General features: G+C 43.6%; 5 protein-coding genes, 2 long non-coding RNA genes and 1 other non-coding gene across 11 annotated transcripts; 4 read left to right on the top strand and 4 right to left on the bottom strand.

Moving 5' to 3' along the window:
- Positions 1–782: 782 nt before the first annotated feature.
- LOC129154517 (uncharacterized) lies at positions 783–27234 on the bottom strand. The gene is made up of 6 exons (XM_054734239.2): positions 27149–27234; positions 1719–1781; positions 1581–1646; positions 1370–1510; positions 1061–1299; positions 783–984 (listed from the first exon to the last, which is right to left on the bottom strand). Exons 2-6 carry the CDS (start codon positions 1757–1759, stop codon positions 827–829), a joined length of 645 nt encoding a protein of 214 aa, XP_054590214.2. The 5' UTR covers positions 1760–1781; positions 27149–27234; the 3' UTR covers positions 783–826.
- LOC107395551 (uncharacterized) lies at positions 19100–27504 on the top strand. Of its 2 annotated transcripts, none has more exons than XM_015974942.3 (3): positions 19100–19376; positions 26185–26276; positions 27206–27504. In XM_015974942.3, the coding sequence occupies exons 1-3, from the start codon at positions 19316–19318 to the stop codon at positions 27353–27355; spliced, it is 303 nt and encodes a 100-aa protein (XP_015830428.3). In that variant the 5' UTR covers positions 19100–19315; the 3' UTR covers positions 27356–27504. The 2 variants fall into 2 exon arrangements, 1 of the variants encoding a protein (XP_015830428.3); XR_008559819.2 differs by lacking the exon at positions 19100–19376 and adding an exon at positions 25702–26018.
- Positions 27505–35266: 7762 nt separating this feature from the next.
- LOC107395552 (serine/threonine-protein kinase 32C) lies at positions 35267–183208 on the bottom strand. 2 transcript variants are annotated; one of them, XM_054734243.2, is made up of 12 exons: positions 182896–183208; positions 132845–132900; positions 82868–83019; positions 62498–62671; positions 49233–49270; positions 49064–49153; positions 48390–48493; positions 48176–48292; positions 41665–41790; positions 41229–41357; positions 39689–39756; positions 35267–35701 (listed from the first exon to the last, which is right to left on the bottom strand). In XM_054734243.2, exons 1-12 carry the CDS (start codon positions 182975–182977, stop codon positions 35500–35502), a joined length of 1338 nt encoding a protein of 445 aa, XP_054590218.2. In that variant the 5' UTR covers positions 182978–183208; the 3' UTR covers positions 35267–35499. The 2 variants fall into 2 exon arrangements, with proteins under 2 accessions (XP_054590218.2, XP_054590219.2); XM_054734244.2 differs by lacking the exons at positions 132845–132900; positions 182896–183208 and adding an exon at positions 88209–88387.
- Positions 103210–103344, bottom strand: LOC129154520 (U4 spliceosomal RNA). Its single transcript, XR_008559823.2, has one exon. It is a non-coding gene; the product is annotated as a U4 spliceosomal RNA (small nuclear RNA).
- Positions 183209–184414: 1206 nt separating the features above from the next.
- Positions 184415–194933, top strand: LOC107395412 (leucine-rich repeat-containing protein 27). 2 transcript variants are annotated; one of them, XM_015974789.3, is made up of 10 exons: positions 184419–185103; positions 185188–185318; positions 185947–186005; positions 189076–189228; positions 192756–192948; positions 193408–193533; positions 193620–193719; positions 193946–194007; positions 194528–194648; positions 194740–194933. In XM_015974789.3, exons 1-10 carry the CDS (start codon positions 184780–184782, stop codon positions 194842–194844), a joined length of 1374 nt encoding a protein of 457 aa, XP_015830275.3. In that variant the 5' UTR covers positions 184419–184779; the 3' UTR covers positions 194845–194933. The 2 variants fall into 2 exon arrangements, with proteins under 2 accessions (XP_015830276.3, XP_015830275.3); XM_015974790.3 differs by lacking the exon at positions 194740–194933 and having other exon boundaries at positions 184415–185103; positions 193946–194015; positions 194528–194612.
- Positions 194934–199554: 4621 nt separating this feature from the next.
- LOC129154519 (uncharacterized) lies at positions 199555–202200 on the bottom strand. The gene is made up of 5 exons (XR_011517471.1): positions 201769–202200; positions 201448–201628; positions 201306–201363; positions 201172–201231; positions 199555–201066 (listed from the first exon to the last, which is right to left on the bottom strand). It is a non-coding gene; the product is annotated as an uncharacterized lncRNA (long non-coding RNA).
- A 1499-nt stretch (positions 202201–203699) lies between these two features.
- pwwp2b (PWWP domain containing 2B) lies at positions 203700–225904 on the top strand. Its single transcript, XM_015974788.3, has 3 exons — positions 203700–204595; positions 209421–211101; positions 223958–225904. The coding sequence occupies exons 1-2, from the start codon at positions 204456–204458 to the stop codon at positions 211099–211101; spliced, it is 1821 nt and encodes a 606-aa protein (XP_015830274.1). The 5' UTR covers positions 203700–204455; the 3' UTR covers positions 223958–225904.
- A 15982-nt stretch (positions 225905–241886) lies between these two features.
- On the top strand, positions 241887–242657 carry LOC129154518 (uncharacterized). Its single transcript, XR_011517477.1, has 4 exons — positions 241887–242067; positions 242152–242209; positions 242280–242349; positions 242465–242657. It is a non-coding gene; the product is annotated as an uncharacterized lncRNA (long non-coding RNA).
- The last annotated feature ends 546 nt before the right edge of the window (positions 242658–243203 follow it).

Raw genomic sequence — 243203 nt, 5'->3', positions numbered from 1 at the left:
ATGCAAGAGTACTTTTTATATTAGTATAATTTTTTTTATTCTAATACAAATTAGAGTTCAGTGATAGAGGAATCCTCTGAGGAAGAGTTTGAACCTTCTATTGCATCCTCAAGACGTGGTGCAAAAAGGAGATGCCCACCATCATCTCAAAGCCGTGGTGCATCCAGAGGCCGTGGGGTCTAGAGGCCACGGTGCATCCAGAGGCCGAAGAAGTGTGAGACACTCAGCTGTGGACCTTGGAGATGAAGATCTCTCTCGAGTTCGGAATCTTTGTTCCGAGCGAATAGACTTTGAACGTGTAAGCATAACAAAATTACACTAAATTATCCTAAAAACTGTTGCTGTAGCATCTCTTTCCACTTTTGTAGCAACACATACAGAACCTGAACCCTCAGCAGGCTATTGACATCCTTACCATGGTGCTGGACAGAGACCCTGGTGTTCTCTTTGATGTACTTGCCCTCTCTGGTCCACCTGCCACAACACCTCCAACATCCAATCAACCTTCATGGAGTGTATGCTCCCACTGCAGAGATATGCCAACTGATTTGGAAAAGAAATGCTGCCAACAGCCTCCCCAGACATGTATTTCAACTGTACCACACATGGAGGAGTTTATTCTGCAAAATTCCCTGACCCCAATGGTAACTACACTGGTTTTATTCCAAGACGATTGTAAATAAATGTATATATTTGATATTTTACATAAGTTTGTTTTTAGATATTTTTGTTTGATGCTCTAATAAAGTGGTCTAAAGCATAACTTTTTGTATTTGTAAAAATACCATAAATTTTAAAACTCCTGCACAACAACAAAAAATTATGTCTACCTCCAACATTTTACATAAATTTTGAAATTATTAGTCCTTATTTCCCCAAAATATATCTTTATTTTCAAAAAAAAAAAACACAGGAAACAAAAATAAAGAAGGTTTTGGGTTTTCTCTTGCCTCCCCCAACACCTATGTCTGTGGCAAAGTTTACCTGTAAATAAAAAATAAACTCAATTAGCAATGGACTATTGTGTGGAAGATGTAAGGCAGATAATGTTTTATTTTACCATCACCGCAAGTCCTTAGGTGTTGTAGAAGTTCCTCTGTTGATGGTGCAGGAACTCCGGACAGCAAACCGTAACGCCTTGGATCCTCAGGCCTTAGCTTGTAGCGTCGAGGAAGACCTTTCTTGCTTGTCAAACGTTGGTCAGTTGCTTCTGGGATATTACAGTCATGAACTGTATCCTCTATGTTAATTTCTTGCAGAGTCTCAAGTTGTAATGTTTTTTGTAATGCTGCTCCAGTCCTGTGAACAAAAGCTTTTTATTAACTATGCGCTATTGCAGTTTTATAGAATGTTAAACAAAAGGAATTACCTTATGTGTATATAAGGTGTGTAGTCCTCATCACCGCTGTCATCAGTACCGCTGTCCATCTCGATGGTTTCGTCCTCCTCTGAAGACGAATCAACTTCTGGTTCTCTGTGTGGTGACCATGTGTCATCTGATGACTCCATCCTGAATAAACACAATATAAAGTTTTTAGTATGGAAAATTAGACACATTTTATGAACATCTGAATACTTACACAGAGATTTGAATATTGTTGAACTCTTCCTCGTCAATGTTTGCTTCAATTCCCAGACAAGATAACCTAAAAAAGTAATTATTGTTTACTTTTCCTGACAAATGTGACAGCCAAATACAGATACAACCTTGTACTTACATTTGTGAAGATTCTTCTTTTTTAGTTTCACCTTGTTCCATCACCTCCTCCAAATTATCATCCCTATGAAAATAAAATACAAGCACAAGAATATGATTAGAATCAATACATATTTTGTCATTTTGAAGGTAATAGAGCTCGTCTATTGGCCGTCATCATCACCCTCTCCTTATTTTTCTCCCTCTACTTATTACGCATTTCTCTGTATCCACTGAATTCCTTCTTTACAAATAATTTCCTGTCTCTCTCTTTACATTTTAAAAACACAATTGTGTTATTTTTTTCTCATAAACTTTGAAATAAAAATATAATTTTTTTGTTGTTGTGAAATGCCTCAAGAATTTTATCTTGAGAGGCGCTATATAAAATGTAGTTTTACTATTTATTTCTATACATTTTTTTATAGTCATTCATTATCCCATTTCTAGAATTGTTTCAAAATAATCCACCACTAACTGAGAGTCACGTGGGGTCCGGAGCTCTATAGGCTGAAGTTAAACTTATTTAAGCCTACTAGGGCTGGGCGATATGGCAAAAATAGAATATCACGGTTTTTCCAATATTTTATCACGATTTCGATTTCATCACGATTTTTTATCCATGAATAGCATAACTTCAATTGCGTATTAAAGAAGAGAAACATTGAATAAACAAACATTTATTCATATTAGGGATAATCAACACAGTGCTAACACACTTATATTTTAAACTCACACCAGAGATGATAAAAGCCCTGAGAGAAACAATTACAAAAATCAGTTTTTCTCGTTTTTCAAGTAACTTAGCATAAATTAAAATCGTAAACATATTTAAAGTGCAAACATGTCAATTGCAAACGTATTGTGCAAACATTAACTTGTTCAAAATACTATGTAGCTCCCAGTTGCTCATGTAGTGGATAGTTAAGCTCAAATACAGCTCTGATGTGCGGCTGGACCAGAGATCGCTTGTGGTAGCAAAAAACTGCGCATTCTGAATATTTTCTGCAACGCTCACTTTGCATTCAGCGTACATGCGTGGAATGGCGGTGTTCGAAAAATACCTGCGGCTGGAAAACTTGTAGCGCGGATCCAATGTTTTTATCATTTTCTTAAATCCCGCTCCTACTGTTCGCACGGGACACAAATCTTTAACCAAGTGGTACGTCACTGCATCTGTCACGCTGTTCCATCGTCTGCTGTCTCTGTCGTAAGGAGTGAGTTTTGTGAGTGTTTCTGTTAGCGTTTGCTGCCTGGAAGAAGCACTAGCCGCAGGCTTTTTAGCTTTAGCTGCCAGCTGGCTCTCATTGTATTGTTTGGGATGCCTTCTTTTCAAGTGATTAAACAAGTTTGTGGTGTTGCCATCACTTGCCTTGACGCTCTCCTTGCAAACTTTGCAAATGACATTTCGCTGCTCATTGTCATCTGGTGAAAAACCAAACCAGTTCCATATAATGCGCTTTCTACACTGACAAAATCCTCAGCTCTACTGACTCTCAGAAACTATTTTCAACTTTCAAATCTCTGCTCAACCCTCCATCTCCACCTCCTACCAACAATCTATCAGCTGACACCTTTGCATCATTCTTCACTGACAAAGAGGCAGCGATAAGAAAACAGTTTTCTCAACTGGCCACTCCTGAACATTCACTACCACAATCTCCTTCAAGCCCAACCATCTCAGACCGTACTGCTTCATTTTCCTCTTTTTCCCCTGTCACTGAGAACTGTGTGTCCAAGCTTCTCACGTGCAGCCGCCCTACTACATGCCCACTTGACCCTATTCCAACTAAGCTGCTCCAAGCTATTGCTCCTACAGTAGTCGCAGCAGTCACACATGTGAACAATGCTTCACTGACATCCGGTACATTTCCCACCTCTCTCAAGCATGCTCAGGTTAAACCGCTGCTAAAAAAAACCATCTCTTCCTCCAAATCATGTGGAGAACTACCGACCTATCTCTCTCCTCCCTTTTCTGTCCAAAATCATTGAAAGGGTGGCTTTCAAGCAATTACAGAATACCTCTCACAAAACTGTCTGCTTGACCCTTACCAATCTGGGTTCAAAAAGGGCCACTCCACTGAAACTGCTCTGTTAGCAGTGACTGAATCCTTAAAAGAAGCTAGAGCGACTGGCAAATCCTCAGCACTTATTCTGCTCGACTTATCGGCTGCATTTGACACTGTCAACCATGGCTTCCTTTTGTCCGCACTCTCTACCATGGGCATCACAGAGTAAGCACACGCCTGGTTTGAATCTTACCTCACAGGACGATCATTCAGCGTATCTTGGCTTGGACAGTCCTCTACCGTGCACCACCTTGCCACAGGAGTCCCCCAGGGCTCCGTACTGGGACCTCTTCTCTTTGCCATATACACCACCTCACTGGGTGAGATCATTCGATCACATGGCTTCTCCTACCACTGCTATGCAGACGACAACCAGCTCTATCTGTCATTTCCACCGGACGACCACACTATCTCAGCACGAATATCAAACTGTCTCTCTGACATCTCAAAATGGATGAAATCCCACCATCTCCAACTCAACCTCTCTAAAACTGAACTGCTTGTCACCCCAGCAAAACCATCCATACAGCACAATATCTCAATCCAGAATGACTTCCTATCTCTGGCTCCTTCAAAGGCAGTTCGAAATCTGGGTGTTGTGATTGATGAACACCTGGCCTTTAAAGATCATGTTGCCTCTGTTGCCTGTTCATGCCGCTTTGCGTTGTACAACACACGAAAGATCCGACCATACCTAACACAACATGCCACCCAGCTCCTGGTGCAATCTACTGTCATCTCCCGCCTCGACTACTGCAATGCTCTTCTAACTGGTCTTCCAGGCTGTACTGTGAAACCTCTTCAAATGGTCCAGAACGCAGCAGCGCGTCTGGTCTTCAATCAGCCTAAAAGAGCACTCGTCACCCCTCTGTTCATTGAGCTCCACTGGCTACCGCTAGCAGCACGCATTAAATTCAAATTGCTAACACTAGCATACAAAGTCTGAGACGGTACGGCTCCCATCTACCTGAATCCTCTTGCAAAGGCTTACGTCTCGGCCCGGCCGCTGCGGTCATCACAGGATCGTCGACTAGCAGTGCCTACACCACGCTCAGGACAATCCAGACTTTTCTCATGCATCGTTCCACAAATGTGGAATGACCTTCCTAACACTACCAGAACTGCGGCTTCCTTTTCTATTTTCAAGAAACTCCTGAAGACCCTGCTCTTCAGAGAGCATCTTCTTAACTAGCACCTTGCCTGCACCCGTCCCCCCTCTCTACTGTCCACTCCTTGTTCCCTCCTCTCCATGACTGATGTCATTTTGTTGTTGTTACTATTGTTGTTAGCCTCAAAGTCAAAATGTCGTTTATCACTTGTAAGTCGCTTTGGACAAAAGCGTCTGCTAAATACATAAACATAAACATAGGGATGGGTACCTTTGACAATTGAATCGATTCGGTACTAATTCCCGGTACCTACGAATCGATAACGGTACTTAACGGTACCAATTTTCGATACTTTTGAGTGTTTCATATTTTAATTCTCTTTTATAATTAAATATATATTTTTCTCAATATATAACAATATTTGATAAATATCACGATAAATAACATTCAACTGTTTGTATTTTAACATTGTCCTTGTAGTTTTATAAGCTGATAATTAAACTGAAGCAAACATCTTTACTGTGTATCTTCATTCCTTTGGCCGTCTTTGTTCATTTGATTTTTCCTACTGGGAAGTTAGAATTTCCGAGAAAGCGAACGCACCATTAACTGATAACGGTGGCAATGGAAGCTAACATATCAAGCAACGTTATCTTTAACAGTTTATTTAATTGCTGGAGCAGATTAAAACGATGATGCCTCACACTTAGATCGTTGTCGCTGGTTTCATCTTCACCCAATCACCCGTCGCATTTAGTAAAGTGAAGCCAAACTTTAGAGCACGTTAATGCTCATCTAGTCGGAAATTCGGAGTTCCGAGGAGAAAGCGAACGCACCATTAGCGAAACGGAAGCTAACATATCAAGGTAACGTTATTTTAAACATTTTATTTACCTACCGGAGCAGATTAAGATGCGGATGTCTCACTTAGATCGTTGTCTGTCGCTGGTTTCATCACCCAGTTACCCATCACATTTAGTGAAGTGGACCCAAGCGTTAGCGTGCGTTCTTCTTTCTACCCATGCTGCTCTGTTTACAACTCGCTCGCAGGGACCGACGACATAACGCTCTTGCGTATGTGCAGCTTTCTTGGCAAGTTCTCGTTATGAAGGATGGGTAACGAAACGAGGCACCGTTTGAAATGACGTGAATCGGTGCTCGGTCGGTACTATAGAAAAGGTGTTCCTCTTCGGAACGAAAACCTCGTTGTCGCTCCGAGCCGCGGCCAAAGCCATGATTGTTCACAGTTCACACACAGGTGAAAACAAGGGCACTAATATATTACTATGACTCACTCTGATTGGTTAAGGGTCAAACAAAGGCGTGTCATTCGACTGGGGTAAGTTCCCTTTTCATTCAGAGGCAGAAATTCAACAGCAGACATGAACATGAACGTGAACGGGATCGGCTTGGATTTTACTTTGTCGGATTTTAGTTCACACTTTAAAACTGAAGAAATCGTTTTATATAGTCAGAAATTAAATAGACTAAACATCTCCGACCCTTACCGTGCCCCTGGGATACTTTTTAAAAACGCCAGAAGCTGTCGGAGCGGACTTCTTACCGGACCTGGCCGGGGAACCCCTTGGGATTCCACCCGGAGGAGCTGGCTCAGGTGGCTGGGGAGAGGGAAGTCTGGGCCTCTCGACGCTACTGCCCCCCGCAACCCGACTCCGGATACGCGGATGAAAATGGATGGACAAATAACAGATTAACAGGTATGTAGTTTAAATAGAGTGCTGTACTGTTTGAATGTATAAACTGAACGCCAAGAGAAATAACTAGTTTGATTGTTTTCCGTGAATAAAATAAATATGTCAGGCAGGAGCGTCTCAGGATCTGTCTGAGATCTGTCTCGGTGAGACAGATAATAGCAATCCAAAGTGCTTTTTATGTGTGATCTGACAATTGATCAACCATTGCTTAAAAATTAAATACAGCTTAGCCGGTTAATTGCTGTGATCATAAAACACGTAAACGGCAGCACGCAGAAATCACGAGGCAACGTTTTACGTGATGTTTACATGTTGCTGTGAGTAATAAGACAGAAAAAGCCACGCAAAAATAAGTTTAGGAAGCCCACTAAGAATCGTAATAAAAGCATTTAAAATAAACACTATACACAGTTGAGGAAATGTTGGTTTAAGTACCTGATATGAAGTTGTCGCTGCATAAGAGAAAACCTTTACTCTCAGGGTCCCACAGCTTCATTTTAGCCCGGTCACTAGCACGTTTTATTACAATGATCCAACGTTTGCGGCGCTCCGGATCTTGGGGAATCCTGTAGATGGCTCATTCCTTATGTCGTCCGTGTCTGTTCTGCATCCTGGGGCACAACAGGAATCTACCATATTTCCTGTCTGACTGAGTTTTCTGACAATAACAAATAGTCCAGCTGTCGGCTTCTACCTGCCAATATGGCGCCGTTTCGATTTGAACTGTTGCATGCCGGGAAAAGTGACGTCAACTCCCGGAGCTCTATAGCTCAGATATGGTAAAATAAAAGCGTTATAGAGTATCTGAAGGGATTTAATATTTAAAACAAATCTCATTCTACTCATGAGTCCTATATTTTTTGATACTTTTAACTTTATATCATCTATATCAGGGGTGTCAAACATACAGCCCGCGGGCCAGATCCGGCCCGCAAACGGGTTAACTCTGGCCCGCGAGATGGTTGTGTAAACTTTATTTTCATACTTTACAATGTAGAGTGAAAATAAACTTCTTTGTGAGCAAGTTCTCTAATGAGTATAAATAAAACAAAGCTGCACTCAAGGCTCACACAAGAAATTGAATCACATCCTGAAGTTGGCTGCCACTCGGGATGTGACTTCTGATGGGCTAATGAAAGCTAAAAGATATTAAGTAAAATGAGTCAAATATACTTTAAGTGCTGCATGAAACTGATCTAGCCATGTGACCTGTAAGCTCTTTGAATCACTAAGGAATGTATTTTTATTGATTTTTTTTTTCTTCAAAATTTCAAGTACACTTCAGGTGTTGTACTTGTACTACTTGGATACACTGTCCTCAGGCTCCAGCCTTGTTTTATATTGATTGTATTAAAACAAAGAAAAAACAAAGAAAACAATCTGAAGTTGTTTTTAATTTACCGGTCCGGCACACTTGGGACTAGATTTCCCTCAATGTGGCCCCTGAGCTAAAATGAGTTTGACACCCCTGATCTATAGAGCTCCGGGAGTTGACGTCACTTCTCCCGGCATGCAACAGTTCAAATCGAAACGGCGCCATATTGGCATGCAGAAGCTCGCAGCTGGACTATTTGTTATAGTCAGAAAACTCAATCAAACAGGAAATATGGTAGATTCCTGTTGTGCCCCAGGATGCAGAATAGACACGGACGACAAAAGGAATGAGCCATCTACAGGATTCCCCAAGATCCGGAGCGCCGCAAACGTTGGATCATTGTAATAAAATGCACTAGTGACCGGATAAAATGAAATTGTGGGATCCTGAGAGTAAAGGTTTTCGCTTATGCAGCGACCGCTTCATATCAGGTACTTAAACCAATGTTTCCTCAACTGTGTATGGTATTTATTTTAAATGCTTTTGTTATGATTCTTAGTGGGCTTCCTAAACTTATTTTGGCGTGGCTTTTTCTGTCTTATTACTCATAGCAGCAAGTAAACATCACGTAAAACGTTGCCTCGTGAGTTCTGCGTGCTGCTGTTTCCGTGTTTTATGATGACAGCAATTAACCGGCTAAGCTGTATTTAATTTTTAAGCAATGGTTGATCAATTGTCAGATCACACATAAAAAGCACTTTGGATTGCTATTATCTGTCTCACCGAGACTACTTACGTGTAAATCTGTTATTTGTCCGTCCATCCATCCATTTTCATCCGCGTATCCGGAGTCGGGTTGCGGGGGCAGTAGCGTGACTTCCCTCTCCCCAGCCGCCGGAGCCAGCTCCTCCGGGTAAATCCCAAGGGGTTCCCCGGTCAGGTCCGGTGTTGTGCCGGTAAGAAGCTCGTTCCGACAGCTTCTGGCGTCGGAGCGGGCAGTAGAGTCGAGAGTCCCAGACCTTCTCCCCAGCTCCTCCGGCCGGGGGAATCCCAAGGGGTTCCCCGGTCAGGTCCGGTGTTGTGCCGGTAAGAAGTCCGCTCCGACAGCTTCTGGCGTTTTTAAAAAGTATCCCAGGGGCACGGTAAGGGTCGGAGATGTTTAGTCTATTTAATTTCTGACTATATAAAATGATTTCTTCTGTTTTAAAGTGTGAAGTAAACTCCGACGAAGTAAAATCCAAGCGGATCCCGTTCATGTTCATGGTTACATCCGTGTTTGTTTACCTTTTTTGCATGCCAAAATGGCGTCCACTAACTGAGAGTCACGTGGGGTCCGGAGCTCTATATGAGGCTTCCAACTCAGTTTTTCATCTATAGTAATTCCTAAAAATTTATGTGTGTACTTGTTCAATTACAATACCATTTATTTTTATAATAATTTCATTGTTAATTTTCCTGTTTCCAAATATAATGTACTTTGTTTTGGTCACATTCATAGAAAGTTTATTCCTATCAAACCATCCTTTTAACACTGCCAGTTCTTTTTCCAACTAAATCAACAAGCTTGTTTAGGTCGTCACCAGAACAATAAAGGCTGGTGTCATCTGCATACAACAAATAATTTACTTCATCTAGAACCGCACATACATCATTAATATACATTATGAATAATTTAGGTCCCAAAATAGACCCTTGTGGGACTCCATGAGTAATTAACTCCTTTCTTGAATCAACATTATTGATATGCACAACCTGGTCTCTTTCACTAAGGTAGCTTGCCACCCAAGCATAAGCTGTGCCACGAATACCATATCTATGTAGCTTCTGAAGAAGTGTATGATCTATGACGTCAAAGGCCTTACTTAGGTCAATGAAGACACCCAAGGTATATTTATTTTCTTCCACTGCAGTTGTGATATCTTCAGTTAAGGCCATTACTGCCATCAGAGTGGATCTGTTTGATCGAAAACCAAACTGTTGTTCGTTCAACAAATTGAATTTAACAAAATCATCAAGTCTAGTGACAAACAATTTTTCTAAAATTTTAGGAAATTGCGAGAGAAGCGAAATTGGTCTATAATTTATGAATAAGTGTTTACTTCCATTTTTATAAATAGGGATTACATTTGCTGTTTTCATTTTACTTGGAAAAACACCAGTACAGAATAACAGATTGCAGATATATGTAAGGGGTGTGACGATGTGATTGATAATTTCCTTTACTAACCTCATATCTAAATTACTGCAATCAGTTGAACTTTTGTTTTCAAATTTATTGAAAATATTTATTATTTCAATGTCTTCTACACCCCTTAAAAATAGCGAACTGGGGTTACAATTAGATATGGACTCAGTAATTTTTTTTTCATTTTTACTTATAGGTGCTTTGATAGCACCAGCTAATAATGGTCCATCCTCAACAAAATAACGATTGAAAGCATTGGCAATTTCCTTGATATCAGTTATTTCATGATCTTCTTTAATGAAATAGCTTGGGAGTGCATAAACTTTTTTCCCATTCCTAATTATACCATTTAATGTTTTCCACATTCCTCGTGTATTATTCTGGTGTTGTCCTAATAATTTTTTTTATTCATGCATATTATATTTATTAATTTATTTTTATATGTCTTATATCTGTCTTCAGCACTTTTAGTTCTTTGTTTAAAATATATTCTGTAAAGATGATTTTTTTTTTCTTACAAGCCTCAACTATGCCATATGTTATCCAGGGCTTTTTTATTTTAATTTTATTTTAAGTAATATATAGCTTCAATGGGCAGTGTTTATCATAGCGTTTGGTTACTTTGGATAAGAAGGCATCATATGCAAGTTTGGGGTCCTCAGTACAAAAAACTTCATCCCACGTCTGAGCAGAAAGATCTGCCTTGTAGTGCTGTGTTGAAAAAATCGATTTTCCAATTCTGAATCGATTCTTATATAAATTCATGAAGATCGATTCATACGTCCAAAGATCGATTTAACCATTTAACAGTGTCTGGCTCTTGTACAGCTAAAATATAAAAGAAGTTCAGAGGCGTGGGTGATGATAAAGGGTTAATATGGTGCAGCAACCTTCTCCCACCCACCGTCATGTGACTGAATTCACGCATGCGTGCTAGGTGTGAAGATATTTTTAAAAATGGCGTCGGATACTAGCAGCGACGTTAGCCATGCGCTCGGTTTGAAAACACCAAAAACTCTTAAAGCTGCGGTCTGGCAGCATTTTGGTTTCAGAACGGACAAAGAGAAAGGTCAGCTTGACAAAAGCAAAGTGATTTGCAAGGCATGCCAAATGGAGGTGAAATATTGCGGAAATACAACCAATCTCAACAATCACATTTTGCGACATCACCAAGATCTTGCGTGCAAGCCGTCCACTGGTCTGCAGCAGATGAAAATCAAGGAATCACTACAACTACCGGCTAATTCTACACGTTCTCACAAAATAACCGAGGCGATAGCGGGCTTTATTTGCAAGGATATGCGCCCATATTCTGTCGTTGAAAACGAGGGCTTCAAGCGGCTAATGAAAGTAGCGGAGCCACAATATGTTATGGTTTCGCGCAAACGTCTTTCCGAAGAAGTCATCCCAAACATGTACCAGTCGGTGAAAGAAAATGTGAAAAGTAAGCTTCAGTCAGCAGAGAGAGTGGGCATTACAACGGATACCTAGACATCTGTGGCTACGGAATCGTACATGAGTTTGACGACACACTACATTGACGAGGAGTGGAACCTCAACTCGTACGTATTACAGACCACAGAAGTTGAAACTGACCATCGTTCTGCCAGTCTAGCAGAAATGTTGACCGCAGCGATAGAGGAGTGGGGGCTGATGAGCAAAGATCCTGCTATGGTGACCGACAATGCAGCTAATATGATTCGTGCTGTTGAGATGATGGGGTTAACACACATTGGCTGTTTTGCACACATCATAAACCTCGCCTCACAAACCGGTCTCAAACTCCCAAATATTGCACGCCTGCTTGGGAGAGTGAGGCACATTGTAACGTTCTTCCATCGCAGCACAACAGCTAGCCGCATCTTGAAAGAAAAGCAGAAACTATTGCAGCTTAAACAACACAAGCTCACAATTGATGTTGTGACCAGATGGAATAGTGCACTGGAAATGCTGGAACGTTTTCTGAAGCAGCAGCCTGCTATCTCTGCTGCTCTGCTCTCACCTGAAGTCCGCAGAAATGAAAAAGATTTGTGCAGTCTGAAAGAGGAAGACATAACTGATGCTGAAGACGTGGTCAGAGCTCTGAAGCCAATGAAAAAAGCTACTGAAGTCATGTCAGAAGAAAAGTCACCAACTCTCTCAATGATCGCACCCCTGCGTGCTCTGTTGCTGAAGGAGATGACCAGCCTCCCAGAAGACTCCAAAGTTGTTAAGGATATGAAGAATGAGATCAAGAAAAACCTGAGCACAAGGTAGGCCTATTTTGTGCGTGTGAGAGAGAAAATAGGTTATATTGTGTATTTAATTAAACAATTTAAGAAAATATTATCTCCCTAATTGCATAGATTTAAATGTGTGACATTTATATTTCAGGTATGTGAACCAGACGGCCATGCTGCATGCCACCTCAGCTGTTGATCCACGCTTCAAAGCCCTGCCATTTCTGGGTGAGGAGGAGCGAGAGCACACCTTCTCCAGGCTCCAGGCTGAGGCAGTGGGTGGGATGGAGGAAGAAGCATCTAATGTAAGTAATAAGAAGCCTTGTGAAAAATAAAATCCAAGCAAATACTTTTATCATATTTTAAATCTCAGCCTGAGCAGGCAGGTATTCATAGATGATAGAATATACTCCGATTAATCACACAGTGGGGAAGTTAATTCGCTACAGCATCACGTATCCTTGGAGAAAACGAGAAATAATAAGATTACACTCAAATACACAAGGCAGTAAGCTATTGTAACCTTCAAAAAAATACACAACGCTAAGAACCAAGACTGAACACTTTTCCTGATATCCAAGTTGTTGTCTGACTTGATAGTTTAGATCAAAATGACAGATTTATGTTATGTTAAGTTATTCAGAGCCAAACCAAAGCCTATTGTTGCACAACGACACATAAGTATTTCTTCTCTCATGCAGCAAGATGAAGTTGATGAAATGGAGGAAGAGGAGGAAAACAACCCCCCTGCACCTAACCCCAAGCAATCCAGTGCTTTGGAGTCTCTCCTTGGGGAAGCCTACAGACCAAGAGAGGAGAGGGGACATGCAAAGAAAACTCTTGCAGAGGTGGCAGAAGAGGAGATCAAGAGGTACAGGGCGAGGAGACCTGCAGGACTGCAGGACAATCCTCTGGTCTGGTGGAGGGAGAATGAAAAAGAGTATCCTCTTTTGGCTCGCATGGCTAAGCGATATCTCTGTGTCCCTGGGACCAGTGTCGCATCTGAGAGGGTTTTTTCAACTGCAGGTGATATAATCACTGCAAAAAGAAGCTGTCTCACCCCTGGTCGTGTGAATCAGCTACTTTTCCTGCAGAAGAATCTTACCATTCCCAAGTGATGTTCATAAGAGGACAGTTTACACAGTCTGTATTTAGTCAAGTTTAATTTCCTGCTCAATTTTGTTTGTACATTAATATGGAATGCCTTTCAGTTTTCACTTTTCACAAGTTTACATTTTTGTACTTTAACGGCATTTGAATGTTTCTAGATACTTGAAGTGTTTAAGTTTTTGCACAAGACTGTGAAACTGTTGTTTAAGGTTCTGTACCTTTTAATTTCTATTTGCACAAAGTAAAACGAAAGCCGTTAATTTTAAGCTTTCTGCTTCTGTTTACATTTGCACTGGCAAATAATATCTTTTTTTATATGGTTAAACTTATCTGAATAAAAATGGCATTTGCTTTCAACAGCAATAGCTTTTGGCTGAATTCCTAACATCTGAATTTAATGATGTCCTAGAAAACACTGGAAACACTTGACAGTCTTGGAGAGGAACTGGTCCTTACAACTGTTTTTAATGGCCAATATTTCATTAATTTATCATTGAATGTCAATATTATCAATAAACTGCACAACTATGCAGTCATGGAATTATGGTAACTGCAAAAATGTTTTTAAATTGATGACATGAATTGAATCGATATCGGATCGGAATCGATCGGATTAGATAGCGATAATCGATTTTAAATCTCAAGAATCGGAATCGAATCGATTCTGGTAATTTGAATCGATACCCAGCACTACTGCCTTGTATGCAGCCAGGGCTTCGGGTGTTCTATGTCGAACCAATTTCTGTGTAATTGTTTCAGGATTTTGAGCATAATGTACTATTTGATGAAAAACACTAAATACCGGTAGATGGTCACTTATATCATTAACTAGTAATCCCGCTGTAATTTGTCTGGATATCTCATTAGTGAATACATTGTCGATCAAAGTGGCAGTTGTGGTTGTAATTCGAGTAGGTTTAAGGATAAGTGGGAGAAGGTTATTACTGTACATTGTTGTAATAAAATTAGATATTTGTAAGTTATCATGAGGGTTGAGAAGGTCAATGTTAAAGTCACCACATACAATATGAACCTTGTTTAAATTTACAAACAAGCTACTGACTTCCTGATTAAAAGTATTTAGACAGGATCCAGGTGTTCTATACAAAGAACTAACACAGGGTATCTGCAGGTTTAAGGGAGCCAAATTTAAGACTTTTTAAGACCTTTTTTAATGCCACTTTGACCAAATTTAAGCTCGTTGTCGTCTTCCTCCGCTTATCCGGGTCCGGGTCATGGGGGCAGCATACCAACTAGGGAGCTCCAGACCGTGCTCTCCCCGGCCACCTCCACCAGCTCCTCCGGCAGGACCCCAAGGCGTTCCCGGACCAGGTTGGAGATGTAACCTCTCCAATGTGTCCTGGGTCGACCCGGGGGCCTCCTGCCGGCAGGACATGCCCGAAACACCTCCCCAGGGAGGCGTCCAGGAGGCATCCTGACCAGATGCCCAAACCACCTCAACTGACTCCTTTCGATCCAGATCCAAATTTAAGCTATTTTTAAAATTAAATTTAAGCTATGATTTCCAGCTAATGCCTGGAACTGGTGCTAACCACGTCGCGAACGTGGGATTAACCATACATTTACCATTAAACTTGCACTTCTCCATGGCGCAAGCTCCCACTAGCTTAACCAGCTAAAGCCGGGCATACACTGTGCGACTTTTTCACTTTTTTGAGACGATTTTCCAGTCATACGAGAATCCACGACATCGGGGCGAGTTTTACGCTGAGCGGTTGTGTAGTGTACAGGGGGTTACGAGAGGCGATTAACACCACGTGACCAGCTGCCGATCAGCAGTCGTGAGGTCGCACGGACTTCTGGCGTGTTTAATATTTCGCTTGTCCCTCGTGAGGGTATCGCACTGTTGAAGCGGCGCTGCGAGCAGCTGCGACCCAAAAAGTATCAGAACCGCTCACGGCGCATGCGCAATCCTGCATCAACGCCGCTCGCTATTTCCCTAATAACACGCTGTTTGTTTTTGTTTCTACACGTTTTTTTTACGCACAAAGAATGTCAAGAAAGTGTGTTTGTTGTGTTCATGTCAAATTAAACTGATCACAAAACACAGATTTACTTTCTTTATTTCATTTTCCTCATCCAACCCCCATAAATCCCTGTGTGTCCTCCTGCAGCACTCCCGAAGGACAACAGGCAAAACAAGACAAAAAAGTCTGACGTGTTGAGTAAAAACTGCTATTTTTAGCATATTTTTAGGGCTGACGTGTTGCTACCAGAAGTACAGTGTGAGCAGTCAGATCGCAACCGAGAACTTGGTCGTACAGTGTGAGCACATGACTCGTGAGATCTGCTCTGCGAGGAAGTCGTACAGTTTGAGCTGAAGCTGAACGCTGCGAGTGAAAAAGTCGCACAGTGTACGCCCGGCTTAATGTGCTCATCTAAAAATAGTCCCCTTTCACAACCAACTGAATGTGTACGGTTCCACTTGCGCCAACATCAAACACAAAAAATGCTGAAGGCTAACTAGAAATTCACGAAAATGTCATAGAAATAAAATAATCAAGTTTATTGGGTCTTTGGTAATTTAAGACCTTTGGAAAAAGTATTTAAGGATTATTTGTCATTTTTAAGGATTTTCAAGGCCTTAAATTTGGAAAAGTAAATTTAAGACTTTTTAAGGACCCGCGGATACCCTGTAACAATGATGGGTTTAGTTCCTTCAATAGCAATTTCAACACTGATACACTCCATAACCCCATCAATAATAATTGCCTTTTTGTCAGATGACTTACACTTCAGGTTTATATCCACATACAGTGCAACCCCACCGCCCTTTTTGTTGTTCCTATTTAAAGTAAATAATTCATATCCCTCGATTTTCACGTAGGAACCCTTTTCATTGTCCAACCACGTATCTGAGACAGCAATAACAGAAAAATTTGGTAAGTGACTCAGATACTCTTTAACCTTATCATAGTTTTTATGCAAACTTCTACAACTGAAATGAATGACAGAGAAGACTCCCACCATATTTATCTCTTTAAACTCCTCATCACTATAGTATTTACAATCATTCCATGGCTCTTTATTAAAATTACCATCAAAATCTAAATCCCTTCCAAAATCATTCATTTTGTGGTGCAAAGAGTCATAAACATTTTGAAGTTTTTTACCATGGAGTAAATAAGCGTCCTCCTAATAGTCAGAATCGGTAAGTAGTTCGTCCTCATTTCAAATGTTTGGAAATTACCAACCAAGTCCCAGTCATTAATCTCGAGATTTTTCTGTAATTATTAGCGTCATTTAAATTGCTCAAGATCTTTAAGAACTCTTACCATAACTACTTTAGCTTGTTCGGGTGTGGTCCCCTTCAGTTGGATGTAAACCTTGCAATTCCTCGTCCAGTTCATCTTTATCTTGTTGTTCTTCCTCAGGTTGCGGGCTTCATGTGCAATTTTGGCTGTTTTCTGCATAAGATGCTCATTCAAGTACACCTCAGAACCCTTCAACTTCTTCCCTTGCCTCATCAGTTCCATTTTACATTTCCTGTTTACAAGCTTCAAAACAATGGCAGGTTTGGACTTATCTTTCCTCGGAAGAGTATAGCAGGCAGCAATATTCCCAGCATCCAGATGTATATTCTTCCCAGCCAAGAAACGCACCACTTGCCCTTCCAACGACTGTGTCCTCTGGATCGGCATCTTCGTCAATATTTCTCCCTCCTGCTGCGGCTCTTGCGTATGAGCGAGGTTTAACACTCATCCTGGTAATTATCACGTCCTCCATTCGTGTATACTGCTCCAGGTTATCAATCCTTTTTTCAAGTTCCTCAATGATCTTGTCCCGTTCAATTATGGTCTTCTTTAGTAGCTTTACTTCCTCAAAAAGTTCTGTGAGCTTAAGCAGCTGTTGCGTTACCTTAGCCAGCTCCTCAGACATGCTGTTTATTGACTTACGGATGTCCTCCATATCGTATTCCGTATGCAATACTCTCTTGGGTGGCATCTTTTGTCTTTCAGTGTTGTATTGTTTAATTTTGTTTCCTAACTCCTCTGTGAGAAAAAAAAGTTCCCCTTGAAGAGACAGAAAGGAGACAGAAAAGCAACACTCTCACAGGGTGCCGCCATCTTGGATTTCTACTCGTTACTACTACTACTACTACTAGTAGATATATATATCGTATATCAGAATTCAGCAAAAAGATATCGAGTTTTGGTCCATATCGCCCAGCCCTAGAATGAAACTAAAAGTACCAGTAATAATTTTTAGATCATTTTACTTATTTCCACTAATATCAACATCCATTGAAAAATAAATCCAAACTTTTTGATAATTAGTCTTTTTTCCCTCTTAATTTTAAAAACTAACAAAAACAAAATGGTGGGTTAGCAAAACTGATAACTAATCTCTTACAGCTGATGTTTAAGGGAGAGAAAACAAAATCAGTGACTTTGATCTCTGTTAAAAGTTAGTTTAAACTTAAAGTTCTGACTTTTTTCTCTTAGACGTCACAGAATAAATAATCAAGGCTTTAATTAGATTATTTCAACTGTTTTAAAGGGTTTGGCTATGAAACAACACAAGCACCGTGTCGGTGTTAAGAGTCGTATTATTGGGCTTTTGTAGCAGCAGCCTGTCTGATTACTAAGGAACCTGAGCAGCTTTAACCTTCAGTCTTTATTGTAACAGCAGCTCATCTCCTATTGGACCAGGATCACTCCGTCATTTCTTTTTAGTTTGAAGGTTCGTGAGCGGTGCGAGCTCCGGACCTGCGTCTTATTGACTTATACAAGATTTAAAGACGAAATCGGAGACAGTCAAAAATGTCGGACGGTATCTCAATTAGCAGGACCCGAGAAAAATAATGTAGATTCAGGACTGTCCCACGGAAAGCAGGAACCTTAGCCACCCTAACGGCAGCATAGCAGCCAATCAGGAAGGCTCAGAGCCTCAGAGCAGAGTCTGGAAAGGTGAGCAGGATCAAACCATTTTTGAGACGGAGGAAATTTGCTGTACTATTGTTTTTAAAACATAATATTTTGACCTACTGTATGCTTTTTATATCTTACTAATGTGTTAAAAACCACCACAAACAGTAAAAATAAATAGATGATTAAATGTCAAACTTTAGCAGTGCTTCAGCCCCCCCAAAAACAGGCTAGAAACGCCCATGCCTGGAATCAGTGGACAGACACATGAAATCATTGTCAACTTTACTGGTGAAGCAAGGAATTAGAAAGAAAAAGCTCCTTTAGATTCACATCAATTTAGTATTTGCTGACATTTTACCAGAGTTTTCTGTTTGTGACTAATCCAGCACGGAAAACCCTACGGCATTTTACTTTTATATCATAATAGTAATATAATATTTAGTAGAGTGGACCAACCTAACACATCAACACATGTTGGTGTTGGCTAAGCTCAAACTAGCCATAAGCTTATCAGTCCTGTCCAACGTAACTATTTCTTTGAACTGAGGCTGTTCAGGAAGCAGCTTTTATCCAGATACATTTAAAAAGAGCTAAAAATGTCTCTACATCTTGAACAAATGCTGCTGCTGTAGTGGTAGAGCTGTGGCGCTACGTGAAAGAATGTTCCTTCAGTGTTTTTGTCTGATTCTGATGCAAGAGACAGGTCCGGGATCAGGTTCTGCATAAACATGATGGTGGATAATGGGGAAGGGGGGTGTCCACTCCTACCAGCTGCAGCTAAACTGAACCGAGACCTCTCCTAACTATGTCCCACCCACACGTCCCACATGCAGGGTTGTGAGGTTTCCATTACAAAATGGGCTCAACCACCCAGAAAGGAAAGACTGGGATGAGGAAAGTGGTTCTGCTGGCCTTCTGTGAGCTCTGAGATTATAATCTAAAGGGAAAGCATATCTTTTTCTTCCTTCTTGGTGAGAATCTGGACACTAGGGTTCTGTCCTCATCATGTCTGTGCCTTCCAGCTCAGCCGTCCTCCTCCTCTTTCTAGTTGGCCTCACTACAGCAGGTAAGACAGCTGGGTGTGGTGTGCAGTGGGGTCAGAGGTCAGCTGGTTATCGGCTCACCAGAACCCTGGTGCTGAACTGGTCTGACTGGATTTTTGTTCATAGATGTGCAGAAATGAGGATGAACTATAATAATACATGCATGACTGTCTTCTGGCTTTGTCCAGCACATCTGTTTCTAATAAGTCTACAGCTCTGCCTCCGCTTAGCTTTATGCGTAGAAACCACCTCCATCATCTCTGCTTCTAGCCTCTGTTCTCAGCTCAGTTTCCTACAAGTCTGTAGGATTACGGTTAAATTCCCACAGAAACTCCCTATAGCTTTGCATTCTTTCATGGTCAGACCTGGAGAAACAGCCAATCACTCTGACTCCAAACAGCAAAGACAGCTGGCTAAGAGACACACATACAGTTACAGACAGATGAACACTCACTTAAATGTAAAGCTTTAGCACCTTTAATTAGGTGAGAAGTTGACTGAAATAATGAAAACTGCTGTTAAACCGTTCTTATTTACTGAAATGGCTTTTCTTGCTGATAACATGTATAAATGAGTGTCTAATAGTGCTGTAGACATGTGTAGTCCTTATTTTGGCAGTTTAGTGCATCTCATTTAAAACAGAAAAATCAGCTGTCATGGTTTCTCCATCTTCAGATTATACCTCAGGTCTACACCGATTTTGAATCAGCCACAGATAATGGCTAAGATGCGCCGAGTGATGTTGTCTGTCCCGTATTACGTGGCTGCACTGGCCTCCAGCCGAGTCTCCTTCAGGTGCTTTTTAAACACACATAGTTCACAGCAGCACAGAGAGCCAAACAATGGTTAGTACGGAGGTGGAGGGCTGATGGTTTAGGTGTGAAAGTGAGGTTTTTGTTTAGTCGGTTTATATCACATTATTTTCATTGTGTTCTTATCGAGTTGATTATCTGGAATTTGGTTTATAAACCTCTTACAGCCTTCTTCTATTGTTGAATAGCTGCATGTACGTGCGTGTGTGTGTGGGATGGGATAGTCTGGCTCAGTGTCTTCATCATCTCCTGACAGCTCATAAGGAAAGACACTTTTGCCTTCTCACTGTTTGGTGACACAGGCTGATAACACACACACACAACACACACACACACGGTTACACATTTATCACAAACATCAGAAACTGAGTTTCAGCTGGAAACATCACGATCCTAGATTAGAAAACAAACGGAGTTGTCACTCCCACTTCGTTGGGTATTGTAGCTGCAGCTAACCATAGCTCCTAACGTGCTAAATATGTCTAAAACTAGCTGTTAAATGCTGCATTTGGTTCAACGGCTTTGATTTATTTGAAGTATTGTGGTTGTAATGGTTTCTCATAACCAGTGACCTACATTCCTTAATGTTCCCAAAGCATCACTTGCTTAAGGATCCCTCTTCTTTGGTTTTGGCCGACGAAAAGCATCCATGAGAAGAGAAGTCAAAGTCAAGTCAAAGTCAGTTTAATTGTCACTTCTGCCACATGTACAGGACATACAGAGAAATGAAATTACGTTACTCTCAAACTCTCGCTAGATAGAAAATAAACATTTAGTATAAAAACAGTAACCAAGTTCAGAGAGACTGTGGGGGAAAAGAGAGGAGAGTTGGGAGAGCTGGGAGGGAGTTTAGCTTCCTAACTGCCTGATGGATAAAGCTGTCCTTCAGTCTGTTGGTCCTGGCCTTGAGACTCCGCAGTCTCCTCCCTGACGGCAGCAGCTCGAAGAGGCTTTGCATTGGGTGAGTGGGATCAGCCGCAATGCGAAGGGCCTTTTTTGTGAGGCGGGCGCTGTAAATGTCTGGTAGTGACGGGAGAGAGACCCCGATGACCTTCTCTGCTGCTCTCACTATACGTTGGAGGGTTTTAATGCATGAAACATTGCAGGCTCCGAACCACACAGTGATGCCGCACGACAGGATGCTCTCGATGGTGCCTCTGTAGAAAGTGTACATGATGGGGGCTGGTGCTCTTGCTCTTCTTAGTTTGCGGAGGAAGAAGAGACGCTGCTGTGATTTCCTCGCCAATGCTATGGTGTTGTTCGTCCAGGAGAGATCCTCTGTAATGTGCACACCCAGGAACTTGGTGCTGCTCACTCTCTCCACAGACACACCGTTGATGGTCAGCGGAGCATGCTGAGTGTGTGCTCTCCTGAAGTCCACAACAATCTCCTTGGTCTTCACCACATTTAGAGAGAGGTTGTTGTCAGCACACCATGTGGTAAGGCGGCTCACCTCGGTCCTGTAGTCGGTCTCATCCCCGTTGTTTATGAGACCCACCACTGTTGTGTCATCCGCAAACTTGATGAAGAGGTTAGAGCTGTGTAATGGTGTACAGTCGTGGGTCAGCAGAGTGAAGAGGAGGGGACTCAGCACACATCCCTGGGGGGCCCCCGTGTTTGAAATGATGGTGCTGGATATGTTTCTACCAACCCGTACTGCTTGTGGTCTTCCAGTGAGGAAGTCCAACAGCCAGTTACACAGTGAGGTGTTAAGACCCAGCTGGACCAGTTTTTGAGAAAGCTGTTGGGGGATGGTGGTGTTGAATGCTGAACTAAAGTCTATGAACAGCATCCGGACATATGAGTCTTTTTTTGTCCAGATGTGTGAGTGCTGAGTGGAGTGCAGTGGAGATGGCGTCATCAGTCGAGCGGTTGGGCCGGTATGCAAACTGGAAGGGGTCCAGGCAGGGGGGCAGAACAGACTTGATGTGTTGCATGACTAACCGTTCGAAGCACTTCATAAGGATGGGAGTAAGTGCAACAGGACGGTAGTCATTAAAGCAGGAGGGAGATGATGTTTTTGGGACCGGAATAATTGATGTGGCTTTAAAGCACGTGGGGACGACAGCCTGGATAAGTGACGTGTTGAAGATGTCTGTGAAGACATCAGTTAGTTCCACTGCACAGTCTCCCAGTGCCCGGCCAGGAATATTATCAGGACCCGGAGCTTTACGTGCATTGATCCTGCTAAGGGATCTCCTTACGCTGTCTGGGGACAGAGTCATCACCTGGTCACCAGGAGGCGGTGGAATCTTCTGTGCTGTGGTTCCGTTTTGCACTTCAAAGCGAGCAAAAAAGGTGTTCAGCTCGTTCAGCAGGGGGATGGAGCTATCACAGGTCCGTGGAGGGGGCTTGTAATCTGTGATGGTCTGAATGCCCCGCCACAAGCTTCGTATGTCTCTGCTGTCTTTGAAGTGTTGGGATATTTTCCAAGAGTACTGTCTCTTAGCCTCTCTGATACCACGGGAAAGGTTGGCCCTAGCTGTCCTCAGTCTCATCTCGTCTCCTTTCCTGAACGCAATATCCTGCTCCTTCAGCAGCCTGTGGACCTCTCCTGTCATCCATGGTTTTTGATTTGCACGGACAGTTATGGTTTTAGTTATTGTTACATCCTCAATGCATTTCTTGATGTAGGCTGTAACAGTCTCTGCATACTCCTGGAGATCAGTGGAGTTATTGTAGGTGGCAGCCTGCTTAAACATGTTCCAGTCCGTGGAGCTAAAACAGTCCTGTAAAGCCTCCGAAGACCCTTCTGGCCACACTTGTATTTGCTTACAAACCGGTTTGGTGACTTTAACGAGTGGTCTGTAAGCAGGCATTAGCATGACAGTAATGTGGTCTGAGGCACCAAGGTGGGGGAGGGGGAAAGCTTTGTAAGCTCCTCTCTGGGTGGTGTAAACACAGTCCAACGTGTTATTTCCTCTTGTTGGAAAGTCAATGTGTTGCTGTATTTTTGGAAACATGCACTTTAGGTCTGCATGTTTGAAATCCCCAGCCAAGATGAGAAAGGCATCAGGATGGGCTGTCTGCTGCTCACTGATGCGCTGGTACAGTTCATTCAGTGCCACACTCCTGTTGTTGTCATTGGAGGAGGGAGGGATGTACACAGAACACAGTAGTATGGCTGAGTATTCCCTCGGTAGATAGAATGGCCGACACTTAATAACCATAAGCTCGAGTGCAGGCGAGCAGTGTTTGCAGACCGCGACAGCATTGTGACACCAGGCGTCATTGATGTAAACACAGAGTCCACCCCCGCGGGCCTTACCTCCCCCGACAATATCTCGGTCAGCACGGAAGCAGGTTAGCTGGTCGAGCTGAATGTCACGGTCCGGGACACCGTCACTGAGCCATGTTTCCATCAATATAAAAACACAACAGTCTTTTACATTCCTCTGAGATGAACGTAGTAATCGAATGTCGTCCAGTTTATTTCCTAGCGAGCGTACGTTGGCCAGGACGATGGAGGGGATAGCGGGTTTATGTGGGCTAGCTACTAGCCTAGCTCGGATGCCGCCGCGCTTTCCTCTCTTCTGCTTTCTCTCACGTCGCTTGAGGCGCCTCCATTGTGGGCGAGGAGCAGGAGTGGCAGTCGGTGATTTAATAGTCCTCCGGAGCAAACCCAGATTTCTCAGCTCTACGGCGTCCACAGAGTTTAACTTAAAAACATTGTTCCTGCCGATGTCGAGCAAAGATGTTCGGTCGTATACACACTTGCAGACAGATAGGCGTGACATGGACACACCGAAAAAAAAAAAAATTAAAAAAAAAAATTAAAAAAAGAGGAAAAGGAAAAAAAAAAGTTTGGGAGAGAGAAGCCGCTGCGTGTGCACGCGCCGCCAGTGTGTGACACAGCAGGCAGGCAGATGAAAAGCCAGATTAACTCCTTTTATCCGTAGAGCTCAGTAACACGCTGGCAAGCATCATCTATCAGACCTGCAGACCACGAGTCTCAGTAGCAGAATTAAAATTCGACTTGTTTAAAGGTTTTTTGATTATCAATAGAAGTTTAGCCTGTCATCAAGGTGTTAGAAAATGGAAACAGGCTTCGTCACATGCGTGGCGTCTTCAAACAGACACATAGTTAGAATCAGAACTGTGAGGCGGAAATGCATAAAGCATCTGGCCTGAAGTGAGTTTACACCAAGAGCCATTTCACACTTCTTGTTTTAGGCTTTACACCAGCAGACTCCTGCTGTTTGCACGTCAGACTTTCAGACTAAACTACGGTTAAAAACTTTCTTCAGGCTGGAAACAAAAGAATAACTTTAAATGTTTACTCATATATTTAACATCTATTGTTTTTTGACTGATTAAAATAAAAAGACAATAAAACGTCTACTAATAACGACTAATCTGCACGATTCATGTCAGCACTCCTTAAGGGTCCATTTCATCAGGGAACAGGTGTTTTCATGCAGCAGATATGGAAACGGGACAGGAAAAAAGTCTTGTTCATGTCGCATGATGGAAAAATACTGGTTTATTTTATCTGTTCTGAGTCTTCAGCCACTGAAAAGTACTCATAGTACATTTTACTTAGAAAATGTGAAGTTTCAACTCTTCTCTGGGGGCTGTTTAACGCTGCGCTATGTAGTATTTTTGTTAAAACTGTTCTTTTCATCTCCTGACCATAGGATTAATTCTGGTACATTTAGCCGTGATTGCATGTAGAGGTAGCACGTTGTGGCCGGTACCACCCGGTGTGACTGTGCTCCATGACACATGCGCGTTCACGAGGAGGCCTTGTTCTCCTTCTGTTGGCTGCTAGAGAAGCTCTGCTAGCGACTGGAAACGTACATTTTAAGATAAATCCTGCCATAAATATCCATATACTAACTGGCCTGTATTTAGCACCTTCCAGGGTTCTACAACCCCCCAAGGTGCTTTACAACACAATCAGTCATTCACCTCCACACACATTGGTTGTGGTGAACAACACTGCAGCCACAGCGGCCTCGGACACACCGAGAGGTGAGACTGCTGAACACAGGCACCACCGGTCCCTCCGACCACCAACAGCAGCAGGCAAAGTGGGGAAAGTACCTTGCTCAAGGACACGTCTGAGACAGACAGGACTCCAACCTGCAAACCCTCGGTTAAGAGGCGGGCCACAGTCTCCTGTATATAAATAATTGAATCGAATCCTACAGGAATCCATTCCTTGTTTTCCAGATCTGTCCCAGACCGCTCCTCCTCGTGGTTCTGGCAGGGTTTGGGCACTCCTACGTGGCACTAAAGCCGGATAATTCCAGCCTGAACCTCTGCATTTGTGAGGCAGCATGTTCTCCTGGTTCTGTCCAGAGTCGTGCAACACAGGCGGCCTGCACTGCTGCACATCATGCCTGGTACTACGCTCCGGGGCTTTGAATATTTTGAGAACCATCGTTTGAGAAGAGGTTGAAATCTAACCTGGATGGTCTTCCTGACAATTAGGACAGAGTGTTCTATGCCAACGGAGCAATGATGCGACAGCTGTGGGGGGTGTGGCTAAAGAGCGGCTGGGACACAAAAACATTCAGAACTTTGCGTTTTCAGTCCAACATAAACTACATCCTGAGAAAGGAATGCAGCGGGACATTCAGGAGGAGCTTGGAAAAGTCTGTATTAAAGCTGTTGGGACAATGATTAGGACCATATGGACATTCTGGACATGGAGCTGTTTCAACATCTGAGGCCGTTTGCCAAGAAACAAAATCTGAACCTGATCCAGGATCAGAGTGGAGTCAGACGAAAGTTAAACTAGGACTTCTGGAGGAGTCAGAACCAGAACCGCTGACACTGGTTAGAAGAGGATGCAGACGGTTTGGTGTTAAGAACGGTTTTCTGAATTATCGCACGATCCTTCACACGGTCAGTTTTTGTGAAAAAAAAAAAAAACACAAGAATATTTTTATTTATTCAACATCAATGTGAAACAAACACGATGCATGTTTTGTATTTTGTTTTCATGAAACATTTTAATCTGGATGTGTTTCCTCTCAGACCCCCCATAAGAAACCTTATGTTCTGTTTTCAGGGTTGGAATTGGACCGACAACCTCGAGCGGTGCATCCGAGTGCCTGTCAGGAGCACATAAACCTTCACAGACGTTTGGACGCTGTAGAGAAGGTGGAGCATTGAATGTGAAATAAAATGAACAACTAAATGGGACCACTTTTGGTTTCAAACATCAAAGTTAATTTAAATATTTAGAATTTAATCTAAAACTAAAATGCTTAAACAAAGAACTAAAATCTGATTAGAAAGGCATTTACTGTTCAATGATCAGGTGCAATAACATTTATATGTGCTATTTGTGCTAACGCAATATGCTAAAATTCTTCTTACAATAGTGACCAGCACAGAACCCAACGAATGCTGCTACTCTGTGTGTATATTTGCACATATTACTGTAGATTTGACATTTATACATCTGTATTATTATTTTTCTGTATTCTTTTACATTTTGCACCAAAGGGAGTGGCACTCCAATTTTGCTGTACCCTTTACAACCACAATAAAGGCTATTCTATTTATAGATTAGCTGGGGGGGGGGGGATACGGGCTGGGTGGCCTTTTATTAACCATGTCAAGGGTCATTTAAGCACAAGCTGGCTCAAGAAAGTGATTAAAACTATGAACAAGTTGTAAAGTATGGCTTAAATGACTGACTTCAGGATTGGTCCCAATACACCAGTGGTTTGAAATCAGGGTGATTGGACTTTTTGTTCACTGCTGTTATGTAACTTTGTTCCTTTAAAAGGATTTTAAAAAATAATAAAAACTTGCAACGTCTCCTTTTAATTATTAGATCTCAACACAAATGAATAATTAAAATGACAAACAAGAGAATTTGGATTTTTTTTCTGTACGACACAGACACCTTACTCCCATCGGACAAATATTTCCCCTAACCCAGTCTTAGTGGCAGTTTGTGTTGTTTCACTTAAATGATGGTGTTATTCATGGGTGAATATTCTATTATTCATATTACAACTTACTGTAAATTAGGAATACGCCCACCAAACAACCAGTCTGCCCTTTTCTGTCGTCTGCAGAAAGTGGAGGACACAGTCGAGAAATTGGACGTTCAGCTGGCTGCTCTTGTGGACGCTATTGAGACATCGGAGTGGCGCCCTCTGTTGGACACCACAGGACAGACTAACGTGGACATCCTAGAGGATCCAGAGCAGAGAGAACAGTCTTGAGATACTCATAACAATACTCACTTTTATTGAAACTTTGAAACTAAATTTGGGTTGTGTTGCAAGATGAGATGAAAGCGCAACTTCACTTTATCCAGTCATTATTGTGCTTAAATGGCTTGTAGTCTGATATTAAATGTCATTAAAGCAAATATTTCAGTGAAAAGTGAATACTTTAAAAATGGGCAAGTGTATGTATGTTTCGGAGGACATTCCTGAAGAGGTTCTGGCAACAGGAAATGAAATAAGAATAAATTATAAATTATTTCAGACATACAACACTTCAGGGTAAATATCAACATTTGTACATCAGTACATGATTTAAGCTATTAGCAGTTTTTACAAATGAGTCATAAGATTTCAGTGTGACTCCAAATGGAAATGTGCAGATTTTCAGTTAAACATCATCATTATCCTTGCAGGTGCCACTTCTCTAGCCTTTGGGGTTTTAGCATGTTCATGTAGCAAACTGACCTATACAGAACTTAGCTAACATACATCAACTTGTATCATAACAAGCAGCAGGAGAGGAGACAAGCTGGAACTATCTCCCCCTGAGCCTGAGATCAGTGGTCTCCTTTAAAAAAGAAGCTTAAGACTCACCTGTTCAGGTAGGCTTTGGTGGGACCTTCACCACCTCCCTCTCCTTATTCTGCATTTTCTGCAATCCACTGACTAATTTTCTCTTATTTGTTTTTTTCCCTTTCCTCACATATTTACCATTTTCATTTTTATTTTTTCGTTCTTGTGAAGCGCCTTGTGATCTTGAGAGGCACTGTATAATGTTCCTTCTACTAAAAAACGGCTAGCAAGTGCTCGCCATGCTAATTAGCTTGGCTTCCATGTTAAGCCGGGCATACACTGTGCGACTTTTTCACTTTTTGTGCCGATTTTCCAGTCGTGCAAGAATCTACGACATCGGGGCGAGTTTTACGCTGAGCGGTTGTGTAGTGTACAGGGGGTTACGAGGCGATTAACACCACGTGACCAGCTGCCGATCAGCAGTCGTGAGGTCGCACGGACTTCTGGCGTGTTTAATATTTCGCTTGTCCCTCGTGAGGGTATCGCACTGTTGAAGCGACCCAAAAAGTATCAGAACCGCTCACGGCGCATGCGCAATCCTGCATCAACGCCGCTCGCTATTTCCCTAATAATACACGCTGTTCGTTTTTGTTTCTACACGTTTTTTTTACTCACAAAGAATGTTAAGAAAGCGTGTTTGTCGTGTTCATGTCAAATTAAACTGATCACAAAACACAGATTTACTTTCTTTATTTCGTTTTCCTCATCCAACCCCCATAAACCCCTGTGTGTCCTCCTGCAGCACTCCCGAAGGACAACAGGCAAAACAAGACAAAAAAGTCTGACGTGTTGAGTAAAAACTGCTATTTTTAGCATATTTTTAGGGCTGACATGTTGCTACCAGACATACAGTGTGAGCAGTCAGGTCGCATCTGAGAACTGGGTCTACAGTGTGAGCACATGACTCGTGAGATCTGCTCTGCGAGGAAGTCGTACAGTTTGAGCTGAAGCTGAACGCTGTGAGTGAAAAAGTCGCACAGTGTACGCCCGGCTTTAGCTGTGCAGAGTCTGTTGCTTACCAGAATAAAAAGATCATGTTGTTTGTAAAGTAGAAGCAACCTGGACCTTACCTTGTAGCGACACCCTCACTAGGCGGTTAGCTCTCCTCCAGACTTAGCAAGCCCTGCTGGGCGCAGAAAAGCGCCAAAATGAGACGGACCGTTGGGGTTACGTCGGGGGCGGAGCTTCCAGACGTTACCGCGTTCTCATTGGCTCAGCATCTCCACCAGCGCCATCTAGAGACCAGACTCAACTGACCACCCCAGCCTAGCTGCAGACCCTCTCCAAACACGCCCCCATGTGCCTGTTGAGCTCCTCTCGTTGAGCTACCCCCGAGCTCAATAACGGCGGCCCTACCAGCGGGCGGGGAGCATCCCGCTGTCAGCTCCAGCAGCTCCAAACACGTTTATACAGAAATAGTAATAATGTAATTAAACAGACAGGATTCCAGGTTTAAATATGAACGTATGGATTTTTTTCTTGCATAAACACTTCATGGCCATCCCCAGTGAGATTATAAAACACAGAAGCCACCAACAAATAATCAGTTGCCGGACAATAGGCACAACATACCTATGCTTACTTAAGTTAGCAGGTGAGTAATGTATGTGCATTTTAAATGCAATTAAATATCAGAAAAAGTAATTAGTGGTAATCGTTTTAATTAACCCCTTAAGCCCACTACCCTCCATTTTTGGGAGCACGCCTCCTACAGCAACATTTAACTTTCAACCATTTGTTATTACAGGCACTAACAGTGGGTCTAAGTTCATACGAGTGTGTAGTTAATATTTATGTTACTATTTATGATTTTTATTGCTTCTTTACAGTGAAAAGCTGCTAATGTGTAATTTTTAGGCATATTTACATGTGTATATATGCATTTCATATATTCTGTTAACAGGAATAATTGCTGGCCCTTTGACACAAAATGTATTGATTTAGAAATTACTAAAATATTTTGCATTAAGTATACAATTCACAAGACTAGTAAACTGATATTGACCATACACTAATCTGTAAAGAATATACTGTAAACACAAAAGCAGAAAAGTTTGGCTTTAGAAAAAAAGTTCAGACAAATGAAACAACCAGCAACAGCTTTTATTGGCCTTACAAAAACCTTCCAATAAATAAATAAATAAATAAATGTCCACGCAATGCTACAGCCTCTTCAAAAATTCAGATGAGTCCAGAGCTTTTCTGAATTTCTCCGAGTATATGAGCAGTTCCATGGCATAGGACATCAGCTGCCTCTCACTAATGAGACAAAGATAAATAGCAATTAGTAAAAATGACATTTACACCTAGAGGCTGTCATAAACAATGTGAAAACAATACATATAGGCATTAGCACTGTTCTTGTGTTTGTAGAATACCTCCGGGCTACCACATTGCCGTCGTGAGTTTGCTGCTTATTAGATGAGGAGTCATAAACGGTCAAATAAATAGCCTATTGTTACGTTTATTTTGGCCAAAAGGCTTGCATGTAGCCCATTAAAAATTATATTTAAAAAAATTTGCGTCCATGACGTCTTCACCCACTGCCAATAATGCTTAATTTTATATAAGTGTTTCAGAAAAAAATTAAGAATGCGCTATCTATCAAACTATGTCATAAACGTTCAAATTTCTAGTACAAAATCTTCGCAAGTTGTAAAAATATAAACCTGTCTTTACCTGAACCGTCATTTCCATCTGTTGCAACACGCATGCGAGTTCTCGTCTTCGTACATGCACGCGTGTTTTGTACATAGGGGCGTGTTTGGCCGGGGCTGCGGCCGCAGCCAGATCCTTTTGGACTCACCCCAGCTGGCAGCAGTCACAGGCAGGTGTGTCCATTTTCAACCAACACGTGATTTTAGCCGCCATCTTGGAACGGGGGTAAAGCCAGTCAGGCTGTTGCACAAAAAATGCAGTTACAAAGAAAATATTTAGAATTTAGTTAAAAAATTTCAATCCCTTTTTTTGTGAAATAATTACAGAAAATCAATATAAGGGAACAAAGAATTGCTGTTTTCAGCACATAGTAGAAATATACTCAAATAGAGTGAATTTTGTCTGATATATTAAAAGATAATTTAATAAAAAGATTAAACTTTGATATGAGACACATTTTTATCTTCAATTACTCACATATATGTGAAAAAGCATTCCAATATACCATTGGTAGTCTCAACATGTATGGAAAACTTTGGCACTAGATAACAAAAAGACAAGAACTTTGCTCTTTAGAAGCATAATAATAAAGAGCACCTAAAGAAATGTGCACGGTATTTTATTATGTATTTCTAAATAAATGATGAATCTTTGAAAAGGACGGTGTTTTGCACAAAGCAACCTTTTTCTGCATTATTTATTCTTTGCCTCTCTGTGACACCATCTCTTTTCCAGCCTGTGAACTGGTCCAAAATTCTGCTTCCTGGAGCTGAAACTGGCACGGTTCATGTGTGCACGGCTGCTCGGAGAGCTGGATGACAGAAATACTCACCCCCTTTAGCACTGTCAGTGAAAATAACACACACAGAGACAAATCTTTGGAAGGAGGTTTATTTCTTTATCAAAGCAATTAAAGCAGCATGTTTATTTAACACAGAATGGTTTAGATACAGAAACAAGGCTCTTCACTGATTGGCTGTAAAAGTCCTGCAGAAGGACATGACCGGATCCCTCGATTCAGTTTTGATCACATCGTCTTCTTGATTTGTTTTCTGGACAGGGCACTGAAGACAAAAACAGTCAGGGACATCTGGACAGACAGGACTCAGTTTGCTGGGAGACATGCTGTTGCTGGTTAAACACCTAAGGGCATCCATAATGTTAAAATAAACACAATGCACTGGCTTGCAAGCACTAGAATGATAGAGATCAACCAAAAAAATGTACAAAACTGAGATAAAAGAGAAAAACAGCACGTAAAATAACCATTAAAATCATCTGTTTTCATTTACAAATGGTGAACAGATAATTACATCTGATTAAACTCTCCAAATGCTCACATTTTTTTGTTCTCCTTATTTTATTCAAGCAGCAAATTATGAGGTTTGGTGAGAATTTACCCCAATTGTAAATATTTATCCTCTGCTGCAAAAAAAACCCAAAACAGCAACACTTAATTCACAACAGAGGTGAACCCAACTCCTCTCATCCACACGGTCACAAAGTCGTGCCCTTAAACGAACCTACAGGATGCCAAGAAGTCGTCGTCTAAGAATATCATGCTGTCCATGGAACACTGGGATTATATGACTGGTACAACCTAAGGTTCACAAAACTCACTGCCAGGCAAGTAAGTTTTCATTGAGGTGAGCACTGAGGTACACTGTTACCAAAAGCTTCTGCATGCAAAAATCAGCCAGTAAGGCTCAAGCTCCAGGCTTTGGAAAAATCAGGCTTATTCTGTAAAGGTACATGCAACAAACAAACCCGACAAAACAAAAAACGGCTTCAAAACCAGGAGATTTGTTTTTGGCAGAGTCGGAAGCTTTCACTTGAACCAAATCTCTAAATCTAATCAGGATTGTAAAGTTGAAAGACATTGTTCCACATTTTATTAACCAGATGTAACATATTTTCCTTCTGATAAAGACCTCAGGAGATTTACACCAGCCTCAGATATGTGCATTAATGAGAAGCTCCAGCTGGTGGGAAGAAGTCAGCCAGAAAAACACCAATATTATCTAGACTCCAAAAGGTGGGACCATCAGCGATGAAAGCATCACCATGGTAACCAACCCTGAAGTCATTATCTCACTGGGCTGAGACCAGCTGCAAACTGGGAGGAAAAAAACACAGAATCGGTTGGAAAATGTAAAAACAAACAAAAAAATACAATGTCATGCAATTTTTTTGTCACAATTGGATCACAAAGTGATCTCATTTTGACACTATTTGGTTGCCAACCTCTCCCAGTCTCACATTTGTGACCAGTTTGAGGAGAGACCAAGAGGACTTTCTGATGCCTGCACAAACTTTTCTTGCCAATTTTTTAACGTTTTTAAAGTTGCAGTGACATGAGAGCGAGGGTCTGCTGATGTTCATACGGTACAAACGCTCATTGACCATTTTTATAGAAAAGTCTCTAAACGTTTACTTCTCCTGAATTTTTCTTATATCTGTGACATCACTGCAAACAAACTGTCCTCTTGACAATTTTTAGATGCAAACCATGCTGACTCCGCCCACATTTGTCTCATATTCATTCCAATTTCAGAATCACTGCAATTACATTGAGAAAAGTTCCAAATGCCCAGAAAATGTCCGATTCATTAGAGAAACACTTTCTCACAAGTTTTCATACAAAGTTCTAAATCCCAGCAACACATCAGCGAAGGCTGAGACTTCCACAATGCTGCTGACAACCCTCGCACACACTTCAAAGATATTTTTGACCTGGTTAGAGATGCAAAACTGAGGACAAAAGTCAGATGGAATCACCCTGAATTTGTACTTATGATACATTTGCAACCATTAAACTACATAAAAACTGAGAGATTTGAATAAAATCAATTCAAATTAGCTTGTCTGGATTGTGTCTAAAAGAGTCTGAACTCCTCAACAGTCTACCTGGATTGTATTTGAAAATTTGTCACGCTCAGAAAATTAGATTCTCCTCTTTTGACTCCAGCTTAGTGTCGTAGGTCTCAGCTGGTTACAAAGGCTGTAACTCTTTGTGACTCATGGAAACCAAAGGGAGAAACGATCCGGACCAGAATTTCATTTTAAGAAGAAGGCCTCGCGACTCACACAAGGAAAACCAGAAATGCTGGTAGGTATTGTCACATCCCAGTGAGATACGGGTTTTAGAGGATTTAAGCATCAGGAGCAGACTGGCTGGTGTCACCTTCACATAAATCACAAACAGCTGCTACAGTCTGAGCTCCATACTTAATGCACAGAAGGGAGTCATGTCAATCTTTGTATTTAATACTTAAGACACTAAATGACTGTTTACAAGATGTCTTACTGCAGCTCTAAGGTTCTGTACCTAAAATAGTTTATACATCAGCACGTTACACCTGTAGAAATAACAGTACGTTTGCTTGTAGAAGGACTCAAGAGAAAGGCGACATACATTCACACGTTGAAAGTTCCCTAGAAATGGTTATGCAAATGGTAGAAAAGCTTTGGCATATTTTGCCTACAAGTTGTGCCTGCACACTTGGAAAGAAGAGCGAAGATAAGGGGGTTCAGAACTTCCCGCGGCTCTAACCTCAGTTTACTCGCTGAGTCAGCACTCCCACATAAAACTGTGGTGAGTTCAATTACCTGCACTACATGCCAAACCCATGGTCTTTGATGTCGTTAGGCCCGAGGACTTTAAAGTGGTCATTTGCTACATTTTCCCAAGCACTGAAACTGAATGGTTCCACCTTCAGGGTGACTGAAAGCCACAGATTAGACTAGCTAAGGAATCCAAGGTACCAACAGAGAACAGAATTATCTGATGATGTACAGGTAAAGTCAGGATTAAAATTAGGTCAGGATTAGGGTTAGTTCAGGATTAAAGTATATTCAGGATTAGAGTTATGCCAGGATTAGGGTAAAATCAGGAATAAGGTATATTCATGGTTAGAGGGTTAGGATTAGGGTTAACATGTAGATTGGGTACCAGACTGAGCGCCTGTGATGATGATTCCAGGACACACCTGCGTCTAACTCATCCACTTTAGTCCACAGCCTTTCTGGGCTTTTTAATCCTAATCCAGACCGGCTTCAGGAGATCTTCTATATTACTGAATTATTCTGCTGAATCACAATCAAAAAGCAACGTCTCAGTTTTTTTAGATGGTTTCCACCTAAATGGCTGTAGTGAGATTAATATTTCCTCTACATCTGTAGCTGCAGTGACCACCAATCCTCGCTCATACTAAGAGGAACAACCGGATTATTACGGAGTTCTGAGGACCAGCGGGTCTGACGCAACAAAGAATAATGATCAGAAACAGGCATGATCTAAACAGGAACATCACGTCCTGTAAATGTGTCTCAGGAAGCCCCTGCGACCGGAGGAAGGCGCTCCACGGAGATAAGCAAACACATTTGCCCCAAATTAGGGCAACTTCCCATGGTGGAGGCTTGGGGGGTGGGGGGGTGGGGGAGACCGAGGGCCTTCATAAGTTGAATAATTCAGATGACCCCAATGGATTTGGCACAAAGTAAAGGGAGGTGCCTCCAACAAAATACTGTCCTACCCAGAAGTCCAGGGATGGAGACTGCTCGGGATGTGGTCATGCTTGTGGAGCGTTCCGGTTATGAACAACACCTCAGAGGAAGTGGTACCTTATCGTCATGCTATAATGTTACATTGCATAGAAATTAGAGCTTACTCTAGGGCAATAGAATAGTTGGCAGGGACTCTCTAGGAATCTGCTTCATTTATGCCATACCAGAAAGATGCTACAGAAAGACAAAGATAAGGAACATTGGGAGATCTGTCTTGGGTCCTCCCCTGTGCATGTTCTCTGCTCCTGGCTACAGCAGAGAGGAGCGGTGAGAACCGGCATGGCATAAACGCTGCAGCAGCCAGACAGGCCTGCCATTGTCTTTGTGTGGGCGACACGGCGCTAGCAGCTGCCTGGAGAGGAGCACACAGAGCCACACATGCTCAGTTTGGAGGAGGACTTGGGCTCTGGATCGTGCTCGGCCTCAGGCTCCGGCTCTGGCACTTCCTCATCCGTGGCCCCAGCTTCCGCCTCTCCGTCCCCGTCTCCGGTGGCGTCATCGCCCCCGGCCTCCGACTGACTCTCATCCTGACGTCTTTTCAGCCTCAAACACACAAAACAAATGTTTAATCACTTTTCTTTTACTTATTAATTACTGATGATTCAACGGAGAAATCAAACAGTAACTATAGAAGCAGCTTTGCTGATGACATCATGCTGTGCTTTTCACTGCTGAGCATTATTTTAGATATGATGACTTTGTTAGAAATGGAAGAAGATTGTCATTAATTAGTGTGATAATCTAATCTAATACGATTCTGCCACAGAGACAGAGCTCATAGCTGCAGTGGAATGACCTGCTCAATAATTAATGAGACGACAACCGAGAGCAGAACAGAACCAACATAAATCTCTGTTCATGTAGAGAAGAATGCTGCATTTATCGTCTGGCGCTCATTAGAAACTGTGTTTGTCTCCAGATGTTGGAAAATATTTAGAAATGAAGAATCAGCCTTGGTTTAAAGGTTCAGTCAGACATTTATGCTTATTTTGGGAATAAAAACATTAATTTAGATCATTTAGTGATTTGAATAGAACGTTTGTTAACCCTCCTGCATTGTTAATGGGGTTTTATTTATTTATTGTTTAAGGGGTGGACCACTTCTCCCTTGCTAATGGATCAACCATGTTTAACCACCCCCTGTCCTGGAGGGGTCACCTGACAGGACAATGGAAGGGTTAAGAGGATAATAGTGAATGCTCTAGGCTGAGTTTTTACTTTGTAAACAAGATACAACAAAAGGCCAACATAATGACACGTCTACAGCACTATTAGACCCTCATTTCTAAAGCCCCCTTCAGACAGGCCATGAAAAACGGAAATGTTCTGGAATCTGTCCGTAAGACCTTTCTGTCTGAATACAAACATCCGGATAACGTGTTCCGGAATTTATCCGGACGAAGCCCCTAGTAACAGGTCCGGACTTGTTACGGACAGGGTGGCTGCTTCAGACTGGTGAGGTAAAGTTCCGGACAAGGGGGAGGGGGAGGAGGAGGGGACCAGGGGACGCTGTGTGCACCTAGATAGCCCGCTGCTGTAGCATGCAGCGAACCACGGCAGCTCGCCTCCTACCGTACCGCCTAGACGCGCGACGGAGCGCTTCACACCGCTTCAGTGATTCCTTTAACCACTGAGCTTCATCATCCAGGTCTCTTAAGCGCCTCGTGATTTTTATCTTGAGGGGCGCTATAGAAATGATATTTTCTTCTTCTTCTTCTTAACATAAGTCCGATTCTCCCCCACCCCCAACCCCACCCCCGCCGCCGTCAGACATCTGGAACTTTTCCCTGCTGTGTGAACGCAGCCGAAAGGACAAGTTCCGGTACAAAAGTGGTGTGTCTGAAAACACAGTTCCGGTTAAAAACCGGATTGAATTGTCCGCAAATGTTCCAGAATGTCAGTCTGAAAAGGGCTTAAAGTTTATCAGCAAAAACAAGTAGATCTGGGAGGGACTTACTCTTTAATGTCAGCCTGTTTCATCCAGTCAGAAACCAGCTCTGGTGTGTTTGGGGTCGTCATTCTGGTGGGTCCCTGACTATGGAACAACCTTACTCTGCCAATTGGGAGCCTAAGTCCCGCCCATCTTCTTCCGGACCACAGGTCCCCGGAAGAACAAAATAATAAATGCAAGTCAACGGGGCTAAAAACGCTTGTGTTGTGCCATGGATTTCACACATGATGTCCGTGATCTTTAAAGACACATTTTTGAACGGGGAAATGTTATTTTAGGTTTTGTGTGAAAATAAGTCCAGGACTACAAATGCGCTTCATGAAAGTGATGTCATCGAACCAGACACGGAGAAAACTGAGGGAAAAGGGCTGGAAGTTCAGCAAACTTCCCACAGGGGGAAAGAACCACCATAAATCAGGTCACGTGGAGAGTAGCAGCTACGCTAGGGGGGAGGAGATTATGTGGTGACGTCACATATGCGACGTGCTGATTTCTAGTTTGTAGTCATGTTAATTACAAACTTTTACAAGCTGATAAATCTCAAAATACGTGACTGGCGTGGTGGAAACACCCATCATTAGTTTTAATTTAAATTGCAGTACAGCATGTGTGTGATCCAGGGCGTAAGGCGGAGCGGGTTAGAAAATAGCGTTTTTAGCCCCGTTGACTTCTATTCATTTTTTCGTTCTTCCGGGGACCCGTGGGCCACTCGATAAGGGAGGAGACTTAGGCTCCCTGTAATGATGGCTGAGTCTCTGAATGAGTTTAAAGCTGCTTTCCGGAGTTTTCCCCTTTCAGAAATGATGTATGATTTTTCAGAAATCCGTAAAAGTGATTGTCTCATCATGTACTGTGATAAAATGTAAGCAATACGTCTTTATTGTTGCTAACCACGCCCCCTGCCCCGCAGAGCTCTGTGCAATAGGAAACCGAGGTCCGACCAGAACTAACCAATAGCGTTAGACTACCGCTTACATGCTTCAGATGTAAGGAAAACCGCGGCTGATGCTGAGTTGATGAACTTTTCACAGACAAGTCTCTAAAATATAAATATATGAGAACACAACATGACACGAGAATAATACTCGTAAAACGTGTTTTAGCTGTTTGTTGCTACAGAAGCACATTTATAATCAGAAACGTGACGTCGCCATCTTAAACAAAGAGCAACAGAGTTTTTGTGTGATACGCTCGTCAGCCACTAGATGGTGCCATCGGATAAGAGAAATACTCCAGAAAGAGACTTTAAGTCTCTTTTAAAAACTCACCTTTTTAAGTCGGCTTTTAATCTCAGGTGTTGCTATTAGTGTTTTAATTTCTTTTATGTAGTCATTTTTACCCAGCCCTGTCTTGTATTTGTTTTATCCTGGTTACTGTGTTTCATTTGTTATCTTTTTAACTGTACAGCACTTTGGTCTCGTGTTTGTGGAAAGTGCTCAACAAAAAAAGGTTGATTGATTGGTGAAACAAGTTTCAGCCATCAAGCTGATGTTTGCAGGTGAAGCTGGAAAATCTGGAGGTGGTCCTCTTCCTCCTTTATGCACTAGAACCACATTATGATGCTAACACCTCCATGCTTGGCTGTTGGTGCATCCATCTTCTCACTGTAGCCAAACAGCTCAAACTTCATCTCATTCGACCCTTGAAGCTTTCTCCAGAAGACGTTTGTCTCGTCCATATGGACAGCTGCAGACTCCAGCAGCGGTTGAGGGTGTCTGTTCTGGAGCAGAAGGTTCTATCTTAGTCGATGTTAAGAGGTTACTGAGACTGGAAGGCCCAGTTGGTTTTAATAATTCTGGTCTGGCCTCAGATCCTGAGAGAATCTATGATTCTGAATTTATCATGTGAAGTGAGACGCTCTATGGAGGGGGTGGTGGTCTGCTAATGCTGTTTTACAGAAGGTTTCAATAGTATTCTTTATAATCGGAGCTCACAATTCTGCTCTTTAGGAAAAGTCAGCATGAGTTAGTGCTCCCAGTTACCAGGTAAAGTCACCTGGTTAATAAACGTTTAGGTTTAAAAAAGAACCCAGAACCCAGGATCTGATCCACGTAGAACCGGAGGTTCGTGGGCCAATCAGAGTCATGAAGCTGATGATCCAGCCACCATCATGATGCAACGAGCTGCAGCTGTAGGCTGTCATAACCGCATTACCATACCAATTTTATTTATATAGCACATTTAAACACGGCATGAGAGCCGACCAAAGTGCTGAACAAAAACACACAATTAAAAACAATCAAAAATAAAAACTAAATCCATTAAAATCAAGTAATCCAACTCGAAAAGAAAAGGAGAAAGGGAATAAGTTAGACAGAATTAAAAGCCAGAGAATAAAAGTGAGTTTTTAAACGAGACTTAAAAAGGGAAAGAGAGGAAGAGAGTCTGATCGGGAGGGGCAAGTGGTTCCAGAGCTTTGGTGCACATTATTAAAACTATGATCCCAAACAAAAGGTATAAAAACACAAATTCAGGAAATGTTTTGATTTTCTCAAACTGAATCAAAAGGTTTTAGAAGAGCCGAGAGGCAGGAAATCCCACTGTTAGCTCTTCCTGTAAACACGCCGACGTGTTCTTACTTTTCCCGGTTGAAAATCATGAACTCCTGCTGCACCGCGTCGAGGCACTCCTGCAGGTAGTCGTTCTCCTGCAGACAGAAGCCACCACACGTCACCATCATCAGTCCACCAATCAGCAACAATCAACACCAGAGGGTAAACCAAATCAGAGCCCTGACATCTGAGGCGAGGAGGTCTGCTCCTGCCCTTTTGTTTGTGAGCCCTCCTCAAATCAGATGTTTGGCTCGAGACAAAAATAGACGCTCATATTTCCAAAAGCACTCGGGGCCATGACAACGCAACAGAGGGCCTCATAATTTAATAATCTTAGTAATAATGTAGCTCTCTCTCACACACACACACACACACACACACACACACACACACACACACACACACACACACACACACACACACACACCAGAAGCAGGAGAAACAGGGAAACTCCACACGTCTAAATGTTTGGATCCCATCTCAGCGCACATTAGGATGGATCAGGAAACAAGGATTTATCATAAATTCATTACTCTAACGGTTTCTCCATCATTTGGGACTCATCTGGTTTTAAAAGCCCGTTTGGTTCTGATCCAGTCGTTTTAATTAGAAGATGTTATACTGATGTTCTGATCGGTATCAGTGAGAGCTAAGGTCTATCAGGGTCACTGCTTCATCATGTTAAAATTACTTTTAATTAACTAAATAATCACCAGTGATTTCCACCAAACCTCCCTCCATTTAGGAGGGTAGACGGTGGCACAGGAGTTAAGTGCTCACCCCATAATCGGAAGGTTGCAGGTTCGAGCCCCACTCAGTCTGTCGCTGTCGTTGTGTCCTTGGGCAAGACACTTAACCCACGTTGCCTGCTGGTGGTGGTCGGAGGGACCGGTGGCGCCAGTGCTTGGCAGCCTCGCCTCTGTCAGTGCGCCCCAGGGCAGCTGTGGCTACATTGTAGCTCATCCCCACCAGTGTGTGAGTGTGTGTGTGAATGGGTGAATGACTGATTGTGTTGTAAAGCGCCTTGGGGGGGTTTCAAGAACTATAGAAGGCGCTATATCAAATACAGGCCATTTACCATTTACCATTTAGAGGTGGAGGCTCCGCCCCCAGATTACTGAAGCTTAAAATAAGAAAACCAAAAGAGGCATTTAGGATATTTTTCTAGAAACAACCTCCTGATTAAAGCTAAAATCCTGTTTGTCTTTTTAATATACAACTATGTGCTTCTGAACAACCTCAGTTGAAAGAAACAGATTCATTTGCCTGGATTGATGAGCTAACAGTTAGTCATAGGGATGTTCTGATGTCCTCCGAGCAGATTAGGATTACCTCACTAATCTGATCCTTGCTTTTACGTGACCATCACAGAGCAGGGAGACAGTTTAGCAATCTCTTTGTGTGGGAGGGATTTGGAAGGAAGCAGCACACTAGCAGTTAGCTCATCAGTCCCAAAGGGTTTGAGGAGGGCCGTTATGGAAGCTCCAGGTGATAAATATTCATGAGTTTTACACAGAGACACAGAATATTCCTTTAATGAGTAAAGAGATAAAAACATGGCACTCACAGACTGGGAATCCTTGCTGTTATCCCGGGAGCGGTTCTTGGCCAGCCGTTTCTTCTTCTTGTGGAGAGGACGTGACTCAAGGATCATCTCCTCCAGTTCAAAGGTGGGGTCGCAGTGGAGTCTGCCTTTCTGTGTGTGTGTGTGTGTGTGTGTGGTAGTGGGGTCAAACCACAAAATCAGAAAAAACAAGCAGAGAGGAGGATCATTCTGCACGGCACAGCGTGAAAACACACAGGGATGTACAGCAAGTGTGCATGTGCGCGCACGCACACACACACACACACACACACACACTACAGCAGAAGCCATTAGGAAGCTGCCTTCCTCTCCCTTTGCATTATTTAGCTGCTACAAGTGCTCATTACAGTTAGTCCCCATGAAGGAGAGCTGGTGTGTGTTTGAAATATTTATCTGAAGTAAAACTGGATCTTTTTACATTTGGAACAAATCCAGGCTCCATCTTCTTCTCATACACAGCATCCCAGTTGATATCAGCGAGGTACGGAGAGGTCTGCATGTCAGAGAGGCTGGAAAAACGGTGCTCCGGGTTCACCGTCAGGAGCTGCAGGAGGAGAGACACACACACACACACACACACACACACACAGAGGCATACACACACACACACACACACACACGCACGCACGCGTGTGCGCACACGCACGCACGCACGCACGCACGCACGCACGCACGCACGCACACACACACACACACACACACACACACACACACACACACACACACACCTTAGGAGATGAAAGTTCACAGCTTTTCCCCAAACTCACACTCAGGCTCGTCGCTCCAGCAGGTGAAATAAAAAGTAACTTGTTAGATTTTACAGAAACAGAAAAAAAGATTTGTAGCCAGATTATAATCCAATTTAGGCTGAGAGGGCATTTAAACCAGCTGATGTACTGAAAATGATTAACTGCTTCATGAATGAGATTGTATTTGTATAGCACCTTCTACAACCTAGCGGAAGCCCAAGGTGCTGAACACTAAAAAAGACAGACATCACAACTATCTAAAGGATGAAAATAGCATTAGAACAATAAATAGATAAAACAGGTAAGAGTATTTAAAGTAACACCAAATAAAAATCAATAAAGCAACAAGCCAGTGTCAACAATCATGTTGGGGCAAAGTAAAAATGGGTTTTCAAGCCAGACGAGATGAAGTCTGTTTCACTGCCAGAGGGAGCTCTTTCTAAAGGGGAGGTGCTGTTACTGAGAAGATCCGGTCCCCCCTCCATCTCAGCTTAGAGCGTGGCCTCCAGCAACCCCTGCCCAGCATAAGGGCCCAAGAGGGGACACGCCTGTGTAACAACCGCTGCTAAGCTCTTCTAAAGAAAAACAAACTAGATCCCTCAGTGATGGATAGCTACACCTATCTTTAATCTCCCCTTCATTGGAAAAATTATGAAAAAGCAGTTATGATGCAGCTGAACCGCTTTCTGGAGATGAACAACCTGCTAGATGGTTTCCAGTCAGGCTTTAGACAACACCACGGCTCTGAGACTGCACTTGTTATGGGATTAAATGAAATTTGTGATATTACAGATTCAGGCAAAATATTTGCTACACAATAAATGACCCACACTTGTACAGCACCTTTCAGAGTCAGAGAACTCCAAAGCGCTTTACACTACAGTAATCATTCATCCATTCACACACTGGTGGTGATGAGCTACATCATAGCTACAGCTGCCCTGGGGCGCACTGACCCAGCCGAGGCTTTCCAAGCACAGGCGCCACCGGTCCCTCCGACCATCACCAGCAGGTAAGGTGGGTTAGGTGTCTTGCCCAAGGACACAACAGCAGCATTCTCTGGCAGGAGTTGGAATCAAACCTGCATAGTGGCGCAGTTGTTGGCATTACTGCCGCACAGCAAGAAGGTTGCAGGTTTGAAACCTGGCTGTGGCCTTTCTGCGTGGAGTTGCATGTTCCCCCGATGCATGCGTGGCTTTCCTCTGGGTACTCCGGTTTCCCCCCACAGACCACAGCATTCCCTATAGGTTAACACGTGTACGTCCCTTTGGATTAAAGCATCAGCCAAATAAATAAACATAAACCTGCAACCTTCAGATAACTACAACCCGCTCTACCGCCGGAGCTACTGCTGTCCCTTTGTCCTGATGATGCTCCGTCTCAGTGGGGCTTTAGAGATTGTGGGCCTCAACATTCTTCTTGATAGGCTCATACCCTCGGTGGGACTTTCACACCACAGTCCATAGTTGGTTCCAATCTTAGTCTGCAAAATGCCTTGCTTGGATCTTCTGATATTTTTGTTTGGAAGAAATGATGGAAAACCACCCACGCTCTGTTTGCTCCGAGTGTGACAGGTGTGGTTCAGCTTACCTGCAACTTCATAATAATATTTATCAGCTTAGGCTGGGTATCCATCCACTACAGAACAACATGAGGGACAAGAATAAACTCCTGCAGAACTTCATGTCTGTGGCACTTGATCAGTCCAGGTGTATCTCCCACCTTCAGAATTCCCACGCTAACCAGCTAGTACTGTCACCTTCCTCCAGGCTGTCCCAGGCCCCTGTCTGACACTGCCGCAACTCTACCACTGACAACGTCAACATCAACCAGTGCCGGACAAAACAATGGTTCGATTCTCTGCACAGCGGGAACTGCAGAGACATTCCTGTCGAATTAATTGAGAAGGCTGCGGGTCACAGCTCCGATGTTCCTGCTGAAGTGGCTCAGCACTGGGCCCTTCCTCCCACGACCTCTGGGACGATTCCGATCCCGATGGATGGTGAGTGGGCATGGATGGGAGCGAAACCCAGGAACCGGGTCTTCAAGTCTACACCGGGCCAATCTGGTTCACTTGGTTGGAGGTGGCTCGTAAGGGTCGGCCAACTGACGTAGGGCTGCTCTTTGAGGCAGTAAATCATTGGCGTTCTGGAGCTACTCATCCAGAAAACTGTAATTTGGATGAGGCTGGGCTTCAGCTCCAGACTGATGTTGGAGCCCTTCCTGATACCATTCATTCTCCACCAGAAGCTGCCGTCCAAAGACCAGCTGGTCTTAGAACATGCCCATCCTGGTAAAGCTTCGACTACTTTGATCTTTGGATGTTCTGTGGTGTGACATGTCCATCTGTCTGCTGCAAAAACTGCTATCCTGGTGCACGAGTACTGGATATGGAGTCCAAAATCCCTCTTCTGCTGGATCAGAATCCTTCGGCCTCATCTGTTGTGGTACCTGCAGGACACAATGACCTGAGGAACATGCTGATTGGCACTGTCCTGCAATCAAACCGGCAACTCATCATCTCCGGCCCACTGCCCTATCACAGTTTCGGAGATGTCAAGTTCAGTTGTGTTCTTCAGCTCCACACATGGCTGAAGGGCTACTGCTACCAACTTGTCATACCATTCATCGATAACTTCATGGCCTTCTTTAATCGCCCTGATCCTATTTAACTGATGGGGTTCTTCCAAACCACCAAGGGTCCCGCCTCCTGATCATGAACATGGAGCTTCCTCTAATTTTGTCCAAAAGGGACTTGAACTGATGCTGGATGAGTCTGATCCACATTAATTATCTTCAGTGTGTCACAGATCCTTGTCATCATCAACAACAGGCCCCAACAGTCATTTTCCTGTGATATGTAGAAGCCCAAAACATTTGCATTTGATTCCAATAAGTATTCAGGTGCAGCCCCCTGCCCTGTCTGCGTCTCAGAAAAATAAACAAAACAGTACCTTGCGGATCAATGGGACCACTGTTTCCACTATCCTTTCAAAGGATTCAGGATCCAGGCGGCGGTACTGTCAGAAGCATTCTGGGTTTTCCAGGCACATCTCTTGGAGTAGATTGGCATAAACTCCCTGCCTGGCCCTTCTTTCCAGCCACCGTACCCATACTTTTCTAACCTTGAAATGGCGGTGATGTCTCATCAACAAAAAAAGCAGAGGCATTTCCTCCGTTTCCAGCTCTGTCTCTGTTTTGTTTGTTTTCTGACTTGCAGACGGGGCTGCCATCTTGGGGTCATGTGAGCGGAGAACGCACTTTTATTGGCCACTAGAATATTTCAGCTCAGCCAGCAGCTCACGTAGTGCACACATGCCAAGTTTTTACCACCCGTGTGGCGGAAAATATCCAACCGGTCAGATATTCACTTCAGCGTCTCGTAAGGCAGAAATCTCAGTGAAAATCTGGTGCCCACGACGAGGTGTCTGCTGAGCTAACAGTCATTTGAGGCCGTTTGCTCAGCAGTTTGCTCTCGTGTGCGGCAGGCTTTAAAGGCTGCTTATTAGAACTGAGATCCTGGATCTGAAAGCCTTCTAAATTTTAACCAAAGTCAGACAGAGCTGCTAATGACTGGTTCTTCATCGAATGCTAAAATGAGCCATGAGCTCCTTGGCTGTCTTGCTGAGTTTAGGAAATCACGCGTCTGTTATTTAATTCTGTTTTTAGGACTTTATTGTTATTAGTTTTTAATGTTTTCTGCTTACATTAAGCACTTTGGCTACAGCTATTAGCTGCTGTAAATGTGCTATATAAATAAAATTGACATTGACATTGAATTGTGGGGTCCCCCCAAGGCTCAGTTCTTGGACCACTGCTCTTCAATCTCTACATGCTCCCCCTGGGTCAGGTCATACACAATAACAACATTACCCATCATAGTTATGCAGATGACACCCAGATCTACCTAGCTTTATCACCTAGTGACTGTGATCCTCTACACTCACTCTGTCTGTGTTTGCAGCAAGTTAATGACTGGATGCAGTCAAAATTCCTCCAGTTAAACAAAGACAATACTGAAGTTATTGTCTCTGGAAGTCAGAAGGATGAAGGTTACTGCTCAGCTTGGCTCCAGAGGAATGAAGACAAAGACTCAAGTTAGAAATCTTGGAGTCTTAATTGAGTCAGACCTGAACTTCACTGGTTACATTAAGGCTAGAACTAGACCAGCGTTTTATCTTCTGCATCAAACAGCACGACTCAGAGGTCTCATGTCCAGATAAGGCCTAGAGAAACTCATTCATGTGTTCATCTACAACAGGCTGGACTATTGCAATGGTCTTTTGTCTGATCTTCCCACAAAAAGCTGTGAAGCAACTGCAGCTTATTCAGAATGCTGCTAGAGTCTTAACAAGAACCAAGAGAACGGAGCACATCACTCCCGTTCTTAGATCCCTACACTGGTTACCAGTAAACTACAGAATCAAATTCTAAGTGCTTCTACTAGTTTATAAATAACTCAATGGCATGGGGCAAGACCACATGTCAGATCTCCTTCAGGTATCTACACCCAGCAGGGCTCTGAGATCCTTGGGAAACAGTCAGCTGGTAGAACTGGGTCAGAACCAAACAGGTGAAGCTGCTTTTAGCTACTATGCTGCTCAGATGGAACCATCTTCTTCGTGACCTCAGATGTGCCAACTCTAGAAACTTTTACATCAAAATTAAAAACCTTCATGTATTCATGAGTCTTTGAATTACTGTTTCGTAAGCTGCACATTCTGCACTGGAACTGCTCACCCTTTCACTTTGTCTTTTAAATGTATTTACATCTAAATTTATTTGTGTATTTTAACTTTGATTTTATAATCAGCTGTTTTATGTTGTCACGTTGTTTTATGATGATTTATGTTCTTGTTGTTCGTGCACCTGGACAGCACTCTGTGTCTGTGTGTGAAATGTGCTGTTCAAATGAAGCTGCCTTGCCTAGATTCTTTTCTCTGACTGTTATGTTACTCATCCAGATTTTTATTATTAATAATAACAGCAGATTTATTATTCCTAAAATGTTCCACATGTTCCGTTTTACTCCTCAGGGAAAACTCTGGACATAATAATTAAATGTGAATTTTCTGGTCCTGTCATTTGTTTGCTATATTTGGTCTCAGCGTGATTCATTGATTCTCTGGGGGGGTGGGGGGTGTCAGTAATCGATCAGCAGCAGAGCGGAAGGGACCATCTCCCTGTCCAGAACTCTTCATTATGCATCGATGCTCACGCCATGTCAAAAACATCTTCCTGCATAGTCGCCGTCCTTCAGAGGTTAAATGGAACGTCTGCTTTTATAAACAAATGTTGATAGAGGGGACAGTGATGTTGTCCTCTAATATCAGAGAGGAAATTATGTCATTTTAGGATCATTTATTTAGTTTGACAAAGAGAGACTGGTCTTGGTTGACCCCCCCCCATCCATGATTATAGCAGATTTAATGTGTTTGTTGTTTAGTCCTCACACATACGGACGGACAGAGGTCGTCGTCTCTCGTCTACATTTCCATTACTCCGATTCTGAGCTTTTTCTCTTTTTGCCTCGAGGTTTTTCCACCAAACGCATCGTCTCCTCGTTCCACGTCTGTCCAGGCTGGACAGTCTGGCTCATACGGGAGGGTAAAAGCAACCATGTTTCATTACTTCTGCATTGTTGCAGCCTAAACCAGAAACATTTAACAAAAAAGCATCTTTCAACACTTTTAAAACGGGCAAAAGGAAAAATGAATATGTGAAATTAAATAAAGACACTGAATAGCATCTTTATCATCTCCTATGGGTGAAAAGCCACATTTTCAAAATTTCAGCTCCCATTTAATGAGTTAAGTTTTCTCTTTACACACAAACTTTTCAAATACTGCAGAGTATTTTATTTATTTATGAGCATCATTGTAGGTTTTCACAATCTGGCTCCTAAAGCTACAAACTTCTGGCTTCAAACAGGCTTATAGGAAGTGAGGAAGAGGATCTTTTGTCACTAAAATGAGGAAAAACTACATATTTAAGACACTTAAAGACTAAATTGCAGCATTAAATTTAACAAGGATGTAAAAAACCAATTTGTAGAATGCTTTTGCAAAAGGAGTTGATTCCATATTCTCTCCCAGATTCAGGTCTCCAGCTGGTGAAGATGCTGAAGGAGCTTCCAGCACATGACATGAGATCAGTGTTACAGTTTTAAATCCAGCTCACCTTCCTCAGGAGAGAAACCAGATCCTTGGGCCAGGCTGGGCTGTACTGGACACTCATGGTACTGAAGAGCTGGGTCAGGGATTCCACAGAGTTACTGGCATGGATGTCGTATGGTCTCTGGGGAACGAGTGACGGGTAGGAGAGGAGATGAAGGTCTGGATCTACACAAGTTTAGATTTTGGTATGGGAAAACAATAACGTGTTCATTCCTCACCCATCCACGCAGCACCTCAAAGGCTGTGACCCCTAAAGACCACCAGTCCACCTCAAAGGCGTACCCCGTACCCCCGCTGATGAAGGACTGGAAGATCTCTGGAGCTGCAAACACATCAGAAACATGATTTGAAGTCATGAAAACTTCCCAACAGTTGTGTTTAAATAAGACAAAGCAGCAAAAATGCACATGCGCTGTTCTGCTAGAGAGCAAAATTCATGGTTTCATTAGGCAGAGCAGCCCCAGACCATCACACTACCACCATCATACCTGTTTGACTGTTGTTTCCATGTTGGCTTGACTCATCAGTCCAGAGGACATGTACCCTGAAGCTTTGGGATTATCGAGATGTTTTTGTGTGTTTTTTAGTCAGCAAAGATTTTGTATATTAAATTCTTGGATGGAGGATTGTTACGGATTTTTACTTTTTGAGATTGCTGAGCCTGCTTCTTGTTGTCAGACGGGTTCTACTGAAGTGACTTTGTCTACAGGTCTGGTAGTGATTAGGTCTGGTTATGGCTGGTTGAGCTGGAGTCAGCTTTAACCCAGTCTGGTAGATTTGTGATTGAAATGGTTTTCAGATGAAAAACAAAGCAAAAAATCTTATTTTACTTCAATTCTGTTTGAATGCAGAATGATCAGATTCTGTTTTTCTTTAAACATTAGATAGTTACCCATGTAGGGCTTGGTTCCAGCCAACGCGGTGGCTCTCTCTCCATCCTTTATTATTGTTGCTATGTTGAAGTCTGTCAGGTGGGCGTGGCCTAAAGTATAGAGAAAAAAACATATCAAATATGAAAAGAACCTCTTTCTGCCAGCTGCAGAATGAGTTCATGTTCTTACCGTGTTCGTCTAAAAGGATATTATCGGGCTTCACATCTCTAAGAGACAAATAGAAGAGAGTCAAATCAAAACCTAAAAACAAAGCAAATACGTATTTCACTGTAAAACTTAAGTTATCCTAACAGTTTTTTTACTAAAGTTGGAGAAAACCATGTTTAAAGTAATAGTTCATACCTTTAGAAGTCTCTGTAAATAACCTGAAAATTCTATGTAAATAACCTGAAAATTCCATGTAAATAACCTGAGAATTCCATGTAAATAACCTGAGAATTTTATGTAAATAACCTGAGAATTCTATGTAAAAAAGGTAGATTTCCATGTGAGAATTCCATGTAAAACCCTGAGAATTCCATGTAAATAACCTAAGAATTCCATGTAAAATAAACTGAGAATTCCATGTAAATAACCTGAGAATTTCATGTAAAAAAACAGAGGACTCCATCTAAATAACCTGAGAATTCCATGTAAAAACCTGAGAATTCCATGTAAAAAACCTGAGAATTCCATGTAAAAAAAACTGAGAATTCCACATAAAAAATGAGAAATCCATGTAAATAGCCTGAAACTCCATGTTAAAAAAAACTGAGAATTCCATGTAAATAACCTGAAAATTCCATGTAAATAACCTAAGAATTCCATGTAAATAACCTGAGAAGTCCATGTAAATAACCTGAGAAGTCCAAGTAAATAACCTGAGATTTCTATGTAAAAAAACTGAGAATTCCATGTTAAAAAACTGAGGTTTCCATGTAAATAACCTGAAAATTCCATGTAAATAACCTGAGAATTCCATGTAAATAACCTGAGATTTCCATGTAAAAAATGAGAATTCCATGTAAATAACCTGAGAAGTCCATGTAAAAAACCTGAGAATTCCATGTCAATAACCTGAAAATTCCATGTAAATAACCTGAGAATTCCATGTAAAACAAACTGAGAATTCCATGTAAATAACCTGAGAATTTCATGTAAAAAACAGAGAAATTCATGTAAATAACCTGAGAATTCCATGTAAATAACTGAGAAGTCCATGTAAATAACCTGAGAATTCTATGTAAAAAACCTGAGAATTCCATGTAAAAAAAACTGAGGTTTCCATGTAAACAACCTGAAAATTCTATGTAAATTACCTGAGAATTCCATGTAAATAACCTGAGAATTCCATGTAAAAAAGCTGAGAATTCCATGTAAATAGCCTGAGAATTCCATGTAAAAAACCTGAGAGTTCCATGTAAATAACCTGAGAATTCCATGTAAAAAAACCTGAGAGTTCCATGTAAATAACCTGAAAATTCCATGTAAATAACCTGAGAATTTTATGTAAATAACCTGAGAATTCCATGTAAAAAAACCTGGGAATTCCATGTAAATAACCTGAGAAGTCCATGTAAAAATACCTGAGATTCCATGTAAATAACCTGAAAATTCCATGTAAATAACCTGAGAATTCCATGTAAAAAAACTGAGATTTCCATGTAAACAACTGGAGAATTCCATGTAAAAAACTGAGAATTTCATGTAAAAAACTGAGGATTGCATGTTTAAAAAACTCCAAGAAATCCATGTAAATAACCTGAGAATTCCAGGTAATAACCTGAGAATTCCATGTAAATTACCTGAGAATTCCATGTAAAACATGACAATTCCATGTAAATAACCCAAGAATTACATGTAAATAACCTGAGAATTTCATGTAAAAAACACCTGAGATATCCATGTAAATAACCTGAGAATTCCATGTTAAAAACCTGAGAGTTCCATGTAAATAACCTGAGAAGTCCATGTAAAAAAAAACCTGAGAATTCCATGTAAATAACCTGAAAATTCCATGTAAATAACCTGAGAATTCCATGTAAAAATCTGAGATTTCCATGTAAACAACTGGAGAATTCCATGTAAAAAAACTGAGAATTCCATGTAAAAAACTGAGGATTACATGTTTAAAAAACTCCAAGAATTCAATGTAAATAACCTGAGAATTCCATGTAAATTTTCAGAGAATTCCATGTAAAAACATGAGAATTCCATGTAAAACACACTGAGAATTCCATGTAAATAACCTGTGAATTTCATGTAAATAACCTGAGATTTCATGTAAAAACACCTGAGAATTCCATTTAAATAACCTGAGAATTCCATGTTAAGAAAACCTGAGAATTCCATGTAAAACAACCTGAGATTTCCATGTAAAAACCCTGAGAATTCCACGTAAAAAATAAATGAGAAATCCGTGTAAATAGCCTGAGAATTCCATGTAAAAAATCTGAGAATTTCATGTAAATAACCTGAGAATTCCATGTAAAAAAACAGAATTCCATATAAATTACCTGAGAATTCCAGTAAATTACCTGAGATTTCCATGTAAAAAACCTGAGAATTCCATGTTAAAAAAACTGAGAATTCCATGTAAATAACCTCAGAATTCCATGTAAAAAACAGAGAATTCAATGTAAATTTCCTGAGAATTCCATGTAAAAAAACCTGAGAATTACATGTAAATAACCTGAAAATTCCATGGAAAAAAACAGAGAATTCAATGTCAATTAACTGAGAATTCCATGTAAAAACCCTGAGAATTTCTCCAAAATGGCTGTTCAATAAGTATTTCATAGGAACATCAGAACTGTTGACATTAACCTTTAAGTAACTGAAAATCACAGAGAAGGATGTTTTAATGCCGTTTTCTTTTGTATTTTCATCCATGATTGGATTTAGTTTTCTCATAAATCTGTTTGACTCATTTCCAGACTCCTGACCAGCCAAGCAGTGGTTTTAGTAATAAACCTTAGTGAAAACGTTATTTGTGGCTGTTGTGGTTGATAATAACTAAAAGTGTCTGATTTGCTCCTGATATAAGTGGCGAACACGTTGTGAAACCAGCTGCCATGGCTCTGCGACCACGTGCGGCGGACTGGGATTAGAGATCCCGTCTGTAGATGTGAAGACTCGTGGGAGGTGTTTTATGCTGATTCGTGTGTGAGTCACTGTTGGTGCAACATTGTGTGTCAGTAAGAGGAGAGAGGGACAAGGTTCTCTGACTCGATACATTTCAGAGGGAACGAGAACGCAACATATGCTGTTTTCCCTGGAGGTTTTCCTGCTTATTACACAAGGAATGCGTGTGACGGACACACCAGCTCCTCCAACGCTCCACCGGCCCGTACCAGAGCGCGCACGACTTACGCAACTACCCAGCATGTTCTGCTGCAGCAGAAGACCTCATGAGGCCTGCAGAAGCCTCTTCTCGTAGAACATTAACATGAGAAACCTTAATCTGAGGCTAAAACTCCTGCAAGAAAAGCTATCAAACCACTTCTGGTGTGTGGAACCCAATGGAGTCCAAGTTTCAACCAGCTGATAATGTGAGGTGAAAATGAGGATTCTGAAGGGGGGACCACCTTTGTGCACCAGAACCACATCATGATGCTACCACCTCCATGTGTGACAGGTGAGACCGGCTTCTACTCACCATCTCCTCTGGAGCAAAGGGTTCTCATCCTCTCAGCCCAGTGGGACCCGGTGTTCTGGTTCACAGTGGGACCCGGTGTTCTGGTTCACAGAAGGCTTGAGCTTCTGCGGCCCCTGAGTTGTTCCTAAATCCTTCTTTCAGATGCGTTCCCTGTGCTAAGAGGGCTGAAGATCTAGCAGAGTTCCTCTAAGAATCCCAGAGTTCTGGTTGTACAACAATATCAGCATGAGCTTGGTGTCTAGAAAAAGTTTTTTTGAACGTCATGTTTAAGGACCCCAGACACATTTACTGCATAACACTGACTTCATGTAGCTGTGAGATGACAAGGGCACCCTTCTATTGTTCAGAGACATATCTGAAGCAGGAACAGCTTAATGACAACGAGAGGAGCTTTAAACACACAGAAGGAACCCGAGGAGACGAAAACAGAGCAGAAAGAGACCTTCCGCTTCCACTCCCCTTTGTTTAATAGGACTAATTTTACCTCCTTGGGCATGGTGACAGCAGACTGTTGCTAGGAGACCAGAGATCCTTCTTTCTTCAGTTGGTGCAACAAAATAATTGTATGGTATCCTACTGTCAAAAATTGGAAACTGAAACAAGAGAGGGATCTGGGGAGGCCATGGATACTCGGGCGGAACATCAAAATGTCTTTGACCGGATTTAATGACACTTCAAACAGGAAACCAGGAGATCGATGCTGAAATACACACATGTAGAAATATATAATATCCATAAATCACAGCTCTTATCTCAGACATCTGTTCCATATCTGTTGAATTCACCTTCGCCCAATGTGCAGGTGTGTGTGTGTGTGTGTGTGTGTGTGTGTAGGTGTGCATGTGCGTGTGTGTTTGTGTGTTTATGCATGTGTGTGTGTGAGTGTTTATGTGTGTGTTTGTGTGTGTTTATGCGTGTGTGTGCGTATGTGTTTGTGTGTGTGTGTGTTTATGCATGAGAATGTGTGTGTTTATGCGTTTGTGTGTGTGTGTGTGTGTGTGTGTGTGTGTTTATGCGTTTGTGTGTGTATGTGTGTGTGCAGGTGTGTGTGTGTGTGTGTGTGTGTGTGTGTGTGTGTGGTATATATGTGTAACATACGTAGAAATACAGACCACAGATGTCGACCATACATGGAGGGTTTCATCTGTCTTATTGAATTTCTATCCAATCCTCCATCGAATTATCGAATATTCTATTTAACGACGTTTCAAGTGAAAAACGATTATGGTCTGCTGCTAAAAATATAAAAATAAAACAACTAAATTATAAAAGGACCAACAATGCTTATTAAATTGGTGTCTTCTAGTTTCCTCCTCAGCTGATATTTACTTTAATTTAATTACTCATCCTTGTCCAAAAATATCTAAATAAATTCACATATGATCAGTAGAACTGAATTATGTTATTAACGTGTTCAGCAGTAAGCTCCTGGAAATGCTAACTAACCTTCTTAAATAAAATGCTAACAATTAATTGCTACATGTAATGGTGACACATCTATTTATTATGTATAGGTTGGCAACCTAATCCAGTCTAAGTTGTAATTCAATATAGAAGCGTTTGTGAATTACATGCTACAACGGCTTGCCACAGCCCTGCTGCTGTCTCGAGTCGCTGACTCTCAGCAGCAACAATCTGACTCCACACCGCTGCAGCTGCAGACATCAACAACATGAACGGGATGGTGGGGATTTTTCTTCTGCTTGTGTACTTTAGTCATTCACAACCATCATGTTTTTTTCAAACTCCACTTGATCGTGAGCGTGCTGTATGCTAGCTTAGCATTAGCCAAAGTTTCCATAGTTTCACTCTTGACCTCAAACTTTGGACCATTTCTGCCTGTTACAATGGTTTCTGTCTCTGCTGGTTTCTCCGTTTTCCTCCACAGCACCTAGATTAGCTCAGCGTGCGCCAGTAAAAGCAACTTCCTTACACTAGGGCTGCAACAAACGATTATTTGGATAATCGATGAATCGGATGGGGTCTCGACACGATTAATCGATTAATCGGATTACATGGGGACATTTTTAAAAACTGCTAGGGAAACGTTATTTTTCTCCTTCCTTCACTTTATTAAACACAACATTATTAGAAAACAGTTCAATAGCAGAAAAACAACATGCCATCACCTAAATTGTCTTATAAGGTGTATAGACAGAGACCCTAAGCTACACCTATCTGTGACCTAAAATGCATGGTCCAAGACAAACAGCTTAAAGAGCAAGTCAATCCCTACCAGAGTCTAACTCCACTCCCACTTCATGTTTGAAAAATGCAACACATGCTGTTGCCTGGCAGACCGAGAGGGCGGAGCCGCTAACAAATACACACACTCAGGCTCACGACAGCATTGTGACATCATAATGTACCAGTTTACATCATAGCATACTTCTTAGCCAATAGCGGTGGCAGATTTAAATTAAAATACAGTGCAGAGTTTTTACCTGACAACGGCACAACACTGCCAGTTTTAGGCAGAATATTTAAATTTGAACTAAGATGCACTGAAGTGCCAAATTATTGACGACACGTGTCTGCAGCACAATTAGACACTTATTTATTTAGTTTATCAGCAAAAAAAAATTTTTATTTGGGGGTGACTTGCTCTTTAAGGGGAATTCTCATCTGTTTTGTTTGATCTCATCTGTAGACATTTATTATAACTGGGGATGTTCAACAACTCATTTTTGAATGTAATTAAACATAGGCTGTGAATTAATCAAAATTAATCACTATTTCCAAAAATGACTGAAAAAATACCAAATAAAACAAAAGTAAATGAATGCCATCCTCCTTGTGATGATGCCCTGGGCAACTACCATAAAGTCACATCAAGAAATGCGGCTGATCATTCCAATGATCCCAAATAGACTCACATTAGGCCACATGAAAGCAACTGAACTCAAAAATATATTAACCAGTATATAACTGCACTCTCACACAACACGCCTGCAGCAAGAGTTAGGACTCCTCCCTCCCTTTTAAAAGCGTTTTCGCTTCCGAGGACATTGTGGTTGTAAAGCCACATGCTAGTGGTCTGGCCCCGGTGTGATCAACCAGTTTCTGCGGGAATGTGATGGCGGAACCGGTTTGCAGCAGCGCGAGCCCCCCCCCCCCCTTATCTATTAGCGTCGCGCTTACGGTTTTATAGACTTTTTTTTTTACGAGCTTAGGGCATGTCTAGCCTGTGTAATAATCCGGGGCTTGGGTGAGTCACTTTTGAAAAGTTTTTAACTTACCCGGACACAGGAAGAGTTGCGCAACACAACGAATCGATGTCGTTGCCAACGCTTTTAGTAATCGATTTTCATCGAATTTATCGATTCGTTGTTGCAGCCCTACCTTACACAATAATCACACGAGCGACATAAATGTGTTTCTGCTCTGATCTGCCTCGGTCTGCTCTGCTGCCGCATCAGATGAGCTGTGCACATCGACTGTTACTCAAAGGTTGCACAACACAACGCATTTCTTCATTGAACTGTATCGATTGAATCGATTCGTCGTTGCAGCCCTAGCCACACAGTGCACCAGTAAAATGTGTTCAGACTGTGGTGCGCACATTTAACAAAGCTTCAAATCAGTAAAAATGAATCAAAGATCTTAATGGATCAAACCATTCAAATCATTTGATGATTGGCTTTGTGCCCCACTAGGTTTTCGGCTTCATTCTAAATAAAGAATGTTTACATCCTCTCCTGCCTCGTGTCGTTCTGGTGGTCTGCACATTGGGTCCAACTCCTCCAGCCCACATCGTGACATAGTCAGTGTGAGAGCCACTGTCTAAACATCCAAGATCCAGAAGTACGTCAAGATCCAGAAGTACGTCAAGGACAAGGACGCTGGAAATACCATGGTGGGAGGACAAGCTCCTACAAGGGACGTACCACCGACAGATAACTGAAGTGGCTAACCCTAAAGCCTGACTTATGCTTCTCCGTCTGCGTCAGTGCGGAGACACGCAACGCCATTATCCGTCCTTGCGTAGGGCTCCGGCAGGCACGCAAGTACGTACGGAGTCGAGCCCACTTTTTTAAACATCCGTTGAACGAGACGGATTACGCAAGCTTGTGATTGGTCAGGACGCCACTGGTGTTTACAGCGCCACCATTGCAAAGAGAGCCGAGGATAACTAGCGGCAGACACTGAGAAGCTTGAAGAATACCTCGCGAAAAAAACTAAAAATATGAACGTTTAATTCTCCCGTGACTGGAGGAGTGAAAAGATGCGCAGCAAGAGTTTTATTTGTGGACGGGAATGACAGGAAACGTGGGTTTAGAGGTGGGGAGCACATGAAGAGGTGGGAGAATGAGAGACAAATATGTCCGTGTTAAAAGTCTCTTATATACACAAAAAACACAATATAAACACACTATCTTGGACCGATACATGACAGGATACCACAGAACAGCACTACGTCCTCTGTTGTCCTGCCGGGCAATTGCTTTGCAACACTCTCAGGAGGCGGAGAAGTATGAGAGCAAAACGCTTCCGTCAATCCGTGCGTGTCTGTCCCTTGTGGAGCTGACGGAGAAGCATAAACCAGGCTTAACCCTAACCCTGTGGAGGGAGAGATGGGAGTTTTTTAAATTATATCTAAACACACACACTTGTGGATTGAGCAAAGGTGAATCTTTCCTAACAGATATGGAACAAATATCCGAGGATAAGAGCTGATTCACTTAGCAGCAGGAGGTTCTTTTGTCTGAAGCGAGTTATGAACCACGTTTGTTTTTTAAAATGATAAATCTGGAGGTCTTATCCTGTGAGGCTCACTGTGAGCTTGGCGGGGAGTAGTGATGCATATATTTATACTGCACATACCTCTGTCCGGGGGCCTAAAAATAGCTGCAGACACACATCAGCAAGGCTGCATTCAATCCTGTGTTCAGATGCAGCTCCTGAGCCACAATAAAAAGCAGGACGGACTCCACCATTACAGAATGGGGAAGGGGTCACCTGACAGGTAAGATCTTCGGACAGGAGTGGACCTCCAGGACAAAGAAGGGCTGCCATCTGACCGGGCGCAGTTTGAATCACTTCTGCATTCGTCCTAAGTTCAGGTGAAATCAGTAAAACTAGAGTCTGGAGCAAAAGTCTGTCTATGTCCGGCTCAGACTGAGAGACCATCTAAAGGCTCAGGAACCCTCAGCAGCTGTTCTGGGTTCATCAGCTGATCAGAGTGTGAAGGTTGAACCTTTTCACAACAATCTGATTATCTGAGATCCTGAATGTGGGGATTTCATCAGCTGTATGCCATAATCATCACAGTTAGAACAGCTGCAGGCTGAAACATCTGGATTAGCCTGGAGTGAGTCCGTCTCACCTTTTAGGCTGGATTACTGACAGAAATCAAGTTTTACACCATATTCTAGTTTTTCCTGTTTCACCTGTAAAAGACGATGCAACACCATGACACATTTGGACTTGGAGAATCCAAACTGAGACGTCTGTGAATATTTTAGTAAAACTTTTCAGACTGACGGGGGCGAAACAGAAACTGGCGATAAAAGGATGCTGGAATTCTGACTTATTTAAGAATTTATTATCATAAAACTAGTTTGGGAAAACTAACATCTATCAGCAGGATGGAGGAAATGTTAGGCAGAAACTGGAAAAATATCCCAACAAGCTGACAACCGGATAATGAGCAATTCCTAAAGTTTTGGGCAGGACCTTGTTCCTCGGCTCTTGTTTCCAGTCAGCCCACACGGTCGTGGGGTTTATTTTGGCTCCAGCAGTCTAGCTGTGAAAACGGAGGCGGATTCACGTTCAGCGTTCCCGAACGGCATCTCGGAAGGTCGCAGGAGGATAGAACAGAAAGATTGTGTAACTTATGAAGCTGTAAAATGAAACGTGCCATTTGTCTGGTCTTATCTGGTTGATTTCATGCATCTCTGATGAATAAATTAGGGATCTGTGAGTTTTGATGGAGTTGTAGTCTTCGTCACAGAAGACGAGGTGTGAGTCCCTCAGCTTCAGCTGGAGATTCCATAAACATTTTAAAAATGACATCTAAACAAATCTGGTCTTTTCTCGCAAACGAATAAAAGAGGTTTTATTTCTCTAATCAGGATGATCCTGGATGTGGAGTTGGTGGGAAAGTACCTCCTCACAGAGAGGATAGAGGAGCTGATGGATCACATCACTCTTCAGTGTCCCACTGAGGACCAATTCCTGAGGAGCAGCACATGAAGGAGGACCAGATCCTACCAGGTATAATACCGCTCAGCCCTCCTGGGAGCACTGAGGCTCTGACCTCTTGCAGATGGGATAAGGATGAGCAGCCTAGCTTTCCTCTGGAACAGTGGACCATATCTCTGTAGCTGGGAGGGTCATGGGAAGCTGAAAAAGACCAGATTGTGTCCTGGAGGCCTTTTAAAGGGACTTTGTGAGATGATGGGTTACTATGGAGTCCCACAGCATGTCTGAGCAGCAGATAGAGCTTCATCTGCAGAAATGGTGGCAGCGCTTGTTCGTCTCACTGATCTGAGCCAAAAACTGACCGTCTGCAGTCCAGCCGTCATGGGCACTGGATCTGGATTATGACTGACAAAGGAGATCCTGGACACAAGGACCTGGAATGATTGTTCTTCACGGAAGGTTGGTTCAACCTAAGAAGGGGTTGAGGAGCTCCATCTTCTAGAGGGATCTGCTGACAACTGAGATTATTCAGATATCTGATAAGGAATTCCAACCACAGGAGATTTTCCAGGGACTGGATGCTGACCCGGAGCATTTTTGATTTTGCTGGGAAGGGTCTGGGCTCCCCTCCTGGATCTGACCTCAACTTTGGGTAAACAGATGAACAGAGAGTTTTTTTAACCATCCGTCATTCCCAACCATCTTACATCCCATCAGAGGAAAGATCTTCAATTTGCCTCGATCCCGGTTTCTGTTCACAAATGATTTCTGTTATGGAAAAATTTATGTTTATTAATTCTTGATCATGGACTCAATCAACTGAATATAAATGTATTGCTCTGTGCCTCTCTGCATACCCACTCATTCAGACACACCCACACAAGACACACACAACCACACACACATTCTTGACTTCCCACACACAGACACAATCTCTCTCTCCACTTCCATCTCTCTATAAAGCTGGACGGACACTGTGCGACTTTTTCACTCGTAGCACTCAGCTTCAACTCAAACTGTACGACTTCCTCGCAGGGCAGATCTCACGAGTCATGTGCTCACACTGTACGACCCAGTTCTCATGGCTGCTCACACTGTACGTCTGGTAGCAACACGTCGGACCTGAAAATATGCTAAAAATAGCAGTTTTTACTCAACACGTCAGACTTTTTTGTCTTGTTTTGCCTGTTGTCCTTCGGGAGTGCTGCAGGAGGACACACAGGGGTTTATGGGGGTTGGATGAGGAAAACGAAATAAAGAAAGTAAATCTGTGTTTTGCGATCAGTTTAATTTGACATGAACACGACAAACACGCTTTCTTGACAATCTTTGTGAGTAAAAAAACGTGTAGAAATAAAAACGAACAACGTGTGTTATTAGGGAAATAGCGGGCGAGCGGTGTTGATGCATGATTGCGCATGTGCCGTGAGCGGTTCTGATACTTTTTGGGTCGCAGCTGCTCGCAGCGCCGCTTCAACAGTGTGATACCCTCACGAAGGACGAGCAAAATAACAAAACACGCCAGAAGTCTGTGCGAGCTCACAATTGCTGATTGGTAGCTGGTCACGCGGTGTTAATCGCCTCTCGTAACCCCCTGCACACTACACGACACTCGGCGCAAAACTCGCCCCGATCTTGTGGATTCTCGCACGAGTGGAAAATCGGCTCGAAAAAGTGAAAAAGTCGCACAGTGTAAGCCCGGCTTAAAAAACTCTGTGACCAGATGTTCGGTGCATTTTGCCTCGTGCATCTTGCCACAGTTATAACTGTTTGACTTGTCTGCTCATTGTCTCCTTCTCTCTCCGACCACAGGAAATGGGTTATTGATAAACATATTGATAAAATCCATGACATAATTAGGTCCTTCGAAAGCCGGGGTCCCATCGCCTCGCGGCACCAGGAGCTGACGCCGGAAAACTGTAGACAACCTAGATCTCCTCCGGCGCTGTGCTTTCACTGGGGGTCAGTGTGAGGATCTTGACGTCGCTGGGGGGTGGGGGTGGGGTGGGGGTGGGGGGGGGGGGGTTGGATCCACGAACTACTCAAGACCTGAGTGGAGAGATTCGGTGAGACAAGTTTGTTGTTTGTATTTGTGGTACAGAGAGAAAATCCTAGGTGACCAGAGAATGAAGTGGTGTCGTCCACCATGAATAGGATGGTTTTGACGGGTTCTTTTGAATGCTGTCTGTATTGGCTTGGTTTTCTGCATTTTAGCCGAAATTAGAAATGCAACTCTGGTGTAAGAAATAGATGGTGTCGTCCGCCTTGAATAGGATGGTTTTGACAGGTTCCTTGAATGCTGTTTTGGTCAGAGAGAAAGATCAACAGATTCCGGGAATGCTGTAATTTGGCTTGGGTTTTTGAGCATTTTAGCTGGAGAATTAGAAACGTGCTCTAGTTATCTGTGTTGTTGTTTGTTCTTAGATTTTGTCTGCTTTAACTGTTGTTCGAATGACTAAGAGAGTGTCTGGACTTGCTTATTCTTGTAGAAAGAAGGATATTGCAACTCATTTGTACATATCTCCACACATCTCTGACCACAGTTGGTGGTCAGACTTTTAATCTGGTTGGCTGATAAGCGAGCCCCACTGTGGGTGGATACACAGTTGGAGGGCGGATTCGTAAGCCCGAATCTGACCTCATGCCGAAGAAGACACGGTGTGGTATCTATATGGGGGGGAAAAAAGAACTGAAGCTCACCACTGCTCTCTACTTCCTGAAACAGGAGAGCCAGAGCTTTTTCCCCAGAGAACAATTCACATGGCATTCTTTTGTACTAGAGACCACTGCAGATGTGTTTAAATATGAGTGAACTTGATCTTTAATAAAGTGTCTATTATATCACCCAGCAGGTAAGAATATTAGGTGTTGTTCCTCATGAGCCACAACTCGTTTGGACACCGCAGGATGAAATTCAGACGTGAATCAAACTTATTCCCAGTGTGATTCTGGCTTTAGTCGGTTTATTTTTTCATTTCAGCTTAAATTGGCAGCTCAGGAGGTAGAGCAGGTTGTCCAGTTATCGGAAGGTTGCTGGTTTGATCCCGGCTCCCACCAGAGAATGCTGCTGTTGTGTCCTTGGGCAAAAATTACCAGGGTCTTACACCAAAATCGTGTGATTTCCTGTCTAGTCCTATATTAACTGCAGAAAACGCCTGAAAACTGCCGCATTATGGCTGGTTTGAATCATCCCCATAGACGCTACTGGATTCTCTTTGAAGCGGCAACGTTCCGCTGCCGTTCCATGCCGCTGAGGCTGCCAGTATGCAGTAGGCTTTAACCCACCATGCCTGCAGTGGTCGGAGGGACCGGTGGCGCCAGCCTCACCTCTGTCACTGCGCCTCAGGGGAGCTGAGGCTATAATGTACCTGAATGACTGATTGTGTTATAAAGCGCCTTGGAGGGTTGCAGAACCCTAAGAAAGCGCCATGGAAACACAGGCCATTAACATTTACCGCATGTAAATGTTTCATGTTTCATATTTTTAGTGTTGGACAAAAATTTGGTTGAACTCCTCATGTTTTTTTAAGATGTTTTATAAATAAATAAGATTAAAAGTCTGTGTTTGGTCTGTAGTCTGGTTAGGTGGTGAAAACCAGCTAAAACAGGCAGGTGGGAAACCCAAAGCAGCTGAGGGATGTGACGTAGGTACCTGTGGATGATGTGTTGGCTCCGCAGGTAGTCCAACGCCAGGGCCATCTCACACAGGTAGAGTCTGACGGCGTCCTCGCTGAACTGGACGTTCTGCTGCAGGTGGTAACGCAGGTCTCCTCCCAGCAGGAGGTCAACCACCATGAACATGTCCTCCTCATCCTGGAATGAGTACCTGGGACAGCAGGACAACTGGGACTCAACCGTGGCATCGATGTGGCAACAAACATGTGCACACACACACACACACGCACACACACACACACACGTAAAGCTCATGCAAAAGGACAACATGCCACCACGGTTCTACGTGTGTTCTGTTGAACTCTTTCATTGTTTCTTCTCTGACTGGATCATTTATCTGCTAGGTTTAAAGACACTAAATTCCTACGTTTTCATTTACTAACTACTTATTTCACTTCAGCTCAGCTCAGATTCTGGTGAATCCCGATTGCAAATGGAATTTTTAATCCTGAATCCCCTTCCAGCCTCATCTGGTCAGGAATTTTAAAGCGTTTGATATCAGCTCCGTCAGACATGATCAGATGATTTAGTCGCTTTTCCTCAGAATTTATTATTGTTAGAAGAATCTGAATCCAGTCATCTTGAGTCTGAATAACAACTTTATCTAACTGATTAAAGTTCATCACACACGGGTGAATTTCATCTCCCCACCTGACCCATCCCCTCGGGGGGCGGTGAGCTGCAGCAGCGGCTGCGCTCAGGAACCATTAGGTGGTCTAACCCCCTAGTCCAACCCCTTAAAGCTGAGTGTTCAGCAGGGAGGTGTTGGGTCCCATTTCTAATGCTTTTGGTATGACCCGACCGGGATTTGAACCCCGCGTTCCCAGCCCCAGGGCGGCCACTAGGCCAATAAGAAGGTCCATTAGTAGTTATTATGGGGTAGATCTCCTGAAGGACTCTTGTAGGAAACTTCCGGTTGTTGTAGAAAACATAATTTTTCTAGTTTCTTGTGTTTTTCTTTTTTTTTTTTACCCGTAAACTGAATATTAATGTCTCACAGTTGTGATTTTAAGTGTAAAGCAGAAACTTTTCTTTAAAATGAGAAAAAAAACTTTGAAAAGAAAAACTTTTTAAAAATAATTTGAACAAAAATTTAAATTTAAAAAACATTAAGAAAAAAAATATCCTAATAACTATTAGAGTCAGCCCCTGCAAAAAAAGGTCCCTTGTTTATAATAATGTACCATAATTATGGATGTGGGATCTGCTGGACGCAGCCTGTTGGATAAAAAGATTGTTTTTTCAAACAGAGTTCATTAACCTTACTCACATTTAACGTGGTAAATATGATTTTGTCTGAGAAACATCTGGTGTTATTAACCGGCCCCTGCCGCAGGGGAAAATCGACCTTGTAAGTCTGCAGTTCTATTTCCACAACAAATTCTCTGAACCTGGGAAAGTTCAGTGTCTGTGAAGGAGAAGGTTGGGTCAACTTTCAATGTGTGTGTGCTTTGTCATCTGTGAATAAAACCTTTTGATGGGCTTCCGCTTGTTGAGAGACTAAACCGACCTCCCTGGTGTGTGAGTGTTTCTTTAATCTCTCTGGTTTTGCAAAGTCTGATTATTGATTATTTGTGTTTATTGGTAAATGGTATTAATAACAATATTATCTCTAACCCCCCTTGTGTGTTTTGGACTTTCTTTGAGGTACGCCTGGATTAAATGAATAAAAATACCCAACACAGCCGACGCGGTCGGACGGACCGAAGGAGAAGGAAAAGTTCTTCCCGACAGCCTGGAAACGTAACTAACCTCCATAATTTTCCCAACAGCGGCAAAAAGAAAGGAAAGAGCCGACAGAGTCTTAATGAAAGCTGCTCTTTTTTTTTTTTTTTATTTATTTATTTATTGAGAACCTCATTAGCTCACACCATAGTGTGGAGCTATTCTTCCTGAGGTCTCTTTCAATTTCATTACAAATATTTAACAAAACACCCCCATCCCCATCCCCACACACAAACACACCCAGCAACAACAAACTCCAGGAGCTCATTATAATCGTACCACCTCAATTGCTATAATATACCAATAAGTTACCACACACTTCAGAGTTCATGAAAAATCTAAATAGGTGAAAACGGAGAGTTTACACAGAGCAATAAATAACTATATTCAAGAATCAAAAATCATATCGCATCACATCCATAACAAACAAAAATTATAGAAGCTGTCATATCAGTCACATTTACAATTCACTGTGCAAAATTTACTGTTGTGTGAACAAGAAAAGCTTTAACTTCTTTTGAAAACATCTTCTGTTGTTCTCTAATAACAAAAATCTCAGTATGGCATTCCATGCAACCATGGCTCTGTAATAAACTGCTCTTTGCCTTTGATTAGTTCTGCAGCGCGGTAGTGCGCACCTTATGTCACTTGTCTGTCTCGTCGTGTAATCATGATTGTCTGAAAAAAATGATAATTTGTCATAAATTATTTTAGGTATTTTTGTAGTTATTATATTTCTTATAAATGTGATCAGTGAATATTTTAATCTACATTTCACTGTCAACCAGGCCAACCTATCGTGCATTATACTTACATTTGTTCTATAATTACAACGCAGAACAATTCGTGCAGCTTTATTTTGTGCCACTTGTAACTTATTTAAATTCATTTCACTTGTATTAGACCAAATAAATGATGCGTAATCTAAATGAGACAGTACTAATGTTTGAACTAAAGTTTTTATTTGCAAACGAGGAATAAATTTACAACAATATTTGATCGTGCCCATACTTCTTCCAAGTTTCAGCAGGACATGATTTATGTGACTAGTCCATGACAATCTAGAATCCACAATTACCCCCAACAGTCTTGCTTCTTCTACCTGCTCTATCGCTATGTTACCTAGCTTCAAATGCAGTCTAGGTGTCATCTGTAGTGTATATGTATTCCCCACTATCATGCATTTAGTTTTTTCTGCATTGATTTCTAGTTTGTTCATTCTAAACCATTGTGTAACTAAATCCAACTCCTTTTTTAAAATATCATTTAATTGGCCTTCTGTTTGTGCTGATGCAAATAATGTTGTGTCATCTGCATATATAGCCATGGTTGCATGTTTTAAAATCAAAGGTAAGTCATTAATAAAAATAGAAAACAAAAGAGGGCCCAAACAACTGCCCTGTGGCACTCCACAATCTAACTGACCCGTTTCAGAATAACTGCCATTAAAATAGAAGTTGAATTTGCGATTCGTTAAATAACTTTCTGTCCACTTAATGGCGGACGACTGAAATTTATAACGTTCTAATTTTTTTAATAAGATTTTATGATCAATCACATCAAAAGCTGCACTCAAATCTAAAAATATAGTACCAACTAACTTTTTATCATCTATTTCTTCTAACCAATGATCAGTAATCTGAGCAAGTGCAGTAGTAGTGGAGTGACCCGCCTTATATGCATGTTGATAAATTGTGTTTAATCTATTTGTTATAAAATATTCTTGTATTTGTTCATATGCTACGCTTTCCAAAAGTTTGCTTAATGCTGGTAGCAAACTTATTGGCCGACTATTTTTACCAGACAGTGGTTCTCGGTTATTTTTGATTAATGGAATTACTTTAGCCTTTTTCCATTGGGCTGGAAAAATACTTCGATTAAAACTTATGTTAATAATATGTGAAACTGGCAGTAAAATAAAATCTGCCACCAATTTTAGCAATCTTATATCAATATCATCCATTCCAGGGGGTTTATCTTTACTATTTAAGATTAATTTTTTAATGTAATCCTCTGATACCTCCATAAACTTAAACTCACAATCTTTCATTTGCATGATATCGTCCTTAATTCTTTGATAAGATGTATTTTCTTCTTTTCTCTCCTCCCTGGTATTATTCAATGTTTTAATTTTATTGATAAAAAACAGTTTTAAATAATCAGCTATTTCTTTTGGTTTGGTTAAAAAACCTCCATCTGCCTCTAGAACAGTAGGTGCCTTCCTTTTTTTAACCCCCAAAAGCTCATTTAATGTACCCCACACCTTTGCATGATCTAATTTAGCTTCTATGATTCTTCTATGATAATATAATTGTTTTTTATTTTTATTCAGTTTGGTTACAATGTTCCGTATTTTGCGATATTCGCACCATGTTTCCAATTGATTTGTTTTTATTGCTTCTAATTTTAATTTGTCCCTCTGCCTCATACGTTCCTTAAGTTCTTTATCCAGCCATGGAGAAGCTACATTTCTTACTGCCTGTTTCCTCATCGGTGCATGTTTATTCATCACCTTTGTTAACAAATTGTCAAAGATCTCTACAGCTTTACCCGGATCCTGCTCCTTTGTTACATCTTTCCAATGTATGTTTCTTATTTCTTCTACAAAATCACTCTCTTTAAAGTTTTTAAAAATTCTTTTATATATAAAGTGTTGACCTTTTGGCACCTTGACTTTTCTTTTAATAGCAACTAAATTATGGTCACTGCATCCAACTGGAACAGAAATTGCCTCAGAACATAATTCAGCCATATTAGTAAAAATTAAATCAATACACGTTTTAGAGCAGACACCATTATTTTTAACCTGCACTCTTGTGAAATCTTTTACAACTTGTGACAAATTAAAAGTATTAGCAAATGAGGTTAATTTACTCTTTAATGAGCAATTTCTTGATTTCCAATCAATGTTTAAGTCCCCTAATAGGTAAATCTCATTTCCTGTGTCACAAACCATATCTAACATTTCACCTATTTGATGGAGATACATTATAGCAGCATCCGGCGGTCTGTAGCAACATCCAACTAAAACAGATTTCAAATGAGGAAATTGTAACTGTAACCAGAGTGCTTCCACACCTGTAATTGTGAACTCTGTTCTTACCTTAACAGGAATATGATTTTGAATATAAAAAGCAACACCACCTCCATGTAAAGTTCTATCCAATCTAAAGAGACTGTACCCATTTATGTCTAATAAAGAACTATTTATTGTCAAATCCAAATGTGTTTATGTTATTGCCATTACCTGTAAATTATACTTTTCTACAATATCTTGAATATCATCTATTTTATTCCTTAAACTACACACATTCAAATGAGCTAATTTAAACCCTCCTTTTTGCAACAACATTTTATCAGCCATTGAAGATTCGTTTAGAACTTCTTCTACCGGTTTTTATAATTTCACACTGAGCTTCCATTATTGCTTTTATCCCAACACCAACCACATTCACACACACACACACACACAGTCACAAAAATCTTTAACGTTGTAATGAAAATACATTTCTGCTTCGTTCTGCCAGCTCATGACATAATCTTTCAAAAATAAATCATTATGTGGGTTCAAACAAAATTAACCATAGCGAGATCTACAATAGTGCTCTCAGTCCAATTCTTGAAACGTCATCTTCACGCCTTTTAGCTCTTATTTAATTGGTATCAATTGTCATTATTTCTTAAGTCCAGGCTCAATCACAGTTTTATAGTACATCTCAGCCTCACTTCGTTCCTGAAATTTTTTTGTCTCTCCTTTAAAAGTTAGGATCAGCGTAGCTGGAAAGATCATACCGTGTCTCACTCCTGCGCTCTTCAGTTTAGCTCTGATCTCCCAGAAACCGGCCCGTTTCTTTGCCATCTCCCTTGTCAGATCCGGAAAAATCTTTATCTTCATTCCTCGTACTTGTAAGACATGTTCCTTTTTCATCACCTCTATAATCTTCTCCTTCATTGACAACTTTTGCAGGTGCACAACCATCCCTCTTCCACCCGCTTTGTTCTCTTGTCCAATCCGGTGCGCCCATTCCACTTCAGGCTCAGACGCAAGCTTTCCTTGAAATAAATCTTTAAATAGTTCATTCATATAAGCTGTTGGCTTGCCTTTTTCCACCTCATCTGGTAATCCAAATACACGGAGATTGTTTTTACGGCTATCCATTTCAAGCCGCTCAACTTTCCCCATCAGCTCTGCATTTTTCCTCTCCAGTGTTCCGCACTCCGCTTCCAACTTTATTATTCGGGTATCCATATCAGACAAGGTTCCATCTACTTCGCCCAGTCTCCTTACACAAGTTGAAATGTCATTCGTGATGGTATTAAGTTTTTCAACCACCACACTCATCTCCTCCCTTATTATCAATCGTATCAGTTCTGACAGCTCCTTGCTTTCTTGCGCACATGCCATGTCACTTTGCACCTGCGGACACACTTCCACTTCGTAATTTTCTTTTTGTTGGCGCGGCAGTTTCGTTTTTTTCGAGGGCATGACACTGCCAACAGTCTTATCTTTCAGATCCACCAACCTTTAAGTCGCCTTTTCCAGATTAAACACCACAATTTGAACAAATTGTCAGAGCTCGGCGTTTCCCCGTCCTTATTCCTGACGCATGCGCATCGCACACACTCTTTACTGAAAGCACCTTAAATGAAGCACTTGTGGTTTACTAAACACATCCATCAATCAGACCCACTAATCACACAAATCCATTAAAGCGTCCGCTCCCGGAACCATGAGGAGATTTTCTACACCATCCTGACTCCCAACAGTAGAACATACCAATCACTTTAAAGCAGATCCAAGAAACATTCTCTGTTGTTTCTGAGCCAGAAAGTCCACGGACGCTGTGATTGCTCATGTTTGGGTGCACTTCCCTGCATTCCTCCCTAAGGGAGGAAAATTTAAATCCATCTTTCTTTCTGGGACAGAAGAAACAACCGTTCCCAGGTCAGAGGGCAGAGGGAAGAAGAGGAGTCCAGACCTTCTTCTGGGAGACACATGATGCCTCCAGCAAGCTCTGGGTCATCCCTGACCTCCTTTCCTGGAAAACCTCTAGGAGGAGGTGCCCAGGAGGCAACTTTGGATGAGGAGGAGCAGCATCTCACCACTGAGTGCCCTTTTCTTACGGAGGAAGATCATTTCACTACTTGTATCCAGGATTTCGTTGTTGTGGTCCTGAACCACATCTCATAGCCCCATGGAGCAGACCTCATTCCTGAATATGGAGCCTGGATCCACCGGTCCATTCCACCTCCACTCAAGAACAAGACACCAAGGTACTCAAATCCCTAAACTTAAGGACAAAGACTCATTCCCAACCCAAAGGGAGAATTCCAGGTAATTCCAGCATTAAATGCAACGTAAGTCCTGATTTGTAACTTTAGTTTTAAAAAGGGGGGAGTTTCTTCAGACAGTTTTCAGAGTAAACATTCCCATATTTCCTGCTGCTACATGGAGAGGATAAGGAAAAGCCTCTTTAGCCACCTGCAGCTGCAGCATTCATCCACCCCGCTCCGACCTTTTAAACTCGGAACGGCCCAACAGATGGACCGCCGCAGGATGCTGTCTGCCTGTGGCCGGAAAGCCTCACAGCAATCTCGTTTATCTCCTCCTCATCGGTCTGACAGATGAGCTTCCTCCGAGGCGGGCCAAGCTATCTCTGACAGAACCATCTTCCAGAAGGAGGGGGAATTTCCAGGGCTGTCACTTACTGCTTTGCTGTGTCCCAGGTGACAGGAGAGGTCAAATACAGGCTGAAAGCTCCAGCTCTGGGATGACACCTTTAGAGACGTTCCCAGGAAAACACAAACCCATTGATGACGGCTCCACATCAGCAGTGTACAGAAAATGACGACCGAAACAGGCTAAAACCAAAAAATATCCAAATAAAACACAAGAAACACCAAATGGGAAATGCAGCTCCAAATGCTTGAGGGTGATTGTAAATCACACTTTGAACTTTTGTAAGACTGGAATCTTTAGGGTTGAAAGGTGTAGAGGACAAGAGGATCAGGTCTGAACCGGTTCATCCCAAACCTCGCTAAAGGTCATGAACTCTGGGTAATGGGGGGGCGAGAGCTTGGACATCCGGGAGAGACTCAGAGTAGATCCGCTGCTCCTCCTTGTCAAGAGAAGCCAGCTGAGGCGGTTTGGGCATCTAGCCAGGATGCGGAGGAGCAGGAGCACCCCGGATCGCCCCACGACACGCTGGAGGGACTTCATCTCTACGGTAAGTAGGCAACGCCTGGGGGTCCCACCGGGGGATGCAAATAATCATAAAGTCAAAGGCTTTTAATCAAAACCTCAGAAGAATGAAGACTGCTGCTCTTATGTGACCAGCTCAAGCAGACGGGTTGGGGCGGCGATCCCGAACCAGGTTAGGTGTCCAGAACCAAAAGGAGACCTTGTGGGGAGGCGGGACAAGACTGAGCTGGGAAGAGACGAGGCTGCAGGAAACAGAGGAGGAGGCTGAAATAATCAGGCCATAGTGACAAACGAGCCCTGGGAGGCAGAGGGGGGTGAATGGAAACTATTCCATGCAAGGAATAAAACAAAAAACAGGACTTACATCAGCTTGTGATTCTATTGGCTTGAGTTTCAGTGGCCTATATAGAGCTGCCGACTCAATCACAAGATTCCTGCTGCACCTCTGAGGATTCCTGCTCCAGCGGTGAGACGGAGTGAAAACTCCCCACTAGTCAGGACGGAACACCTTCACTGTCCTGCTTTCACAACTTTGAAAGCTTCGTCCTACAAAGAGTCACTTTAAAAGAGTCTGGTGTGTTTTAAAGTCTAAAGGAATACTTCAGGCATCTGTCCTGCCTTGTGCTTGCTCTGGATATGGAATCTGGAAATTAGTTTCTTCCTAAACCGGATCTAATGGGTCCGTCTAACTGTGGTCGTGAAGTTCTTTTGTCTAAATCTCTCTGATAAAAAACATCTCAGCAGCTTCATTCCAACACTTTAAGGACCTTCCAGAATGAGACTGTCGCTGGCCACGCCCACCCACGCCTGATTGGCTAATAAGAAGGGAGCTCATAAATCTGGGAGGGGCTCAAAGCAGAGCTGCTGCCCCTCCAGCATTGACAGGTGGGGGGTTCCTTATTGTGACATCACAAACACTCAAAAATAGTTCCTGAAGCCGAACCCTGACAGAAGCGGATCGAAGAGTTGCTCAGCAGAGACCCACATGGCAGCACAGAAAGATGAAAAAGGTGAGTTTTGCATCATGTTTCCACTTTAAGGTGGAATGCAGCAACGTACAAATGCTAGAAATCATTTATTCTAAAATAAAACCGTGGTCAAATGGTTAATTTTTGTACATAAAATTACATCTGGGCTGATTCATTTACACGGTCTGTTAAAACTGCTGCCTGACTTGTTCCACATTCTACAAAGACCTGTTTGTTCCAGGCCTGAAATCAATACAGGAATGGAGGCAGAGGAGGTAAAAGCATCTCCATCTCTTCCCCGGCTGCTGCTGGTGGGAAGACGCCAGAAGATTCGATGCTTGATGACACAAGCTTAAGCAGGAGGTCTAGAATACCAACTCTGCAGCACCGCCCTATAGGTGAGATTCCTAAGATGCACCTTAAAGGTGTGGAACACTCGTTTAATCAGTGCATTAGCAGTGGTCTTCAGTAGGAACCAACGCCTTGTAACACGCCCTATAGGTTAACTATTGTATGTCGCTTTGGATTAAAACATCTGCCAAATAAATAAACATAAACATTGAATCCGAGGTTCAACAATCTGATGGACCCTCCCCTTCAGAACCCTGAACAGACCTTACCAGGGAGGCTCAGGAGTGTGATCCCCTGTAGTTGCAACACATCCTGCGGTCCCCCTTTTTAAATAGGGGGGACCACCAACCCAGTCTGCCAATCCAGTGGAACTGCCCCTGATGTCCATGCGATATTGCCACCGGTCCCTCCGACCACCGCCAGCGGGCGGGTTAAGTGTTTTTCCCAAGGACACAACAGCAGCATTCTCTGCCGGGAGCCTGGATCAACCCTACAACCCACCGACTGCTGGACAACCCGCTCTACCTCCTGAGCTGTAACAGCAGATAGAGACCGGAACTTTCCAAATCAAGTCAGAGCTGCAACCTTCGAAAATCTCAAGCTAATTTATTCATTCTGTTGGATTTTAGGTTCGTGTGCAACATAGTTTTATTCTACTGTGGGAAGTTTTTATGTTTTACACAGGCCTGAAGGACCACCCCCAGCCTGCAGATCCCTGGTTTAGGCTTATACATCTTCTCGTTTGTCAATCAATCAATCAATCAATCAATCAAACAATCAATCAATCAAAGCTTTATTTATAAAGCGCCTTCCTGTCGGGAAGCCCAAGGCGCTGAACATGGTACATGAGAAAATCCTTCCAATGATTCCTGTGTCTGAGCAGCAGATCCTGTTTTCATTCCTCCACTCCCACACTGGGTTTTATGTGCAGAGCGAAAATGGCTGCAGCCTTCGCCCCGCTGATGGGATTCAGCTTCCACACACACTTCCTTCTGCTTCAAAAGCTTGCAGCAATTCAGGATGACTCCATAAAAGCACAACGCCGTTCCCAGACACAAAGAGTGACTGTGGAGCAAAGAGCTGCAGGATGTGTGAGTCTGCACATCTGCTGTGACAAAACAAATCAAACAGGAACCTCTTCCTTTTAGCTCTACAGCCTCACACACCTCAGGGTCATCAGCTCGACTGACGCCACTTTACTGTAGTTTTATGTTGTCAGATCTGGTCTGAGACGCTTCCCGACATCCTCTTTGGCTCCGTATCAATGAAAACTCTCAGGAAGCTTTATCAAGCCGCCGTTTCTCATGAGTCACTGTTTTTTCACCGTTTGCTTTGGAGGATTGGCAGTTCCCAAAAACCCCAGCTGGTCTCTCGTACATCCATTAATAATGAACTGAGCGCTGAAATGCCGGGAACAGGAATGGTCTGTGAGGGAAGCCAGTGGATAAATTATCAGTCGGAGCTCCCTGGATTTGGGAATACTGGTGTTCCCACACTTCCAACCAATTATTTCCCTCCTGATTATTCGGGAAGAGGAGGAAGCTGAAGCAGTTCTCATCAGTCCAAGCTCATTATCCCTAAGATTTTGTTTGGAGCAGCAGGTAAACGAAGCGGACTGCCCATGTGATGCATATGATTATGACATCACAAAGCCATGTTTCTGAGCTTTATAGAATATTTGATCAGATTTTAACCCTAAAACCTCTGTTTGCAGCGCTTCTTTATGGACCTGATTACATCCTGATTTTCCGTTATTCCCTCAGACCCAGCCAGCAAAAACATCAACACACCCACCCAAAACTGTCTGTTCAAGTTTTACAGAAGTGTCTCTAAAGGTTCTGGTGTAGGACAAACACTAAAAGGCTGGACTTGTGTCAGGTTTCCAAAGTGTGGTCAGCAGGCCATTTGTGGCCCTCTGAGTGACTACGTGTGGCCCGGTTTAAATTTAATGTTTAGATTTTTCTAAGTTAAGGACCAACCCATCCCAACTAACGGAACAAGCTAGCAGCCAAGTATCTCAGAAGTTGTTTTTTCCTCTGGTCAGTCTCTGTGTGCTGATGTTAGCTAGCCCGCATGGCTCCTTATCCACTCTGATGTTGGCAGCATAACATCAGGAACCACCAATGTGAGCACAGGCACCCCTCAGAGCTGTGTGCTCAGCCCCTGCTGTTTACGCTACTCCCCTTCCCCTTTCAGGTTTTTAGACTTTGCAACCATTTAGAGAGAAAATCCATTTAGAATATTTTGAACTGATCAATCTGCAGCAAAAAAAAAAAAAAAAAAAAACACTAAACAATAATAATTCCTAGAAAGGAGAGACAAAGAGCTTTTTCTTTTGGACTAATGCCACAATCTCCAATGGCACTATTTCTGTCATTAAATCATCTAGATCGGGGTGCCCAATCCTGGTCCTGGAGGGCCGTATCCAGCAGGTTTAATCTTCACTGCTTCAACACACCTGATTTCAGTCAGCGGGTGATTGGTAGGCTTCTGCAGAGCCTGATGAGCTGCTGCAGGTGATTCAACCACTGAATCTAGTGTGTTGGAGCAGAGAAACCACAAAACCTGCTGGATTCCAGGACCAGGATTGGGCATCGGGGTTAGTACCTTCCAGAGCTGTAGAAAGAGAGTTACGACACGCTTTGAACTCGCGGTCACGTGGTTCATAGAGCTCTCAATAGTTCCAAACATCCCAGCGCCATAAGTCAGTTTGAACGGCGTATGGCGGGACAAATCACAAAAATTTAATATAATCACATTTCCCTTGGCGATTTGTGGTAATTATTGAATAATATTATATATTATATTATATATTATGTTCCAACTCCTTCACAAAGTAGCCCATTTACATTTTTCCGAGCATTTGTAGGAAGACAGACACCCGTGACTGTTCTACATTACAGGAACACGACAGTCCTAACACACTGTAACACATTTAGACAACATACATTACTATAATATAATATAGCACTAAATTTGATGTAGTAATGCAACACACTGCTCTAATATAAGCATATTTAATAACTTTAAGTCCTACAAGAAGCTCTAAACTCGAGTTGTAATATCCATTTTAGTGTTTATTGAAAGCTAGAATTCTGCTCCAGCTTACCTTGAAGAAAATATGTATCTGTTTATGCTTTGAATGATGATCTATTATGTTCAGTAGAATACATTTTACAATCATTGCTTTATATTTTTATGTGAAGACAGTACATGTATCTGTAACCCAGTTTATGTGGCATCTATAGCAACTAATTAAAAATAAATTTTCAATAAAACTGTATGGTTCATTAGAGTAGATAAAGTGTTATTTGTGAAAAAATGAATACAACCTTGTACAACATGTATAATAGCATTTTAATAAAGCATTTTACCAACATTACGTTTAGTCATTACATATGCACAAATAAGCTGAATCATTAATTATGAGCAATGTACTCAAGACCTAATGAAACTCTTTTGAATAACTTTATTTTGATTACTATTAAAATAAAATGTGTCCGTGAGTTAAAATGAGAAATTACTAATTTTAGGGTTGGATAAAATTAAAAAACTGTATTTTTACATCTCTATATTTTTGGTTCAGTTCAATATTTCTATATTCACTCCATCACAGACCCAACTGGGATTTGCCACCACCGTTGTTCCCGCTCAGCTCTCCACTCAGCCACTATGAAAACATGAAGATGGACACACAACACAGTTTAACCTTTAATGGTTACATAAGATTTTTGTTTTAGTAACTCTTTGACATTTATTTATTGATAATTGTGTTATTGTTAATTCTTATTTCTTGTCATTCCTTAATAACAAAATTGCAAATGCTAATATTATAAAGCAAGTGGAAATGAGCAGTTTATGGAAAATGTCTAATTTTTAAAAGTTATTGTGTTTGACTACTGTTCATGAATTATCTTAATTCTATTCTTATTACTTGAGTACACAAAACAGAACAACATATCTTCTTACGTTCGTAATCCTGTTTGTCTCATGCTTCAGCGGTTCGTTACAGTCAGTGTTAGTAACAGAAAAATATTAAATAATTACTTGTCTTCACAATCACATTTTCTTTATTATTGGTCTCTCCATTTGTGCTTCCATTTCTGATGCATGTTCGTGTTGATACAGCAACCAGCAACGTATTGTACAAATATTCCCAATTAAAACTTATAATGTAAAAAGTTTAGAACCTATTTCAAACTGTGGGGAATATTTTTAAAACGTAGAATCAAACAAACTGAAATGAACCCGTCTACAGCTCGTCCTCCTACTCTCAATCAACAAGCTGCACACAGTTAGCTCATTAAAGGTTATCTAGCTAAAACTGGCAACATAAAATATCGTTAGCTTATTTTGGTACGAAGCGGTTAGCTAACGCTTCACAATGCAACAAAATGATGACATTTCATCAACTTACCGGAGAAAATCCTTCCGAAACACCGAAAATGAACTACGGTCAATGCAGCAGCGGGGGCTGTTTGGAACTATTCGAAGCTACATGAACCACGTGACTTCCACATACCATTCTTTCCTTAGGAGTCTATTGGGAGTGTCGTAACTCTCTTTCCACAGCTCTGGCGTCTCATTTAAAAAACATTGCGTAGAATCCTTACTAAAACCGTACTTGAGCTCGGCAAAAAAAATGTACTTGCGCCAAGTAGGTTTGTGATCGATCAAACATGGAGTACGCACAGCAATCTCCGCTTCATGAATCAAAGACTATCTAGAAAGGTTCTCAGCTGCATTTTAGTCACATCCCGCCCTCATCACGCCCACTTACTGCCATAAATAGTCAATGCAAAGTGCCTTGTGGATCTCATGCATATACATAAGCCGGCTGTTGCAGCGCTCCGCCAATGACATGGTGGCCGTAGATCAAGGCAGATCAAGGAAGCGCTATTTCACAGAAGCAGAAGTTGAGGTACTTGTGGAAGAGGTGGATAAATGAAAGGAAGTGCTTTTGCAAAACAAATAAGAGAAAATCCACGGAGTGGCACAGCGTTGCTGAAGCCGTCAATGTTGTGAGTTCTTCAGAGAGATCTGTGGCTGATATAAAAAAATGGTCCAATCAAGATTTGATCCCCAGACTTCCGGGTGAAAGTCACGCCTGCTAACCAGTCACCCTAACGGAGATCTCCCTTGTCCAAGTAGCCAGGGTGCATGATCAATCGGGTCACTGTGACAGGACACACACTGTCACAGACGCATGACATTCTGTCTCAATCTGTCCCCCTGCTGATATTCTGCACTTTGTATTCTGGCTTCAGGCTGTGTGTGTGTGTGTGTGTGTGTGTGTGTGTGTGTGTGTGTGCGTGTGGGGGGTCTGGTTCTGTGTGAAAACGAAGCGGTACAAGTGATAATGCTGCAGGATTTCATAATTTTATCCTTCTCAGCAGGTGCTCTCCATGTCCAACATGTGCGTAAGCCAGGTCCTTAGTCAACTTAAAGTTGCGCACATTTTTCCGCTAAGTTTTCTTTCATAAATCCCAAAGTTTGCGTGGAAAGTTGCTTACGCAGTTTTCTGACCCCGTTTTGTGCGTAAGCAAGCTTGATAAATGAGGCCCCAGGTACCTTCCTCAGAAACCTCCCTTAACCAGTCCTGTACATGTCTGCCACCCCTTGGTGGAGGATCTACAGATGTAAAAGGGCCCATTTTGTTTCTGTGTTACTGTTAAATGATCAGCTGTTGCTCTCTGTCCCCTTTGCTCATGTGGAGCTTGGGACGAAAGCCTTCACCCACTCAGCTCCTTCTGAATGGAACCTGCTGCAGAAAGACCAGAAACCGACTGAACCAGCTTCCTTAAAGGAACTCAAAAGCAAGCTGAAAGCATCAGAGACCACACCAGCAGTTTGTAATTGTTTATAATGATCTGTGATATTTTACCACTGCTTTTGTGTCGTAGCGGTGTGAAATGTTGCTGCCAGGAAGCTGTCGTAAAAGAGCTGTTTAATCTCAGTGGGACGTTTGATCTCCTGGTTAAATAAATAAAACGATTGTTAGAGAACTACACAATACATTAAAACTGATTATCATTTAGTTATATCGGCATTAAACAATAAATAGTTCAGTTCATCATTATTATTATTATTATTATCGTATTAATGTTAAGGCCTGAAGCTCATCTTGGCAGCTGAGTCATGGACGTTCAATAAGAGGTTGAAGACGGTTAATAATAGTAAATATTACAAAAAAAAAAAATGGGGGTCTAGACGTCATCATTCTGTTATGAACACACAGAGACATAATGTTTTGGCTAATTTGCGCGGACCTGAAAGGCACCGACTGTAAAAGAAAAGTGCTGATGGTGGCGGTGAGCTGGCGTCTCTGTGGTGGGAGGAAAGCTGATATGAGGTCGCTATGTTCCCCCGGTGAGCTGGACGGGCTCTTTTTAACAGGATCTCATGAGCAGAGAGGAGGTGTGAACATCCAATTCCCACATAGTTGCAGTGACATAGTGGGTTTGCCAATAATGGGCCCTCAAAATAGTGCTGGATGCAGACAATGAGCAGAAAACTAGAACACAGAACCAGCCTTAAACTCAATAGGGAATTTAAAATATAAAAACCGACACCAGCCACTACTGTATGCTCATTAAAACGTCCTCAGGTTGTTTCTGGAGAAGAGCTTCTCCTACACGGAGATGATCATCCAGGCAGAACTCCAGCCTTCATCTGGATCGTCTACAGTCCTGCTAAAATGTGAGAAATACTGAATATTCTGCTTCTGATTGCTGAGAAAACAAAGACTCCAGCGTGATTTTTCCACCGGCTACAGTGTGAATGCCAGGACCCCAATTACATTTAGAAATGTGTCCCGCCTGGAAATGAGAGCTGAATAATGAAAGCGGCCACCGTTCACCCACACATCAGACTCCAGGGATGAGGAAGGTCATTTCAAACCATGGTAATTACCAAATGAGCGCTTCATGAGCTCAAAGTGCAAATTAACTTCCTAAGATATATCTGTTGTATAAATTGTTTCCTAAATTAATTACCATTGGTTTCCGGGGGAAATTTATTGTCACAACTTTGATTTAAAAAAGCTTTCGGACACACGGATACACTTTTCCGTTTGTTCTGGAGGCGCCTGGAACTGCAGGGATATTGGGAGATTATTTTTTTTGTTGGTGGGACCACTGAGCGCCCAGACCCTCACCGCTCTGTTTGGAGTGATCTCGATGGATGCCCCCTTGGACACATGCTAGCTAAGTCTGATCACCTTGTGCTGTTTGCTAAAAGACTCATATTGTCCAGGTGGAAGGACCCTCAGCCGCCAGCAGGTGGGCGCTAGATCACTGAGGTTCTGTCCCATGCTCACCTGCAGAGGATTAGGGGCGCTGTTGTATGGTCATCATTTATGTCTTGTGTTGGTCGTGTTCCTGCGGAGTATTTGTTGGATTGCTTCTTTTGAGTCTGAATTAGCGTCATGGTGAGACCCGGTTGTGTTTTATACTTGTTCCAGTGTAATGGGGGTGGGGGTGGGGGGCTTTGTTGAAGTTTGAAAACATTAAAAACTTAACAAAAAGACTTAGTTCAAAAATAAAAAGATGCATCGAGTGGTGGAAAAGAAAAGGTGGCTTCATGGTCTGCTGGTTATTACGCTCTGATAAACATTTATTACACTCTGGGCGCTTCGGCCCACAGATGTTAGAAACACTTCCCGACATGCTCACCCATCTGTGGTTGGGATTGGAACCAGCGACGGAATCTCGGTAAATGCCATTCAGGGTTTTGTCTGGATTTCTACCAGAGCAAAAAGGCACCAACTTTCACGGACCGTCTCAGACACGCAGCAGAACACACCAACACCTGCAGGATCTGATTCCTGATCCCTTAAAAAGGATCACCACCAGAACGTCCAGACTGAGATACAACAGACTATAACAAGAGGGATTCACCAAATGAGAAAGTCCATGAAGGTCAAACTGAAAGCTAAAATCTTGGAAGAGCAGCACGTTACTGCAGCAGCACGTCTTGCTCACGTAAGCTGCAGCTTGGCCCTTCCCACGAGACGCGAAGCAGCAGGGGAGCAGCTGTCACCGACAGAGCACAAAGTCACGCAACATTCGCAAAATCACACGACTTCGTCAGCAAACACAACAACAAGCAGGAGTAATCACTTCGGTAATCAACCTTTCGTCGTCCATTATGGAAAAACAAAGGAGACCGCTAGCTAGGTGATAACTTCTCACGAGGCCACACAGCTAGTCACTTTTTTTTAAAGTAAAGCAACCGGAAGGCAGTACGTTTTTTTATTCTGAAAATCTCTGGAAGCTTCGCTCCATTTCCGCGCCCGATTTCCTGTCTTTCCTTCCCCAAAAATGTCGAACTTGACCCGTTTCAGAGGAGTCGCGCGTAGAAAATAGAACCAGCGCGTAAGGGCCGCAACATGCTGCTCCTGAGACGCGGCCGACTCGCGCTGCTGACGGCTCCGGTGGAAAAGGTTCTGTTGACCACAGTGGTTCCTATCAGCAGCTATGACGTGCTGCTGACGGCTCCGGTGGAAAGAAGGGGTAACCAAATCCACTATCCAATATCTCCGCTCCGCTCCGGCACGAACTCCGTAGCAAAAACGGTCCCATTGTAGTCAATCAGAGCTGTTCCACTACTGCGGCCGTGCGGCGCAGTGCGCTGCCTGCCATTACGCCATCCATGAAAAATAGAATCTATCCTATTTTCGCCGGACGCCGGAGCACCTCCGCAGTCAATGGACAGAAATCACAACTGCCCAACAGGAAAGGGAGCAAGCACAGCTTCCGTTTTTTCACAATAAATCGATAAATAAAAAGCGTTTTTTGTTTCACATGCACAGGTTTAACAACTTTTAACAACTATCAATGGCGGTTGAACTTTAAATGCACAAAAATAAGCCATAAATACAGTTTCTACTATCAAAGTAGTCACACTTTGTTGATCCAAACACTGCTGATCTCTCAACACAAATGATGGGCAGATTAAACAGTTCATTTCGATGCTTCTCCCACACAACGGGTGTTTGGATCTAACTTCCGCGTTTAGTGCTCAGACTGTATCGCAAGATCTCGAAAATCCCGAGCACCTCAGGTCTCCGTACCGGAGCGGAGCCGTTGTAGAGCGGGTATAGTATAATTTGAGTTCGGAAGCGAGCGGCAGCGGAGGGCGGGGGCGGAGCGGAGAGAGTGGGGAGTCTGCAGGTGGGCGTGTTTGGAGAGCAGGATCAACGGCCAGCTGCAGCTCATCTCCAATCATCCTACAGGGGGTATTTAAGGAGCTGACTTCCTCAACACCCTTGCCGGATGATTATGCAACCTGGGTAGTTCAGCCAGATTTCAATATTTTGTCAAGCTAACATTAAGACCAAGAAATTTTATGTGAAGCAGATTTCTACGAGACTAGGATCAAGAATAATCATTCCTCTTATCCCTTCAAGGTTTGTTTTTACAACCATCTCCTCCAGCCATCTCCAAGAACCTCTCATCAGCTCCACTTCACGCAGCTCCAAATCCTGGCTGTCCGCACTGATTCTGATTCTGCATGTCGTGGGTCAAAAGAGTACCACAGAACATGACAGCTAGAAGACCAACTTAGGCCATGAAGACACGTCGCCATGTTTCTGCTCATCTAGGAAGAGAACTTGGATCCACACCACCGCGATTTCAGCTACAAATCCAGAGATTTGTGAAGCACGGAAACAGGAATGCCCAGCCTGCAGGTGGCAGTAGTTCTCCAAATCATCAGAACAACCAGGTAGTGGGCAATAACCATCCTTAGCGTTGTGCTTCTCCTGAGGTCTTCCACAGTAACTGATCTCATAAAAACAGGAGAGTGTTGCACACGTGATGTTGGAGTATTTAGGCGCAGGCAGCGACGTTCCGAAACCTAAACCCACAAAGAAATGCAGAAAATGGAGAAATCACAAAACTCCACACTGAATTGTTTTTAGTGCCGTTTATCCTCACTTTGCTGTGGATGCTGGGCTGAACCGTGGAAAAATATTTCATTTCGTGGGAAACTCGTCTGGACGTGGAGGGTGAGAGCCAGAGTTCAGCTGGGTCCTGGAAAACCCGTCTGAGATCTGTCCGTAGGAAAAACGGAGAGCAATCAACCTCTGAGCAGCGGTGGCAGACGAGCCAAGTCTCCGTCCCGTAACCGGAGGGTTGCAGGTTCACCGTCACACCTGTGATGGCTGGAGGGCATGGTGGCGCTGGCGTACAGCAGCCTCGCCTCCATCAGAGCGCCCCAGGGCAGCTGTGGCTCATCACCACCCATGTGTGAATGGATGAATGACCATTGTGTTGTACAGCGCTTTGGGCGGTAAATCTTTTTCTTATAAAAATAAATCTTGCGTAGAAAACCTTAGAGTCTTTCGTTTTTAAACTTGCTATGGTTTGGTTTCCTGTTTGGCTCGATCTGAACTGCTGCGCTTGACGAGTTCTGGAAACATTACGTAAAAATGAAGTTGGCAGATCGACATGACACCATGCACGGCTCTGAGATGCCCGATGGAAACACACTCACTGACTTTAATGGCGGCTGTGGCCTGCGGATTATGCTTTGCAGGCGCTACGCGATGCTAACGCTTCCGTGGAAAGCTGAGGCAAGACTGAACACTTCGTGAAACATTGAAAACATCAGTTTTAAAATGTTGCTTTACAGTCTGGACCATCTTCATTCGGTCTGATCTTTCATTCTGCTCTCCCCAGGATCCACTAATTTCCTTTTTTCCTATTCACTCTTTCTTAGCATTTTTTATTCACAATTGTCTATTTTTGCTTATTTTAAACATGTTCTGATCATCTTTTATATTTTTTGTTTTTGCGAAGCGCCTCGTGGTTTTGATTGAGAGGTGCTTAAGAAAAGATGGTTTTCTTTCTTCTTTCATTTATCTCCGCTCATCCATGCTACAGGCAGCATGCACACACACATGCACACATGCACACACACACACACTCCGTGAACACCAGACTCACAGAAAAAAACAGAACTTTTAAAGATCTGAGTTAGCATGCACATTCTACTGGAATTGAGTCGATGCAAAGCGTATAAAATGAGATAAGAGACAAAGCGGGAGACAGACAGGCAACAGCAGACCACACTGAAAGTGTAAAACCAGGATAGTCACCAGAGATTTACTAAAAAAACATGTTCAATTTCCTGTAGAATCTCAAGCTCTCTAAAGACGTTTCGGACCTCATCTCTCTCTATGCACTGCTGTTTGTTCATGTACTTCATGGCGTACATCTTCTCCGTGTCCCTCTTTTGCACAATGCATACCTGCAGCCGGGGGGTGGGGGGTCAGGAGAGAGAGAAGAAAGACATCATCAGAATATGAACATGTAACAAGACAAAAACATGGCTAAGACACGCTGCTCACTATGTATTCATATTTTTATGGAACTCCATGTTTTGAGAACAGCCGCCAGCATCTTCAGCAGGACTGGTCTCCAACACCAACTGCTGACCAGCAGAGCAGTTTTAATGAAACTCAGTTTTTTAGCTCACAATGCTCCCAAATCACCTCATTTATTCAAAACTAGTTTAGAGGTTCCTGGCAGGAAGTGAGAGGAAAAGGTCAGCAGCAGGACAAGTCTCCAGAGAGGTGAAAGTCGGTACTGTCCACAGCTAAGGAGACTGAGGCTCCATCTTCTTCCTCAGTCATTGACTTGCTGAATCATTTCTAGGTTTCAGGTAAACACGACGCCCAAAGAGACTCACTCAGGAAGTTCTGAGGTGTTCGTTTTAGTAGAGGTCACAGGTTCTGGGTCAGGTCACCTGGGGTGCTTTGGGTGATCGGTATAACATCACTCAGCTTCTGATCTCTAGTGTTGACTTACTCTCTCTAAGGTTTATGTCAGCCATGTTGTAAGCCCCACAGCACAGATGGTGTCAAAACACACACACACACACACACACACACACACACACACACACACACACACACACACACACACACACACACACACACGCATAAACACAAACACACACACACACGCATGCACACAGACACGCACAAACACAAACACACGCACATCCACACGCACGCACGTACACACACACACACACACACACCCTCTCTGGATCAGATTTTATATACAGATGCTAAATTTGAAGAACAAGTGTTGGAGGAGGATCTGCACTGAGGTCCAGGGGTTCTGTCTTGGTGCTCGTCACCATACCTGATGCACCGTTACGTTTCAGTCTCAGAGACAACGCGGGTCTTCCTCTGCACCTGATTTTAACGAAGACTAAGATTAACACGTGAATTTGCATTTACAACAATTCACAACATTTAGGGCAGGTGTCCAACTCCAGTCCTCGAGGACTACCATCCTGCTAGTTTTCTGTGTCTCTACCACACCTGGTTGGAGTGATTTAATCATCTCATTTCCTCTGCAGAGGCCTGCAATCACTTCAATCAGGTGTGTAAGAGCAAAGAAACAGCTAACATGTGCAGGATGGTAGCCCTTGAGGACCAGAGGTGGTGACCCACTCCAGGGCATGATGGAGGTTTGGACCTCATAGCACCAGCTGCTGTTCTCACCTTCAGCTGGTCACCGAACCAAAAGAGAAAACGTCGTCAGCCAGCTGCTCCAATCAACATCCCTGAGCAGAAACCTGAAGGGCACTCCCATCCGTGCAGCTCGTGACCCATCGTTTAACCCTAACCCACCCAAGTGCTACATGGTTTCTATGGGAACCAGACCTTTAAGGCGTCATCACTGGTGGTTTGGTCTCCTTGGGCCTGCCTCCAGTTCCTGATGAAAGTGGTTCTTTCTTTTGGCCCAATAAAGCGTTAAAACCTGTTTCTATAGAAATCTTCCATCTCTCAGGTATGAGCGGCTTTTCAGAACCCATCAGCTTCAGGTCTGGATGCTACAGGTCCGCGTGTGACTGGGACCGACTGGGACAGGAAACACAAACCTTCCTGCTTGTTTGGGAGGAAGCTCAAACGAATGAATGGACCAGAAAGACGGAGGAACATGGGAGTCGGGGTGGAGTGTAATGGAAGTTTGATTATTCCCACCAATACTCCGGCTTCCTGCATGTGGACGTTCCATGTCTGTTTACATGTGGGGCCATGCAGATCCAGCTGCTCTTCAGCTTGGTCACACCAAACTGCAGTGATCTCCTCTGATTTTAATTCAGTTGCTTTGTTCCAGTCACTTCTGAATCAGGATGAGGAGAAACGTTTCACGTTTTTACATTTGAAACGAGTATTTTCCAGTTAATGAAACAGCAGGGTATATACAGCAATCCTTAAGTAAAATTTACTACTTTTTAATACTTTTTTACTACCTTCAGAATTTTTTTTAAAACCATCACAACACTAAATTGCAAGTGTTAATCAGCGACCTATTTACACATATTTTAACATATATAACATACAAAAAGAATAGACTTAGAGACTCACTGATGTTGACAACGTATTGCACATATTTATTTTACTTAGAAAATAAGCCAGGCACTTCTGTTCAGCGGTTCAGACAGTTGGCCATGAGGCCTGAAATGATGCACAACGACCACTGAATATGACGTCATCATTATGTGACCGGATATGCTAAAGTAGGGCTGCTTGATTATGGCAAAAACAATAATCACGATTATTGTGACTGAAATTGAGATCTCGATTATTTAAGACGATTTTTCAATTCATGTAGATTTTTATTTTTTTATTTTTATTCAGTCATAAAACTGCTCAGGGCACAATCAGGGCAAAAATAAACAAGAAACAAGATGATCACTAAAATAACTCCTGATTCCCAGTATAAAAAGACCAATATACTTATAGCTCATAGTTTATGACCCAAGGGCTATAGACCTTGGTTTAACTCATTTAAGTCTAACCAGTACAGACCCAAATACCAATATCTTGCAAATACTGACAGCAAGAATTATACAGTGGCATTTATAACAAATACATGCAAATTGCTGTTCACTAAATGTTGCATAGCATTTATTGAGTCATGTCAAGGTGCTGTAGGAGAGTGCACTAGCACCGTGTCCTCAGAGAGGTTAGTTATTATTTATCAGCGTGAGGAACTTATTTCTACCTTATTTATAAACTATTTATTTACAAGTCCATCAGTTAATGTAATAATTGCCCCAACCACAGCTGCACCCCCACCCCCAACCCGGTCTCGCAGCAATCAGGGGCAAGCTGCACGTGTGTTTAGCGCGCCGCACGTGCACATTCACCCCCAAATTCCACTACCTCCGCTCCGCTCCGCTGCGGTCCGCCCCCGCCTTCCGCAGCCGCTCGCTTCCGAACTCAATTTTTACTGGTACGCGCTCTACAACGGCTCCGCTCCGGTGCGGAGACCTGAGGTGGGCAAACAAGCATGCGCGGGATTTTCAAGATCTTGCGATACAGTCCGAGCAATAAACGCGGAAGTTAGATCCAAACACCCGTTGTGTGGGAGAAGCATCGACATGAACTGTTTAATCTGCCCATCATTTGTGTTGACAGATCAGCAGTGTTTGGATCAACAAAATGTGACTACTTTGATAGCGGAAACTGTATTTATGGCTTACTTTTGGGCATTTAAAGTTCAGCCGCCATTGATAGTTGTTAAAAGTTGTTAAACCTGTGCATATGAAACAAAAAACGCCTTTTGTTTATCGATTTATTGTGAAAAACGGAAGTTGTGCTTGCTCCTTTTCCTGTTGGGCCGTTGTGATTTCTGTCCATTGATTGCGGAGGTGCTCCGGCGTCCGGCAAAAATAGGATCGATTCTATTTTTGCCGGACACCGGAACAGAGGGCGGCGCACGGCGCCGCACTGCCGGAGCACGGCTGCAGTAGTGGAATTGCTCTGATTGACTACAACGGGACCGATTTTGCTCCGGCGTTCGTGTCGGAGCGGAGCGGAGGTAGTGGAATTTGGGGGTTAGCCGTTTTTAGCGGCTCAGGAGTCCGCAGGTGCGGTGTGTGTGTCACTCACTCTGGTTAATCCAACAGGGAGCCGGCTCCGAGAGCTGTCTTTAGCGACTGACACATCACTACATCATTCCCTTTCCTAATGTCCTGAAGAACGGTCCGGAGTGCAGGCGGAGTGTTTAGCTAACCTGCAGGAAATGTCGACGACAGTTATCCAGAAAGTAGCTAAGGGTTACCAGAGATGTTTCTGAGGTGTTCGCTAGGTACTTTTAAGATTTAAAAAGTCAAGAAGGGGGTCTGAAAAGCTGTTAGAAATAGCGTCAAAGTCGTCAAGTTGGCAACACTGTGGAGGAGCGCTTCATTTGCAACTCAGGGCAGCGCAAGTGGGAGGAGCAAATAATCGGCTTGTTTTGTTTTTATAATCGTTCAAAACATTTCATTCGGAATATATTTCTATGTCGATGTTCAGAATACGACATCTGATAGTCTGAAAAAAATAATACCTAATTTGGAAAAAATAATACCTCTGAGACCAAATTTAACACTTTTAATGGCCTTAAATTTGACTATTTTTATTTATCACTTTTTAATGCTTTTTAAAACCCCGCGGACACCCTGAACAGGAAGAAGAGCTTCAGAAAGCGAGCACAGGTGCTAAAGTGGACATCTTATGGTGGCAACAGAAACCTTTTCCAGTGTAAATGACGTTTGCTCTGATGGTTTCACCTCGAGGATCGGACTCACACGTCTGACACATTGATCTCAAAGCCCTCACTTCTTTTAGCTGCTTGTGTTCACTTCTGTTTGTTTCTCTTTTCCTAAACGGCTGAAGGCCATCCTCTGTGAGTTCAGACACTGATGCTGGACCCAGATCAGACTCTGCAGACCAGTCAGGTTCCTCCACACCGCACCCACTCAGCCAGGTCTGTAGTGGGACACGTGAAAGCACTGCCAGAGGACCTGTGGTCTACAGCCTCCAACCAGCAGGTTCATTAGTACGGTTCCTATAGCAACGGGAGATGTTAGATCATACAGGACTAGCTCTACACACGTCTTTATGCTGTACATGAAGAAGCTAGTGACAGGTGTGTGTGTGTGTGTGTATTCATGCATGTGCGTGCGTGCATGTGTGTGTGTATTCGTGCGAGCGTGCATGTGTGTGTGTATTCATGCATGTGCGTGCGTGCATGTGTGTGTGTTCATGCATGTGTCTGCGTGCGTGCATGTGTGTGTGTCTGTGTATTCATGCATGTGCATGCATGCGTGCATGTGTGTGTGTGTGTATATTCATGCATGTGTGTGTGTGTGTGTATTCGTTCGTGCGTGCGTGCATGTGTGTTTATTCATGCATGTTCATGCGTGCGTGCATGTGTGTGTGTGTGTGTGTATATTCATGCGTGTGTGTGTATTCGTGCGTGCGTGCAGGTGTGTGTGTGTGTGTATTCATGCATGTGCATGCGTGCGTGCATGTGTGTGTGTGTGTGTGTGTGTATATTCATGCATGTGTGTGTATTCGTGCGTGCATGTGTGTGTGTGTGTGTGTATTCATGCATGTGCATGCGTGTGTGTGATTCTCAGGACATTACCTAGACTGATGCAACAGGAAACATGGCCTCCTGCTGAAGCTCCACTTTGTTTTCAGGAGGAAAGTGAAGCAAATGTAATTTCAGGCTCAGATAAACATGTCATCCTGGGAGATGAAGGAATCATTTCCACTTCCATTTGGTTCATTCCTCTGGACGCTTTCTGGTCTACAGCAGCTGCTGTTAGCGGCAGGAAATATGTTTGGTGAGCTCAGCTTTCTGATGCCTCGGCATGCAGCATCATGGCTGACACCACCGTTAAAACTGGAGGCAGGGGTCGGACCTCTGAGCTACAGACAGGCATTAGGAGGTTCTGACCAGTAGTCCTAACTTTACATCAGGGAGTCCATAATGAAGACGAAGAGGAACTCTGGCATGGCTCTGTCCAGCTGCAGGAAGGCAGAACAAACAAAAACCTCTTGAAAGGACAAACGAAGTGTTTGGGAAGAATCTGCTCTAATCCAAGTCAAAGAAAACAAACAGAAAGGCCTAGGCGCCGTGTGGAAGTGGAGATTAAAGAGGATTACATCTTTTCAACAAGCTGAAGCTTTACCTCCTCGGGTCTCCTGAGACATTTACCTGAAAGTTTCAGTAGAGTGAAACATGTCGTACGTGTCATTAGAGAGTGCACATCAACATGCATGATGGTGGCGTGAGAGTAGGCGGGGTGATGACAGACGCGATCCCGGTGCTCTGATCTCTAACTCGTTAACGACATCGGTCTGACGTGAGGTTTCATCCCACCGGTCGCTGCTGTAGGGAGGCAGCTCTCTAGGACTTCTCCTCCGGAGCGTTCGGTTGCTCCAGGGCTGCAGCGCCGTAGCTAGCTACAACGAACATTTCTACCAAGAGAACTGAGGCAGAGCTGGCAGATGAGTAAATGTCAGTGCTTGGGTATTTTTAGTAGGTGTTTAGTAGGTTTTATTAGCTTCCTGAGGTTTGGTTTAGTTCTGCCACCATGAACTCCTGCACAGCTGTTTCATCCCAACAAGGTGGAGACTTTACTGGGAGGCCCATAACTCCAGTATGGATGTATTATGGTTTATTAATGTTGACGGATTAAAGCCGGTTCTCGTCCAGCTGACGGTGAAACCGGGTGTTTTATCGGTGCTCAGTTCGGCTGTGAGACTTCCTCCAGATTCAGTCCTAGACTTTCAAATTTTCTCACTGCAGTAAAATCCTCCATAACGTATAAATAACGAGGAAGAAGTTCTGTGGAGGCAGATTTATTCTCCCTGAGGCAGTTTCTTCTCAGGTGGCTTTGCTGAGCCAGGTGATGGAGGAGCTGAAAACGTCCATGACACATACTCTATTCTGCATCGTTGAGATAAGGAGAGCAGCAATATCAGGCCGTCCGAACAGATGTGTGTGTGTGTGTGTGTGTGTGTGTGTGCGCGTGCGCGCACGTGCGTGTGTGTGCTATGGAATAAAAGGTTCTTCATCTGCTGACCTTTCCACACATGCTGCTACCTTCTCCAGGTGTGTGTGTGTGTGTGTATGTGTGTGTGTGCCGCTACCTTCTCCAGGTGTGTGTGTGTGTGTGTGTGTGTGTGTGCCGCTACCTTCTCCAGGTGTGTGTGTGTGTGTGTGTGCCGCTACCTTCTCCAGGTGTGTGCTGCTGTACCCCCACCTGTCCTACGTTCATCTACTTCTGTGTTGAGATGCCGGTGTGAGTACACGCAGCTCCATGATGGAGCCGCTGTAATAAACACAAAATCTTCAGAAGGTTGTTTTAGTTTGGAGCTTTTGGGTTAAAAGTTTCAGAATTTTCCATCAAAGTTCCTCAAAGTTTAACCAAACATCTACCTGAGCTGCACACTACGTCAGGGCTCAGCTGGGGTCCACTCCCCCTCCCGGTACACGGTACTGACCCGGTACTAAGTTGGTATCGGATCGGTAGCGTTTACAACATCTCCGGTTCCTGAGAGAACAGCTTTCCAGGTTGAAGAGGAGAATAACTTGTTGTTCCTGAGAGAACAGGGATAAGGGTGATGATCGGATCGTGTGATTCTAACAGACCCTATAGCTGCCGGTTCCAGATGTTATACAGATGTTAATCTGGTCTTCTGGATGTTGGCATCAGGGAGCTGTCACTAAACTGCTGTCAGCTCAGATGAATGTCAAGTTCCCCTCAAACTCCAGCAGCTTGTGATGGGTCCGGCGGCCGAAGCATCAGCAAGGAAAGGCCAGATCTCCAGAAAAGGGAGAGAAGGGTGATGCTGATGGGGGAGATGTGGGCGGGGGGAGAGGGGAAGCAAAGGAGGTGAAGGTGAGTGTAACGGCCATGTTTCTGAGAGAATGAATCACTCTTTCACTTTTCCCTCCGCTTGCCATGCTAAAGTTGCTCTACATCATAGAGGAGAAACTCTGGGAATTCAAACAATTTTGCTGCCATACTTTATCTTTCATGACACGACATCACTCCATCTGCACAGCTCCGTTCACCGGTGCGCTCCAGACTGGCACTGAAAAAGAGCTGTGAGCCGTGGAGACGGATCAGGAACCCGGATTCAGGAATTCTAGAGGCAACAGGAAAAAAACTGTGGCTTTTTCTTCTTCCCGTTTGTTTTCATATGAAAAAAAAAAAACAGAAACAGAAACGGGCAAATCAGATACTATAAATACTAATTATTGTATTGACTGGTGAGTGTTGTAAGACATGCCTTGCTGCACCTTCAGTTGCATCTTTATTGTATTTGATATTTATGGGTTAGACTATTTACTTATTTAGGACCTTTACTCTGAAAGCGTTTGGGTAAAACTCCCACTGTAGATGGTTATGTAATAAATGTCGATATAAAACAACAAAGGTGTGTTTTAGACAACCTAGAGTAACTGTAGTCAGCTGTTAACTCTCCAGGTGTTTTTCTCCCCAGAAGAAGCTACAATGATGTTCTGCTGAGCTGTGGTGGCCTCATGGAGGGGTCATCGGCTAGCACACTGCTGCTAACCACTTAAAGAGCATCTTTAATGTTCTTTAAAATGGTAGAAAAACCTCATCTAAGGTCAAAAGGTTACTTTGGTTATCCTTCCAAGTATTCAGATAACTAGCAGGTGTTAAAAATGCAAAATCAAGACAAATCAATGGCCTTGTTAAGAAAACAATATGTTTTTCTTTAGTGTTCAAGATGGTCATTATAGCGTTAGCTTCGTCAGACTTAACAATAATAATATTATCAGGGTTTCCCTTACATAGGCGTAGCCGTGGCGGGCCGCCACGGCTGAAATCCCACCGCCACGCCTACAACATCCCAAGTTTTATTGATGTTTTTTTTTTTTGCGCCGTTTCCCGAAGAAGCAGCAGGAACTACTGTGTTGTTGCTCGTGATCACAGCCGGCAGGTAGCAAGGAGGAGGAGGCAGGGCAGGGTGGTTACAGCTATGAGCGTACGGATAAAGCATTTTTGACGAATACGAGCAAGAAACGAGTGTAAAACTCGGAAATATCTGTAATCGTGCTAAATGAAATTCTCATTGGGTAACTGACTGTCTTCACGCTCTGTGATTGGCCAGTCAGATAGAGCGCCCGCCCCTCCCTACACACAAAACTGCAGCCGGGAGCTCCGTCAGCTCGGTCCAGGCATCAACTCACACACACAGACAGTAAGCCGGGCGTGTGCGACTTTTTCACTTTTTTGAGCAGATTTTCCACTCGTGCGAGAATCCATAAGATCGGGGCGAGTTTTGCGCTGAGCGTCGTGTAGTGTACAGGGGGTTACGAGAGGCGATTAACACCACGTGACCAGCTACCGATCAGCAATCGTGAGCTCGCACGGACTTCTGGCGAGTTTAATATTTATCTCGTTCCTCATGAGGGTTGAAGCGGCGCAGCGAGCAGCTGCGACCCAAAATGTATCAGAACCGCTCACGGCGCATTCGCAATCCTGCATCAACTCCGCTCCCCGCTATTTCCCTAATAACACACGTTGTTCGTTTTTCTTTCTACACGTTTTTTTTACAAGGAAGCGTGTTTGTCGTGTTCATGTCAAATTAAACTGATCACAAAACAGATTTACTTTCTTTATTTCGTTTCCTCATCCAACCCCCATAAATCCCTGTGTGTCCTCCTGCAGCTCTCCCGAAGGACAACAGGCAAAACAAGACAAAAAAGTCTGACGTGTTGTGTAAAAACTGCTATTTTTAGCATATTTGAGGTCCGACGTGTTGCTACCAGACGTACAGTGTGAGCACATGGCTCGTGAGATCTACCCTGCGCTGAAGTCGTACAGTTTGAGCTGAAGCTGTGTTACGAGTGAAAAAGTCGCACAGTGACCACCCAGCTTATTATAATGTTCACTGTAATGCATCTTGATGTTCTTAACAAATAAATTAAATCAAAAATATTGGTCAATAATGCCAAATATGTAAATTTGTGTTTCAGTCATTTTTATACTGGGTTAAAATACTTCATTAAGTCTACTAAGCAGGGATGTAGAACGTTTTTATTAGGGCCAGCCCAGTAATGATCTTGGACCAAAATACAGGGGGCAGAAAGTCAAATACAGGGGGGCAGATGGAGATGTTTTTCCAGACGCCAAGAAAAATTAAATGCCAAATCCACCCTGCAAAGTGTGTCACTGAGAGTTTAAAACAGAAATTATTCTTGTGCAAATATTGGTGTACTCACCTTTAATACTAGTTATTACAATGCAGCAGTCGCTGGATTGGTGCAGTTCAAAGTGGACTGCATCAAATAAAACAATATTAACATAAAGGTGAGACGTGTCATCCCCCCCCCCCCCCCCCCCCCCGCCAACACCACCACCACAGCTGGAAAAATTCCTAGGGGAAACACTGTATTATTATTATTATTATTATTATTATTATTATTATTATTATTATTATTATTATTATTATAAATCACACACAAAGTTGTGAACATTTTAATTTCCTTTCTGAACTATTTCTGTTGAGAGTTTTAATGTTTAAATCTGTTAGATTGTTACTGACAGCAGCTACATTTAAGTTTCACTTCCTGTTCTGACTGAATGCTGCTGCAGCATGGAGGTGTAGTTCTCAGTCATCCTGGACATGATCATCCTGAGAGCTTTAGCTGAAAACAGCTGGCCGTTTCTGGATGTGTTGGAGACATTTAGCCTCTCATCCCAGAGGCTTCTTCCAGACTTTGGTTGTGGTCAGAAACAAACACACTGGTTGTGCTGCAAGTCTTTTTCTTTTTTCTCCAAAATATGTTTTTGTCTAAATGAAGGTGATGTTGTTGTTCATAGAGTTAAAATTCATGTTGAAGTTAAGATTATTTCATCCAGTAGGACCTGTGGTTAACTGGCTCATGTAAAGCATGCCATGTCTTTAAAGAATCGGAATCGGGAATCTATAGGAACCGGAATCGAAACGAGGAATTGGAATCAGAATCGTTCAAAATCAAACAATGCCCAACCCTAGTGTTAATTTAAAAAAACAAAATCATCAATAAAATTTTTTTATTGAAATGATTTAATCCCCTTTTTTAGAAGGAAAACATTACAGAGTTTCTAGCAGTAAGAAAGTAGCAGACGTTTCTGGACACAAACACTGAGAGGAGGTTGATGAGTGTCTTCACTACTTGTATACCAAAACGTTTTACTTGTCTTTTACTGATTATAATTAAGAATGTATGTATGTTTTATGGTTGGTACTGTCTCACATGAACAAGAAGATATGATTGTATGGTGTGACACACACACACACACACACACACACACACACACACACACACACACACACACACACACACACACACACACACACACACTAAACCATTTCCTCAGAGAACCTACTCATGCTACAACACACAGATTGTGTTAAATAGCACCACAAGAGGCAGAAGCCTCTCTTCTTTCCACACGCCCCGTTTGCCATATTTCATTAATTAAATAATACAGAAGAAAGCCTGAAGCAGCTTCGTAACGAGTCTAAAAATAAAACAATGCAACACATTCATGCATGCTTCATCTGGGAGGCTAATTAGTTGTGTATGAAGGAAAGCTAAAAACCGGGGCTGTTGGGTGTCCAGAAGTGGTCACAACAGGTCAGAAACGCCAAGTCACATTGCGGATTAACTCTGAATGTGTGGAAAAACACTTCATCAGGTCCGAGTTAGGACCAGTTAGGACTAGGACCAGTTAGGATTAGGACCAGTTAGGACTAGGGAGCGTTAGGACTAGGACCCGGCACAGACCTGAAATGTGCTGTTCTATCCTTCGAATAGATAAAAACTTTGGCATCAACTGTTGGAGTAAAACCAGCCAGTCCTGTACCACTGGACTACTTAACCAGTGGTGTTAACCTTAACTAACCCTAACACTAAAGTAGCTCTACCGAAGGCAGACTCATAGATACTGAGCTACCATTTGATGTTTTAGTAGCTGAGAGTAAACAATATAACCCTGCAAGCAGTCAACGTCACATGGACGTGCAGATCGTGTCTGTACCAAGTCCGTCAGTCCAGAGCACCTCTGCAGGACATCCTAACTAGGTCTTTGCACAGTGGGAACTAGGGGTTGCATGACAATTTTTTAAAAAGTCGACAGTCACGTAATGAAAATCGAGTCGACTTCGACACCTGAAGCAGCACCGGGGGGGTCGGGGGTTGGGGGGGTCGGTAGGTTCGCTGGAGTTTTTGACAATTAAAATTGCGCCCACATTTTCTAAGTTAACACATCTCTTTTAACAACGGTAGTTTCTGCATCCTACTTCAGCCCTCTCCCCCCTCCCCCTGCGCAGCAGCCGCAAACTCACTGATGCGCCTGCAGCCTTTCCTGCTGCTCTAAACATTAAAATAATTATTTCATTTTCTGTTCCTCACTTCTGATTACCTTCAATGGTGTTTGTTTGTTGCAACCAGGTACAAAAACAAACTTGTTTTTATTTGACTATTTTTCTGTCCTGTCTGTTTATTATCTTCCTGCATCTCCCCTCAATCCTAAAGAAAAACTGCTTCCTGGGTTAATTTATATTCACCTTATGAGTTACCTTTGAACTGCAGTTCTAAAAGATCTACCGACCACAAAAACAGCGGAGTGCCGCTGCTCGCCGGCCGACTACAACGGGACCATTTTTGCTGCGGAGTTCGTGCCGGAGCGGAGCGGAGATAGTGGAATTTTGGGGGTGCGTCACAAGAGGACAAAACAGGTGATGCGCCTCGCTCCGCAGCAGCGAAACGCATCAGGCACAAATAACAGACAGAAAACATGAAAGGAAATGAGCCGACATGAACGATCACATGTTTAATTTGTTTTTGAGGTGGTGACACCTAATTTGGCGGGGCTCAGGACGCAGATGTCTGGAGCGCGTCAAAGATCAGAGCTTTGCATGCGCAAACTGGTTAAGATTAGGATGGGGGTGAGGGGAAGGTAAAATTGCAAGAGGGAAAAGGTCACAGTTTGGTTAAATGTCCGTTTTACCGCCGGTGTCAGTACCGACGCTCTGGCACAGTGCGTCGCCTTCACCTCCCGACGCGCAGGGGCTCATCACCTGGTGTCTTTTCCGAGGACTGCATCTTGTCAGTCATTATCACGTGACAGCAACTAGTCGATGAAAGGCATAAAAAGTCACTACAGACCCGTGAAGTCGACTAGTTCATACAACCCCTAGTGGGAACTGTATAATAATAAGGTTTTACTTTATGATGTAATTCTATAACAATATAACAGTTAAAACAATAACCACCGCTAGACCCACCAATAGGTGCAGTAGACACAGATAATCTTAATTAGGGCTGCACGGTATTAGGAAAACCTGCGATATTCCATAACAGTGATTTATGTTGCGATGACGCTATCACTTGTGATAAATAAAAACTGAAAAAACAACTCTGGAACAAAACTAATCAAAAACAAAGAAATAAAAAAATCATAAAAATGAGAAAAGCAAAAGATGTGAGGAAAGGGAAAAGAAAATGAAGAAGAGAGGGAATCAGTGGATCCCGGGAAAAGCAGAATCAGCAGAAAGAGCAGAAGAAAGCTAACTCAGGTGTTTGCTAACTATCAAAATTAGGTGCCGTCCGCCTCGGGGGCGGGACTCTGACGTATGAGAACCCACCCAATTGGCCAAATGGGTGAGTAGCTCTGTTTGATGTGTTAAAAAAACATCATGCTTGACTGACAGCATGCATCATGTGTAGCAAATATTTGAGCTAACCATTAATTACGATATTTATCTGATCTTTGCGATATGCATATTGTGAATGCTGATATCGCAATAACGATATATTTACTATGTAGCGTAATGAATGTCCATTTCTGACCTAAAAGGCTCTGCTCAAAGCAAAACCAGAAGTTTCTGACACAAACCTAATCTGCATGAGATTTTGCTTAAGGTCATGCATTTGTTCCTAAACTGTTTCTTCCTTTCAAGCTCAAGAGAAGAATGAAGACAAAGGACTCTTTCTTTTAATAAATCAGAAGAACTCTATTTTTAATCAAGTTAATCAAACAAAGTGTTAGTCCAATAATAAAATGTGAACCAATCTGTGAAATGACAATGTTATGATCAGTGGTTATAATAAGTAATATAACTTTAAATATTTCCACTAGACATTCTCATCCACGTAATGTTAAGTCACATGACACATTTCCTTTTTCTGATCCAATCAGAAACTTTCAGATCTGATGCGAGGCGTGGTTTTGGTGGTGCTTGGTAAATCCCCTCTTGGTGTCCCTTTTTGATTCGACCGTATATCAAAACATCCAAATTATAAAACTACGCTCATGCCATCTTGTCATCTTAAACTTCAGTTCAAGTGTTCTAGAGAAGTTGTCGGAGTGGCCAATCCATAACTTTCCTCTTAAGCCGAAAGAACCAACGACAAGCTGGATAAAATCTGTTGCTGTACCACCTGCTGCAACAGCATCCCTTTAACGCACTTTTAGATACTGGTTCAGATTTTACAATCATGAACAAGTCTCTTTTCGACCGCGTCTGCCTGGATGTAGGTGGAGGTGTACGCCCTCCAGAACTGATCCCTTGTACATTAACTATCCGTGTCTTCTCTCCTTCTACAGTGCTCTTGTCTTGCAAGACTCTGCTCCAATTCACGATCAGTCCTATGAGCTTGACACACCCCATGTACATCTGTGAGAGCGGTACCATGCCTTTGCTCATTAGCGTCGATCTTTTGAAGCGCTTTGAAGCTTTTATCGATCTTGGACAAGGGGAACTGAGGGCAGGTGTTAGAAAACCTCTGCTGTTCATTCCGCCGTCTTTCCCCGACTCTCACTGCCTTGCGGTAGGTGACCCTGAGCATGCTGAAACTACATGCTCACTGCTGAGCTCAGAGCCTCCATCAGAGATCCCCTCTGATGTTTTCTCTCAGATTGAACAGGTCGTGGACCAAGCAGATGCTCTTACCAATGATGTCGAGCGGGACAAACTACGACAACTTCTGTTAAAATACAAAGATTTTCTTTCACTTGACTCCTTGGACTGTGGTCTAACCACTATCCATGAGGTCAGAATTCCTACACTGCCACATGCTGCGCCGACTTTTGTGTGTCAATACAAGATTCCCCTGGCGTCCCAGGGACCAGTCCATGAAATCATTGAAAGCCTCTTGGCTAAAGGGATCATCCCACCCTGCAACAGCACCTACTCTGCTCCATTGTGGCCAGTAAAGAAGCCTATGGTAAGTGGCGACTAACCATTGACTACAGACAACTACACAAACAGGTTCCCTTGTCTAGGTGGCTGATGACTATGGAACTAGGATTGGGACAATATTCAGCGTAACTTGTACCAAGTTTTGTAACTTCGAACATGTTTCATCACATGTAACTTTGGATTCGTAACTTGTAACTTTGGATCCCTAACTTGTAACTTTAGTTTTCTAACTTGTAATTCTCAAATCGTACCTGTATTTCTTGTTTTCTAACAGGAACGTTGTATTTTGTACATGTATTTTTTATTTTGTAAAATCAAACTTTTATTTTGTACATTTACTACTCATTTTGTAACATCAAACATTCATTCAGAAACATGAAACTTTCGTTTTGTAACTAGCAGACTTCCAAATTGAAAAAATCAAGGTACAAGTTTGAAATCAAAACTCTCAAAACACACATTTCATTCTACAGGTACAAACCAAATCTACAGTGTTACGAATCTTTTTGTCTCGATTCTAGCGTCAGTGGGAGGAACTTGGGTGGAACCAATGAGAGCACGAGTCTTAGCTACCAATCACGTTTCTCGAATTCCTGTCCAATCATTGGGAGAGGAGGGCAGGGTTTTGTCAGAGCTGTAGAGAGTTACGACACTCCAATAGACTCCTATGGAATGGGGAACTCACGTGGTTCATGTAACTTCGAATAGTTCCAAATGGCCCCGCTGCTGCATTGACTGCAGTTCATTTTCAGTGTTTCGGAAGGATTTTCTCCGGTAAGTTGATGAAATGTCATCATTTTGTTGCATTGTAAAGCGTTAGCTAACCGCTTCGTACCAAAAGAAGCCAATGACGATATTTTATGTTTCCAGTTTTAGCTAGATAACCTTTAATGAGCTAACTGTGTGCAGCTGTGTTTATGTAACGGACGCTGAGTCACGTCCTTCAGTCTTTGAAACGAGGAAAAAACAAACCCGCAAAATAGCTAAAATTAGCTTATCGATACAGTATCAGCTACGCAGTAAATGAACACGATGGAAGCCCATTAGCTGCAGGTTGTAGCTCAGTAAGAACAGGTATTTTGTTACAGTTGTCTGAAAGTTTATTTGCTTCAGGCGTGTCGGGGGTTGTGAGCAGGAGGGTTTAGACAAGCTTGACGAGCTGCAGACGGGTTTATTTCAGTTTGTTTGATTCTACATTTTAAAAATATTCCCCACAGTTTGAAATAGGTTATAAACTTTTTACATTATTAGTTTCATTTGGGAATATTTGTACAATTCGTTGCTGGTTGCTGTACCAACACGAACATGCATCAGAAATGGAAGCACCAATAATAAAGAAAATGTGACTGTGAAGACAAGTAATTATACTAACACTGACTGCAACAAGCTGCTGAAGCATGAGACAAACAGGATAACGAACATAAGAAGATATGTTGTTCTGTTTTGTGTACTCAAGTAATAAGAATGGAATTAAGATATTTCAAGAACAGTAGTCTAACAATAACATTTTAAAAATTAGACATTTTCCATAACACTGCTCATTTCCACTTGCTTTATAATATTAGCATTTGCAATTTTGTTATTAAGAAATGACAAGAAATAAGAATTAACAATAACACAATTATCAATAAATAAATGTCAAAGAGTTACTGAAACAAAAATCTTATGTAACCATTAAAGGAGCATGGGGCAGGAATTTTCCAAAAACAAGAAGTAAATAGGATACGTGTTCATTCTTGTGAAGCTTATGGGTGATGAAGCATTTTAAACTAAAAAGAATGATGAAACCAGTTTATCATTGCATTTTGTTAAACAGGCTGTGTGCTGCAAAATGCAAAACATTTCTGATCCGAATTCCCCGCGCTGTTTTACGGATGTGACGTTAATTGACGCTTCAAGCGCGTTCTCGACAAGGTTCAAACCCGGAAAAACATTTGGAAGCTTGCTAGGTGGCGGTAATGCGTCTTTCACTACTAGCCACGTTAAAACCTCAAACAGAAGTGGAAGAACCCTGGAAATGGATTCTACAACTAGCTAAAGACCAAGCGCAACTCAAAGCCCACTAAAGAGTGGCACAAAGAAGAAGGTTTTATCAGCGGCATCTCGAGAGTCAAAAAGAAAATATAAAAGTCGGTCAGGGACCCGAATATGTATTGGGTACGCTCTGGAAGAATGAGGCTGGTTCAACTCAATTTGGGCTTGAAAAGGATGCGGACATGGCACATTTTCTAGTGACCAGGTAAGTGTTGTATTAGCTGGTCTCCTTATGTCTGCTGTAGGTTTCAGTTACGAGTAGGTAAACATATCAGAGCTGTATCTCCACAATTTAAGAAAATAAAATAAAACCTATGGATTTAGATAATACTGATTTAGGTAATCTAACAAATCTTTGTACAGATGAACAAGAAACTTATCTAAGCTAACGGTGTTTAGCATATGGCTTCCTGATCAGTTTGAAAAAGCTAAAAGCAACTAAGGAGTAATCGGATCACTTCTACGTTTTGTGGACGACACACCGCTTGTGTTTGGAGATAAATGGATGCTCCATTTATTCTGACGAGAAAAGTAAACAGCTTGATTTGATTATATGACGTCACCGAGTCGGAGAGAGCTAGCGTGCGGTAGCATGTTAGCTGTGATCACGCTTCAGTTTCTATGTACCACAGAAGAGAACGGACATTTTCCAAACCAAAGATGAGTCTTTAGAGTTATGTCATATTTGATCTACAGTCCAACCTCTAAGCAGGACTGTTACTTCAGTAGATAATGTTATTCTTGGGGTTTGTGTAACAGAACCCCAATATCTTTTCCTTATTGCTGTGCTACAAAAGATTAGATAATGAGTCAGCCATTACTACATGTTTTACTAAAAGTAAAGTTGTGCAGAAGTTTGTGTTTATTTTTCTAATTTGTCCAGTTGAATGTAGGTCAGAATAAAATATGTTTGTGAAAATGATAAATAATTTTTTTTTTATAACTGACATGCATTTTCATATTACTAGTTGTGCCACAGGTAAAGAAGCTTAGCCATTATTAATCTATGTAAACAGAAAGTGTAGAGTCTCAACCAACTTGTTGACATTTTTGTTTAAAAATGTGTTTTCCAGCTACCGGAAGAAGCAGGCTCCTGAAACTGCAATTCAGGGAGGTAATGTGAAGTCAACCTCGTCACCCAGTAAGCAAACAACAGCTAAAATGTTGCATCGATTATCTCCAACTGAACCTGTGTCTGAGGGGTTAGTATCTTTTCTGTAAAACAAATATTCACCTTTTTGTGCTATGATATTTCATACATTAAATTACACCTTGTATATCCACACTTGGTTCAGAACTAACATCACACCACCAAACACTTCTGACATTATCTTTACAGGGAAGATTTTCTAATGGCTGTTGTTGAGGTCTTAGCTGAAGACCAAGATTTGGATCCTTTTGAAGAAAGGTAAATTTGTTCATGAGAAGTCTTGCCATATAAGCAGGAAATTACTGCTGTACTATGTGCAAAAAAGATAAAAACACAATAGATAAGCAAATATAGGTCATTATATATATTTATTTATTTTGTGAAGTGTCAATTAACGGCAGATTGTTGTTATTTGCAGAAAGAATTAATGACAGATGTATTAGGCTCCACATTTATCTCTTTAGTATCAGTACCATTTCAGGTAAGTTCCAGTATTCATCTTTACGTACAACAAATATTATTGTGTTGTCTGTAGTTTCAAATCCATGGATCTAGCTACGGATGCAGTCTAAATTGATGAGGACCAAGCAAACAACTTACTCAACAGTGTGTGAGTTGCAATGTCTTCTTATCTACACTCTTTTTTTAAACTCCAAAGTCTTAAAACAATATATTAATTCTACTTTTATTTATTGTTTTCATAACAGAATAGAACTGTTATGAAAACTTTGTTAGGCTGACAAAGTTTGCAGCCGCAAACAAAACGCTGCAGGTAAATAAAACCCTTCTATGTTTTAAAAAGAACTAAAAGATGGAATTGTTGTTTTATCTTTGTTCACAGGCTGGGATTCTAAAGGGAATTTCCATCCTACTTGTGTGGCTGAAGGACATCTTCAACCAATTTTGGTACATTTGCCAGAAAGCACAACATCGTGATATGTTTAATGTAAGTATTGTGACATCTTTTGGACAACAAGACAACAATGCACATTGACATAATTACCTTTCTTTTCATAATAGTGCCAGCTCTCGTGTTTCTGTTGGTGAGCGCTTCTGTCACATGTAAAGTTTTCCAATAAAACTTATTTTTTCTGTTAGGACAATGTTGGTGGGTGTGCTTCACCATGTCACAGGGAAGCATGAATGGACCCGTGGCAAATGTGACCATGGACACCTTGATGCAACGACCAGTGATAAAGAGCTCATGGTGCCATGATCTCCACCACACGAGGCTCTTCAACGAATCATTTTCAACAGACGCTAGTTGAAGGATGTCACCAATCTGATCTTTAGGTATATTAATAACATTTTCATAAGCAAAAAAGCTAAAGTGTCAATATCAAAGCTGACAATTTACATAAAGAAATGACAATTGTGGGTGAAAAGGCAATCAAAAGTGTGATTCCTAATAATCTATAAAGTTGTAGCTTTTGGGTTTTTTTACAGGTCAACTTCAGAACTGGAGAGTTTCCAGAATTGCATTCTCATGTATGCTGGAAAAAGGTAATTTGATTTAGAAGTGATTTGTACATTATTTGTTATAATTACTAACTGAAATTATTACATTTTCCAGGTTATGAATGACAAATAGAAATATATGGCATGTGTTATGTCCTAGCAAAATTAGTCCCTTGAAAATTATGTGGTTAAATTTTTATAAATCTTGTCCCCCCTCTCCATGCAAAACACAGGTTTGCCTTCTCTCCTCCTGTCTACGAAGCCAGGTGCCTTCTTGCTGCGTTGGATTACAACCACCACAACCACGGACCAGATTATATAACCCAGAAAAATGAGAAGTCGTAAGTCTAATAGTTTTGTTTATCTTTAAGGCAACTGAATATGATCTGTACTTCAAAATAAGTTGTTGGATTTGTTACTGTAAAATATTTGTGTCGTTGAATGAAAATGTAGAAAGGTAGACCTTCAGTAAATCCTGTAATGCTTGTCTTTTAGATACAAGTGGCTCTACAGCAAAAAGTCACAAAATTATCGCGTACAAGTGGTCAAGGTTGCCAAAGACTACAGCTACATCCCTGAACTTCAGCGTTGCATCCTCAGAAAACGTATGGATGGAGGGGCGCTCCCAAGAAAGGCAAAACGCAACCCCGGTGACCCAAGAAATCTTGGGAATTTAGCTGGAGTTGTGTCCTCCCCCCACGGCAGAACTGGTCCAGACACAATTTTGCAGAGGACAGGTGTGTCATTCACCAAAATCCCACATTTCTTGTCAGCTCAATTCTAATTATGTTTATTGTTGTACTGGTTAAAATAAACAAATAAATAAATAAAAGTTTTCAACTAACAATAATCACGCCAAGGATGAACCTCATAGGCTATGATACTGCCACTGTGCAAAGATAATAGCTCCTCCTTGAACCGTCACCTTATCGTGGTGGAGGAGTTTGAGTGCCCTAATGATCCTAGGAGCTATGTTGTCTGGGGCACTTAGTGCCCCTGGTAGGGTCTCCCATGACAAATTGGTCTTAGGTGAAGGGTGAGACAAAGAACGGTTCGAAGGATCTTTCATGGCGGTTAAAACGAAGAGTCGGAGTACCCGGCCCGGAGGGTTACCGGGGTCCCACCCTGGAGCCAGGCCTGGGGTTGGGGCCCGTGAGCGAGCGCCTGGTGGCCGGGCTTTCGCCCATGGGGCCCGGCCGGGCCCAGCCCGAACCGGATACATGGGCTCGTCCAACTGTGGACCCACCACCCGCAGGAGGAACATGAAGGGTCCGGTGCAATGCGAATCGGGTGGCAGACCAAGGCGGGAGCCTTGGCGGTCCAATCCCCGGACAAGAAAACTAGTTTTTGGGACATGGAACGTCACCTCGCTGGCGGGGAAGGAGCCGGAGCTTGTGGCAGAGGTTGAGCGGTACCGGCTAGATATAGTCGGACTCACCTCGACACATTGCATTGGCTCTGGAACCCGAGACCTGGAGAGGGGTTGGACACTCTACTTTGCTGGAGTTGCTCTGGGTGAGAGGCGGAGGGCTGGGGTTGGCTTTTTATTAGCCCCGAGACTCTCTGCCTGTGTGTTGGGGTTTACCCCGGGGGACAAGAGGGTAGCTTCCTTGCGCCTTCGGGTCGGGGAACGGGTCCTGACTGTTGTTTGTGCTTATGGGCCAAATATCAGTTCAGAGTACCCACCCTTTTTGGAGTCCCTGGGACGAGTGCTAGATAGTGCTCCATCAGGGGACTCCATTGTCCTGCTGGGGGACTTCAATGCTCACGTGGGCAATGACAGCTTGACCTGGAGGGGTGTGATTGGGAGGAACGGCCCACCTAATCAGAACTCGAGCGGTGTTTTGTTATTGGACTTCTGTGCAAGCCGCAGTTTGGCCATAACGAACACCATGTTCGAACATAAGGATGCCCACCGGTACACTTGGTACCAGGGCAGCCTAGGTCACAGGTCGATGATAGATTTTGTAGTCGTATCATCTGACCTGCGGCCGTATGTTTTGGACACCCGAGTGAAGAGAGGGGCGGAGCTGTCAACTGATCACCACCTGGTGGTGAGTTGGATCAGATGGCAAGGGAACATGCCGCGTAGACCTGGCAGACCCAAACGCATAGTGAGGGTCTGCTGGGAACTCCTGGCAGAAGAACCTGTCAAGACGGTCTTCAACTCCCACCTCCGGTAGAGCTTTGACCACGTCCCGAGAGCAGTGGGGGACATTGAGTCCGAGTGGGCCTTGTTCCACTCTGCGATTGTCGAGGCGGCTGTTGCTAGCTGTGGTCGTAAGGTGGCCGGTGCCAGTCGTGGTGGCAACCCCCGTACCCGCTGGTGGACACCAGAGGTTCGGGGAGCCGTCAGGCTGAAGAAGGAGGCCTACAGGGCGTGGCTGGTCTGTGGGTCTCCGGAGGCAGCAGACAGGTACCGGATAGCCAAGCGGGGTGCAGCAGTGGCAGTTGCCGAGGCAAAATCTCGGGCGTGGGAGGAGTTTGGTGAGGCCATGGAGAAAGACTATCGATCGGCTCCAAAGAGGTTCTGGCAAACTGTCCGGCGCCTCAGGAGAGGAAGGCAGCAACTCGCTCACACTGTTTACAGTGGGGATGGGGAGCTGCTGACGTCAACTGAGGCTATAGTCGGACGGTGGAAGGAATACTTTGAGGAGCTCCTCAATCCCACCAATGCGCATTCCGAGGAGGAACCAGAGCTGGGAGGCCTGGGGATGGACTGTCCGATCTCGGGGGCAGAAGTTGCTGAGGTAGTCAAACAACTACACAGCGGCGGAGCCCCGGGGGCGGATGAGGTTCGTCCTGGGTATCTCAAGGCTATGGATGTTGTAGGGCTGTCATGGTTCACACGTCTCTACAACATTGCGTGGTCATCGGGGGCAGTTCCTAGGGAGTGGCAGACCGGGGTGGTGGTCCCCATCTTTAAGAAGGGTGACCTGAGGGTGTGTTCCAACTATAGGGGGATCACACTCCTCAGCCTCCCTGGAAAGGTCTACTCCAAGGTACTGGAGAGGAGGGTCCGATCGATAGTTGAATCTCAGATAGAGGAGGAGCAATGTGGTTTTCGTCCTGGCCGTGGAACTGTGGACCAGCTCTATACCCTTGCAAGGGTGATGGAGGGGGCATGGGAGTTTGCCAAACCAATCCACATGTGCTTTGTGGATTTGGAGAAGGCTTATGACTGTGTCCCCAGGGGCACCCTGTGGGGGGCGCTCCAGGAGTATGGGGTGGGTGGCTTTCTGTTAAGGGCCATTCAGTCCCTTTACCAGAGGAGCGTGAGTTTGGTCCGCATAGCCGGTAGTAAGTCGGACCTGTTCCCAGTGAGGGTTGGACTCCGCCAGGGCTGCCCTTTGTCACCGGTTCTGTTCATCACTTTTATGGACAGAATTTCTAGACGCAGCCGTGGTGTGGAGTGTATCGAGTTTGGTGGCAGGAGAATCTCGTCTCTGCTTTTTGCGGATGATGTGGTCCTCCTAGCTTCATCCAGCTCTGACCTTCAGCTCTTGCTGGGTAGGTTCGCGGCCGAATGTGAAGCGGCTGGGATGAGGATCAGCACCTCCAAATCTGAGACCATGGTTCTCGACCGGAAAAGGGTGGCTTGCCACCTCCGGGTCGGGGGAGAGGTCCTACCTCAAGTGGAGGAGTTTAAGTATCTCGGGGTCTTGTTCACAAGTGAGGGTAGGAGGGATCGGGAGATCGACAGGCGGATTGGTTCGGCGTCTGCAGTGATGCGGATGCTGAGCCGATCTGTCGTGGGGAAGAGGGAGCTGAGCCAGAAAGCCAGGCTCTCGATTTACCGGTCGATCTACGTCCCAATCCTCACCTATGGTCATGAGCTTTGGGTAATGACCGAAAGAACGGGATCGCGGATACAAGCGGCCGAAATGAGTTTCCTCCGTAGGGTGGCCGGGCTCAGCCTTAGAGATAGGGTGAGGAGCTCGGACATTCGGGAGGGACTCGGAGTAGAACCGCTGCTCCTCCGGATCGAAAGGAGCCAGTTGAGGTGGTTTGGGCATCTGGCCAGGATGCCTCCTGGACGCCTCCCCGGGGAGGTGTTTTGGGCATGTCCTGCCGGCAGAAGGCCCCCGGGTCGACCCAGGACACGTTGGAGAGGTTACATCTCCAATCTGGTCCGGGAACGCCTTGGGGTCCTGCCGGAGGAGCTGGTGGACAAGGCCGGGGAGAGGACGGCCTGGAGCTCCCTAGTTGGGATGCTGCCCCCGCGACCCGGACCCGGATAAGCGGAGGAAGACGAAGACGACGAAATAAATAAATAAACCTCAGCATAAAATATTCAGTCTCACAAGCCATCTGCTGCACCTTTTTGCAGTTTTGGATGTATCACCAATTATAATACACCAGTAATTGTCTTCTTTTTTCCTATTTAACAAAGTTTGGGTAGATGTATTTTTACCTTACATGTTTCGCCAGAGTCGCCAGCTGTTTGAGATGTCGCTTCCATTTATATGCAGGCAGCAGAAGGCGACATCGTCCCTCTGCTGCCTGCATATAAAAGGAAAAAACATCTACCCAAACTGTGTTACATAAGAAAAAAGAAGACAATTATGAGTCACAAAGTAAGAATATACAGAAGAACACCAGTAATTAATTTATAAGTCTGGAACTATTTGTAATGTTCACACTACCTGCACAACACATCACTTTTCTGTTGTGCCAAGGTCAAGTTGAAAATGACAGTTACCAGATTGGATGGAGCCTTGCTATATGATCTAATGCTGCTGTTCTCCTCTCTCCATAAAGGCCCCAGCTACGTGAAGCATCAAAAGACAGGAATTACTTCTTTCATGCACACAGATTTATTAGAAATTAAGAAAAAATACTATGTACAAATGCAAATAACAGAACTTTTTTGTACATAAATAAAAATAAATATATTGTACAAACTGTTTGTTTATTTTTGGGTGAAAATGCTGTCTTCAGCTAAAGTTCTTTTGAGGTATTGTGCTGTTTTGGAACTACTGTAGTTGTAGATAAACGGTTTGGATTTTTGGGTTAGGGTGCCCTCAGTCAGGAAGACGGTGTCCTGGCGTCTCTTGCCGAAACTCCAGGATATCCAGCATCACCCCTGGAAGACGGGTCACCACTCTCTCGAGAATATAATCTCTCTCCTCCTGGCTCAGGTGTTGTAAAGCTGTATAGAAATTAAAAAGCATATGTTTACATGACTAGATTCATATCTCCAGTGAGTGATGTTTTCGTTTTTGACATCTCTCTATTATTTTATTTTATTTTTTTACACAAATGGCTACAACCAACCTGCATCTCAGCTATACTGGCAGCTCTCAGCTGTGCAAGCCGGTCTCGGTCCTCTTCTCTGAAAGCTGTTCGCTGCCTACCCCGGCGCCCTGGTCCTCTTGAAGGAGCTCTGGACCTCAACCTGCTGCCCTCACCCCTTGAGCGTGTCCTTCCCTGACCCTCGGAGCGACCTTTTCCTCTCCCCTTTCCATTACTGCCCTTTGCCCCTTGGTCTCAGACTTTCCCACGACACATCAAAGCCTGTGGCAGGCTCAGGCACATACTCCTCATCTGAACTGTCTTCCATCACTCCTTCCAATGTGAATTCCTGAAAATCAATGACAGTAATGACTGTATTACCCTGTAGGTCTTGTTGATATTATGATTTTATTTTGATGCATTTTTTGAACTAAACATTGATTTTTATGTTCTTATTTACATTGTTGTGATGCCTGTCCTGTAATGAAATTGGTTTCACAAATGATGTCAGTGACTTGAAATTGGATGTTCTTACATGATGTATAAACAATAACATTAGCTTGTTAGTAAGCTTAGTGCAAAATAATAACTGTAATTTGTCTAAAAACATCAGAAATCACCTGCAGTCACAAAGCCTTATGCTGATAAAGTTGCATCATGTTACTGTCTGGCTCACCAGTCAGTCACAAAACTGGCTTATGAATGTTTCATAGGAAGGAGCACTTGCTTTACATCACGAGTGTCATGGCTAAATTAAAATGCTAATGTTGTCATGGAATTTTACAAATATTAGACTAAAGTAACAATGTTACTTACTTCATCACTCGACACAGTGCCTTGTTCGAGCCGCGCTCTGGCCGTACATCACTGAAACTTTTTTTTCTAGTGAAGAGTTTGTGCGCGCTCTCGTGCCGGGCTGCAGTAACTCACAGCGCCGAGTGCGTCGCTAATGAGTTTCGTTTCTTCATCCTGCCCCATGCTCCTTTAAAGGTTAAACTGTGTTGTGTGTCCATCTTCATGTTTTCATAGTGGCTGAGTGAAGAGCTGACCAGGAACAACGGTGGTGGCAAATCCCAGTTGGGTCTGTGATGGAGTGATGCACGCCTGGAGTGATTGACATCTCATCCACAGTAAGCACACACTCTCTTTCCATCTCTGTCAGATTTTTAACCTTCAAACTGAGCATGTCACACATCTCTCCTAACACACCAGTTCCAGTTTAACGGGCTGCATTTGTCTTTGCAGGGTTCTAACATCAGGCAGAGGGATACTCATGTCATGAAGAAACCTGTAGCCTGTTGAATCCACTGAAAAACAGAGTTGTACGGCCTTTTTGATTGTCTGTTTACTCCATTTAATGCCTCTTGTGTTTTGCATGCCTTTTTGACTTTCTGTTTCCTCCCTTAGGTTTTCCAGCTGGATTCCCTGGTTGCATGGCCTGTTCCTTTCTCCTCCTGGCCCTGACGCCGGCTCCTCATGGCTTCCTGGGATGTCCCCCTCTCCTGATACCATCTCATGTCCCCCCTCACTTTCCCTCATCTCATTTGTCTCACTGCTGCTGCTGCTTTCCTCATTCTCTGAAATTATAATGGCACTGTTAGAATAAAGAATCATTTTAAAATAAAATAAATTCAAATGTCTAATATTTCAAAAGATTGGTACCACAGTTTACTTGAGTACAACATGTGTGGTCACTGGTCAGTGGACCAACATGCAGTGGTTCCGCTGTACTTATCACTGCGGGATCCTTCCTCCTCATTGGTTCAGGGCGATGAACAAACACAGCATCAGCCCTGAGTCTCACCTTGCCTTGCCTAGTCTTAGTAAACTGTCCCTCCTCAAAATGTGCCTGTAGAGTGGTGTATTAGTTTATTTCCTGCCACATTTAACAGTTTAATTGCAGCCTTGTGCAGTTGAGAGCAAAACATGTAGAGCCTTGATAGAAAACATTTGAGAGTGCACATTAAACTCACTGCACACAGCTTTTTGTTATTGTGATCTCTGGTCATGGTGAGGTTGCTCCTGCTGACTTAAGCCAACCATTTTCTTCTTCTTTCTGCATCTTTGGGTAAGCCGTAATTCTGATTCCTCCCTCAGACCGTTTGCTATATGCAGCGCAGCCAACCATGTAAGATAATCAACCTATAAAGGGATTATTAAAATACTATTTTTGTACATATAGAAATATTGAACTAAACCAAAAATGGAGATGTAAAATTACATTTCAAAATTTTATCCAATCCTAAAATTAGTGACTTCAAATTTCAATCCACGGACACATTTTATTCTGATAATAACCAAAATAAAAGTTATTCAAAAGGGTTTCATTAGGTCTCGAGTACATTGCTCAAATTTATTGATTCAGCTTATTTGTGCATATGTAATGACTAAACAATGTTGGTAAAATGCTTTATTAAAAATGTTATTATACATGTTGTACAAGTTTGGTGTTCATTTTTTCACAGTTAACACTTTTTTTTATCTACTGTGATGAACCACAGAGTTTTATTGAAAATTTCTTTTTAATTAGTTGCTATAGAAGCCAGATAAACTGGGTTACAGATACATGTACTGTCTTCACATAAAAATATAAAGTAATGACTGTAAAATGTATTCTACTGAACATAATAGATCATCATTCAAAGCATAAACAGATACATATTTTCTTCAAGGTAAGCTGGAGCAGAATTCTAGCTTTCAATAAACACTTTAAAATGGATATTACAACTCGAGTTTAGGGCTTCTTGTAGGACTTATATTAAATATGCTTATATTAGAGCAGTGTGTTGCATTAGTACATCAAATTTATTGCTATATTATATTAATGTATGTGGTCTAAATGTGTTCTACAGTGTGTTAGGACTGTCGTGTTCCTGTAGAACAGTCACGGGTGTTTGTCTTCCTACAAATGCTCGGAAAAATATAAATAGGCTACTTTGTGAAGGAGTTAGGACATAATATATAATATAATATTATTCAATAATTACCACAAATCGCCAAGGGAAATGTGATTATATTACATTTTTGTGATTAGTCCCACCATACGCCGTCCAAACTGACTTACGGCGCTGGGATGTTTGGGAGCTCCGTGAACCACGTGACCGCGAGTCGGCGAGTTCAAGGAGTGTCGTAACTCTCTTTCTACAGCTCTGACAAAACCCTGCCCTCCTCTCCCAATGATTGGGCAGGAATTCGAGAAACGTGATTGGTAGCTAAGACTCGTGCTCTCATTGGTTCCACCCAAGTTCCTCCCACTGATGCTAGAATCGAGACAAAAAGATTCGTAACACTGTAGATTTGGTTTGTACCTGTAGAATGAAATGTGTGTTTTGAGAGTTTTGATTTCAAAATTGTACATAGATTTTTTTCAATTTGGAAGTCTGCTAGTTACAAAACGAAAGTTTCATGTTTCTGAATGAATGTTTGATGTTACAAAATGAGTAGTAAATGTACAAAATAAAAGTTTGATTTTACAAAATAAAAATACATGTACAAAATACAATGTTCCTGTTACAAAACAAGAAATACAAGTACGAATTGAGAATTACAAGTTACGAATCCAAAGTTACATGTGATGAAACATGTTCGAAGTTAAAAAACTTGGTACAAGTTACGCTGAATATTGTCCCAATCCTAGTTCCATAGGATGGCACGCCTGGAACAAGAACTCCCAAAAGTGAAAGATGCTAAATACTTTTCCACCCTTTACATAGCATCTGGAATCTGGACAATTCCTGTCCATAAATCTGACCAATACAAACTAGCCTTCTCCTTTGCTAACTGCCAGTACACCTTCACTCGGTGTCCTTTTGGTTATTCCAACTCACCAGCTGAGTTCAACATCTTCTTGGAAAAAGCCTGCCTTGATGCTTGAGAGCGAGGTACCCTCACCTATGTCGACGACATTCTTGTTCGTAAAGTACCTTGGATGACCACCTGTCTAAGCTGGACCACGTCATGGGTCAGCTCGCAGCTGCTGGTGCAAAGATTTCTCTCGCCAAAGGTCAGTGGTGCAGGTCAAAGGTTCAGTTTGTTGGCCTCCTTGTGGGACCACAGGGAGTGCAGCCTCAACTTGGCAGAATTCAAGGCGTGGCCACCATCAAACCTCCTACGAATGTCTCCGAACTTCGGAGTTTTCTAGAGGTGTACAACTACTCGCGCCAGTTCGTAGAACACTATGTTGAGATAGCGAGACCTCTGACTAACCTACTGAAGAAGGGTGTGCCTTTCGAGTGGACTGAGCAGCAGCAACAGGCCATGGATGACCTGAAGGCCGCGTTTTGCTCAGCTCGGTGCTTGGCGCTTCCCGATTGTGGCAAGGAGTTCCACCTTGAGGTCGGTTTTTCATCTCACTGTTTGAGTGCCGGTCTCTACCAAATATATGACTGTGACAGGCGTGTCGTAGCCTATGCTAGTAAGCTCTTGTCCAGTCCTGAGTTGAAGAACTCTGGCTGTGAAAAAGCTTTGCTCTCCACCATGTGGGCGGTTAAACACTTTTCTAGCTACATCGGTGGACCGAAAATCATCATTGAAACTCAGCACCAGCCAGTGACCTTCCTTAACAGTCAGCGCATCAGAGATGGTGTGGGGACCAATGCGGGAATGGCGTCATGGCTGCTGGCTCTTCAAAACGTCGACATCGAAGTACGCTACGCCCAGATCCGCCGTAGCCCTCTTGGCATGGGTTTGGCTGCGTGCCAACACTGCTCGGACGACGCTGTCACGTCAGTCCCGCCAGCTAGCCCTCCACAGACTCTTCTAAACCCCAACCACCACTACTTCGACCAGTCTCTCTGTGTGGACGTGCTGACCGTGTACGTCGATGGCAGTTCTTTTCGACACGGTGCTACGCCTAGGTCAGGCGTGGGTGTCGTCTGGTTGCATGCTGACCAGAAGGACTCCCGGTGTTACTGGTTGGGTCCAAAGACCTCACAGTTTGCAGAAGTGGCTGGGATCTTGATAGTACTACAACTTGCTGTGGACCGTGGTGTCCGTGAGCTGGTGATTTGCACTGACTCAGACTACACGCATCACAGTTTCATTTGTCATCTACATTCTTGGAAGAGTAACGGGTTCCTGACCTCAAACTGGAAGCCCGTTAAACATCAGGACCTCTTCATGGCTTGTGACGCCCTAGCGACGTCACATGACATGCACATCTTTTGGCGTAAAGTCAGACATTCTCGTGTACCCGGAATTGATAAGGATCTGAACAACTCTTGCCAAACAAGGTGCGGCCTATGGTACTCCATGGGTCTTCAACCCCTTGTGGCTCCCTGAGGATGCGTCTTCTCGGTCTGACCCACCCCGTGTGTGTGTCGCGACTCGAGCGCAGGCCGCTAACGCATCCACCTCCAAACCATCCGAGGGTGTTGTGTCTGTTCAACCTGTCTTTTCTGGTAACGATCTTGTCAGTCTTCAGTCCCAGGACCCTGCTATAAGCAGGATGATCCTGTACCTTTCTGATCCTACAACTCTTCTGCCTTCTTCCGTCGAGCTTGACTCCATTCCTGAGTTCCGTGCTCTCTTTCGTGTTCAGGTCACACTGAGAATGGTTGAAGGGTTGCTGATGCACACCTCCAAGCCTCCTTTGCCGCCTTTCCTCGTGGCACCACAGTCACTAAGGGGGTGCATGATCACGCAAGCTCATGACGCTCCCTCCGCCGGACACAAAGGTGTCAAGGCCACGTTTGGTGCCCTGAGCCAGGTTGCTTATTGGCCGGGGATGCGTCACGACGTCACAGATCACGTCCAGCGTTGTTTGGTTTGTTGTCAGTTTCAGCCATCCAACCCCACACACAGAGCTCCCCTACAGAGAAAGGGACCGTCCACACCGTGGTCGGACTTGTAATTCGATTGGGTGGGGCCTCTGACCAGGTCCAGCAGGGGTAATAAATACATCTTGACCATGACCTGTGCATTCACCAAGTGGGTTGAATGTTTACCAGCTCCTAATGACATGGCACAAACAACAGCTATTCTCTTGATGAATCACATCTTCGCCCGGTTCAGTCTTCCCACTCGGGTTGACTCGGACAGGGGAACTCACTTCACCTCTGAAGTAATGGAACATATTTGGCGACTGTTGGGTGTGAAGGCCAATTTCCACATTAGCCATCGCCCCCAGTCTTCTGGTCAGGTCGAAAGGATGAACGGTTATCAGCATGTTGAGGAAGTACATGTCCTCTAATCACAGAGACTGGGATGTGAAGCTTCCGTTGGTCCTCATGGCCATACGGGCCACCCCTCATGAGTCTACAGGTGTCTACCCGTTTGAAATGATGACGGGTAGACTGATGACCCTGCCACTTCAACTGCTGTACCAGCCAGTTCAGTCTGAGGCCGACCCAGCTTACACGAGCGAACAATATTTGCAGGACCCGATGAACCATCTGCCTGCAGCGTTCTCGTTTGCACAGATAAATCTGGAGAAATCAGCTGAGGGCAGGAAGGCTTATGATCAGAAGGCCTCACATTCTGAACTCAACACAGGTGATGAGGTCTGGTTCTACATATTCGCTCCTAAAACCAGTAACACAAAGAATACCTCTGGGAAGCTGGCAAAGAAACTTTTGCCGAAGTGGTCAGGCCCATACCTGATAATGGCTAAACTCTCTCCAGTTGTGTATCAGATCAAGATTACCCAAACAAACAAGGAGCCCGTCTATAAATGGGTCCACATAAAACTGCACAAGGGTTCCACTAATTTGGACAATGTGACCACCAACAACTTACCAACTTCGAAAGGGGGGTGATTTCGCACCTTGTCGGTTCCATAGTTCTCTATCTCGAGTTGCACAAGTTTGTCTATGTTTGTGTGTGTGAGTGCGTGGTTGTCTTTCCAGTTAATGCATGACATGCAGACTTGGGTGATTTGAGATGGCCATGCTGTGGGTTCCTGAAGTCAGGTAATAAGTAAGTTAACAGTAAAAGGGTTTATTCCACATATTGCTGTTATCCAAAAAATTTTTTATTGTCACTAATCGTAATTCCTTATGGGTACATTCACATGTAGGTGATTCTGCTTTTTCCCATACGCGCAGTATAGGGTTTTATTACTTTATTCTTTTTACACCACTTTTTCCAGTACACGTAGTGTATTGCATCCATTTCTTCACTTGAACTATATTCACATAATTGCTACACATAGTACATGCAGACACTCATACTGACAGGTTTCTTTTTCTTTACTGATTTGCATTAGGTGCCATTTTATTGTGTCTACATTGAAGTGTCCTGTGTTGTGCTCCCTCTCCTCTTCTGAATTTCGCTGATGATCCTCGATTCCTGGGGGTGGACCTATGATTTGTCATCGGATTCTACTCCTCCTGCTTGGTGTTCCGACTCGTGGGACCTGGACGTCTGTTGGTTCCGGCAATAGCTACTGGGATACTTCACGCGCTGGGACCTGACCTGTTTGCTGCTCGTCTTCCTCCTACTTGGGATTACGTTAAGTGCAATTACAAAGATCAATATACTCTTTTGGAATTATTCCCTACCCGTGGAGATACAAAGTTTTGCTCCTGCTTCAAATGATTCCCTCCACGTGGATATTTAATGATTTGCTGACCTTTGGTTAAACGCCTTCAAAGGATTTGCCCCTCCAAAGGAAATTAGCCCCTTTTGGCCTCTGCCAGGGAAATTACATCAAGCATACTTGATGGAGACCCTCCAGGCCTCTGTGTTCAACGCCAGGTGGTCTCTGACGGACTACCATCCCCTTGAAAAGGGGGATATGTAAAGTGATGCTCAAAGCAAAACCAGAAGTTTCTGACACAAACCTAATCTGCATGAGAGTCATGCATTTGCTCCTAAACTGTTTCTTCCTTTCCAACTCAAGAAAAGAATGAAGAGAAAGAACTCTTTCTTTTAATAAATCAGAAGAACTCTATTTTTAATAAAGCTAATCAAACAAAGTGTTACTCCAATAATAAAATGTGAACCAATCTGTGCAATGACAATGTTATGATCAGTAGTTATAATAAGTAATATAACTTTAAATATTTCCACTAGACTTTCTCATCCACGTAATGTTAAGTCACATGACACATTTCCTTTTTCTGATCCAATCAGAATCTTCCAGATCTGATGCGAGGCATGGTTTTGGTGGTGCTTGGTAAACAGTGGCGGCTGGTGAAAAATAGTTTTGGTGGGGCTGTGCTATTTTCTATTTTTAAACAAACTTGTGCTTTCTGAGCTTTGTGCACAACTCCACTATTTCCTGAATTAAGCACAGCTCTTTTATTTCCTGTCTTACATCATTGGAAAAATTGATTAATCCAGGTGTGTCTGACTATTGGCACACTGCCTCGCGGACCAAGGTTGAAAAATACTGCATTAAATTGCACATAAAATAACATGACCATAAATGGTAAATAGGCAATGCAAGAGGCAAGTAACAAAAACATTTTTGTTTAATTTCAACATTTGAGTGAACAGGAAAATCTTTGAGCAGGTCACTGTTACAGTAATGGTAGTAAACACTACTTAGACAAAATGCCAGAAATTTACACTGTTAAATATTTCTGGAGTGTTGTGCTAAGGTCAACTTTATACAAAGATCAAGTGGATGCATTTGTGTGTGTGTGATACCTCATTTGTACAGAAATTTTGCCCTTCTGTCCTTCTGAGTGGCAAAGCTCTCGATGACCTTTTTATTAAAGTCAGGAAAGTTTGTGACAAGCTTTTTTTCCATGGAGAGCATGGCAAGAGCATTCAGCCCATCCTGTGTCATGGTGTTCCTCAGGAAAATCTTAATCCTCTTTAAAGTAGAAAAGCACCTCTCTGATTCAGCTGTGGTCATGGGTGTGGTGACAAGAATCTTCAAAAGAGTGACAGTCTATGTGAACGTGCTTTGAAGATTGTTCTCCATGAAAAACTGGAAGAGAGTCAGTGCACCATTGCAAGCCCTGAACTCATGGTTCTCATAGGTGAGGGATAGCTCTGTTCTGAGCTTAGCATTGTTCAGCATGGGGTAGGCCTCTACAGCGGTCACCAGTGCTGCATCTGGGAACTGCGCTGTGTGTTGCACAAACAAGTCACTTTGTAGCAGAGTGGCAGTAACGAGGTGCTTGGTAAAAGAGAATTGCTCTTTTGCATGGCTCAGGATGGTGTCACAAACCTGTCATGTGATAAATAAAAAACAACAGATAAGTACATAGGAAACACTTTCATAGGAAATAATGTCATCAGTATCCTCTTACAAATGTCATATTTCCCAGTTTTTGGGAAAATAAAACATTTCAGATTCTCAATGAGATGTTTTTACTTCAAATGTAAAAATTTGTTTGCTGCAGCAGAAGTGTAACAAGTAAAATGGAATCAGATTGATGTATGTACAAATTTACATGAAATACACATTTACAAGATTAAATATGTATAATATGTGTGTTGAAATGAGTTTTTACAGTTATTGCACATAAAAAAATGTACATGTTATTAAACAAATGTCCCTGTTTGTGGGACAACCAAGGATTTCTGATTCTGATTGTCTTGCTCAAAGAAATGTAATGTACAGCTTACCTCTGCACCCAGCTGCAGTTGTTCTCCCTGTCCAAACGTCCTCCGTTTCTTCCGTTTCCCTCGTCGAGCTGCATGGCAACGTTAGCTCTGCCTAGCATGGCTAGCTTCACCGTGTTGTCCATGTGTGCCCGGGATGACTCGTGAGCTCCAGTGGTCAAGACTGTCGAGCTCAACCCGAACATCAACGAACAGCCTTGGGCGGTAGCTCTATCGCCCTTCGGGCTTCCGAATCGACGACGCTGATTGGATGCATTCCCATTCCTATGAGTTTGATTTTCTTGTCAGCAATTGGCTGGCTGCTTCACTGCCGTTTGGGCGATCTTTCTGTCGCCTCCACCGCTCGGCAGGGAGCTTCTCACCAATGATATAGATATATATATATATGATTTGTTTGTGTTACAAAACACACAATTAACTTAGAATATGTGATTATTGTTAATTTTATTTATTTATTTTTTTAATAAAAATTAAAAACACTGGGGAAAACTGGGGGGGCGGCGCCCTATCGCCCTCTAGAGACCAGCCGCCACTGTTGGTAAATCACCTCTTGGTGTCCCTTTTTGATTCGACCGTAAATCAAAAAATCCAAATTATAAAACTATGCCCACGTCATCTTAAACTTCAGTTCAAGCGTTCTACAGAAGTTGTCGGAGTGGCCAATCCGTAACTTTCCTCTTCAGCCGAAAGAACCCAACGACAAGCTGGATTATCTGTTGCATGTTCCACCTGCTGCAACGGTTCCTTTCAGAATAAAAGCTGAACCATCAAGACCTCTTTTTGGGTCTCGCTAGATGCCAATAAATCTGTTGCATTCTTCTTCCAGCTCTTGGAGGGTGTAGACGCTTTTTTCCTCCTCTCATCCATATCTTATCCTCAAGGCCCTTTGTCTGTCTGTGTGTGCTGGGTGCACGGCTGCTTCTGCATTTTTTCTGGAAACTGAAATTCACTAAAATGCATCTCATCAGTTGGTCTCTCAACGCGATTGATAAAATTTTTTCAACAATGAGAACGGGAGAAGGGGCTCCCGGATGCCCCTCCGTGACAGACCCAGTTGGACACATCATGGACTCCTGGAAACAGTGGAACTTGATTTGTTTATCTCAGCTGTCTGTGGAGGACTCGGACGATGTGTGGATATTCGTGGTGTTGGTGTCAGATTTCCTGCTCATTGGCCTTGGAGGCTACCTGGCTTACCAGAAAATTAAAGAGCTGTCGAGGAATATTGGCCTGATCCTGGAGCTCAGAGATGGTTTGCACCACGCTATGAATTCACAGACTCACATAATTGTTGAGATGAATCGTAAGCTTGGAACTTTGGCTGAGATTCATTATTGGCACAAAAGATGGATGTCATCAAGGAGAGAGTGGACGAATCAGCACGGACTGGGATAGATTAATGTCCATTATTGGGATTTTGAGAGGTTTAGGACCAACACACTGTAAAACAGAGAGGAAATTATCTCTGTCTGGCCCCAAAACTATTTCTAATCGGAATCTGGCGCCCTTGAGCCTGATAGGCTCCAACGAAAACTCCCCCCTCAGAAGATATGTGGAATGTGCCGTCGCTATGGCAACTCAACTATGTCCTTTCCCAGCCTGGGCGGGACTGCGAGAAGGCCGCTGAAACGTTCCAAGGTCACTGCAACCCTCTAACCCTCAATGCTCCTCCCCCTATCCACACTGAGGTGACATGCACTGCTTATCGTGGCTGCAGGAACTGAAGTGGGGATAGTCCCAACCCACCACTCCACCTAGTGGACACTTATGTTGTGCTGTCTGAAGTCTGTTGCATATCTGTCTGAGGTGTTTTTTTTTTTGCAGAGCAAAGCTGCCCTCCTGGTGGAGGGTAACTCTGAAGTGCCTTTATTTTTCCTCCACCTGAACCAATCCTGATGTAACTCTCTTATCTCTATTAAGGTAGCGCGACTCAGGGTTGCGAATGACCACAGTCACCAATTCTTGTCATGTGTCTTGACCATGTATGTCTGATCTCTGAATTGTGTGTACTGAAACTCTAATTTCCCTCTGGGATTAATAAAGTATCTTTGATTGACTGATTGAGTGACCTGGGAGTATCTCAAGACAGGACTGGTCGGCAGCCACGGCTGTGCTACAGGCTTCGGCTCCAGAAAGGTCCAAGCTGGACCTCTACACCTCCTGATCTACACGGGGACTTCCGCAAAGGGTAAGTAGACCGACAGAATGGCGTCTCAATGTGTGTTATAAATCTCCAAACCCGAGCTTAGAGCAAAACATCACCTTCACCCCCATCAGAACTAATTGTTTCTCCAGATTTGCTGGATCTGAGCAACATTCCACACTACACCATCCATCTTGCCTCATTCACACCGAGATCCACCCATCACATAGTGTTTAGTGTTTAAAGTTAGTCTAGTTTTAATTTGTTAAGTAATAAATCTTTAAACTTTTAAACTTGACTCTCTTTCTTTTGTCTCTGAGTTAATATGAAGTGGTTACATAATCCCTGCAATAAAAAGTTCCAATCTTCTGGTTTAAATTATCCAAAGATCCATAAGATTGATTTCACATTTCCTATGGAATCTCCCATTTTATGGTTCATTAAATAACATCTCAATTTAATCGTTACAACGATATATTGTGCAGCCCTAATCCTAATCCTGGTTGGATGTGAATTTTCTGTTGGCCCTTGAGAAGTGTGTTTTAATGAGCCAGAACACAAATTCTATAGGAGGATCTGTGATGACATTGTTTTGTCGTCTCTGTGGGTTAGGGTCACGTGCGAGTGGCTGGGTGGCAAAACAAACCTGCTATCAATAAGTGACCTACACCTTTAAGAGAGTTGCGGGCGAAATCCCCGATAAATAAAGACTTCAATGTCTAAAGACACGAGCAGGTGTAGAGAGAAGCTTATTGAAGACAACAGTAAAGTTATTAGGAGCCCGTATGAGCTCTGGGATGACGGAAAACGGCGGCCCGATTTGCCGGTGTTTTTCACATATCTCCTGGGGAGACATGTATGCCTATTCAACAGAAAGCCCTGGACAAAAGAAAGGCTGCCAAACATCTGGAGGCCTACGATTATTTAGTCTTAAGGAAAGTTGAGCCGATCTCTTGTGAAAACAGGACACCGTGGTCATGCTATAGCAGCAGTTAGCTCCGACGAGCAGAGCCATCGCTCATCTGAGGGTGATGGCCAAAGAAAATGGATAAATCCTCACAGCTACTGCAAAGACATCGTTAATCAGTGTCCTCATTAGAGCTGCAACAACGAATCGATAAATTCGATGAAAATTGATTACTAAAAGCGTTGGCAACGAATTGCGTCATCGATTCGTTGTGTCGCACAACTCTTCCAAAAGCGCCCCCCCTTCCCGCCCGCCGTTGCGCGCAGACAGATCAGTGCGAGGGAGAGCCGGCAGATCAGCGCGAGGGAGAGCCGGCAGATCAGCGCGAGGGAGAGCCGGCAGTTGTTTGGAAGAGGAACATGGCAGAAGCAGCGAGAGTCAAAAAAGTAAAAGCTTTTTAAGTTTGGGAGCATTTTCAGTTAAATCAGGCGAAGACATGCGTTACCTGCAACGTTTAGGTCAGACTTAGCATGGCACGGGATGATGCAGCGTCTTAAACGCAAGCATGTCGGGATCATCAGCGAGGAAGGAGAGAACTCTGTGTCCGGGTAAATTAAAAACTTTTCAAAAGTTATTCATCCAAGTCCCGGATTATTACACAGGCTAGACATGCCCTAAACTCGTAAAAAAAGAGTCTAAAGTCGTGAGCGCGACGCTTATTAGATGAGCGGGGGGACTCGCGCTGCTGCGAACCAGTTCCGCCCAAGGCCGGATTAACTGGGCAATTGCCCAGGGCCCACGAACTCTAAAGGGCCCAGGGCACGAGCAAAATACTGTATCTATAATTTCCCGCTTTATGAGGACTATGGTGACCGTACGTTCCGTTTTCCCCGGACATGTCCACTTTTCACTCTCTGTCCGGCGCGTCCGGACTGCGGGTTCTTGTATTGATGAAAATGTCTGGCTTTTCATCCAGGAGCAGGGATCGAATTATGGGGGAGCTGTATATCCTACACATCCAGGGGAACCGGAAAAAAGTTTTCTATATTATATCATTTTTTGACTCTTATGAGCAGAGAGCGGCACAGCGCTGCGTTGTTGCGCAGCGATCCAGGCAGCTGCTTCCAGCGCACGGTCCATTCTCAAAGTGGCGCAACCAAAAAACTATAATTAGCACACGATCGTTCATGTCTGCACATGTTCTCTATTTTCTGTCTTATTTGTGCCTGAAGTGCGCTACTGCGGAGCTCATCACCTGTGCTGTGGTGATTTCACCTCACGCAGCATCGAAAACGCGCTCTGAGCTTTTCGGTCAGGAGATCCCTTAGATCTGCTCAGAAGTAACTGATGAGGTGAAAAAGTAAGAATCCAGGCAACAGTTTTTCTGGAGAATTAAGAGGAGATGCAGGAAGATGAGAGACAGACAGGACAGGAAAATAGTTCAATAAAAACAACAAAACAAAACAAAGTGTTGAAAAGTACAATGTAGATAGATTTATCTCCACTACACGTTTTTACCTATAAAACAATAAGTTACACACATGTAGTATTTATAAATTTGATACTATTCAGGTCACCTTCAACACTCAGTCACACACCCAGGGCCGTTTCAAGACATTCTGGGGGCCAGGCAAAATGCCCCCCCCCCCCCATAACTGGGCTCCCCAGTCCCCAGAAGCCTCTGTGTAATTCATACCCTCTCCAGTAGTGTTAGTTATACAGTGTTTATAAAAGCCCCTCAGGCATTACTGACATGTTCTAATATTATCAGATGAAAAACTAAATTATCAGACATGCTGTCTCATCTGCTGCTTTTCTAAACTTGCAGAAAGTAACAAAACCATATGAAAGCCACTATTTGTGGATTCTCTGAAAGTTTCCATGGAGTGTGTGACAACTTATTTTTTCAGTCATTTTTGGAAATAGTGATCAATTTTGATTAATTCACAGCCTATGTTTAATTACATTTAAAAATTTGTTGTTTGACATCCTCAGTTATAATAAATGTCTACAGATGAGATCAAACAAAACAGATGAGAATTGCCCTTAAGCTGTTTAATTGGACCAAGCATTTTAGGTCACAGATAGATGTAGCTTAGGGTCTCTGTCTATACACCTTATAAGACAATTTAGGTGATGGCATGTTGTTTTTCTGCTATTGAACTGTTTTCTAATAATGTTGTGTTAAATAAAGTGAAGGAAGGAGAGAAATAACGTTTCCCTAGCAGTTTTTAAAAATTTCCCCATGTAATCCGATTAATCGTGTCGAGAACCCATCCGATTCATCGATTATCCAAATAATCGTTTGTTGCAGCCCTAGTCCTCATTCATTCATTCATTCATTATAAGGATCACAGGTCGAGACACCTGACAGGACGGGGAAACAACATGACTCCGTGGATTTAAACAAACACAAAGATGAATGTTTTTAGAAACATCTTCTCTAACTAACAGTCACAAGGACTCACCATGAGCCTCACAAACTGCAGGACTCCAGGCTTTCCTGTGAGAGGCCGGGTCGCTTCCCTTCAACTCTTTCATATTTCACCGTCATTTACGGAGGAAATCCCAATAAAACTTTTTTATCAAGCCTCCCATGGTCTAAACTATCAACTACACAGCAATAATGATCCATCTGCTCTGCTGAATCCTCCTCCAAACATGCAAAAAAACAGAATTATAAGCGAAATGCGCAGTTTCATGCCACACACTCCCGTGGCGTGATGCGAGAAACAAACTTTTATAACGAGGTTTGTGTAGATGTAGGAAGCTACAAGGTGCTGCTTCAGAGGGGCTGAAGGACCACATGTGGCTCCAGAGCCACAGATTGCAGCACAGTAAACCCTTTAGGATCTCCATCTCAGCTCATTTACAAATGCCTGCATGAATGGACGTTTGGCGTATCGAGAAGATGGACACTAAATGATACTAGAATTCGGCTTTCTGAAGACTCCTGCAGTATCTGCAGACAAGTGACATCAACTTGAGTGAACAAAGCAATAAGTGCAAATTAACATAAATTCAGATGCTAATGTATTCAGTATTGTGCAGATTTCCTTCATAACCGAGGGACATCTTTTCAGAAATGAAAATGTGTTTTGAGAGAACAAAACTGCAGGAGTTGGCAGAGAGGAGGAGGTTTAATGAACAAATATTATCTGTGATGTTTGGGATTTGAAATGGGAATAAACTATTCCGATCTCCAGAGTCCAATCGTGTGTCGGAGCACGAATACTAAACGTCATTAATGAAGCCTGAAGCTGGCATTTATAATAAACAGGAAACAAAAGCTACAAAATCTACAGATGAGAAGATATAAAAGGGCTTTATTATGAAAAACAATCAATAGAAGGCAGTGTTAATTTTGACAGGAAATTTTAATTTAATTTTAGTTTTAGTCTTTTGGCTAAAAATTAATTTTAGTCTCAGTCCAATTGTAGTCATTAGATTTATTTTAGTTTTAGCCCCATTTTAGTCTATGAAAATAACAAGTAATTGTACTCGATAGAAATAAGCAGTTTTAGTCAACAAAATACATATATTTTTTCCAATGAAGTAATTTCCTACTTTTGTAAAGAGCACGGAAAAACTAGTGTAATTTAATACGCAGGGTCCAAACTCTTAACCACCACTGATCAGATATAGCACACACAGCTAAGAACATAGAATATTTGAAAAAAAAAAATACACTTCTCATGTTTAACACTTACATGTTTAATACAAAACAAAAAGCACACTTGTTTCATCTTGTTCTCTCTATAAATTCCACAAGATGCTCAGTTGACTTTTCCTCGTCCGAGGCAAACCTTTATTGAACACTCAATAATCAGACATGTGTGTCTATCTCTCACCCTCCGGTGTTACACTCTCTAGACTCCGGGCGGAACACACGGTTAAGAGCAATTCTCATTGCTACATCCCTTTTCTTTTACAAAGACACTGAACTTTTCATTCGTTGAGAACTCAGTATGCAACTGGCACAAAACTTAGACATGACATTTCTTTGTTGGACCCAATTTCCCTCAAGAAGTAAAAATTTGTATTTACTTTTTTTTTTCTTCCCCACTAGTAAACAGATCACAAAGCCCTACCTCCAAATATTATCACAGAGGCGTTGTTCTGTTCTCTAACCAGTACACAACTCTCCACATATAACTCAACATCATTCCACTTTTTTTTTTCTTTTTAACAAATCTCAACATATAACTCACATAATACCTTAATTGCATACATAGTCCTTCAGATATCTGGGTTGTTGTACCACCCGCCCTGACCTGGTAGTGCTGATTTGTATGTTCCCCTCGTTCTGTGTCAGCCCAGTAAGGTTTTGTCCCTCTGGCTGTGGATGTACTGACATGTCTTTTCCGACCTACGCAGCTCGCCTCAGATGGCGACGATTCCTTCTGAGGACTCTGCCGTTGTCCAGCTCCACATCATAGGATCTGTTTCCCCGAGTGTTACACACTCTAGCCTTGGACCATAAGGTGTGTTGTTCAAAAGGTTGGACTCTCACCACGTCTCCTGGGTTTAATGTGTCCATGCCCTTTGCCATCCTGTTGTAGTACTTTGTTTGTCTCTCTGTGTTTTTTCTCAGTGCCAACCTGTCATCAGTCACTTTGGGTTGCAACAATCTGTCTCCTATTGGGAGGAGTGTCCTCGTCCTCCTGCTTAACAGTCTCTGTGCCGGACTGGTAGTCAAACCTTGTGTTGGGGTATTTCTGTGGTCCAATAAGGCCAAATATGGATCCTGTCCAGCCAATTTTGCCTTTTTCATGAGTCGTTTGGCAGTTTTAACAGCAGACTCCGCTTTGCCATTACTCTGCGGATAGCCCGGGGATGAGGTATGGTGTTGAAATTCCCATTTCCAGCTGAAGTTGGCAAACTCTGTCGAGCTGTACTGGGGCCCGTTGTCAGAAAACACAATATTTGGGATTCCCTGACGTGCAAAATGAGCCTTTAGTTTCCTAATCACAGTACTCGACTTGGTATCCGGTAGATAATCTATCTCCCAAAAGTTGGAGTAATAATCAACTGTTATTAGGTAGTCCCTACCCTCAAAGCTGAATAAATCTGTCCCAACTTTGGTCCATGGTCTGGTGGTCGGCTAGTGTGGCTTTAGTGTCTCTTTCTGTTGTCTTGCATCCACAGACCGACATATGTCACATGTAGCTATGTACTTTTTGATGTGGTCATTCATACCGTGCCAGTAGACGCAGTCTCTAGCTCTCCTGAGGCACCCTTCTGTTCCGATGTGTGTTGAGTGAATTTGCTGTGTTATATCTGCCTGGAGTGCTTGTGGAATCACCACTCTCTGTCCCTTGAAGACCAATCCATCCTGTGTGCTCAGTTCATCCTGCAACAATTGGAACTGGGTTATTCCCACAGGTACCTCTTTTTTACAGGCCGGCCACCCCTTTTGTATTGTCTTTATTAGCGTTTGTAATGTGCTGTCAGTTCTTGTCCCTGCCCGTATTCTGTCCATGCTTTCTGTTGAAACAGGAACATAATCCACCATGTTGACACATTCTGTCTCCAACTCTGTCTGGCTTTTGATGCTGTCCTGCAGGTAGGCCCTACTCAGCGTATCAGCGAGTAGCATCTCGCGGCCTGGAACATATGTTATGGTTATATCATATTTTTGCAGCCTCAATAACATCCTTTACAGTCTCTTAGGTGCATGTAACAGTGGCTTTTTAATAATGCTCTCGAGTGGCTTGTGGTCTGATTGCACACTCACAAGGCGACCATATGTATATTGGTGGAATTTCTCCATCCCAAACACAATAGCCAAACATTCATTCTCAATTTGTGCATAGCCTCTCTCAGTGAGCGTCAGTGCACGACTTGCAAATGCCACTGGTTTTCCCTGTTGAGTCAGGGCTGCTCCCAGCCCCGTCTCGCTGGCATCACACTGCAGCATTAGCTCTTCTTCAGGGCTGTAATATTTCAGAACTGGGACTTGTGTTAGTTTTTCTTTTAGTCTTTTAAATGCTTCGTCCTGCACGTCTGTCCACTCCCATAGGCTGTCTCTGTGCGTCAGTTGTCTGAGAGGCTCACAGTCGTCTGACAGATGCTTGTAGAACTTGGATAGATAGTTGATCATTCCAACTAGTCTCTGCACCCCTTTTATGTCAGTTGGTGCTGGCATCTCTGTGATGGCCAGTACCTTCTCTGGGCCAGCTCTCAGGCCCTCAGCTGTGAGTAGATGCCCGATGTATGGTACTTCCTGTCTTCTAAGCTTGAGTTTTTCCACATTCAATTTGATGTTCTTCTCTCTGCAGCGTTCCAGGAAAAGTCTCAGGTTTCTGTCATGATCCATTTCTGCCAGTTCCATCGTCTCCCCCTTTCCAGTGATCAGGATGTCATCAGCAATGATGTACAGTTGTGGTCAGAAGTTTACATACACTTGTAAAAAATATAATATAATGGCTCTACTGAGTGTCCCGTTATTTCTAAAACTCTGATTTTTCTCTGATAGAGTGATTGGAACAGATACTTCTTTGTCACAAAAAACATTCATGAAGTTTGGTTCTTTAATGTCTTTATTATGGGTTAACAGAGAAAAGTGAGACTGACATGGACTTGTTTCTTCAGCACTGTCCACATGTTTTCAATGGGGTTTAAGTCAGGACTTTGGGAAGGCCATTCTAAAACCCTTATTCTAGCCTGATTTAGCCATTCCTTTACCACTTTTGATGTGTGTTTGGGGTCACTGTCCTGTTGGAACACCCAACTGCGCCCAAGACCCAACCTTCGTGCTGATGATTTTAGGTTATGTTGAAGAATGTGAAGGTAATCCTCCTTCTTCATTATCCCATTTACTCTCTGTAAAGCACCAGTTCCATTGGCAGCAAAACAGCCCCACAGCATAATATTCCCACCACCATGCTTGACTGTAGGCATGGTGTTCTTGGGGTTAAAGGCCTCAACTTTTCTCCTCCAAACATATTGCTGGGCATTGTGGCCAAAAAGCTCGATTTTTGTTTCGTCTGACCACAGAACTTTCCTCCAGAAGGTCTTATCTTTGTCCATGTGATCAGCAGCAAACTTCAGTCGAGCCTTAAGGTGCCGCTTTTGGAGCAAGGGCTTCCTTCTTGCACGGCAGCCTCTCAGTCCATGGAGATGCAAAACACGTTTGACTGTGGACAATGACACCTGTGTTCCAGCAGCTTCTAATTCTTGGCAGATCTGCTTTTTGGTGATTCTTGGTTCACTCTTTACCCTCCTGACCAATTTTCTCTCAGCAGCAGGTGATAGCTTGCGTTTTCTTCCTGATCTTGGCAGTGATGAAACAGTGCCATGCACCTTATACTTACAAACAAATGTTTGCACTGTTGCTCTTGGGACCTGCAGCTGCTTTGAAATGGCCCCAAGTGACTTTCCTGACTTGTTCAAGTCAATAATTCGCTTTTTCAGATCCATGCTGAGCTCCTTTGACTTTCCCATTGTAGCGTTTGTGGGCGTTTGTATCCAATGAGCCCTATTTACCTGGCCTAAGAGAAGTCACCAGCTGTAGTCACTCATAATCACTCACAAGAAGTTAACAGGCCATGCTATGAAGCTCAGTTCACTGACACGTTTCTAAGTCACCAAAATTGCTAGTTCATGTTGCTGTATGTATATTTGTGACCCAGCAAATGTGATCACTTTTCTCTGTTAACCCATAATAAAGACATTAAAGAACCAAACTTCATGAATGTTTTTTGTGACAAAGACAAAGAAGTATCTGTTCCAATCACTCTATCAGAGAAAAATCAGAGTTTTAGAAATAACGGGACACTCAGTAGAGCCATTATATTATATTTTTTACAAGTGTATGTAAACTTCTGACCACAACTGTATGTGCCTGGCAGGTTTTCTAACGCTTGCATCAGTTTGCGCTGAAAGACCTCCGGCGCTGGGCTGATCCCCATCGGCATTCTCAGCCACCGAAAGCGACCAAATGGTGTTGCGAATGTCGTGAGATGGCTTGACTCGTCTGTAAGCTTTACATGCCAAAAGCCATGTTTCATGTCACACACTGTGAAAACTTTCGCTTTTGACACATCTGGCAAGATGTCATCTATTGTTGGTAATGGGAAATGACTACGCTTCAGCGCTTTATTGAGCGGTCTCGGGTCAATGCATATCCTGGGTTTGCCATTTGGTTTCTGCACTGTCACCATCCCGCTGATCCACTCAGTACTGCATTCCACTGGTGCTATTATGTGTCTGTCTGCAAGACTCCTCAGTTCCTCTTTCAGTGGTTTCATCATCGACACTGGGACTCTTCGTTTTGGCAGTCTGACGGGCTGCACTGTTGTGTCGATTTCCAGCTTGTATTCCCCTTGTAAACATCCATCTCCTGTAAACACATCCTGAAACTCAGTCTTTATCTCTTCCAACAACCATGTGTTTTTATCTGATGGAGCTGTTGTCACTGAGCTGTCCAACGCCCAGATGTTATCATACTTAACTTGTATTAGCTTCATCGCTTCACTAGCTGTTCTCCCCAGTAGAGGCGTTTTACAATCCTCCTCTACCACTTGGAACTCAACTCTGTACTTTTTGTTGTTTCTTGGGTTTGTCAGCTTGACCTTACACTTTCCTAATGGGCACAGCCTTGACTTATTGTACATCACAAGAACCTTGTCTGTGTGCTCCATTTTGACGTTCTGGTTCAACATGTTGATGGGAATAACGTTGCATGTTGCTCCACAGTCAACTTGAAACTTGACCAGGCTGTCACCAATCATCATGCCTGCAAACAGCTGCTCTCGTTTTTTTCTGTCGGATTCTTTGATTTGGTTCTCTTCTACTGCAGTCTGTGTCAGAGCTGTGACAGTCATTATTTCCTCACAGGAATCGGAGTCCTGCTCCGTCACTGTGTGAACTTTTTCCCCATTTTCACTCTGGCTGCTTTTACTCCTGCATGCTATAGCAAAATGATTGTCTTTGCCACATTTTTTGCATTTTTTTCCATATGCTGGGCATTTTGATTTGAGTCTTTCATGTGCTCTTCCACAAAATCTGCATGATATCTCTTTATCCAGTCTTTTTCTCTCTTTTTGTTTTACTGCATGCAGTTCTTCCTCAGCCTGTCCCGCTATTGTTTTGTTGTATTCTCTTGAAATCTCCATTGCTCTACAAATATCTAGACATCTGTCTAATGTGAGGTTCTCTTCTCTGAGCAACCTTTCCCTCCAGCTGGAGCTGTTCGTGCCACAGACGATCCCGTCTCTAATCAGTGAGTCTTTTAATTGTCCAAAGTTGCAGGTGCTCGCCAGCATCCTCAGGTCTGTAACATATTTATCAATATTCTCTCCAGGAGCCTGATTGCGTGCAAAAAATCTGTATCTCTCAACAGTCTCGTTAACTTTGGGATTGCAGTGTTCATCTATTTTTCTCATCAGCTCACTTACTGTCACTCTTGCCTCAGCTCCGATCAGCGTGCCACAGAGCTCTCTGCCCTGTTCCCTGATCAGATAGTAAAACAGCTTCACTCTCGCCTTTTCCTCAGCATCCGGCAGAGCTAGTTCCGTGTAGAGTGTAAACTCTTCTTTCCATGTTTTCCACGCCTTAGACAGGTTCACTGCATCCATGCTCCACTGTGCGGGTGGCTTCAATCCATCCATCGTAGCTGCCGCTGCACTCTGCTCGTCAGCATCTCACCTGCTGTCCTGAGCCGTTAGCACCCCCGAGGCTAATTAGCCTAGCTAGACACGTGGGTACCGTCCACTCAATCTTTCTTCATCCGAGCACGGTGTGGATCTCTCTAGACCCCGCTGCCACCATGTTTCATCTTGTTCTCTCTATAAATTCCACAAGATGCTCAGTTGACTTTTCCTCGTCCGAGGCAAACCTTTATTGTAGGGATGAGCGAGTAAACCACTATCTGTATCTGTATCTGTATCTGTTCAACCAACTAAATTATCTGTATCTGTATCTGTACTCGGAATGGGCGTGGCATAACCTGGAAGTGGGCGTGGTTTAACCGGAAGTGGGTGTGGTTTACATCAATGTATTGTTTTAAGTCTGAAATTGATATGGATTGATCAGAAGTTGCTATGTGTTATTGTTTATTTGAAAACTATTTACGGAGCAACCTCAGAATTGAGATTAAATATTTTTGATCACAATAGTAAAGAAACTATTACAGAACAAGTGTTTCAATAAAATCAGAACATTAATATTTAGGTGCATGGATTAATACATCTACATCCTAGTAGGAACTAGGAAATATGAAATGCTAGAACCGGACACAACTTTATTATTTTTTTTTATTTGATTAAACTGATTTTTTTCTAAATGTTCTTGGCATTTTCCCACACAAAGTTAAACAAAACAATGTTGATTAATGTGTGTGTGTGTGTGTGTGTGTGTGTGTGTGTGTGTGTGTGTGTGTGTGTGTGTGTGTGTGTGTGTGTGTGTGTGTGTGTGTATGTGTGTGTATATGCACACACATAGAGAGATAGAGAGGGAGAGAGAGGGAGTTCAAAAAAATAAAAACACCCGACCGGAGCGGAGTTAGTGACAACAGCACGTCAGCTCTGTCTTGTCAAATGCACCATGTCAGTTACGAAAAAAGTAACCTTAAATATTCAACCGAAAAAGAGGCGAGCTGAAGAAAACCTAGGGAAAACTGAAGAAACGTGAGAAACAGTGAAGCAATCACAGCGAGATCCGTTACTGTCTGTGTGTGTGCGTGAATGAACAGGACGGACGGACTGCGCTCCCGGCCGGCTGCAGTTTTGTGTGTAGGGAGGGGGCGGGCACTCTATGTGACTGGCCAATCACAGAGTGTGAAGACAGTCAGTTGCCCAATGAGGATTTTCCTTCAGCACGATTACAGATATTGACTCGTTTTACTCGTTTCATGCTCGTATTCGTCAAAAATGCTTTATCCGTACCGGATAATCGTCTGAAACGAGTATCCGGCTCATCCCTACTTTATTGAACACTCAATAATCAGACATGTGTGTCTATCTCTCATCCTCCGGTGTTACACTCTCTAGACTCCGGGCGGAACACATGGTTAAGAGCAATTCTCATTGCTACACACTGGGAATTACAAAAGTGCTCTTTTTCGCAATTGCACAACAAGCATTTTTCAAACTAGCATGCAGAAATACTCAAAAATAAAAATTCCTCCTTTGACGGCATGCATTTTTCCCATGATTTTTCCAGACACTTTTCACAATAAAATGGTTAACACTCCAAAATAAGTACAGTACAGGACCTGTAAGCTGTCAGTTACGGGTGTCTTTTTGGTATTTAACATACAAAAGGCGCACCGGGTTATAAAACATTCCGGTAAAACATCTGTGCGGGCTCGGGACTCGGAGCATATCAGTGCAAACCAGACATTGTGAAAATTATAAACAGCCAAAAGCATGCTTCACTTTACTGGTCTAGTCCTGGTTTAGAGCGCACGTGCACTTCCTCATTGCATAAAAACGAACAACGTGTGTGCATGATTGCGCATGCGCCGTGAGCGGTTCTGGTACTTTTTGGGTCGCAGCCGCTCGCTGCACCGCTGCAACTGTGCAACCGTGAGCTCGCACGGACTTCTGGCGTGTTTGATATTTTGCTCGTCCCTCGTGAGGGTATGGCACTCCGTGCCGTGGTGTGAATTTGCTGTCAGCAGTGAGTGTGTTGGCCCTGGTCGGCCTGAAGCAGACCCCCTCGAGAAGAGGGCTGAGAATGAGCCTTGGTTGGCCCGGAAAAATACCAGGCCACCCAGATATGTAAACAACCTACGCTACCCGGCCCGGGCCGACCCGGTACAGATAGGAATGGCCCAATATACAACCCTACCTACCCCACATATACAACCCTACCCCTACCCCACACATACAACCCTACCCCTATCCCACACATACAACCTTACCCCCTACCCCACACATACAACCCTACCCCTATCCCACACATACAACCTTACCCCCTACCCCACACATACAACCCTACCCCTACCTACCCCACATATACAACCCTACCGCTACCCCACACATACAACCCTAACCCTACCCCTACCCCACAAATCCAACCCCACCCCTATCCCACACATACAACCTTACCCCCTACCCCACACATACAACCCTACCCCTACCTACCCCACATATACAACCCTACCCCTACCCCACACATACAACCCTAACCCTAGCCCACACATACAACCCTACCCCCTACCCCTACCCCACACATACAACCCCACCCCTACCCCACACATCCAACCCTAACCCCACCCCTAACCCACACCTACAACCCTTAACACTCAGCTAGGTGAGTCCTACTGTTGGGAGTATGCGAGTGGAGAAACAAGCAGAAAACTCCCAACAGGTCATCTGGTAGGAGATGAAAAGACAAATGATCTCTCCTAAACATGACTAAACAGACACGCTGCTGATTATCATCATTAGACAGAAAAATTACTCGTCTTTCAATCAGCAGAACCGGATGAACCTTCAAGTGGAAACTCCCCCAACCAGATCAGCTGATGCCACCAGATAATGACTGGTGATGGCTAGGGACACACACACACACCCACACCCACACACACACACACACACACACACACGTACGCACGCACGCACACGCACACACACACACACACTTTACCTTTCCAAAGCTCCCTTTGCCGATGGCTCGTAAGATCTGGAAGTGGTCAAAGTTCACTGCAAAAGAAAAAAAATGAATCAGCAAAAAGCGACAGAATAAGAGACATGTTTTTGTTCTGTAACCCAGAACAATAGATAAATATGACTCAGATCTGATGAGCAAAATGAAGATGGCGGTCAGGCCCGACCTTAATCTGATCATTGTTTTTGTTGTCGACTGTCAGTAAATTAAGTAAATAAAGACAAAATGATCCTTTCAGAGCCCAGCCTTCATTTATACAGAGAATAAAATACAGAATATCTCTTCATTAGAGATAAAAAAACATTAAGCTGCACCTTATTAGACACATAAAAACTACATCAGCTGGTCTTTATTCAAGGTTTAAGGTGAAACCAAGAGTAGTGTTAAACAGAAGATCTACAATATCGTTTGTTTTTATGCAGGGGTGCCCAATCCTGGTCCTCGAGGGCCGGTATCCAGCATGCTTTAGTTTTAATTCTGCTTCAACACACCTGATTTCAATCAGCAGGTGATTAACAGGCTTCTGCAGAGCCTGATGAGATGCTGCACAGGTGAGTCAACCAGTTAATCAAGTGAATTGGAGCACAAAAACCACAAAACCAGCTGGATACTGGCCCTCCAGGACCAGGATTGGGCACCCCTGCTTTAATGTCTTAAAATGTGAACATTTCAATAAATGCCCAAAACAATCTTGGTTTAGCTGATCCATTTTGTAAAGCACTTTAAGTAGCACTTTGCTTGAAAAGCGCTTTATAAATAAAACCTGATTGATTGATCCTGATTTACCAGGAAGCTGAAATGATCCTTTAATAAAGTCACATGATCAAGATGTGCTAAAATACTGCTGCTATTCTCCACCTCTCCCCTTCACACTCTTCTTTATGTTGTCTTACTTTTGTTACAGTCCCTGTTTTTGTTTCTTCTTCATGCTGATGAGCTGCTGCTGGGACTGAATTTCCCAGGGAACCGTCCAGAGGGATGATTCAAGTTCTGAATCTGACATTAGAGAAAACATACTCAAGCTAGAGTAACCCTAACCCTAAGCCGAGCTACAGGGAGCCACTTCAGAGAGGCTGAAGGGTCACATGTGGCCCCGAGCCGCAGATTTAGACCGTAAAATCTCCCATTCTGTAGCCCCGCCCCCAGACATTCTGATCAATCAGCAGACTGAACCTAGTTTGTAGTTTTCTCTCCCTTAAAGCTGTTACAGTAAATCTGCAGAACAAGCTAGCTTTTAAACACAAACATGATCATGGAACTCACACCTCCCATCGGCTAGCATCACTAGGCCACACCCCCTGATAAGGGAACCCGCATTGTTGGAGGAAACGAGGTAGCTCTAAACACCTGTCTCCATTTTCTAAGTCCAAACCAAACGTCGTCTGTTGCCCGTGACCTCAAACAGTGTTTTGCTCTTTGGGACTCTGGTAGTTTGTCTTAAAGCTGAAGCGGTAGCAGCCGGCTGTTTCTCCTCTGATGTTAATGAGCGGAGAACCTCTCACACCTAAGGATGTCACGGTAACCGGTGAAGTGGTAAACCACGGTAAAAAAGTTGACAATAATAATAACCGCCTTGTTTTTTTTTAAATATATCATCTCGGTGGATTACCGTGGCTGCGGTGTAGGCGCGGTGACCCTTACCAGCCACCGTATCGTCTGCTGAAGTTGCCGGCGGCACATGTGCACTTTGTTGTTTACGACCAAAACTTTCTTGAAGCTAAAGCTGAAATAATGGCCAGAGGAGGAGACAGCAGCGCTCAGGACATTTATTATCCCTCAAAGAAGACAAAGTGGGAAGTACAGGCATTTTCTGGATATTTGAAGAATGCCGAGGGACAGTTGATAGAAGACGGCTATCCTGTTTGCAGCACGTGCAGAAAAAGTGCCTGTGAAAGGCAGCAACGCTTCAAATCTCATGACACATCTATGTGACCATCACCCACAACTCTACAGTCAACGCAAGGCAAGCTAACGTTAGCGTTTTAGCTAAAATGCGTGATCCGAGGATTTGGGTTGAGGGAGAATGCAACGAGTCGCTATATAAAGCAGCCGCAGCGCCGCTACCTGCATATAAACCGTGCTGTGGACACCCCCATGTTGAAATGACGCTATGCATTACGGGGCTCCCAGGGGCAGATAAGAGTTGGTCTTTCTCCGAGAATCATTATGAATTTAACAATGATTACTGCCTGATGACATTTTCCTAAATCTGCAAAGCTCACTGGAGGGACCCAAACCGAGGACAATATTTTCCTGATATAGGGTTTATTACTCAAGTAAGGGTAAAAAAGTATCTGATTAGAAGGCTAATTGAGTACTGAGTATCATCTGATCTAATATTTTTAAAATGATGACATCAAACAGACAAAAAATAAGAAGTTATGGGCAAATATTGGTATTTTAATGACAAAAGGGGAAAAATGTAAACAAATAAACAACAATATTACAAAATAACACATTTTAGGCAAAAGTTAGACACAAACTGGGGACAATATTTTCCTGATATACAGGGTTTATTTAGTTGTCTGAAAATGTAACACGTTTAAAAAAATACCGCGATAATACCGAAAACCGTGATAATTTTGGTCACAATCACCGTGAGGTTAAACCGTGACAACACCGTGACAACCCTACTCCCACCAGTGGTGTTCTGCTGCTGAACATGTGAGTGTGTGATGAGTGGAGGACCCGGGTAGGTGCAGCGGTTCGGTGAGACGACAACCGGCTGGTGTTGGTCTGAAACGTGTTGTTGGAGGAGCTTTTTAGACAAATGTGAGAAAACCTCTTTATTAATGTTTTTTTTACTTTAAATCTCTACAAAGTATTTATATGATGTTAGAAGGTTGTTAAGAGGTATGAAAAATGTTTTAAACCAGCTCGTTTTGCAGATTTGCCGTTGTAGTAAATGATCCGAAGTGCAGATGAACTAAAGAAGGAACAGACTCAGACCAAAGGAATAGAACTTCCTGAGAAACTGAACAAATTTTGGTTTTAGACTGAAACTAGATGAAAAAAATCCAAATTGCTGGGTTTCAGTCACGTGGTTAAAATGACGCGCAGATTTTGGTTGGAGGGCAGGAAGTAAACAGCAGAGTACAGCTATGGAGGAAACCGCAGAAGAGAGTCCTCATTGCATGTCTTTAGACTCAGTTTCGAAACAAAGGTACACGGATTTAACAAACAAATATGTTGGACGTGATCCGTATTTAATGAAAATGAGTGAGTTTACCCCAGAATTAACGGCTTTGCCGAGAATAGAGTCTGTTGATAATATTACAAACTACCTGGTCCTTCAGACATCGTTCTACACTAAACAACAAATGAAAGCATATAAAAGTCTGGAGGCATATAATTTTTCTGTTAGCGGGTGGGTCCACAATCTCGGTACTAAACGGCTCCGTGATGATTATCGTCTGGTATTCGCCAGGGTGAGTTTTTGTCTTTAGATTGATTTATACGTAAATTTGTTAGCAGCTAGCCTAGCCTGCCATACTCGTGCTCTTGTTTAATTCTACACAGAGAACTATCTTTCTGTGTAGAATAAAATGGAGTATGAATCTGGCATGCTAGGCTAGATAGCAGCTAGGAGGATTAACATCAACACACAGTAACGACGTCATTAGCCTGACAGTTGTTGATGTTTCAAGGTAAACCACTCACAAAGATCGAGTGAAACACCTCTGAAGACGTGGATTATTTCGAAGGAAGATGGTGAAGTTATTGCAGCTCATTGCAACTGCATGGCAGGGTAAGTGATCTATGTAGGCTGAGATTCTTGTTATGGAATTAGTGTTGTACATATAATATAGTGTTCTATTCACAGACTATCGGAGTCATGTTCTCATGTGGGGGCAGTCCCAGAGATATTTGATATTAATCATGATTTTTTTTTACTCCTTTTAAATTTTACTTGTACAAAATGCACAGAGGGCTCATGCTCTCACCCCATTATGAGGAGGAGGTTCATTTTTCAACTTGCCTACCCGATTACATTATCCCCTCTGGTGGAATATTCACAAACTTAGAGGAGCAAACACTTTGTGCATTTAATCAAATACCAAGACCTACTGTAAGTTTTCAAGAACCATTCAAGCATGAGATAGAAACGGCTGCTGACTTGTCACTTCTTGCCCCTAGTGAGTAGCAGCAAAAGCTTTGATTTCTTCTGCTGCTTTGTATAATCTCATGGCTCTGTCTGGATTTTTCCAAGTTCTATCCCTGACCTCTTGTCCACATAGTCTCTCCTCTTTGTAAACAATCTTTGATTGTCCTATAAAGGTTGTTTTCTGGTTTGTATTCAGTTAAAAGTTATTTTGCTTGTGACATTTTAGTAAACCACAGCTTCTTTGTTGGGCAAAGAAGTAATACAGCCAAAATTCAATACCTGAATGCCGTGTTGGATCTCAGTCCTATAATGCTTTACCTGCAACGAGTGCCAGATTTGTTACAGCATTTAAGTGTGTTATAGACCCTAGAAATGTGTAGCCTGGCCTGCCAGACTCCACCTCTGTTTAATTCTACACAGAGTAGTACTTCTCTGTGAGGAATTAAACAGAGGTGGAGTCTGGCAGGCCAAGCTAAAATATTTGGACTTGATTACTTTATTTGGATTAAATTATTTTCAGATTCCTGCTGCCCCCGTTGCTATGATTGACTTCTCCTCAGCAAAGTCCAAGAAACTAAAGCTTGACCGTTCCATTGATGGCAGGACAACCGACAGCAAGCCTGTGAAATCGCTTCTGTGTCCAAGGGTGAAGAAGGGATCGGAAACCTATAACAGGTTTTTTGATGCCTTAAGTAAAAACTGTCCAAAGAGTGCAGCACTGATGGCACGGGAGCCATACTACAAAGAATTCATCCCCAAATCTAGTATGCTCCCTAAAACTGTTCTTGACTATAGAACTTCAGAAACTTTGCATTTACCACCCAAAGAGCTTGCAGAGCTGTGCCAGGAGTTCCAGTTTGAAGAGCTCACCCCGTCCCAAGTCCAGGCTGTAGAGACGGCTACCCGAGATCAGAGTGCAAGCAGGATTTGGTTTAGGCAGAGAGCTGGACGCATCACTGCATCAAAGATGATAAGAGTTCTTAGAACCAGCCCCCAGCAACCCTCCAAGAGCATGATCATGGCTATATGCTACCCAGAAATAATACATTGAGCAACATCCAATTTTGAAAATGAAAAAGTGAAAGCCAGTGAGAAGACACAATATAACGCTGTGGTTGATTTATTTACAAGAACAGAGTTATAAACAGTTTTATTAATTTCACGTATATGTATTGTGAAATAAATTGAATAATTTCATACTCGAGCATGATTCCACCTTACTTTTGTATATTCTTCCCGTTTTTCTTCTGACTGCATCTTTAGGTTATTTTGTTAACACAGGCAAGCTCTTCCTCAGAGCTACCGAGCTAGCTTTACTAGCTATCGAAACTGTCAGCAAGGTAAAACAACCTTCCCTGGAAGGAACCTAATGATGCATGACTACTCTTCAACGTCCTGCTGGTGCGTCTGACCAGCATGTGAGGGCTCAATACTGAACTGTCCTTATTCCAATGGGACAACAGACTCTGAAAAATTAGACAGGACACAGCAAATAACCACAATCTTGTCAATCAATGCTCGTGCCTCACCTGGTTTTGTCGCCATGTGTTCCATGGGCATAGCCCTGCTTTGCAGAATTTGGTATTTCCTTCTTACTAAACCAATGACTCTCTCAACATGTATACGCAAACTAGCAATTTTTCTAGTTTCTGCAACCTCATAAGCTGACAGCTGTTTTTTTCCCTTGGTGAAGGCAGGTGTCTGTAGTGAAGCACAATAAAATCCCACACTATCACCAATATTGAAACCTCGGTCTGCTAATATAATGTCTCCAGGCAACAAGTTTTTTAAGAGGCCACTCTCTAACGTAATCTGCTTATCGCTTACTCTCCCTCCCCAGGCACAAGATATATATGTAACATAGCCTTGGGGCGCAAATCCAATTAGAAATTTTACAGTATGATGGTGCTTATAATTTGACCAAGTTTGTGCTTGGGCTAATAAATTAGAGGGCCTCTCAATGAATACTTCAAAACAATCAACTATTACAGCAACTTTATTTCCAAATGCCTCTCTGAATGACATTGGCATTGTTGCGTGAAGTACATGTCGCTCTGGCCACTCAATTTGAAATGCTAGTCTTTCATAAAGTATGTCAATTAATTTATGCCAAATTCAGGAAGCACTGGACAGAGAAATCTTGAATCTGAAAGCTAAATCTTTCAGTGGGAGACTTAGTCTCAACCTCATTAAAACTAACATAAACTCTTCAAATTTAGACAGCACAGACATGGGGCCATAGGTGATGTAGGGCTCACACAGCTCAAAAATCTGCAATAAAACTAAAAAGTTGGGGAGTCCCGTGTAGAATTTAGTCTTGTCCTCATTTTTTTCAAATGAGTCCTGACAAAAATCTGTGTCCAGTGCCTTGGAGTGAAGATCTGCCAGCTCTGTTGTGTTCTGTCTCAGAACGTCCTCCATCTTCTCAATGTCCTTCATCGTAAGCTCTGTCTGGGTCCCGGCATCTGCGTAGCCTGCAATCGGAGGGCATAATTACTGAAGTCAAGTCAAGGAATTGTGTCTGTATCATTAAAAACAATGTATAAACAGTTGAGATAGGATAAAAAGATTGCAACTCTACCAGGCACTTGAGCCAAATGATTTGTAGAGCCATGGTAAATGTGAAAAAAAAAAAAATAATAATTTTTAAAAATGTGTAAGGGCAATTTTACAAGATGTGTACACCTCCCTGTTTTAGATGTCCCTATTTTAAGCAGCACTTGATTCATTTCTGTAATAATGACTGGGAAAATCAGAAGCCGTGTTAATAGCTGGTGCATCATTTTAGTTATGTGCTAGAAAGCAACTTTAACCTAAAGAACTGTAATCTAAAATGTGTATAAGCATTAAGTTAAGACATTACTATGTTTTGATAAGATTATTGGAAGAAATCAGTATTTGCATCTAGATTTAGGGTACGCCTGACATCATTTACTGAAACTGTATTGCAGAAATATGTTAAAAAATAAAGATGTTGTCTGTTGTCTCAGTCAGTGCACCCCAGGGCAGCTGTGACGACATTGCAGGTTATGTTTACATTATATTTTGTATGCTGTTTTAGATTCTTAACCACATCTGCAGTATAAACATTAAAAAAAAACGTACCTCCATCATCTCAATCACACCGATGCGCTCAGACTGTGGGTGGTCAGGTGTCAGCGTTGGTTCGGAGCTCTCAACTCTCTGCTTGTCTGGTATCTGAAGATCCAACAGAGTTTCTGCACAATCATACCGTTTTTGTTTGTCTTCCTTTAGCTTCATCCTCTGATCCCGTTGAAGAGAGGCTTCTGACTTGGGCTTAGACTTCTGGTAACCGAGGTTGACCGTTGGAGCCCAGACTTCCGACTCAACCTCATCTACGGAGCTGCGAACCGGTTCCGCCGTCACATTCCCGCAGAGACTGGTTGATTACACCGGGGCCAGACTACTAGCACCACAATGTCCTCAGAAGCAAAAACGCTTTTAAAAGGGAGGGAGAAGTACTAACTCTCGCTGCAGGCGTGTTGTGTGAGAGTGCAGTTATTTTCTGGTTAATGTATTTTTGGGTTCAGTTGCTTTCATGTGGCCTAATGTGAGTCTATTTGGGATCATTGGAATGATCAGCCGCATTTCTTGATGTGACTTTATGGCAGTTGCCCAGGGCATCATCGCAAGGAGGATGGCATTCATTTACTTTTGTTTTATTTGGTATTTTTTCAGTCATTTTTGGAAATAGTGATTAATTTTGATTAATTCACAGCCTATGTTTAATTACATTTAAAAATTAGTTGTTTGACATCCCCAGTTATAATAAATGTCTACAGATGAGATCAAACAAAACAGATGAGAATTGCCCTTAAAGAGCAAGTCACCCCCAAATAAACCTTTTTTTTGCTGATAAACTAAATAAATAAGTGTCTAATTGTGCTGCAGACACGTGTCGTCAATAATTTGGCACTTCAGTGCATCTTAGTTAAAATTTAAATATTCTGCCTAAAACTGGCAGTGTTGTGCCATTGTCAGGTAAAAACTCTGCACTGTATTTTAATTTAAATCTGCCACCGCTATTGGCTAAGAAGTATGCTATGATGTAAACTGGTTCATTATGATGTCACAATGCTGTCGTGAGCCTGAGTGTGTGTGTATTTGTTAGCAGCTCCGCCCTCTCGGTCTGCCTGGCAACAGCATGTGTTGCATTTTTCAAACATGAAGTGGGAGTGGAGTTAGACTCTGGTAGGGGTTGACTTGCTCTTTCAGCTGTTTATCTTGGACCAAGCATTTTACGTCACAGATAGGTGTAGCTTAGGGTGTCTGTCTATACACCTTATAAGACAATTTAGAAGATGGCATGTTGTTTTTCTGCTATTGAACTGTTTTCTAATAATGTTGTGTTTAATAAAGTGAAGGAAGGAGAGAAATAACATTTCCCTAGCAGTTTTTAAAAATGTCCCCATGTAATCCGATTAATCGATTAATCGTGTCGAGACCCCATCCGATTCATCGATTATCCAAATAATCATTTGTTGCAGCCCTATTTAGGATTTTTAATGTTTGTTCTGCTCCAGGGAATTTTGGAATTATTTTCAAACTTATTTTTCTCCCAAATTTAGACTTTTTCTTGAAGTCAGGAGCTTTTCTGAAAGCTTGAGGAAACCTAAATCTGATGTTCTGAAGTAGGTTCATCATCTCAGCAGCTGATGAGATGCACAAGACAACAGAAGAAAAACACAAGTCATCCTACAACCGTGCTTTATAGCCCAGTGATGGTGATGTTCATAATAATAGAATAATAATGATGACAAGAATATTAGTAATTATAAACCGCCACTGGTGGTTTGGCTGATTCATAAAGAAACAAAAGGAGTCGTGGCTTCTTCTAGTCGGCCCGAGCTCCTTCAGAGTGAGGAGTGGACCTTGCTGCCTGCTGAGAGGATAATTAGTGTGGACGCGGTGCTTTCCTGTAATCGTCTCCGTCCGTGGCGGGCTGCATCTAAACGCTGGGAGGAAGAAATGTGTGGGAGGAAACGTAGCTGCTTCCATACACGAGAGGTTTAAGCTGACAGAAGTCACAACAGCAGCAAATAAAGCATTTGTGTAGAAACAGCAAAGGAGAGAGCTCCGATTACAGCAACCAGACCACAAACGTAGAGATATTATGAATTATAGTTTATAATATATAGTATTTATAGATTATACAGTACTTACAGACTGTGTATATTATTCATTATAGATTATATAAATTCACAGAATTTCTTATATTCTAACCTTTTAACTGGTGAATTACTACTAAATACTAACTCACTCTCACCTACCCTGTGGGTGGGGTTGTTATGACACCATAATCAGAATTAATCCCATTTGTTTAACTTCTACTTGTACTAAAACCAGCCACTCGGACATTAGTCTGTTTGCTCAGCTTCGACCTGTAAAACCTGCTAATGTGTATAGTGGCTCTGAGCAGCTTCCGAGGTATGATTCTTTATTTTTATCGGGTTAGATTTCCTTTTTCTTTCTCCAGACTCGAGTCTGAATCGTACACAGCAGCGTTGGGTTAGACAGTTAAAGCATCGAGGACATCACTTTGTTCAGGAAACTATTGACCCACCATTCACCGAGCGCAAGTGGCTTCAGGGGCTCTTTGCTGCATTTGTAACACGTTCAGTGAAAATAACCTGAACACTGAAGCACGACAGAATGACTGAGTGAATGGAGTTGGGTCACGGTCAAGTGCTACTCTGGAAGAACCAGCCAGATGAGTGCTAGCAATTATCCACTGCACCATCAGGTCGTACTGGCATCTGCAGGCGGGAGAGAGGGAATTCACTTTCATCACAAAGGCTCCGGGGGAACGGCAACACTTCTCCTGTTTGGGGGAAACAAGCTGCTGACGCACCAGGATGGTGTGCTGAGTAGGCACCAGAGGCTTCCTCTATGGGTGCTGGGCTCCTGCAGAGAAGTTGCTGTTGGCAGAAACCCCGTGTCCAGGTTCATGGGAGGCGTGGGACTGACTGTGAGGTGCAGGAAGCAAAACGGAGAACTTCGAGCTAGGGTTTCTCCTCACCTGGTGCTTGAAGTGACATTTTTAGAAGAGATGAGTCTTTTGGGCAATTTAACAATCATAAATAAAGCTAAGGCTCACACAAACTAATCAGTACTTCAGCCTGTTAACATTTGGTTTAAAAACAGGATCCAACATTCCTAAACCAACCAGGATGCAGTCTGTCTGACGGTGGAGACGAAGTGGGATAGCGTACGCTAGCTAACCTTATCATCTTCCTGCATCTCCTCTCAATCCTAAAGAAAAACTGCCACTTGGCTTCATATATATTCACCTTATGAGTTACCATTGAACTGCAGTTCTAAAAGATCTACCGATTGCTAAAACAGCTGAGTGCTTGCTGCTCGCCGGCCGCATCAGTGAGGTGCGTCACCGGAGGACAAAACAGGTGATGTGCTCCGCTCCACAGCAGCGAAACGCATCAGGCACAAATAAAAGACAGAAAACATAAAAGGAAATGAGCCGACATGAACGATCGCGTGTTAAATTAGTTTTTGAGGTGGCGACACCTGATTTGATAATGTTACTGTGGCCGTGCTCAGGACGCAGATGTCTGGAGCGCGTCAACGATCAGAGCTTTGCATGCGCAAGCTGGTTAAGGTTAGGATGGGTGTGAGGGGAAGGTTAAATTGCAAGAGGGTAAAGGTCACAATTCGGTCAAATGTCCGTTTTACGGCGGGCGTCAGATACCGACGCTCTGGCACAGCGCGTCGCTCCCGACGCGCAGGAGCTCGTCACCTGCTGTCTTTTCCCAGGACTGCATCTTGTCGGTCGTTATCACGTGACTGCGGTTAGTTGATGAAAGGCATAAAAAGTCACTACAGAGCAGTGAAGTCGACTAGTCGACTAGTTCATACAACCCCTACTGGAGGTTTCTTCCTGTTTCAATTCAATTGAACTTTATTTATAATCCTAATCAAGGGGACCCGTGGTGCTGAACAAAGTGTAAGAACAACTAAAGCACAATAAAACAGATATAAAAAGTTGCAGAAATACAACATTTTAAATTTTAAAAGATTAAAAAGCCACCAAACAAAAACTATCATCATAATAATAATGCATTTCTTTTGGACTGCGCTTTACATTTAAAAATCTCAAAGCGCTTACAAAAAAAAAAATGAAGAATTAAAAGCTTTACTAAAAAATAAATGTTTTGGTCCTTTTTTAAGACTGTCTGCAGGTTGGGGGGCCCTTAAACTCTCAGGGAGGGCCTTCCACAGACGGAATGAACATTAGAACAGGAGTACAAAAGCTAAGAACTAGACCAAAGCTGAACCTTCAGCCCGGCTTTAAAAAGGGCCAGCGATGTGGACCGTTTCATTCCCAGCGGTAGTTGTTTCCAAAGCCGAGGACCCAGAACCGAAATGGCACGATCACCGCTGGACTTAAGCTTTGGCCGCGGAACCACCAGGAGGTCCCTCTGACCTGAACATAGTGATCTTGCAGGACCATAACGGGGAGGGGAGTCAGCAGTGAGGCTAAGTATGGAGGGGTATTTCCAGACAAGGACCTAAAGACAAAGACCAGGATCTTGAATAAGACAGTGTTTAACCCAGGAGGGGAGTGCATGCTTCATAAAGAAACCTGGCTACAGCATCTGGAGCAGCTGCAGCCGAGTCAGTAAGGACTGCTCAGGCCAGCAGTCAGAGAGCTGCAATAGTCCAATCTGGAGGTAATAAAGGCGCTGGCCACGGTTTCCAACTCCTGTTTGATAAGGATGGACTTAATCTTAGATAAGCACCTCAACTGGTAGAAACACGAACAATAGAATTGACCTGAACATCAGCATTGAGATGGAAGCTAACGTTAGGTTTTTAAATAATAGTCCCAGGTGTTAAAAGGGAGTTTTCCTCTCCACTGTCGCTGCATGCTTGCTTAGTATGAGGATTGCTGTAAAGACTCTGACACTAGTCAGTGACTCGGTGCAACCTGCTGGGTTCCTTATATAGGAAACATTTTACTGATTGGCTTAATGACCTGACCTGTATTGTTTACTGTGTGAAGGTCCTTGAGACTGAGGTCCTGGGACTCCTTCGAAGAAATTTAAAATCCTCATGAATGCTGTGAAAACTCTACCATGAACGCGTCACCACACACGAAACAACTCGGACAACCACGCCGCCTCCATCACCCTGCATCAACACATAATCAATAACCTGGGCCAGTGATCCGAAGCTGCCGTCATCCGACCTGAACGCATCACGCCGGGATAAAGTGCTCCCAGTGAGGAAAAGTACCGCGCTAATAGGGAGGCAACCTAATGCCTTTCATTCAACTAACGCTTGATGCAGATGCATCGATCCACGCAGGACCACCAGAGCCCAGGTTTAATGTGCGCACTAAGATCACGTCTCAAGGCTGAGCGACTCTCGTGTTGTCCCATAAGCAGCACACGAACCAGAATTAGACTCACTTACAGCAGGAGAGGATTCATTAAACTCATTACAGATAATTACTAAGAGAGACTCTTTATGGAATTACATTTGTTAGAGAAGTTTGATTAAATACGAGAATATGATGAATACGTTCTTTCATGGAGCCTCAAGGCCTCGTAAATCTCGGTCTAAATCTGGATTATCTCATGAATGCCGGTGAGACTCTGAAGTGAGACTTTAATCAATTCCCTTCTGGGATTAATAAAGTATTTTTGAATTGAACTGAATTGAATTGAAACCCGGACATGTTGACTAAAAGACTGTTTCACACAGAGGAGGAGTTGGGGAGACGGGGTGAATAATTCAGTAATAATCTCAATCCAGCTCTCTGATTAGTAATCTGACCAGAAGGTGCCTAAAGCTTCCTGCTACATCTCATTCTGCCTGAGCTGTAATGGTAAGAAGCTCTCTCTGATTTCAGCGATTAGTTTCAACGCTCAACATAGGCTCCATGTTTGATGGACTTATCTGCAGAAGGTATTGTTGTAAGAGATGAGGTTGCCCTCATGGTGACGGTGAGAGGTCTCCAAACAGAGAAAAGCTGAAAGCTAATGCTGAGTAGATATAGACAGACTAAATATTTGAAAAAGCTTGATTTTCTACAACAGAGCAACCCCGTCCCAACGTCCTCCTAGACCATGGCGGTCTGAACATGGTCCTGGCCGTCTGATCTTTATTGATGGGACTCTGGTTCCAGCGTTCTGGGAGAGGACACGTGTTCTTCTGATCAGCGAAGGGACGGCTGTGAGAGCTGGACGCTGATGAAGGAGACGGAGCTGGCTGGAAGCAGCTTTAAGATCATGACTGCTTTTACACCAATTATGTTACCTGGCAGAAACACAGAGGGAGAAATCTGACGGGAGTCATCACCGTTGTTGGATATCTTCTAATGAAGAGCTAACAGGAAGCACACTTCTTTAGGAACAGTGTTCTTCTAAACTCCAGGCCATGGCTCAGGTTTGACCTACCCGACAACAACGGTGGCGTGACCGCTTTGATGCGGTTTGTTTGTTGTTTTTAGCAAAACATTCACGAACAAACAACTGGATCTTGACAAGTAAGTAAAATATGAATCAACGCCGCCGTTGGATCAAGATAGCCGACTAATATGAGGAGGAGGAGCCAAGCTGATGTCAGTTGGTATAAAATTCAGTACCAAGATGTATATTTCACCCTGTAATCAGTAGGTTGCAGGTTTAAACCCAGGATCCTGGTCTCGTGTCAGTCGCTGCGTCGTTGGGCCAGGCACTTCACCCTTCTTGCCTGCTGGTGGTGGTCAGAGGGACCGGTGACCTCTGCCAGTGTGTCTGAGGGCAGCTGTGGCTACGATGTAGCTCATCAACACCAGCGTGTGAATGGATGAATGATGCACGGTAGTATAAAGCGCTTTGGAGTCCTCTGACTCAGAAAGGCGCTTTAGGTGTGGGTCTGTTAACATGTCCATGGATAACCATTTTTATTTATTTGTGTCAAACTAAACAAGATGTTCACTCAGCTGTTAGCGTCCTGGCTCAAATCACACCTATTAACCCCGCCCCCTGGTGGGACATCAAGTTGTTTCTGAAGAGCACCGGAGCCAGTCACAAGAATCGCTCCGTCGCCCTGTACAGCGCTGATGCAGCCCACATGGGGCCTCTCTAAGACCATCACATGAACGTTCACGAGCAGCTCAAAGACCTTCAGGCCACAACAACGCAGCCGTGGATCTCGTTGGGTAACTGAACCTGGATATGTGCCACACCCCTGTGGTAAATCATGGACGGTGCCTTCTTGAATCTCTCTGCATGCGCATTAACAGCTCTGAGTCATTTTGATTTTTTACTTCTGGGATAACACAAAAGAGCTGTACTGCTGAAAAATTCAAGCAGCCATTAGCCCGGAGCGGTGCGGCTCTCTGTGACAAACCTTCACATTAAAAAGAAAGAAACTCCTATGCCATTCCTTGTTGCTATGGTTACTCCTCAAATCAGGACAAATCTGATTGGATAGCAAAGTTAGATTGTTTTAAAACACTATAAAGCTGTTGCTAAACTTCAGCTTCATGTTTCATGACTAACGTGGCCAAAATGATGCTTATTTCATCATCACATGTGTACCAGACCAAACAAGAGTTTTAGAGTAAACAAGTAAATAAACGATCTGCTTTGGTATTTGGTACTTTCAGAGGAGGCGGGTAAAGGTGTGTTTAACTGGGTGAGATACTGGTGCTATCCCAGTAGTTGCTGGTTTTTATAAAGTGACTTTAGATAAAAATCACAAGCACAGAGGAAATTCAAAAGGTTAAATAAAAGCAAGTGAGACAGAAGAAGAGAGAATGAGGGCAAACTACCCTCAACCCCCAGGGTCTCCAAAACGTCGCTCCAGAGCAACGCACGGACAAGTCGTCACCCGGAAGCAGCCAGCGCAGTGTTGCCAGATGTACGATAATTATCGTATTTGTACCATAATTTTGGGCTCTGTACGATGTACGATCAATAATTTCAAAAATCCTCAAATGTACGATAATTTCACATTGCATCTAGTAACACCGTCTTTTGCTGTGGCTTTCCCAACTCAATTACATAATTTTAAACTGTTCTGAAGTCAGATTTCACCTCAGTGCTTACAGGTTTATGCTATTGTGTCTATTACAAAAACTGACTCTGGATCTGTACAATAAATAGCCCAATCACATCAATAGGGCCTACTCTCGCGAGAAACTGTAAGGTTATAAAATGTGGCAGTGGCCCGCCAGTTTTTGCTGTTTGCCCACGAGCGCGCAGAGTTAAGTCTAATGTAGGAGGACAGAGCGACGAGACAATGGCTTCTAATCTTAAAAGAAAAACCAGAGAAGGGACGGATGAAGGTAAAGCAAAGCAACACCAGACACAAGTTTATCGTCCTGCGTGGGAGTTGGACCCTATTTTCAAAGGAGGGCTTGCACCTGTTACGGGGAACGAAACCAAGGCTTTCTGTCATTGCTGCAACATCCAGATGGTATCAGAAATCACCGTGCTCAAGAATCACGCAAAGGGAGCTAAACACAAAGAAAGGGTAAAATGCATTGCGCCAAACCAGACATCTATACTCCAGCAAACTAATGAAAAAGAGAAGTTTGAAAATGATGTGGAAAAATGCTGAAATCAAGCTATGTGGCTTTTTAGCCGAGCACAACATTGCAATGAGAAGCACAGACCACTTAGTACAGGTGATTAAAGGCATTCTGCTGCGACAGACAGCGAATCAGATGAGGATATCGAGATCAGCAACTAGGTGAGTAGGCTGCTTTGTCATTTATTGGGTCAGTTTTTCCACTGGTGTGATGTTTTGTCGCGTGCGTTTAACCTATGTAGAAATGACATAAATAGGACTGCGCAAATGTGCATGTTGTGTCAATGCGTGGAGGTCGGAGTGGTGCCGACACACTCTGCACGTTTATAGGCATTATATTACTGGTTTTAAAGATGTTTATTTAAACAGGGCAATATAAAACACCTTCTTTGTTATATTATATTGGAGTGAGAAGTCGTTTATAGAACGTTATTATCAAATTTATAATGTACGATCATTTGTACTGAAAAACGATAATTTAGGCCTCTCTATACGATATTGTGGGATTTTGGATCTGGCAACACTGAGCCAGCGAGACATCCTGACTTGTAGGGCTGTAGCGAAGCCTTGATGACGTCGACGGCTCGATTCTAAAAATTTGTCGACGTCAGATCCGGTAGTCGACGCACCACGCCCACTTGTTGCATCCCCAGGAGTTTGTAAATAGAGGAGGAATCTGCCTGTTTTTCCTCTAGTTCACCCTCTTCTCTGCCTTCACTAACATCTCCGCCAAATACCGAAGACCCGGAACAATGTCCGTCCACTACTAGATTCCTTTCCTGTTTTGCCTGCCTTTGTCTCCCGGCAACGGACAACAACTTCCGGGGTCAGATGCACTGCTTCGTCTCTATCGCAGATGTATAAAATCACCGGGAGCGTTTCTCCCTTTCTTTCAGACATTAGGAGAGCTGTTTTGGTGGTAGCAGTCTCTCCTCCGTGCTGGTCTGTTTGCTGCTGGGTATTTTTGGTTTATTTAAACTTGGTAACTTGAACTTAAGGTTGGTAAAGCTACTGTTAGCATCTTCGCTAACAGCTTCTTGCGTTGTTACGTTTTGGTTTAGAGTTCATCTTTTTTGTGGTGCAGATCTCACTTTTATTACATTTAGAGTGTTGTGGGTTTTCGGTTTAGTTTAAAATATCACCTTGAGTTTGGTTTAACCGCCCAGTTTAGAGTTTGGACCTTATTTTGGTCCAGAACCCAGTAATCTTTGCCCAGTGGGACATCCCTACTTATTTGTACTTTTGTTTCAATTCCCCACAGGCAGAATTAGTTTTATTATTCCCAACCTGTGGATGGAAAGATTTAAGTTTTTTCGTAGTTGTAAATAAACCTGATCATCATTTTAACTTTTAAATCCCGTTATTGTTCCTTTCTTTTTGCACACGAGCCAAACTCCCCAGGAAGAGTCGTAACACCACTCGCCTCACGCACATAAGTGACCAAAACAAAGCAGCATGGAGACACTCCGTCTCCAACCACCTCTCAGGCAGCAGCCTGCACTCCCAAGTTCTACACGTCACCAGAACATAACCAACCAACACAATAAAAGCAGTGTTATACAAAATGGAAGGCCTGTAGTGTTTATTCTCTTACAGTAAGAATTTATCACTTTTTTTGAGGAATTTATTTGAGATTTTCAGTTTTTTTTAATTGTGAAATAGAAAAATAATCATTAGATTAATTTTCTAATTAGTCATTAGAATAGTCGACTATTCGATAAAATAATCGTCAGAATAATCGTTTTAAAAATAATCGTTTACCCCCAGCCCTACTGACTTGTAATTAATGAGGGGCAGTTGTTTTATTTGTTTTCTGTAATATCTCATCTAAACTTAATTTTGTGGAAGTCAAATAAAAATCTGATTATTGCACAAATCTTTTGACAAACACGTTCTACTGGAAATGGGCGGCTTCACTGATTGGACTGCAGCACGGCTCCCCATTTCTGTCAACTTTGATCTCAGCGGCTGCAGCTGCAGGTGGATGAAGACGCACCAACAAGCACCTGAGATGAGGAACATCCTCAGTTGGATCATCGGAATGGTAAAAGCTCGTTAACGCAAATGAAATGCTATTTATGAACACATGATGAACAGAACTCTGGACATCTCCTGTGACTTATCTCCTCAACAGTTTCAGCTGGTTGTCCTGTTTAGTAATAAAACGTGATTGTGGTCGCTCTCTCTCTCTCTCTCCCTACAACTAAACCTCCAATCTTAATATCCTCAACAATAAACACAGCACAGCATAACTAACCAGCAGTTATTCACCAGTGAAGCAAAACGTAACGTTCATGAGCAAAAAAATCCATAAAACGATTGAAAGAATCAGGAAAGCAGGAAGAAACGTTACCTCTGCTTTGACCGTTTTCACTTTGGTTCACACTAGTAGAATGTGTGTTTTACACATTTAGCTTGTATTCTAATAAAAATGCCTTCAGATTTATGTAAACATTTGTTTTAAACTGTTTGGAAAAATATTCATAACATTACAAACACTTGAAAGGTTTTGAATTAAATGTCATTTAAAGAACATTCAATAATCTCTAAAAGGCATTCAATAGTTTTAGCAGCATTTGTTCATTAATGACAAAACTGCTCAACACAATGAAAAACTGACTTTGCTGCTCAGGACTCAGGCTCAAGCTCAGGGTCAGGGCTCAGGACTCAGGCTCAGTCTCAAGGGTCAGGGGTCAGGGCTCAGGCTCAAGCTCAGGGTCAGGGCTCAGGCTCAAGCTCAGGGTCTGGGTCAGAGCTCAGGGTCAGGGCTCAGGGTCCCAACAGGGTAGCTGCTCCTGTGTGCTCTGAAGTTGTGTTACTGATCCGCTCTGAAAATATCTAATCCTTCACACACAGTAGATTTTATTTCATTATCTGAAAGTATGGTTTGATTTTCTTCTTGTACCTTTTTATGATGCAGAGAAACCAATTTGTGCGCGTTGCTATAGTGAGTACAAGATTTGTAACATTAGCATATTCACACATGGAAAGTATCGCTGTGAATAGATCATATGGCTGTAGCTCTCTGTTCTTTCATTGTGTAAAAGTAGCTAGAGACCCGGCTCTACCTAAAGGTTGGTTTATGCTTGACGCGTTTGCGAGGTCCGCGTGGCGAAATTGCGTCATTTTAACAACCACGCCCCTCCACCGCGCCTCTGCACGGCCCAAAATTTCCGCAACGCGCACCTATGAAAATTTCTAACCACTCGGACGGTCAGACGCGGAAAAACATGGCGGACCAGCAGGAACTAGTACGGCAGAGGTTTGTAAATACAGACATTTATATGATTCAGCTCTCAGAGATCGCCGTGATCAACATGTTAATAATTCTTGGAGAGAAATAGCTCGCACTGTCGGAAAAGACGAGGACGCTGTTAAAAATGCTGGAATGCCATGTTGTAAACAACAGTAATTTCTACTTCTACTATGGTGTAGTGTTGGATGCATGCAGTAGAACTCCATGCTGCCTCCTACAGTTTGGGAGAATATTGGCTCACCGCAGAGACAAGCCGCAAGAACCATAAACGCTGCGAGTTGTGAAGCGCGTTCCATCCGCGAGCCGCATCACCAAGCGGAAAGTAAATGCGTCAAGCACAAACCAAGCTTAAGATAGAGAGAGGTGATGAAGGTCCCTTCAAAACTGAACAGGTGAGTTTAAAGGAGACCACTGAGTCCACTGATCTCAGGCTCAGGGGGAGAGAGCTCCAGAGTCTGGGGGCCACAGCAGCAAATGATCTGTCACCTTTGCTTTATGCACCCAAAATGTCCATCTCATCAGAGAAACCTGTGAGGTTTTCCTTTGCTGCCTTGCTGGACACCAGACCGTCCTCCAGAAGCCTTGTCCTCACTGAGCTGCAGATGGACTCAGACCTGCTCAGGTGGCTCTCTGATCCCTCAGCTTTAGGAGATGGTCCTGGTGCTGCTGGATGTTCTTGACTCTTTTAAAGGCTTCTCTGCAGTTGCAGAGGAAATTGGGATTTTGGGATTGAATTAAATTTCCTGTCAAAGACAGACTTTGATCTCTATTGAGAACATTCTGGAGTTCATGCAAACTGCTTTCATAAAAAAGGCAGCAGCAAACTGATTAACATTAGTGTTATCCAGAGCTTGTCAGACTGCACGTCTGTAGGCTCATTAGCATCTTAGCATTTAGCTCAAAGCAAACAGCTTGGTAAAAGTTATTAAACACAGTTTAATCGACCTCCGATTGTAGAAGTTATCTTACTTTAAAAGATGAGAGATGTACGTAATTTTCATCAAGGGTGCACCTGAACTATGAAAAACATCAGAAAATCACGTCTGGTTTTTTAAAGGACTTATTTGTGAATTGTGGTGGAAAATAAGCATTAGGTCAATAACTAAAGTCCATCTCAATACTTTGTCATTTACTCTTTGTGGGCAGTGACAGAGGTCAAGCGTTACTGTGAGTCTTCACAAGGATTTCACACACTGTTGCTGGTATTTTGGCCCATTCCTCCATGCAGATCTTTACTAGAGCAGTGATGTTTTGGGGCTGTCACTGGGCAACATGGACTTTCAACTCCTTCCAAAGATTTTCTAGGAGATTGAGATCTGGAGACTGGCTAGGTCACTCCAGTACCTTGAAATGCTTCTTATGAAGCCACTCCTTTGTCACCTGGGTGGTGTCTTTATGATCATCATCATGCTGAAAGACCCAGCCACGTTTCATCTTCATCGCCCGTGCATGGAAGGAGGTTTTCACTCAAAATCTGATGATACATGGCTCAATTCATTCTTTCCTTTAGGCGGGTCAGTCATCCTGGTCCCTTTGCAGAAAAACAGCCCAAAGCATGATGTTTCCACCCCAATGCTTTACAGTAGGTATGGTGTTCTCAGCATTCTTTCTCCTCCAAACACAACAAGTAGAGTTTTGACCAAAAAGTTCTATTTTGGTTTCATCTGACCATGTGGCATTTTCCCAGTCCTCTTCTGGATCATCCAGATGCTCTGTAGCAGACGGGCCTGCACATATACCGGCTTAAGCAGCGGGACATGTCCCTGGCAGTGTAGTGTCTTACTGATGGTAGCCTTTGTAACTTTGGTCCCAACTCTCTGCAGGTCCTTCACTAGGTCCCCTGTATAACTCTGGGACTGTTGCTCACCGTTGCTGTGATCATTCCGACCCCACAGGGTGAGATTGTGCATGGAGTCTCTGATGAAGGGAGATTATCAGTGGTGTTGTAGGTCTTCCACGTTTCTTCCACCAAGCTGCTTACTTATTGCAGATTCAGTCTTCCAGCCTGATGCAGGTCTACAGTTCTGGTTCTGGTGATCTTCAACAGCTCTTTCGTCTAGGCCATACTGGAGTTAGCAGATTTTGGACAGGTATCTTTAATACTGGTAACCAGTTCCAACAGGTGACATTAACACAGGAAACGGGTGGAGGACAGAGCAGCCTCTTACAGAACAAGTTACAGGTCTGTGAGAACTGAGAACCAGAATATTGCTCGTTTGTAGGAGACCAAATACTTGATTTCCACCAACATTTGGTCATCAGTTCTTTAAAAATCAGACGATGTGATTTTCTGGATGTTTTTTTTTTTCACATTTTGTTTTTCTTAGTCGAGGTAAAGCTACGATGGAAATTACAAGCCTTTCTCTCTTTTTAGGTGGGACAACTTGCACAATACTTTGTTGTCCCAGTGTGTGTGTGTGTGTGTGCGTGTGTGTGCGTGTGTGTGCATGTGTGTACGTGTGTATATGTGTGTACGTGTGTATATGTGTGTACGTGTATATGTGTGTACGTGTGTGTATGTGTGTATGTGTGTATGTGTGTGTGTGTGTGTGTGTGTGTGTGTGTGTGTGTGTGTGTGTGTGTGTGTGTGTGTGTGTGTGTGTGTGTGTGTGTGTGTGTGTGTGACTGCCACATCACAGCTCCTGAAACATCCCATTGTGGCTTATTAATAAAACACGTGGAAGGTTCTAGTCTGGATGAACTCTGGTTCCTCAGTTCAATAATTATTAGCCACGTCATCTCGTGGAGCGTTCAGCAGACATGATTCCTGCAGCATGGAGGCAGGTTTCCACCGGGGAAAAGGAAAAGTAGGATCTACAAACTGGCCAATCAGAAAAAACAGTATCTTGTAGAATGATTGCTTATATCTGGTAGAGTGTCTCGACAGTGGAAAACTGGCCTGTTGGACAGAAAAACCCCTGCAGACACATTGTTCTCTAATCTAATGAGATTAACAGATTAAAAGTGTTTAAAATCCCAGGAACACAGCAAGTGATGCTAATGGGTGGGAGCCTCAGGTAGTTTTATTTTGAAAGTTTCTTTACAGGAAGGAAACTTTTACACAGCAGTTCATGTGACAACAGCATCATAAACTCCTCGGTTATGTCCAACAGCTGCAGCTAAATGCAGGACTCTCAGAGCACCCGGGTGGAGTCAGGCCGCCGTTTCCTCATATTCCAGTTCATAAAGCACGTAATGTAAATATGATGGAGCTTTACGGGTTCCTCTGTGAACGTTGCATCAACCTGCATGGAGTATACAAAGTGGGTTAATGTGAGAACACTGGGACAGGTTGGAGGCCAGGATGGGATAGCTGTTGTTTGATTTTACCCCCTAATGGTGGCTGGTGAAGAGGGTGGTACTTCTACACCTACTGCTCCCTAGAGGAGTTGGTAGTTTGATTCCATCCTTGTTACTGTTGCACATCCATCATGGCTGCATCATTGTTATCTTTAACTACACAAACATTTTCCACTAAGGATGACCGCTGCTTCTGCTGATTCTGGGTAAACCAAACCTTGGGCAGTCCCTGACATCTCAACAACAGGCTTCCATCACCACATTAGCACGTTTGGAGTGTTTGTTGTTTTATGAACCAATGAGCTGTGACACTTAGGGATGAAATGGACCGTGCTGCACGGTTAAAGTGCTGTTCTAACCTTCTGAGCGTTTGCAGAGGGATGCATTAGAGGCTGTATTTAGAGCACGTATGATGGCTGAAGGGAACGCTGCAGAGAGAGTCACAAATACCCTCTAAAAACAGAGGCTCTGCTGGAACTGCAGGAAACAAAACTATTTATAGTCAAAGGTAAGAAATGCACAGAGGGTTGACAAGTCCGTCCTCTCCTCCAGTCGCTTCTGTCGTCACACGGATGCAGAATGTGCTGCTGCAGCTGGATGAAGCAGAATTTATGGATCCATAAGCTAAGCTAACCGAGGAAACACCATTGGTAATGTGGACGAACAACACAGAACTCACAGAGCAGCTTTGTCCTGCAGGCAGAGAAGAAGCAGTCCAAACTCGGTCCATGCTGAGGGACAACATGCACGGCGCTGATTTTAGGTTTAAGGTGAGAGCAAAAGGACACCGTGGCCCAGTTCTTCGTTTTAGCAGCCCTGCTTAGAGTGGGAGGTAGGACACGCCGCTTTCTGGCCCAGATACACCTGACTTCTGCTTCTTCTCACAGGTAAAAACAGGACAAGAGCTGCAAATTCAGCTCATGTAACAGGCGCTCACCCATATGATGCGTTGGGTCTAAAATCACCAAAAGGAGAAAGACCGGTCACGATGCTTTTGCCTGTAACTGTTAGCATAAAAATGTCACGGACCGCTTTAACCCTTTAAAGTTTCAGGTTCTGCTGCTTCAAATAAAAATACATCTGAAAATAAAATAAAAACTAGAAAGACAGGCAGAAAAAAAAAACTCCTCACTACCCCAAATAACATTAACAAACATTTTATTATTAGTTGTAGTAGTATTAATAATAATAATAATAATAGTAGTAGTAGTAGTAGTATTAATAGTAGTAGTAGTAGTAGTAGTAGTAATAATAATAATAATAATTGTTATTATTATTATTAATATAGTAGTAGTAGTAGTAGTAGTAGTAGTAGTATTAATAGTAGTAGTAGTAGTAGTAGTAGTATTAATAGTAGTAGTAGTATTAATAGTAGTAGTAGTATTAATAGTAGTAGTAGTAGTAGTAGTAATAATAATAATAATAATAATTGTTATTATTATTATTATTATTATAGTAGTAGTAGTAGTAGTAGTAGTAGTAGTAGTATTAATAGTAGTAGTAGTATTAATAGTAGTAGTAGTAGTAGTAATAATAATAATAATAATAATTGTTATTATTATTATTATTATAGTAGTAGTAGTAGTAGTAGTAGTATTAATAGTAGTAGTAGTAGTAGTAGTAGTAGTAGTAGTAGTATTAATAGTAGTAGTAGTATTAATAGTAGTAGTAGTAGTAATAATAATAATAATAATAATTGTTATTATTATTATTATTATAGTAGTAGTAGTAGTAGTAGTAGTATTAATAGTAGTAGTAGTAGTAGTAGTAGTAGTAGTAGTATTAATAGTAGTAGTAGTATTAATAGTAGTAGTAGTAATAATAATAATAATAATAATAATAATAATTGTTATTATTATTATTATAGTAGTAGTAGTAGTAGTAGTAGTAATAATAATAATAATAATTATTATTATTATTATTATTATTATTATTATTATTATTATAGTAGTAGTCGTAGTAGTAGTAGTAGTAGTATTAATAGTAGTAGTAGTAGTAGTAGTAGTAGTAGTAGTAATAATAATAATAATTGTTATTATTATTATAGTAGTAGTAGTAGTAGTAGTAGTAGTAGTATTAATAGTAGTAGTAGTATTAATAATAGTAGTAGTAGTAGTAGTAGTAATAATAATAATAATAATAATAATAATTGTTATTATTATTATTATTATTATAGTAGTAGTAGTAGTAGTAGTAGTAGTATTAATAATAATAATAGTAGTAGTAGTATTAATAATAATAATAGTAGTAGAAGTAATAATAATAATAATAATAGTAATAATAATAATAATAATAATAATAATAGTTGTAATAATAATATTAATAATAATAATAATAATAATAATAGTTGTAATAATAATAATAATAATCACAACTCGTTCATTTTGGGGGTCAACCCAATTCAAGATGGCCACCACCAATAATCAACCCTCGCAAACCCAATAAAATGGTCTCTGCTTCATTATTTTGTTTTTCAGTATTTTTTAGTTAAATTATTTAGTCGCCGACTCGCTGTCTGATAAAACTGCTCCGGATTCTTATTTAGGTCCCTAAAATTATTAAAGAGAAAAAGACAACATGTCCTCCGAGCACCTCCAAGAACGAGCGACAGCTGCCTAAAACGTTGCTGGTGGAGCCGACCCCACCCCTCAGGGTGGCTCAACCTCTCATAGGCCACTGGGTGGATTTCAACAAACGCTCGGAAGGCCACCGCTGACTCTACAACTGGTTTGAAGTGGAAATGTTGACCGTGACCACGACACACCAGCAGGTAGGTCGTGAACCTGTTAGGACTTTCTTCCAACCAACGCTAGCCCTGTTCTCTGAACTGCTAAACACCTTCTGTAGCTAGTTTCTTCCATCTTTTTATAGCTCCTGCTTTATGAGATGAAGCAGGTTTGTTTGCACACCCCCGCCCCTCGGGGGAGTTGGGGGCAGCTGGATGGGAGGAGTCTCTGTCAGGTTCATTGGCGATTAGCAGTTGAGCGTGGAGCATTTCAGTGATGATTAAAACGTTAACTCTGCTTTCTGAGGAGGCTGATGAGAATCTGCTGGGAATGATCCAAACGAGCGTAGACTCTCATAAGAGTCTGGAAGACCAGAAACGTGAAGCTGAATGACAGAGGAGAACAATGCACGCAGTGGTGCGACCCTGCACCAACTTTCATTAGATTCGATGTTTTGAGCCATAAAAATGTGACAGAGAGCCCGAGCCGTCTAATCAGCAGCATAAAACCTCTCACACCGTTGGTGGTGGGCTGATAACCCTCTGGAATGGAAGTATGAAGACATCCAGCAATGGCGGCCGGGAAGTCTCTGACTGTCCCCACGTGTCCAAAAAGCCATCACCCTCCTCTGACCTCATTCTCTCAATCAGACACAGCACTCTCCCACCGGCTGCTCAGGACCAACACTTCTGGAACGTCTGCTGTGTACCGACATGGAACCTTAGGATCATTTATTAATAATGACATCCTGTAGCCTGTCTAGAGCAGCGGTTCTGAATCTGATCCTTCAAAACCAAGCTGACTGCAGCAGAGTGCACATCACAGCTCAACAGAAGTGCTGAGCAAGCTCCTATCTAAGTAGATAAGCTAGAGAAGCCATCAAGGAGCATCGCTGCCTCGCTGGAGAGGAATAAACTCAGAACAAGGAAGAGGAGAAATACCAGATAAATTATGATGCATTTTCCTACAAGGCGATCTCTTTAGGCTACCTCCATAGCATCAGCCATAGAGGAAACCGGAACTTCCTTTAATCCTTCACAATACGAGCCTCAAACACACACGTAGCTGGTGTCTGATAAACACTTTTGGCTAGCTCTTCCTCGTGAAAACACACCAGAAGGGGGTAGGAGGGTGTGGCTGCGTGAGCAGAATGAGACATTCTCATATAAAACGTAATAAAGCAGCACACATCCAGCTGAAGCATCGCTAGTTCAATCTTTGCTGCAGCTGAAAGCAACACGAGGAGAAAAGAAAACAAAGAGAGGAAGATTCAAACCAGGATAAATTACTAGTTTTACGTTATAAATCATGTAATAGAGGAACATGCAGGTGTGCCCCCTGGCTGAAAAACAACCACCTCCTAGGAAACTATTTCACAACATATTAAAGGAAAAATCACATCAGATTAGTAAAAATGGCTGAACATCATCTGTATTTAGTGGGCAGCGTTAGCTTCTGACCATCTGAATCTTACCTCTGGGTCAAACTGACCATAGAAGGTGGCTGGGTCCAGATACGGAGACAGGAACCATCCTATCTGGTCCACGTAGGACAGGTCCTTCATCCACCATGATGCCCGAATGTGAGCGTCTCTTAATTCCATGATCTACCTTTCATATTATTTCCTCGGCATTTGTCCTGTCGCCTAGCAACCGTGGTGATGTTAAACACACACTAGGGTAAATGGAGGTGTAATTTAGCACCAGACAATCTCAGTTACAATGACTTTGCTTGGTCTGCCATTGTTACAGGAACAAGAATTTTCCCTTCGGCCTGCAATGAATCCTGGGATAGGGTGGGCCAAGACGGATTCTCCGGACTCATCCTTCAAATCTGCATAAGACAAGTTTGTGGGCAAGGGTTTGGGTTCTGAGGAGCTTTCAAATTTGGACAGTCTTGTTTCTTTGCTGTGACTTATCCGGCCCTCAAATGCTACCTTCTAAGGATGCAGCCCCGGAATTTGGACGCAGCTGTTGATTAGTCGCGGCAGCCATCTTGGAGTGGACTTGTTCTAAAAGCTAATCAGGTGCAGACATGTAGCCAATGATCACTGTCTGAAAGTTTCATTAAGATCCATCACAAAACACACACACACACACACACACACACACACACACACACCCTCCAGCAGCAGCAGATACAAAACTGAGTTTCTGGACATTGAAAGTCATTTGAGGGATTTACAGCAGCTGGGATTCTGGGTAATTTGATCTAAAAAAGCAATTTAGCCTGATTTTAGATTAGACTACAGCTGATGGAAATGACTTGGGACAGACGCCGTTTCAGCCTGACTGCTTCCAACATCAAGGACCAGCTGAACTGCACTTGTGCCAGGAGAGACGGATCACTTGGGCAGGCAAAAATAGCAGACAGAGGGAGCCGCGACTAATCCTATTCTAGCCTAAAAGGTAAACAAACTAATAACCTGTAAAACTTATAATTTAACAATGAGACAATGGAATCACAGGGGTCGACTTTTAAAGCGCCCGAGCGCCAATGGCGCTAAATTTTCTCGTTGGGCGGTAAATACTTGACGACTTACCGCCCGGGTGGCGCCCAAGCCTTATTTGTCATTTACACACCGGCTTTCACCTACATCATGGCCGCGCCCTGTAGGAAGCCGCCGTTTTCGTTTCGAGCGCGTGAACCTGCGCGCCTCTAGCCACGTACTGCACTTGTACGATTCGTGCACGTACTGCACGATTCTAGTTATAGTCATGTGAACTATAAGTTCACTATTAAAGACGAAGTGGAACCACGCTAGAAACACACAAGCACGCAGGAAGATCGCGCCACCACAGGGATGGGATTTCTTGATGAAATCTCCGGCAAAATGCTGAAAGTGAGACAGTTCGAAACGGTATGAAGCAGAGAAGCGTGTGCGTAGGTGGAATGATTCTTGGCGGTTTAAAGATGACGGGAGGCGCAGAGAATGGCCGTGTTCGAATTGAGCAGCGCCTCGCCTGGAAAACAGACGAGAGCAGACGGAAGCAGCAGGGGGAGTGGCTGAAAGCCAGCGTTTAACGCCGGGGACACACCGGCAGCGGAAGCGCCCGAAGCGCCGAGAAGCGAATTGCTCACGAAATTCGGCCGCTGCTCGCCGCTCCACAGTTCAGATCAGACGCGCCCCATTCGAGGCGCGCCTCGGCTCAGCTGTAGTTTTTCTTTTAACTACTTGGTGTCCTCCATTTCCTCTCTGCCTTTTCCTCTACGTGTGTGTGTTTGTGTGTGTGAGTGAGTGAGTGAGTGAGTGAGTGAGTGAGTGAGAGAGAGAGAGAGAGAGAGAGAGAGAGAGAGAGAGAGAGAGAGAGAGAGAGAGAGAGAGAGAGAGAGAGAGAGAGAGAGAGAGAGAGAGAACCTATGGTGTGAACCAGTTGTTTCTGCCAGTTGAATCTCTTGGATTTCCCTGCATGTGTAGCTCGGGGGTGACGGTGGCTGAAGATATTGCGTTAGCATTCACACTTGTTCAGTTTTAATTGTGGTGCCTGTTAGCAGCTGAAACACATCCTCATGTGCTTGTGGATATCATATATTGTATATGAAGACATGACTGTAATAATAAGTGACGGTTATCAGCTGTAGGTTCAGTGTGCTCATAGGAAACATGACAAAAGAACACAAAACACATTACTCTTTATGGCCTATATAGTTGTCATCATCAACATAACATGATTTACAGAATACAGGTGCTGGCCAGTAAATTAGAATATCATCAAAAGGTTGAAAATATTTCAGTAATTCCATTCAAAACGTGAAACTTGTACATTATATTCATGCAATGCACACAGACCAATGTATTTCCAATGTTCATTACGTTTAAATTTGATATTCATAAGTGACAACTAATGAAAACTCCAAATTTGGTATCTCAAAAAATTAGAATATTCTGAAAAGGCTGAATATAGAAGACACCTGCTGCCACTCTAATCAGCTGATTTACTCAAAACACCTGCAAAGGCCTTTAAAAGGTCCCTCAGTCTTGTTTTGAAGGCACCACAATCATGGGGAAGACTTCTGACTTAACAGCTGTCCAAAAGACAATCATTGACACCTTGCACAAGGAGGGCAAGACACAAAAGGTGATTGCTAAAGAAGCTGGCTGTTCGCAGAGCTCTGTGTCCAAGCACATTAACAGACAGGCGAAGGGACGGAAAAAATGTGGTAGAAAAAAAGTGTACAAGCTCTAGGGATAACCGCACCCTGCAGAGAATTGTGACGACAAACCCATTCAAAAATGTGGGGGAGATCCACAAAGAGTGGACTGCAGCTGGAGTCAGCGCTTCAAGAACCACCACGAGGAGACTCATGAAAGACATGGGATTCAGGTGTCGCATTCCGTGTGTCAAGCCACTCTTGAACATGAAACAGCGCAAGAAGCGTCTCGCCTGGGCCAAGGACAAAAAGGACTGGACTGATGCTGAGTGGTCCAAAGTTATGTTTTCTGATGAAAGCAAGTTCTGCATTTCCTTTGGAAATCAAGGACCCAGAGTCTGGAGGAAGAGCGGAGAAGCACAGAATCCACGTTGCATGAGGTCCAGTGTAAAGTTTCCACCGTCAGTGATGGTGTGGGGTGCCATGTCATCTGCCGGTGTTGGCCCACACTGTTTCCTGAGGTCCAGGGTCAATGCAGCCGTCTACCAGGAAGTTTTAGAGCACTTCATGCTTCCTGCTGCTGACCAACTTTATGGGGATGCAGACTTCACCTTTCAACAGGACTTGGCACCTGCACACAGTGCCAAAACCACCAGCACCTGGTTCAAGGACCATGGTATCCCTGTCCTTGATTGGCCAGCAAACTCGCCTGACCTTAACCCCATAGAAAATCTATGGGGTATTGTGAAGCGGAGGATGCAATACGCTAGACCCAACAATGCAGAGGAGCTGAAGACGACTATCAGAGCAACCTGGGCTCTCATAACACCTGAGCAGTGCCACAGACTGATCGAGTCCATGCCACGCCGCATTACTGCAGTTATTGAGGCAAAAGGAGCCCCGACTAAGTATTGAGTGCTATACATGCACATTCTTTTCATGTTCATTCTTTTCAGTAGGCCAACATTAGAGAAACAAACATTTTTTCATTGGCCTTTAGAATATTCTAATTTTCTGAGATACCAGATTTGATGTTTTCATTGGTTGTCACCTATAAATATCAAAATTAAACGTAATAAACATCGGAAATACATTGGTCTGTGTGCATTGCATGAATATAATGTACAAGTTTCACGTTTTGAATGGAATTACTGAAATATTTTCAACCTTTTGATGATATTCTAATTTACTGGCCAGCACCTGTACATGTGACCAACTAACATTTCATGTTCTACCACCGGATGTTTGGATCAAAATATGAACCAATCAGATCTTAGATCAGGTGAGAGCCAGGCGTTTCCCGTCATCCTCTAGGTTTTGCAGCTGAGGGAGAGCAACTGCAGCGCCTTGCTCCAAAATCTGCGGCCGCCTTGATCTCACGAGGTTATCGTTGCCTACGTATGCATGACGTCAGAGCAAGTCGGACACAAATCTAACCGGCATGCACTGCTCGCCGATCACCGCTGGTCTTATCTGCGCAGAACTGGCTCAACTCGAACACAGTCGAGCAAAGCGGAGTTGGTGATGTACTGCGTTGTATGCCGGAAGTATGCGACGACAAAATCGTGTTTTGTTGAGGGAACAAACAAATTCAAACTTGAATACGTTATGTTTGTGAACGTGTACAAAATAAAGGTTTTTTACATTTAAAACGGTTCAGTTGTTATTTTGACTCATTTTGGCAGCTGACCAGCGGGGCCGGTAGATTCTTGGCGGGGCCGGTAAATATTCAGAGTTACCGGCCCGGCTGGCCGGTTGGTTTTGAAGTTAATATCCACCCCTGAATCATCTGAATTGATTAGTAATGCCTGTTACATCCCAGCATTTGCCTCTTGCGTCACCTCGAGGCCTCCACACACAAACAACCCCCTGCCTGATGAACAGGAGCGACACTTCCCATCAGCCAGCCTGTTAAACAACCGGGGCAGGCTTTGAAATCTGTGATCCTGCTCATTTGCTACGAGGACGCCTGAGCACGGTAGAGATGTACTTACAGTCAGATTCAGCAGGTTTCCCCCAGGAGGAGGCTGAGCTGCTCCATCACCATCCAGCGGAGTGGGAATGAGCTGAGCACGGACCCAGATAGGTTCCTCCATCAAAGGTTTCCATTCCTTTCATCACTTCCTGTCTTGCTCCTCTTACTGCCTTACAGCCAATGAATGGGTGAATGTTTTACTTTTGCAGGTCACAAAGAAGCAGACTTGTCATTAAATATATAAGACTAACACACTGCTTCCATCTTTCATCTGGAAACACAACAGGAAGAGGCTCGTCAAAATAAAAGCACCAACCATCTCATTATAGCATTGGACAATATTACGATCCTTATAAAGATGAATAAAACAGAAATTTACACCTCGGTCAGCAACAGATTTTTACAGCAGAAACGTTCCGACTATCTAAAGCCAAAAGTGTCTAGAGTTCACATTTTAAGGAGACATCAGCAGGTGACAGGCTTGTGGTTTTTAGAGCCGATGAAAACTCAAGTATAAATTATGAAACCACCTGGAAATGAATACGAATGACAGTAAAACCGACTGACATCGTATAAAATTAACCTTCTGCATGGTCACATGACTAACATGTGGACAGACCACGCTGCAGGAGCCTAGAGGTCCAAACAGGAAGTCAGAATAAGCAAGTGATAATAAATGTGTTTCATCAGCGGTGGAATTGGTGTTGCAGTTATAATGAAAACTGAAAGAAGCATATTCTTAAATGCATGCATCTGCCCTCATTCAGCCATGTTGTTTTTTTAAAACGCCAACATCAGTCATGATGAAATGAAAACATCTTTGCGAAGGCAAATGAAAGAAAGAAAGCAATATTTTCTATAGCGTCTCTCAAGATAAAAATCACGAGACACTTCTCAAAAAATAAATATTTAATATAAAAAAGATTTTAAAAAATGTTTCAAATGAGAAGAAATAAAAATTGTGATTTAAAAAATGTAAAGAAAGGGAGAGAGGAAATGAACAGGAAGAGGGAAACCAGTGGATCTGAGAAAGGCAGAATAAGAGCAGAACCAGGAGAGGGTGGTGATGAAGGTCCCACCAAACCTGAACAGGTGAGTTTAAAGGAGACCACTGAGTCCACTGATCTCAGGCTCAGGGGGAGAGACGTCCAGAGTCTGGGAGCCACAGCAGCAAATGACCTTTGACCTTTAGCCTGGTCCTGCACAACCAGTAGGCTTTGGTCACTAGACCTCAGGGACCTGCTGGGGGTGTAGGGACTAAGAAGATCACCAATGTAAGATTGTGCTTGTCCATGTAAGGCCCTATAGACCAGAACCAGGATCTTGCAATGAACCCTGAAGTTGACTGGCAGCCAGTGAAGCTGGAGGAGAAGCTGGGTGATGTGGGTGTGTTTGGAGGACTTGGTCAGAAGCCGAGCACAGGCGTTCTGAACCACCTGTAGACGGTTCAGGGAGGTTCTGCTCAGACACGTGAAAAGAGAGTTACAGTAGTCTAAGTGTGAGGAGATGAAGGTGTGGATAACTGTCTCAAGTTCAGAGCGAGACAGAATGGGACTCAGCTTAGCAATGTTCCTGAGATGGAAGAAGGAAGAGCGAACAAGAGAACTGACATGAGAATCCAGGGTGAGAGCTGGGTCAAAGGTCAAGCCAAGATTCCTGACGGAAGGGTTGGTGTGAGAAGCAAGCTGACCAAGAGAGTCTCTGACTTTGGAAACCAGCTTGTCTGGGGCACAGATGAGGATCTCAGTCTTATCTTCATTCAGCTGTAGAAAGCTCCCGGCCATCCAGGTTTTGATAGAGTCTAAGCAGGTGTGTAACAGCTGCGGCTCAGACAAATGTGACTAAATTAGTTGTTTTGGTTGTTAAAATCATTGTTCTCATTTTTAACTGGACCCAAAATAAAAACTGAAACACATTTACAGGGAGTGCAGAATTATTAGGCAAATGAGTATTTTGTCCACATCATCCTCTTCATGCATGTTGTCTTACTCCAAGCTGTACAGGCTCGTAAGCCTACTACCAATTAAGCATATTAGGTGATGTGCATCTCTGTAATGAGAAGGGGTGTGGTCTAATGACATCAACACCCTATATCAGGTGTGCATAATTATTAGGCTACTTCCTTTCCTTTGGCAAAATGGGTCGAAAGAAGGACTTGACAGGCTCAGAAAAGTCAAAAATAGTGAGATTTCTTGCAGAAGGATGCAGCAGTCTTAAAATTGCAAAGCTTCTGAAGCGTGATCATCAAACAATCAAGCGTTTCATTCAAAATAGTCAACAGGGTCGCTAGAAGAGTGTGGAAAAACCAAGGTGCAAAATAACTGCCCATGAAGTGAGAAAAGTCAAGCGTGCAGCTGCCAAGATGCCACTTGCCACCAGTTTGGCCATATTTCAGAGCTGCAACATCACTGGAGTGCCCAAAAGCACAAGGTGTGCAATACTCAGACACACGGCCAAGGTAAGAAAGGCTGAAAGACGACCACCACTGAACAAGACACACAAGCTGAAACGTCAAGACTGGGCCAAGAAATATCTCCAGACTGATTTTTCTAAGGTTTTATGGACTGATGAAATGAGAATGAGTCTTGATGGGCCAGATGGATGGGCCCGTGGCTGGATTGGTAAAGGGCAGAGAGCTCCAGTCCGACTCAGACGCCAGCAAGGTGGAGGTGGAGTACTGGTTTGGGCTGGTATCATTAAAGATGAGCTTGTGGGGCCTTTTCGGGTTGAGGATGGAGTCAAGCTCAACTCCCAGTCCTACTGCCAGTTTCTGGAAGACACCTTCTTCAAGCAGTGGTACAGGAAGAAGTCTGCATCCTTCAAGAAAAACATGGTTTTCATGCAGGACAATGCTCCATCACACGCGTCCAAGTACTCCACAGCGTGGCTGGCAAGAAAGGGTCTAAAAAAAGAAAAACTAATGACATGGCCTCCTTGTTCACCTGATCTGAACCCCATTGAGAACCTGTGATCCATCATCAAATGTGAGATTTACAAGGAGGGAAAACGGTACACCTCTCTGAACAGTGTCTGGGAGGCTGTGGTTGCTGCTGCACGCAATGTTGATGGTGAACAGATCAAAACACTGACAGAATCCATGGATGGCAGGCTTTTGAGTGTCCTTGCAAAGAAAGGTGGCTATATTGGTCGCTGATTTGTTTTTGTATTATTTTTGAATGTCAGAAATGTATATTTGGAAATGTGGAGATGTTATATTGGTTTCACTGGTAAAAATAAATAAATGAAATGGGTATATATTTGTTTTTTGTTAAGTTGCCTAATAATTATGCACAATAATAGTCACCTGCACACACAGATATCCCCCTAAAATAGCTACAACTAAAAACAAACTAAAAACTACTTCCAAAAACATTCAGCATTGATATTAATTAGTTTTTTGGGTTCATTGAGAACATGGTTGTTGTTCAATAATAAAATTATTCCTCAAAAATACAACTTGCCTAATAATTCTGCACTCCCTGTAGTTTGATTGCAAAGCTCTAAAATCAACAAATGCAGATATTCCTCCAGCACACCCCTGACCACTGAAGCATCCTAATTCCACCTTCGTGCACGAATCTCAATCCTCACCAAGCAAGCGTGACCTTTGCCCCCTTCGCTCATCTCTAAGCTCCTGTTCTGCTACAACGGTGATTACCTGCTCACCACATGGAGCCAACAAGGTGACATGGGAGAGGCGAAGTATACGTGGAGCTCTGGAAACAACATTCATGATGTAATATTGGCGTGAGAGCTCAGAGCTATAATAAAACAAAACAAACGACAGGAGGAAATTGCTGCCGTCGTTATGAAGCCGTTGTTTCGATGCTGGGATTGTTCCTGCTGGCCCACAGACTGTCTAACAACACAACCATCATGAATTTATAGGCAATGTCTGTAACTTTCTTGCTGTGACAAGTAGCTGTGAAAATGGTCGACTAGAGCCGTCAACGGGAACAGCGGGAGCAGGCAGCCATATGTAAAAATAACTGTGAGACGGGAAAGCACTCAGTCATTCTTACTGTAACGTGATGAAGGAGCTCTTCCACCGAAGGTTATTTACCCTCTCTCCTCAGATGCCTCTGACACAGAACTAATCTGCATGAGACTGCCTCAAGGTCATGCATTTACTTCTAAACTGTTTCCCTTCCAGCCCAAGAGAAGAATGAAGACAAAGGACTCTTTCTTTTTAATTAATCAAAGAACTCTATTTTTAATAAAGCTAATCAAACAAAGTGTTAATCAATAATAAGATGTGAACCAATTTGTGAAATGAAAATATGAATGACTTGATATTATAATCCTACAGAATATAATAAGTAATAGGGTTGTCACGGTAACCGGTATAGCGGTAAACCCCGGTAAAAAAGTTGACAATAAAAATAACCGTCCAGTTTTTAAAAAACTAAATTATCTCGGTGGGTTTACCGTGGCCGCGGTTTCAGCGCGGTGACCCTTACCAGCCACCGTCGCTTCAGCTGAAGTTCCCGCGGCGCGCACACGCACTTTTTAGTTTGCAACGTTACCAAAACTTTGAAGCTGAAATAATGGCCGAAGGAGGAGACGGCAGCACCCAGGACATCCATCAGCCCTCAAAAAAGACTAAATCGGAAGTATGGGCATATTTTGGATTTCTGAAAAATGCTGAGGGACAGTTAATAGAAGACGGCTATCCCGTTTGCAGAACGTGCAGGAAACAAGTGTCTGCAAAAGGCAGCAACACTTCGAATCTAATGGCACATCTGCGTGACCATCACCCGCGTCTCTACAGCCAGTGCAAGGTAAGTTAACATTAGCATTTTAGCTTAAATGCATGACGCGAGGACTTTTGGTTGACGGAGAATGCAACGAGTCACTATATACTGCAGCCGCAGCGTCCTCTGCCAGCATTTAAACCGTGTCACGGACACCCTGTTGCTGGATGAAGCATCTTATTTGTTGATGATGAAGAGAAATATACAATTAGTTCCTTGTCATTGATTTGTTTACTTATTCAATGCCATTTATACTTGAACATTTGGATTTGATTACATAGTGTAGTAGTTATTTTAGTCATTTGTTTAAAGTGGCTATTTATTTTAAATACATATTTTTTAAAGGCTGACTTGTACAGCGCTCAAGTCAAGTGTGGACTGGAGTTTTAGATTTTCATTTTGATAATGAAGAAAACAAGTATATGAGAAAACAAGTGGTGTTTCTTTGATTTGTTTACATATTGTTTATGTTTTGAATGTTTGGATTTGTATAATTTAAACCTGCACTGACTACTGTAACATGTTCCAGAAAAATAAGCTATTTGTTCCTTTACTTGTGAAAAGTTGCACTTTTGCTAAGGCTTTGTGTTATTTTAGGTTTAATAAACACTGTTAAACCTTTTCAAAACCATTTCAGTTTGTGTAGAACAGGACTATCAATGCTTTCTGAACATATGCAACACCGTTTAAAAAATACCGCGATAATACCGAAAACCGTGATAATTTTGGTCACAATAACCGTGAGGTTAAATTTTCATACCGTGACAACCCTAATAAGTAATATAACCTTAAATGTTTCCACTAGAGACTGATCACACGTAGCGTTAAGACATGACACTTTGCTTTTATTGATCAATCAGAATCTGCCAGATCTGACGGAGGCGTGGTTTTGCTGGTGCTTGGTAAACCTGTCATCTTTTCATTCGACCGTGAATCAAAACATCCAAATTAGAAAACTATGCCCACATCAACGCCAGTTAAAAGCGTTCTTGAGAAGTTGTCGGAGTGGCCAATCCGTAACTTTCCTCTTCAGCCGAAAGAACCAACGACAAGCTGGATAAAATCTGTTGCTGTTCCAACTGCTGCAACGGTTCCTTTCAGAATAAAAGCTGAACCATCACGACCCAGGTTTGGGTCTTGCTAGATGCCAACAAAACTGTCGTGACCCAGAAGTATCTCAAGACTGGGCTGGTCGGCGGCCACGGCTGTTCTACAGAATTTGGCTCCAGAAAGGTCCAAGCTGGACCTCTACACCTCCTGATCTAGACGGGGACTTCTGCCAAGGGTACGTAGACCGACAGAATGGCGTTTCAATGTGTTTATGAATCTCCAAATCAAAGCTTAGCGCGAAGACATCACCTTCACTCCCATCAGAACTAATCGTTTCTCCGCATTTGCTGGTTCTGAACTCCACACTACACCATTCTCCGTCTCATTCACCTTAGTTACACCATACATTCGTCAATTTTCCTGCACTGTTTATGCTTATGATAAGCATAAACAGTGCAGGAAAACTGACGAATTGTTGAGATGGATCTTAATTCAGTGGGTAATTTATTCCAGTCCAGAGGAGCTTTAACACAAAAGGTGAGTCTTTAATGCCATTCAGGTCAGGTGATTGACTAAGCAATTTCCTTTTCTGAATTTCAGGTCCAAAGATGGGAACTTCAGTCTTGTCTTGATTTAAAAGCAGAAAGGTTTGAGTCATGCAATTTTTGTGTCTTCAAGACAAGCCTGTAATCTACCTAACTGATTAGGTTCATCAGGGTTAATGAATAGATACAACTGAGTATGGTCATCATAACAGTGGAAGTATATCTCATGCTGTCCAATGGTTTTACCAATTGGGAGCATATATATAGTAAAAAGAATTGGTCCGAGCACTGAACCCTGTGGTACTCCACAAGTAACCCTGGAGTATGAAGAAGATTTTTCATGTACATTTACAAAATGAAATCTGTCAGACAGGTAGGATTTAAACCAGCCTAGCGCTGTTCCTTTGATCCCTACAACATGTTCAAGTCTTTCTAAAAGAACATTGTGATCAACTGTATCAAAAGCAGCACTGAGATCTAACAAGACTAGAACAGACACAAGATTCTTATCTGAGGCCATGAGAATAGCATTTGTAACTCTCACTAATGCAGTTTCAGTGCTGTGATACTCTCTAAAACCAGACTGAAATTCCTCAAACAGAGCAGTAGTGTTTAAATGCTCACATGCTCAAATGCTCTTCTTCCGGCACTCACAGGGAGCAGTCGCTTCTTCCTTTCCTCCCTTATCTGTATTTTCCCAAGGCTCTTTTTGTCCCGTCTGCCTACAGAGCGCTTCTCTGCATTTCTTCTGGAAATCACTATTTTTCAGCATGGATTTAATTAATTGGTCATTCAACGCGATTGATAAGATTTTTTCTACAATGAGGACGGAGGAGGGGGCTCGCGCTTGCCCTCAAGGGACACATGCAGCGGGATATATGTTCGATTCCTGGAATAAGTGGAATATCATCTGTCTCTCTCAGCTGTCCATTGAGGACGTCGAAGATATATGGATATTTGGCCTGATGATCGTCGGATTTCTTCTGATTGGAGTGGGAGGATATCTGGCTTTCCGTAAAACTGGGATGACGGGAGTGATTGGAGGGCGACCTGCATCCATGGACGGCACCGTTCCTGTGGATACCTCACAGACTGGGACGTTGCTCGAGGTGAATCACAAGCTGGACAATGTCTTAGCTGCGTTACCGGTGTTAGCGCGCAGGATTGATAACATCTCGGAAAGGGTCACCGGACGGTGTGGAGATGTTTAATCACCTAATTGGCTTCACTGGAGGACTTGAATGATCAATACAGACTTTAAGGCAGAGAGGAAAAATTATCTCTGCCTGACCCAAACAAAGTTCTGTTATCGAATCTGACGCCATAAGCAGTCTTGGAGTTGCGTGCAAAAACCCCCACGATGGAAGGAATGCAGACAAATGCTGTGAAACTCTATCCACCCACCCCCCCCCCCCCCCCCCCGCCTCCAGATTGTGGTCTCTGCCGAGGTCATTAAGCTAAAGGACTCACTGCTCTCTGTGCCTCCCCATGACCTCCCTCCCACCTGCGGAGCCAGCTGGTTGAGCATCGCACAGGCAGCCCCTGCTGAGGAAACCAGGATCCCAGCCCCACCCCACCCCCCCCACCTACCGGGTCTCATGTTGTGAACTGTGACGTTTGTGCTTACATGTCGGGTGTTTTTTTGCATTAGAGTGCTACACTCAGCTGGTGTAACCCTGTTAATGCCTTTTTTCTCCCTCCCCTGAACTTTCCTCATGTATTCCCTCATTCATCTACAAAGGAGCGCCGTCATGGCTGCTCCCGTGGTCTGCCTGTACCTGTCCTGTCTATATGTGTGTGTGTAACCTTGGTCAGGTTGTACCATGGAGTCAAGTTCCTATGCTCTGATCTGATCGCTGGCAATAAAATTCATTCTGATTCTGATTCTGATTCTGACATACTTGGATGGCCACTATTTTTTCAAGGACTCTGGATAAAAATGGAAGGTTAGATATTGGTCTATAATTCATTGGGTCATCTGGATCCAGAGAAGGCTTCTTAAGTAAAGGTTTGATTACAGCAACCTTAAAATCCTGTGGTACGTATCCATTTACTAAGGATAGATTGATTATATCTAGAATGGGGGCAGTAACCAAAGGTAATGCATATTTAAATAATTTGGTTGGGATTGGATCTAAAATGCAAGTTGAAGGTTTAGATGAAGCTAATATTTTTGATAACTCTGAAAGCTCAACTGGATCACAACGGTCCAAACACAGATGAGGTTCTACAGTTACCTCTGATGCTGCCTCACTTACTGAGGAAGAAGAAATCACATTAGGGAGGATGCTAATGATTTTGTTTCTAATAGAATTAATTTTACTTGTAAAAAATCCCATAAAGTCATTGCTGCTGAGGGCTAAGGGAATTGATGGTTCAGAGCTATGATTCTGTGTAAGTTTGGCAACTGTACTGAAAATAAATTTTGCATTATTCTTATTCTCCTCAATTAGCGATGAAAAGTAAGCAGTTCTAGCTTGTTGAAGCTTATTTTTATAAACCACAAGATTATTTTTCCAGGATAAGTAAGACCCCTCATGGTGTGTAGAGTGTCATATTCTCTCCAATTTTCTAGAGCTTTGTTTTAAACGTCGTAAATGAGAATTAAACCAGGGAGCCAACTTCCTGTCCCTAATTACCTTCTGTTTTAAAGGGACAACATCATCTAATGCCACACGTAAAGAGGAAGTAATATTATGAACTAAAGCATCAATTTGTGATGGGCTACAAATAAAAATATTGCCCTCTACTATGCCCCTCTGAGATGCTGAAGACTGTAAAGATGGAACAGCGTTGTCAGACAGAGATCGACTATAGTGAAATTTACTTTCATGTCTCGAGAACTCTGTTATTAAAAACTCAAAAGGTTATCTGAGAGGACTGGATTATTTGGAAATATTGTTATTTCCTCACACTCTATGCCGTAAGTCAGCACAAGGTCTAATATAAGATGGCAGGAGTGGGCGGAGCTATGTATTCTTTGGGTAAAACCATTAGAGTCTAAGATAAACCATCAACCCTGCTCAAAGGTCAACTTTCCTTGCGGGGTCACCCATGAAGACAGTGGGAGAGTTAACCCTCAACAATATTAAACCCTCAAAAGGTGGATTGTCCATGCTATGAACTTTTAAGGTCAGATAAAGACTAGTGGGATTAGTTATAGCTCTTTAGTTTGTAATAGCAACAATAGCTTTTCTCATTTTCTGTATAATAAATTATCCTTTATTTTCAAAAATACACTGATAAAACTAAGATATTATAGTTAACTTGTTAAAATAAATAACTTATTTTGTCTAAATTATTATTAAGGTGAGAAATTACAATATTACAGCTACATATTCAGCTGAGTTTACAGATTGCTTCATTACAGGCTGAATTATAAAGAAAAAATTCATCTGTTGCCCCAAAAAAGTCAGGTGACATCCAGATACCAGAGGGTCTTCTTCCCACATCTCGCGTCACCGCCAATTAAAGCACAGAACAGCTGTGACAGCAGTCCTGTAGCTGCAGGCAACCATCATGCAGCGCTGAACAAAGAAATGAGGAGAAACTGAGAGTCTGCCTCAGAGATGAAAGAAATCAAGAGGCTCAGAATTCAGTGGTAGTAATCAGCCATCTCTCTCTCTGCATCTATCGTTATCCTCCACCAAATCTGCCTCAAATATTTCTCCTTGATGGGAAGAGCTGATCTATTCAGGCAGGCACACACTCAGACGCCTACGCAGGGAACACAAGTTTATTGGTCACAAAAGTGTAAATTTGCTTTTGGCTTAACAAGAACGATCAGATGGATACAAGATAAGACGGCGGGCTCTATAATTACCAAGCTTGAAATTTACCTCTGCTTGGAGATTAATTGGCAGGTATCTGGAAGCACCATAAGCTAATGGTTTAACCATGGTAGGTCAGTCTAAGAGTGCATCAACTGCCAATAACACGCCAACTACACGGACTAAAACTAAAGTAAAGCCTGAACAAACGCACACGGATCTCGGCAGAAGCAAAACCAGCACAACAACCACCGGAACCACTCTGCCTCCACCAAGAAGCGTTTGAAGTCTCCTGTGAGGGAACATGTTAGATTCTAGTGATGCACCGCTATGAAATTTTTCGGCCAATACCAATATTAAGACCACTGTTATGGCTGATAACCGATATTTGCCGACACCAATATACTGACATTAATGCTTCTAAAATCAGCAGATTTTGTATAGAAAGCTGAATTTGCATTATTATGTACACACACACACACACACACACACACACACACACACAAACACACACACACATTTACGGTTCTGAGATGATTTCATTCACTGTTCACATGACTAAACAATTATACATCACCCCTCACCCTCCTAAACAGGCAAACAAATGGAGACCAGATGGAAAAAATATCGGTTGTTAATATTTATCAGTTTTATTTATCGAACCGATACCGATATGTTAAAAAATGACTAACATCGGCCGATACCGATGCTGATACTGATATATTATCCATCCTTATTAGATTCCCAAAGCTGCTAAAGGTGAGACCCGGGACGATGGCTGGCCATCTGCAGGGCTGGCAGAAAACAAGCCCAAAATGAAGACATGAACAAGTAGCAATGATATTTAAGGACATTCATAATAACAAGTGCACTAGTAGGAACTCATCAGGTGTCTCCATCCTTCAGTGTTGACTAAACTCTGAGCTGCATTTATACCTTCGTGTCTTTTACAGAAACTCCGGTCTAATGGACTAAAGTAATTAAGGGTCTTTTTAAGGTCTGAAATGTAAAATGACACAGATTACTTTGAGTTTACAAATCAGTGATCATGAAACCATGACTATTTCCAACACCATAATCATACCGCCAGCGTTTCTAATCGCTGCAACCCTACCTCCAGGTCAAATCAGCATTTTTAACAACATGATGAGTCATACCTGTAGACAAACTCAGACCACTATGCAACACACAATAACGTCTGACTCACTGGTCCAAACAAAAATGGTCTTTCTGTCCACATGGGTCCAGGTAACGTCCTCCAGTAAGATAAGACGGTTACTTACGTTCACAATCCAACACAACGCTCTGATAAAAACCTTCATCATAACCTTCATTAGCATCCTCCTATTAGCTTCAAACTTTGATCAACATCTTACCTGATCAGCCAGGTGAAGGCTTTTGTGACAGAACCTCTCCTGATCTGCTTCAGCAAACTGATTAAGGACGACTGTGAATGGCTGCAGGTCGGGTACCCTTAACATGAAAACGTGGTGAGTTTGTTTGGCTCTGACGTCACAGCCGCACCTGTGAGCTCACTGTTGCACACACATTCTGATGCTGATGCGCAAACGTAACATCACTCTGGGAAGAGGTCCTCTGATCAGAGCTCTACTCATGGAAAGCCCGATTGGTAATGAATCAGCAGCTAAAAAACAAAACTCGTGCAAATCCATCGATGCCGTATCCCTCGGCTGGAATGGCCGTTTCCTGGCTCGCACAGATCTCCACATCTCTTTAGAACAACTGGAAGTCACCTTCTCCGTAGTCAGGTTTTCCTGTCTGGTTTGAAATAAATAATAAATGACCTGCCGTTGTGTTTTTGAGGGCTCCAAAGCGCCTTACACCACAGTGACTCATTCAACTATTAATGCTGATGGTGAGGCTGAGGGACAAGGGACTTGAAGCCATTAATGTGTATAAAGTCAGTTGGCTGTGACGGCCATCTTGAATCACATTAAGTTGTCCGACGGTCCACTAGGACCCTTCCAAGAGTTTCATGACATATTTTGCAAACAGGCAGCCATTGAGCCACAGGCAAAAACACTACCACCCACCTTTAGCCTTTTGGCAGCGGGCAATAAAAACGCTCAGCTACAGAAAAGCTCTGGTTTCCTGTAAACGAGGTGAAACTGACAATTAAAACCCAATCGCTCTCCATCTTACTGGTGTTCCTTAGCACCCAGAAAGCTGCCAGTGAGAGAAAAAGGAGCAGCAGGAGCTGCACCCCAATCAATTCCACCGTTTTCCTTTGCTAATCAATCAGTTCTGCCAAAAACATCCCTCCTGGCAGCAACGCGAGGACATCTACCTGACCACCTGATTATTTCTGGAGCCTTTTGAGCCAAACGCCTGCTTTAATATCAGCGCCCGACGTAGGAAAGGTGCTGTTCAGCCAGAAGCTGGGGGATGATGTTTCTAAGACACGACAGCCAGGAGGAGACATCCATGGATGTCTCCTCCTGGCTGTCCACGAGTTGGCATCTACAAGCGGTCGCTGTTTGAATGATGAGTGCAGTGAAAGAGGAGTGGGAGGCTTTACAAAGGAAGTAAACTGTTTAGAAGCAACACTTCACACGTGTTCAAGGTGATCAGCCTGACATTAATGTCTGCTTTCAAGTGTGTGGCTTCTCACATGCAATAAATGTGCCCAGCAGAGAAAATGTGGAAGAATCTCAGTGTTTTGTAGATTGTCGCTCAAACATTCCTCCTCTTTACTTTCAGATAGGACTGAAACAACACAGAGAAAGTCACCATCTAAGAAGAAATCTGTGATTAACATCTGAGAGATGTGACTCAGCTGCTGCAGGAAGGAGAGGACGCCACTTAAAGGCCACTCCTGTCTGCTCTCGACAGCCACTTGCCTTGACAGCAGTCTCAACTCTCCAACTAGACACTTTTCTTCAAGACCGCTGCCAAAAACGCTGTGGACGTAACTGGGTTCCGACCAAGCCCCCACAATGCGGCTCTGAAATTTGTCTCAACCCGGAAGTACCAAAAATTGCAGTTCCACCCTCATCCGCTGGGGGCTGGTGTCAGAAGCGAGCAAATCCTCATTGACTCCCATGTTAAAAATGCCAATTTCACAGCAGAAATAAACATGTTTACAGCCTGGTACCAAAACATGTTTTTTGTTTAAATGATCTAGTTTACACTCATGACAACTCTGAGGGTGGTGAATTTTTTTCTCACTCTTCTGTTTAAGTGTATTAAAAGCCTAAAATTCTGTATAATTAATGAGCATCAGACCCACGTGACCACAGAGCTAGCTCCGTGGAAAGGCCTCAGAAGAGCCTCGGTCTGGCCTGGAAACTGCTCCGGGATTTTGAGTCTCTGTGTTTGTGTATTTTTTTTTTGGATATTTTTTGTGCAATTGTTGGACAAAATGACTTGCTGTGGCATTAATTGCACTAATAGAGCGTCCAAGGAGTCTCCACTTCATTTTTTTCAGTAAGTAAAATCATATTTATGTATTTTAGGTCACTGCCGAGCTGAGCTTACATTTTAACATGTACTGTTTAACCATGAAATTTAAATGTCGTCGTCGTCTTCCTCCGCTTATCCGGGTCCGGGTCGCGGGGGCAGCATCCCAACTAGGGAGCTCCAGACCGTCCTCTCCCCGGCCTTCTCCACCAGCTCCTCTGGCAGGACCCCAAGGCGTTCCCGGACCAGGTTGGAGATGTAACCTCTCCAGCGTGTCCTGGGTCAACCCGGGGGCCTCCTGCCGGCAGGACATGCCCGAAACACCTCCCCAGGGAGGCATCCAGGAGGCATCCTGACCAGATGCCCAAACCACCTCAACTGAATCCTTTCGATCCGGAGGAGCAGCGGTTCTACTCCGAGTCCCTCCCGAATGTTCGAGCTCCTCTCACCCGATGTTTTCCACCCGTTCTCGCCTCCCCGCTGCTCGGCGCATCTCTGTCTGATCGCGGCTTCTGTCTGCTGCGTGGGCTGCCGGCTAGTGGAGCTCTGGGATGGAAACCTTTCCACCCGGTTCTCCCCAGCGGCAGCTCTGCCGCATCTCAGATCGCAGCGGCGCTTGTCTGCTGTGCGGCTGCCGGCTTGTGGAGGTCTCGGAGACCTCTGTGTTCCACCCGGTTTTACCCAGCGGTCAGCCCGGCGTATCTCTGACTCAGAAGCTCTGGTGTTGTGCACAGTTAACTCCGATTGTAGCTAGGTTGCTACCTCCGTTAGCTTGGCTCCCACCTCCGCATTAGCTTTGGGTTAGCTTCAGGTTAGCTTGTAGCTAGTTCGAACGGGTGTCGTCAGTTGATCCCAGCCTTACAGCCCCACCCTCAGCTCCTCCTCTCTTCCCTTTTATGGAATTGTCTGGGCTTGACGGAACCTGTGACACGGTCAAAATGGCGGTGGTTGCCACCTCCCACTTTAGTACAAAAACGTATTATTGGAATCTATGGAAACCCATTGTCCATGGTATGTCGGTGGGTTATCCTCATATGACCGTGCACTCCACACTCACAAACCTACAACCACATTCCTTCAGAGCATCGACCTCATTAGCGCCGAGAGGGGCGTGGCGGGTGGTTGCGTTTTTGCTCCGGTTTGTTAGCAAAATGCCTTAGAGACGAGGAGAGGAAGTTTAATTCAACGTTCACGACATGATCACCGGACAAACGTCTACAACTGATGCGGTGTCAGCCTTATCCAAGATGGCCGCCACAAAAAATGATACTGTCAAACTCATCAATGTTAATCCAAAAAAACAAATGGCAAACTCAGTCAGTTTTACCGATCCTGGCGCGCTCCTTGGAAGAGCAGTAAAAGCACAAGAGAAATTCCTGTCGTACCATTTATCTGAAGAAGCATACCTGCTGGGGACTAGAGCCCTGCACGGGCCTAAAATCTGAGCCCGTGTCCGGCCCAGCCCGAAGGGGTGGAGCCCCAGCCCGACCCGGCCCGAAAAGGTTTTCAGGATTCTCTGGCCCGGCCCAAGCCCAAGCCCGACTTTTTTTTTAACCAACTAAATGAAAACAAAGTGCGTCAATCCTGACCAATGTGTTAAAAGATGTGCAGGATCCGAGCGTCGCAGAAGCACATGCGGGAAGCTTCCTCCCACTGAAGCGAGTGTTTTCCAAACCCTGTCACTCAGAGAGACTTGTCACTTAGAAAATGTTCCCCGATTATGAAACTTTGGCTGAATAGCGCTTGTTCCTGTCTCCAATGTGCGACACATCCAGGAGCCGTCTGAGGAGAAGCCCAGAATCTCACATCCTCTTCAGCTCATGAGCGCATATGATTACGCACAAGCGTGACCCAACCCGGTCTCACAGTAAGACCGGGTTGGAACTGTTCAGGTTTACGCAGACAATCTTCACATAGAATTGACTTACAGATATAAAATTAATTCAGTAAAATATAAAGCATTTTATTTAAATATCCATTCATTATTTTACAAGCACAGAGAGCCGCATCAGATGGATGGAAGAGCCGCTGGTTGCCGATCCCTGCTCTAGTTCAAGATATCATTAAAATTTCAAAAGTGCTGAAAAGATTAAAAATGGGGCTTTCCGTGCACATACAGTACATTACGGTAGCCACCGGGATCCCCTGTCTTGAGCGCAACGAATCACAACACAGATTCAGAGACGTGCGAGTTTGTCATCCAAAATGCTCCGTTTTATAACTTTTGAATGGTTGATCAGATTCAAATAATTCCAACGGTTCCTAAAAGTACATAAAAGCAGCTTTCCAACGGGCTATAGCATGAAGCAATCAGAGTTAGAAAAAATATCGCTACGAGGGGAAATCCTGCTGTACAGCCTGATTGAAACGGAGCGCAGCGCCGCGGTGAAAGCGGATAACCTATAAAATCAGGGTATATACAGCAATCCTTAAGTAAAATTTACTACTTTTTAATACTTTTTTACTACCTTCAGAATTTTTTTAAAACCATCACAACACTAAATTGCAAGTGTTAATCAGCGACCTATTTACACATATTTTAACATATATAACTTACAAAAAGAATAGACTTAGAGACTCACTGATGTTGACAACGTATTGCACATATTTATTTTACTTAGAAAATAAGCCAGGCACTTCTGTTCAGCGGTTCAGACAGTTGACCACGAGGCCTGAAATGATGCACAACGACCACTGAATATGACGTCATCATTACGTGACCGGATATGCTAAAGTAGGGCTGCTCGATTATGGCAAAAACAATAATCACGATTATTGTGACTGAAATTGAGATCTCGATTATTTAAGACGATTTTTCAATTTATGTAGATTTTTATTTTTTTATTTTTATTCAGTCATAAAACTGCTCAGGGCACAATCAGGGCAAAAATAAACAAGAAACAAGATGATCACTAAAATAACTCCTGATTCCCAGTATAAAAAGACCAATATACTTATAGCTCATAGTTTATGACCCAAGGGCTATAGACCTTGGTTTAACTCATTTAAGTCTAACCAGTACAGACCCAAATACCAATATCTTGCAAATACTGACAGCAAGAATTATACAGTGGCATTTATAACAAATACATGCAAATTGCTGTTCACTAAATGTTGCATAGCATTTATTGAGTCATGTCAAGGTGCTGTAGGAGAGTGCACTAGCACCGTGTCCTCAGAGAGATTAGTTATTATTTATCAGCGTGAGGAACTTATTTCTACCTTATTTATAAACTATTTATTTACAAGTCCATCAGTTAATGTAATAATTGCCCCAACCACAGCTGCACCCCCACCCCCAACCCGGTCTCGCAGCAATCAGGGGCAAGCTGCACGTGTGTTTAGCGCGCCGCACGCGCACATTTAGCCGTTTTTATCGGCTCAGGAGTCCGCAGGTGCGGTGTGTGTGTCACTCACACTGGTTAATCCAACAGGGAGCCGGCTCCGAGAGCTGTATTTAGCGACTGACACATCACTACATCATTCCCTTTCCTAATGTCCTGAAGAACGGTCCGGAGTGCAGGCGGAGTGTTTAGCTAACCTGCAGGAAATGTCAACGACAGTTATCCAGAAAGTAGCTAAGGGTTACCAGAGATGTTTCTGAGGTGTTCGCTAGGTACTTTTAAGATTTAAAAAGTCAAGAAGGGGGTCTGAGAAGCTGTTAGAAATAGCGTCAAAGTCGCTAAATTAACTTGGCAACACTGGGAGGAGCGCTTCATTTGCAACTCAAGGCAGCACAAGTGGGAGGAGCAAATAATCGGCTTGTTTTGTTTTTATAATCGTTCAAAACATTTCATTCGGAATATATTTCTATGTCGATGTTCAGAATACGACATCTGATAGTCTGAAAAAAATAATACCTAATTTGGAAAAAAATAATACCTCTGAGACCAAATTTAACACTTTTAATGGCCTTAAATTTGACTATTTTTATTTATCACTTTTTAATGCTTTTTAAAACCCCGCGGACACCCTGAAAATGACATGTTGAGGACGCAAACTCAATACATCTCTTTTATTGTGAGGTAATAATTTCTCCGAGTTTTGCGGTTGCGGGCGGGAGTAGACATGCACGCTGCAGGTGCGGGCGGGAGTGTAACACACACGTTGCGGTTGCAGGCTGTAATGGTCAGAAATTCAGCAGGAGCGGAGCGGGATGAAGAAAACAGTCCCGCGCAGGGCTCTACTGCTGCGTTTAAGTGTTTTAATTTTTTTAATGATTTCGATTAAAAATAAAGGCGCCCGGCCCGTGTCCGAGGTAATTACACAGTCATTGTCCCGAAGCCCGGCCCTCAGGCCGTCGGGCCGGGCCGGGCCGACCCGAGGGCCTAGGGCTTCAGTGCAGGGCTCTACTGGGGACATCACTGCAGAAAGAAGATGTTCTCTGAGTGGAGCTGGACTCAAGCCTAGTCAGGTCACTAACAAACTACTGGCCAATTATTCTAATTAGAATTTGGTATTTAAACTATTTATACTGTAAAAGGTCGCTCAGATGATTTACTACCTGTCCCTAAAACTGAGAAGACTACAAGTCTTACTTATTAATACTCATGGAATGCAAACATCTGGCCTCTGATTGGCTAACAGCAACACAACTCTTCTGCTGCCTTCATTCTTTTAAGTGAAAAATGCAAGGCTGAGGGGTTATCTCCACTGATGGTAAATGGCCTGTATTTAATAGAGTGCCTTCCAGAGTCCTGGAACCCCCCAAGGTGCTTTACAATACAATCAGTCATTCACCCATTCGCACCCTGGTGGGGATGAGCTACGATGTAGCCACAGCTGCCCTGGGGCGCACCGACAGAGGCGAGGCTGCCGAGCACTGGCGCCCCTCCGACCACCACCAGCAGGCAAGGCGTGTTAAGCGTCTTGCCCAAGGACACAATGACAGCGACAACTGAGCGGGGCTCGAACATGCAACCTTCAGATTACAGGGCGAGCATTTAACTCCTGTGCCACCGTCGTTTGATAAAGCAAACCTTAACAAGTTCGGCCATGTTGTGGAGCTGCTAATGGTTACCTTCTACTAGCCGGGATTCGAGGGCTGAATTCCTTTTTTTGTGACTGTAAAACAGCTCCAAGCAAAAACATCTTCTAAATGGAATGCAGCCTTCCTCAGTACACCTGTTCTCCCTGAAACCAAAGGTAGACGTTCTGAGCTGGATTAGTGGTTGGTAGTCACCCCAACACTCCCAGAGCTCCTATTATTATGAGATGGATTTGGCTAAAACTTTGGAGTTACGGTTCGGGTGTGTGGAGCAGAGGGAGTCAGCTAGAAGAGGTCCAAGGCTGAGATGTCACCTGGATGAGGCTCACCTTAACTTTCCGTGTCCAGAACCAATCCAACCTCAGCATTACAATGTAAGAGCAGAACTCCTGAACAGCAACAGAAACTTTAACGGGACTGACTAAAATAAACGAGCCATCGCGGAAGTGCATGGCTGTCCATCACAGAGGCTACTGTCCATCACTCACCATCCTCCTTCTCATCGAACACGGGTCTCTTTGAAGAACTGTTGGCTCCCATCCTCTTCTTCCACTTGCCCCAGTGAAACATCGATGCTCAGATTTCATTCCTCGCAGCTGGATGAGAAACTACAGCCCAGCGGTGGGACACCCTCCTCAGCACACCGCCTGGGTCAGGCGCTGTCCTCCTGTCCGTGATGGCTTCTGACACAAGGCGACTGAAAAGTCTGTTGGGATTAGCGGAGAGCCGGTACCGGAAGTGGTCTACCGACGGACCGGCCGCTGCCTCACACACACTCCTCTCCGAGACTCAAACACTCGGTGTTTGTCTTCCGCAGACAATCCAGAGACTTGTGTTTGTCGACACGAGAGCTGCGTCGAGGCACGCGCAGTTGGCTGCAACAAGACAGGAAGTCAGATGGCTCTTCAAAATAAAAGTACAAATTACATTCGTTCTTCAGTGTGGTGTAGAAACAACCTGATTAGGCTGCATGGTGTGCCAATTGCCACCAGATTTTCCTTCCTTGTCCACTCCAAACATTCAAATTGAAAGTTTTAAAATGACACAATAGTAAATGGCCTGTATTTGATACAGTGCCTTCAATTCTACAACCCCTCAAGGTGCTTTATAACACTACACACACACACACACACACACACGAGAGAGAGAGAGAGAGAGAGAGAGAGAGAGAGAGAGAGAGAGAGAGAGAGAGAGAGAGAGAGAGAGATGCAGTTCAACAAGTTCACACACTAAAATCCTTCAGTTTGTAAGTAAACGGACAACGCCAGTTTTAATCTGCCTAATCCAGCGCTGTTTTGAGGAAGCATCCTGGCAACAAATAAGAAATGTGTTTTGTGTTGCCGGATAAACCCTCAAACATATGTACCACACACAGATAATTCATGTATGCTCTCACAATCACATCACAAGTGTGCAGACAGAGAGCACTGCCGTAAAATAACTTTTTCATTTGATTAGTTTTGTGTGTTTAAATGGGCAAAGAAAATGTTATTACTTTATCCAAATGTGTCCATTATTACACAAACACATCATGTGTGTTCTGTTTGACAAATCATCACTTCTGTCTGAGCGCCCCGGGGCAGCCGTGGCTACAATATATCTCATCACCAGGGTGTGAATGGGTGAATGACGGATTGTGTTGTAAAGCGCCTTGGGAGGTTCCAGGACTCTACAAGGCACTATATTAAATACAGGACTTCTACCAAATAACTGACAGAAGTAGTCATGACAGAGGAACCACTCAGGCCAAAATCCTTTTGTCTCCAACTGATATAATCTCACTGAAAATGTTTCCACCAGCAACAATCACATAGAATACATTTTTAAAGAGCATATTTTTAACTAAGATGCATTAAGGTGTCAAATTTTTGTCTGCACGTGTCTACAGCACGATTAGAGACTAGTTTATATTTGTTATCAGCCAAAAAAGTTGATCTGGGGTTGACTTGCTCTTTAATGAATTAAACCTTTTAATTGTTTGTTTGTTTAGAAGACCTTTATTTTGAAAGTACTAACCGAAAGCTTGTTTTGCAGCGCTCGCAGTGACAGACAGAAGTCGGTGCTCCCAGACAGCTGGGACCTAAAGCCGCGAGGAAAGTCTGGACACCTGACAGTAAAACAGGAAGGGTTCTGTTTAATAGAACCCTGCTGGTTCCGGTCGGTCCCAGCACCAACGAACCTTAGTGAATTATTCCTCAATCCTATTAGACGATGGATGGGTGGAGCCCTAACCCTGAAAACCCGGATTATAGACTCCAACACGCCCCCTGAGTGTGTTCGCTCATAATCTAATGACACGTTTTAACCTAAATGTCAAACATCCCATCATGTGTCCAGGACTCAGAGAGGACAGGGGTCTGTTTGACATTTAAATGTCTCCGGCGCGGTTTGGAGCTTTTTGCCCTGGGGGAGTCGCCGTAGTTTATGTATGTCCCGTTGCCATGGTTACGGCTCCACAAACGCTACTGTTAGAACTAACCCAAAACACAATGGCTGCTCTACAAAAAGGTGAAGACTGGCAGCAAAAGTTCGTGTTTGGGAACCAAGTGGTTCCTCCTCTGAGGCACCAGGAGGAGCAGGAAGAGCAGGAGGAGCAGGAGCAGGAGGAGCAGGACCAGGAGGAGCAGCAGGCGTGCCTCAGGAGATCCTGTCTCCGACAGGTTCCAGACAGAATCCTCAAAAACAGCAGTCTGACGGTCAGTCACCTCCCACACTGCAGCATCACCAGCTCTTCTTCTGTGGTATTCAGCTCCTCCTGACCGGACTTGTGTTTTCCCCAGTATGTGTGTCTGGAGGGAAATCATATTCCCAGTGTTCCCAGTTCAGTGTTCGCATGTTGGCCCAAGCTGCAGTGGCTGGACCTCAGGAACAACCACATCACGATGCTTCCTGCTGAAATTGGCTCCCACAGGTCAGCTCCTCAGCAGAGGAACCCTTCAGAAACGTTGATTTAATAGTTTTAGCTTTGGTTAGGGCTATCAACAGAATGTGTTCAGGTCTAAAACCAAAACACATCTGCAGTCAGACGTCTACATCCACTCCTCATGACTGTAGGCCTTGAACCAAAACATCAGCTAACGTCTTCATTTGTTCTGGACTTCATCTCTTCTGACTCAAATACAAACAACCCTCATCCTGAGGCACACATAACTGCTGCTGAAGGCCTTTAGGTTGTAGTCTAACTCAACAAGATTCATTGACCAACATACTTTTCCAGTTACTGTGCATGGAGGTGATGCGTAACCATAGCAACGCCATATTATCAGATGTGCAAACACTCCAATCATGTGACTACATCGTAGCTGACGCTGGAAAGATGTAGAAGGAGGTTTGTGGGGTTTGTCTTTTATTCTCCTAAATGGTCAAATGAATTCAACCTTTTGTTTCTGTTTTTCCACCCTGGAAAAGAACCGTAGAAATCAGTCACTCAAGACCTGAAAGTAAAGTCAGGCCATCCTAATGATGGGTGGATGTAGCCTAACGTGTGAGAGAAGCTCAACCATCAGACTGATGCTGATCAGTGCTCCCTGATCCTGTAGGTGTTTGGAGATGCTGCTGCTAGAAGGAAATCCAATCCCAGAGCTTCCACCAGAGCTGGGTCAGTTTCACACTAGTCACTCATTTTCCCTTTGACTTTATTATTCTCACGTGTCAAATGCAGCATGTTTTCAATGAACTGATGTTCTTCCTGCTGTTGTCTATGCTGCTCAACCACATAAAGGGAACATTAATGTAGCTCCAAGCCAGTCACACTTCTGTGAAATCAAACTGGCCGCAGGTTGACAGTTTCACCTGCCGTTGAGCAAACGGAACAGACAACAGGTGGAAGGTAAAGGCAATGAACAAGATGTTAAAGGAGTGGTTGTGCAGGTGGTGACCACAGACCACTTCTCAGTTCCTCTGCTTCTGGCTGATGTTTGGGTCGCTGTTGAATGCCGGCGGTGCTTTCACTCTAGTGGCAGCTACAACCCACACAAGTGGCTCAGGTAGAGCAGCTCATCCAGGATGGCACATCAATGCCAGCTGTGGCAAGAAGGTTTGCTGTGTCTGTCAGTGTGGTGGCCAGAGCATAGAGACACTACCAGGAGACAGGCCAGTACATCAGGAGATGTGGAGGAAGCCGAAGGAGGGCAAGAACCTAGCAGCAGCATCGCTGCCTCTGCCTCTGTGCTAGGAGGAATAGGAGTACTGCCAGAGCCCTGCTAAAGGACCTCTGGTGGGCCACAAATGTATGTGTGTCTGCTCAAACGGCCAGAAGTGGACTCCATAAGGGTGGTATGAGGGTCCGACGTCCACAGGTGGGGGTTACAGCCCAACACTGTGCAGGACGTTTGGCGTTTGCCAGAGAACACCACGATTGGCAAAGATGCCACTGGCGTCCTGTGCTCTTCACATATAAAAGCAGGACCACGCTAGGCACATGTGATAGACGTGACTCAGTCTAGAGACACCGTGGAGAACGTTCTGCTGCCTGCAACATCCTCCAGCATGGCCGCTGTGGCAGTGAGTCAGCAATGGTGTGGAGGGGCGCACAGCCCTCCCCGTGCTCACCTGAGGAAGCCTGACTGCCATTAGGTACCGAGATGAGATCCTCAGACCCCTTGTGAGACCACATGCTGGTGCAGTTGGCCCTGGGTTCCTCCTAATGCAGGACCTCATGTGGCTGGAGTGTGTCAGCAGGTTCTGCAGGATGAAGGCATTGATGCAATGGACTGGCCCGCCTGTTCCCCAGACCTGAATCCACACCTGAGACATCATGTCTCTCTCCATCCACCAATGCCACCTTCCACCCCAGACTCTCCAGAAGGCGGTGGATGCGTCTAGGAGGAGATTCCTCAGGAGACCGTCCACCACCTCATCAGGAGAATGTCCAGGCATTGTAGGGAGGTCATACCGGCACGTGGAGGCCACACCCACTACTGAGCCTCATTCAGACTTGTTAGAAGGAGGTTACACCACAGCATATATCTATCTATCTATCTATCTATCTATCTATCTATCTATCTATCTATCTATCTATCTATCTATCTATCTATCTATCTATCTATCTATCTATCTATCTATCTATCTATCTATCTATCTATCTATCTATCTATCTATCTATCTATCTATCTATCTATCATCTATCTATCTATCTATCTATCTATCTATCTATCTATCATCTATCTATCTATCTATCTATCTATCTATCTATCTATCTATCTATCTATCTATCTATCTATCTATCTATCTATCTATCTATCTATCTATCTATCATCTATCTATCTATCTATCTATCTATCTATCTATCTATCTATCTATCTATCTATCTATCATCTATCTATCTATCTATCTATCTATCTATCTATCTATCTATCTATCTATCTATCTATCTATCTATCTATCTATCTATCTATCTATCTATCTATCATCTATCTATCTATCTATCTATCTATCTATCTATCTATCTATCTATCTATCTATCTATCTATCTATCATCTATCTATATATCTATCTATCTATATATCTATCTATCTATCTATCTATCTATCATCTATCTATCTATCTATCTATCTATCTATCTATCATCTATCTATCTATCTATCTATCTATCTATCTATCTATCTATCTATCTATCTATCTATCTATCTATCTATCTATCTATCTATCTATCATTTATCTATCTATCTATCTATCTATCTATCTATCTATCTATCTATCTATCTATCTATCTATCTATCTATCTATCTATCTATCTATCTATCTATCTATCTATCTATCTATCTATCTATCTATCTATCTATCATCTGTCTGTCTGTCTATCTATCTATCTATCTATCTATCTATCTATCTATCTATCTATCTATCTATCTATCTATCTATCTATCTATCTATCTATCTATCATCTATCTATCTATCTATCTATCTATCTATCTATCTATCTATTATCTATCTATCTATCTATCTATCTATCTATCTATCTATCTATCTATCTATCTATCATCTATCTATCTATCTATCTATCTATCTATCTATCTATCTATCTATCTATCTATCTATCATCTATCTATCTATCTATCTATCTATCTATCTATCTATCTATCTATCTATCTATCTATCTATCTATCTATCTATCTATCATCTATCTATCTATCTATCTATCTATCTATCTATCTATCTATCTATCTATCTATCTATCTATCTATCTATCTATCTATCTATCTATCTATCATCTATCTATCTATCTATCTATCTATCTATCTATCTATCTATCTATCTATCTATCTATCATCTATCTATCTATCTATCTATCTATCTATCTATCTATCTATCTATCTATCTATCTATCTATCTATCTATCTATCTACCTACCTACCTACCTACCTACCTACCTACCTGTCTGTCTGTCTGTCTGTCTGTCTGTCTGTCTGTATGTAAGTATGTATCCAGACCTCCATGGGTTGATAGTTTGATTTCCTTTGATCTTCTCTGTGATGTACTTGTCAGCACACTCAACCAGTAAAGAACAAAGTATTTAACAAGGATATTTCAGATCTAAGGTTTTTTGTGTTCCCTTTATTTTTTGAGCAGTGTGTTTTACTGCTGTGTTTCTTTCTAATCAGAATAAAAACTGTTTTATTCCAGACTAAACTGCTGCTTGTTGTCCTTATCTGTGTTTGTGGTTTCAGGAAGTGTGATTACGCTCCGAGGCCTGAACCTGAGGGACTGCCCCATTCGTTTCCCTCCACCACACATCGTCCAGCAGGGATATCGGTCCATCTTGGCTTACTTGAGGAGAGTTCTTGCAGAGCGCTCAGTGAGTGCGACAAAGACTCTGCCAGGTGAATCAAAGGCACCTTACCGTTGAGCAGGACAGCAGCGATGTGCACGTGCTCTCCAGCCATCTGCTCTTTTTGTCAAAGCTAGGACAGCTGTAACAAAAATAGCTCCTTGCCCTGGTACCACTTCACTAGCGTGACTTCTGTTCCCTTGGAGATGGCTGCCCCCCCCCCCCCCCCCCCCCAGCTCTGTAATATTTTTAGCCGTATGGAAAATGATTGATAACTAGTGGGCTCTGAACAGGAGCGCTCTGTCATCGAGCTCTGTCTGGAGGCAGCCGCTGACAGAAGCACAAGACAGCCCTCCACAGGAGATGCTGCTGCTGCACAGCGAGCAGAACCAGAACCAGAACCCCTGCTCATATTATCTATCTCACTGCCTGCAAGGTTATGAACAAAGGCAAAGCACCAGGCTTCTGCGGGAAATCTTTTACCTGCTCTAAATGTCTGAAAGCACAGCCTTTGTTTGCCTGCTGGGTTATAAAGCGCAGAAACAGGAGTTATACATTCATAAATTAATAATTGACTACAAAAATGATGTCAAAAATAAATATTTATGATCAAATCTATCTGAATTATGAAAATTTAATATAAACGTTTTTTTTTTACTAAATATTTAAGTAACAATCAAATTGAGATGCTGTTATATTAGAAGTTGCCCTCCACAATGAAAAAGTGTGAAGTGACCCTCTAACATCTCTGAGTTTCTTCAGATGTGAGACTTGGTTTGTTTCTGAATAATTTCCCTAAATCCAAATAGAAACTTTGATGAATGATCCATGATTAAACAGACTCACCATCTGTCATTGGTTAGGGATCTGTTCACCATGCTTTTATTTTGGTAACATTTGTCCTTTTTACTTGATTCAGACCATTCAGATGTAACATTTCAAGTTGAAATGTGATTCTAAAAATTCAGACTTTAAACACAAATACAGTCATGAAACTCTCACGCCTCCTGTCTGTCATCACTAGGTCACACCACCTGATGAGGGAACCCGCACTGTTGGAAGAAACGAGATAGCACTAAACACCAGTCTCGTTTCTAGGTCCAAACGTCTTCTGTTTTCCACGACCTCAAATGGTGATTTTGTCTTTGGGACTCTGGTAGTTTGTCCTGAAGCTGAAGCGGTAGCTGCCGGTTGTTTCTCCTTCTCTGATGTTAATGAGCGGAGAACCTCTCACACCCGTGGTGTTCTGCTGCTGAACACATGAGTGTGTGATGAGTGGAGGACCGGCGGTTCGGTGAGACCGACAACCGGATGGTCCGATGGCTGGTGTTGGTCTGAAATGTGTTGTTAGTCAAGGTTTTTAGACAAATGTGAGAAAACCTCTTTATTAACGTTTTTTTAATCTCCACAATATATTTATAGCTGTGTTAGACCGTTGTCAACATCGTTTTATTGTCATTGCACAGCTGTTCAATGAAATTGACTTTCAGCACACTAAAGACAGCTCACATAAGGAGGTATTAAGACATTCAAATAAAATAACAGGTTAAAATTCATGTCACGTACACACAGACTCTCTCTCTCTCACACACACTTACACACACACACTTTTGCACACAGCCAGTTTAAAGCATCAACATATATAATGGACAGTTCGTGTCCATAGGCTCCAATTATAAGTTTTTGAGTCAAAATTGGAGGTGGCCACCACCGCCATTTTGACCATGTCACAGGTTCCGTCAAGCCCAGACAATTCCATAAAAGGGAAATGAGGTGGAGCTGAGGGTGGGGCTGTAAGGCTGGGATCAAATGACGACACCTGTCGAACTGAAGCGATGTAGCTTCAAGCTAACCCAAAGCTAATGCGGAGGTGGGAGCTAAGCTAACAGAGGTAGCTACCTAGCTACAACCGGAGTTAACTGTGCACAACACCGGAGCTTCTGAGTCAGAGATGCGCCGGGCTGACCGCTGAAGAGAACCGGGTGGAAAACATCGGCTTCCATCCGAGAGCTCCACAAGCCAGCAGCCGCGCAGCAGACAGACGCCGCGATCAGATATGCGCCGAGCTGCAGCTGAGGGGAGGGGACCATACCGATAGTCGGAACCCAGCTCCACCAACATGTTATATTTCAACCCATTTTCTAAAGTGCAGCATTATGTTAAATGCACTGGGTTTTACCCTATTACATTTAAATTTCATGGTTAAACAGTACATGTTAAATTCTAAGCTCAGCTAGTGCAAGAGCAGCAGTGACCTAAAATACATAAATATAATTTTACTTACCAAAAAAATGAAGTGGAGACTCCTTGGACACTCTATTAGTGCAATTAATGCCACAGCAAGTCATTTTGTCCAACAATTGCACAAATAATATCCAAAAAGAACACATAAACGCTACAACTAATGGTCTAAGTTGAGAGACTGAAAATGGCGGAACAGTTTCCAAGCCAGGCCGAGGCTCAGGCTGAGGCTTTTCCCCGGAGCTAGCTCTGCGGTCACGTGGGTCTGATACTCATTAATTATTCAGAATTTTAGGCATTTAATAGTGAGAAAAAAAATTCACCCCCCTCAGAGTTGTCATGAGTGTAAACTAGATCATTTAAACAAAAAACATGTTTTGGAACCAGGCTGTTAACGTGTTTATTTCTGCTGTGAAATTGGTATTTTTAACATGGGAGTCAATGAGGATTTGCTTGCTTCTGGCACCAGCCCCTAGTGGATGAGGGTGGAATTGCAATTTTTGTCACTTCTTGTTTTGCTTCATTTCCAGACCCGAGTTATGGGGGCTTTGTTTAAGGTTGTAGAAGAAGTTGCAAATGCAATATTCTGGCCACAGAGGGCAGTGGGTCTGAGTGACATCACATTACCTGTAAAGGGTCTTTTTAGGACATACTGGCTCAAGAAAATTATTTAAAATATGAAAAAGTTGTAAAGTATCTCTTTAACCCTTTGATGCATGAATTATGAAATCTTCAACCATGATTTTTTAACAATTATTTTCATTCATCTTTAGGTGTGAATGAAACAAATTTCAACAAATATTTTTTGTGACATTTAATAATTTACTAATAATTTATTAAATGTCCACCTCAGTGGACAGCGTGCATTCTGAACATGAAACATGTTGGCTTGACTTACTGAAGTCCAAATGGAGGCGCTCAAATGCAATAAAGTCTTAGCAAAAAAAAAAAAACTATTTTGAGTATCAGTCCACTGTGGTGACCATTATGCATCAAAGGGTTAACTAGATGAACGCGAGGAGAGGAGTTTCAGTTTTGGTTTGACCACAGAGAATTAATAACGGACACCAGAGGGTGCCTTTAAGAGGCATAAAAAATGCTTGTTTTGCAGATTTCCATTTGTAGATGAAACACCTGCCAAATCCATGAAAAATCTGATAAAACATGGCTGTTAAATTTTTAAATGTGGTTTTACCCAGACTGTCTCAGGCAACACGAGATGTTTATTTATTTTCAGTGTAATTATTCTACCTATTAGATATAAAGTTACTTCCAGCCAGCTTCCCGTCACCAGGATCTTCAGCTCTCCTATTGCTTCCATGCTTGTTTATTGTCCAGTAATGGAGAAGCTCCAGCTGTCAGACCTGATGGAGTCTGGTGTGGAGGAGGAGACCGAGCCAGAGGACAAGGACGGGCTGCAGAGGTTCAGGGAACTAAAAGACCAGCTGATCCTTCTGGATCAAGCAGACCTGAAGCTGACAGTAAACGGTAGCAAATGCCTCAGATCTGAACTTCTCTCCAGTTCCAGGGTGTGAGTAGTGGGTCACTAAGCGGTTGGGGGAAGACATTTTATTGTCTTGAATAACTTTTATGTGATTTAAATGTCCTTATGTGTAAATATTCCAGTTTGGATCAACTGTATTAGAAAGTTTGAGGTGAAATTTAAAGTTTTTCTACATTTTTCTGTTTGTTGCCAAGCCCGTTTCAAACCAAAGCTTTTACCAAAGATTTCCATGACTCAGAGAGCAGAGCTTTGTGGAGATAATGTAATCCTCCGCTCACCCTGAGCATTCCCAACACCTTACAACAGCTCCTTCTCCATCACATTCCTTTATGTTTTAGTGATCCAGTCATGATGAAGGCTGAATTTGTCCTCCTGTAACCGGGCGCCTGGAAATGGACAACCTTCAACGTTTAAACATGTCTCTGAAGCTCAGGTCTGTGGAGGTCAAAGGAAACAAAACCATCCTGTGCTTTATTTGTTTCTCAGAAAAAAGAGCAAAGCTGGTGTACTTCCTAGGCTTCAGCTGTCTCATCTGAAAAGGTCAGAAGAAAAGAGGACATCTGCCATGAATGAGATGAGACAGAACCAGACTCTGTTAGAGCAGAGGAGGAAGTGAGTCAGTTCTAACTGATCATTCCTTTACATTTTCTTCTCTACTTACAACTAATCAGAGAATTTTTTATCTGATTTGCTTAAAGACTTGAAGCTCTAGAGAAGTGGCATACAGAAGCTAGAGAAGCACAGATGAAGAAAAAGTCTCTGTGCAAACAAAGGAGATGGGAAACAGGAATTCTGGAGGTACAAGGGGACAGCAACCTCCATTTTCACTCTCCAGTCACGAGGGGGCAGTAGATCTCCGTCAGCTGGACTCAGGTTGAGGCCATAACCAGATCCTTTACTGGGCCATGACCTCTCCTCCCAGCAGTCTCATAGTTTACGAGATTTTAGTAAAAAATCATGGAAAACTGAATTTGAGTTTTCCCAATATGGCTGCAGCTCACCACAGCTTCTCTCTCCGTTACAGGAAAGTCTGGAAGACCGAAGCATGAAGTCACAGATGTTGGACTTGGGAAGTAACGAGGACAGGTAACACGGTTAGTTCTTATCTAACCAGACAGGTGTGTGTGTGTGTGTGTGTTTACTGATTAAATTCTAAGTAAGGAGACATTTTATGGCATACTACTTCTGTAGTGGCGTCCACCACTGACAAACTCAGAACTTCTTTTGGTCCTTCACAATAAGAGTCTCAGTTCCTCAAAACACTCAAATCTTAACAAAATCGTTTATCAATGCTGTTCTTTGAGTTTTAGGAAATAAAGTATTGAAATCAGTGTTTTATAAACTTCATGCATTTTTAGTAGCATGTGTATTTTTGAGACTCTTATTGTGAAGGATTAAAAGCTGCTCTGTGGGCACAGCTACAAAAGTAACCAGAACTTTTTTCTGGACATTACAGCTAAATTCTGGAAACAACATTGAGACAGGTTCCCAGAGGGATCAGATCCTTTAGTCTTTGGTCTTCTGTTTGGTCTGATACTCGTTTCTGCCGCCCTGATGACTCCACATGAAAATCAGACCAAATTTGATTCATTGATGTTCCCCTTAGATCAGCCCGGAAGCTGGAGAGGGACATCCGCGCATGTGTTGAGAGCATTCAGAAGAAAAGCAGGAATCCCTGCAGCACCACTTCTGAGCAGATGGCAGCAGAAGCACAGGATGTGGAAATGGTCAGAGCTATGATTTATTATCCTCTATGCTCACAAAGCATCTGTGTTAAATTATTATTGATCCAATTTCTCCCCTCCGTCTGACCGACAGATAAGGAAGTTGCAGGGACAGCTTATGGAGCGGAGGAGTCAGGGGAAGCATCATGAGAAGGATTTGTTCTCTGGAGTCTCCTGGACAGGTTTTCCTTCTGAGTGATGGATGTTTGAGTTCTGTGGCCCTGAAGACCTTCAGACTCAGTGTTTATTATCATCTTTATGAGAAAACAATACACGACTCAAGCATTTTGTTGTTCTGAGACAGATTTGAGACACAAATGTAATCTGCTGGGAATTTTACAGATTAGTAATTTATAATCTCCTGAATCTCATTTTATTACATTCACCCAGTGTTACCACCTATCCAACGGTATAAGGTTGTTATCATGGCAACCTCAGTCCCAGATTTGAGTCCCGACCTATGTCTTCCCTCTCCCAGTTCCTACCAACACTCCCAGCTCCTCCTGGGGCATCCTCAGGTGTTCTCAGGCCAGAGCCCCTCCATTTGGATCTGTCCTGGGGTCTCTCCCAGTGGGATGTGCTTGGGAACCGGGAAAATTGCAAGGTAACAAGGAGGTATCTTAACAGGAGTTGTGAACCTTCTGAGCTAGCAGCAGCTTTACTTAGTTCTTCTTGGATGATGAAGCTCATCTCCTCATCTGTAAGGCTGACCCAGCCACCCCAAGGAGCAACATCGTTTCAGCTGCTTGTTCATTTGGTCATGATCCAAATCCCGGAACCCAAGAATGAAGGCAGAAATGTGGATGAACTAGTTTTTCCTTTCCACCCTAACCCTAACCTATGGATCAGAGCTTCCCTCACTCCATCACTCATTCATTCTCCAGCCTCTCCCAACCTTGAGGGAGATTTACACCTTTTTCCAGCTGAGAACTATGATGTCATCCCAGCAGCCCAGTGAGCTGTAGTCCACCCAGCACACAGAGAAGGTTGAGGCTTAAAGACTTCACCAAAACCGTTTCATCTGAGGTTCTCAAACCAGACCCCCACCTCTCCATGTGGACATCCTGAGATCCAGTCCATCAGGACCACGACCAGGATCTAAGACAGGTCTGGTGGAACATTGCTGAGAATGTAGATAGTTATTATAATCAGACTGTTTAAATGAAATTAATCTCCCTTACAGAAAACGTGATCCCATGTGGAAAAGCATGACCTTGAGGGATCACATGAAGGTGATGAAAATGTTCCAACACTGTACAGGAAACATGTAGAGAACCTGTTTTACTTGGCCATTTAAAAATGCTCTACTTCAGAATCACATTTCTCTTGTTGCTGAATAAAGGCACTCTGTGGAGTCTAATGTCCTACAAGTCTGTGCCATCTCTTACCTGCTTTCCTCTGTAGATTAGTGATGTTGTTATGGCTTCAGAGAAAAGCTGCTTTAATGCTTCATAAGCTTAGACACGCCACCTTCAATCTGCATGTCCCAACCAACGTCAACATCAGCAGTAGATAAACTTTTGTAGTGGTAATTCTAACCATGGTAATGCTAATGTCACGTCTACAGTACATATAGCCTATGATGTCTGTGCAACCACAAACATCATATACGTAGACGCCCCGTGGACTGGCGGGAGCCCATCTGCTTCCGCACAATGGGTCCCTGGAAGAACGAGAAAATGAATGCAAGTCAACGGGGCTAAAAACGCTATTTTCTAATTCCGCTTGTTATGAGCCATGGATTTCATATATGATGTCTGTGAATTTTAAAGATGCATTTTGATACCAAGAAAGAGCTTTTATTCAAACGGGGAAACGCTATTTTAGGTTTTGTGTGAAAATAAATCCAGGACTACAAATGGGCATCACCAAAGTGACGTCATCGAAGCAGACACAGAGAAAAAAAGGGAAAAGGCTGTAAGTTCAGCAAACTTCAAATCCTTCCTTCAGGAGGAATGAACCACCATAAATCTGGTCATGTGGTAGGTAGCAGCTACGCTAGGGAGGGATGATTGTGTGGTAACGTCATGTATGCGTCATACCGATGTCTGATTTGTAGTCCTGCTAATAAACTTTTACAAGCTGATAAATCTCAAAGGACATAACTGGAGTGGTCAAAACACCCATCACTATTTTTCATGTAAATTGAAGCATAACATGTGTCATCCAGGGTGTAAAGCAGGTTAGAAAATAGCTCTTTTAGCCCCGTTCAGGGACCCGTGAGCCCACTGGAAAGGGAGAAGACTTCTCCGTCAGCTCCACCAGGCAAAGACACGCACGCACAGAGACAATTTACCCTCAGACATCTCCGTCTCCTGGGGAGTGTTGCAAAGCAATTCCCCAAGTAATTAAAACTGCGCCCACATTTTCTAAGTTAAACCTCTCTTTTAACAATGGTAGTTTCTGCATCTTTACTGTTCCCCGCTTCAGCCCTCTGCCCCCTCCCCCTACACAGCGGCCGCTAACTCACTAATGCGCCTGCAGCCTCTCAGAGTTCCTGCTGCTCTAAACATTAAAATAATTATTTCATTTTCTGTTCCTCACTTCTGATTACCTTCAATGGTATCTGTTTGTTGCAACCACTAAAACTAACTTGTTTTTATTTGACTATTTTTCTGTCCTGTCTGTTTATTATCTTCCTGCATCTCCTCTCAATCCTAAAGAAAAACTGCTACCTGGGTTCATATATATTCACCTTATGAGTTACCTTTGAACTGCAGTTCTAAAAGATCTACCGACTGCTAAAACAGCGGAGTGCGCGCTGGCCGCAACGGTGAGGTGAAGTCACCGGAGGACGAAACGTGATGCGCTCCGCTCCACAGCGGCGAAACGCATCAGGCACAAATAAAAGACAGAAAACATAAAAGGATATGAGCCGACATGAACGATCGTGCGTTAAATTTGTTTTTGAGGTGGCGACAGGAATGTTACTGTGGCCGTGCTCAGGACGCATCTGTCTGGAGCACGTCAACGATCAGAGCTCTGCGCCTCTCAGCTCTAAATAATCCTGGAGAGTCCACATAGATAATGTAATATAAGTAGAACCAGGATCGTTTCGGGCTCCCCCTGGGTGTGTTGAGGGCTTCCAGGAGCTCCCTTTAGCTCACCCGCCGTAATTCGAACCCTGCATATAGCACAAGTTTGTCGCATGAGTTGCCGGATCCTAGCAGACAGTTGCTGGAATGGTCCTTTCAAAATAAAATAGTTCCCAGATATTGTTCCGGAAAGATCCAGCTCAAATGAAACCCCGGCACTGCAGACGACAGCAGCGTCCTGACCAATCACACGCTTGCGCTCTCTGTCAGACGGATGTTTAGAAAAGAGAGCTCGACTCCGTCCGTCCTTGCAAGCCTGCTGAAGAGCACTCGCAAGGATGGATAATGGAGTTGTGTGCATCCGTTCCATCTTTGATGGGTCTCCATTCACCCCCAGTGCACTGAGGCCCAACCCCAACACCCTCCCTTCCACCCTTCCTTGTGCTCTTCAATTGCACATTCCATTCCAGGTGCGTAGGGTGTCCTGATCCTCACGTGTGAACGTTGACCGCATCTATGCGGACTTGTGTGAAGGATATTACCCACAATCCAAGAAGGTGGAACAATGGCTCAAGAGCCTTTTCTGAAAATATGCATTTTCCAATGAAAGTTCATTTTAAGACAATTAATAATTTTTATTCACGCTCTGATACAGACTAAGATTTTATGTGAACAGCTATAAATGTATATTTTGTCACAAAATTGTTCGCTTGTTTAAAGATTTTTTTTAAAGTAGCACAAACAGCGATGGCCATGTGTTGTGGTTGATGACGCAATGCTTACTGTCCCAATTTGGCAATTACTTGCACACTTGTGGACTACGCACTCGAAGCCTGTCTATGGCTGTCCAAATTCAGGGGTTGCGTGCTCATCAGGTCAGATTTTAAGACCAGTGACGTCACAGCGCCTTGACGAAGACCGTCCAAATTCAAAGAGTGCCCGAGATGCACTGTTGGATATCACACAGATGGATATGAAATACAGTAGCTTTTCATGTTTTTCAGTACCCCAAATTACTCATGAAGCTAGTTTAAGTTGTCATGAAATTGGTAACTTAGGAGCTTTTAGACTTTAAAAAGGCAAATAGTACTATAACAGCATATCATTGCATCTTACAAAATATTCCAGCGGTACATCTGCTGTAGCTCTTCAAACAATAACAAAACAAGGAAAAAGTATAAAACATGTGTGAGCTCCATTTCTGCAGCTTCTACAGTAGCAGTTGGACATCTGCCAAAGTAGGGGCGTGACTATTATTTAAGGCTAGACTGTCCAAATTCACAGAAGGGTACTCATGAGCATGGCCCAATCCCAATACTTGCACTGCGCACTGCAGTCTTCAGTAAAGTGCACTTGGAGAAAGTGCACTGTAAGGCTTCGAGTGCATGATACACTGTGCAAATAATTGCCGAATTGAGATGGGGAGCATTGCGCCATCAATCACAACGCATGCAGGGAGGCTGGTCATTGTGAGACTTAAAAAAAACCCTTTATTAACAACTTTCATACAAACATCCATCCATCCATCCATTTTCTGAACCCGCCTGTCCACGCAGGGTCACGGGGGAGGCTGGTGCCTATCTCCAGCGGTCAATGGGCAATCAGGCGGAGTACACCCTGGACAGAGAGCCAGTCCATCGCAGGGGATCACAGACACACAGGACAAACAATCACACATACACTCACTCCTAAGGACAACTTAGACAGACCAATTAACCTAACAGTCATGTTTTTGGACTGTGGGAGGAGAACCCACGCATGCACAGGGAGAACATGCAAACTCCATGCAGTAAGACCCCAGGCCAGGAAGCAAACCCAGGACCCTCTCCCTGCAAGGCAACAGCTCTAACCACTGCGCCACTGCGCAGCCCTTTCAAACAAACAATCAAACAATAAATTGAAATAATTTGACATTCATTGCTGTTCTGTCAAAATTTTTTAGAGCATGAACTAATCCTACACCCTACACTTGCACCGCTGGTCGGGATCGTGGAGTTGAAGGGAGCAAGTGTGGAAGTACGAGTATTGGGATTGGGAACATGTAACTGCTGAATTTGGACACAGTTTATTTGTGGTTGTACCCATCGACATTAATATACCCACTAACCTGGCTCTTTATTCTGTCTGAGTACTCTACTGGGCCCCCTAGCAGAATCCTCCAGTACTAGAGTGCAGCAACAAATTTAGGAGCAAAGGCGCAAGCAAGGTTAAAGAGCGGGTCAACTGAGCCTCGGAGTCATTCTCCACCCACGTATCAATTTTTAAAAATGCAACATTAGTAGGCGTTGCCTGGAGGACCGAGAGGGCGGAGCCGCGGCAGTGACGAAGACGATGGCTAACTAGACGAAGCTAGCTCCCTTCACTCTGAGCAGTTATTAGAAGTGGAGGACGTTTCTCCCCATCCTTACCCAGACACTCGAGAAGAAAGGGACCAAGTCTATTTGGAGGAGACAAGCGGACCTGAGCCTTATTGTTTTGAGCTTGTGAGTTGCCTGAAACTAGCGGAACATACCCAACAGAACCAGCTCTGAATGGTAAGTAGTCGTTAGCCATAGCATTGGATTAGCTGCAGGGTTCGGCTCCACGGCCCTAAAAAGCTAGTATTCAGCATGTTTTAGAGGTTTATCTGCTTCAACACACCTGGTTTTAATCAGCAACAAATAGCTGAGCTGCTTAACAGCTAATCTAACCTGTTAAAGCAGGAAAACCACTGAAACATGCTGGATAGCAGCTCTCCGGTAGCCCTGGGCTCAAGTTACAGTCTGCTGCATACAAAGTTATGAAAATACCCCATGAGAAAATTATTCTGTAATGTGTTCAGCCCACTAAAACTGCCCTGATTTATTTATTTACTGATAACAGCTGCTCTCTTGGTTCTAGGTCCTCTGGTGTCTGCAGCTGGTCTCTGGTGTCGTCAGGATCAGGAGCTTCCAGAAGAATGTGCCTTTCAATGACTCTTTACCCCTTATTTGTTATATTAATTAAATAAATCTCAATTTATATATTTCCTGTTTTTGTTCATGTCCATAAATACTTAAACATGCTTGAAATTAAAACGAGCTTTTAACATCGAGGTGCTAGTTTAATTCATCACAATAGAGCTAGTTAAACATGCAACAAAAATGTGATAATCAATGTAATTTATAAATATCCATTAAAATATCAAAACTGGAATCTATATGAGATATTTGGCAGCACAAAAAACTTGTCAAACACAATATTTATTATAATAATTGTAGGCAGACAGGAGACAGAGCTGATGGAGGTTCTCAGTCATCGAAGGATGGCTGAAGGCTTTCCAGGAACAGGAGATGTGGTGTTGTCTCTTCTCTCTCTATTCTGCCAGATGAGCTGATAAGTTACAGGTGTGTGAGGACATCCTCATGCTGTCATAACCAGATGACAGAGTTATCAGGTGATCAGCCAGGCTAATGATGAGATGCAGAAAGAAAAATCCAGGACAGTGTACAATAATATGTGGTGTTGCTCACCTTATAGAATATTAATGTGTGCCTGCCTCATGGTGTAGAGTCCATATTTTGCTGAGTGTCCTGCAATAATGCAGGTTATTAGTAAATTTACTTTTGATAGCAAAAACAAAATATTTAATGTAAAAGTTATTTACCAGGTGAATCAGCTCACACGTCACCACCAAGTGTCACAGGGGCAGAATCAGTAGCCTCCTTCATGATGTCATGATGTAATCACATACTTATTTAATTGTTAATATCTTAAAAATTCTGAAATGTTTTAATTTTTTTTTTTACCTTGAACAGTTCACTGAGCTTGCACCGTCACTGAGGTGGAAGCTGGAATCAACAGCAGACACCTTACATCTTGGTCTTTTCAGGTGGTCTGGACGCTCTGGGACCTTCTGGAAGATGAATTTTCATCATGGTCCCCGTGGGTCACCAGACACACTGCGGCTGTGAACTCCATTCTGGCTGGCTTTGTAAAAACAAAGAAGCAGCACATTTATAAATGTTTAAAAGAGCATAAAATCACGTGTAACAATAATCTGTAAAACAAATTAAAACTAGAAGGTGATAATAAAATGTTTACATAGAAGATTATTAAAAATAATTCACCTTTGCTACAGGTAAGGCTTCACGTCAGCCTGGACAAGTGCATTCTTGCAGCTAAATCAGTCTGACAGCCAGTGTCTTGGGTAGATTTAGCCTGAAAAAAAAAAATAGAAGCACATTGTTGTTGGGAGTTTATAAAGTCAGATAATATACAAAAGAAACTGTCCTATATAGGCGCTTTATAACATTCCTAGTGTGTGATCGTTGTAATAACGTAAAAGTCAGTCACACATGATGTGGAGAGCCTGAAATGCGACCTCCTGAACAGAATTCCTTACAGAACCGGGTCACAAGCTGGATTTCACGCTGTAATGCTGTGTGTCAACTAGTGCTGCGTCAGTTACCCTGGCTTTCCACAGGAGCCGTCAGCAGCACGTTACTGCAGCAGCACGTCATAGCTGCTGATAGGAACCGCTGTGGTCAACAGAACCTTTTCCACTGGAGCCGTCAGCAGCGCGAGTCGGCCGCGTCTCAGGAGCAGCATGTCGCGGCCTTTACGCGCCGGTTCTATTTTCTACGCGCGACGCCTCTGAAACGGGTCAAGTTCGAAATTTTTGGGGAAGGAAAGACAGGAAATCGGACGCGGAAATGGAGAGAAGATCTCGAGATTTTCAGAATAAAGAACGTACTGCCTTCCGGTTGCTTTACTTTTAAAAAATGTTACTAACTGTGCGGCCCCGTGAGAAGTTATCACCTAGCTAGCGGTCTTCTTTGTTTTTCAGGTCCGTATTGGTGATTATAAAACGGACAGAACATAAAACACAAACCATGTTGTAATTTTCTCCTGCTTGTTGTTGTGTTTACTGACGAAGTCACTCGTGTGACTTCGTGCTCCGTCGGTGATAGCTGCTCCTCTGCTGCTTCGCGTCTCGTGGGAAGGGCCAAGCAGCAGCTAGATGTGCTGCTGCAGTAACGTGCTGCTGACGGCTCCCGTGGAAACCTGGGGTTAGAGCCACTGTTGCAGAATTTCCGACTGACTAGCTAAAGGAAGTGAGCCACGTCTCTCCAACTTTGCATTTAGGTAGGGAATTGTCTTTAGAAGATGTTAAAACGTTTATTTAGCGTACTCACCTCAGACTGGAGCCCGCCGTGGTGGGGGAGCAGAGTCGGTGGGCTGCATCTAAATCGCGGAAGAGCCACGGTGGGCACAGCCTCCCTCTTCAAACGGAGACATGCAGAATCGCGGGTAAAATGCCCAGAGAGCCACCGCAACCATATTACACTACACCTACTCACCAATACTAACACGATATGGAGCAGTAAACCCGAACTACTTTCCCAATTACACTAAAAGCCAAACACTAACTAAACTACAATATCCAACAGCCAAACTAACACTAAATAAGTATTTATAACACTAAAAGCTATGCTAAAGACTAGGATATGCTAATGCTATATGCTAAGGCTGAACTACCGCTAACCTCCTACACTCGCTTGCAAATCGAACTCCCAACTCGCCACAAGGCGTGGCCGAGACGCTCGTTGCTTTTATAACTTTGACACAGAGCTGCTACGTAATACTCTACTGGTTTACGTAGTATCTTACTCTTTAGCCATTGGCTAAAATTTATTCAAAATGAGTCAAATTCTATGTTTTAAGCTGAAGGTGGCGCTATACTGTGGTATTTAGGCAGAATATTTAATTGTTAAAGAAAATGCACCAAAATGCTAAAATAAAGAATGCACACATTTAAAACACTAGACACTCATTTAGACAGTTCATCAGCAAAAAAAAAAAGTTAATTTAGACGTTACTTGCTCTTTAAAAAGCAAGTATAGCACAGATAGTCAGGACACCAGCCCTAAGGCTCCCTGTGCTCGCTACGGCTAACGTTCCAGTTTAAACGTAGACAGCTAAATGCCAGAAATATTTTTTTATGAAGCCTAATGAACACACAGCTCATGTTCATGTCCTGGCTGAGTGGGTGGAGTCAATCAATCTTTCCATTTTAGGACTTTATTATGGGGTTGTGTGGCCATTTATAATAAACAAGGATAGTTACTTACATAGCACTTATCTTAGGAAGACAAATCTCAAAGAGCTTCTCAAAGATCAGTCAGTTTCATGTGATATACAGCGGCCCAAAAAACGGTTTCCTATTTGTAAATAAAAAACACTCCAGTAAAAATGATCTGATCAGTTTTAAATGCAAACATGTGGAAAACGGTAGGTCTATAAACGGAAGGTCTATTATTTTTACATGAGGTTTTCTACCCCATAAAAATGTGTCAAACACTTTAATTTGACTTAGTTGTTGAGAACTGAAATGTTATTAATAAACCGATTTAATACACTCAATGAAATGTTTTTAAAAAGATAAATGACGTTACTCCTAAATAAAGACTTAAACTTGATGAAGAACTGCATCCAGAGTTGTTGTGGAAACAAAGATCCTGTTTTCTGGCCTCCAGCTGAAATAAAAGCTCGTTTCTCTAGACGGGCTGGGTGGTTCTGGTGCCGCTGATGGGGAAGGGAAGGCCGCGTCCCGCTCCCGCAGCTCACTGATCGTGATGTCAGCAGTGGCAGGACCGTAGTAACGACTCGGTGGGAGTGATGGCGTCATTTTCTGCCCTGCCGTAGCCTCCTTCTCCGACACACAGCGAAGGGACACGGATCTTTGGCCGACGCGACCGTGGCTCCTTTAGCCGGGAGCGAGTACCGCAGAGCCGGACGAGTCATCGCTGGAAACATGGAGGCTGTAGCTGAGGAGCTGCGGGCCGGCTTTCGGATACCTGTCACTATCGATCATATAGTTAACGACACGCTGGTAGTGACGCTGACCTACCGAGAGAAGAACTTCACGGGAGTTTTACTCGATTCAAACAAAAAGTGAGTGTCGATATTTTACCTTTTAGGCAGATATTAAGTTTCCTTGCTGTGCTAAAGGCTAATGTAGCCTGTTAGCTTCCCAGGCCTTCAACAGGAAAAAGGTAATGTGGCTAGCTGTCGGCTAGCCTGCTAGCTACCCACCAGCTCGTAACATTGTTTTTAAAGTAAAAAAGAAAGTTAAACATGATTTAGGTGTTTAGTGAAGCTGTGTGCCACCGAGGGCCCAGCCTGAGGAGGCTGTTAAAGCTGTCCTGCAGCTACTCGTCCTGCTTTCATCTGTAGCTTATTGTTAGCTTTAACAGGTCCAGTCTAATACATGGAAAGAGGTCTCAACTCAAAATAAACACTAGAATCTGGCTTTCTTTAGTGTGCTTATCAACCAAAACGGTTTTGTTTCTGCTTTGATGTTTTCCAATAATCCGAGGGCCTGTTGAGGATGATTTAAAACGCTGTTTTACTGAAGGTGGTGGTGGTTTATATGTTACTGCTGTTTAATGAATCACTGATGTGATTATTTTACTTGAACTGAACTTTACTAAGTGATGACCTTTGCTGACACTGACACTAAAGGCCTGTACGCTCATAGCCATCAAAACCATATTCAGATGAAAAGCTCATCCCAGTGTTTCTGCCCCTCTTAATGTGTGTCACATGCCTTCTTTCTTCCTGGAGTTGTGCACCTTAAAAGCTACTAGCTTACACTATTTATAGATGAGCAGAATCAAACTAGCCAGCTTTATGTAAGAGCCCCGGCTGCCCGGAGGAGAACTCACCCAGATGGAAAGGGAGGCCTTCTAGTGCTTTGAAATAAAATGAACCTGGATTTCAGGCCTTCAGAAAAACTAAATTTGACCTCTTCCATTTTGGCTCAGGGACATTCATTTCCTTTCTTTGTTTCTCTCTGCTTTGTCTACATCACAGTGTAGTCCCATCATTCACACTAATCTCCACCATTTAGTTACTGTACACAGCATGAAAGGGCAGCGGTGTCACTAAATCATGGTCTGTCATATTGTGAGGCCTTTTGTTGTGCTCAGAGCCCACTGACTGTTCTGTTAAACTGGCAGCCCTGTTTGTCTGTCAGTCACGGTGAATGCTGATATTTGGCAGCTTTAAGGGGAAAGCAGAAAGGTAAGAGTAGCAAACGTCACCAAGAGACCTTTGTTCACAGATCCCTGCCAGCTCCTTCTCTAGGGAAGAAAAATGGGCTCCCCAAATGTGAACTAATTAATAATCTCACCACACAGGAGTATTTGTGGATGCAAAAACAAACAGAAATCTCCTGGCTACATGTCTGAGTCTCAAGTGATTCATGGTTGTTTTTGTTCAGTCAGATGTAGCAACCTGTAGCCTCTTTGTCTGCCGCCTCCAGCTCAGCCATCTTCCTGCAGCCTGCCCGCCTCTTTACAAAGACTTCTTGGCAATTTGACCTTATGGGACACGCTCATTGATCCCAGAATATGAAAAGGGGATTATAAAATGACCCAAGAAGGTAATGATGCTGCTCTACTTCTGAAGCCCGAAGCAGAAGCAGATTGTCACCTGTAAGGAAACAGGTGACAGTATTTAGTGATTAAAAGCAGTCTAGTTTATGTAATATTGTCTGACCAATTTTATTTTGGCCTTCTGATTCTCCACTGGTTTTATCATTGAACAAAATCTTTTAAGCTAGTCGGCTTCCTGTTCTACAGGCCATACTTCACCTGTTCAGGTGTGCCTGCCACTTGGCGTCACCCTGATGTCATGTTTGTTGCAGATGAATTTTGTTTGTTTATTTCCAGATAGCAGTAACTTCTGTCAGGCTTCATAGGTGTTCCAGTTGCATCTAACTGGTGCATCAAACATGAACATGTTCAGATTTTACCTGCTTTAATTTGGTCGTGGTTTTGAGTCCTCTGCTTTCATAGACTTCAGGAAGTGGAGATTCAGCTCAGAGTTCCTGGCTTCGTATCGCTGTATTAAGGATTAATTAGGACAAAACCGGTGCTGTTATGGATCTAGTAAAGACATGTAGAATGAAGACTTTCCTGTGTGGGATGTTAAAATCATTCAAGTCTAATGCAGTTATTAAAATCATTAAACATCTGATGTGTCATTTAGAGGACTCCTGCAGGTGTGAATCACCTTTTAGATGCTGGAAAAGCTTGAAAGTTTGGAACGGTGTGAAAACCCTGCATGTTTGCTGCTTGAATTTCTTGTCAGTGTCTGTCCGTTGAGAAAATAAATTTTTATTTAGTTCTTCTCACTAAATTCTTTTTCAGTCACCATTTAGTCATCCAATTTGTTTTAGTTTTTTTCTTATTTTAGTAGACTAAAATCTATAAATTTCTATTTGATGCATTAATTTTCTACTTGTGTAATGAGCAGAAACTGCTCTTGAGTACCCCTCCTCTCTACCCCCGATGAGTCGTTGGCCTCTACTGAAAGGGAGTCGTGTTGATTAGATGCAGGAAGGTGTGACCTAGACTGAAACTCAGGAATGAGATTTAAAGCTGCATTATAGGTACTGGAAAGGTGAAACCTAAAGCCTGCTGCACACAGAGGTGTCTGCTGAGCAAACGGCCTCAAATGACTGTTAGCTCAGCAGATACATCTCTGTGTGCGCCTGATTTTCACTGTTTTCTGCCTCACGAGACGCTGAGGTGAATATCTGACCGGTTTGATGTTTTCCCTCACGGGGGGTAAGAACTCATCGTGTGCGCACCACGTGAGCTGCTGGCTGAGCTGAAATATTGTAGTGGCCAATCAAAATGCGATCTCTGCTCACATGGCCCCAAGATGGCAGCCCCCTGTCTGCATGTCAGAAAATAAACAAAGTAGAGAAGAGCTGGAAATGGAAGAAATGCCTCTACTTTATTTGTTGATGAGGCGTCACCGCCATTTCAAGGTTAGGAAAGTATGGGTACGATGGCTAGGAAGAAGGGCCAGGCAAGGAGTTTATTAGGGCTGTCGCGGTAACCGCAAAAATGAAATATCGCAATATGAAGAAGCCCACCGCGCTGCATCATGCGCCACCGCGATTACTGAACTTGGTTCAACTCAATGATGCATGTTGAGAAGGATGGCTGTACTGGTATCAAAACGAAACGTTGCTTCGCTCCTGTGGGAGCACTTTGGTTTTCAGTACGTCAGCTGCTGCGCAGCCAGGGTCCTTGGCCGAGACAGAGCTGCCACCAGCGGCAAAAATAAATAAATAAATGCTCGGAGACCTGCTGAAGTCCCGGACAAGCACTGCTTCTGCAGCCGTCCCAAAGAGAGTTTGAGCCGAGCTGGAGCTCACTCGCTACCTGCAGGAGGAATGCATCCACCCTAAAGAAAACCCCCGTGACACGGTGGAGCAACAACCGGGAGAGATTCCCTTTGCTCGCCAGAGTCGCACGCAAGTACGTGTGCGTTAGTGCAACGAGCGCACCATCCGAGAGGGTTTTCAGTGTTGCTGCAAATGTTGCCACCCCTCTCAGATCCTCTCTCAAACCGTAGTTAACATGCTGGTTTTCCTTGTAGGTAACAAGGACGTGACCGAGCTATAAATCACCGTCATTCGTGTGTGTGAAAGTGAAATGATAGTGCGCCCGCCCCCCGGCGCGCGCGCGCCCGGTACATGTAATTTTTTATGCTTGATTTTAAACAACTAAACAAAATGGGGACTTGTTTCTTATTTGTTAGATGCTGCAGCCAAATTTGCATTTAAAAGTTTAACCTTCTCCTGAATTTTGTTGTTTTTAAGTTCAGTCGGACTCCGACTGTCGGAGAAACAAGCGTTACTGCGATCTGTGTTGTTACTGCCCTTTGATCTGCATTCAGTAAAGTGTTATTAAAGAAGGCACGGCAATTTTTAACCTTTTTTAAATGTGTAAACATTATGTTTAGATAGTACTGCAATAAAAAAGGGCTGCAATAATATTGCACACCGCAATATTAAGCCACCCTGAATCACCGCAGGGGGAATTCCTCAACCGCGACAGCCCTAGAGTTTATGCCAATCTACTCCCAAGAGATGCGCCTGGAAGTCCCAGAATCCTTCTCACAGTACCGCTGCCCGTATCCCAAATCCTTCGAGATACCTGAAACCTCCGGTCTAATGTCTACATGCTGAAACTGGAGCTCCAGACCTTTCTCTACAGAAACAGACTTCTTAGCATTAACTCATTCGCTGCCAGCGTTTCTCGCCGTTTTGACTGTTTTTTTTTAAGAGTCATAGAACGTTGCGCGCTAGGATGATGTTGATGCCAAAACAACCAAAACAAAGCGGAGACTCACCTCTTGCATCAGGAAGAATCCGTGCGTTTCGAGCGTTATCCGTTCTTTCACAATCCGTTGTTGAATTGTTATCAGCAGAAGCTTTTCCGGTTCACGCTTCACTTTTTTTTACAGCAGCGGCCCAAAATGATCTCCTAACACATGGATGTTCTGCTTCTTGATCACATGACATGTGATGTATGCGGCTTTAGAGCTGAGATGTTTGTTCTCACAGTGCTGGGGCTCGTTCCAATGCCCACACAGTAAAAACATGCAAACAACGACTTGAGTCGTCATTTGCAGTAAATGAGTTGATTCAGACGACACCACAGCAGATTTACTGACCTAACGTGTGAATGAGAGCTTTAATCCATTAATTGGTCTAGAAAACACAGTTGTATGGTGTTTATACTTGAATGTGTGATGAATGGATTAGGTAAGGTCAACATGTGAGTAACAGGTGATTACTCCACCTTTGTCACAAAGGCTTTAGTTTAGACTGTTTTGGCTTCTTGGCTGTTTCTCGATGAAACGAAGATAAAATCACTGACGTATCGTCTCTTCTATTCTCCCTTCTCTCTCTCAGGACCGGGCTCTTCTGTCTACCAGATTTCACAACAAAGCTGGAGAACTGCCTGATGCCTAAAACAGCTTGTGAAATCCCAGAGATCATGAGTGAAGAGCTGGTTTCCAAATCCCCGAGCCAGGCATCACACAGACCAAAGGATGAAAACTCGCTCCCTGAAAGCAGCACTCCTCACTGCCCCCTCTCCACACCAGTGCCAGCCGGACAAACTCCTTATCCTCCTTATTTTGAAGGAGCTCCCTTTCCTCAGCCCTTGTGGGTCCGCCATACCTACAGCCAGTGGGTTCCTCAGCCCCCTCCGCGGCCAATCAAGCGAAAGAAAAGGCGAACACGAGAACAGGGTCGAATGACAATCAGCACCATCCGTCTGCGGCCACGGCAGGTTCTGTGTGAGAAGTGCAAGAACACACTAAACAGTGATGAAGACAGCAAAGACGGCACCAGCAAAACATCTACAAAAGAAAATGGTGTCCAGAGCGACGAGGACGGCGAGTACCGGGATTCTCCCGCAAAGGTGCAGAGGAAAGAAGAGGTTGTTGCAGCAAAGGACCCCAAAAGACGTGAAAATGCCACCAGCCTGGACAGTAAACGTCCCAGGAAGGACAAGCGGGGTGAAGCTGAAGGGGAGAAATATGCTGCGGGGGACGTCATCCCTCACAGCCCTGTCATAAAGATCTCCTACAGCACTCCACAGGGAAAGGGGGAGGTCATGAAGATCCCCTCCCGGGTTCACGGTTCAGTCAAACCGTTCTGCCCGAAGCAGAACGGAAAAGGGTCCGCTGATGCCTCCAAGGAACAGCGGCACATCCTGGATGCCACCAGGTCTGGTCTCACAGTTTCTATTCCAAAACTAAAACTAACCAGACCCTTTGCAACGGTGGGTCAGGACCCGCCCCGTCCAAAGATCCGGTTGAGACCACCCCAGAGTGAGAGTGAGGAGACCATGGTTGAGTACGACGCCGAACTGGTTGAAGGCACCAGGAGACAAAGCCCCAGGATACTCGGCCTCCCCCACTCGGAAGACTCTGGAGAAGGGAAAAACTCCTTGGAGTTGTGGTCTGGGAGTTCTGGAGAGGAGGCGGATCGTAATCACAGCGACCTCACCCTTCTCATCAACTTTCGGAAGCGCAAAGCAGATTCTTCTAGTCTGTCCGTCTGCAGCAGTGACAGTTTAGACGAGTCCAAGTCCTTCAGCTCTGAGGGTACCTCGCCGGAGCTGTGTGACCTGGCTCCGGGAGAAGACCTCTCTGTCACCTCGTCCTCTGTAAATTCTAGGGACGACTGTAAGACGGTGCCACCTTTGACTGTCCGACTCCACACCCGCAGCATGACCAAGTGTGTAACAGAGGAGGGTCACGCCGTGGCCGTGGGGGACATTGTGTGGGGGAAGATCCACGGCTTCCCCTGGTGGCCAGCTCGCGTCCTCAGCATCAGCGGCACACGTAAACAGGGGACCAACACCTGCGAGGCCGAGTGGCCGCAGGCAAAGGTGGCATGGTTCGGATCTCCTACCACCTCCCAGCTCTCTGTCGCCAAACTGTCGCCCTTCAGGGAGCTCTTCAGGTCCCGCTTCAACCGCAAAAAGAAAGGGATGTACCGGAGAGCCATCATGGAGGCAGCCAAGGCTGTGGGGCACGTGGGTCCAGAGATCACGTCGCTGCTGTCCCACTGCGACACATAGGTGCGTCCTGTTCACACCAACAGCTAGTCTGAATCAGCCAGGACCAAAGTGTGTTGCTGCCATCTCAAAACATCACATAGAACCTTTACGCAGAAATCCCAAGAGCAGGTTACTGGGTGATGTTTACATTTGTAAATAACCAGAATTCCATATGACAAAGCGCCGGGAACGTTTGAACGCTAGAGAGCGAAAACGGCAGTAACACACTTCGGTCTTGGCTCCTCAGGCTGGAAGGACAAGAATGATTCGGTTTATCTGGAGTCAACTCGGCTGAGTGTCCTTAAGCTCGTTCAGGTGTGCTCTCACCTGTCTGACTCAGAACAGATGACACGCCACGTAATCACAGCTGTAAACATTTCACAAAAAGAGTCAAAGTTGCACATCTCAAATGTCCCACAGACACTTTAATATTTAGGTTTATGTCAAGTAACTTAAATTCCATCTTTAAGGGGCGGGGCTTGGCTCGTCTCCCCACACAAACGGGATAAACACCGCGAAGGCTGAATGTTTGAACCCAGAGATTTTATCATGAATCAGCGTATCATAAGTTTATCTGGAATAATAAAAGTTCTGACCCGGATGGTTTTGGACGCTTCAATACTGGACATGAAAATATCTGTCCAACATCTCTCCAGACATCAAAATCAGATTCCAATTATCTAAAGTCATTTTGACCCCTGACCTCTGGGTTTACAAAAATAAGGTTAGAAAATGAAAAAAGAACACACAAATGAAGTAGAGATGTCCAATGTTATTGGTCTAACATTAATATCAGCTAATGTTAGCATTAAAATGTAATAGAGTGATCCCTCGTTTATCGCGGTAGATGTGTTCCAGACCTGGCCGTGATAGGTGAAAATCCGCGAAGTAGGGACTCCCAGCATGCCCCTCGCGGGGATTCCCTCCACGTCGCACCTATGTCACAAACCGCGGCTATAAACGGAAGTCGCCTTTCCAGCTCACCACTCAGTCATCGTTTCTTCAGATTCACGATCATAGTTTCCAACCTACCGATCAATCCAACGAACTGTCAGCTCATAGTAAGTTATCTTACTTACTTCTGGAAAGCCCGGCATTTCCGTGTCACTTCGTTGACGCTCGAACGCTCGGGGGTTTCCTAGATTAATCGTGAGCCGGCGTTTCACCGACACTATCACTTCCGCGTCTGTGAAACCACGCTCCCTACAAGCTCAACTCCCGAATCCAGCCGACCAGTCTAACATACAGTACTATATTGAATTATCGTATGATCACATTCTGTTTTTGTGGGTAAAAATCAAGAAAAAAATTTTTTTTTACTTGGTTTTTTATAGTTTTATTACAAAAAGTGCATTTTATGATGAAATTGATGAAAATACCGTAAATCCTCTAATACAGGCCCGGGCCTGTATTTGACTCAAGCTAATCAAGCTCCAGGCCTTTATTGGAAGGAGGGCCAGTATTAGAGGCAGGCCTCAATTTCTAATCGAGCAAAATGAACTAATGGTTCGCTGGAGTCTTTGACAATTAAAATTGCGCCCACATTTTCAAAGTTAAACACTTTTCTTTTAACAACGGTAGTTTCTGCTTCAGCCCTCTCCCCCCTCCCCCTACTCAGCGGCCGAAAACTCACTGATGCGCCTGCAGCCTCTCGGAGTTCCTGCTGCTCTAAACATTAAAATAATTATTTCATTTTCTGTTCCTCACTTCTGATGACCTTCAATGGTGTCTATTTGTTGCAACCAGCAGGTACAAAAACTAACTTGTTTTTATTTGACTATTTTTCTGTCCTGTCTGTTTATTATCTTCCTGCATCTCCTCTCAATCCTAAAGAAAAACTGCTACCTGGGTTCATATATATTCACCTTATGAGTTACCTTTGAACTGCAGTTCTAAAAGATCTACCGACCGCAAAAACAGCAGAGCGCTCGCTGTTTGGCGGCCGTATCAGTGATCAGTGCGTTGGAGGACAAGGTGATGCGCGCAGCGCCCCGCTCCACAGCATGCAGCAAAACGCATCAGGCGCAAATAAAAGACAGAAAACATTAAAGGAAATGAACTGACATGATCGATCGCGTGTTAAATTAGTTTTTGAGGTGGCGACACCTGATTGTTACTGTGACCGTGCTCAGGAGGCAGATCTACCGACCGCGAAAACAGCGGAGTGCTCCCTGCTTGCCGGCCGCATCAGTGATCTGTGCGTCGGAGGACAAGTTGATGCGCCCCGCTCCACAGCAGCGATACACATCAGGCGCAAATAAAAGACATAAAACATTAAAGGAAATGAACCGACATGAACGATCGCGTGTCAGTACCTACGGTCTGGCACAGCGCGTTGCCCCCCCCCCCCCCCCCCCCCCCCCAGCGCAGGAGCTTGTCACCTGCTGCCAGCAGGCTGCTGTCTTTTCCGAGGGCTGCATCTTGCCGGTCATTATCACGTGACAGCGACTAGTCGACGACAGGCATAAAAAGTCACTATAGTGAAGTCGACTAGTTCATACAACCCCTACTGCTGCTCTCCAGAGTGTTCTGCAGCATAATCAGCACGTTCTCTTTGAACTTGATAGTGTAATGACCTGGCTGGGGTTGTAAGCCAGGTGCATTCTGGGTATTGTGTTATATGTGTTTCCTATCGTTCTGCTAGTTCCTATGTGCTGATTAGCGTGTTGTGTGAGTGTTATGTAAGCCACAGGGAAGGTGGTGTGTGTTCTGTGGAGGGGTTGAATTAGCATGGTTAACTGACACCGTGACTCTGTGTGGTAGGAGCGTGATAGAGGATCGTGTCTGTAGCGTTACAAAACGTTGAAGAAAAAGCCTAATAAAGGTCTGCGTAAACCTCTACTGCCTCCTGCTGGTTGATTTGGGGACTATAACCCTGCCGCTGGGACGCTCATACGTGTTTGTTACCACATTCCACCCAGCCACAATAAGAGACCGGCCATTATTTACCTCCGCTGACTCTGACACCGGCCAAAATTGGAGACCCGGCCATTAATTGAATACCGGCCTGTATTAGAGGATTTACGGTAAACAGGAATTTCTTGACATTTCGCATAGAAAAATACCGCGAATCGGCGAATTTCCCTTGATTAAGGCTCCAAAAAAAATCCGCGATAAACAAACCGCGAAGTAGCGAGGGATCACTGTATCGGTAAATGTCTCCTTCAGTTTTTACTCCTTTAATGACCCAACTATAACATACACACATTATACATCAAACTCTTCAGCTTCACCTCCTCTCTCAAAAGGACATACGACAGATCTGAGGTTTAGTTTTTCAGATATTTTTGTTTTATTTGGTACAACTTGTGAATAAGTAGGAATTTCCCCTGAGAGGATCTGCTGTCCTCTCCTAACAGCATGTAGCTATGTGTAGCTAGCCAGCTAGCAAACCACAAAAATGGGAATCTTCACCCATGGCTTGTTTTTCTTAACTGAACATCATCATAAATGTTCTATTACCCGAAGAGCAATATACGGAAACAGAAAAATACATCACTGACTAACTCACATCTTACTCTGTGTGTTTACATGCACATCAGAAAACAGAAGCATTGCCCTAACCCAAACCCATGCACAGGTTCTAATCGAGCTGAAGCACCCAGATAATGCTGTAACAGTCCGATTTACATCCTACATGTAAACGGGTCAGCCAAACTAAAGCGGTAGGACGCTCCCGTTCCAGAGGCCATCGTCACAAAGCAACACTTGTTATGCCATTAAACAGGACCCTACGTACCAAATAAGCAGTGCTGTAGCGTTGTACTCTCCTTCAGCCGTTGTGAATATCCTGTCTCAGTTCTGTCTGCTTCACTCCCGCCAGCCTCTGTTTGCTGCTTGTGATGTTATATAGAGCCTAAGTCCCGCCCATCTACTTCCGGACCAATGTGGCTAAAACTCTTATTTTCTAATTCCGCTTGTTGTGAACCAAGGATCTTTCATGGCGGTTAAAACGAAGAGTCGGAGTACCCGGCCCGGAGGGTTACCGGGGTCCCACCCTGGAGCCAGGCCTGGGGTTGGGGCCCGTGAGCGAGCGCCTGGTGGCCGGGCTTTCGCCCATGGGGCCCGGCCGGGCCCAGCCCGAACCGGATACATGGGCTCGTCCAACTGTGGACCCACCACCCGCAGGAGGAACATGAAGGGTCCGGTGCAATGTGAATCGGGTGGCAGACCAAGGCGGGAGCCTTGGCGGTCCAATCCCCGGACAAGAAAACTAGTTTTTGGGACATGGAACGTCACCTCGCTGGCGGGGAAGGAGCCGGAGCTTGTGGCAGAGGTTGAGCGGTACCGGCTAGATATAGTCGGACTCACCTCGACACATTGCATTGGCTCTGGAACCCGAGTTCTGGAGAGGGGTTGGACACTCTACTTTGCTGGAGTTGCTCCGGGTGAGAGGCGGAGGGCTGGGGTTGGCCTTTTGTTAGCCCCGAGACTCTCTGCCTGTGTGTTGGGGTTTACCCCGGGGGACAAGAGGGTAGCTTCCTTGCGCCTTCGGGTCGGGGAACGGGTCCTGACTGTTGTTTGTGCTTATGGGCCAAATATCAGTTCAGAGTACCCACCCTTTTTGGAGTCCCTGGGACGAGTGCTAGATAGTGCTCCATCAGGGGACTCCATTGTCCTGCTGGGGGACTTCAATGCTCACGTGGGCAATGACAGCTTGACCTGGAGGGGTGTGATTGGGAGGAACGGCCCACCTAATCTGAACTCGAGCGGTGTTTTGTTATTGGACTTCTGTGCAAGCCGCAGTTTGGCCATAACGAACACCATGTTCGAACATAAGGATGCCCACCGGTACACTTGGTACCAGGGCAGCCTAGGTCACAGGTCGATGATAGATTTTGTAGTCGTATCATCTGACCTGCGGCCGTATGTTTTGGACACCCGAGTGAAGAGAGGGGCGGAGCTGTCAACTGATCACCACCTGGTGGTGAGTTGGATCAGATGGCAGGGGAACATGCCGCGTAGACCTGGCAGACCCAAACGCATAGTGAGGGTCTGCTGGGAACGCCTGGCAGAAGAACCTGTCAAGACGGTCTTCAACTCCCACCTCCGGCAGAGCTTTGACCACGTCCCGAGAGCAGCGGGGGACATTGAGTCCGAGTGGGCCTTGTTCCACTCTGCGATTGTCGAGGCGGCTGTTGCTAGCTGTGGTCGTAAGGTGGCCGGTGCCAGTCGTGGTGGCAACCCCCGTACCCGCTGGTGGACACCAGAGGTTCGGGGAGCCGTCAGGCTGAAGAAGGAGGCCTACAGGGCGTGGCTGGTCTGTGGGTCTCCGGAGGCAGCAGACAGGTACCGGATAGCCAAGCGGGGTGCAGCAGTGGCAGTTGCCGAGGCAAAATCTCGGGCGTGGGAGGAGTTTGGTGAGGCCATGGAGAAAGATTATCGATCGGCTCCAAAGAGGTTCTGGCAAACTGTCCGGCGCCTCAGGAGAGGAAGGCAGCAACTCGCTCACACTGTTTACAGTGGGGATGGGGAGCTGCTGACGTCAACTGAGGCTATAGTTGGACGGTGGAAGGAATACTTTGAGGAGCTCCTCAATCCCACCAATGCGCATTCCGAGGAGGAACCAGAGCTGGGAGGCCTGGGGATGGACTGTCCGATCTCGGGGGCAGAAGTTGCTGAGGTAGTCAAACAACTACACAGCGGCGGAGCCCCGGGGGCGGATGAGGTTCGTCCTGGGTATCTCAAGGCTATGGATGTTGTAGGGCTGTCATGGTTGACACGTCTCTACAACATTGCGTGGTCATCGGGGGCAGTTCCTAGGGAGTGGCAGACCGGGGTGGTGGTCCCCATCTTTAAGAAGGGTGACCTGAGGGTGTGTTCCAACTATAGGGGGATCACACTCCTCAGCCTCCCTGGAAAGGTCTACGCCAAGGTACTGGAGAGGAGGGTCCGATCGATAGTTGAATCTCAGATAGAGGAGGAGCAATGTGGTTTTCGTCCTGGCCGTGGAACTGTGGACCAGCTCTATACCCTTGCAAGGGTGATGGAGGGGGCATGGGAGTTTGCCCAACCAATCCACATGTGCTTTGTGGATTTGGAGAAGGCTTATGACCGTGTCCCCAGGGACACCCTGTGGGGGACGCTCCAGGAGTATGGGGTGGGTGGCTTTCTGTTAAGGGCCATTCAGTCCCTTTACCAGAGGAGCGTGAGTTTGGTCCGCATAGCCGGTAGTAAGTCGGACCTGTTCCCAGTGAGGGTTGGACTCCGCCAGGGCTGCCCTTTGTCACTGGTTCTGTTCATCACTTTTATGGACAGAATTTCTAGACGCAGCCGTGGTGTGGAGTGTGTCGAGTTTGGTGGCAGGAGAATCTCGTCTCTGCTTTTTGCGGATGATGTGGTCCTCCTAGCTTCATCCAGCTCTGACCTTCAGCTCTTGCTGGGTAGGTTCGCGGCCGAATGTGAAGCGGCTGGGATGAGGATCAGCACCTCCAAATCTGAGACCATGGTTCTCGACCGGAAAAGGGTGGCTTGCCACCTCCGGGTCGGGGGAGAGGTCCTACCTCAAGTGGAGGAGTTTAAGTATCTCGGGGTCTTGTTCACGAGTGAGGGTAGGAGGGATCGGGAGATCGACAGGCGGATTGGTTCGGCGTCTGCAGTGATGCGGACGCTGAGCCGATCTGTCGTGGGGAAGAGGGAGCTGAGCCAGAAAGCCAGGCTCTCGATTTACCGGTCGATCTACGTCCCAATCCTCACCTATGGTCATGAGCTTTGGGTAATGACCGAAAGAACGAGATCGCGGATACAAGCGGCCGAAATGAGTTTCCTCCGTAGGGTGGCCGGGCTCAGCCTTAGAGATAGGGTGAGGAGCTCGGACATTCGGGAGGGACTCGGAGTAGAACCGCTGCTCCTCCGGATCGAAAGGAGCCAGTTGAGGTGGTTTGGGCATCTGGTCAGGATGCCTCCTGGACGCCTCCCCGGGGAGGTGTTTCGGGCATGTCCTACCGGCAGAAGGCCCCCGGGTCGACCCAGGACACGTTGGAGAGGTTACATCTCCAATCTGGTCCGGGAACGCCTTGGGGTCCTGCCGGAGGAGCTGGTGGACAAGGCCGGGGAGAGGACGGCCTGGAGCTCCCTAATTGGGATGCTGCCCCCGCGACCCGGACCCGGATAAGCGGAGGAAGACGAAGACGAAGAAGACGAAGACGAAGTGAACCATGAATTTCTCATATGATGTCTGTGAATTGTAAAGATGCATTTTGATACAAAGAAAGTGCTTATAGTAGAATGGGGGAAATGCTATTTTAGGTTTTGTGTGAAAATAAGTCCAGGACTACTTCTGTGCATGTGACGACATCGAAGCAGACACGGAGAAAAACAGGGAAAATGGCCGTAAGTTCAGTAAACTTCAAATCCTTCCCTCAGGAGGAAACCACCACCGCCATAAATCTGGTCCTGTGGTGAGTAGCAGCTACACTAGGGAGGAGGAGATTATGGTGACGTCATATATGCGTTGTACCGATGTCTGCTTTGTAGTCATACTAATTACGAACTTTTACAAACTGATAAATCTCAAAGTACGTGACTGGCGTGGTCGAAACACCCATTACTAGTTTTCATTTTAATAGAAGTACGTGTGTGATCCAGGGCGTAAGGCAGAGCAGATGAGAAAATAGCGTTTTTAGCCCCAATTGAAATCGTTTGCATCTAGAACAGCTGTTTCTGAATAGCTGAAGGAACTGTTTGTTGTGCCAGCTGTAGCGTGTAGCAGGTTTTGACAGCTTGTCAAGAGACGCGATGGTTCGAGAGTTTTCCCCCGGTGGACAGTCCGGAGTTATGCTCAAAAACTAACTGCAAGTGATTCTGTTTTAATATTCTCATGTTATGATTACATGGCCAGTCAGGACAAAAGAGGTTAAGAGGTGTTAACTAACAAACCTCAGAACACACGTCTTTTCCAGATATAAAAGATGCTCTAGTTCTGTGGATAAAGAATCCTTATGTGCATGACGTTAACTGTAATTTATCTCTACTGAACATTGTGTCTGAGTGTAGATAATGATTCACTTGTTAAACCAAACATTACTGATCATAACATCAAAATGTTTCATTGTAATATTAAAATTAATTTCAACTTCATTGAATTTGGCACAGATTATTCAAACATCATTATTAGTATTCGTATAACATTTGTCCATTCAACCGTATTATTTAATGATTATTTAACATATGAGTTGTGAAAGTTCATCTTTCACGAGTGTGCAATCCTGCGGTCTTATCAAAAGAAGGCTTTGTTTGGGAACATCGGCTGACATTTTGTTCCCCTGAAATGTCAACAAGGATGGCAGAATCTTCTGGGCTTTAGAAGACAGGATAGAAACTCCACTCCGGTAGTGGAACTAGGTCTGTAGGTGACCGGACATCGTGTAGGTAAATATGTAGGTGAAAACTGACCATTTCTGGACGTTACAAACTAGTAACTTAAACCCATCAATGGTTACAAAGATGAAGGTTCAAGGTGCAGAATTTTAAAACGTGTGTTTATTTATTATTTGTGATGTTATATACCAGAGATCACTAATAGGCGGACCTGGGTCCGGATCCGGACCGAAATGCTGTCTGGTGTGGACCCGAGCCTAATGCCAAAATAAAGTTCGCCTAATTTTATAACCGCTTCTGGCCGGTGCAGCTATTGCATTCTTTACGGTAGTATTCTAGCATCCACGAACACCCACAGGCCAATTGTGCGCGAGTTTAGCCAGACCACGTGACACCAACAAGCCAATAACATGTTGCATTCCTGCCAGAAAATACAGGCGATACGTAGCGAAAATAAACGGTTCAGACGCCGGAGAGAAGGAGAGCAGCGAAGAGCAGAAATTCGAACAGAGAAAACGAGAGATTCAGGCGGAGAGCAGTGGAAAGAAGGAGACATTCAGGCAAAGAACAGGAGAGCAGCGACAAGGAGAGATTCAGGCGGATGAGACGGAGAGAAGTAGAAAAAGCAGAAATGGCAGCCTCTAAAAAACGGAAAGTGGACAGTGAAAATAGAGCATTTAATCCAGAATGGACAGAGTCATTTCTCTTTGTTCTTCCCACTGGTGGCACAAAACCTGTTTGTCTCATATGTTCAGAAACAGTGGCACTTATTAAAAGTGGCAATGTGAAACGCCATTATGAGACAAAACACAAATGTTTTGAAGAAACATATCCCCTCAGATCAGAAGTAAGATCAGAGAAAATACGTAGTCTCAAAGCCCAATATGAACAGTCCACCAGGATCCTGAGCCACACGTTCACTGCTCAGCAACGAGCCCATGAGAGTTCCCTCAGAGTTTCTTGGATTTTGGGTCAGCACAAAAAACCATTTACTGATGGAGAGGTTGTCAAAGAGTGTATGACAGCAGTTGCTGAAACACTGTTTGAAGGAAAAGAAAAACAAGAAGTTTGTGAAAAAATAAAGCAAATCCCCATATCAGCATCATCTGCTACAAAGAAAAGTGAAATACTGACTCAGGATGTTGTAGCCCAGCTAGATGAAGCCATACAGAAGGCACCATGTGTAGGTTTGGCTGTGGATGAGTCCACTGATGTGTGTGATAATGCTCAGCTGTTGGTTTATGTGAGGTTTTATTACACAGAGCAGGAAGCATTCTATGAAGACCTGCTGGGTATTACTCCTCTTCAGACCAGCACAACAGGAGAGGACATCTACCTGGCCATTATGGAGATGTTGGCAAAGAGAGGAATTGAGCCTTCAAAAGTGATTTCAATAACTACAGATGGAGCCCCTGCTATGATAGGGAGAGAAAAGGGAGCTGTAACAAGAATGAAGAAAGACAACCCTGACCTCTTAACCTACCATTGCATTATTCATCAATCTGTCCTCTGTGCCTCCCTGTCAGATGAGCATGCTGAGGTGATGACTTCAGTGATGAAAATGATCAACTTTCTTAGAGCGTCCTCTTCCTACCAGCATCGCATGCTTAGAGAATTCCTCAAAGAAGTTGATGCCAATGCTGATGATCTTCTGCTGCACAATAATGTGAGATGGCTCAGCAAAGGCAGAGTTTTAGCACGCTTTTGGGCCATTAGGAGGGAAGTAGCATCTTTTTTGGCAGAGCTAAAACATCATAAGGCAACACAGTTTTCTACATTTCTAGAAAATGAGAAGCAGATGGACAATGTTGCCTTTTTGGTTGATATAACTTCACATCTAAATGAGCTGAACTTGAGGCTACAGGGCAAGGACAATTCCATTTGTGAACTAATGACAGCTGTCCGTGCCTTTCAGAGAAAACTTGAAATGTTCAAGGAGGACTTGCAGGAAGACTGTGTCCACTTCCCAGCAGTGCAGGAACAGGTTCAGGGACAGCGAGATGTCTCGTCGTTTGTTGTCTTCATTGATAAGCTTATTGCTAACTTCAGCAATCGTTCTGATAGCTTCAGCATTTGCCAGCAGCTCACCATGTTCATTCAGAATCCATTCCTCATCACAGATGTCAGGAGCTTCTCAAAGGAAGCCACACAGCATTTTAAATGGGTCAATGCCAGGGATCTTCAGATGGAGTTAGTTGACCTCCAAGCAAACTTGGCCATGAATGAACTGTCTGCCAGGACTGACCCTTCCTCATTCTGGCTCCAAATGGTTCCTGAGACAGCTTTCTCAAGTCTAAAGAAAGTAGCCCTGTACATCCTGACCATGTTTGGTTCCACCCACAACTGTGAGGCAGCGTTCTCCACAATGAACATTATAAAAAACAAATATCGTTCCAGGCTCACCAGTGAGCATCTCCACACATGCATGAGGATGGCTCTGTCTCCATTCAAGCCCAGGTTCAAAATGTTGGCAGGACAAGCAAGAGCTCACTTCTCTCACTAAGTAAAAATGTGGAAAACATGAACCTAAATATATGTTCAGTTATTACATGTGTGCAGAGTCACATTTTTTAAAATCATTTTAAGACTTTTTAGTTCGCACGTGAAGAGGAAAAATGTAAAAAATTAAGCTTTTTCTACATTTATTCTGAAGTTAGTAGTTTGTGAAGATTCAGTTGCCATGTGTTATTTTCTTGTTGACACTTTTTTCTACTTTTATTTAGTAAATGAGAGAACATTCCAAATAAATCATTTACATGTTCAACACTTTAAGTGACAATAAATGTCATAGGTATTTGAATTACACTGAAGTATTTCTGATTTGATATGCAAATTAATAATGCAGATGTTGATAAAACTGCTAGGATACTTAAATACATGTCACACTATTGTAGGTCGGACATAATTATCTTTCGGACCTTGGGCTAAAAAAATTCTTTCTGACTGGACCTTTTTAAATAGTATTTGTATACCCCTGTTATATATGGAACAGAGAAAAGCACACCAAAGAGAGGTCTGAGGTGAGAGCGCTCACTCTGTCGTGTTTCTTTCCGTACAGACGACATAACGAAGATTCTTTGTAACGGAGACGTCTTACTTTGATCTGTTTTCAAAATCATAAAACGTTTAAACCTTTTTAACACGGTAAATGGCCTGTATTTGATGTAGCACCTTCTAGAGTCCTAGAACCCCCCAAGGCACTTTACAACACAGTCATTCACACGCTGGTGGGGATGAGCTACGATGGAGCTGACTGAGGCGAGGCTGCCGTACACCGGAGCCACCAGTCCCTCCGACCACCAGGCAAGGGCGTAAGTGTCTTGCCCAAGGACACAACAGCAGCGACAGACTGAGCGAGGCTGGAACCTGCAACCTTCCGATTACAGGGCGAGCACATAACTCCTGTGCCGCTGTTGCCCCATGAATTTATTTGACCTATTTTATTAATTTATGAAACTTTTTCTCATCATGAACTAACTTATTTACGGGCTAAAGGCGCCACAGAGTGTTGGTTAGGATCATCTTGGGGAGAATGAGATTCAGCTGACGAATTAAACATGACCTTTTTACCTGTTGACTAAAAGCCATTGGGCAGCCTCGACATTAAAATAGTAGAAATTCAGTGTAACTAGACTTTACCATCTACAGACATATGAACTGGGTTCATGTTGTTAAGGACTTTTGTCATAAATCATTACAGAAAATCCAAATCCTCTCCTTCAGACAGCGAAGATCAGTGTTCTGCATATGTCAGTCCAACACGTAGAACAAGCTAGCTGCTGTACTGTGAATGACTGTATTTTATTTAGTGTTGTGCTCTTAATTATTACAGAAAACAGCATTTACAGCTGCAGCAAAAGGTCTGAGCCACATGTCCGTGTCCTACACGCATTTTTAATAACAGGTCTGATCTAAAATTATAACCTACACCCCGATTCTCCCAGTCCCAGGGTGGACACTCTACCACTAGACCACTGTAGCTGACTCAGCAGATCTACTTGTGACACATCACCAGCTGTCCAGAGCTTGGACAGGAAGCTGGCTTCTGTTTTTCCAGCGCCAGTCACAAACATCAGATTTTATTGATTCCAGCCGTGAAAATCCCAAAACGTTTTCATCTGAGGTTACACGTGCTGTCCCGAGGAGTTATGCCTCTGGCCAATAGCTTTAAACTGAGCTAGTTGTCATTAGCACCGATGATGTTTAAAGCTTAAGTTTGCATGATACAGGAGAGGTGTGATGTTAGAAACATAGATGTAGTTTTTCCTTTTTTTATCTGGGGGGGGGGGCACATATCAGTATTATGATTTAGACCGTATGACTGATAATGCTAACATCGATATTCTCGAACATCATTAATGTAAAGGTTATGTTTACTGTTGCATGAAGTGATGCATTGTGGGTATCCTGTCAGCTGTTCAGCAGCCTTCAGGAGAATGAGTCAAACAGTCCAGTTAGTGGGAGCCTCCTCCACGAGTCAGCGCTTTGATCAGCCCTGATCTGAGGAGGATCATTTCTGCACATGTTTGACCTTCAGCTGTTTTCTCCCTTTTTCCAGAAGCTGAAGACTGAAGAGGGATTTCCAAGCATCTTCTGAATCCTCAGACTCTTGTCATCACGGCTTAGGAGGGAGTACTTGTGGCTGCCATGGTTACCATTTACATCCCGTTTATATATTTTTTTTACACTTTATTTTGGTGGTAAAGGAAATGTGGCGAGGAGCAAAATGAGAGGAACACATCGACTGAAAACAGAAGGTCTTAGTTATTTTTTAGATTTGATCGTCTCCGTAGAGCCGGATAACAACACTACATGGACCGAATGTATTTATTGTCTTTAATGATTTATAACCATCCAGTGATTTCACCTGTGCTGCTGTCGCCCCGTCCCCTGTCCTCCATCCCTCTCTTGGACACCAGTTTAAAGTCTTACTCTGAACCCTTTAGTTTTGATAATGTGAAAGACTCCATCCAGAGACGACTGCAGCGTTCCATCCTCTTCCACACCCGGAGGATCCGTGGATGTATTTATACTGAACTCTCTCTCAAACCATCTTCTGACTGTTTTCCATTTCATTTTCCACTCCAGGAGCATCTCGTTGGTTCCTCCTTTCTCTCTAGCGGTTTAGATATCCCGAGAACAGTTTTTGCATTTAATTATTTAAAGATTATAGAGGAGCAAAAGCACTTTATCTGTACCTTGGTGGCCTGCTGTAAACTCACTGTCTGAAACACTATCCCACCATACAGCCTTGGTAGGCAGCAGTGCACTTCTCCGCCCAGTGGGCGAGTGTCTGTTGCCTTGGAAACAGAAAATCTTCCATAGTTTTTAAAAAAGTTTATTTTTAGTCGTCTGATTCACGGGAACACACACACTAGAGACATCAAACCCTGTCCCGGTTCGGGTGGAGAACGTTTTAGCGCTCCTATGCATCGTCACTTAAAGCTTTATGAGTTTAGGACAGACGCATGAGCTGTGAGACTTGCTGTGAACTCTGCTGCAGAGCTGCAGCTGCAGCTGGCTGGCTGCAGGATCGAGTCAAAGTGGCGGCTCCAGTTAAGACGTTTAACTCTACCTGGAAACTTTCACCGCAGTTTGTCACAAATGTCATATTTATTCAGTCAGTTGATTTGAGCTAACGTCGCTAACTGTGAAGCTAACTTCTGCTAAAAATGCCCACGGAGCTGGTCTATAACCAGGTTACGAAGTTTTCATTTTGGAGCGGTTTTCAAAAAGCTGAAACATTTTATAACTTGTCTCTTGGATTAAACTTAGTTTAATCAGAACAAATGTCTTTTTCTCCAAACTGAGGTCATTCAAATGGCTGTCAACCACCAGTAAGAGGAGAATTATTCACAACTCCTAAAGATGTAAATGAAACATTAAATTCTGTTTGGGTCTAGTTCACCTTTCTGATGATTTACAAGAGCAAACTGCAGGCAGCAAAAAGTTTTATTGTTTAAATATGGCAGCAACACGCTCTGACTAGCCGTTAGCTCATCAGTCCTAAAGGATGTAAACCCAGTTTCTTCATACTGAGGCTGTTCAGGAACCTGTCTACATCAGGTAAGAAATGAGAACTTTTACACACAAACACTGAAGATTGCACATTACACTTCCAGCCAACCAGCGGCTTCGTTCCGCCGGTCTGGAAACAGGAAACGGGCTCTCTGTTGGCCGTGTTTAGTTAGTTTTTATCCCGTTAAATGAGAGAGCAGCTATCTTCTCATCTGAGGCTTTTTTAATTTTAATGAGCTGCTTTTGCGCCTGAGACGAGTCATTCATCAGGATCTTCCCGTCTACGACCAACGTGGCCCTTGTTGCACGTGTCGGTTGTGTTCTCGGCGACTCTTTGGTTTTCTATTTTTACATGTACTGTAAATACAATAAAATATACAAGCAATATCTGTGCAGTTGTGGATCCGTCATTGGTGACCGGAGGGCTCTGTGTCCATATTGAACATGTTAATGTATATTTTATGATTAAAATTGATTGTTCAGTTTATCATGTGTTGCTGTTTTTACTTTAGCATTAGAGGAAACTGGAGTAGGTGTATGAAAGATAATTGCATTAAGATTTAAAACCTTTTAGCTCCACAGCCAGATAAAAACTGGTTCATTTCCTGTGATTTGAGGGAATATTTATAAAGGGATGTAAGAAAATTATTGATATGGCAATTTATCAATATTCAAAAGTGTATTTGGAAGAATTTCCATGGAAACATTTGTGTATTTTCTTTTCTTTTGTTATTGGTTCAATTGAAGAGTCAACCACTAGTAAGCAGCAGTGTTATGGTTCAGATACCACATGTTGACATGTTATGCATCAGTTTAGATTGTTTATTGAATTTCTACAATACAGTCTAAAAAATTGCCAATATCTAATATCCATAGCTGCACCCCCTGGCCCTACGTGCATGTTTGTGTGGTGATGTGAATGTCAGAGGAGGGAAATGTCTGAGAATGGGGAGGAATGGCTGGTGAGCCTGAGCCCTGCAGGGAGCCAGCTCCCTCACTGACCTCAACAGGTACCCCCGTTCCCAAAATCTACCCGGGGCATGGAGACTCCAGGACCCAAACAGCAGCAGAACATCTGCTGTTTCCCACATTTGGTCAACTTCCAGATTACATTAGACACAAGACACCCAGGTAAAGTTAGGTCCACAAGACACCCAGGTAAAGTTAGGTCCTCCCCTTTCCAGACATCCTAGAGGTGTGTCACTTGTCTTTCGATTCGATTACGATTATTGGGTCAACGATTCGATTCGATATCCCGATGCATCACAATTATTTCATATTGATTTGTTTTCATCGATAAATAGAAGTCAGATAATTGCTTTTTATTTTTTTAATCAAAAACGTAATTGACACAACCTGCCATCCCTCAAAAGCTCTCCATTCACAACAAGTTAGGACAAAACATTTTAAACATTTAAGAAGATTTAACAAAGTAAAACAATCTGTTTCCTCGTTCAACACCACGCCTCAGGCTGAGAAAAACACGCTTTGCAAAAACTCACAAAATCTAAAAAAGTACTGAAAACCTACAGGACACATAATGTAATAATAAAATACATAACGGGTTCATATATGAGTGTTTAATGTCTCCGAGCAGCTCTAGAGTCAAATATTTATGCCACAGTTGAAGGGTGTCAGAAATAACACCAAATGAAATGTTTGACCTAGTTTGTTATTTTATTTGAACCCAGTGGTTCATTTCTGAAATGTTGGAGAATGAATCAAGTTCTATTTCGTCTAGTCTTAGCCCTTAAGCTAGCTGCTATTGGAAGGATGATCTCCACATCAGCCAATCATGAAGAGCTTAAATGTACGCCCACCAATAGTGGGCCCCCTCGTGGTATATAACCGCAGTGACCCCACTGCTCACCTCCTTTTTCTCTTCATGCCAAGCTTGAGAGCTTTATTAAAGAGCAAATATTATCCCAAAAGAGCAAAATTATCCGAAGACGACTTACCAGCCATGTCCAGCGACGCCAGACCCTGCCCGACCTGCCAGACGGGCTCCATTTCCAGCGGCGACCTGCACGCTAAGTGTGAGGTCTGTCTCGGGGCTCACCACGCTGGCCTGGCCTTGACCCCGCAGGCCTCGTGCCCGTTCTGTGCCGCTCTGCCCGTGGCGGAGAAGATTCGCCGGGTCGAGTACTTCACTCCCACCGCCGACGAAGAATTTCCGGTGGCTGACTCCTACCCGCTGGACAAGGCTTTGGTTTTCTTCGACGCCGGTCAGGAGCCGGCTGGCTTCAACCGGCTGGATGACGTCACCGACAGCGAAAACTACGATGAGGCGGCATCCCTCCTAGACATAACGGAGGTTGACGAGCTTCGCTCAGCGGGTCCTTCTGCCCCAGTGGCTTCTCGCTCCTCCCTGCCAGCAGTAAGAGCACTGCTCCAGGAGCTGCCCGCCATCATTTCTGCGGCAGCAGCCCGCAAGGGGCTAGCTGTGCCAGAACCGGCCCTGCCTGAAGCGGATGATTTGGCGGGAATTTTCGGGGCAACTCAGACACGCTGTCCAGACCCTGTCTGGCCGCGCTTCCCCGCTGCTATGAGCTGCTGGTCTGCCGCCTTCTCCGAGCCTGCCAAGCTCAAGGCGCCAGTCTCCACGTATGCGCCCATCACCAAGGTCGAGGGGTTTTCCGACCAAGGCTGGCCGTCCGTTCCTCCACTAGAACCGGATTTGGCCTCGCTGTTCGGCGCCAAGAACCACCTCGCTGGCCCACGAGCTGTTCCCGCTTCAAAACATGACCAGCTGCTGACGCGGCTCACCGACCGCGCACATCAGTGTGCCTTTCAGACCGGCGCTGCAGGGAATAACATCGCCCTTCTTGCCTTCGGCGTCTCCAAGATGATGGAGGAGCTGGAAGCTCCCGAGGAGTCGAAAGCCGTCATAACTAAGACTGCTGATGCTATCCTCAATCTGTGTGCTGCTGTGCTCACCGGTTCTGCTCGCATCGCTGCCTGGCAGACCCTCATCCAGCGAGCGATCTGGCTGAAGGCCCTGCCCTCCATTCCGGAACATCTGCAAAGGGAGATGCTGGATGGCCCCATCACCACCGATGTTCTGTTTGGTCCCCATCTTAGGGGCGTCATTGAGAGGGCTCAGAAGACGGCCGAACTATCGGCTACGGTGCGAGACCTGGTCCACCCTCGGTCAGCCTCGAAATCCGGCCGTTCAGCCAGAGGATGGGACGAACGGCGCGGAAGCTTCAGACGTCCAGCTGCACCGCCCGCTCCACGGAGCCGGCCTCCCGCTTCGGCTCCACATCAGCGGGACCAGCGAGATGGCGGACAGCGGTTCCGGCGGGGCCAGCAGACGCCGTCTTGGCAGTCCCAGGTGCAGGAGCCTTGCCGAAAGCAGCCACGGAAGTGACTCTTTGGGGGAATGTGTGTGTTACTGATTGTTCTGATGTTGGTTTTGAAATAAAACCCAAAAAACGTCACTCAAAGAGCACAATCCTACAGTCCTCCGCAGAATCCTCTGCCGAGTTTTCACACATGTTCCCCACACCAAGCACTGCTGCACGCACACATGTTCCTGCAGGTAGTCATAATACACGGCCAGCCGTAAGGGTGCGCTCCATTTGCGCTCTGGCCCCAGCATCCGGCCAGGCCCAACTCTTCCCGCTCTCCCCACGCCGTTGGGTGGGGCGGGATGTCATGTCGCTGTCTCGACCACGCGCGGCTCCATCCGCTAGCACTCTGTCGCCCCAGTGCACAGGCCCGGCTCCCACTCGTCCTTCACTCTCGGACTCCACGCTCCGCGGTGTGGACCAGCCTGTTCCAGCTGTTTCGCACTCGCCCTTTCGAGCGCAGCCCTCCATGGGTCGCCCCCAGTTCTCTAGTACGGGCGACGGCGGTAAGGGCGCATGCACAACCCTCAGACGTTGTTCATGTGACCGCGCACACGCGTCCGCTGTCGGAACACGCGCACGAGTGGCGCCGCCTTTGCATCATGAGCAAATGGATTTCGGACACCATTCATTGCGGTCACACACTTCATTTTCAGGCCACTCCACCTCCCTTCAACGGGATCGTGGAGACGACGTTCACATCGCAAGTACAGTCTCAGGCGCTAGAGCTGGAGCTGCGGGAACTTCTGTCCAAAGACGCTATTTCCCGAGTCCCTCGCGGACAAGAACTCTCGGGTTTCTACTCCCGCTACTTCGTAGTACCGAAGAAGTCGGGAGGAATGAGGCCGATTCTCGACCTGTCCCTGTTCAACTGCTCCATAGCAGTAATGCATTTCCGCATGTTAACGATGAGACAAGTCCTGGAATATGTGCGCCCCGGGGATTGGTTCACGTCAATCGACCTGAAAGACGCATACTTCCACATACCAGTAGTTCCAAACCACCGGAAGTTTCTGCGTTTTTCGTTCAAGGGAGTTCAATATCAGTTCAATCGCCTCCCTTTCGGCTACTCGCTAGCCCCGCGCACCTTCTCCAAATGTCTGGAGACCGCGCTGCAGCCACTGCGCACGGAGGGAATGAGGGTCTTATTTTACCTGGACGATCTTCTCCTGTGCGCTCGGTCCAAGGACGAGGCGTCACAGCAAACCAGGAGGTTGACAGGGCATCTGTCAACCCTAGGGTTTTCTATAAACTGGGAAAAGAGCTCCATCCTTCCATCCCAGTCGATTGTGTATCTCGGGGTGGAGTTGGACGCCTCCCTAATGAGAGCACGTTTGTCGCCTGCAAGAGCGGCAGATCTCTCCACGGTGATCTCCCGTGTTCAACCCCGCAAGATCGTGAGAGCCCGGTTAGTCATGAAACTCCTGGGCATGATGTCCGCAGCCCATTCAGTGGTGCCGCTAGGTTTGCTGCGCACGAGGCGCTTGCAACGCTGGTTCGTCCGCCTCCGGGTACACCCGATACGTCAGAAGAGACGTATGTTGAGGATTCCCCCTTCAGTGGGCGGGGACCTCGCTCACTGGGGGAACCCCTGCATCCTCTCACGCGGGGTTCCCATCGGACGTCCTGCGTCACACGTATCTGTGTTTACGGATGCGTCACTGTCGGGGTGGGGGGGCACGTGCTTGTCCCATACGGTGGCAGATCGCTGGCCCTCCCACACGCACGAGCACATAAATGTGTTGGAGCTTATGACAGTGAGGAATGTGATCAGACACTTCGCTGCCCTTCTAGAGGGCCGTCATGTCGAAGTTCACACAGACAACCGGGTAGCGGCAGCCTACATAAATCGCCAAGGGGGAGTTCGATCCCTCCCACTGTTGCATGTCGCCACAGATTTACTGTGTTGGACACATGTCCACCTGCTGTCCATCAAAGCCATCTACATTCCGGGGGTACTGAATGTAGCGGCAGACATCCTGTCGAGAGGGGGACCCCGCGACTCCGACTGGCGTCTACATCCTGCACTGATATCACAGATCTGGATCAGGTTCGGGGAACCGTCTGTGGATCTGTTCGCGGCTCGCGAAAACGCTCAGTGTCGCCTGTGGTTTTCCCTGAGTCCCCGGGACGGACCCCCGCTCGGGGCGGACGCTTTCTCACACCAGCCCTGGCCTCGAACGCTCCTTTATGCGTTTCCACCAGTCCCTCTGATTCCCCGTCTCCTGGACCGAATTCGGTCGGAACAGCTCTCTGTGATTCTGGTGGCTCCCAGACGCGTGTCCGCGTCATGGTTTCCGGACCTGCAAGCGCTAGTGTCCGGCTCCCCGTGGAGGCTCCCGTGGAGGGCGGACGCCCTTCTCCAGGCGGATGGGATAATCAAACATCCTCCGGAAATAGGCCAACGGCTGTGGGTCTGGCCGCTGAGCGGTCACGCTTAGAGGCTTCTGGGCTGCCGCATGATGTGGTCGCCACGATTCAGAGTGCGCGGGCACCCTCTACCATTGCGTCCTACGCTGCTAAATGGGCAGCTTTCCAGAACTGGTGCGCAGAACGGAATGTTCAAGCGCTCTCCTGCCAGCTGGCGGATGTCCTATCGTTTCTGCAGATACTGATGGACAGGGGCCTCGCATTCAGCACTGTTAAGACATATGCTGCAGCTATCTCATCATGTCATCAGGGTTTTGGAGATAGATCTGTTTTCAATCATCCCCTCACAAAACGTTTTCTAAAAGGTGTCAGGAGGAACAGACCTGTGTCCCGCCCGCTTTTCCCCCAATGGGATCTAACAGTGGTTCTGCGTGGCTTATCTGAAGCTCCATTTGAACCCTTGGACCAGGTCTCACTCAAGTTCCTGTCGCTTAAAACTGCATTGCTGCTGGCGCTAGCATCAGTTAAAAGAGTGAGTGACCTAACCGCCCTCTCAGTGGCTCCCGCATGCCTCAGGATCCGGGAGGATGGCGGGTCTGCTGTTTTATGCCCCAACCCAGCCTTTGTGCCCAAAAGCATTAATGCTTCCTTCAAATCCAGGTCAATTTCATTGGCTGGACTTTTTCCTCCTCCCCATAATTCTGAGGAGGAGGCGGCTTCTCACCTTCTCTGCCCGGTGCGCGCTCTTGCACGATATGTGTCACGCACTTCAGGGATTCGTCGCTCACAAAACCTGTTTGTGCACTACAGGGAGTCTTCCCTTGGTCAGGCGCTGTCGGCCCAGCGTCTTTCACACTGGCTGTGTGACGCCATTTCCCTCGCTTACACATCATCAGGGCAGGATCCCCCTGAGGCACTCAGGGCTCACTCAGCCAGAGGGATTTCCTCTTCGATGGCGCTCCTCAGTGGTGTGTCAATGGAAGACATTTGTCAGGCTGCTTCATGGGCTTCACCCTGTTCCTTTACTCGTTATTATTTACGAGATGTGTCTTCAGGATCCATCACTCGTTCAGTGCTTGGACCCCAGCAGGCTAAATGAATGCTTATGGCACCTCATTGGCCTTGCTGAGATGGATTTCATCCTCTTGTGGATGATGTTTTTTAGTGGGGGCCCCTCTCTTATCGTGCCTGCCTCAGTCTTTAAGCCTGGTCTGAGGCTGAACGTCCCCCACTAGAGGAGATTTGATTGGGTGTGTCCATTGGTTGTGTTAACCAGTGGGGCGTAAACCCATCCAGCTGCGCTTTATTCCAATAGCAGCTAGCTTAAGGGCTAAGACTAGACGAAATAGAACGTTGGTTACGTATTGTAACCCCAGATTCTATGAGTCTAGTCGCAGCCCTTAAGCCACTGGCCCCACTGGTTATGATGGGAATAAGAGCCATTGGAGGTGAGCAGAGGGGTCACTGCGGTTATATACCACGAGGGGGCCCACTATTGGTGGGCGTACATTTAAACTCTTCATGATTGGCTGATGCGGAGATCATCCTTCCAATAGCAGCTAGCTTAAGGGCTGCGACTAGACTCATAGAATCTGGGGTTACAATACGTAACCAACGTTCTGTTTGATGCAGAAAATAATAAAACATAAAACAATTTCTACACTTCCAATAATATTTAAGATGTGTGTTTTATTCTTTCTGATAATAACACCAGCAGAAGGCTGTGGGCTGGATTAGGATTAAATTACCCAGCTGATGGATCTCTTTCACTAACCAGCTAACTACAAAACTTTCCACTAACCTGTCCTGTGTAACCCTCACCCTTTAACCCTCATGTCCATGCTGTCTCTGGAGGAGCAGATAGGAGACAAGACCTCCTGTAACCTAAAATGAACCAAAGCTTCCTCCCAGTTTCTCTTTAAGCTGAATTTAACATCAAACAAAAGAATAAAGTGGAACAAGAACTTCTATCTTCTATCTCTCTCGCCTTTTAACTTCTCCGTGTTCCTAAATAAAAGAGACAGACGATCACGCTGCAGCCGCCGTCATTGACACCGCCCCCTCCCCAAGACCGGATCTCCCTACATTACAACAAGCAGTCTGACTGAGGAGAAATAATAATTAAATTATGAAAATAACGCGTGTTTGGAGCATCGGTTTGGAGGAGCGTCCTCCGATCGTCTCTCTTGTGTGAGCAGACAGTCTCTCTCTCTCTCTCTCTCTCTCTCTCTGTTGCTGATCGAGCGAGCGGAGCGCGCAGCACGACAACCCGCTCAATTAACATAATTCACGGCCCAAATCCAACAGAACCGGTCGGGCTGATTCGGTTCCGGTTTGGTCTCAGGTTACAACTCCAGCGCTCAGCCCTGCAGTACCACATTAAGGCGGAGGTAAATGTGGAGGACGCTCACTCTGACAGATCTGGATGGTGCGCTGGTGCCGCCATTAAAAAAAACAAAACTACATTCCACTATAATCGATTATGGCGTACTTTTCTACGATGCAGAATCGTTTATGTCCGCATCCTGATGCATCGATTATTTGATTATTTTCCTCAGCTCTAATCCTCATCCCTGTGATGGAATGGATGTGTTCCTGCCAGTTCAGGAGGAACCAGGGTCCACCTGATGCCCCCTGAGACAGAGCCAGACACCGCTGCACGCTCTGCCCTCTATCGGCAGCATACAAGCCCGTTCCAACCAGGGACAACCGTCCCTATGCCACCAGACCCACTCAGGGGTGGTGCAGCCACCAGGCAGCAACCTGTGGCCACCGTCAATACCTCCCAAGGCCCCGCACATGACCACTAGAAGCCCACCCACCCCACATCGCCCAAGAACCACCAGAATGTGGCAGCAGCCCCCTAGCACCAGACACCCCTAGTAAACCCTCCCCCAGGGAATCTCAAGATGCTTCAAATTCAGACTCTCCTCCACATCCACCATGGTATCCTGTAGGACAATATCAATGACCCTCCATCATCGCTATGCGATGGAACTGATCAAAGGAGCCCAGAGAGATTGATCTGGAGTGGTGGCAAAGGCTGTCTCAAGTGTAATATAATCCAACAAGATTTCTAAACTGGTTAATGCAAAGACTATCTCTATTTTTCTAGTGTTTGAGGAGAGTTTTCTTGGCGATGCAAATGGCAGTCAGAACCACATTAACCAGATTGGTTTCAGTCAGGACATCATCCAGGTTTCCTAGCAAACCAAATGAGGGGGAAGCTGGGATATCACATTTCAGGCACTTTGACAGGTCTTCACATTACAGCAGAATCCCTGACCAGGACCACGGTGTATGGATATAATTGTCAGGAATGTTTTGTGTGCAGGTGTCAGACAGCACACACAACATTCTGACTTCTGATGACCTGTATAATGAACTCTGCAGAAATTTGTACTGAATTAATTGTAAATTGGGGTTCCTGGTCAATTGAAACATTTTTAAATAACTCTGAGACCAGAAATTCTGGTCAAAGCTGACTGATCGATCCACCTCCCATTATTCTATAGGAATTGCTGTAGAATCATCTATTTTGGCTCTGCTGACTCTAACAGTTAGCTTCTACTAGCCGAGATGTTCTCTGCTGTTTCCTGGACTAAACCAACAACAGCTTCCCCGTCGTGAGTCCAGATGGGTGAGTCCATGAATGTTAGTGACAGTGTGATATAGATCTGTCAGGATTTTCTATCCTAGAGTTTCACCATCTGTTTTCTATCAGAAGCTGAATGCTGGAGATAGGTGTAGGAGACTATTTTCATGTTCAGCCTGTATGAAGCACTCAGGGTGGCCCGAATCAGAGATAATCATTTAAATGTGTTTTTTCAGAGATTTTTTTTTGTTTAAGTATTACAGCAAAAAAATCAAATGTATGCCTGAGTCAGAAAAAAGTGGTTCTGAGTTTTATCCGGTCTGCTCGGACAAGAATTGATTGATTGGTGAAAAAGTGTGGTACAGGCGAGTCTTTGAAGTTTCCATGTCTCCGTTAAACTCTCGATCCCTGTGAGTCATTCCGTTGGTTTGCTCCTCCTCTTGAGGACTTCCACATTCAGTAGTCCGTTGGGTTGCAGACCAAACTCGTTGCCACTTAGTCACTTGTTTGACTGAATGAACCAAATCCTTCTGAGTTTGTTGGAAATGTTGCTTCATCTGGCCAGAATACAAAGTAATCTGGATACAAACTGGGAAAAGTTTGTAAATCCCAATGTGGCTGAGTCAGCCTGGAGTCCAGAACCAGATCTCCAGTGTAAAGTTGACCTCACTCTTAAGATGAGGAATGATGAGAACCATTTAGAACATCCGTGCTGAAGCAGGACTTTTCTCACCAAATCAAGACTCAAAGCATGTAAACCAAGTCAAACATGACCACTCTTCTCCACATAAGTGTATTGCTGCCACCCTTTCAAAGTAAAATCTATACCACGTAATAACATGAAAAGTTTATTGCTTGAACTACATCTAAAAGATTTTTACATTATTGATGTCTATGTACTGATTGTGTAAAACATTAAAATGTGTCTGTAACAATGTAAAATAATTTAAGGACTTTTCACATGCTGTAGCACTTTTATTTTGAAAGAGTTTCAGGATTTTAAACTCTTTGAAAGTTCTTTTTACTAAGCTGATTGCATTTGAAACTCTCCAGTTTGCAGCAGAGCCTGTCTCAACCAGTCCCAGTGTTGATATCAAAACAAGCACACACACACACACACACACACACACACACACACACACACACACACACACACACACACACACACACACACACACACACACATGCCTACACAACAAATGGGATCCGCCTCCTAGTATTTCCTGGAGTGCATGGAAACCCACCATGAGCTACTTTACCCACATACCCTGATGTACACACCATCGACATACATATATGGACAATGGGTTTCCATACTCCAATAACACGTTTTTGAAGAAAAATGGGAGGTGGCCACCACTGCCATTTTGACCGTGTCACAGGTTCCGTCAAGCCCAGACAATTCCACAAAAGGGAAGACAGGTGGAGCTGAGGGTGGGGCTGTAAGGCTGGGATCAAATGACGACACTCGGTTGAACTAGCTACAAGCTAACCTGAAGCTAACCCAAAGCTAACGCGGAGGTGGGAGCTAAGCTAATGGAGGTAGCTACCTAGCTACAACTGGAGCTAACTCTGTGGAACACCAGCGACCTGAAGCTCACACGGAGTTTGTGTGGAGGTTTGTGGCGCTTTTTCATGAAAACTATCTTTCTGTGAATAAAAAAGTATTAAATTGGTGAGTTTATGTTATTTCCTTAATGAAAATATATTTTTCTTTGAGCAAGTTTTCAATATTTTTAGCGTACCATATTTTCCGGACTATAAGTCGCTCCGGAGTATAAGTTGCACCAGCCATAAAATGTAAAATGAAGAAGAAAAAAACATATATAAGTCGCACTGGACAATAAGTTGCATTTTGGGGGGAAATTTCATTATTTTTCTTACAAAATCTTAGACCAAGCGTTTCACATTGCAAGACAAGTACGGGTAACTATAACAGAATAAATGCGGGCGCAGAAGCGCACCACGGTCTCCAGTAGAGGATGGAGGTGTTTGAAACCCTCCCAGCGGGCCAGGGGAGCTCATTCCTAGGTCGGAGCCGGCCCGCAGCAGCGCACCACAGGCTGCAGCAGGTGATGGTGGGGCAGAGGAGCTGAAACCTGGGCCGGATCCAGTGTGCAACAGGCTCCAGCAGGTGATGGCTGTGTGGTTTTTATTCCCAGCGGGACAGGGAAGCTCATTCCTGCTCCAGAGCCGGCCTGCAGCAGCGTCGTATAGCCTACATAATTTGGTATATAAGTTGCTCCGAAGTATAAGTCGCAGGACCAGCCAAACTATGAAAAAAAGTGTGACTTATAATCCGGAAAATATGGTAGTTATTAGTATCTGAGATAAATTAGCAGGCTAAATACATTTCATAAATTTCCAAAACGTAATACTTGTTTGTATCTCGTACAGCCAAGTAGCCTTTATTCTGGACTCAGTACAATTCACCAAAAGTAAAGAGACATACAGATGAAGTAAGGACAAGATAACGTACTGGAAGAAACAGAATTATCATGAGAACCAGAACAAGAGAGCCTGATAACAGTCATGTGAAAATAACAATTAAAAAGTATGTATGTGTAGTAGAAATAAAAATATATTAGAATTAGTGTAACTCACTGTGATCCAAACAATAAATCAGCCATAGCTGATTAGCAATCATGAAATGAGGTCTGGGAGTTTTGAAGTTTCATTCTTTTATTACATTTTTTTTCTTAGATCTGTTAAAAGGTCACCATGGCAGCCTGTGTCTCCAACATCAGCTACACAACGCAGCAAGTGTAAGTACCAAGTGCGTACCTGTCTTGACCACTTCATGAATGGTTTTGTACTTTAAGCAGCTAGGCCAAACCTGTTATTTTTTTCTCCATAGCCATTTGGATCATTGGAGACAGCTACGTGAGGCGTGGTGCCCAGAGAGCTGCAGAGACCCTCAGAGACAACCTTGGCCTCCCTGACGTCCGTGTCTCCTGGTTCTGTTGGAGCGGACTGAGGTGGAAAGACCATCTCCCCTTCTTTTAACACTCCCTGCGAGGAAGAGCAGCTCCTGATGTCCTTCTCATCCACTGTGGTGGCAATGACATGGGGGTGGTCAGCAGTGTGAATCTGGTGAACATGATGAAGGAGGACCTGCACCGGCTTCACCTTCTACACCCTCATATGATGATCATCATATCATCCATCACCCAAAGGTGTAGCTGGAGGGCAGGTGTAAAACCTGCTAAAATTGAGAAGGCCAGGAGGTTTAACAGTGTTATGGGCTCGACACACGGGAGGCGACATTGCCTCTCCTCCATTCATTTTCAATGAGACATGCGCGACAAAGCGATAATCGCGGGTCTCTCTCCTACCAAGCGAAACGCGAAAAACGTGCGTGTGAAATTTTGCAATCGTGCACGTGTCGTGCACGGACGACCCAGCGACGCGATCCCAGAAAGTTGAAACATTTTCAACTTTTCATCGCTGTCGCTCGGACGAGGACCAATCAGGTTTCATTCACTGACCAATGAGCAGACATAATGCTCCGCACATCTCAGAGCAAACATGAAGGAGAAGTTATTATGTTTTATATAGTAAAATCAGAAGTAAGATTTCACATAACTCTAGCAGCACCTTGTGAAACATCATATCTACCGCTTTATTAACTCTGAACCGCTTAAATAACCTTAATTCCCTCCAACCTGACACAGCCAAACAAAACAACGGAAGTTTCGATTTCTCCATGGAACAGAACGGGTAGACGGCTTTGCCGCTGGCCGCTGCCGCGGGTCGCCTCCCGTGTGACAGGTAATAAAAGCGACAGCGACAAATTTCGCTGATCGCGGTCGTTTGTCGCCTCCCGTGTGTCGAGCCCATTATGGCTACACTTATTTCTAGCTTAAATGGTGCCGTTGTTGTGCATCCTCACATCACATCTTCCTGTACCGACACTATGTGTCCTGTTATTTTAAATAGCCTAATGTAAAAAAAAAAAGTTTTTGCTCAATTACTGGAATTTCTTTGGTAAAGTCAAAAAAGGAAGAATCATTTATGCCAAGTTATTTCTACAACAAGCCCATTTTAAGTCCAACAGTTTCTTAGCAGCCAATAGAAATGTGTTCTTTACTAACTTTACTTGGTTTAAAAATCTTACTAAAATAAACCTTAGAAGCTGCCGTACTGCAAAACCCAATCATACTTGTTATGTAAATATTAGCTTTTAGATATTTTTTACAGATAGATATTTGTGTGCTAAAAAAACACATAAACTGAAATAATTTGTCATTCTTCATTGAAAATCAACAAAATACAGGTATACAGGAAGTGTGGGAAAATGATAATGTGAAAGTATTGCTCTTTAAATGTAATACTATTTATCTTTTTTTTTTAAACTAAAAAAGACTTGTACAGCAACATAGACGAATGGTGGTCTGTCTGTCAGAATGTGCTGAACAGATTTGCTCTATCAAAAGGAGCCTTTTGTGTACGAGTTTATGTTATTGTACCATTGGTTTGGGTCATGTATCGCCACATTAGCATGTAAATGCTGAACCAATCTGGAATAAAGAGGGTTGATAGAGGACAAACAAGTAAATAAGAGAGAAGTATAAAAACAACTAGGAAACAACATAAAAAAACAGCAACCAGCTGCTGCACCTGTAAAGAAACATTTCTAAGAATCATCAAGAAAACGTGGGATGAGCAACTATAAACATGTAAACCATGAACAACAAACATCAACAAGCATGTGTTCATGCGTGTGCTGGGATGTGAAGTGTGAGACGTCCAAGGATCAGGTGCACTCTGGAACCGCCCCAAGTACCAGGAAACCAGCAGCCACCACAGAGCACAGAACCAACTGAGACCACCTCCCAGACAGCCGAGCTCCTTGCTACAGAAAACTCAGCAAGGCCACATCCAGAACCGGGCTGACACAGGTCATGGGCCACAGGACACAGGAATCACTCAGCAATTCCACCTGAAACAGAATCATTAAAATTAGAATCAAATACAACTGTTGTTCAGTATGACATAACTGTCACGATTATGAGACAGACTAAACAGACTTTTAGCCAGACTGAAAAAATGTTGCCAGAAAAATATTTGTGCTGCTATCATTGAAAAAATTTATGGTAAATAAAAGTTTCCAAAGGTTATCCTAGGTCAAACCCCCTTTCAAACACCAGTGTTTACCTGCAGTCACACATCTGGCATGAATGAGTGAGGCATCTGCATGGTAATTCAAATGGAATTTTAAAGAGCAAGTAACGTCTAAATTAACTTTTTTTTGCTGATGAACTGTATAAATGAGTGTCTGTGTTTTAAATGTGTGTATTCATTATTTTAGCATTTTGGTGCATTTTCTTTAAAAATTCTGCCTAAATACCACAGTATAGCTCCACCTTCAGCTTAAAACATAGAATTTGACTCATTTTGAATAAATTTTAGCCAATGGCTAAAGAGTAAGATACTACGTAAACCAGTAGAGTACTACGTAGCAGCTCTGTGTCAAAGTTATAAAAGCATGGAGAGTCTCGGCCACGCCTTGTGGCGAGTTGGGAGTTGGATTTGCAAGCGAGTGTAGGACGGTTAGCGGTAGTTCAGCATTAGCATATAGCATTAGCATATCCTAGTCTTTAGCATAGCTTTTAGTGTTATACATACTTATTTAGTGTTAGTTTGGCTGTTGGATATTGTAGTTTAGTTAGTGTTTGGCTGTTAGTGTAATTAGGAAAGTAGTTGGGGTTCAGTGCTCCATATCGTGTTAGTAAGGTGAGACGGTGTAGTGTAGTATGGTTGCGGTGGCTCTGTGGGCATTTTACCCGCGATTCTGCACGTCTCCGTTTGAAGAGGGAGGCTGTGCCCACCATGGCTCTTCCGCGATTTAGATGCAGCCCACCGACTCTGCTCCCCCACCACGGCGGGCTCCAGTCTGAGGTGAGTACGCTAAATAAACGTTTTAACATCTTCTAAAGACAATTCCCTACCTAAATGCAAAGTTTGAGAGACGTGGCTCACTTCCTTTAGCTAGTCAGTCGGAAATTCTGCAACAGTGGCTCTAACCCCCAAATTCCACTACCTCCGCTCCGCTCCGGTCCACCCCCGCCTTCCGCAGCCGCTCGCTTCCAAACTCAATTTTTACTGGTACCCGCTCTACAACGGCTCCGCTCCGCTCCGGAGACCTGAGGTGGGCAAACAAGCATGTGCGGGATTTTCGAGATCTTGCGATACAGTCCGAGCAATAAACGCGGAAGTTAGATCCAAACACCTGTTTAATCTGCCCATCATTTGTGTTGATAGATCAGCAGTGTTTGGATCAACAAAGTGTGTCTACTTTGATAGTGGAAACTGCATTTATGGTTTACTTTTGTGCATTTAAACTTCAGCCGCCATTGATAGTTGTTAAAAGTTGTTAAACCTGTGCATATGAAACAAAAAACGCCTTTTGTTTATCGATTTATTGTGAAAAACGGAAGCTGTGCTTGCTCCTTTTCCTGTTGGGCCGTTGTGATTTCTGTCCATTTACTGCGGAGGTGCTCCGGCGTCCGGCAAAAATAGGATCGATTCTATTTTTGCCGGACGCCGGAACAGAGGGCGGCGCACGGCACCGCACTGCCGGAGCACGGCCGCAGTAGTGGAATTACTCTGATTGACTACAACGGGACCGATTTTGCTCCGGCGTTCGTGTCGGAGAGGAGGTAGTGGAATTTGGGGGTAACTGACGCAGCACTAGTTGACACACAGCATTACAGCGTGAAATCCAGCTTGTGACCCGGTTCTGTAAGGAATTCTGTTCAGGAGGTCGCATTTCAAGCTCTCCACATCATATGTGACTGACTTTTACGTTATAATAACGATCACACACTAGGAATGTTATAAAGCGCCTATATAGGACAGTTTCTTTTGTATTTTATCTGACTTTATAAACTCCAACAACAATGTGCTTCTATTTTTTTTTCCAGGCTAAATCTACCCAAGACATTGGTAGTCAGACTGATTAGCTGCAACAATGCACTTGTCCAGGCTGACGTGAAGCCTTACCCGTAGCAAAGGTGAATTATTTTTAATAATCTTCTATGTAAACATTTTATTATTACCTTCTAGTTTTAATTTGTTTTACAAATTATTGTTACGTGATTTTATGCTCTTTTAAACATTTATAAATGTGCCGCTTCTTTGTTTTTACATAGCCAGCCAGAATAGAGCTCACAGCCGCAGTGTGTCTTGTGACACAGAGATCATGACGGAAATTCATCTTCCAGAAAGTCCCAGAGCAGCGTCCACACCCCTGAAAAGACCAGAATGTAAGGTGTCTGCTGTTGATTCCAGCTTCCACCTCAGTGACAGTGCAAGCTCAGTGAACTGTTCAAGGTAAAAAAAAAATTTAAAACATTTCAGAATTTTTAAGATATTAACAATTAAATAAGTATGTGATTACATCATGACATCATGAAGGAGGCTACTGATTCTGGCCCTGTGACACTTGGTGGTGACGTGTGAGCTGATTCACCTGGTAAATAACTTTTACATTAAATATTTTGTTTTTGCTATCAAAAGTAAATTAATAACCTGCATTATTGCAGGACCCTCAGCAAAATATGGACTCTACACCATGAAGCAGGCACACGTTAATACTCTATAAGAGCCCATAAGGTGAGCAACACCACATATTATTATTACTGTACACTGTCCTGGATTTGTTTTCTTTCTGCATCTCATCATTAGCCTGGCTGATCACCTGATAACTCCTGTCATCTGGTTGTGACAGCTTGAGGATGTCCTCACACACCTGTAACTTATCAGCTCATCTGGCAGAAAAGAGAGAGAAGAGACAACACCACATCTCCTGTTCCTGGAAAGCCTTCAGCCATCCTTCGATGACTGAGAACCTCCATCAGCTCTGTCTCCTGTCTGCCTACAATTATTATAATAAATATTGTGTTTGACAAGTTTTTTGTGCTGCCAAACATCTCATTTAGATTCCAGTTTTGATATTTTAATGGATATTTATAAATTACATTGATTATCACATTGTCGCATGTTTAACTAGCTCTATTGTGATGAATTAAACTAGCACCTCACTGTTAAAAGCTCATTTTAATTTCAAGCATGTTTAAGTATTTATGGACATGAACAAAAACAGGAAATATATAAATTGAGATTTATTTAATTAATATAACAAATAAGGGGGAAAGAGTCATTGAAAGGCACATTCTTCCAGAAGCTCCTGATCCTGACGACACCAGAGACCAGCTGCAGACACCAGAGGACCTAGAACCAAGAGAGCAGCTGTTATCAGTAAATAAATAATGAAATCAGGGCAGTTTTAGCGGGCTGAACACATTACAGAATAATTTTCTCATGGGGTATTTTCATAACTTTCTATGCAGCAGACTAACTTGAGCCCAGGGCTCCTGGAAAGCTGCTATCCAGCACGTTTCAGTGGTTTTCCTGCTTTAACAGGTTAGATTAGCTGTTAAGCAGCTCAGCTATTTGTTGCTGATTAA

Source organism: Nothobranchius furzeri, unplaced genomic scaffold, assembly GCF_043380555.1.
Source record: "Nothobranchius furzeri strain GRZ-AD unplaced genomic scaffold, NfurGRZ-RIMD1 Scf020, whole genome shotgun sequence".
NCBI classification, from domain to species: Eukaryota; Metazoa; Chordata; class Actinopteri; order Cyprinodontiformes; family Nothobranchiidae; genus Nothobranchius; species Nothobranchius furzeri.
This window is presented reverse-complemented; position numbering and strand designations above follow the sequence as displayed.

Coding starts and splice junctions, on each gene's coding strand:
- LOC129154517 (XM_054734239.2), bottom strand. CDS start 1,759: ATGGAACAAGGTGAAACTAAAAAAGAAGAATCTTCACAAAT. Junction 1,647..1,718: donor AAAGAAGAATCTTCACAAAT/GTAAGTACAAGG, acceptor TTACTTTTTTAG/GTTATCTTGTCTGGGAATTG. Junction 1,300..1,369: donor ACACCTTATATACACATAAG/GTAATTCCTTTT, acceptor TTTTGTTCACAG/GACTGGAGCAGCATTACAAA.
- LOC107395551 (XM_015974942.3), top strand. CDS start 19,316: ATGTCTGTGCCTTCCAGCTCAGCCGTCCTCCTCCTCTTTCTAGTTGGC. Junction 19,377..26,184: donor AGTTGGCCTCACTACAGCAG/GTAAGACAGCTG, acceptor TTCTGTTTTCAG/GGTTGGAATTGGACCGACAA. Junction 26,277..27,205: donor GTTTGGACGCTGTAGAGAAG/GTGGAGCATTGA, acceptor TGTCGTCTGCAG/AAAGTGGAGGACACAGTCGA.
- LOC107395552 (XM_054734243.2), bottom strand. CDS start 182,977: ATGTTTCACTGGGGCAAGTGGAAGAAGAGGATGGGAGCCAACAGTTCT. Junction 48,293..48,389: donor TTGAGGTGCTGCGTGGATGG/GTGAGGAATGAA, acceptor CTCGTTCCCCAG/AGACCATACGACATCCATGC. Junction 41,791..48,175: donor TGGTTTCTCTCCTGAGGAAG/GTGAGCTGGATT, acceptor CTCCTCCTGCAG/CTCCTGACGGTGAACCCGGA.
- LOC107395412 (XM_015974789.3), top strand. CDS start 184,780: ATGTCTCCGGCGCGGTTTGGAGCTTTTTGCCCTGGGGGAGTCGCCGTA. Junction 192,949..193,407: donor CTTCTCTCCAGTTCCAGGGT/GTGAGTAGTGGG, acceptor TTTGTTTCTCAG/AAAAAAGAGCAAAGCTGGTG. Junction 193,720..193,945: donor GGGAAACAGGAATTCTGGAG/GTACAAGGGGAC, acceptor TCTCCGTTACAG/GAAAGTCTGGAAGACCGAAG.
- pwwp2b (XM_015974788.3), top strand. CDS start 204,456: ATGGAGGCTGTAGCTGAGGAGCTGCGGGCCGGCTTTCGGATACCTGTC. Junction 204,596..209,420: donor TTACTCGATTCAAACAAAAA/GTGAGTGTCGAT, acceptor TCTCTCTCTCAG/GACCGGGCTCTTCTGTCTAC.